This window comes from Zootoca vivipara, chromosome 2 (genome assembly GCF_965207765.1).
Source record: "Zootoca vivipara chromosome 2, rZooViv2.hap1.1, whole genome shotgun sequence".
In the NCBI taxonomy this organism is placed as follows: Eukaryota; Metazoa; Chordata; class Lepidosauria; order Squamata; family Lacertidae; genus Zootoca; species Zootoca vivipara.
In genome coordinates, this window is record NC_142584.1 from 114,738,135 (window position 1) to 114,989,319 (window position 251,185).

At 47.4% G+C, this 251,185-nt stretch overlaps 18 protein-coding genes and 1 pseudogene across 31 annotated transcripts; 10 read left to right on the forward strand and 9 right to left on the reverse strand.

The window, feature by feature from the left end:
• Positions 1-638: 638 nt before the first annotated feature.
• Positions 639-12,804, reverse strand: LOC118079485 (uncharacterized). Of its 2 annotated transcripts, none has more exons than XM_060270181.2 (4): positions 12,703-12,804; positions 10,458-11,164; positions 7,514-7,592; positions 639-4,598 (listed from the first exon to the last, which is right to left on the reverse strand). In XM_060270181.2, exons 2-4 carry the CDS (start codon positions 11,157-11,159, stop codon positions 2,596-2,598), a joined length of 2,784 nt encoding a protein of 927 aa, XP_060126164.1. In that variant the 5' UTR covers positions 11,160-11,164; positions 12,703-12,804; the 3' UTR covers positions 639-2,595. The 2 variants fall into 2 exon arrangements, with proteins under 2 accessions (XP_060126164.1, XP_060126167.1); XM_060270184.2 differs by having other exon boundaries at positions 12,699-12,788.
• Positions 12,805-15,486: 2,682 nt separating this feature from the next.
• LOC118081120 (uncharacterized) lies at positions 15,487-21,730 on the reverse strand. The gene is made up of 4 exons (XM_060270745.2): positions 21,642-21,730; positions 20,452-21,218; positions 18,197-18,326; positions 15,487-16,272 (listed from the first exon to the last, which is right to left on the reverse strand). The coding sequence occupies exons 1-4, from the start codon at positions 21,724-21,726 to the stop codon at positions 15,683-15,685; spliced, it is 1,572 nt and encodes a 523-aa protein (XP_060126728.1). The 5' UTR covers positions 21,727-21,730; the 3' UTR covers positions 15,487-15,682.
• Positions 21,731-22,047: 317 nt separating this feature from the next.
• LOC132591609 (uncharacterized) lies at positions 22,048-24,656 on the forward strand. The gene is given in 4 exon segments (XM_088662491.1): positions 22,048-23,407; positions 23,796-23,975; positions 23,978-24,168; positions 24,171-24,656. Coding segments are annotated over 4 exon segments (1,446 nt in total). The 5' UTR covers positions 22,048-22,755; the 3' UTR covers positions 24,594-24,656.
• Positions 24,657-26,588: 1,932 nt separating this feature from the next.
• On the forward strand, positions 26,589-38,963 carry LOC132591574 (zinc finger protein RFP-like). Of its 2 annotated transcripts, none has more exons than XM_088664105.1 (7): positions 26,589-27,087; positions 27,580-27,675; positions 31,063-31,293; positions 32,517-32,539; positions 34,211-34,329; positions 35,822-35,854; positions 38,180-38,963. In XM_088664105.1, exons 1-7 carry the CDS (start codon positions 26,707-26,709, stop codon positions 38,698-38,700), a joined length of 1,404 nt encoding a protein of 467 aa, XP_088520231.1. In that variant the 5' UTR covers positions 26,589-26,706; the 3' UTR covers positions 38,701-38,963. The 2 variants fall into 2 exon arrangements, with proteins under 2 accessions (XP_088520231.1, XP_060126764.2); XM_060270781.2 differs by having other exon boundaries at positions 26,597-27,123.
• Positions 38,964-44,332: 5,369 nt separating this feature from the next.
• On the forward strand, positions 44,333-48,217 carry LOC148687114 (uncharacterized). The gene is made up of 2 exons (XM_088664264.1): positions 44,333-45,084; positions 46,434-48,217. The coding sequence occupies exon 1, from the start codon at positions 44,651-44,653 to the stop codon at positions 45,038-45,040; it is 390 nt and encodes a 129-aa protein (XP_088520390.1). The 5' UTR covers positions 44,333-44,650; the 3' UTR covers positions 45,041-45,084; positions 46,434-48,217.
• A 152-nt stretch (positions 48,218-48,369) lies between these two features.
• On the forward strand, positions 48,370-59,827 carry LOC118080222 (zinc finger protein RFP). Its single transcript, XM_088664106.1, has 7 exons — positions 48,370-48,800; positions 49,783-49,878; positions 51,722-51,952; positions 53,162-53,184; positions 54,201-54,319; positions 55,750-55,782; positions 59,038-59,827. The coding sequence occupies exons 1-7, from the start codon at positions 48,384-48,386 to the stop codon at positions 59,553-59,555; spliced, it is 1,437 nt and encodes a 478-aa protein (XP_088520232.1). The 5' UTR covers positions 48,370-48,383; the 3' UTR covers positions 59,556-59,827.
• A 5,726-nt stretch (positions 59,828-65,553) lies between these two features.
• Positions 65,554-72,377, forward strand: LOC118081196 (uncharacterized). 2 transcript variants are annotated; one of them, XM_035107505.3, is made up of 4 exons: positions 65,554-65,767; positions 67,921-68,682; positions 69,078-69,186; positions 70,935-72,377. In XM_035107505.3, exons 2-4 carry the CDS (start codon positions 67,963-67,965, stop codon positions 72,086-72,088), a joined length of 1,983 nt encoding a protein of 660 aa, XP_034963396.3. In that variant the 5' UTR covers positions 65,554-65,767; positions 67,921-67,962; the 3' UTR covers positions 72,089-72,377. The 2 variants fall into 2 exon arrangements, with proteins under 2 accessions (XP_034963396.3, XP_034963394.2); XM_035107503.3 differs by having other exon boundaries at positions 65,622-65,767; positions 67,868-68,682.
• Positions 72,378-74,823: 2,446 nt separating this feature from the next.
• On the forward strand, positions 74,824-83,337 carry LOC118081352 (uncharacterized). Of its 5 annotated transcripts, none has more exons than XM_088664044.1 (4): positions 74,824-76,883; positions 78,138-78,889; positions 81,334-81,469; positions 81,835-83,337. In XM_088664044.1, exons 2-4 carry the CDS (start codon positions 78,164-78,166, stop codon positions 82,554-82,556), a joined length of 1,584 nt encoding a protein of 527 aa, XP_088520170.1. In that variant the 5' UTR covers positions 74,824-76,883; positions 78,138-78,163; the 3' UTR covers positions 82,557-83,337. The 5 variants fall into 5 exon arrangements, with proteins under 5 accessions (XP_088520170.1, XP_088520171.1, XP_088520168.1 ...); XM_088664045.1 differs by having other exon boundaries at positions 81,838-83,337; XM_088664042.1 differs by having other exon boundaries at positions 74,830-76,883; positions 78,138-78,898.
• A 630-nt stretch (positions 83,338-83,967) lies between these two features.
• LOC118081190 (zinc finger protein with KRAB and SCAN domains 1) lies at positions 83,968-95,979 on the reverse strand. Of its 4 annotated transcripts, XM_035107495.3 has the most exons (6): positions 95,803-95,959; positions 94,676-94,866; positions 92,701-93,495; positions 91,114-91,243; positions 89,832-90,077; positions 83,968-87,225 (listed from the first exon to the last, which is right to left on the reverse strand). In XM_035107495.3, the coding sequence occupies exons 3-6, from the start codon at positions 93,433-93,435 to the stop codon at positions 86,468-86,470; spliced, it is 1,869 nt and encodes a 622-aa protein (XP_034963386.3). In that variant the 5' UTR covers positions 93,436-93,495; positions 94,676-94,866; positions 95,803-95,959; the 3' UTR covers positions 83,968-86,467. The 4 variants fall into 4 exon arrangements, with proteins under 4 accessions (XP_034963386.3, XP_034963384.3, XP_088520023.1 ...); XM_035107493.3 differs by lacking the exon at positions 94,676-94,866 and having other exon boundaries at positions 95,803-95,910; XM_088663897.1 differs by lacking the exon at positions 83,968-87,225 and having other exon boundaries at positions 89,199-90,077; positions 95,803-95,954.
• A 2,328-nt stretch (positions 95,980-98,307) lies between these two features.
• Positions 98,308-106,102, reverse strand: LOC118081193 (uncharacterized). The gene is made up of 5 exons (XM_088663874.1): positions 105,741-106,102; positions 103,311-104,089; positions 102,285-102,417; positions 100,712-100,966; positions 98,308-100,534 (listed from the first exon to the last, which is right to left on the reverse strand). The coding sequence occupies exons 2-5, from the start codon at positions 103,992-103,994 to the stop codon at positions 99,621-99,623; spliced, it is 1,986 nt and encodes a 661-aa protein (XP_088520000.1). The 5' UTR covers positions 103,995-104,089; positions 105,741-106,102; the 3' UTR covers positions 98,308-99,620.
• A 2,516-nt stretch (positions 106,103-108,618) lies between these two features.
• On the reverse strand, positions 108,619-129,731 carry LOC118080257 (uncharacterized). The gene is made up of 9 exons (XM_088662492.1): positions 129,626-129,731; positions 126,976-127,920; positions 124,757-125,498; positions 122,238-122,983; positions 121,252-121,398; positions 117,030-117,153; positions 115,189-115,841; positions 114,066-114,195; positions 108,619-112,959 (listed from the first exon to the last, which is right to left on the reverse strand). Exons 2-9 carry the CDS (start codon positions 127,660-127,662, stop codon positions 111,530-111,532), a joined length of 4,659 nt encoding a protein of 1,552 aa, XP_088518618.1. The 5' UTR covers positions 127,663-127,920; positions 129,626-129,731; the 3' UTR covers positions 108,619-111,529.
• A 2,072-nt stretch (positions 129,732-131,803) lies between these two features.
• On the forward strand, positions 131,804-137,494 carry LOC148687115 (uncharacterized). Its single transcript, XM_088664253.1, has 3 exons — positions 131,804-132,174; positions 135,282-135,412; positions 136,333-137,494. The coding sequence occupies exons 2-3, from the start codon at positions 135,395-135,397 to the stop codon at positions 136,924-136,926; spliced, it is 612 nt and encodes a 203-aa protein (XP_088520379.1). The 5' UTR covers positions 131,804-132,174; positions 135,282-135,394; the 3' UTR covers positions 136,927-137,494.
• Positions 137,495-139,408: 1,914 nt separating this feature from the next.
• Positions 139,409-157,915, forward strand: LOC118081245 (uncharacterized). The gene is made up of 4 exons (XM_035107627.3): positions 139,409-139,563; positions 147,798-148,659; positions 150,138-150,276; positions 154,063-157,915. Exons 2-4 carry the CDS (start codon positions 147,976-147,978, stop codon positions 154,935-154,937), a joined length of 1,698 nt encoding a protein of 565 aa, XP_034963518.3. The 5' UTR covers positions 139,409-139,563; positions 147,798-147,975; the 3' UTR covers positions 154,938-157,915.
• Positions 157,916-161,376: 3,461 nt separating this feature from the next.
• LOC118080258 (uncharacterized) lies at positions 161,377-183,249 on the reverse strand. Its single transcript, XM_088662493.1, has 9 exons — positions 183,070-183,249; positions 180,791-181,607; positions 179,182-179,305; positions 177,845-178,684; positions 177,452-177,523; positions 176,193-176,330; positions 168,610-169,439; positions 166,709-166,844; positions 161,377-164,954 (listed from the first exon to the last, which is right to left on the reverse strand). Exons 2-9 carry the CDS (start codon positions 181,514-181,516, stop codon positions 163,987-163,989), a joined length of 3,834 nt encoding a protein of 1,277 aa, XP_088518619.1. The 5' UTR covers positions 181,517-181,607; positions 183,070-183,249; the 3' UTR covers positions 161,377-163,986.
• A 3,317-nt stretch (positions 183,250-186,566) lies between these two features.
• Positions 186,567-196,824, reverse strand: RBM41 (RNA binding motif protein 41). Its single transcript, XM_035107824.3, has 7 exons — positions 196,773-196,824; positions 194,373-194,489; positions 193,213-193,405; positions 191,792-191,996; positions 190,709-190,998; positions 187,878-188,025; positions 186,567-187,734 (listed from the first exon to the last, which is right to left on the reverse strand). Exons 1-7 carry the CDS (start codon positions 196,778-196,780, stop codon positions 187,637-187,639), a joined length of 1,059 nt encoding a protein of 352 aa, XP_034963715.3. The 5' UTR covers positions 196,781-196,824; the 3' UTR covers positions 186,567-187,636.
• Positions 196,825-199,235: 2,411 nt separating this feature from the next.
• On the reverse strand, positions 199,236-218,262 carry LOC118081233 (nuclear pore glycoprotein p62). Of its 3 annotated transcripts, XM_088663950.1 has the most exons (14): positions 218,140-218,262; positions 214,709-214,853; positions 213,650-213,949; positions 211,987-212,381; positions 211,617-211,721; positions 210,650-210,781; positions 209,875-210,000; positions 208,191-208,293; positions 207,382-207,526; positions 203,625-203,674; positions 202,495-202,629; positions 201,964-202,075; positions 200,486-200,552; positions 199,236-199,428 (listed from the first exon to the last, which is right to left on the reverse strand). In XM_088663950.1, the coding sequence occupies exons 3-14, from the start codon at positions 213,931-213,933 to the stop codon at positions 199,337-199,339; spliced, it is 1,746 nt and encodes a 581-aa protein (XP_088520076.1). In that variant the 5' UTR covers positions 213,934-213,949; positions 214,709-214,853; positions 218,140-218,262; the 3' UTR covers positions 199,236-199,336. The 3 variants fall into 3 exon arrangements, with proteins under 3 accessions (XP_088520076.1, XP_060126703.1, XP_034963484.1); XM_060270720.2 differs by lacking the exon at positions 214,709-214,853 and having other exon boundaries at positions 210,650-210,778; XM_035107593.3 differs by lacking the exon at positions 214,709-214,853.
• A 173-nt stretch (positions 218,263-218,435) lies between these two features.
• Positions 218,436-225,234, forward strand: DNAAF6 (dynein axonemal assembly factor 6). Its single transcript, XM_035107893.3, has 6 exons — positions 218,436-218,639; positions 218,867-218,921; positions 220,577-220,685; positions 222,991-223,087; positions 223,876-223,961; positions 224,797-225,234. The coding sequence occupies exons 1-6, from the start codon at positions 218,529-218,531 to the stop codon at positions 224,924-224,926; spliced, it is 588 nt and encodes a 195-aa protein (XP_034963784.1). The 5' UTR covers positions 218,436-218,528; the 3' UTR covers positions 224,927-225,234.
• A 5,730-nt stretch (positions 225,235-230,964) lies between these two features.
• LOC118081326 (uncharacterized) lies at positions 230,965-235,007 on the forward strand (annotated as a pseudogene). Its single transcript, XR_015948540.1, has 2 exons — positions 230,965-231,019; positions 233,205-235,007. The product of XR_015948540.1 is annotated as an uncharacterized LOC118081326 (transcript).
• Positions 235,008-238,179: 3,172 nt separating this feature from the next.
• On the reverse strand, positions 238,180-240,958 carry LOC148687116 (uncharacterized). Its single transcript, XM_088664304.1, has 2 exons — positions 240,835-240,958; positions 238,180-238,943 (listed from the first exon to the last, which is right to left on the reverse strand). The coding sequence occupies exons 1-2, from the start codon at positions 240,947-240,949 to the stop codon at positions 238,180-238,182; spliced, it is 879 nt and encodes a 292-aa protein (XP_088520430.1). The 5' UTR covers positions 240,950-240,958.
• Positions 240,959-251,185: the final 10,227 nt, after the last annotated feature.

Genomic DNA, 251,185 nt, shown 5'->3' on the forward strand with positions numbered 1-251,185 from the left:
TATTTTACTTCGACCCAGACCAACACGGCTACCTCCCTGTAGCTAGCAGAGTGACACGCTCCTGCACAATTGACTTTATGGGGTCACCCTGATTTGAAGTTGTGGTTCGCGTATGGGATTATGTACACAAGATCAGCTGATGGGAACAGAGGGAGAATTTTTTACAAATAGCCTTTACTGAGGACAAGATGCTTTTACCAATGGGCGCGGAATGGCAATATTCTCAATTCCAATACCTGTCGGTGTCTAGGGTCCCAGGCTACCTGAGAGATCGTATCTCCCTATATGAACCTACTCATGCACTAAGACAGTGAGCCCCTTCCCAGCTCAGTCCATAGAGCATAAGACTCTTAATCTCAGGGTCATGGGTTTGAGTCACACGCTGGACAAAAGATCCAGGCCACTATCAGGGCAAACTATATTTTAATTGCAGGTTCTAAATGTGTTCTGCTGTATTCCAGCTTTTGTTCTTAACCAGTTTGCTTTTATTACATTATTGCGTTTTATAATGCTTTTAAACGTCGGAAGCCGCCTTGAATTCCACACGGGGAGAAAGGTAGGATATGAAAACATTTAACAGTAATACTAAATTGTGGGGGGGGGGGCAGTAATTAGATCGTAACAAAACACCAGACCAGTTGCCATTGTTTCTGAATATTTACTGGAAGCTTGTGAAGTAGGAGATCAGCAACTTAAGGAGCAGAAGAGACAAATTAAGAGTGCGTCAGAAAGTGCATTAACAAAGAGTAAATTGTACTGGGGAAAACATATGCAGCGGCTGCAAAGCAGGTTAACTCCAATCAAAGTCACAGAAACACTGAATCTATGTACACCAACCTTGTTTGGGGACCAGTTTGAACATTTGGAGCAGATATTATCAACATATGTGTAAATTAAGATGGATGCACTGATCCTCCCTCCTTCCCTTTAACAAATTTGTATATTAAAAAAGGGTGTGAGTTTTTAGACATGAAAGTTTTTCTACTCTTAACATTTTGGTAGCCCATGTAAGTACTGGATATTAGGTCCCTTAAGAAACTGGGTTCTTACACTGTGTAATTAGCATTTCCATAGTCATTAATTTCCATATTAGCCTGAGTTTCACTACCGGAGGGGGGCAAAATGGAGAATTTGGTGTATATTATACCAGGAGTGCCTGATATTTTCTTCTTTTAATTGTTGGCCGGATTTTAATTGAACTCCATTATGAAGGTATTTATTATGCTAGGTATATATAGTTCCTTTCGCAATTGGCAAATCAATGACACTTATCGCTATAAAGAGAGGATGATAAAAGCACATTCAGTTTTTCAATCCAAAATTTAAAGGGTTGTAAATTCTCTCTAGGTGTTGCACTCTAGTGGAGATAAATGAATTTGCTCTAATTTTGTTTAAAGGTACACGTTTGCAACCCGCAGTGTTTGCTTCTGTGCATGCGAGTGATGTCACTTTGCGCTTCTGCGCATGCGCCAAAACCCTGAAGTAACCCATTCCGGTACTTCTGGGTTCAGTGCGGTCCGCAACCTGAAAACATGCAACCCGCAGCGCAGGGCCGTCTGAAGCACGTTGGGCGCCCTGGCGCGGAGATCGCTCCGGCGCCTCCCCCCCCCCGCTCCTTGCCGTGGCTGGTGGGCAGGCACAGTGCACATGGTTTCTGCACGGCTCCCCCCTACCGGGCCAGCGCCCTGCGCCACCCAGACTACCCCTAGAGCCGGCCCTGCTGCAGCGTTTGCAACCCACGGTATGACTGTATTTAGTTCTTTTTCCATTTCAATCCATTGTTTTGTGTTGTTGTCATCACAGCAACTGATAATTTTGAAAGTCCTTACAAATGCTGTAGATAACTTTGGTTGTAATTCTTGATTGCCTCCCCACCCCCCCACATAGAAATGAACTGAGTAAATTCTGCCACAAGTTTAGCTTTTGGAATTTCAGTGGGCAGAACTTTAAATTGATATGAATTTGGGTCTAACAATTTTATGGCAGCTACTCTTCCTAGCCATGCCATACTGAAAAAAATTCCTCCCACCACTCCCAACATTAATTAACATTTATTAATAAAGGATTTAAAAAAATCATTTTAAGTCTTTTTAGGGATAAGCACTCCTATGACACTGTTGTTTATTGGAAGTGGTGTCAAATGAGTTGCTTTTTTGTTGTTCTCTGGAAAGTCCAAAACATAGTTGCTGATTTTTCAATAATTTGTTTCACCACATTGTTAGCATATAATCAAGGAACCACACCTAAGAATTCGCCTCTCATATTTTGATGGGTAAAAGTTACAAATTTGTTCTCAAAAGCTTACTCTAAAAAGAGAAGGAATTTTATGTTACTTTATATAACGGACAAAATTCAACGTTTGTGAATTGGGTCAGCTACCGGCCTGTCTTTAATAAAACCTACCTGGTTGAAATGAATACATTTTGGTACTATATTACAGTCTTTTTACCAATAGGCTAGTAAGTAAGTTGGCATTTTGTTTGATTAAACTAAACAAATCCAAATGAGCCAGGAAATTTGGAAGTCAGCAATGGGGGGGGAAAGCCTTTTCTGTGGTGAGCCCCTCTGTTGCAAAACGATGTTTCCCAGGGTTACTCACAGAGCACCATCAAGTTGCTCAGATGCACTCTTGAGGGCCAATTCGGAGTGAGACGTCTTGTGTTTCGCAAGGCCGGCCCTGCAAACAAAACTCTCCTCGCATTCGGAGCATTTGTATAACTTCTTTCCCATCCAGATTTTCTGGTGTCTTGCAAGGCGTGATGCTCGATCAAAACTGTTCCCACACTCGGAGCATTTGTGTCGCTTCTCTCCTGTGTGGATTCTCTGGTGTCTTGCGAGGTGTAACGCTTGACCAAAACTTTTCCCGCAGTCGGGGCATTTGTGCAGCTTCTCTCCAGTGTGGATTCTCTGGTGTCTTGCGAGGTGCGACGCTCGATCAAAACTTTTCCCACACTCGGAGCATTTGTGCCGCTTCTCTCCAGTGTGGATTCTCTGGTGTCTTGCGAGGTGCGACGCCCGATCAAAACTTTTCCCACACTCGGAGCATTTGTGCCGCTTCTCTCCAGTGTGGATTCTCTGGTGTCTTGCGAGGTGTGATGTCTTGCTGAATGTTTGCCCATGCTCAGGATGTGGGGAGGACCCCCCTTGCACAGGGGGGACCAATTTCATTCCCCCGTGACAATTGCTCCTATGGTAACCAAGAGATGCATTCCATCTGAAACACTCTCCACAATCGGTGCACTTAAAGGGTTTCTCTCTAGTGTGGATGCGCCGATGTCTTATTAGTTCTGATATCCACCTGCACTCTTTCCCACACTCGGGACACGGGCAAGATTTCCCTCGTCCACTAGATACTTTGTACGAAAGGGGGACCAGCTTCTGTCCCCGATGAGCCTTCTGCCTATGACGGGAAAGAGCTGAACCCCACATGAAACACTCCCCGCAATGGGTACACCGATAGGGTTTCTCTCCAGTGTGAATCCGTTGATGTGTTTTTAGCACTGATGAGTGGGAGCATATTTTCCCACACTCAGGGCATGAGTGGCGTTTCTTCTGCCCACCAGGTACGTTTTTCTGGAGGGGGCGAGATTTCATTTCCTGCCGAATCTCCTGCGTGGTGGGTAATTTTTTCAAAAGAGGGACCAGTCTCTTTCTCTGGTGAATCCGTTTTCTATGACAGTCAAGATTTGAGCTTTGGGTGAAACGCACCCCACAATCAGCACATTTATAGGGTTTCTCTCTAGTGTGAACAACTTGGTGTCTTATGAGGCGCGATGGCCTGTCAAACGTTTTCCCACACTCGGGGCACGGGTGGGATCTCTCTTGTCCACTAGATCCTTTTTGCAGGGGGCGGGTCAATTTCTTCCGCTGGCGACACATCTTCCCATGGCGAATATAACCTGAATTCCACATAAAACACTCCCCACAATGAATACACCGAAAGGGTTTCTCTCCAGAGTGGAGGCGTTGATGTATTTTCAGCTGTGATGGCTTGAAGAACATTTTCCCGCACTCAGGGCATGTGTGGTATTCCTTCTTCCCACTAGATACATTTTTCCGCAGGGTGGCAGATCTCATTTCCTGATGCACCTCCTTTCTGTGGCTGTCAAGAGACGAGCTCTGTGAGAAACACTCTCCACAATCTGCACATTTATAGGGTTCCTCTCCAGTGTGGTGTCTTCCAAGATTTTTAAGGGGCTTCTCAGCTGAATGCAGGATCAGGTGTTTCCTTAGGTGTGTTGGGCAACTAAAGGTTTTCTCACAGTGGGGACATTTGTGCTGTTTCCCCCGAGAGCGTGAGGCCTTCCCACTTCTCTTGCCATTGATGGTTCCCTGGCAGATCACAGTTATACTTGCTTCCCTGCCAACCTTCTCACAAAGGACGGATCTTTGCCCATCTTTCCTCAGGTAGATCACCTGCTGCCGTTCTGCTCTGCGACTATTCTCCAAGACGTCTCCCTCCTTCCAATACTGGGGACTGTTGTCCTTGGCTCTCTCTGCCGACACACCCCGTGGCCCCGTTTCAGGTGGATGGTTCTCCTGCCCGTTCTCTTCAGGCAGATAATTCTCACTTCCATCTTCCTGCACTGTCCCAAGATCTGTTGAAATGACAAAGAGTTCTCCTGTTAAGTGTTTACATGGACCAAGAGAATGATGAAGGGCACTTTCCTGTCTACCTAAGACTTGCTGGAAACTAAAGCAGTAAATGGGATGCGGGTGGCACTGTGGGTTAAACCACCGAGCCTAGGGCTTGCCAATCAGAAATTTGGCGGTTCAAATCCCCGTGATGGGGTGAGCTTCCATTGCTCGGTCCCAGCTCCTGCCAACCTAGCAGTTCGAAAGTGCAAGTAGATAAATAGGTGCAAGTAGATAAATAGGTGGGGACCCAGATGGCGATGTGGGTTAAACCACTGAGCCTAGGGCTTGCTGATCAGAAGGTCAGCAGTTCGAATCCCTGTGACGGGGTGAGCTCCCAATGCTCGGTCCCAGCTCCTGCCAACCTAGCAGTTCGAAAGCACGTCAAAATGCAAGTAGATAAATAGGAACTGCTACAGCGGGAAGGTAAACGGCGTTTTCGTGTGCTGCTCTGGTTCGCCAGAAGCGGCTTTGTCATGCTGGCCACATGACCTGGAAGCTATACGCCGGATCCCTCGGCCAATAATGCGAGATGAGCGCGCAACCCCAGAGTCTGTCACGACTGGACCTAATGGTCAGGGGTCCCTTTACATATATATATATATATATATATATATATATATATATATATATATATATATATATATATAACTGGGTAGGACCCAGGTGGCGCTGTGGGTTAAACCACAGAGTCTAGGGCTTGCTGATCAGAAGGTCAGCAGTTCGAATTCCTGCCCACCTAGCAGTTCAAAAGCACATCAAAGTGCAAGTAGATAAATAGGGACAACTCCGGCGGGAAGGTAAACGGCGTTTCCGTGCGCTGCTCTGGTTCGCCAGAAGCAGCTTTGTCATGCTGGCCACATGACCCAGAAGCTGTCTGCGGACAAACGCCGGCTCCCTCGGCCTATAGAGCAAGATGAGCGCAGCAACCCCAGAGTCAGACACGACTGGACCTGATGGTCAGGGGCCCCTTTACCTATATATATATATATATATAAAATATATATTACATCAAATCCCTGGATTAGGTCCTCTGCCCTACACATTTAAAGCAGTACCATACCACTTTAAACACTCATTGTTCCCTCTCCCCCCGTTAGGGCAAAATTCTGGGTGCGATCATAAAATTCCCTAACACCCCCCCCCAAAAAAATCATGGGGAACTGTAGTTTGATAAGAGTGCTGAGAGCTGCTAGGAGACACTTGCATACATTCCTCTCGGAGAGCTACAATTCCCACAGTGGTTTAACAATGAATTCTCCTGCCCGTTCTCTTCAGGCAGATAATTCTCACTTCCATCTTCCTGCACTGTCCCAAGATCTGTTGAAATGACAAAGAGTTCTCCTGTTAAGTGTTTACATGGACCAAGAGAATGATGAAGGGCACTTTCCTGTCTACCTAAGACTTGCTGGAAACTAAAGCAGTAAATGGGATGCGGGTGGCACTGTGGGTTAAACCACCGAGCCTAGGGCTTGCCAATCAGAAATTTGGCGGTTCAAATCCCCGTGATGGGGTGAGCTTCCATTGCTCGGTCCCAGCTCCTGCCAACCTAGCAGTTCGAAAGTGCAAGTAGATAAATAGGTGCAAGTAGATAAATAGGTGGGGACCATAGGAACTGCTACAGCGGGAAGGTAAACGGCGTTTTCGTGTGCTGCTCTGGTTCGCCAGAAGTGGCTTTGTCATGCTGGCCACATGACCTAGAGGCTGTACGCCGGCTCCCTCGGCCAATAACGCGAAATGCGCGCCGCAACCCCAGAGTCGGTCACGACTGGACCTAATGGTCAGGGGTCCCTTTACCTTTACCTATAACAGTAAATTATTACTAACTCTCATCTTTGTAGTTTTATCTATTTTGACTATTGGCCTTTGACAAATTTCACGGTTAAGTTTTGATTCTATAAGGATTTTCTTCAGGCTTTGACTTGAACAGAAAAGTCAGATTGCTACTGTACTTACTTTGCAACAGGGTGGATTTGATTTAAATCATTAGTCAGTAAGAGTTAATTTAAATCCCCCCCCCCCGAAAGACTCATTCTTGCTGGTATAATCTTAATATTTACAACCAGATGAGGGTTTCATTTTTGGAATTTTCAGAGTAGTTTTTAGTTATATCAAAAATTACTGATTTGGTTATACTATTAGAAATACATAGACAGCTAATTATGAAATTATTGTGAGGTTTAATAAGTTGTTTATATTTGGACAACTTTTCTGCTGTACTTTATTGGGAGGAGAAAAATAATCATTTCCTTAATAACAATTTAAACTATTTATTTAACTAAAACAATAACATTATAGCATATGTATCCATGTTTGTTGACTGATGTGGTTAAACTTTTTAAAAAAACAAAACAAAACATTAAGACTGAGTTTTAGCACACAAGAAAAATTTAAAACAAATCCTTGTTTTCTGATGAATAGCCTTTCGACGATAATGTAACTTAAATAGAAAACTATCTTTAGAAAGATTTTTCCTCCAAAAGCAATTTATTTTAAAAATCCAATTTAAATTTTAAAAATCCGGTTCTTTTCATATATTTTTTAAATCATTGATTTTTATGCACCATGATTTGCAATTTTATCTGTTTTGAATGTATCTTTACACTGGATCAAAACTGTATTTCATCTACTGAAGATATTTAGAAGTGTTTCCCCAACTTACCCAACTTAGTTTGATTTTGTTGGCTGGTGGGTATCATTACCCAAGTTGTGCCTGCTAACCTCTATAACCATTTCCTTCTATTTCTAATGATCAGGCTGAGCATGCCATTCCTTTGCGGCCAAAACAGCCACATACAAAGAGGGAAGTAGCCACAGTCTTGGGTGGGGGGAAGCCCAAACGCTTGCAGAAATAAACTCTGGTTGAAGGAATTCTTACCAATGTCAGTGTCATCTTCCCAGGATTCACTCTCTGTCTCCTGCAGGTTCATAGCTCCTTCTTCTGGGAGTGCAGGCACCTACAAGAATAATGCAAAACCCATCAGGCGGGGGGGGGGGGTGTCGTTTCTTAACAGAACCATTCCCCTCGATCATTTAGCACCTATTAGAGATATTTGCACATTATGGAAATGTAACATGGTTCCTTTTCAGTGGAGGAAATTGAAATCCAAAAGTTGCTTTAATAAACCTCCTAAATCACCTGTAAAAGTTGCTTTAATATACCTGCTAAATCACCAATTTAGATTTTTTTCCTGGGGAATCCAGCGGACGTTTTCTGGAAAATCTACATGACTTTTCTGTTTTGGCAGGTTCCGGTTTCCGCCTGCAGGAATGGCGGACCTGTTTTCCATCCCTCTGACCTTCGTAAGGAATTTGGCGGTTGCTAGGGGAGTAAATGGCAACCCCCTACCCTCTCCGGGGGTTACGGAGAGGGGCCGCTGGCCCGCGATGCCCCCAGACCCACTCCGACTGTTTATGGAGTGGGGGGAGCTTGGGCTGAAGCACTTACGAGGGCCAGGACTCCCGGACGCTAATCTGCATGGCGGGGATTTCCATGATTAAAGAAGATAATTAGGCTTAAATCTATGGACATACTTCAGAAGGAGGGGCAGAAGCGCTGTTTACTGCCAAGAAATCTATGCTGCTGAGGGTGAGGAGTTAAAGGCTGTATTTCATCTGGAAGAAGAATTGATGGGGACGGAGCGATAAGGGAAGCGAGTCTTTTTTATTTTTTTTCATATGAGTTACTTCGTACCTTCCCAGACATGATGTCCTGGCTTGTTTGGAGTGAAAGAGAAGCAAAAGACTGTGTGAGTTGAACTTTATAAACTGTTGTTATTGAGCATATTTTTTGAAGATGAGGAGTTGCTGACGAGAAAAGCCCCCCTCTAGTTGGATGGGAGGAGTGCCTAGACACGTTCGGAGGATTTATGAGTTGTGACGCACTTTGAATTGGAGCAGCGACCTGAAGCTAAGTTCAGCTATAGGGCAAGGAGATCCATTAATTTACCAAGAGTCTATGCATGGTGTGAGGTTTGGTTCTTCTGCCTGGAAAAGCTGTAAATTTTATAAAGATCGTTAATCTATGAGAGAAAACGAAAGTGATTTGAGTTTTTTTAAGATGGCGCTGCTTCGTGTTGAGAGTCGACGCAATAGGGACGCTCCAGACCAAGAAGATTTATGGGGAGGCTGGACTGATTAACTCACACAGGAGAAAGAACATTTGTGAAACTTTGTTTGACATTTATCTCAGCAGCTGGGAAATAATCGGTTGAAAGAGGAAAACATCTATGTGACTGTAAGGGAAAGATCTGGATTATTATGAACTCGGAGAGACGATTTGAACTTTAGAAAAAAGACGGCAGTGGACGGTTGCGAGGAATCCCCAATTTCTTGAAGCATGGGAACCCAAAAAAAAATTTCTAGATGATTTGGCATAACATTCGGTTTGATTGATATATATGTGTATAATTTGAAATAATGAATGTGATATAATTGGTTTTAATTGGAAAAATTAATAAAAATATATTTAAAAAAAAAAGACTTTTCTGTTTTGGCAGGCTGACATGTGATTTGGTTCCATCTGTTGTTGTTGTTGTTGTTGTTGTACACCAGCTTTACATCTGTGTGTGTGTTGCTGTTTTTAGATGTTTTAAAGAGGTGTTTTAATCTTACTGTGTTTGCTACCCTGAGCTCTTCTGGAAGGAAGCGCAGGCCGCAGGGTATCAACTTTTGCGGAAATTGGGGCAAAATGTATGAGATTTTTAAAAAGTCATCTCCGGTGACGTGGATTTGCCGGGGGGGGGGGGAATCTGCTGCCCTGTGGGTTCAATTTAGCAAATTTATTTAAATTTTAGCTTTGTTCACTAATCAAAAGCACATCAGGGACCTCCACCCTCACCACAATGCACTAATCCTGGCATTTCCAACAGGTAGATTGTGATCTACAGGTAGATCACTGGAGGTCTGTGGTAGATCACTGGCTCCCCCAAAGAAGGTGAACAACTGTGGCTCCCCTAAAAAAAGCTCAACATTCTACCTCCTCCCTGAAAAAACTCAACAACTTTGACCTGAACCCCAAAAAGGGGGTTAGATCACTGCCAATTTTTAACTCTGTGAGTAGATCACAGTCTCTGGGGAGTTGGCCACCCCTGGACCAATGTTCTCCCTGTCACAACCCTGTGAAGTAGCACAGGCTGCAAGAGAGCGAGATGAGCTAAACGGGAATTTGAACTCAGGTCTTCTCAGTCCCACGCTAACCACACTGGCTCTCTGACATTTTTTTAAGCTGACTGAACCAGCACCAGCATCATTCCAAAGGCAGGTCCCAGCACCAAGGTGCAGCTTCAGGATAGTCGTACCTTGGTTCTAGAACAGAATCTGTTCCGGAAGTCCGTTCGGCTTCCAAAACGTTTGGAAACCAAGGCGCGGCTTCCAATTGGCTGAAGGAAGCTCCTGCAGCCAATCCTAAGTCGCGGAAGACGTTCGGCTTCCAAAAATAGCTCGCAAACCGCAACACTCACTTCCAGGTTTGCAGCGTTTGGGAGCCAAATCGTTTGAGAACAGAGCTGTTCAAAACCCAAGGTGCGATTGTACAACAAAAGCTGTACAGCGAAAGTGACAGACACACCTCTGTGGGGAGTTCCACAACTTAGGAGCTGCCACAAAGGCGGCCCATTCCCAGACCACCACCATCTGAGGGTGGTGGAGCTACCAAGAGGGCCTTCTCTCCTTATCTTAACACCCAGGAAGGCCTGTAGGAAAAGAGGTGGTCTTTCAAATATTCGAGACCCGAGTTATTTCTATGGAAATTGTCCACTTATGAGTTAAGGCCCGTGATAAAGGCAGAGACCGATTTCATCCTTGATTCAGCTCTCTCTTACCTGCTCTTCTCTTCTCTCGGACACCAAGTGTCTGATCAGGAAATCCTCGGCCAGGGACACTGCATGGGTGCTGCTCTCGAGGCAGTGCCCCTTCATCCAGCTCTGCATTTCTGACGGCAGGACAGCCAGGAACTGCTCCAGGATCAGCAGCTCCAGGATCTCCTCCTTGGAGTGCTTCTCGACTTTCAGCCACCGATAGCAAAGCTCCTGCAGCCGGGTATAGGCCACTCTGGGCCCTTCGGCCTCCTGGTAGCTGAAGCACCGGAAGTGCTGGCGGTAATTCTCCCTGTTCATGGTGTCTCCTTGCAAAATGGCTGCCTTCACCTTCCCATAATCCTCTCTATCTGGGCCCTCCAGGCTTTTAAAGGCCTGCTCGGCCTCTCCACCCAGTGCAGGCAGGAGCCGGGCTGCCCACTCTTCCTTGGGCCACCGGTAGGCTTCAGCCACTTGCTCGAAGGAGGCCAGGAAGGTCGGCGCATCGTCCCAGGGGGTGGGTTCCTGTGGGGTTCCCAAGGGACAAAGCTCCACTGTATTCAAGTACTGTTGCCACTGTGTTTCCCATAGCTGGGTTGAATTCTCTTGAGGTTCCTCCTTCACATCAAGCCAATCTCCCGAGCTTCCAAGGGAAGCTTCAAATGACTGACTTCCTCCTCCATCATCCATCATCGGCTTGCAATCCACTTCCTCTTGTTTATCCATCATTGGATCTAAGAAAATAAACACAGCAGCACCAATGAGATCCATCCACCAAGTCTCGAATCCCAGAGTGGCGCTTCAGATGCCTCAGGGAAGGCAACACCAGTGTTAGAAACTCAGATATAAAAGCTAGGTGCCAAATGGCTCCTCAAACGAAGGTTACAGTGGTTCTCACTTGAGATTTTTTGTTTCTTTAAAACGTTTAAACATCCCCCCCCCCCGAATAGATGTACAGTGGTACCTCAGGTTACGTAATGTAATTTCAGGTTGCAAACGCAGCAAACACTTCCGGGTTTCGCTGCGCGCGCATCTGCAAATGCACTCTGTGCACTTTGCCCATGTGCAGAAGCACTCTATCACGCCACGCACGTGCGCAGAAGCGGCACCTCTGGATACAGACTGTTCAGGGTAAGTACGGACCCCCAGGACGAATTAAGTTCATATCCAGAGGGTGCACTGTATTTATTTGTAAACAGCAGATCAACAACTCAGCATGGCAGTTAGAACTTCCTATTTGGGTAAAACTAAAGTTTCCACTAGTCGCCACTAAACTAAATAATTTTTATTGAATTTTACTTTTTTATCAATGCAAAATATTCTTATATAAAAGAAGAAAATAATAATAAAACAATGTTTAAACATTTTTGAGTTTGAGTATCGTAGGCAAGTAACAAAATTTTAGCGGAGATTAAATGTTTGCTTTCGCGGGGACTGAAAATTCTAAACACATAGCCCCAATGAACTCAACAAGATTAATTCAATTACAGTAACAACAACAACAATAATAATAAACTGCCAAGTAAACCATGAATTGTAGATACAGGATCTGCCAAGGAATTTTTTTTTTGGGGGGGGGTGTATGTGCTTTTAGAACATCCCCCAACAAATGAACACACTCCAGATAGGCAAGTTAATAGACATGACTAACTTAATGGGCCCACCCTGAGGAGGACTTACAATGATTTATTATTACCTGCCCTCCACTCCAAGGTCACAGGACAGGTTACAACAATTAAAACAGAACGCTAAAAACCAATTTAAAATAAGTTAAAAGTCACAGAGAGGAGACATTAAAAAATCTGCATGGCAGGATACAAGCTAACTTTAACGTGGCACACTTCCCAGCTCCTTTGGGAAATGGAAAACACGACATCCCAAATCTAGTCCCAATCGATTTAGGAAACAAAAAAGGGGAATCCTTTTAGGATTGGATGCAATCTCCCCAGTCGATATGGGGGTGGGGAGAAACACCCCCACAAACCCCACATAGTTTCTAAATTTCGAGCCCAATTCTCTACATGTCCGCTCAGAGGCGAGCCCCACGAAGTTCAATGGGGGCTTATTCCCAGAGAAGCGGATACAGGATTACAACCTGCAACCTTGCACGCACTTACTTGGGAAGGGTCCCCATTGAATCCTACGGGGCCTTACTTCTGGGTAAACACGTGGCAGCAATCTTAAGCAGCCTCTCTAGGGAGCCAGCCTTATTTTTATTGCTGCTGCTGCTGCTGCAATGGTTATGGAACTATCCTTTCTGCAACTCACCTACCTGGGCACAACCGCTCTTCCCGCGCTCTGCAACTGGCGATATCGCTCCCGGAAACGGACCTCAATGCTCTGACCCGGCGGGAAACCGGAAACCGGAAAAGCTCTATGACCTTTATGGTTTTGGGCCACTCTAGGACTCTGCTGAGACCATGGAATCTGCAGAGTCCTCTACCAGCTGGGCTTTTTTACGGTGGGATTTTGGGGAAGCTGATTGCAATTTGCCAGCTTTTTCCCCTCCCGTCTCTGGGCTCCTCAGTAAATCGCCTTCTTTCTCCTCCTGGCTGTTTCTGTTTCCTTTTAAATCTTACTTATGTATTTGTTTCTAGAGTCTTGTGGAGCTGAACAGAGTCGGAGATCATTTATTATAGCATGAGCTTTTTTCTTTTTATTTGGACAAGTGAGGATAGTGGGACTGAGAGCTTGTGACAGGGGGAAATAGATGCCACAATATTCTGAATTTGCTGCGAGAGAGAACATGATACCCCTCTGGAAATTGCTTTTATTTGTATTTATTTATTTGTTATTATTACTATTATTATGAATTTATTGAATTTATATAATGCCTTATACCTGGAGGTCTCAGGGCAGTTCACAGAATAAGATCAAAATATAAAACCACAAAATACATAATCAAAAACAACAAAACAACAACAACCCTGAGACCTCCAGGTATAGGGTGGCATCATCATCATCATAAAAGCCTACTTTGTATCCCACATTTTTCTCCAAGAGGCTCACAGCAGCATATATGGTTTCTCATACTCCATAGCGACTAGCGCTCCAAGAGAGCAGTCCAGAGGAAGGCTGCATGACAGAGGAGGCCACAGAATAGATTACTTCTTAATTTTTTAAAATAACTTTTTTAAAAATATATTTTCTCTCTCTTTTTTTTAAAGTGTCCCCGGATTAAGGTAAAGGGTAAAGGGACCCCTGACCATTAGGTCCAGTCGTGACCGACTCTGGGGTTGCGTGCTCATCTTGCATTATTGGCCGAGGGAGCCGGCGTATAGCTTCCAGGTCATGTGGCCAGCATGACAAAGCCGCTTCTGGCAAACCAGAGCAGCACATGGAAACGCCGTTTACCTTCCCGCTGTAGCGGTTCCTATTTATCTACTTGCATTTTGACGTGCTTTCGAACTGCTAGGTTGGCAGGAGCTGGGACCAAGCAACGGGAGCTCACCCCGTCACAGGGATTCGAACCGCCGACCTTCTGATCAGCAAGCCCTAGGCTCAGTGGTTTAAAAATCTTGTAACCTTACTCTATAAGCAAACCTTGGGGCTGTAATGAACAGCCCTATTTCCTTACTTTTTCAACAACAACAAAATCCTCATCTTCATCCTCATCCTCATCTTGAAGGACGTTTGCCAATGTGGTGAACCCTTGGGTGCAGAGCCACCCTTGAGGTTTCCCCCTGGCGTCCATGAAGCGTCTGAGCCTTCCCACTCTCTCCTCTGCATGGTCAGGAGCTGGGGAACGTGGCTGCCTTTTTCTCCCGTGAAAAGTAAAAAAAGAGCAGCAGTTACCGTACGTGTGCTTTTCCATGCTCAGATTAATTCTACGGGCTTGGACCCACACCTGCAGGAAAAGCAAAGTGCAAGTGTGTGTTTGTGTGCATGCTTTCCGTCGCTTGGGTGGGTGGGATGCTGATCTGGGGGAGGCCGGGAAAGATGTGACCACAGGGAGTGACATGCCCACTGGACTTGTCCCGAAATCGCACTGTGCCCCTGGGGCTATAAAGTTTGGCAACCCCTGTTGTATAACAATATTATCCACTGAGTGGAAAACTCAAAAGTGACCCATATTTTTGAAGGTGACTTTTTTGGTTCATCCTAAGATAGTACCCATGGCGGACTTGAGTTTTTCTTACGAGCCGGCACAGTGAAGTCTCCTTTATATTATTTTTGTCATTTTCAGTTCGGTTCATTGCGGTACAATTTTGAACCTAGCTTTGCAAGTCTTGTTGACAGGGATGTAGTTCAGGGAGGGGAGAGCTGTGGCGGTGGCTGGTGCAGAAGTTTAATAGCAGCTTGATTTAAGGTATCCTGAAATAACAGGGTTAATAATATAATTTAATAATAATAATTTATTATCTATACCTTGCCCATCTGGCTGGGTTTCCCCAGCCACTCTGGGTGGCTTCCAACAGAATAATTAAAATGTGATAAAGCATCCGACATTTAAAAATTCCCTTAAGAGGGCTGCTTTCAGATGTCTTCTAAAAAGTCAGATAGTTGCATAGCTGCCAAGTTATCCCTTTTTTTAAGGGAAATTCCATTATGCTGAATAGGCTTCCTCGAGAGAAAAGGGAAAACTTGGCAGCTATGGATAGTTGTTTATTTCCTTGACATCTGATGGGAGGGCGTTCCACAGGATGGGCGCCATTACTGATAAGGCCCTCTGCCTGGTTCCCTGTAACCTCACATCTCACAGGGAGGGAACTGCCAGAAGGCCCTTGGCGCTGGATCTCTGTGTCCAGGCTGAATGATGGGTGTGGAGACACTCCTTCAGGTATAATGGACCGAGGCCGTTGAGGGCTTTCAAGGTCAGCACCAATACTTGGAATTGTGCTTGGAAACATGCTGGGAGCCAATGTAGGTCTTTCAGGACCGGGTTCTACAAATAAGTCTACAAATGGCAGAGATTGAGCTTTAATTTACACATTACAAAGCATTGTGTGGGCGATGTTTCAAGTCCCTGCCCTCTTCTAAAAGACAGGTCCTTTTAACGGGTTCCAAGATTTCAGTGGAAAGTTATCGTTCTGTTGAAAACTTCAGTAAAGAAAGCTTTTTTTTTAAAAAAAGTCATCTTTATTAAGCACACCAGAAATCTTGATTCAACATACAAAATTTTGCTAGGAAACAGAGCAAACCACAGACTACTGTGGACTCTTCCTTGAAGAAATATACCCCACTTGTCACACAAAAAGACTGCTCGCTGTCTAGTCGCAAGAATGCTCTTTTCTATGGGCATTTCCCTGGTTTCAGCAATTCCCCCCGATACAGAGTCTCTGGTGACTAGCAACCTGCAATCGCCCGCTAAACGTTCTCCCGCAGGCCACGCATTTGTAGGATTTGTCTCCTGTGTGGGTTTTCTGATGCCTAGTAAGGTCTGAGCTGGCGCTAAAGCTCCTCCCACAATCTGGGCAAATGTAGGGCTTCTCCCCTGTGTGGATTCTCTGATGTCTTACAAGGTCCGACCGCCAACCGAAGCTCTTCCCGCATGCCAGACACTTGTAGGGCTTCTCTCCCGTGTGGACCCTTTCATGGGAGATGAGGTGCGAGCTCTGATTGAAGCGTTTCCCACAGTCTGTGCAGGCAAAAGGCTTCTCCCCGGTGTGCGTCCTCTCGTGCTTGATGAGATCTGACCCGTATAGAAAGCTTTTCCCGCACTCCGGGCACTTGTACGGCTTCTCTCCCGCACGGGTTCTTCCTCTGCTTTCGAGGAATTCCCCCGCATGGCTCTGGATCTGCACAGCGTTGATTTCAGCTTCCCACAAAGAGCTCTCGATGGGTTCTGGTTGCCTGGGCTTTTCTGCACAATTCTTATCTGGCTTATCTTCGGGGCCAACACCTGCAACGTATTTTTTTAAGGGTGAAATGAGTAACAGACTGGACAGGAGTAAACAAACTGAAACTCAGCCTAGTGATGATGATGATGATGATGATGATGATGATGATGATGATAATGATGATAATTTAATGGTCGGCACCAACACTTTGGATTGTGCTCAGAAATGTACTGGGAGCCAATGTAGGTCTTTCAGGACCGGTGTTATATGGTCTCGGCGGCCGCTCCCAGTCACCAGTCTAGAGGCTGCATTCTGGATTAATTGTAGTTTCCGGGTCACCTTCAAAGGTAGCCCCACATAGAGCGCATTGCAGTAGTCCAAGTGGGAGATAACCTGAGCATGGACCGCTCTGGAGAGACAGTCTGCAGGCAGGTAGGGTCTCAGCCTGCGTACCAGATGGAGCTGATAGACAGCTGCCCTGGACACAGAATTGACCTGCACCTCCATGGACAGCTGTGAGTCCAAAATGACTCCCAGGCTGCGCACCTGGTCCTTCCGGGGCACAATTACAGTCTGTAGGACCATAGCTCAGTGGAATAAGGTCCCAGGTTCAATACTCAGCATCTCCAGGTAGCGCTGGGAAGGTCCCCTACTGGAATCCCACCCCCCACCCCAACTGCTGCCAGTCAGTGTATACAGTACTAAATTTGGTGGACCAATGATTTGGCTCAGTATAAGGAAGCTTCCTATGTTCCTGTGTTAAGACAGAGGTGTTTGGTTTGTCTAGACTGGACGCTGGTGCTCTGCCTGTTTTGGACAAGTTCAATTTGCCATGGAATGCCAGGTCCATACGGTTACTATAACAATATTATAGAGGTCCTGTTAGACCAGGCATCCCCAAACTTCGGCCCTCCAGATGTTTTGGACTACAATTCCCATCATCCCTGATCACTGGTCCTCTTAGCTAGGGAGTATGGGAGTTGTAGGCCAAAACATCTGGAGGGCCGCAGTTTGGGGATGCCTGGGTTAGACTACGTGCTACTGTTTAAAGCAGAGCAGGGCACCTCCAACCGCATAGGTAGCCCATATGGGTATCGAATCCCCAAACCTGGTGTTATCAGCACCATGTGATAACAATTCAAACCTTTAAAGCCCTAAGAAAATAAAAAAAAATCCTTCCAGTAGCACCTTAGAGACCAACTAAGTTTGTGATAGGTATGAGCTTTCGTGTGCATGCACACTTCTTCAGATACTGTACACTGAAACAGAAGTTACCAGACCGTACAGTCAGAGGGTGGGGAGGGATATTACTCAGAAGGGTGGTGGACTGGGTGATTGGCTGATAGGAGTGGTAAACCTGTTGATGACTGTTAACGACTGCAATTGGTCTTGCAGGAAAAAGCAAGGGCTGAGGTGCTAAAGAAAGCTTGATAATGTATAATGAGATAAGAATCCAGTATCCTTATTCAGACCAGGTCTCTCCATGGTTTTAAGCTTGGTAATGAGTTGCAATTCAGCAACTTCTCTTTCCAGTCTGTTTCTGAAATTTTTCTGTAATAAAACAGCTACTTTGAGATCTTGTATAGAATGTCCTGGGAGATTGAAGTGTTCTCCTACTGGTTTCTCTGTCTTGTAACTAGTACTTTAAAGCCCTAAACGGCCTCGGTCCTGTATACCTGAAGGTGCATCTCCACCCCCATCGTTCAACCCGGACACTGAGGTCCAGCTCCGAGGGCTTTCTGGCAGTTCCTTCCCTGCAAGGAGGTTACAGGGAACCAGGCAGAGGGCCTTCTCGGTGGTGGCACCCATCCTGTGGGAAACCTGCCCATCAGATGTCAAGGAGATTAGAAGACACCTGTAGGGAAGTTTTAAATGTATGATGTTTAATTATGTTTCTGTATATGGTGGAAGCCACCCAGATAGGCTGGGGCAACGCAATCAGATGGGTTGGGTACAAATAAATTATTATTAATAATAGTGCCTGACCTTGTTGCATACGGCCCTCAGTATACTCCTGCTTGGCTTCCTCAAAGAGATGTCCTCTTTGCTCAAGGCACTGTGGGACCTCCTCTTTCTCGGGGAAGTCCACCACGAATTCCTTGTAGGGCTCCAGTTCCTGAAAGAGCAGAGAGGGCCTCTTTTGCTTATTTAGTTCAAAAGATAAAGCAGCAAAATCAAGAAAAAAATACAACCCTGCTTCAAAACATACTTAAAACACCGAGAAGACCCTCTGCCTGGGTTGAGGCTGTTTAGGGCTTCAAAGGTCAGCACCAACACTTTGAATTGTGCTTGGAAACGTACTGGGAGTCAATGTAGATCTTTTAGGACCAGTGTTATATGGTCTCGGCGGCCACTCCCAGTCACCAGTCTGGCAGCCGCATTCTGGATTAGTTGTCATTTCTGGGTCACCTTCAAAGGTAGCCTCATGTAGAGCACATTGCAGTAGTCCAAGCAGGAGATAAAGGTAAAGGGACCCCTGGCCATTAGGTCCAGTCGTGACCGACTCGCGTTATTGGCCGAGGGAGCCAGCGTATAGCTTCCAGGTCATGTGGCCAGCATGACAAAGCCGCTTCTGGCAAACCAGAGCAGCACACGGAAACGCCATTTACCTTCCCTCTGTAGCGGTACCTATTTATCTACTTGCACTTTGACGTGCTTTCGAACTGCTAGGTTGGCAGGAGCTGGGACCGAGCAACGGGAGCTCACCCCGTCGCGGGGATTCGAACCGGCAACCTTCTGATCGGCAAGCTCTAGGCTCTGTGGTTTAACCCACAGCACCACCCGTGTCCCGGGAGATAACTAGAGCATATATTCTTTCCCATGGGTGTTGGGGTAAACAGCAAGACAGGCTGTGCAATCTTCGCGGTGCTTATTTGCAGAGCAATTCGCAACTCAATCTCACAGGAGACATTAATAGCCACCAACGTGGTGGCTTTAAAAAAGGATTAGACAGATTCATGGAAGAGAAAGCTATCAGTGGCCACTAGCCACAATGGCTATGCTCTGCAATCCCTCCTGCAAAGCAAAGCAAAGTTTTGAGGGGGTTTTAAAAGAAGAAATGCTGTCATTTTATGCCAAGCGATATTTTCTGGCTGAATATTACAAACTTCTTTCCTGGAACAGTTTTGCTGATTTTTAAAAAAATTATTATTAAGGGTTTTCTTGGTTTACAAAGATATGTGCAATGTTTCTCTTAGCATTTTTACAAATTAGTTTCATTTGTTGATACATTGGTGAGGAGAGGGGAAGGAAAGTAGATGTAGGAGGGTGGGGTGGGGTGGGGTGACAATGTTTCTATTTTGCTTAATAAGGGGGGGGGTTGTCAGCGTTGCTCTTGTAGGTTCTCTATTGTTCACTTGTTTTCCTTTGATGTTGAGAGATGTTGGGGTTGGCCTAGGATATGGTTGTTCCTTTGTGGTTGGCTGTGGTGGTCTTTGTTTTGTGTGTGAGTGGGGTGGGTGAGTGTTTTGGGTCAGGTTAGCCATATTGATTTGTATGCTGTTGGTGGATTTTTGTCATTGTCTTGTTGGGCTGTGTATGTGATAAAGGGGAACCATACCGGGGTGAAGCCGTCTTCTATTTGTCCCCATGTCAGTTTCAACTTATTGGTTAATTTTTCTAGTAGGGCTGTTTCCCATACTATTTGGTACCATTGGTCCATGCTTACTCCTGACAGGTCTTTCCAGTGTCTGGTTATGGTGCTTCTGGTTGCTGAGAGTAAGTGGGTTATGAGTTCTTTGTGGTGCAGGTAGGCATTATTGTCCTGGAAGATGTTTAGCAAGGCCAATTCTGGGGTAAATTCTAATGTTTGCTGGGTTATTTTACCTATTTCTCTTATGGTTGTTGTCCAGAATAGTTGGATTTTGGGGCACTCCCACCACATGTGCTTGTTGAGGTGCATCCTCTCCAGCATTTTGATGAGGTTCCTGGGCGTATTATTGCTTTCTGCGGTGTTAGGTACCACCTGTAGATGATTTTCTGAGTGAGTTCTTTCCTTTTTGCTGATATGGATTTAAAGAGGGGTTTAGACCAGATTCTGGTCCATTGGGTGGGGTTAATCTCATATCTTATGTCGTCTTCCCATTGTCTTTTGATTGTGTCTAGGGGGTTTGTGGGATTTTGGAGCAGTATTTTATATATTGCAAGTTTTGCTGATGATTGTTCACAATTGTCAAACAATGAGATACAACATACTGAAGAAAGAAGAAACAGGACATTAAGCTTATACTCCGGCTCCTCACCTGTCGCTCCAGCCTCTCAGCGTTGAGCTGCCTCCTCAAGAAATCCTCTGCCAGGCCTGCTGCTTGGGAGCTGCTCACTGGTCCCTCTCCGCGAACCCAGCCTTGCATCTCCTGGGGGAGGATGCTCAGAAACTGCTCTAGGACCACCAGCTCCAGGACCTGCTCCTTGGACTGTCTCTCGGGCTCCAGCCACAGATGGCACAGCTGCCGGAGTCGCCCGCATGCCTCCTGTGGCCCCGTGGCCTCCTCATAGAGGAAGTGCCTGAACCGCTGGCGGTTGGCCTCTGTCCTGGCAAAATCCCCCTCGTCCCATTGGCCACGGGACGCCATTTGAACCCAGGCCGGATGGGCTTTTCCGCTGGGCCTTTGCAAGAGCCACCTCCCTCTCTCCTCTGGAAGCCACGGGCCGTGCCCAGCAGTGCCCACCAACGCCTTGGGGTTGCCGGTCTGCAGGGTGGATTCCCCCAGCTGTGGATCCCTCTGTCTGGAGCGAGGGAACTGCACAGCCTTCAGGAAGTCCTGCCACTGGGCACCCCAGCAAACGGGGAAACTTCCTTCCGGCTCCCGCTTCATCTGCTGAGGAGCAGCCCACCAAATGAACTCCTTCAGACTCTCTGCCTCAATTGCATGAGGGATTCCTCCTACTCCCTCTCGTCGTCCCTCCCATTGGCCAGGGCCTGCCGAGTCCATCTTCTCCATTTTGATTCCCGGGACCTTGAAACTTGGGCAGACGAGCCTCATTCCCGGTTCCTCCATGGCCATTTCCCCTGCTCAAGTCGGAGAGAAATAAAATAGGTTACAGATCAGTAAGAAGTTTCCTGATGAATTGTTTGCCTCCTACGCAGTAGTAGAGGTTACTGACATTTTTAGATCTGTGGCCGCTCTGGGACTTTTTATTTTAATTTTTGCCTTTAGTGATAGTACAGTATACTCAAATTTATTCAAAATCCCCTGGTTTTAATTCGCGCTAATTTCTCAAGTGCAGTATTGAAATCTCTCTCAGATCACTCTCAGATTTTTGAACAAGTGGATCTGGAGAAAGGTTGACTCTGGAAGAATGAATCTGAGCCTGGTTACTATTTTTAAATGGTTTCCCCTCCCTATTTTGCATTGCATTGCATGAATTAATTCCATTCCACCACGCCACTATGAATGATCCTAGCTTTCAGCTTATGGCTTAAATCACCCACCTGTCTGTCTTCTGCAGGAGTCTAATGCCAGGAGGAGGGAGGGGCTTAGACCCAGGAAGTTGTCCTCATTGTTTACTTCCCCCATCCAAATGTCCTGGGCCGCTCTAGGAAACGGAGCTTGAAGACCGGACTCAGAAGCTAACAGAAGAATTTACAGTAGCTGCATTAGGACCAGCAGCCTCCCAAGCAGTGAGCTATTTTTGCAATGGTTTTTATTGCTGCAGGAAAGCAGCAAGGGGCATAGATCAGTGGCAGAGCGTCTGCTTTGCATGCATCCCCGGCATCTCTAGGTAGGGCTACAAAACTAGGGAGCTGCTGCCAGTCCGTGCTGGCAATATAGAGGTGGGTGGCTGGTTAATGGTTAAATCAACAGCCACGGCTCAGTTCCCAGCGAGGCAAGAAAAAATGTGAGGGGAGGAGCGGGGCGGGACAGAGGACAGCCTCCCATGCATTTCCTGCCTGGCTTTGCAGCTAAAATGCTGCCTGGCTGAGATTTATTTTTTTGCATTGCCGGGAGGTTGGTGCATGGGGTGCAATAAATGAGGTGCATGTTCAGAAAGTGCTGCCTGATGGGTAGAGCATGTGCTGCTTAGCATGCAGAAAATTCCCAAGTACAATCGCCAGGGCTGGGAGAGATGGACTCCCTGCCTGAAACTCTGGAGAGCTGCTGCCAGTACTAAGCCAGTAGCCCGACTCGTTATAAGGCATATAAGGCAGCTTCCAAAGTTCCTGAGAGTAGCAGGCACCCCGTCTTTCTGAATTGTATCTCCCCGCATAGAATTCATATAATTGTAGAGTTGGAAAGGACCCCGAGGGTCATCTAGTCCAACCCCTTGCAATGCAGGGATCTTTTGCCCAACTCGAACCCATGACCCTGAGATCAAGAGTCATGCCTTGGAATGTGGGTGACCCCTTTCCAAGTTCATGGTGAGCTCTGGCCCCTCTTTTTCTGGAAGGCCAAGCGCAGGCCCATCACCCTCTGCCACACTGCACACTAGCGAGGGACAGAGCTGTGTTCGAATCGTCCCTCTAAGCGGACATGGCTCTAGCATGAGTCAGGGAACCCTCAGCCTCCTGCCTTCAGTTCCCAGCTGCGTTAGAGCGGGGGCTTCAAATGGGGTTGACACCTGAGAGCGAGGAATCATATGCCTGTCGTCTCAAGGAAGAAGGCCAAGCGGGCGCCATGGGGCAGTTTCTGAGGCGGACCGTGGAACAGATGAAGCAGGAACAGACCGAGGGGGTGTTGTCTCGGCACTGGGAAGCCTAGTAGCAGGCGTTCCTGAAGACCTCGCAGTTCCCCGGGTCGGATTGGGGCGACCCACAGGCTGTACTGTGGGGTGGCGGCAAAATCGTCCTTCCCCATCGTTCCATTGGCCAGCAGATTAGGGCAGAGCAGGGGGGCTGGCTCCCCAACTGGCCTTCCAGGAGCAACCTGGCTGGCCTTGGCAGAGACCGGCAACTGAAGGAAGAGGCTGCCCTCGGTATGGAGGCCCAGCGCCAGAGCTTCCGCTGGTTCCGCTACCAGGAGGCCGAGGGCCCCCGCGAGGTCTGCAGCCGCCTCTGGTACCTCTGCCACCAGTGGCTGAAGCCAGAGAGGCACATCAGGGAGCAGATCGTGGAGTTCGTGATCTTGGAGCAGTTCTTGGCCGGCTTGCCGCCGGAGATGCAGAGCTGGGTCCAGGAAGGAGGCCCGAAGACCTGTTCCCAGGCAGTGGCCCTGGCCAAGGGGCTCCTTCTGGGGCAAAGAAAGGCAGAGGAAGAACAATAAATATATACTCTTATAAAACCGCAGTTTATTACAATAATCCTACTAATGGTTTTATCTGTTTACAATTTTTCTGTATATATTCAATAAACCATTTCCATTTTTTTATAAAGAGTTTGATAGCTTGGTTTTTTTATTCTTCCACTAAGTTTCGCCATTTCTGCATATTCCATAAGTTTTGGTATCCGTTCTTCCTTTACTGGGACTTCTGCTGTAGGCGGTTGGAATGGCTGCTGCCAGTAGAGACCAGGGATTCTCTAGCTGTGACTCCTGCTTTGTAGGGGGTTGGACTAGATGACCCTTCGGTCCCTTCCAGCTCTACAATTCTGTGGCTCTGAACACATGTGCATGCACACCCGTACATACTCATTTTATTTTTATTCCAACAGATGACGCTTGGAGAACTGAGAAGGATTGGGAATTGCATGAGGTGTGGTTGGAAGGAATTAAGAGAGGAGAGGAGGAAGCTGACACTGAGAATCGAGACGACTTCGAGGGAGTGAATTGAATGGAGATGTGGAACCAGAAACTCATCGCCAGCCAGCTAAGCCAGTTTGGAGCGTTCTACGAGATCATCAGAAACCGCGGCTGGAGAAGAAGCAGAGTACCTGCGGTGTTTGCGGAAAAGGCTTCAGCCGCAAATCAAACCTTCTCTGGCATCAGAGAATCAACACAGGAGAGGAGCCCTACAAGTGCTCAGACTGCGGGAAGAGGTTCCGCTGGAACACGAGCCTCATTGCACACCAGAGGATCTACACGGGCGGGGGGAGCCCCACGAGTGCCTCACGTGCGGGAAGAGCTTCAGCCACAGCCAAAACTTTGCACGGCACCAGGGGCTCCACCACAGGAAGAAGCCGCACGACTGTGTCAATTGCGGAAAAAGTTTCAGGTGGAGCTCAAATCTGGATATTCGTCAGACGATCCATGCAGGGGAAGAACCTTTTGAGTGTGCAGACTGCGGGAAAACCTTCAGCTACAAGTTACGTCTCAGCAGGCACCAGAGGGTCCATGCAGGGAACGAAAGATTCAAGTGTCCGCTCTGCTGGGCAAGCTTTGCTTTTGAATCCAGCCTCACTAGACACCAGGGTATTCACTGTGGGAAAAGTTTCAGCGATGAGCAGAACCTTCTTGCACATCAGATAATTCAGACCGGCTCGAGCTGCATAAACAGCCAGACTCTGTTCTAAGAGGCTAGAATAAAATAAAATATTTTCGCCTTCAGGGTGGCGGAAATGGTTTTAATACGCTAAGTCGCATATTCTCCCTTTGTGACCCGGGCGCAACCACACACACAAATTTGTATTGTGAAGTTCAGGAAGCTATCCCTCCTTGTTTTCTCCCAAGCAAGCCCCATTGCCTTGCCCTAGCAGGGCCGCTGTGCTCTCTTTATTCAGAGAAGACAACAAATATTGAGCAAACAGACAAACAAACAAACAAACAAACGGTGAAAGGAATCTTACATTCTACACCTAGAAAAGCTGTAAATTAAAACAACTTGCAAACATTTATATATTGAACTGCCTGTTTCACTAATTCAGGGAGAGGGCACAGAACCGTGTGGAGTTGTGGGTGTGGGTGCGACATGACTGGGGTCCACAACCAGATCATCTGTTTTTGACACTACAAGGCCTCCCATTTGCTGCTGGAACATCAGCTCCTTGTGCTCTAGCTATGTCCCTGCCCCCATTCTCCATTTGGGTTCCATCCCATTGCTAACACCAATGTGATGTGTTCCCAGCAGTGAGAAGCTCCAGGGGCATTGCCAGCCTGAGTCTGGTTCCCTTTGGGAAGAGGAATTGCTGGAGAATTAGGGTGTGTTGCAATCTTTTGTTTAGTTGATTGATCGTCCCTTCCGAGCCCACAGAAATGAAACCACACACACCAGGAGCGGCTTTTCAGAGCACGGAGATAAACTTGACCCCCTCCTAAGTTTCTACAGTTCAGACAGCCTCTTAAAGACCGCTGCCTTTAAGCAGTGGAAAACATAGCCGTATCTTAGTGCAAAGCTTAGAGCAATTTCACACAGAAGCACAATTTAATGAATTGGTGTCGCTTCCATTGAAATTCCAGTTCCCTCAAAAAGGGAACTTCCCTCAAAAAGTCAGTAGTCTTAGGGAGGAAAGCTTCCATTCCTAAGTGTTGTGTTTGGGATAGGGATTGGGGCAGCAATGCCAAGAAAGGGAGGTTGTGTGTTGGATCCAAAGGCTTGTAGCTTGCTGGTAAGGGATCTGCTTTGCATGGTTCAGTCCCCAGTATTTCCAGGTAGGGCAGGATACATCCCTTGCCTGAAACCCAGGAGAGCCACTGTCAATTGCTATAGACAAAGCTGGACTAGATGAGCCCAAAGGTCACTCAGTCTAAGGCTGAGTGATCCCTATGATCCTAAGGCAACAATCTTAAATATACACTACAGTACACCATTACCAGGGAATAAATCACCTAAATGGCACTTCTCATCAAGCATGCAGAGGGTTGCAGTATAAGGCCCAGATCTGCAACTTGGCTGGGAGGCTTGCTGGGCAACCTTTGGCCTGAATTTCACACACAAAAACCACGTTTTTGCAAATAACATGTAAATGAGTGTTAAACTTGCACTATATTATGGTTACAGGTAGGTAGCCGTGTTGGTCTGAGTCGAAGTAAAATAAAAAAATTCCTTCAGTAGCACCTTAAAGACCAACTAAGTTTTTATTTTGGTATAAGCTTTTGTGTGCTCTGAAGAAGTGTGCATGCACACGAAAGCTCATACCAAAATAAAAACTTAGTTGGTCTTTAAGGTGCTACTGAAGGAATTTTTTTATTGCACTATATTATGTTACATTTCTGGAAGTATCTTCCATGTCGGGTTAAAGCTCAAATGTATGTATAAATTTGCAGTTAGGGTCATGCCATAAAAATGGATCGAACTGCCCGCTGTGAATGTAGATGTGTGAATGCTGCAGATAAAATGAACTACTGTAAATCAAACAAATGCCCCCAAAGTAGCCATGCCCACTGAGTTCAATAGGGCTACTCTGAGTAGGGCTGGTGTCCAATGCCACCTCCTGGCTCGAAGTCTGAACACACTCAATATGATATGAATACCACAACTTGGTAGGCAAGTGTGTGTTTGTGTAACCAAAAGCATGGGAAGCAATCAAGAAGCATTCGCTGCTACTTGAGAACACATTCAGCAATTGATATTTTTTTTCAAAAAAAAAAATATCACGTGGTCACTGAGTCATTTCCAGGAAGGGAAACTCCACGTGGCTGAAAACTGGGAAGGCGGAACTTAACTCGGCTCTTTGGCGCGAAGGAGCCATGGCTGCTGCAGGGGGTCAATTGCAGCGTCTCCGTGATGAAGCCACGTGCTGCATCTGCCGGGATTACTTCAAGGATCCAGTGACCATCCCAGAGTGTGGGCACAACTTCTGCCGATCCTGCCTGATCCAGTGCTGGGAGGAATCGGAGGCAGAGGCTTCCTGCCCTCAGTGCAGACAAAGAGTCCGGAGAAGGGGTCTCATCCCCAACCGGCAACTGGCTAATGTGGTAGAAATAGCCCAGAATCTCAGCCTTCAAGAGGGAAAGGGAGAAGGAGGAGTCTGCGAAGATCACCAGGAGCCCCTGAAGCTTTTCTGCAAAGTCCACGAAGCCCCCATCTGCCTGGTGTGTGACAAATCAAAGGAACATGAAAATCACAAGGTGATTCCTTTGGAGGAGGCTTTTGAGGAATACAAGGTAGGAGATCCCTGGATCTTTAGGATGAGAAATAGCTGTGGATTCTTCTTGGGAGGTTTTATTTTTAATTCTCAGGTCCAAAGTAGGCATGACATGAATTGGTGGTTGTTTATTATGTAAAAAGCAGCCAAGGGGAAGCCTGGGGGCTCCTGGGATGACTGAGAGGAGGGAGTTGAAATCTTTCTGCCAGGGGGACAAAGGGATCTCCCTTGATATCCCTGAGTAGCATCTGCAAAGACTATGTAGAAGTCTGTAAGCAAGAGGGGACTAACTGGGTCCCTGAGCCCCATAGAAAAAAGGTAGCTGGTTCAGGGAGTCGTGGACCCAAAAAGGTTGGAAACCTCTGGACTTTTATTTCCTCCAGTACTTTGCTACTACAGCATAGCAAAGCCCGCATACTATTCATCTTGTCTCTGTGTGTCTCAATCAAACCTGAGTTTTCCCTTTTCTCTTTAGGGAGAGATCTGTCGCCGTCTGGAGATTCTGAGGAAAGAGAGAGAGGAAATTCTGGCCTATCAAGCAGACCTGGACAAGGAAAGCAAAGACCTCCTGGTAAGTGTCTGTATTGTTACTAGTGAGGGAACAAGCACTTGAAGAATCGAGTCAGTACTGATGAGGGATGGGGAAATCTGCCCATTTCAGCTTCTCCCTATTTCTGTTTATTAATTTATTATTCTGAAAATGTATAAATACTTTGATCTGTACTTTACCCTCATAAATGGATTTACCTGGCTGGGTCAACCTTGAAAATATAAGAGGTGTGAATTTCATAGGATTGCTCTGTTTTGGTCTCCATATTTATTCAGCAATAGCAAATTAGGTAAATTCACCTTTGAATGAAGCTAAATTGAATTTATTTCCCCTTGTCATTCATTATGTGAAAAGTAGTCAAGGAGAAGCCTGAACTCTTGTGAGCTGAGAGGGTGGAAGCAAATCCCCCCCCCCATTTTTATTGCTTTTATTTATTGTACAGATATTTTGATATACAAATAAAAATTGGTTTCATACAGAAAAAAAAAAATCTCAAATAAAGATACTTTACAAATAATACCATGTGTCGTACCTTATTTACCTCTCCTTTTCTTCCTATATAGTCTTTTCCTCTAAACTTGTTCTTTCAAACTTGACTTCCTCTTTCCTCTCTCTTGGTTTTATTTTTCCAACTTTCAGGTTTCGGTGCTTTACTCTTTCTTGCCTGTCTTTCTCATATATCAATTTCAAATATACATTTTTGACAACGGCTATACATATATTTGTTGTATTTTTTAAAGTAAACCTACTGGTGTGTTCATATTTTCATAATATTCCTTCAGATATTCCACAAATCCTCCGCCAGGCCAGGGTGGAAGCAAATCAGTCCAAATCCGGATTTACCATAAATATTACTAAAGACTTGTCTTTCTAAATGTGCACTCTTGTTCATTTTTAGGAAACTCTGGGCATTTTGAACCTTTAAAGCAGGGGTGTCAAACTCAAATTCATCGGGGGGCCGCATCAGCAGTTTGCTCACCCTCAAAGGGCCGGTTGTATCTGTAGGACTATGTGTCCACTCTTTATTATTATAAATTATTGTCACTGCATTCAATTATTACTGTTTTTTGTAATAATGTAAGTAATAACTAGCTCTGAAAGCAAAAACATAGTCAGAATAATGGCAAGTAGGTATTCAAATGTACAATTATTGTACAATTTATTGAAAAATGATTTTTGGTAACAGAGAGTAATTTTTTAAAAAAACATACAAATATTGCCAAACACTGTTTATTACACATGTGGCAAACACAAGGCATTAACTTTTTTTTAAACTTTTCTGACTAGATTTTACTCGCTTGCGGGGTTCTTCTCTCCTCTTTTATAATGGGCTAATTCTTGTTTTGTTTTTGGAACCGAGAGGAAATGCCTCTTAGACATTAGCTCCCTCCCTTCTTGGGTTAGAATGGAAAAGGTGGGGGAGGACTGCAGCTGACAAATATTATCCCTCCTTGCCATCGATCGGAGAGTGTATAGATGTGAGATCTTGAGGCGGCTGCAAAGCGGCTGCTCCCCGTTGTCTCCTAGCTCTCTCGCTCTCCCCCTCAGAGGCTCCCGGCTTGTCCTCCTCCCCTCCCTCCCTCCCTCCCTCCTTCTCTCCCTCCCTCCCTCCTCTCTCTCCCTCCCTCCCTCCCGCCTTCTTTCCATCCATCCCCGCTTGTTCTCCTCCCCTTTCCCTCTCTTTAAAATTGATTTCAAGGCGCTGCCAGCCCGAGAGCAGCTGTTGAGCTCTCCAGAGGGAAAGTGAGCGCTCGCTTCCCTGTCAATAGCCTCCCCACTTCTCAAACAGAAAACAATCCTCCGTGAGCTGAAACTGCCCGACCAGCCATCCCTCTCTGGTGCCAGCAGAGATCTCTTTCCCCGTCCCCAGCTCCTCAAGCCCCTTCCTTTGCATCAGCCTGCAACTCCACCCTTGCCGCCTAACCGGACTTCTCTCGAAAGCAGCGGAAGAAAGGCAGCGGGTGAATGAGCTGATGGTACCCAGCAGCCCAAGGGTTAATCTGCCCGGGTGGGCTCCGGCTGCTTCTGAGAGCCTCCCTCCCTCCCTCCCTGCGTCTCCAGCGGCCACTAACCTTGCTCAATGGCTCAGGAAACGACCCACTCTTGTCGCCGCCATTCATTTCAGGGGGCTTTGCAGGGCGAACTCCCATGGAAATGAATGGCACTTGCGCAGTAGGGTCGATCTCTCTCTCTCTCTCTCTCTGTTCAGCTGGGGGGGGTCCAACAGGAACCCCCGGCACTCACGCGGCGGCGGTCTCAGTGGCTTAGGAGCCCTTTGGGCAGCGCGAACACGCTGGCTGCCCTCAGGAGCTCCGTGGCGCGCGCCGTGATGCCTCGCCGGAAGCCCAGCAAAGAGAAATTCTCCCGCTGCAGCTGGACTCCGCCCCCCTGAGCCCTATTGGCTGGCAGAGGGTATGATGCGGCGGCGGGGAGGGGCTGGTGCAGGGGGCCAACTACGCCCCCCTGCAGACGCGGGAGTCGGCCCCAGGCAGCACAGGGCGGCGGCGGCGGTGGCAGTGGCGGCAGCGGGCGGCGGGCGGGCTGCTCAGCGCCCCCTGCATTCTGGCGCTCTAGGCCACATGACGAGGTCTCGCGGGCCGCATGGCGAGGTCTCGCGGGCCGCATTTGGCCCGCGGGCCTTGGGTCTGACACCCGTGCTTTAAAGGAAACAGGGGAGCTATGGGGATAAACTCTACACTTTCTCCTCCTCATCCTCCTCTGTTTCTGTTGCCTTCCTACACCTTAATGGTTCCACTTTGAACTGAGGGGTGTTTTATGTCCATGGATGTTCTCTGGACAACTATGAACTCTGCTTATGCCATGCCCCAAAACATGCAGGAAATACCCGTGGCTAGGGAAAAAGCTCCTTGTCCGGGGTCAGCAACCTTTCTCAGCTGTGGGCCGGTCCACCGTCCCTCAGACCATGTGGTAGGCTGGACTATGTTTTTTGGGGGGGAGGGGAATGAATGAATTCCTATGCCCCACAAATAACCCATAAATGAATTTTAAATAAAAGCACACATTTCTACTCATGTAAAAACACCAGGCAGGCCCCACAAATAACCCAGAGATGCATTTTAAATAAAAGGACACATTTTACTCATGTAAAAAAACGCTGATTCCCAGACTGTCTGCAGGCCGGATTGATAATGTGATTGGGCCGCATCCAGCCCCTGGGCCTTTGATTGCCTACACCTGCTTTAGGCAGTAGCCCTCTGCGAATAGAAGTCAACAGAAAGAGCAATGGAGAGGGCCACCCCACAGAATACATGTTTACTTCTTTAGCCACTGGACGTTTCATGTCTCTGAAAAATCAGAAGTGCCCTCCCTGTGGAATTCTCATCATTTTCTTCCTGCTGTTTTGAAGGCTGACCATCGTCCACACTCGGATCTCCTCTTTTCTTGCAGAAATTAACAGAAATGGAGAGGCTGAAGACTGAGGAGAAGTTCAAAGAACTGCGCCAGTTCCTGGAAGAACAGGAAAAATGTCTGCTGAATCATGTGGAAGAGGTGGAGAAGGAGATTGCAGGGAGAAGGGATGAGCAGTTGGCAAAACTCTCCAGGAAACTCTCCTCTCTTGAGAAGATCATCCAGGAGATGGAGGAAAAGTGTCAGCAGCCAGCGAGTGAACTCCTGCAGGTAAGACGGTGGCAGGAACAGCCCAAGGCTCCAGGAAAAGGCTGCCTCCCATCCTTTCTGTGCCCCTTTCATGTATACAAGGAGTTCAGGGGCTCAGTTGATGGAGCCTCTACTCAGGTTTGTAATGGACAGGAAGACCCAAGAGACCTGGGATGCTTAACTCACCTGAATGCAGACCAGAGATTCTTCTGTGGTCTTGATGGAACTGGAGGTGGTTTTCTGCTCTTTGCTGATGATTTGTCTCGAAATTCCTTCCTGCTTGGCAATGCTGCCTTCCTACCCTGGGCTGGGCTTCGCCAAAGATGCATCCAGGCCTCCTTCCGACATGAGCCAGTCTCTTGACCAAGCTTCTCTTCCTGTTCCCTCCACAACTTCTGGGTTGATCACCTTCACAATGGATCCAGATCGGCCCAAAATGGTGCTCAGTCACAGTGATCAAAGAGCAAGACAGAGGGACTCATCCAGACTGCTGCTTGTCCCACCCCTTTCCTCCAGGAAAAGCCGCTGTTTACTTCTGAATGAGAGCAAACATCAGCCAGGTTTTCTCCAGATTGACGTTTGCTTTGATGTTGCACTAAGGAGCAGGTTTTTCCTGAGGGAAAGTGGCAGGGCAAAGGCAAAACCACTTGGACCCGTGTTTTCTGGGCACAGGAAAAGCAGAAGTGTGGATGCGCCCAAATAAACACTGAGCTGTTTTATTATCCCTTTGGAGGCATTTTATGCTGCAGGTGCTTTTTTATTTCCAGTTGGAGAATAGAATTTGATATTTGGGGACTTCTATGGAAGACAATTTGGGACAGTTCCTTGGTAGGATTATCCTGTAGGCTTACTTACATCTTAATTGCACAGTGCAAACTGGATTCAAATTACTGTAATAAATTATAATCTAAGACATGAGATGGGTTGGAATCTTCTATTGAATCCACAAATGTGAAATTCCCTTAAATGCTGGTGGATTTTCATAAGGATTTTAAACAAGAATTGCAAACTGATGTGGAAATGTGGAGAACTTGATATTGGAAAAATTGATAATTTCAGGTTGAAAAAATAAAAGCTGTGAGAAACCAAAACTGGCTGATTCCACCATCCCTACCCAAAACCTTGGCATGTGTCAGGCAGACTGACATCCGAGGGCCAGGCTGTTCCTCCACTCCAGGGTCTGAGAGGGTCTTCCTAGTGTGGCCTGTGGTGTGCAGTGAATTCCCTTCTCTTTTCCCCTCTAGGATATGAGAAGAACCTTTCAGAGGTAAGTGGATCTGGCTCATTCTCATTAGCATCCCTCCATGAGGCCGTGATGCAAGAACCTCAAACATGGTGCTCCAGGGGCGTCTTAGCCATAGAGGCTAGTGGCGCGGGGATCCACAGTGCCAAGCTCTCCGCCCTCGTCCGCTGCGCCAAAGCAGTGCTGTGCCCAAAGCCTCCGCCTGCCGTGGCCACCAAGGCATGGGCGCCAGGGAAGAGGCAGAGGCTGGGCGCCGTGTCTGGAGCCTCCGCCTCTTCCCCACTGGAGGAACCGCCTTCCAGCCGCTGCCCGCCTCCTCCAGCCCCGCAAAGCTGCCGGCAGCAGCTAAGAGTGGAGGAAAGTTGCTTTTAAAAAATCATCATCATTCTCTCGCACCTCACCCCCAACACCAGATCCAATCAGGTCGGTTAAATGACCATCGCTGTGGTCTGCATTTAATCTGAAGGAAGCCACATCGACCAGCCTCCTCGCCCCTCCACCTTTCTGTACGAAATCCCAATTTATTTAAAAGCGTGGTGGTTTAATAATACACTAATAAACAAGAAGAAGGTCCCGGTATTTAGTTCAGACAAGAACCCTCCCCCCTTAAATCATTTCCCTCCCTCTTGGACTTTCTCGCTAATCACGTCTAATGAAAACATAGGATTTCCCATTCTTTCGGAGTTGGGGGTTGTGCGTGTGCGTGTAGTTGGGGGGGGGGGAGAGAACAGTGAAAATATAATGTATTGTCATTAGGAGAACTGACTGGGGCTGAAGGCAGCTCTTAATTGAAAAAAGCAACCTGTTTTTAATGGTGCGACGGAGGAGAAAATTACAGACTTTAGCCAAACATGGAGTCAGTGAATAAGGGCTGGGCGGATGGGGGGGGGCATTAACCTTAATGCAGATGCATCAGTTGCCGGGGGGGGGGAGGGGTAGGGAGGCAGGGAAGCTCCTACCTGAGCCCTGGTGGAAGTGATGCACAAACACTCAACACACAACGGCCATCCATGTCCACTCATTTTAAGCATATGGTCAATTTCGCCCCCGAGACATTCCCTTCCCTTCCGTTCCCTCCCCTCCCCTCCCCTCCCATTGAGTGAAGTATAGCTCATAGCTCAAGGCGGGGATAAATTTGCTCTTTCCCTCAAAATTCATCCCAGACCCGAAAGGCAATCCCCTTTAGGATATGAAGGGTACATCAAACTCTGGGATCAGGTTGGGGAGACATCTAGGAGTTCTTTTGAAGCCCAAGGCAGGCAGGGCCCTGATCCCTTGCGACCAACTTTACTCTGAAGTAAGTCCCACTGGGTTCAACGGAGGCCTTTCCTAGGGCAGTGTAAATGACTATTGCCGGCAAGGGGCGGGGGGGGGAAGCTTGCTTCAGAGTTTTGTTTCACTCTTGCATTCAAACCTGCTTAGGATCGCGCTGCACGTGCTTAAGATACACGGGGCATTTTCAATCAACAAGCAACGGGGAATGCTTAAGACAGCCCTAGAACTCACTCCCTGTAGCATCTCACAGGTATAATAAGAATTTATAATAATAATAATCTGTTTGGTTTCCCAGGTAAAACAGGACCCCCTCTTTGGAACTTGTAGCACCCCAATTCTCCCCAATGAATTAGTGCCATTTCCTTTGTGAGGTTTGGTTTTACTTTTGCAATGTGTATAATTTGTTTTTCTTTTCACCAGGTATGAGAAAAGAGAGAGTCCAGAGAAGCCACTGCCTTTCCCTCCAGAACTGAGGAACAGGATCTTGGAATCCTGTGATCTAAATCACCTTGTGGAGGATGCAATGAAACAATGGAAAGGTAATGAAAAATGGCTGCCAGGGTTTCACACTGGGAATTGTATTCTTCCTTCAGAACTGAACATGCCAGGCTCTTATTGCATGGAATTGAGGAACCCAAGGATACCTTCCTTCTCGGTGCTCCAGCCTTCATTTCCTGTGCCCCAGAATGGCCCATGTACATTGTGACGCTGGAGCTTGTAAAGAAAGCAAAGTTAGGATTTTTTCCTCCCATGTGCATCTCTCGTCAATTATACAGAACCTCCTTTTCCTTTTGGTTACCAGTCTACACAATCTGGGGTTGTCCTTTTGGAGGTTCTCCTGCTCTGAATGGAGTCAAAGGGCATTAAGAAGCCCCCAGTTCCCCCTCTGTCATAGAATCATAGAGTTGGAAGAGACCACAAGGGCCATCCAGTCCAACCCCCTGTCTCCTGCTCAGGCTTGTTTCTCAGCAATGGAGCCAAGGCCTGAGCCGTCTCCTCCTCAGATGTCCCCCTGCAGCTGCCCTATCTAGGGCTTCAGCCTTCAAGATCTCCTGAGTTTCCACATGGAAGATGGAAGCAAGAGCACATGAGCCCCAAAGGGCACAATTATGCTTGGTAACAATCTGAAAGATTTTTTTAAAAGGTTTGTGAGGAAGGGCTTCCTTTTGCATGAGACCTCTGCCAAGCCTTCCTCATCAACCTTTATTTCTCCTTATGTTTCACAATTTTGGTTTTAATAATTTACCCCACTACTTTGCTTGGGGAAGATGTTAAGGCTGCCTCCATCTCCCCTCTGCCTCCTTTTACAGGATTCCTATTGCTTTGCCTCCCCTCCAGTCCAAGAATGCAGAGCCCAATTTCAGGGACAAAGTTCAGAGACCATCAGGATTCATGCTGAATATTTTTATTCTATTATTTGTAAGCGTGCTTTATGATTGCTGAGTTTTAAAGCTTTAGTTATTTTCATAGATTCTTCCTATTATTTTCTTGTTTTTTATTATTTTTTCTACAGTTGTACCTCGGTTCTTTTATTTAATTCATTCTAGGAGTCGGTTCAACTCCTGAAATGGTTCAAGAACCAAGGTGTGGCTTCCGATTGGCTGAAGAAGCTTCCTGCAGCCAATCAGAAGCTGCGGAAGCCGTGCAAGATGTTTAGCTTCCGAAAAACAATCACTTACATTTTTCTATAGTTCGGGAGCTGAAGCGTTTGAGTTCAAAGGTGGTCGGCTTCTGAGGTTCCACTGTACTATTTAATAATTGTACAGTCAAGCCTCGGAAGTCGAATGTAATCCACTCCAGAAGGATGTTCGACTTCCAAAACGGTCAATTTCTGAGGCGCGGCTCTTGCAACACTTCCAGGTTTTTGACATTCGGGAGCCAAAACGTACAGTAACAGAGACGATCGAAAACCGAGGTTTGACCGTACTTGAATTTAAGGATGCCACGTTATGAAGTGTTACTTTTGTGTAGAGATTTATTTCAGGTGGAAGAGTGTTGCCCTTACACTTTATATCTTTTTTGCTTCCTCAGATGCTCTGTTATGCAGAAAACAGATTCAGAAAGGTAAATTTCCAGGGGAGGAACAATTTCACAGGAGGGATGGGGGCTGATATTTCATGGGTGTTGAACCGTCTGTTCTGCAGACTTTGGGACCCCCATCAATGGCGTAACTGTGGGTAACAGGCCTCTAGTGGTGTTTGGGTTCTTTGTCTGTCCCATGAATGAACCTGGAGAGGGTTTGAAGGCTTGGATTGCAGGCAGAGCTTGTCCCCACGAAGAACCTGCATGCCAGTCTTGTGTTCCATTCCTGCCTATAAACTATTATGCTGGTTTCCCCCTCAATTTAATAGATTTTGCTTTCTTTCATAAAATTTATATATTGCTTGATTCTGGGGAAAAGCCTCAGAGCCTTAAAATATCTTATAAAAGCCCTTAAGGAGAATCCTGCTCGATCATTACAATGTTCTGATTCAAATGGAACCTCCCTTGCATTTTGTTTCCCCTCCACACAATCTGGAAAGGTTCTTTTTGGGGCTTCTCAAGATTTGCTTGAATTTCCCGCTTGTGAAGTGTGTTAAAAGGGGCACCCGCAAGCAAATATTTATTATTTTTTAGCTATTGCATTTTTGCTTCCTCAGATGTTCAGCCATTCAGAAATCTTCAGAGAGTTAAATTTTACATGGAGACCCCAATTCACAGGAGGGGGGGACTAGTGTTTCATGTGGGGCGTAAAGAGTCTCTTCTGTACAACTTGACTCTAGTCCCTGCTGTTTGTACCACAAAGGCAGAGAGGGTGGACTTGAAGATGCAGAAGGGGGAGAGATAAATAACCCAGAAGGATCAGACTGAGCAGGGAAGAGTTTCATTCCTGCCTAGAGTTGGGTTGTTTTTCCATGTGACCTTTTTCAGGACTGGTTGCCACGTGTCCTCTTTTTCTCAGACTAGAAAATTTTTCCAGTGCATTAGATTCAGATGTAAGCCACCTAGCCTAGAGCAGAGTATTGCAACAGAGCAACATCTTAAGCTAGCAACAACCCTTTTCTTGTGGCTGAACTAAAAGGACGCTGGTTCAGCTACAAGATCTTTGAGGAGGAGTCTGGGAGGGCAAGAGTTAACATCCCCCTGCCCTTAAGGAGAGTCCATATGCAGATGTTTAACAGTTTAATAAATTGTTCTGTGCACACTTATGGTATATATTCAATCCAAAAGAGAAGCATGGAATAAGCAGTCCTTTGTAAAATTGCCCTGCCACCTGCCTCCTCTTCCCTGGTGGCAAGCCTTAAACTTCCAAGATGGTAGGAAGGCAAGGAGAGACCAAGTGGGTGAGAGAGATGGAGGGCAGGAATAAACAGGCTCCCCACTTAGTGTGATTTTCATTTGTGGGCCCAAAACATGACCCCCGCGAAAGTGCGGGGACGCCTATGTGTTGTTTTGTGTTATATTTTTATGCTGTTAACCACCCTGACACCTATGGATGAAGGGCAGTAGGCAAGTGTGATATTATTGTTACTACTACTACTACTACTACTTACTACTACTACAGGGGGTCCTTATCCCCCACCCCAACCCAGAGGTCCCCAAAGGCCAATTCCCACAGAAAAGTGTTGAGGGCTATTTGAAAAAAAGAAGAGATAAATATTGATCTGCTTATTTGTTTAGATTGAAAGATATGCAGGGAAATACGGAGAACATGTGTAAATAGTAATTTAGATAAAGCAAGACGAGAAGTTAAATAAAGGAAAGTGGTGCACAAACAATAGGAAAATGTTAAGATCTTTTTTATTTTTTGTGCTATTTTTCTTTTTTCTGTTATTTGTAAATGTTTATATTATTTGGTGATGCTATTGGATTGAAATTTAGGAATTTTGGAGTATTATTTGTTTCTCTTTGATTATTGTTTTGTTTATTTTTTTCATTTTTTGTTTCTCAGTTATATGTTTTTGAATGGTATATATGATCGATTATTATTTCTTTATGTATTTAATTTTCTTTTTTATGTAATATTTTAAAGAATTGAAATAAAGATTTATTTTTTAAAAAAATAACTGATTCTTCTGGAATGCATATTCCATGAAACCGGAACGATTTAAAATAAATAAATGATGTGACAGTTTCTCTACAAAAAAGAGAGAGAGAGAGAGGAGGGCAGGCACAATACACACTGAATATAAGAAAGTGAAGAAAACCAATTTAAAAACCAACAAGGAAAATATTTATTCTGATGAAAGTCTGCAAGGAGGAGTCTTGCATGTGATGCAAAGAAATCCCATTGATCTGAAAGGGAATCTGGGGTTTTTGATGTTGTTGTTGTTAATTAAGAAGATGTCTGTTTTTGTCTCTTGGCTGACTCTGCCTAATCTTCTCTTTCTCTCATCTTCTTCCCAACAGCAAATGTGACTCTGGATCCAGACACAGCCCATCCCTGGCTCATCCTGTCCGAGGATCGGAAAAGTGTGAGATATAGAGACGAAAAGCAAGACCTGCCCAACAATCCTGAGAGATTCAGCAACTGGCCTTGTGTGTTGGGACGTGAGGGATTCACAGCAGGCAGACATTTCTGGGAAGTCAATGTGGGAAGTGGGGCATTTTGGGATGTGGGGGTCGCCAGGAAGTCTGTGAAGAGAAAGAGCTACTTCTTCTCCTTAAGGCCCGAGGATGGGGTCTGGGCTTTGGAGAATTGGGGAGATGAGTACGTGGCCCTCCCCTCCCCTGTTTCCTCTCCTCTGTCCCTGAATGAGAAGCCCAGGAGGATCCGGGTGACTCTGGACTATGAAGGGGGACGTGTGTCTTTTTCTGACGCTGACTCAGGAGCCGAACTCTACACGTTCTCAGGAGCCTCGTTCTCTGGAGAGACCCTCCTCCCTTTCTTTCGTCTGAATGACCTTCAAACCCCCCTCAGTATCTCCTGAGGAGACTAAATTTGCCTCTCAGGAGTTTCTCTCCAGACCAGAGTGACTGACATAAAAAACACTGGCCCGCCAAGAGCACATTGGGCAATTTTTCAAGGGGACCTTTGAGAGGATTCATTCCAGTCAAAATCAGCAGAAATAACAAAACAAAAATGGCTCTGCTGTTGCTTTGCATGTTCCTTTTCCCAGAATTCCCTCTGCAGCTTACTTCTTAAAGAGACAGTCACAATTTTAGGAGTCTTAATAAATTTCCTCACCTTCAATCTTGTTTTCCTTTCCAGATGTCTGATTTGGCAGAGGACGAGACTCTTAATCCCAGGGTTTTGGGTTGAGCCCCACGTTGGGCAAATGTTTCCTGCATTGCAGGGGTGGGACTAGATGACCCTCAGGGCACCTCACAACTCTGCAATTCTAGGAAACCTTCCTCTCCCCACAAGACCTTATGCAGCTGTGAAAATGCATGCATCATTGGATTAACAGAGGACTAAAAAATGAACCCCTTCACCCATGTCAAGCAGGATAGCTCCTTGCTCTGGAGACCTTAGATGTAAAAGACATTGAACAGGATGGGGGGAGGAGAGGGCAAAATATCTCAAACAAAATGAAGGGGGCCTCTGAAGGTGAGGGGAGTCTGAAGGGGGACTCTGAGGGTCCATTTAACAGATTGAGCCACAGCAACGCATGGCAGGGCCAGCTATTATATATATATATATATATATATATATATATATATATATATATATATATATACACATACATACACACATCTATATATATATATATATATATATATATATATATATATATATATATATATACACACACACACACACACACACACACACATATATATACATATATACACACACACACACCTATATATACACATCTATATGTATAAAAATGGTGAAGGTGCATGTGTGTTATTCCCCATTTTCTCTCACAAGCACTTACCCGATCGTCCTGAAATTTGGCCACAACCTCAGACTCATATGTGAGCAGGTAATCATGCACTGACACTGACCAACTGACACACCTAACACAGGTAAAAACCTGGATTTGTGGTCAAAAAAGGTGCGCCCTCCAGTGGACATTCAACGAACAACGGACAAACATACTCCCACAATCCCTCATGCCCTGGAAACCACGCCTCCAACAGAGAGCAAACCGCCCCGAGACCAAGCCGCTTTTCAGGGAACCAATCCCACCTCGGAGATCACACATCCGAGACCAGGCTGCTCCACAGGGACCCGCGCCTGCCTAGGAGATCACATACCAACGACCCCCTCCCCTCGACCAAGCCCACTCCACACCCACCCCACAGATCCTGCCCCCCATCCTGCCACCTCCCATGACCCCCTCCCCCCAAGCAAGCCCACCCCATGGATCCCGTCTCCACCGATAACGCCACCCCCACGGACCAGGCCACCTCCACAACAGCCCTAGCCCGCTCCAAACTACCTCCCACAACCCCCTCCCCTGAGCAACCCCACACCCCATGGATCACACCCCCGCTGATCCCGCCGCCTTCCAGGACCCACCCCCACCTCGGAGATCGTACCCATCCCCCCCACCCCACAGATCCTGCAGCCATCAATAACGCCACCCCCACGGACCAGGCCGCCTCCACAACAGCCCTAGCCCTCTCCAAACTAACTCCCGCGGCCCCCTCCCCCCCAATCAAACCCACTCCACACCCCCACACCTACACCCTCCACACGCCTCTCCACAATCAAAGACCCATGACCCTCATGGACACTAACCCCCTCGGAATCCTGCCCCACCACAAACCCCCACTACAACCCTCTACCCACAATACCCTCCCCAACCAATACCAAGACCCCCCAAGGACCCTCACCTCTCCTCAACCCACCCCTCCCACCCCCAAATACCAACACCACCCAAGGACCCCCACCTTTCCTCAACCCTCCCCTCCCACCCCCCAAATACCAGGATCACCCAGGGAACCACACCTCCCCTGGGTGGGGGTTACCGGGAAGAGGGACTTGGGGGATTCACAGGGATAAGCTGACGGGGGGGGGAGCAGACAGAATAGATCATGGATCAGGACAGGGTGGGGGCAATCACGGATTAGCCACAGCAATGCGTGCCAGGGCCAGCTAGTGTGTATATCAAATCAAATCAATAACCTTTATTAGGCATGACAAGTTCAGAAGCTTCAGAGCAAAATTATGAATAAAACATTCGCATTATGGACGCAGAGACTTGGAGCGCAGAGACCGGCCCCTCCTCCGCCTCCTCCTGCTGTCCCGAGTGGCGACTGCCTCCTCCACCTCCCTTCTCCACCTGAGGAGAAGGAAGAGGCCTCTGCCGCTGCCTCCCGCAGCGCGCCTCAGGTTAGCGTGCCGCCCCTCGCTCTCCCACCTCGCCGCCCCCGCGTCACTCTGCCGCAGCTCCTGCTCGCCCCACCCGCTGGCGAGCGCCTGAGGCCCACTGGCCCCTCCTCCGCCTCCTCCCGCTGTCCTTTTTTTTTAATATATATAAAAAAATTTTTATTTTTTAATTAAACACAAATAAAACAAAATACACACAAACAAGAATTTCATAATCACAATTTCGTCTCTAATCATTATATTTGACTTCCTCAATTCCTCCTTACTGCGCATCATCCTATATTAATCTTTTAGCAATTTCTACTTCATATTCCTCTTTGACTTTTGATTCCATATATTTATACCATAATCATCCTTAACCATGATAAATATTACGTTTTTCCTTCAACACCAATCTATTTTGATAAGCTACAGCTCCCTGTTTCTATCAAAACCCTTTCTTATTATTCTATGTCTATTTTATTCTTTTTCAAATAGTCTTTAAAACACTTCCAATCTTCTTCCGCCATTTTTTCTCGCTGGTCTCGAAGTCTCCCGGTCAGGTCAGCTAATTCCATGTATTCCATCATCTTCATCTGCCATTCTTCCACCGTCGGTATTTCTTTCAGCTTCCAATATTTCGCTATCAAAATTCTTGGTGCTGTTGTGGCATATAAGAAAAATGTGGTATCTTTTTTCGGTATTTCACTCCCAACTAGTCCCAATAAAAAGGCTTCTGGTTTTTTTTATAAAAGTGTTCTTCAACGCTTTTTTCAGTTCATTATAAATTTTCTCCCAGAAGTCCTTTATCCTGGGGCAAGTCCACCACATATGATAAAAAGTTCCTTCCACTGCATTACATTTCCAACACTTATTGTCATATGTATGATACATTTTAGCTAATTTTACTGGGGTTAAATACCATCTATACATCATTTTCATAACATTTTCTTTCAATACATTACATGCAGTAAATTTAATAGATTTTTTCCACAATCTTTCCCAGTCCTCCATCATTATATTATGTCCAACATCTTTGGCCCATTCAATCATTGCTGATTTCGTTAACTCATCTTTTGTTTGCCACTCCAGCAGCAAATTATACATCTTTGAAAGATTTTTTGTACTCGAATTCAATAGCAGCGTTTCCAATTTGGATTCTTCCAATTGAAAACCTATTTTTTTATCATTTTTAAAAGCCTCATTTATCTGATGATACTGAAGCCAATCAGTAAGTATTTCCTTCATTTGATCATATGTTTTCATTTTACATTGATCTCCTTCTTGTATCAAAATGTCTTTATATTTTGGCCATTTGGTTTCCATATTTCGCCTTTTAAATGCTTTGGCCTCTAACGGTGAAACCCACCTGGGTGTTTTATTTTCTAACAGATCTTTATATCTAATCCATACATTAAACAATGATTTCCTAATTATATGATTTTTAAAACCTTTGTGTAATTTTATCTTATCATACCAAATATATGCATGCCAACCAAAAGCATTGTCAAATCCTTCCAAGTCTAATATATCTGTATTATTCAGCAAAAACCATTCTTTCATCCAACACAAAGCTGCAGCTTCAAAATACAGTTTCAAGTCTGGCAGGGAGAATCCCCCTCTCTCTTTCTTGTCTGTTAAAATCTTATATTTTATTCTGGGTTTTTTCCCCTGCCAGATGAATCTAGATAGAACCTTTTGCCACTCTTTGAAACACTTTATATTATCAATTATCGGCAGTGCTTGGAATAAAAATAACATTCTTGGCAATACATTCATCTTGATAACTGATATTCTGCCCATCAATGACAGCTTCAACTTATTCCATATATCCAAATCTCTCTTAATTTCATTCCACATTTTTTCATAATTGTCTTTGTACAAACCTAAATTTTTTGCAGTCATATTAACACCCAGGTACTTCACCTTCTTTACAAAACTCAAACCTGTGATTTCCTGTATCCTATTTCTCTCTTCCAATGTGAGCTTTTTTTCTAGAACCTTCGTTTTAGATTTATTTAACTTGAACCCTGCAACCTGCCCGAACTCCTGTATTAGATCCAGCGCCTTAATTGCACTGGAGTCCGGATCCTCTAATGTCAAAACTAAATCATCTGCAAAGGCTTTCAACTTATATTGTTTTGTCCCTACCATAATCCCTTTAACCTCTTCTTCCTTCCTGATCGTTGTCAGCAAGACTTCCAGAACAGTAATAAATAGCAGGGGGGAAAGAGGACACCCTTGCCTGGTTCCTTTTTCTATTCTTATATCCTCCGATATCACATTGTTAACTATAATTTTAGCTTTTTGTTCCGAATAAATTGCTTTCAACCCATTCAAAAAGTTTTGCCCAATTCCCATTCTTTCCATATTTGCTTTCATAAATCCCCACGATATATTGTCAAAAGCTTTCTCTGCATCTATAAATATCAGGATCGCCTTTGTATTCTTCTTGGCCTCTAAAAATTCCAACACATCAACAATGTTCCTAATATTATCCTTCATATGCCTAGTGGGTAAAAAGCCTGTTTGGTCCTGGTGTATGAAATCATTCAACACCTTCTTCAATCTTGAAGCCATAATACTTGCAAAAATTTTGTAATCCACATTCAACAATGAAATCGGGCGATAATTCTTAACTAGGGTTCTATCAGCATCTGGTTTGGGTATCACGGTGATAAACGCCTCTCTCCAGGACTCTGGTGCTCTGTCTCCCCCTAATATCTTGTTGCAAACTTCCATCAAAGGTTGAATCAGCCAGTCTTTTAATACCTTATAGTATTTTGCAGTCAAACCATCCGGGCCTGGAGCCTTGCCGACTTGCAGTTGGTTAATTGCTGTCTCCACTTCATTTCTTGTGATCTGCTGATTAAGTAGGGTTTTCTTATGCATCGGAATTTTTTGCAGTCCATGTTCCATCAAATATTGTTCTATTTTCACTGTCCTGAGTGGCGACGGCCTCCTCCACCTCCCTGCTGCGGCAGAGTGATGCGGGGCAGCGAGGTGGGAGAGTGAGGGGCAGCGCGCTTACCTGAGGTGTGCTGCGGGAGGCGGCGGCAGAGGCTTCTTCTCAGGAGAAGGGAGGTGGAGGAGGCCGTCACCACTTGGGACAGCGGGAGGAGGCGGAGGAGGGGCCGGTCTCTGCGCTCCAAGTCTCTGCGTCCAATCCCTGTGTCCGTGGGGCGCATGCGCAGTAGCGCAGACACAGGGACGCAGAGACACAGGGACTTTATTATATAGGATAGAGAGAGAGAGTATATAAGTACAGTGAAACCTCTACTTACGAATAACCCTACTTACGAAAAATTCTACTTACGAACGATGTGAATTGGGGCCCGCTTACGAATTTCTTCGACATCCGAAGGCCGGATTGGGCCCCCGCCTCCGCCACTAGCGCCCTCCCGCCGCCTCGGGCGTCCGGCCCACGGCCGGATCGAGCCCTGCCTCCGCCACTAGCGGCCTCCCGCCGCCTCGGGCGCCCGGCCCACGGCCGGATCGGGCCCGCCGACGCCGCTAGCGGCCTCCCGCCGCCTCGGGCGCACGGCGCACGGCCGGATCGGGCCCCGCTGACGCCGCTAGCGGCCTCTTGCCACCTCGGGCGCACGGCGCACGGCTGGATGGGCCCCGCCGACGCCGCTAGCGGCCTCACGCCGCCTCGGCCTCACGGCGCACTGCCGGATCGGGCCCCGCAGACACCGCTAGCAGCCTCCTGCTGCCTCGGGCGCACAGCCAGATGGGCCCCGCCAACGCCGCTAGCGGCCTCCCGCCGCCTCGGGTGCACGGCCGGATCGGGCCCCGTCGATGCCGCTAGCGGCCTCCTGTCGCCTTGGGCGCACGGCGCACGGCCGGATCGGGCCCCGCCGACGCCGCTAGCGGAATCCCACCGCCTATGCAGCTCGGCCTATGGCCGGATCGGGCCCCGTCGACGCCTATGGCCGGCCTCCCACCAGATCCTCGCCTCCCCCACTTGGCCTACGGCCGGATCAGGCCCCCGCTGCCACCACTAACCTGCCGCCTCGCTGCCACCCGCCCGCGCTCCCTGCACTGAAAGGTACAGTAATGTTTTTGTGCATGCCTTTTAAAGTCTTAAAACTTTAAAAGTGTCTTTTTCCTAGGCTCCGGAACGAATTAATCCATTCCCAATGCATTCCTATGGGAAACATCGTTTCGACTTACAATGTTTCTACTTACGAATGTGCATTCGGAATGGATTAAATTCGTAAGTAGAGGTTCCACTGTATATAAATTAAGTATATAAACCATGTGTCTGAAATAATGCAGGGGAACAATCCTGAAGCCATTTTGACTCCCAAATTGACCTCAAATGTTTCTCTGCAAGGAGGAAGGAAAATGGAAAACCTCTCCATTGTCTCTTTGCTCACAAATCCTGTCTTAAGGCATATCTGTGTATGAATAGGGTGAGCTTGTGACCTGGATTCAGAAACTGAGTATTTACCATCACAAAAGAATAGCCCAGGTAATGCAATCAGTGACCATTATCAGGTATTCTGGCAGACAGGATTTCTGCTGTAGACTGCCCCTTCAGTGATGTATCCCCCAGGATGTGGGGGTGGACTTGAGCTACAGGATGGCAATTTCAAAAGTCTATACAGTGGTACCTCTACTTTATTGCGTTCCGAATGCACATTTAATGCGTTCCGAATGGACATTTGTAAGTCGAAAAAAATTGTAAGTCGAATCCCATAGGAATGCATTGGGAGAAAAAAATCGTAAGTAGAAAAAATCCTATCTAAACCGCATCCAAGATGGCGGATGGAGCTCCATTCGTAAGTAGAAATATTCGTAAGTAGAGTTATTCGTAAGTAGAGGTACCACTGTATAAGGGCTTGCATACCAATGTTCTGAGTTCCTCCTCCCTCCTGCGTGGGGGTGGGGTGTGAGCACCCTGTTGCAACAGTTAATAAAGATCAGGCTCACTAGCTGTTTTGCTTCTCAATATTCTCTGGTTGGCCTCTGTTATTTTTCTCCTGCCGATACTGAACCTACATAAGGACTCTATACAGGCTCTAGGGGAAAGGAGCAGTTTTAGTCTAAAACAAAGAATCTTTCAAAGATGTATAATCTATTGCTGGAGAGGCATACCAAAGATGAACAAACAAAATCGGTAATGATTGATTGGGCAAAAGATGTTGGGCATAATATAATGATGGAAGATTGGGAAAGGTTATGGAAGAAGAATATGAAGTTTACCGCATGTAATGTGTTGAAAGAAAATATGATGAAGATGATGTAGAGATGGTATCATTATATATATTTTTTCTCTGTTTTTCTGTTTTTCTTTTCTTTTCCTTTCTTTTTTTCTTTTTTTGTTAAAAATGTATTATTTGTATTATATTATGATTTGTATAAATTATGTTTTTGAATGGTTGTTTTTTATAGATGTATTTAATTTTCTTTTTTGTTGATTGGATATATTTGTTTGGTTTTTTTTGCTTTGATGTATTATTTTAAGACATCAAAATAAAGATTGTTTTTAAAAAAAGAAAAGATGATGTATAGATGGTATCTTACACCGGTAAAACTAGCTAAGATTTATCATAAACAGGACAATAAATGTTGGAAATGTAAGAATGTGGAAGGAACCTTTTACCACATGTGGTGGACTTGCCCCCAAGTAAAGAGCTTCTGGGATAAGATTTATAATGAATTGAAGAAAGTGTTGAAAAACACGTTTGTTAAGAAACCAGAAGCTTTTTTACTTGGGATAATTAGAGAGGAATTACCTAAGAAAGATATGTTTTTTCTGTATGCCACAACAGCAGCTAGAATAGTATTAGCAAAGAATTGGAAAACTGAAGATGTACAGTGGTGCCTCGCTAGACGAATGCTCTGCTAGATGAATTTCTCGCTAGACGAATGGGTTTTGCGATCGGAGGTTGCCTCGCAAGACAACGAGGTTTTCTATGGCCACTGCTTCGTCTTGCGAAGCATGGCCATAAAGACCTCCAATCACAAAACCTACAGGGTATTCCTCTAGTGAAAGGGGAACCAGCTGTAGCAAGGGAAGAAGGCAAAGGAAGATGAGCTGTCAGCGCCTCTCAGCTGGTCTTCCTTTGTCTTCTCCCCACGCTGCAGCTGGTTCCCCTTTGTGTTCCGCTGGTCTCTGCTGGTTGCCGCGAGCAGTGAGGGGCAACCGGCAGAGACCAGCGGAATACAACGGGGAACTAGCGCGGGAAGAGGGGGGGGAGAAGCGGAGGAACAGATCCGGGCTCAGGGAAGGCAGGCAGGCAGGCAGCAACAGCCCGGCAAGGCTCCGGGGCTGTTGCCGCCTGTCTGCCTGCCTTCCATGAGCCAAGCAAGCAAGCAAGCACCGCCACTGCAGCCAGTCCCCCAGAGGCCATAGGAATGCATTAATTAACTGTTAATGCATTCCTATGGTAAATGGTGCCTCGCAAGACGAATTTTTCGTAGGACGAATTGACCGTCGGAACGAATTAAATTCGTCTAGCGAGGTACCACTGTACCTACGGTGGACGATTGGCAGATGAAGTTGATAGAATTTATGGAACTGTCCGAGCTGACTGGGAGACTCCGGGACCAGGGGGAAGAATCGGTGGAAGAAGATTGGAATAAATTTAAAGTTTATTTAGAAAAGAATTGTAAGATTAATAGTTTTTATTAAAAGTTTTGGAAGTATAAAGAGGTTGTGGAAGAGCATTAGTTGAGTTATTATTATATATTAAGATTTAGTTAGGTGTTGTTATTGTATTCAGTTTTAAGATTTAATTAGAATAGAATTGTATTTTGAGATAATTATAAGAGATTATAAGATTGATAAGGTAGAAAGTGATATATATGTTAAGATAATTATTAAGAAGATTGCAATCAAGATATGGAAGTACTAAGGACGTAATATAATGAAACAGAGGGGAGGAAGTCGACAAAGTTAGAATTTTTCGATAGAATAATGTTTTGATATTTTTATTGTAGTGTTTTGTATTTGTTTTTATGTTTTTGTGTATTTCTTCTGTGTGTTTTTGTGTTGTATGTTCTATTTTGTAAAATCAATAAATATATATATTTTTTAAAGGGGGGGAGCAGTTTTTTCCTATCACAAAGCCTATGAATGAAAATGTTACAATATGAATACCACAACTTACTAGGTGTGTGTGTGTTTGTGTGTAATCAAAAGCATGGGAAGCAATCCAGAAGCATTCGCTGCTACTTGAGAAAACATTCACCAAATGCACCAAAGACCTGGGGACATTTTAAAAAAAGAAAAAAATCACGTGGTCACTGAGTTTCTGAGTCATTTCCAGGAAGGGTGACGCCCAGTGACTAAAAACTGAGAAAGTGAAACTTAACTTAGTTCTTTGGGGGGAGGGAGCCATGGCTGCTGCAGGGGGTCACATGCAGTGTCTCCGTGATGAAGCCACTTGCTCCATCTGCCTGGATTACTTCAAGGATCCAGTGACCATCCCAGAGTGTGGCCACAACTTCTGCCGATCCTGCCTGATCGAGTGCTGGGGGGAATCGGAGGCAGAGGCTTCCTGCCCTCAGTGCAGAGAAAGAGTCCAGAGAAGAGGTCTCATCCCCAACCGGCAACTGGCAAACTTCGTAGAAATAGCCCAGAATCTCAGCCTTCAAGAGGAAGGAGGAAAAGGGAGAGTCTGCAAGGAGCACCAGGAGCCCCTGAAGCTCTTCTGCAAAGTCCACGAAGCCCCCATCTGCCTGGTGTGTGACAGATCAAAGGAACATGAAAATCACAAGGTGATTCCTCTGGAGGAGGCTTTGGAGGAATACAAGGTAGGAGATCCCTGGATATTGATGGGGGAAATGGCTGTGGATTCTTCTTGGGAGGTTTTATTTTTCATTCTCAGGTCCAAAGCAGGCATGGCATGAATTGGTGGTGGTTTATTATGTAAAAAGCAGCCAGGGGGAAGCCTGAGGGCTCCTGGGATGACTGAGAGGAGAGAGTTGAAGTCTTTCTCTCTGCCAGGGGGACAAAGGGATCTTCCCTTGAAATACTCACAGCAGCTTCAAAGATTTGGGTTGGGATTGTGGCAGGGAGGGAAAGGGTTAACCTCATTCACATCCCCCAGCAAGGTTGCTTGTACATATGTTTGTTTAATTTCCAAGCAAAGGGTCTGCTGGTTTCTCTTTAAGGTTTCCAGACTCAAAAGAGAGCAGGGCAATTAAAGGCACAGAAGTCCTGTCCTCTATTGAGTCTGGCAACTCTAAAAACACTGCAAATGTAAATTGCACATACACAACTAAGTACACTTAAATCTCCTCTGGTGGCCACAAGCACACGTGGGCTCTGGCTACTGAATAGTAAGCAAGCAAAGTAAGCAAGCAAACTGGTGAAGGGGCCCTTGCTGTTGGGAATGGACAGACAAGTCCCAGGCCCCTGTGGGGCAGCGTGAGGAGGAACCTCTCTTTGGGGCAGCTCAGAGACCAAGAGGAGGACTCCTAAGGAGAGGGGAGAGGAGAGGAGGCTGAGAGAGCACTCCGCAAGGGAGGGGGTTTGAGAAAGGGTGAGGGGCTGCCAGCTCTGCAAGCAAAGGGGGACCAAACTGGGATCCTGAGCCCTACAGGGGTGCTGCAGAAAAAAGGTAGTTGGTCGAGGGATTCATGGACCCAAAAAGGTTGAAAACCTCTAGACTCTTATTTCCTCCAGTAAGATGCTTTGCTATTATATCAAGGCCACCGAGCCTAAGAAGCCAGTGTAATATTCATCTCTCTGTGTGTGTGTCAATCAAACTTGAGTTTTTCTTTTTCTCTTTAGAGAGAGATCTGTCACCACCTGGAGATCCTGAGGAAAGAGAGAGAGGAAATTCTGGCCTATCAAGCAAACCTGGACAAGGAAAGCAAAGACCTCCTTGTAAGTGTCACTATTGTTACTAGACAGGGAACAAGCACTTGAAGAATGGCGTCAGGACCGAGGAGGGTTGGGGAAATCTGCCCATTTCAGCTTCTCCCCATTTCTCCTTTTCCCATATCAGTTTGTTTGTTTATTCATTTATTATTCTGAAAATGAATCAGATGTTAGGTTAGCTACTTCCTTGTATAAATATTTTTATATGTATTTTACCCTCATAAATACATTTTTTGTGAACATTACCTGGCTGGGTCAACCTTGAACAATTCAGAGGTGTGAATTTCAGAGGATTGCTCTGTTTTGGTCTCCATATTTTTTCAGCAATAGCAAATTAGGTAAATTCACCTTTGAATGCAGCTAATTTGAGTTTACAGTGGTACCTTTAGTTACGAACCGCTGACACAGGATTTCCGTTCTCATCCTGGGGCAAATTTCTCCACTCGAGGTAATTCTTCCAGGTTAGCGGCATTTGTAACCTGAGGCTTTTGTAACTCGAGGTAACAATGTATTTCCCATTGTCGTTTATTATGTGAATAACAGTCAAGGAGAAGTCTGAGGAATTGTGAGCTGAGAGGGTGGAAGCAGTTCAATTCAAATCCTGATTTACCATAAATATTACTAAAGAGTTGTCTTTCTAAATGTGTGCAATTCTTCATCTTTAGGAAATTCAGGGAGCTATGGGGATGAACTCTGCACTTTCTCATCCTCATCCTCTGTTTCTGTTGCCTTCCTACACCTAAATGGCCCCAGTCTAAACTGAGGGGTCTTTTAAGTCCATGGATATTCTCTGAACAGCTATGAACTCTGGTTATGCCATACCCCAAAACATGCGGGGAATATCCTGTGGGGATGTTTAGGGTGGCAAGAGATGATATATTAATTTATTATATACTGTACTTTCTATCTTGCACTAGAAAGTTCTATAAGTTAGCAGAGTTGTTAAACAACCCCCCTTTTAAATTCCACAGCGGTTAGCTAGTTGCGGGCTCATCTGAGCCTCACTATTTAGGATTCCTGGTGTCCCTTTTTTATATCCCTCCTAAATGAATAGACACGGCCATCTGATTAAAGTTAACATAAAACTAGTTTACTTACAATAATCCAGTTCACAATAAGCTCCCTGAACGCAGACTTAATTTACTGAACAACATATAACTATGTGAACTATCCCATAAGGTAAGGTTACCAGATTTTTTTTTCAATGAATCCGGGGACACTCTTCAACTTCTGTCGGAATGATAGGATTTTGTTTGGGGACTGATTTGTAAATCTGGGGAATCCCCAGGAAATGGGGACGTCTGGTAACCTTACTAAGGGAAATAGTCTCAAGTAACTGCAACTGAGGAGTCACTAACTCTTAGGAACACACAATGGAGAACACACAGAGCAGAACATGGAGGCATTGAAGTAATGTTCTATTTGACGGCAATATGTTTTTATATCCCACATATCGATGGCTAGAAAAAAAATGCTCCTTCCTTTAGGCTGTAGCCCTCTGCAAAATAGAAGTCAACAGAAACAGCAACCTAAAAGGCACCGGCAAAACTGAGGGGGTTTTTATGTCCCTGGATGTTCTCTGAACAACTTAGAACTCTGGTTATGCCATGACCCAAAACATGCAGGGAACATCCGTGACTAGAAAAAAACGCTCCTTCCCTTAGGCTGTAGTCCTCTGCAAAATAGAAGTCAATAGAAAGATCAAAATAAATGTTTACATCTTTAGCCACTGGACGTTTCATGTCTCTGAAAAATCAGAAGTGCCCTGCCTGTGGAATTCTCATAATTCTCTTCCGGATGTTTTGAAGGCTGACCATCTTCCACACTCAGACCTCTTCTTTTCTTGCAGAAATTAATAGAAAAGGAGAGGCTGAAGACTGTGGAGAAGTTCAAAGAACTGCGCCAGTTCCTGGAAGAACAAGAAAAATGTCTGCTGAATCACGTGGAAGAGGTGGAGAAGGAGATTGCAGGGAGAAGGGATGAGCAGCTGGCAAAACTCTCCAGGAAACTCTCCTCTCTTGAGAAGATCATCCAGGAGATGGAGGAAAAGTGTCAGCAGCCAGCGAGTGAACTCCTGCAGGTAAGACGGTGGCAGGAACAGCCCATGGGTCCAGGAAGAGGCTGCCCCCCATCATTTATGTGTCCCTTTCATGTATACAAGGAGTTCAGGGGCTCAGTTGATGGAGCCTCTGGTCAGGTTTATAATGGACAGGAAGACCCAAGAGACCTGGGATGCTTAACTCACCTGAATGCAGACTAGAGATTCTTCTGTGGACTTGATGGAACTGGAGGTGGTTTTCTGCTCTTTGCTGATGATTTGTCTCTGAATGCCTTCCTGCTTGGCAATGCTGCCTTCCTGCCCTCGGCTGGGCTTCACCAAGGATGCATCCAGGCCTCCTTCTGACATGAGCCAGTCTCTTGACCAAGCTTCTCTTCCTGTTCCCTCCATGACTTCTGGGTTGATCACCTTCCCCATGGATACAGATCGGCCCAAAATGGTGCTCAGTCACAGTGACCAAAGAGCAAGACAGAGGGACTCATCCAGACTGCTGCTTGTCCCATCACTTTCCTCCAGGAAAACCCGCTGTTTACTTCTGAATGAGAGCAAACATCAGCCAGGTTTTCTCCAGATTGACGTTTGCTTTGATGTTGCACTAAGGAGCAGGTTTTTCCTGAGGGAATGTGGCAGGGCAAAGGCAAAACCACTTGGACCCGTGTTTTCTGGGCACAGGAAAAGCAGAAGTGTGGATGAGCCCAAAGAAACACTGAGCTGTTTTATTACCCCTTTGGAGGCATTTTATGCTGCAGGTGCTTTTTTTATTTCCAGTTGGAAAGTAGCATTTGAAATTTGGGGACTTCTGTGGAAGACAGTTTGGGACAGTTCCTTGGTAGGATTATCCTGTAAGTTTCCTTACGCCTCAATTTCACAATTCAAACTGCATTAAAGTTAATAAATTATAATCTAAGACAAGAGATGGGGTGGAATCTTCCTTGAACCCACAAACATGAACTTTCCCTAAAATGCTGGTGGATTTTCATAAGGATTAAAAATAATAATTGCAAACAGATGTGGAAATGTGGAGAACTTGATATCAGAAAAAATTATTTCAGACTGGAAAAATAAAAGCTGTGAGAAATCCAAACTGGCTGATTCAGCCATCCCTACCCAAAACCTTGGCATGTGCCAGGCAGACTGACATCCAAGGGCCAGGCTTTTCCTCCACTCTGAGGGGGTCTTCCTAGTGTGGCCTGTGGTGTGCAGTGAATTACCTTCTCTTTTTCCCTCTAGGATGTGAAAAGCACCTTGCAGAGGTAAGTGGATCTGGCTCATTTCCATTAGCATCCCTCCATGAGGCCAGAATGCAAGAACCTCAAACATGGCCCTGCAGGGGGGAGACTTTAGGACTCACTCTCTGCAGCATCTCACAGGTAAAAGTAGATCCCCTTCTTTTGAACTTGTAGCCCCCCAATTCTCCCTCCAAGGATCAAGGTCAACTGCCTCCTCTCTCCCCACATCTCTTCACACAGGGATGGGGGCTCTTTTCTTTCTCTTGCACTTTCCCTTCATGGACTTTTTTGTAATTTCAAACATCTAGAAGAGAAAGTGCTAAAGATCCACCCAACTCTGGAAACTCAGCCCCTTTGAGGTACTTAGGGAGGGAAGGTCTGTTGGTCTAGAATAGGTGGGTTCTTTTTCTTGGGAGCATTTCCAGCGTGAGAGGCTGAAGGTAGTCTGGAGTGGCGGGGTGAAAGTCAGGTTGTTGGATGCCTCTGAAGGGAGAGGCCCATGGGGCATGGGGTTGTGGGTGAGAGAAGGGGGCATGAAGGGTTGAGGTTGTTTCTTTGACCTCTTGGCAACTTTGGACATCACTCACATCCTCTGGAGAGGCTCAGGGAGGGTGAGAGGGCAGGCATTCCACTTCAGGGGTTGGTTCTTATGTCCTGGGACCTTCCCAGAAAGTTGTTATGGGACAGCATCATTGGAAGCCATGGGAGCCCTACAGTGGTGTCGCTTGGAGTTACATCTTGTCCCTTGTGCTGTTTAGCATCCTTACGAAGCCACTGACAGCTGTTCTCAGGGCTTTTGGACTGAGGTCTCCCTAATCTGTGGTGGATACCCAGCTTTATACCGCTTTTCCATCTCAGTCAGGGCAGGAAGTTGAAATGCTAGACTGGGGCTTGGAGGTGGGTGTCAGCAGATGAAGCTGAATCCTGAAAATTACCTCTTGGGAAATGAACTTTAGTTTTGTTCATGTTATTGAGATCTCCTGCAATAATTTGGGAAACAGTGCCACAATGGGACCATTCATTGTTTTTCTTTTCACCAGGTATGAGAAAAGAGAGAGTCCAGAGAAGCCACTGCCTTTCCCTCCAGAACTGAGGAACAGGATCTTGGAATCCTTTGATATAAATCACCTTGGGGAGGATACAATGAAACAATGGAAAGGTAATGAAAAATGGCTGCAAGAATTTCACACTGGGATTTCTATTACTTCTTCAGAATTGAACATGCCAGGCTCTTATTGCATGGAATTTAGTAACCCCAGGATAGCTTCCTTCTTGGTGCTCTATCCTTCATTTCCTGTCCCCCAGAATGGCCCATATATATTGTGACGCTGGATCCTGTAAACTAAGAAAGCCTGAAGCAGAGTGTAGAGCAAAGTCAGGATATTTTTCCGCCCATGTGCTTCTGTTTACAATTCTACGGAACCTCCTTTTCCTTTTGGTTCCCCGTCTACACAATCTGGGTTTCTCCTTTGGGGGGTTCTCCTGCTCTGAATGGTTTCAAAGGGCATTAAGAAGCCCCCAGTTCCCCCTCTGTCTCCTGCTCAGGCTTGTTTCTCAGCATTGGAGCCAAGGCCTGAGCTGTCTCCTCCTCAGACGTCCCCAGCGGCGAAGCTTCATCTCGCCACTGGGGGCGGAGAGCAGGCGCGCTGCCCCCAGTGACGTGGCGTGCATTCTGGGGGCGGGGCGGAGCACGGATTTTGGGGGCGGGGCGCGCAGTGCACAGTTATGTAGTGGCGCATTTGGAGGCGGGCGGGGCGGGCGTTTTGGGGCAGGGCAGGCAGCGGCAATGGCGGCCCTGGGATCGCGTCACTCGGGGCGCGCTGCCCCCACCCATAGCTGCCAAGTTATCCCTTTTTTACAGGGATTTTCCCTTATGCTGAATAGGCTTCCTCGCGAGAAAAGGGAAAACTTGGCAGCTATGCCCCCACCGCCCCCATCTTCCTACGCCCCTGGACGTCCCCCTGCAGTTGCCATATCTAGGGCTTCAGGCGTCATAATCTCCTGAGAGTTCCCCCATTGAGGATGGAAGCAAGAGCACATGAGCCCCAAAGAGCATAATTCTGCTTGTTAACAACCTTAAAGGTTTGTAGAAGTTTTGTGAGAAATGGCCTTCCTTTTGCCTGAGAGCTCTGCCAAGCCTTCCTCAGCAACTTTCACTTCTCTTTATGTTTCACAGTTATGGCTTTCATAATTTCTGCCACCACTTTACTTGGGAAGATGTTAAGGCTGCCTCCATCTCCCCTCTTTATCGCTTTACAGGATTCTTACTGCTCTGCCTCCCCTCTAGTCTAAGAATGTAGAGCCCAATTCCAGGGACAAAGTTCAGAGACCATCAGGATTTATGTTGAATATTTGTATTCTGTTATTTGTAAGCTTGCTTTATGATTGCTGAGTTTCAAAGCTTTAGTTATTTTCATAGCTTCTTCCTATGGTTTTATTGTTTTTAATTATTTTTGTATGATTTAATTAATATTTAATAATTGTACTTGAATTTAAGGATGCCACATTATGAAATGTTACTTTTGTATGGAGATTTATTTCTGGTGGAAGAGTGTTGCCCTTACACTTTATATCTTTTTGCTTCCTCAGATGCTCTGTTATACAGAAAGTCGATTCAGAAAGGTAAATTTCTAGGGGGAGAACAATATCACAAGAGGGATGGGGTCTGATATTTCATGGGTGTTGAACTGTCTATTCTGCAGAGTTAGGGATCGCCATCAATGGTGTAAATCTGGGTAACAGGCCTCGATTGGTGTTTCGGTTATTTGTCCCATGAATGAACTGGGAGGGGGTTAGAAGGCTTGCATTGGGGGCAGAGCTTGTCCCTGCGAAGAACCTGCACACCATGAACCTGCACACAATTCTGAGTTCGACTCCTGCCTGTAGACTATTATCCTGGTTTCCCCCTCGATTTTATAGATTTTGCTTTCTTTCATAAAATTTATATACTGCTTGTTTGTAGGAAATGTTCAGTCATTCAGAAATCTAAATTCACGTGGTAAATTTCACATGGAGACCCCAATTCACAGGGTAATACGACTAGTGTTTTTTTTGGGGGGGGGTAAAGAGTCTCTTCTGTACGTGACTCTAGTCCCTGCTGTTTGTACCACAAAGGCAGAGAGGGTGGACTTGAAGATGCAGAAGGGGGAGAGATAAATAACCCAGAAGGATCAGACTAAGTAGGGAAGAGTTTCATTCCTACCTAGAGTTGGGTTGCTTTTCCATGTGACCTTTTTCAGGACTGGTTGCCACATGTCCTCTTTTTCTCAGACTAGAAAAAATTTCTAGTGCATTAGACTCAGATGTAAGGCACCTAGCCTAGAGCAGAGAATCAAAACAGAGCAGCATCTTAAGCTAGCAACAACCCTTTTCTTGTGGCTGAACTAAAAGGACGCTGGTTCAGCTACAAGATCTTGGAGAAGGAGTCTGGGAGGGCAAGAGTTAACATCCCCCTGCCCTTAAGGAGAGTCCATATGCAGATGTTAAATTGTTCTGTGCACACTTGCATTCACAAAGATGTGAACATGAGCCCAAATACTTTCATGTTGCAAGCGAGGGAGCAATATGTATTTTTATTATTCTTTTGTTGTTTAAAGATAAGAACATTGCTACTAGGAGTATATCACAGCTTCGAGAGCCTACATAGAGTAGGGGTATTTAAAATGAGTGTCGCCATAGTGATCCATGGTTAAGAGTAGAAGTTGGCAGATATGTCCTCTTTTTTGCTCTTCAAAATACGGCAACTCTACACTTGCCTATCATGACTGTCTAAGACCCTAACTGGCAACTTTTTGCGTTATTCCCCCTTCCCCCAGGGAACTAGTCTTATGCTACCGTGTTTCCCCCTTTTTAATACGTAGTCATAAAGTAAGCCAGGGCAGGATTTTTAAGCAGTTGTGAAATCTAAGACACCCCCTGAAAATAAGCCATACCTTGTTGCGTTCCTTTAGAGCGCAAGCGCTCGCCTGGCAGGGTAGAGTTACACGGAGGGATGCGGAGGAGGGAAAGCGCTCCCCCATCCCCCATCCCTGCCAGTTTCCATGTCCTGAGGCTGAGCGGCGGCGGGAGGCCCGCGGGTCCTTCCGCGCCGCCGGGGCGACGGACGCCGGCGAGAGCGCTGCTGGCTCCTTCTGCGCCGACGGAGTGTCGTGGGCTGCATGGCCCAAAGCTGAGCGGCGGCGGGAGGCCCGCAGGTCCTTCCGCGCCGCAGGGGCGACGGACGCCGGCGAGAGCGCTGCTGGCTCCTTCCGTGCCGACGGAGTGTCGTGGGCTGCATGGCCCAAAGCTGAGCGGCGGCGGGAGGCCCGCAGGTCCTTCCGCGCCGCAGGGGCGCCGGACGCCGGCGAGAGCGCTGCTGGCTCCTTCCGTGCCGATGGAGTGTCGTGGGCTGCATGGCCCAAAGCTGAGCAGTGGTGGGAGGTCCGCAGGTCCTTTCGCGCCACCGGGGTGACGGGCGGCGAGAGCACTGCTGGCCCCTTCCGCCGGATCAAGGAAGCGGCCTGCCGGGTCGGTGCCCAGCAGCGCCGCGCGGAGCAGCAGATCGAGTAAGCGGCCTGCAGAGTCAGCGCCCAGCAGCGCTGCACGGAGCACCGCCTCCTCAATCCAGCTCGGGGCTGCTGGGCACTGACTCGATCTGGTGCTCCGCGCAGCGCTGCTGGGCACCGACCCGGCAGGCCGCTTCCTTCATCCGGCTGAAGGGGCCAGCAGTGCTCCCACTGCCATCCGTCATCCCGGCGGTGCGGAAGGACCCGCGGACCTCCCGCCGCCACTCAGCTTCGGGCCATGCAGCCCACGACGTTCCGGCGGCACGGAAGGGACCAGCAGCGCTTCCGCCGGCGCCCTGGTGGCAGGGAAGGACCCGCGGACCTCCTGCCGCCGCTCAGCTTCAGGCCATGCAGGCCAACCAGACCCAGTAGGCCGCCTCCGGGATCTGGCAGCAGCAGGAGGCGGCTTGCTGCGCGTCCCGAGCCCTGAGCCAGCAGGACCCAGTAAGGAGGTACCGTACTTATAGTAACAATAAAAAAGACACCCCCCGAAAATAAGCCATAGGCTTATTTTCTTGAGTGAAATAAACATAAGACGGTGTCTTATAATGTGGGAAACACGGTATATATTAAATCCAAAAGAGAAGCATGGAATAAGCAGCCCTTTGTAAAATTGCCCTGCCACCTGCCTCCTCTTCCCTGACGGCAAGCCCTAAACTTTCAAGATGGTAGGAAGGCAAGGAGAGACCAAGTGGGTGAGAGAGATGGAGAGCAGGAATAAACAGGCTCCCCACTTAGTGTGATTCTCAATTGTGGGCCCAGAACATGACCCCCGCGAAAGTGAGGGGGACGCCTATATGTTGGTTTGTGTTGTATTTTTATGCTATGAACCACCCTGACACCTATGGATGAAGGGCAGTAGGCAAGTGTGATATTACTACTACTACTACTACTACTACTACAGGGGGGTCCTCATCCCCCACCCCAACCCAGAGGTCCCCAAAGGCTAATTTCCACAGATATTGTCAGGAAAGCAGCTTCTCTCCTCTCCTGCCTCCTCCAATTCTCCTCTCTTTCCCCTTCACTAACACAGAAGAGCTGAGTAAAAGGTTTACTGGGTGGTTTTTTCCTTTTATAAAATGCCTGGGTTGAGAGGAGGGCAGGCATAATACACATCAAATATAAGAAAGTGAAGAAAACTGATTTAAAAACCAACAAGGAAGTTTTTTTTGATGAAAGTCTGCAAGGAGGAGTCTTGCATGTGATGCAAAGAAATCCCATTGATCTGAAAGGGAATCTGGGGGTTTTGGTTGTTGTTTTTTTAACAAGATGTCTGTTTCTGTCTCTTGGCTGCCTGCCTACTCTTCTCTTTCCCTCATCTTTTCCCCAACAGCCAATGTGACTCTGGATCCAGACACAGCCCATCGTTGGCTCATCCTGTCGGAGGATCGGAAAAGCCTGAGAAGGGGAGACGAAGATCAAGACCTGCCCAACAATCCTGAGAGATTCAACTATCGGCCTTGTGTGTTGGGACGTGAGGAATTCACAGCAGGCAGACATTTCTGGGAAGTCAATGTGGAAAGTGGGGAATGGTGGGATGTGGGGGTCGCCAGGAAGTCAGTGACGAGAAAGGGCTTCTTCTCCTTAAGGCCCGAGGAGGGGATCTGGGCTGTTGGGAATAGGGCAGATGAATACTTGGCCTTCACCTCCCCTGATGACTCTTGTCTGTCCCTGAGGACGAAGCCCAGGAGGATCCGGGTGACTCTGGACTATGAAGGGGGACGTGTGTCTTTTTATGACTCTGACTCAGGAGCCGAACTCTACACGTTCTCAGGAGCCTCGTTCTCAGGAGAGACCCTCCTCCCTTTCTTTTGTCTGTGGGGAAAGAAAACCCCCCTCAGAATCTCTTGAGGAGACTAAATCTGCCTCTCAGGCCCAGCAGGAGTTTCCCTCCAGACCAGAGTGAGCGATATATAAAACATTTACAGGCCAAGACCACGTTGGGCAGTTTTTCAAGGGGACCTTTGAGAGGATTCATTCCAGTCAAAATCAGCAGAACTAACAAAACCAAAATGGATTTGCTCTTGCTTTGCATGTTCTTTTCCCCAGAATTCCCTCTGCAGCTTACTTCTTAAAGAGACTGTCACACTTTTAGGAGTCCTAATAAATTTCCTCACCTTCAATCTTGTTTTCATTTTGAGATGTCTGATTTGGCAGAGGATGAGACTCTTAATCCCAGGGTTTTTGCTTGAGCCCCACGTTGGGCAAATGTTTCCTGCACTGCAGGGGGTGGGACTAGATGACCCTCAGGTCCCCTCACAACTCTGCAATTCTAGGAAACCTTCCTCTCCCCACAAGACCTTATGCAGCTGTGAAAATACATGCATCATTGGATTAATAGAGGATTAAAAAATGAAGCCCTTCACCCATGTCAAGCAGGATAGCTCCTTGCTCTGGAGACCTTAGATGTAAAAGACATTGAACAGGGCGTCACCTTCAAATGCCCTCTGCAAATACAGCCTCGCCATCTCCACACATTGTCAGAAATAAACCTCATTGCATTGAGTGGGAATTCTGCCCAGTTATATGTGTTTCGAGTGGATGCATTAATGTTCCTTATTTACAGGCTGCATTCTGTCTATCGGGGGCATCAAATGGGGTCTCCTCTTGATAGTGCTGGACTCCAACTCCCCTCCGACCCATCCAGCATGGCCAGGGGGCAGAGAGGATGGGAGTTGCAGTCCAGCAGCTTCCGGAAGGGGCCCCATGGGCTGTGCTGCCCTATACATGTCACAGGGCACCTTCCCTGTGTTCCTCAGTCCCACCCCAAATACACAATGCTCCCCCAAAGGAGTGTCTTTTTGGCACCAGCTGCATCTGATTTCTCCCCTGGGATACCAACAGCTGGAACAACAAATGCCTATGGAATTGACCCCTCTCAAAGATCAGGCAGGACTCACTCTGGCTCCACTATCAGGGCCACTGACTACTGACCAGTGCAGCCTGCTCTCCGTTCCTTGCGTTTACCATGGAATAAAGACACCCCCTCCACCTGTCTGAGGGCCTCCTCCCCTTGCTCTCTCCCCTCTATCAGGGGTCAGCAAACTTTTTTCAGCAGGGGGCTGGTCCACTGTCCCTCAGACCTTGTGGGGGGCCGGACTATATTTTGAAAAAAAATATGAATGAATTCCTATGCCCCACAAATAACCCAGAGATGCATTTTAAATAAAAGCACACATTCTACTCATGTAAAAACATGCTGATTCCCGGACCGTATGCGGTCCGGATTTAGAAGGCAATTGGGCCGCATCTGGCCCCCGGGCCTTAGTTTCGGGCCCCTTCCATATATGATGTTGGTCTTGTTTCTGTGTCATCATAAGTTCCCCATTTCGTCCAGCGCCCAGACCCCTCTTGTGGGAAACCTGCAAGCAGGACCAGAGAGCAAAACCAGGCTTGCCCCCCCCCTGCAGCCTCCAGCAACCAATTTTACAAGCATGGGTGCCAACTTGAATAAACCTTTTTTGGGGGGCAGATAAGCCATGATCCCCTCCACCTTCGGCTTGGTTTTATCTCTTGCCCTCGCTCACCTCCAGCACCTTCCCCTGTTCCTTGGTGGGGGCACGCGCACCCCTTGCCCAGGCACTCTGAGCTGGGGGTACTGCCCACTGCCCACCCCCACTGCCAACAGGCAACACGTGCTTAGAGCAGCAGGAAAGGTGTGCAATACAAGGCGAGCAAAGGGTTGTGGCAGCTGCCACTACACAAGAAACGCAAACATGAGACTACGGGGATCCGGCCGTCAGCAGTTCTCGGAGGGACCTGCCCCATATTCTTTCTCTATGGGCCACATGTGGGACCTAGAGACACTCTGGGGAAATGTGTCCCTAGATGCCTACACAACGCTTTCCAGCCCCTTCCACACCATCCTCAGTGGAAAAAAGCAACCCTCATTACAAGTGGAAGGGGCCAAAGGCCACATTGGAACCCAAGGTATAAGCTGACATGAGTGGCCTGTGTCACTTTAAATGACACAATGGATGAAACTTCAGGTCTTAGATTGAACCCTCTTTAAAGTAGGCCATGCTGGAAATAGGCATACATAGAACACACACACAGAGAGAGGGGGGGGGGAACCAATAGGGGTTATTCTATCACGGCTACTCAGAGCTGCCTTGGGCTCTTCTGCAACTTGCCTAGTAACAGTCACTCCATCAAGCTCCCTGCACTGTTTCTACCCCAACTGGCCATAACTTTGAGAATTAGTACCTGAGCTTATTCCTTTCCTCCTCCCTCCCTATTCCCCTTTCCTTTTATGTCACCTATTTTAGCTTGTTTTTCATTGATCTGTGAAACTGCATTCTTATTTCCTCTCAGATTCCTGTGTTCAAAGAAAGTGGTCTGAGAGGCACATTCACACTAAATCAAGCATTGCTGCAACCAGCAAGTTTTCAAACCATAGTGATGGGTGGAGCAGAGAATCAAATTGCTATGACTGTACTATTCTACTCCATTTCAAAAATGACAAGGAAGCCTACAAATGAAAATGTTACAATATTTGGGAATATGGTTAGCACCAAATAATATAATTTTTTTCATGATAATTATGAAAAGGTTTGGAACAAGATAAAGAGAGACTTGGAAGTGTGGGAAAGAATTAAATTATCATTATTAGGAAGAATTTCAGCAATTAGAATCTATATATAAATGGTGAAGGTGCATGTTTGTTATTCCCCACTTTTCTCCCACAAGCGCTTACCCAATCGCCCTGAAATTTGCCCACAACATCAGAGTCACATGAGGGCATGTAACCATCCACTTACACTGACCAGCTGACACACCTAACACAGGTAAAAAGCTGGATTTGTGGTAAAAAAAATATTGCGCCCTCCAGTGGACACCCACCAAACAACAACCAACATACTGTACTGGCAAAATCCCGCCCACTCCCCATCCACCCCACCAAACAACATCCAACATACTGGCAAAATCCCTCCCTGGAGACCAGACCTCTGCCAGAGACCAGACCACCCCAACAGTAGCCCGCTCCCCAAGGACCCCCGCCCGCCACGGAGTTACCTACCCCAGAGATCTCTCCCCTCAGGGAACAAGTGGGGCCTACAGGGGAGTCTGAAGAGGGACTCACAGAATAAGGCAAAGTGGGGCCTATAGGGGAGTCTGAGGGGGACTCTGAGGGCCCATTTCACAGACTAAGCCAAAGTGGGGCCTATCCCCCGCCAATCCCACCTCGCCTGGGTGGGGGTTGGGGGAAGAGGGAGTTGGGAGATTCACAGGGATGAGCTGGGGGGAGGGAACAGAATAGGTCATGGATCGGGACAGGGTGGGGCCAGTCACAGGGATTAGCCAGTGCAATGCGTGGCAGGGCCAGCTAGTCAAATATAAAGCAGCAAAGTGATACAAAAAGAAAGAAAAAAGAGCAAAACACACAACCTTGTAAAAGGGGGGCATTATATGAATATATTCAGAAATACCTGTGGGGGTGCCAGATGCAGTGTGTGGGGCACTCCCCCACCTCAGCATACGCGCGTCCAGCCGCCATGCCCACTCTCTGATCTTTGCCTCCCTCGCAGAAAGCTTTGCTCTGGTTATCTCCTGCTTGGACTACTGCAATGCGCTCTACATGGGGCTACCTTTGAAGGTGACCCGGAAACTACAACTAATCCAGAATGTGGCAGCTAGACTGCCAGAATGCGGCAGCTAGACATTGGCTCCCAGTACGTTTCCGAGCACAGTTCAAAGTGTTGGTGCTGACCTTTAAAGCCCTAAATGGCCTTGGTCCAGTATACCTGAAGGAGCGTCTCCACCCCCATCATTCTGCCCGGACACTGAGGTCCAGCACCAAGGGCCTTCTGACGGTTCCCTCGTTGCGAGAAGCCAAGTTGCAGGGAACCAGGCTGAGGGCTTTCTCGGTGGTGGCGCCTGTCCTGTGGAACACCCTCCCATCAGATGTTAAAGAGAAAAACAGCTACCAGATTTTTAGAAGACATCTGAAGGCAGCCCTGTTTAGGGAAGCTTTTAATGTTTAATTGTTTTATTTCATTTTTCTGTTGTAAGCCGCCCTGAGTGGCTGGGGAAACCCAGCCAGATAGGCGGGGTATAAATAATAAATTATTATTATATTATTATTTGCTTAATGCAGTGTTTCCCAAACTTGGGTCTCCGGCTGCTTTTGGACTACAACTCCCGTCATCCTTGTAAGCAGGACCAGTGGTCAGAAATGATGGAAACTGTAGTCCAAAAACAGCCGGAGACCCGAGTTTGGGAAACACTGGCTTAATGTTTCACTTGGCTGGAGAGTGAGGAGTGAAGCAGGCTTTTGAGTATCTGGGGGACATTTCGGGGGAAACACCTGGTTTGACACGTGTATCGCTAACGCTGGAAATGTGCCTTGCTGGAAATACCTTAAGTTCAGGGTGGTTTCACTACTGTTTCCAACTGTTGATTTCTGCTAATAAAAAGAGGCTCTGCAGCAGCTTGCTGGCTTGCTCCTGCCCAGCTCACATGCATTCAACTCCCATGCCGTCCTCTGTTATTTCTACAAATACCTAACCCATATTCTTTTATAAATTCGATATTATTACCCTAATGCTAATATAAATATGAATAGTCTATTACATTTTGTAGAATTTTGTTCCAAATAGTGTCTTATTTATCCAAGCAGAGTCTACGGCTGTGAGCATTCTGTTCGTAGGTTGCAAGTGTAATCATATCATTCATCCACTGATTTGTTATTTCTTATTACAGATTAAAGGAGATCATGTCTTTACTCTTTCTGTTCAACAATATCAGCCTCTTGACTACCATTAGAGCCCGTAAAATCCATTTTTGTTAACTTCCATATAGTAGGTATATAGTTCAGAAGATGGTCTGAAGCTCAACATCAAAAAAACCAAGATCATGGCCACTGGTCCCATCACCTCCTGGCAAATAGAAGGGGAAGAAATGGAGGCAGTGAGAGATTTTATTTTCTTGGGCTCCTTGATCACTGCAGATGGTGACGAAATTAAAAGACGCCTGCTTATTGGGAGAAAAGCAATGACAAACCTAGACAGCATCTTTAAAAAGCAGAGACATCACCTTGCCGACAAAGGTCCGTATAGTTAAAGCTATGGCTTTCCCAGTAGTGATGTATGGAAGTGAGAGCTGGACCATAAAGAAGGCTGATAGCCGAAGAATTTATGCTTTTGAATTACGGTGCTGGAGGAGACTCTTGAGAGACCCATGAACTGCAAGAAGGTCAAACCTATCCATTCTGAAGGAAATCAGCCCTGAGTGCTCACTGGAAGGACAGATCCTGAAGCTGAGGCTCCAATACTTTGGCCACCTCATGAGAAGAGAAGACTCCTTGGAAAAGACCCTGATGTTGGGAAAGATGGAGGGCACAAGGAGAAGGGGGCGACAGAGGACGAGGTGGTTGGACAGTGTTCTCGAAGCTACGAACATGAGTTTGACCAAACTGTGGGAGGCAGTGCAAGACAGGAGTGCCTGGCGTGCTCTGGTCCATGGGGTCACGAAGAGTCGGACACGACTAAACGACTAAACAACAAGTTCAGAAGAATATTCTCTGCTGAATTTTTAACGTGGGGTTCCCCCCCCCCCAACAGTCCTAGTCATACAATCCTGCACTGCAGGATCGTTTGTTGAGGGTGGTGGGAACTGTAGTTTTGCGAGGAGCAAACTACAATTCCCGGGATTCCTGGGCAGGCGGAGCAGCGGGGGAATGTGCTGTAAACGCGTGGTGGTGTGTACAAAAGGAAAACAACCGTGCAAGAATATTCACGCGTTTCTGAGTGGCAAGGGAATCTTTCGCAATTCCCATCAGCAAGAGGCAGGCACCTGTAAGGATCAACTGAGAGCGGAGGAGCGTCGATCTCCTGGGCACGACCCATTCATTCAAAACCAAATAAATAAATAAATAAATGCAAAAGAGACCAGGATGTGAACCTAGCATGACACAGCCCCCTTCCTGGTCTGGCTCCACCCTTGCCCGGAAGCTGCCTTTGAAAATGCATGCATGGTCCACCCCCCAACACCCCCCAAATCCTCCAGCAATATAAAGATTTAGGGTACCCCATCTGCATTGAGGAAGGATCTGGAGCGATCTGGTGAGTTGAAGGAGAGCTGGCTGGGAGGGAGCCACTGATCCAAGGGGAATCGTCGCGTTGTCAAAAAGAGCTTAAGAATGAGGAGTAATTATTATAACACCACTGAAAAGCAAGGAGGGTGGAACATAAGAAGCCGCCTTAGAGGGAGTCTGTCTAGCTCAGTGCTGCCGACACTGGCTGGCAGCGGCTCTCCTGGATTTCAGAATTGGGAACTGGAGATGCTGGGGATCGCACTTGAGACTTCCCGCTGAGGATTCTGGCCCCATCGCTTAATAATTTCCCCCACCCTGCCTGGCTGTTCTAGCAATTGTAATGTGCTGGGCTAGATGTCGTATGATTTTTAATCCAGTTTTTAATCACTCCTCTTATTTCTTACACATTGCATTTTATTGCATTGCCGTTTGGATTCCATAGGATCCCGATTCTAACCCCGCAGAAGAAATAAAGCAATAAGAAATAAAATTGGGGTGGGGAGGAGGGAGAAGAGTATTGAATGCAATGCAAAGCTGCAGACCACCTGGATGAGGCTTGTCCCCAGACCGCAGAAAAAGCACTCCTGCACCAGAGTCCAAAAACTATAGAGCCCATTCAGTTCAATGGACATGCTCTGAGCATGGCAAAGATTGCATGCTACCCGATAGGATTTGCTTCTGAGTAAGTGTGGGTCCATCCAGTTCCTTAAATTGCATTTAAGCAGCACAGGAGGGATTTTGGCTGCACTTTCTAAGGCCCCATCAGCTCTATACATCATAGCTTAGCACAAAGAATCCTGGGAATTGTAGTTTTTAAAGGGTGCTGCTGACAGTTGTTCGGAAACCCCTATCCCCCCCCCCGAACTACAATTCCCAGAGTTTCCTAGGAAGAGGAATTGATTATTAAACCACTCTGGGAATTGTAATTCTGCGAAGGAAATAGGGGTCTCTTCACAACCCTCAGCACCCTTAGCAAACTACAGCTCCCAGGGTTCTTTGGGCCGAAGCCAGGACTGTTTAAAGTTCTGTGATACTGCTTTAAATGTAAACTTCAGACGAGGCCAACGATATTTCAATAACACCCACCCCAGCCCGAATATTCCCACCATGGGTCATGGAGGCAATGCCCTTACAGTGAGACAAAGGGACTACCTTTGACGTGCCTCTATAATTCCAAATTGCATTTATGTATTACATTTATTTTATTTCTTAAAAGTATATCCTGCCCTTATTATTATTATTATTATTAATTGGATTTATATACTGCCCTATACCCCGCGGGCTCAGGGCGGTTCACAGAATAAAATCAATATATAAAACCACAAAATACATACTAATAATAAAAACAACAACCCAATAGCCCCCTCTTCCCAAAGGAGCATATACGTGAGGGGGGGAACGTATTGCTTCAAATTTGCATGTATTACATAATTTACATATTCTCTGCATATACAGTGGTACCTCGCAAGCCGAATGCCTCCCACAACGAAAAACTCGCAAGACGAAAGCATTTTCGATGTTTTTGGTGACTCGCAAGGCGAAGTTTTCTATGGCCGCACTTCGCAAGACAAATGCTTTTTTGGGTTTGTTTGTGGGGTTTTTTGTTTGTTTGTTTTGCCCTGGCAAACCGCGCTTCGCAAGACGAAATTATCGCAAGACGAAGCGACTCACGGAACGAATTACTTTCGTCTTGCGAGGCACCACTGTATTTAGCATAGGTGGCCATTATTTCTAGGAACGGTGCAGGGGTGGGGAACCTCAGACCAGGAGGGCAAAGGTGGCCCTCCAAGCTTCGCTTTCCAGCTCTTTAATGTCTCCCCAGCTCTCACCCCTCATTGCCCTGCCTCATACCCTCCCTGAGTGGTTTTTGCCTGACCAGACTCATGCCTCTCGCCTGTTTGGATGGAGAGGGGTGTGTGTAGGTACGAGGGCAAAATCTGACCATACGAGGGCAAAATCTACATTTGCTGCTCCACCCCTGATGCCTCTTGGGTCTGCTCAACACTCGCATGTGGCCCTTGGAAAGTTGCCCAGAAAGGAATGCGGCCCCCGACTTGAAATAGGGACTCCTGTGTCACGTGACTTGGGATCATTCACTCTCCCATCCTCTTCTTCTCCCCCCGCCCAGGAAGGAAGCTCAACGTGACTATATTTAGAATCTGTGCTTGCCCTTCCTTCTAGAATTCCTTCCCTGCGGCGCCCTCTTTGTGAGATCAGCCCGGAATGAAAATGGAGGAGGAGCAAGACCTGGCGGGCAAGGGGACGAGGAGGAACGACCCCTGGGCACTCCAGCCCGAGACCGTCGGGGAATTCCTTCCGAGGACGCTGGGAGAAGAGATTAAGCAGGAACCGGACGAGGGGTCCCTGCAGCAGTGGGAGGCCCAGTGGCAAGAGTTCCTGAAGACGGTGGAATCCCCTCCGCCGGGATGGGTGTCCCCGAACTTGCCAGAAGAGGCCTGGGACGACACGAAGGGCTTCCTGGCCTCCTTCGAGCAAGTGGCCAAAGCCTGCCGCTGGCCCAAGGAAGAGTGGGCAGCCCGGCTCCTGCCGGCCCTCAGCGGGGAAGCCGAGCGAGCCTTTGGCAACTTGGAGGCGGCGGACAGAGAGGATTATGGGAAAGTGAAGGCAGCCATCTTGCGAGGGGATGTCACGTGGCGGGAGGAGCAGCGCCAGCGCTTCCGGCGCTTCCGCTACCAGGAGGCTGAGGGTCCTGGAGGGGCTCACAGTCGCCTCCGGGAGCTCAGCCAGCAGTGGCTGAGAGTCGAGAGCCACACCAAGGAGGAGATCTTGGAGCTGCTGATCCTGGAGCAGTTCCTGGCCATCCTGCCTCCAGAGATGCAGAGCTGGGTCAGGCCGCGCGGGCCGGAGACCTGCTCCCAGGCGGTGGCCCTGGCAGACGACTTCCTGCTGAGGCTGCGGGGAGCCAAGAAGCCGTCAAAGCAGGTGAAGCATGTTTGCTGCCGGGCTTGCGGTGCAGCGACGAAACCGCGGGCCAATTTAGCAAAGCTAAGCAGGGTCCGGTGCGGTTTCAAATTGGATGGGGAACCGCACGTTTAGAATTCCTGCATTGCAGGGGGTCGGACAAGATGACCCTTGAGGTCCCTTCCAACTCCATGATGGAGCAGGGGTTGAGAAGGGAAGCTGCTGGCCATGGTATATTATTATTATTATTATTATTATTATTATTATTATTATTATTATTAAGGTCCTGAGCTATGTTAGTGACTGATTTGTTTTTGAGAAGGAGTGATGAAGGAGCAGCCATGTACTGGTTGTGAAAGAGGATTAGGACAATCCTTTTAGCTTTTCTCTGAATGGGTTTCCCTCTGCTGTTACAGGCAGCATTTGAGGAGACAGATACAAGCCGGGCCTTGTCTGATATCGAGCAGAAGCAACTGTGTGTGGAGGCAAAGCAGGAAGATGACAACAGGGAGGCAAGCCTGTTGGGTAAGGAGGGGAGGGTTTCTGGAACCTTCTGGAATGTTCTGGAACATTCTTAACATCAGACCCCTGACTCTTCCCAGACCACATGCCCCTCTACCTGAGGTCACACCTGTCGTCGTCGTCATCATCATCATCATAATCATTATCATCATCATCATCATTATTTTTTGAATTTATATACCGCCCTATACCCGAAGGTCTCAGGGTGGTTCACAAAGAAGCCACTAGCCCAGGGGTCAGCACACTTTTTCAGCAGGGGTCCGGTCCACTGTCCCTCAGACCTTGTGGGGGGCTACACTATTTTTTGGGGGGGTGGGGGATGAACGAATTCCTATGCCCCACAAATAACCCAGATATGCATTTTAAATAAAAGGACACATTCTACTCCTGTAAAAATACTAGGCGGGCCCCACAAATAACCCAGAAATGCATTTTGAATAAAAGCACACATTTTGCTCATGTAAAAACATGCTGATTCCCGGAATGTCTGTGGGCCGGATTTAGAAGGCGATTGGGCCAGATCCGGCCCCCGGGCCTTAGTTTGCCTATCCATGCACTATCCTGGCTCCACACCTTCCTTGAATATCTTTGCCTACAATTCCCACAATTCCCTGAGAGGAGGCATCGGGTTGTTGTTTTGAATACTTAAATGTATTTTATTCCATCATACATATGATATGCACACACAAACGTAAAAAAAATACGGAAATATCAGAAAGTGGGCCATGTGTTCCTTCTCTTAATCTGCCAGCAAAATTGGAAGGTGTGGGAAGACGTTTGTGAGCAGAAACATTAAGAGGTCCATTATTTCCCTTTTTGGTAGTGCCAAAGAATCCTGGAGGCTAGCTGTTATTGGTGGAAATGATATTGTACGCACAATATTAAAATGTTCCACATCTTCCAGGCCTCAGAAACCCATTATATTGTGGGTTATATTTTCTGCCATCTCCTGGTTCCATACATTTTTATACACCAGAGATATCATTCTCCAGGCCTCCAGAATCTTCCGTTTTTGTGCTCTGCCAACAGCCACGTTGCCAATTCCTTAGGTTGCAGTCTTTATATTTTTAGAAGTGGAAGCTGCAAGGTCATTTGTCCAGTAATTTAATTCCTTAAAGTAACATATATCTCCTGATACACATTGGACCAGAATTTTTTTACCAGTGGGCACTCGTAAAATAAGTGGGGAAAAATATTCCTCATGCTCAACATCTCCACCAGCAAAGATATGTCATTCTTGAAGGAATTGATTGTTAAACCACTCTGGGAATTGTAGCTCCGTGAGGGGAATAGGGGGTCACCTGTCAACTCTCAGCAGCCTCAACAAACTACATTTCCCACAATTCTTTGGTATAGTACTGCTTTAAATGTATAATACAGATTAGGGCCTCTGAGTCAGCCCTAACCAAACCTCAGAGGAGCAGAGCAACATTTATTTGTTTTATTGCATTGCATTTATAGCCCCATGGAGCCCAAGATGGCATAATTTAATCCCCACAAGTTGAGAGGCAGTGACTGGCTCAAGGTCTCCCAGTTAGCTTCATGACCCAAGTAGGGATTTGAACTCTGGTTTCCCAGGTCCTAGTCCAGAAGTTTATCCACTACACCATGCTGGCTTATGTGGTAGGGCAACATTTTCTCAACATCTTTGAGGTCCCCACGTTCCTCACCCCTGCTTTAGAAGACCGGTTTGAGAGATTTAGTTTTCTCTATTGGGTCCTTTATTGAGTCCCTCCTCTTAATTTCAACAGGCGGTGAGTGGAAAAGCAAGAACGAAGGGGAGCTGTGTGGGAATTTCTCAGGAAGAGCCAAGTGTGAAGAGCTGAAAGAGAATTTCTGGAGCCAAGAGAGACCTGCGTCCCTCCCTCGCCTGGGTGGAGACTTCCACGAAACCCTGGTCCAAAAGGAAAACCAAACAGAAAAAAGAGGGAACGGGTGTCCCAGTGATCACTGGGGAATCCACATAGAGGAGAAACAAAATAAAACCACCATATTTGGGAGGGACTTTATTGAGAGCAGACAGCTTACCAAATGTGCAACTCTCCAGAAGGAGGAAAACTCATATATATGTCTGGATGGTGGAGAGAGTTTCAGTCACGGTTCAGATCTTAGATCACATCAAGATGCCCCCAGAGGTGACGAACGGTATAAATGCTCGGACACAAACAAGAGCGTCTGTGATCAGTCCGACCTTCCTAAACATCCGAGAATCCCCAAAGGGGAGAAGCAGTATAAATGCTTGGAGTGTGGGAAGTGCTTCGGTCGGAGCGCGCACCTAACTTCACACCAGATAATCCACACCGGGGAGAAACCGTACCAGTGCCTGGAGTGTGGGAAGAGCTTCGTACAGAGCGCCCACCTGGCTTCGCACCAGATAATCCACACCGGGGAGAAGCCCTACCAGTGCCTGGAGTGTGGGAAGAGCTTCAACAAGAGCACAAACTTCCTCAGGCACCAGAAGCTCCACAAAGGGGAGAAGCCGCACCGGTGTGCGGACTGCAGCAAGAGTTTCTCTGACAAGCCCAGCCTCATCCAGCACCAGCGAGTCCACACCGGCGAGAAGCCCTACACGTGCTTGGAGTGCGGGAAGAGTTTCAGCCACAGGGGGAGCCTTAGCGCACATCAGAGAATGCACACAGGGGAGAGGCCGTATACGTGCTCCGACTGTGGCAAGAGCTTCCGTGACCAGTCGAGCCTTATTAGGCACAAGAGGATCCACACCGGGGAGAAACCGTATACGTGCTCCGAGTGCGGGAAAAGCTTCAGCCAGAGCACCAACCTGACTCTACATCAGAGAATCCACGCAGAAGGGAAGATGCCCTCTGAACCTGCCCACATGCTTAACACGGGAATGGCCGTATTAGTATTTTCCACGAATCCTGCCAATGGTCTGGTGGCATCATAGAAGTCAACACGGTTATTGTGACATGTTAATATGCCACGGACTAGAATTCCCTTAATCCCATGTATGTTATTAGGACAACAAATGGATCTGTTCCCTTCAGAGCCACACCCACCCTGGGTTTCTGAAGCTAGGAAGGTAGTTAGAAGCAACAGAGTCTTAACAGTAGTTGTTTTTATGTTCTCTCTGGAACTTTTCCCGTTGTTTGTTGGTGCGTTTTGGTAGGATGGCGTGAATCACTTCATGGTAAGTTAATTTTAAGTAAGCAGAATAAAATAATAAAACTGTGTAACTATTTGGAGTGAAAAGGGTTCTGGTCAAAGCACGCCTCTGAAATTCGCACGAAAGTAACCACGTAGGGAAAATGAGCGAGATCTGCAACAAAGCGTTACGTCGTGGAGTGCCTCCTGTTCAGGGTGCCAGCCTGCCAGCCATGCCCTTTTGAAATATACTCCGTTCTAACCCTCTCCGACAGTCAACATTCTTTTTTTATTTTGTTTCGACTATGTCAGACCAACACAGCTACCTACCTGTAACAGTCAACATGCTGTGGTCCTTGAGCATTCCCAGTTTTCATTGGGATGTTTTGGGTCATCTTCTCCCCCCCCCCCAGTTAAGAGATTTTTCTCCTCTAAATATACTTTGCACTTCTGCAGAACTTGGGATTCCCTGAGCTTGCTTGTGTCTCCCTGTTGTGTGGTGAACCTTTGGCCCTCCGGATGTTGCTGTTTGGCTGCAGAACAGATTCCCCTCATGAGGTGGTGGACTTCCTTGGAAGTTTCTAAGCAGAGGTTGGATGGTCATCCATCATGGATGATCTAGTTGAGATTCCTGCATTGCAGGGGCTGGACTAGATGACCCCCCCTTTCCTTCCAACTCTGCAATTCTAGGAGCAGAGCGGGTGACAAATGTTCATAAGAAGTGGCCTTAGGTAAAGGGACCATTAGGTCCAGTTGTGACCGACTCTGGGGTTGCGGCACTCATCTTGTGTTATTGGCCGAGGGAGCCGACATACAGCTTCCAGGTCATGTGCCCAGCATGACAAAGCCGCTTCTGGCGAACCAGAGCAGCACACAGAAACGCCGTTTACCTTCCCGCTGTAGCGGTCCCTATTTATCTACTTGCACTTTGACGTGCTTTCAAACTGCTAGGTTGGCAGGAGCTGGGACCAAGCAACGGGAGCTCACCCCAGCTCGAACCACCGACCTTCTGATTGGCAAGCCCTAGGCTCTGTGGTTTAACCCACAGCGCCACCTTAATCCAGGCCTATTTCTCAATTGAGCCTAGGACTACCGCCTCTAGAGTAACAATGGAAGCTGGTCCATGAGAGCCACCACTGCCCCACCAACCTCAGTCTGCCCACAACTAGCGCACAAAAACCTGTCATCCTGTCCAGAAGGAGGCCCTGGCTGTCCCCTTCCTTTTCCTCACTCAGTGCTGCTCCTTAAGGAACTCAACAGGGAAGCAGAAAATGGAGAGAAAACTGGAATTAGGTGCCATTGCCTCTGGTGCCACCTACTGCAATGCGCTCTACATGGGGCTACCTTTGAAGGTGACCCGGAAACTACAGTTAATCCAGAATGCGGCAGCTAGACTGGTGACTGGGAGTGGCCGCCAGGACCATATAACACCAGTCCTGAAAGACCTACATTGGCTCCCAGTACGTTTCCGAGCACAATCCAAAGTGTTGGTGCTGACCAGGGCCGGCCCTACGGCCAGGCTGGGTGGCACAGGGCACCACGGCGCCGGTCCACCGCACAGCTGCGCCCATGGCAACCGCGCTGTGCCTGCCCACCCGCCGCGCAGCAGCGCCTGTGGCAGCCAAGCTGCGCGCGGCGCCCACCCGCCCACTGCGCTGGGAAACGGGGCAGGAGGGCGCCGGAGGGATCCGGCGCACCACGGCGCCAGGGGCGCTTAAGACGGCCCTGGTGCTGACCTTGAAAGCCCTAAACAGCCTCAGCCCAGTATACCTGAAAGAGCATTTCCACCCCCATCGTTCAGCCTGGACACTGAGGTCCAGCTCCGAGGGCCTTCTGGCGGTTCCCTCACTGAGAGAAGCCAAGTTACAGGGAACCAGGCAGAGGGCCGTCTCCCTGTGGAACGCCCTCCCATCAGATGTCAAGGAAATAAATACCGGTAACTATCTGACTTTTAGAAGACATCTGAAGGCAGCCCTGTTTAGGGAAATGTTTAGGGGTGTTTTTAATGTTTTATCGCTTTATTATTATTATTACGGGAGCTGCCCAGAGTGGCTGGGGAGGCCCAGCCAGATGGGTGGGGTATAAATAATGAATTATTATTATTATTATTATTATTATTATTAATTACTACTACTACTACTACTACTACTGTTGGGGTCCCTGTTTTCCATCCTATACACCCCAAAGGACACCAATCACCCTGGCTGAGAAGTGGCATTCTGCTGCAGAACTTGTGTCTCTGGGTGGCCACATTCATCCCATATGCTTAAAGCGCCATGATACCACTTTAAAGAGTCATGGCTCCGCCCCCCCAATAATTATGGGAGCTGTATGCTAAGGGTGCTGAGAATTGTGAGGAGTCCCCAAAGTGCTTCAATTATTCATTCCTCTCCCCAGGGAACTCTTGGAATTGTAGCTCTGTGTGGGGAACAGGAGGTCTTTCCCAGGCACCCCCAAACTCGACCCTCCAGATGTTTTGGGACTACAGTTCCCATCATTCCTTCCCACTGATCCTGTTAGCTAGGGATGATGGGAATTATAGTCCCAAAACATCTGGAGGGCTGAGTTTGGGGGGTGCCTGGTCTTTCCTAACAACTCCCAGCGCCCCTAACAAACCACATCTCCCAGAATTCTTTGTGGGCAGCCATGTTAATGTGGTATCTCAGCACTTTAAGGAGCGTATGGGGTGGTACCTCTGGTGGGGGGGGCATGTCCATCTTTGGTCCCCACCTGCACTCAGAGCTCACCTGTGACTCCTAGAAGCCATCAGCATGCGACAGCAGCCAGCCACGATCCCAGGAAATGGCTTCAACTGGCTGGCTAAATCTAGTAAGGGCAGCCGAAGGGTCTCAAACCCTCAGTGAGTTACGGATGTAAAGACAGACTGTGGCAGATGGAGCAGGTGAGATCAGCAGTGAGTCTCACTGTCAAGAAGATGGTTTCTGCATGTGCTGCAGGTAGCCCATCTAGGAGAAGGAAAACTCTGATCCTAAACCTCTGCTGCCTCACAGGATGCCTTCAGGAATAGAAAAGGCTAAGGAGTCACTGTAACGAAATAACCCTAGGATGGTCTATTTGGTCTCGGCCTGGATGTATAAGGGTTAATGCATCTCTTGAGTTACATCACATGCTTGTGGGGGCAGGGAGGAGAAAACGGCAGTTAGTGACAGTTGACAGTTGGGAGAGAGAGGGAGATGAAGCAGGAGTGGGTGAGGGTGGAATAGGTTTATAGAGTAGGTGAGGAATGGGTGAGGTTTGAAGTTATATGTTTAACAAGAACAGTTCCATTGAAACCACATGCTTGTACACATGAACCTTGAATGCAACCGTTAAGTTCATAAGACATTAAATGTTAAATTAAAGTTCCATCCGTACTATCGTCTATGTGACCATTCCAGCAGAGGTATCGAGTGCTCATCTGGTGGGGATACTCATTAAGATCTAGATCAAGGGAAGGAATAGTACCACTGTATTCTGCTCTGGTCAGACCTCACCTGGAGCACTGTGTCCAGTTCTGGGCACCACAATTCAAGAAGGATACTGACAAGCTGGAACGTGTCCAGAAGAGGGCAACCAAAATGGTCAAAGGCCTGGAAACGATGCCTTATGAGGAACGGCTTAGGGAGCTGGGTATGTTTAGCCTGGAGAAGAGAAGGTTAAGGGGTGATATGATAGCCCTGTTTAAATATATGAAAGGATGTCATATGGAGGAGGGAGAAATATTGTTTTCTGCTGCTCCAGAGAAGCGGACACGGAGCAATGGATTCAAAGTACAAGAAAGAAGATTCCACCTAAACAATAGGAAGAACTTCCTGACAGTAAGCAGGAAACACCACCAAAGCATTCCTGACAGATGGCTGTCAAGCCTCCGCTTAAAGACCTCCAAAGAAGAAGACTCCACCACACTCCTTGGTAGCAAATTCCAATGCCAAACAGCTCTTACTGTCAGGAAGTTCTTAGATAGCTTTAAGAGATAGATAGCTTAGATAGCTTTAAGAGAGGATTAGACAAATACCTGGAGGACAAGGGCTATTGATGGCAACTAGCCATGAAGACTGAGCTCTACCTCCACAGCCGGAGGCCATAATGCTTGCTGGAAACTGCAGGAAGGGAGAGAGATGTCAGCAACTGTAGTCAGAACACTGCCAAGCACAGCTTCACTATCATGAGGACTAGCAACGAAAAACCAAAACGAAAAAGAAACTTTGATTCACAGGGAGATGCACGTATTCCCCCAGTATTCTTCGTTCTTATGTAGTGCGCACGGTGACATTTGCAATACATTGGCTTGATCCAGCAGAAAAATCTTCTTAAGATGCTGGGGATTGAATGCAGATCCTTTGAAAAACTGCCGAGCTCCCTCCTTCCTGCGGTTCGGAGCCTCACAGCCCTGACGGGGCTTTCCTCCAAAGGGTTAAGCTGACAGAGCTGTTGCTTTCCTAGAAAGAGCAGGAAAGGGATGCTAAGGAGCATTGAGGGAGGGGGGTGGGAAAAGGAGGGTGTTGTCACTGCACCCCTGGCCTCCTTTGCAGCTGCAGGAGAGAGTGGAGGGCAGGAAAAAACCCTGAATTTTGGAAGGTGCATGGACAGCTGACCGGGTAAAAACGATGGGGAGAAGCTAGTTCTAATAAAGGGGGTGGGAAGCAGAAAAGGGGAGGGCCCCCCCAAGGACCCCCAAACTCATCACACATCCCATTCCCTTCTTTTTTTATTCCCAGTGTAAGGGGCCTCCTTTTCTGCTCAGCTGCTCCCTGATTTGACAAGCGAAGAAGACCCAAGGGGGTGGATCCTCCAGGCAGTGTTTATTTCTCTTAGGGCGGCGGCGGGGGGGGGGCTGCTTTGTTTCAGCACACGAGGTGCCACCCTTTCGCAGCTGCCTCCTAGGGGCCACTGACAAGTGTGGTGGGCAGGACCAGAGGGAAAGTAGATGTGATTTTTTTAAAGCTTTGTGTATAAGGGGAGGGGTGGTACTTCTGGTGGGGGGCATGCCATGCTCCTGGGGCAGTTTGCCCACCTTTGGTCCCCAACCTGCACTCAGATCTCTCTTCTGTGGCTCCTAGAAGCTGTCAGCATGAAACAGCAGCTGCAATCCTCGGAAGCATATTTGACTGGCTGACTAAACCAAGGGAGGGTAGCCAGTGGGTCTCAAACCCTCAGTGAGTTAGGGACTTACCCACCTGCGAAGACAGGCTCAGGGGGATCGAGCAGATGGGACCAATAATAGGATCAACAGTTAAGAAGGCGATTTCTGCACATGCTGAGGGAAGTGAAGGGCAGCTGGGCCTCCTACACCTGGGAAGGCAGCCCATCTACAAGAAAGAAAGCTCTGATCCTAAACCTCTGCTGCCTTGCGGGAAATATTTGTGTAGGGAGCAAACCCTACACAAATCCAGAGTGGAGTCCCTAAGGCGGCTGGATGGCGCCTTGTTTGCCTCCTTCCAAGCGGGTGCCAAACATATTGCTCTGCTTTCCTTTGGAGCACATCAGTGAGGCCGAGAGACGGGTCTTGTCGTCTAGGCAGCCCAGGATCTCCAGACATGCTGTCCAGGCTTGCACCCCGGGGAGGTCACTTCGGTGCTGCTAACGTAGCGGTTTGACCTCACCCACGGAGGCGCACTCCATTGTCTCTCGAGACAGATGGATGCCAACCAGCTGCAGTTGCTCATCCTAACCTACCTCTGTTGTGGGGATAAAACAAAGAGAGGGGGAAGTTCATAAGCCACCTTGCTTCTTCCTGACTCTTAAAGAGTTCTGGGATCCAATGAAGACGACCTTATGTCAGGCCCTGACAGTTCACTTTGTGCTCGTTCTCCTTTTCCTTTCTCGTTGATCTCTTCCCCCATTTTTTGTAGGTCAACGCACCTCTTTAGCGTGAGGGATGAAAATGGAGGAGCAAGAACTTGCAGGTCCCACGTCAGCGGAAGGAAAAGGAAAAGCCCTTCACGTCCTCCAGTCTAGGGGTGTCGGGGAATCCCTGCAGAGGAGACCCTCGGGAGCTGTGAAGCAGGAACCGGCCGAGGACTCCCTCCATCACTGGGAAGCCCAGTGGCGGGAGTTCCTGAGGACGGTGGAGACCCCCAAAGAAGTGTGCTGGGCATCCCCTCCACCACCAGAAGAGCCCAGCCCCTGGGACGACACCAAGGCCTTCCTGGCCTCCTTCGAGCAAGTGGCCGAAGCCTGCCGGTGGCCTACGGTGGAGTGGGCGGCCCACCTCCTGCCAGCCATCAGCGGAGAGGCCGAGCGGGCCTTTATTGGCTTGGAGGCCAGAGACAGGGAGGATTATGGGAAAGTGAAGGCGGCCATCTTGCGAGGGGATGCCATGAAGCGGGAGAAGAACCGGCAGCGCTTCCGGCGCTTCTGCTACCAAGAGGCCGAGGAGCCGAGAGGGGCTTACAGGCGGCTCCAGGAACTCTGCCGCCGGTGGTTGAGATTTGAAAGGCACTCCAAGGAGCAGATCCTGGAGCTGCTGATCCTGGAGCAGTTCCTGGCTATTCTGCCGCCAGAGATCCAGGGCTGGGTGAGGGAATGTGGCCCAGAGACCTGCTGCCAAGCTGTCACCCTGGCGGAGGATTTCCTGCTGAGACAGCAAGAGGCCGAGAGGCAGGTAAACCAGGTGAGGCCACTTGGCAGGGTTTGTTGCCAGGTTGGAGATGAGACATATTGAAGTTAGTGGTGTTGAAAGTGCCACAGCACAGCCGGGTGAGGCACAAACTCACAACCTCAGAAAGCTAGCATGGCGTAGGGGTTAGAGTGTTGGACTAGGACCTAGGAGACCAGGGTTCAAATCCCCACTCGGCCATGATGAAGTTTGCTGGGTAACCTTTAAAATTCCTAATAGAAAAGCCTCTGGTTATTTTAAACATTTTCTTCAATTCATTATATATCATTTCCCAGAATGCTTTTATTACCTTCCACGTCCACCACATAAAAGAATCATAGAATCATAGAGTTGGAAGAGACCATGAGGGCCATCCAGTCCAACCCCCTGCCAAGCAGGAAACACCATCAAAACATTCTTGACATATGCCTGTCAAGCCTCTGCTTAAAGACCTCCAAAGAAGGAGACTCCACCACACTCCTTGGCAGCCAATTCCACTGCCGAACAGCTCTTACTGTCAGGAAGTTCTTTCTAATGTTTAGGCGGAATCTTCTTGTAGCTTGAATCCATTGCTCCGTGTCCGCTTCTCTGGAGCAGCAGAAAACAACCTTTCTCCCTCCTCTATATGACATCCTTTTATATATTTGAACATGGCTATCATATCACCCCTTAACCTTCTATTCTCCAGGCTAAACATACCCAGCTCCCTAAGCCGTTCCTCATAAGGCATTGTTTCCAGGCCTTTGGCCATTTTGGTTGCCCTCCTCTGGACATGTTCCAGCTTGCCAGTATCCTTCTGACAGAAAAGGTGCCTTCTTTTTCTTCACATTTCCAACAGATATTTGTACCTGATATTTGCTAACTTACCTGTTAAATACCAACAGTACATCATTTTCATATAATATTTCTTCAACATACAGCATACCGTAAATTAATGGCAAGTTCGCTTGGGCCAGTCACTGTCTCTCACCCTAACCTACCCCATGGGGTTGTTGTGGGGGTTAAATGAGATGGGGAAGAGCCATGCACGCATAGCTGCCAATCTCCCGTTTTTCGTGGGAAACCCCAGTATTTTAAACTGTTTCCCGCTGGCAGCCCGGATTGGAAAAAATCCCGTAAATCCCCCAGATTTCAGTACCTGCCAGGGAGGCTCCTTCTGCGCATGGCATGTCTGGGCATGCGCAGAACCGATTTTGGGTGCTCTGCCCATGTCTGGGCACCGGAAATTGGGCAGAGCAGCACCGGAAGTCGCTTCTGAGCATTTAGAAGCGACTTCCGGTGCCGCTCTGCCCATTTCTGGGCACCAGAAATCGGGCAGCGCCGGCACCGTAAGTTGCTTCTACGCACATGCGTAGAAGCGACTTCCGGTGCCGGCACTGCTGATCCCGGATTTTTCTAACCTGGAGTTGGAAGGTATGCATGCACGCCACCTCGAGCCCCTTGGAGGAAAAGGTGCAATAAATAAAAACCATAAATTATAAGTACAAGTACTCCATTAGGTTTTTCTCTTTAAGGAGTTCTATTTTCTAGGGAAACTCAATCCTAATTTGTCCTTCAGGAATTTTTTTTTGGGGGGGGGGCCAATAATTAACCCCTTATTACCTTCCTGACCCTGTTGCTTGCTTGTTTTTATTTAAGCCATTTATATGCTGCTTAAATGCAGCAGTCTCTAAGTGGCTTTCTAATATACATTACAGGAAATGTAAACCTCAGTTAAAAGTATAAAATCAGACTTAAACTGCCTGCTGGAATTAAATAAAATGTCTTCAGGGAGCACTGGAAGTTCAACAGGGAATATGTGTTGACGGTAGTCTGTCCCCATCAACAGCCTGCATTTTACACCAGCTGGAGCCTCCAGACCAGGCCCAAGAATGTCCCCACATAGAACACATTGAAATAATTGCGTCTGGAGGCTATCAACGCTTGGATCACTGTGGTCAGACTACCCCTGTCCAAGAACGGCTGCAGTTGGCTTCCTGAAAAAGGCACTGCTGGCCACCGAGGCCACCTCAGCTTCCAGTTCTCTAAATGATCGGGGATGATGGGACTTTTAGTCTAGCAAAAACCAGAGGTTCACAGGTTCCTCATCCCTGATATAGGAGACTGAGAGGAGATGAGATAGCCACCTTCAAACATCTGAAGGGCTGCTCCATGGAAGATGGAGCAAGCTTGTTTTATCCTGCCCCGGAGGGTAGGACCCGAACCAATGGGTTCAAGTTAAAAGGAAGGAGATTCCAACGAAACATCAAGAATAACTTTCGGACAGTAAGAGCTGTTTGACAGTGAAACGGGCTCCCTCGGGAGGTTGTGGACTCTCCTTCCTTGGAGATTTTTAACAGAGGTTGGGTGGCCACCTGTCATGGATGCTTTAGCTGAGTTTCCTGCATTGCGTGGGGTTGGAGTCCCTTCCAACTCTATGATCGCAAAAAGGTTCTTCTCTGCTGTTTCAGGTGGTCTTTGAGAAGGCAGCTCTGAGTTCCTCTGAGGCAGGCCAGGCCCCATCTGAGGTCGAGCAGAGGCAGCTGTGCAGGGAGGCCAAGCAAGAATATGACGACGACATTGATGAGGAAGAGGCCAGCCTGCTGGGTAAGGAGGGACAAGCCTTGCTTGCGCCCAAGTTCGTCAGCACTCTGTAGGTGCTCCATTGGCTGACCTCTGCATTGCAGGGGGCTGGGCTAGAAGCTACAACAGGCAGAAAATTCATAAAGTGGTCAGCCAAGACCTGATCTTCAAGTGGTTCACAGGACAAGACGTCTGGGGAGTCGCCCCTAGATGTTGCTGGGCTATAACTCCCACCAGACCTGACCATTGGCTGTGCTTGCTGGGCGCTGTAGTTCACCAGCATCAGGAGGGCTGCAGTTTTTCCATTCCTCACCTATTTGCTAATGATCACCTCTGCTAATTAGAGTCTCTTGGTTTGGGCTCTTGCTAGTTCTTTGCCTTTATCCCAGCAGGAGCTGTGTGGGACGGCGAGATCGAGGTGGAGCCAGACGCAGCATCTTCAGAAACACTTCTGCATCAGGAGGTGGAAGAGCACTCTGAAGATCGAGGCAGGCCAAACAGGCAGCCGAGAAGGAATCTGAATGAGAAGAGGAGGAATAAGTCCGTCGCCATTCAGGTTGGCAACTTTCACGAATTCCTCAGCCAGCAGAAGGGAAAGAGGCCAAACAAGTGCCTTGTGTGCGGCAAAAGCTTCAGTTGCAAATCGAGCCTGAAGGCCCATCAGAGAGTCCACACGGGCGAGAAACCATACAAGTGCTCTGAGTGCGGAAAGAGCTTCATCCAAGTGTCAAACCTTACTGCACACAAAAGAACCCACACAGGGGAGAAGCCCTACACCTGCTCGGAGTGCGGGAAGAGCTTCAGCCGGAGCGACCACCTGACTTTACACCAGAGGACACACACGGGGGAGAAGCCATACATGTGTGCCGAGTGCGGGAAGAGCTTCAGTCAGAGCACGGACCTCACCTCACACCAGAGAATCCACACCGGAGAGAAGCCTTACAAATGCTTGGAGTGCGGGAAGAATTTCAGCCGGAGTTACCGCCTCACTATCCACCAGAGGATGCACACAGGGGAGAAGCCGTATAAATGCCTGGAGTGTGGCAAGAGCTTCAGTCGGAGCGACCATCTCACTTCGCATAAGAAAATGCACCCGGGGGAGAAATCATAAAAACGAAGCTTTTCCTACACATAGAACAGTCACGACTATCCTGTCTGAGAACCCTCTCACAGTGGAGAAACTGTATAAATGCTCAGAGTTTAGCAAAAAAAACCACCACCCTGTAACAGTGGAACCTTGGTTTTCGAATGTAATCCGTTCCGGAAGACCGTTCGACTTCCGAAACGTTTGAAAACCAAGGCACAAAGGCTGGCCTGCAATTTCAATGGAGAAAATTTTAAAAAAACCTCAGCAGAAGCCGTTCAACTTCCGAGGCGTGTTCAAAAACAGAAGCAATTACTTCCGGGTTTTCGGCATTTGAAAACTGAAACGTTCAGCTTCTGAGATGCTCGAAAACCGAGGTTCCACTGTACTTTAAATAAAGTCTGGCGATGTGTCTTAGAAGTTGGATGGTGTGTGTGGGGGAGAGTTGTTTCAAAAATTGGAATCAAAGCAGAACAGATCCTGAGGACAGGAAAAATTTGAAAATACCCTGCCAATTCTCCAGCAAGCAATTAAATTGCCAAAGCAGGCAGTATTCCAGCTGCTTTTCAGATATATACTGTAAAGGTTTTGTGTCAGCCGTCACCTTATGTAAAAACTACATAAAAAGAGTTTTCCTTTATTTTATTTTTAAACATAATGTGCTGTTATATTCACCTCGTATTTATCTAAGCAGGCAGCAAACTCTCCTTTACAGATCTTTCTCCTCTGGATAGATTTGCATGCTGATATGTTAACGAGTTCAGGGTTGTTTTCAAGCAACAACAACAATAAACAATGTTAAAACATTTCTCGGAGGAGGTTGTGCTTTGTGGGAGCGATTCCCAGAGGCAGTAATGTCTCTGAGTACCAGTCGCTAGAAACTACAGGAGGGGAGATTTGCTGCTACACTCAGGTCCTGCTTCCAGGCTTGCCATCAGGTCATCTGCTCAGCCCCTGTAGGAAAAGGATGCTGGACTAGATGGGCCCTTGACCTGACCCAGCTGCCATGCGCTTATGCTCTTATATGTGTTATGTGAGCTGGTTTCAGGTGGCCTGCAGCAGTATCTGTGCATATGTGGTTGAAGCCAGGACGTGACATGTTCCATCACATTTCCAAACATTAATAATAATAATAATAATAATGTTATTATTTATACCCCATCCATCTAGATGGGTTTCCTCTGGGCGGCTCCCAACAGAATATTAAAAACAGGGTAAAACACCAAACATTAAAAAATTCCCTAACCTAAACAGTTACAGGTAGGTAGCTGTGTTGGTCTGACATAGTCGGGGGGGGGGATATGCTTCCAGTAGCACCTTAGAGACCACCTAAGTTTGTCATAGGTTTGAGCTTTCGTGTGCATGCACACTTCTTCAGATATCTGAGGAAGTGTGCATGTACACGGAAGCTCATACCTATGACAAACTTAGGTGGTCTCTAAGGTGCTACTGGAAGCAATCCCCCCGCCCTAAACAGGGCTGCCTTCAGATGTCTTCTAAAAGTCAGATAGTTGTTTAGAATCATAGAATCATAGAGTTGGAAGAGACCACAAGGGCCATCCAGTCCAACCCCCTGCCAAGCAGGAAAAACCATCAAAGCATTCTTGACATATGCCTGTCAAACCTCTGCTTAAAGACCTCCAAAGAAGGAGACTCCACCACACTCCTTGGTATCAAATTCCACTGCCAAACAGCTCTTACTGTCTTCAATCCAGACCAAAAATACTGTATCAAAAAATATCAGCAACTAGGGTTGAAGCTCTGGGGCTGGCTGGAGGCTGGAGGATAAGCAGCAAAGCAACCCCCACTGTGCCCTCAGACTCTATGGGGCTCCCTCCGCCCTCACTGACGTCCTTTTTGGACTCCGGGGAAGGTCTCCTCTACAGCTCCCTGCCACCATTTCCGGGTTTGAATTGAATAGTTTTGTTTCCCGACGCCATATAGTGTACAAGGTCATGCATGAGTCAAACACACATACCGTATTTTTTTTGGGGGGGGGAGGAATGCCTGTACTGACTTTGGAGGAAAGGGCCAAACTGTTGGCAATCAGTTTCAGTTTGAAGAACTCCCATCCTTCACATCATGGACTTTTTGTGCGGGCAAAAGTTGGCAAGTTGCATTTTCTGATCAAAGCACACATTCTGTGAATTTCATTTATTTATTTCTTACAACAGAGATGGGGAATTGCAGACCCAAAGGCCAAATGCAGGCCCTCTGCCAACCTGTTGAGCCGTGAACTTTTTATGTGAACCAAGAAGGTCTTGACACACTGGTAGGTGGAGGGTTATTGGTTTATTTTTGTTTTATTATGTACTGTGTATTTCGTGTTCTCATTTTGTATTTTTATGTTGATCTTCAGATGAAGGGCAGTATTCAAAATTAATAAACAACTACTACTACTACAATAATAGTTAAGAGCGGGTCCTTGCATTCATAGGAACCAACTCCTAGGGACTGAGGGGTCTTTGGTCACCCCAATAAAATATTTGAGGGGACTGGGACCCCCAAAATTGATGGGCATTGCCATTCAAATGGTGTGCGTGCACCGTGTCATGTGATCAATTATTTGGGGCAGGGTTTACCTGCCCTCCCTAATATTTTATTCAAGTTGTGTATCTGAAGAAGTGTGCATGCACACAAAAGCTCATACCAATGACAAACTTAGTAATGTGGTTTGCTGCCAGAAATACAGGGATTGCTTACTTTTAAAAAAAAGATGGGGTAAATTGATGGGGCCGGGCAGTCTGCCTAGCGTTGGCTATACGTTGCAAGAGTCCAAAGAGAACTTCCATATGCAGAGGCAGTGTACCGTTGAATGACAGCTGCCGAGCGACAAACAGTGAAGAAAGGTTCCTGGATGCATCTGACTGGCCTCAGTTGGAGACAGAATGCTGGGCTTGGTGGCGATTCTGACCACCAATGCGGAGAACGAGTTTGTCAGAGCAGGTTGTCAAATGTGTAACAGCAGGGATCATTCAGTTAGTCACCCGAGGGTTAATTACCCCCCCCCCCACAGTCAGTTAACCAAGTGGTTGCAGAGGTGTTGCTTAGCAACCAGCCATGATCTTTGCTGAGATAACACGTGCTCTGATTGGCTGTGCGATTCTGAGGGAGTTCCCCCCCCTGTCATTGTATGTCTTCCTGCTATGTACAAGGCCTGACCAAAACAAAACCCTCTGCTTATTGCTCCTCAAATTATACCCTGCTCCTGTTCAGTTTACTTGATAAAATACAGTCTTTTTGCTCTGGACTCCATCTGCTTTATTCAAGTCACTCCTCTAACAAGCTAACTTTTCATTAAGAGCCATACCTGCAGTATACATGTGGTGATACGACTCCCATCTCTGCCGTTGCATTTCAGCCACAAATCCAGTTTTGGGGTTTATTATTTTTATTATAACTTTTTACAACTCCATCCAGGTATACAGGTTTATCTAGGGTTCTTTTGCATTCATAAAATAATATTGGGAGGTGGGGAGGTCCTTGCCGGAAGGAGCTTGAAAGCAGGGGTGGAGAACATTTTTGAGGCTGAGGGCCACATTCACCGCTGGGGAATCTTTTGGTGGCCACATGGCACTGGTATGTGGGCAGGTTTTTACATACATCCTGCAGGCAGGCAAGAGGCCTTATTGGAGTTCAAGGCTGCACGCCAGCCTAGTAAAAACACCTGAGGAGATGCCAGTGAAGGATGTTGACTGGGGCGTGTTCTGAGGGCCACTTGGAGATACCCAGGGGGGCCGTTTTTTGACCTGCATTGGAGGTTCCCCACCCCTGCTTCACGGCATAAATCCGAAGTGTGGCCTAACCTTTTAAATTACAAAAACCGCAGAGCGCTTTCCTTCCGAGGCTGATTATTTGAAATTGAGAAGCGACACAAGAAAATGCATGACTGCAAACGGTTCAAAGGGGACAGTGGAATCTTGGTATATTCCAGAGGTTCAGGATGAGAGCCCGACCTCCGCCGGGCTCTCTTCGGCGTGGCTTCTTTTGTGCAGCATGAGGAGCGAGATCTGGCAGAAGCTTTCGCCGCACTCGGAGCAAGCGTAGAGTTTCCTGCCAAGGTGGACCCGCTGGTGCCGGGTGAGGTGCGACTTGCAAACAAACCCCTTCCCGCAGTCGGGACACTGGTGGGGCTTCTCGCCCGCGTGGCTGTGACTGTGCTGAATGAGGCCCGAGCGCGAGCCGTACTTCTTCCCACAGAGGGAGCAGGTGTACGGCTTTTCCCCGGTGTGGATTCTCTGGTGTCGGGTGAGGTCCGACATCCAGACGAAGCTCTTCTCGCACGCAGAGCAGTCGTACAGCGTGTTCCCTTTGTGGACTCTGCGGTGGCCGATCATGTGCTTCTTGTGAGTGAACCTCTCACCGCACTCTGTGCACTGGTACGTCATGGCCCCGTCGCAGTTCTTCTCCTGCTTGAAGAGGCCCGAGTTTTTCAGTGCCTTGCCGATCACGACGCAGCTCTTGGGCTTATGCTCTGGCAAAGTTCCAGCAAATACCTTCTTGCCTATTCCGCAAGGAACGGGTTTGCTCCCGGACTGCCTCTGCGGCCTACGAGGATCCCCAGAGGCTTTGGCGTGGTCCTCACAGAGGTCCTCTTCTGTAACACCTCCTGGAGACTTCCCATGTGGTTGATCCAGCTGGTCAGAGGTTTCCTGGTGACTGGGGCTCTCTCCGTTCTCACTTGCCTGCCAAACACCTAGTGGAACAAAGAGAAAGAACGAAAAGGATCCAGAGGGAGCCCTTTGGTCTGTTCTTTTTCTTTTAATTTTTTTTTTATTGAATTTTACATTACAAATTTAAATTCAAACATTAAACATCAACATCCTCATTTAGAAGCAAAATTAAAAAATTCCTTCAGTAACACCTTAAAGACCAACTAAGTTTTTATTTTAGTTGGTCTTTAAGGTGCTACTGAAGGAATTTTTTTATTTTGCTTTGACTCAGACCAACACGGCTACCTATCCTCATTTAGGATTGCCTGAATGCTTCGACTTCCCTCTGCCCTTCGGTGGTTACCATTGTCAATCTTTTTCTTTTCAACCGCTTCCCGTAATTTTCTCTCTCTCTCTCTTTTTTTAAAGAATCCATTTATACCATAGCTACAGGTAGTCTAGAATATAGATTAATTAATTAATTAATGAGCAATAGCAGGCCTAATTGAGCTTCTAGATGTCCCAAACAAAATACGTTCATCCTTCCTTTTTTGGACACGGGCAAGTCACTGGTGAAAGCCGCTTTTCAGAGAACGAGCATTCCTGCAATTGCAATTCCATGATTCTGTAAGAAGTGCCCTGCTGGATCTTGCTAAAGACCCATCGAGTTTCCCACATTCAGGGGCCACTCAGTTTGGAAGCAGGACCTGAAGACAACAGGCCCGGACCAGAACAGTGGGCTCACCTGGTCCAGCACCCTGTTCTCAGTGTCCTCAACCAAATGCCCCACCACTACAATACCCAAACGCCCCAGCACAACTCTCCCCAGCACAACTCTCCCAGCGACTGCCATTCAGAGGAATATACAGCTTCTGGCAGTGAAGGGAGAACACAAGCCATTGCAGCTAGTAGCCAGTCACCAGTGTTAAAGCAACGATTCTTCAACATCAACTTTGTTGGACTGGTCATGTTGTGTGGATGCCTGATTGTCGTCTTCCAAAGCAGCCTCTCTATTCCGAACTTAAAAATGGAAAGCGTAATGCTGGTGGTCAACAAAAGAGGTTTAAAGACTCTCTCAAGGAAAATCTTTTAAAAATGTAGTATAAACACCAGCAATTGGGAAACACTGGCCTGTGAGCGCTCCAGTTGGAGAACAGCCTTTACCAAAGGTGTCATGGGCTTTGAAGATGCTCGATCTCAGGACGCAAGGGAGAAACGTGCTAAGAGGAAGGCACGCTTGGCAAACCCTCACCATGATCAACTCCCACCCAGAAACCTTTGTCCCCACTGTGGAAGGATGTGTGGATGCAGAATTGGCCTCCACAGTCACTTACGGACTCACTGTTAAAACCATGTTATTGGAAGACACTATGTGGAACGCCCTCTCAGCAGATGTCGAGACAATAAGCAATTATTTTACTTTTAGAAGACAACTGAAGGCAGCCCTGTTTAGGGAAGTTTTTAATGTTTGATGCTGCACTGTTTTTAATATTCAGCTCCCTTTCCAAAACCAGATGCTGCCATGTCTTGTGTACGTTGGATGAAGATGTCCTGCCTTTTGTCTCTCCTGGATCTCCTACTATTCAGCTTCGCTGGACGTTAGTGTTATGGGCAGGAAGAACTTCCCTCTGCCCATGTTCTTCACAAAGCCAGCCAAGCTGGTGGCCCTCATTGCCTCCTGTGGACGGGAGTTCTGAAGTTTAACTGTGTGGACTGCGTGAAAAAGTACCTTATTCTGCCTGTCCTGACTCCTCTTCCAACATTTGGCTTCATTGGGTGCCCACAAGTTCTAGTTTTATAAGAGAGGGTGAAAAACCTCTTTCTCCAAAACCTGCATAATATTATACCCCTCCATCATCACGTTCCTGACTTTTTATTCTTCTACGCTAAAAAGCTCTAAAGGGGGGGGGTAACCTTTCCTTCGAGGAGAGTTGCTCTGGCACCTTAATTGTTTTTTGGTTGTGTGTGCGCTTACGGACAATTGCTCCAAAAAATAAATCAAAAATCAAAATAGCCATGGAAGGAATGGTGAATATTCTTTATTGTGCTCACAACTGAATGCTCCTGCATTATACAATGTCTAAACACAGGACATTTTTCTGACTGAAGTTTAGCCCGGGTGAGCAATCCACTCAATCACTCATTGGCAGTATTGATTTCCTGCACCCCTCCCCGCTGCCATGGAAAAATAACCCCCCTGCAGTCCATGCCATCTGTACAGCTTAGCGCGCCGTGTGGATTCTCTGATGTCTATTAAGGCAGGTGTTGCGAGAGAACCTTTTCCCGCACACGGGGCACTCGTGGGGCTTTTCCCCCGTATGAATCCTGCGGTGCGTGTTAAGGTTAGCTTTCTGGCTAAAGCTTTTCCCGCACCGCGAGCACTCGTAGGGTCTTTCCCCCGTGTGGATTCTCTGGTGAGTGTTAAGGTAGGAGCTGCGAGAGAACCTTTTGCCACAAGTGGGGCACTTGTGCGGCCTCTCGCTCTCGCATCTCTTGCGGTGCCCGAGAAGGTGGAACTTCTGGCCAAACCGCTTCCCGCAATCGGAGCACTGGAATGGCTTTTCTCCCGAGTGGATGTTCTCGTGCTTAAGGAGGTTCGCGCCCTGGCCGAACCTCTTCCTATACGCGGTGCAGACGCTTGGTCTCTTACCAGTGTGACTCCTCCACTGCTGTGCATCCTCATTCAGATCATGGAATGTGCCCCCAAACGGGACAGACACACCAACTTCTCGCTCCGAGTCCGCTTCCTGGTGCCCACCCAGAGCGTTTCCCTGCTCGGGGAAACAGGAAACTTCTTCTCCTGCGCCCCAAACCGACGTCCCACGTGGTGACAGATGCTCGCGATCTTCCGGGGCGTACCTCTCCGTTTTGTTGAGGTTCGTCCACCCTTTAGCTCCTGAACGGGAAAATAAAATTTCACATAAGTGCTGGACATGCAAAGAGGTTGAGGGTACATTTTTTTCATATGTGGTGGACTTATAAAAGGGTAAAAGAGTCCTGAGAAATAATTGTATAATAAACCAAATAAAATGTTTAAAAGTACTTAAAAACAACAATAACCAGTGTCCATTTTGTTGGGGATAATTTGGAGGGAAATTCCCAGGTGTCAAAAACCGGTTATTTATGTATTAGGCCGGGTGATGACTTTTTCATTTTTTCTCTCAAAAAATATTTCCTGTAGCACAAATGGATGAACTTTTGCCTATTAATGACTAAAATGAGGTATATTCCATTGAAATATTAAAAAAGGTCACACACAAACCGTTTTTAATTTTTTTGTATGCCGTTTTACCATTTCATAAAATTGTATTAACAATTCTATATATATTTCATATCAATTTTGGACACAACACTACATGCCACAATGGGGGGTGTTCTTAGCAACATAGGGTATACATATGTCACACCTGCGCAAGGTAAAAGCCCCTTTTTGGGACCTCAAAACTCAGCCAGCAGACCCTGCCAGACATGCTGGGAAAAGAACCTACAGGAGAGGTAGCAAAACATCGTCCTCTAGCGGTGTCTATACTGTTACTGCAGCTAAAAAAAGCTTCCTTGTGTGTTTAATGTTGTATATATGTGACTCTAAAGCTTGGGTTCAATTTTATATACTTCAAAAATGGTCGAAAAACTGATAAATAAAATTTATAAAATCATTTTGTGTGTGAGGTTTTTTTTATCAAATCTCTTTGAAAGTAAGATTTTATCTAATCTTTAATGAAAGCTCATCAAATTATGATACAGGGAAATGAGGTTGTAAAAAAGTCATCACCCTATTATGTATGCAACAACTGCAGCCCGTAACACAGCCTCCTGCAGGAGGGAATGAGGCAGTTTAACTATGAACTTAAGTGAAGAAGGACATCCTCTCCGTGGTCCTGAACCTTCCAACCTATTCCGAGCGCCTAAAGACACACCTTTGCCATCCTCACCTGTCAAGAGGGCCTCTCCATGGTCAGCTTCCTGCTTGGTCTCCCGGCGCATCTGCCGGTGGACAGGTTCAGAAGGAACCAGCCCCGGCTCGCAGAAACTCAGGACCACCTCCTCAAACGGCACGCTTACCTGAAATAGCAGAGGAGATTCTCTAAGGACAGGACTTAGGGCAGGGATAGAGTAGGAATCCCCCCCAACCCGCAGGTTGCAAGCGGCTCTCCACCAGACTTCCCCTGGCCCTTCGAGTTCCCCTCCCCTCCAGCCCATCAGCTTTTCAGCAAGGGATCGCGTGAGCAACAGAGGAACGGTTTGTGATTACGGATGGGAGATGCTGTCCTTTATTATTCTCACCTTCTCAGTCAAATTTCAAGTTCCTTTATCCACATTTTTACATAGGTTCGCTGGTTCTTTTTATTTTAAATATTGGGTTTTGATCAAGATGATGATTGGTGGAATGCTCTCCCAAGGGAGGCTCGCCTGGCGCCTTCATTATACAGCTTTAGGCGTATAGCGTTCCTCTTCCACCAGGGCTTTGGCTGATTAACATCCTATATCCTTTTAAATGTGTTTGTGGGATGGGGAGAGTGAGGATTCTTGGTTTGTTTTGCTCTTGTTTGTGTTTTTATTTGAGAATGTATTTTTATGCTGTGAACCGCTCTGAGATCTACAGATGAAGGGTGATATATTTAACAAATAAATAATAATGATACTGAACAGTAAGAGTCAGCACAATTTTTGTACCTGTTACTTGGCTGTAGAAATGCACTGCAACATTTGGAGAAACGACCATTTTGATGGATGCCTGTGTTTTAGTTGGACAGTGCTTCGAAATGTGTCAGCTACCTAACTGCCAACCAAATCAAGTCAAGTCATTTTATTACGGCCAATGACAAGTATACAAACGAAACACCAATTACAAAATTTCCCGCCCGTCTGATTCACTTTATCTGCAGCCTTTATAGCCCCAGGCATTTGGCTAATTGAACAATCAATGGCCTTTTACCCTATGGGTTTTTAAAAAACTGTTTTGCTTGTTATTATGTTATGTATTTTTTATTACCCAGGTGGCGCTGTGGGTTAAACCAGAGTCTAGGGCTTGCTGATCAGAAGGTCGGCGGTTCGAATCCCTGCGACGGGGTGACTCCTGTTGCTTGGTCCCAGCTCCTGCCCACCTAGCAGTTCGAAAGCACATCAAAGTGCAAGTAGATAAATAGGGACCGCTCCGGCGGGAAGGTAAACGGTGTTTCCGTGTGCTGCTCTGGTTCGCCAGAAGCATCTTTGTCATGCTGGCCACATGACCCGGAAGCTGTCTGCGGACAAACGCCGGCTCCCTTGGCCTATAGAGCGAGATGAGCGCCGCAACCCTAGAGTCGGATACGACTGGACCTGATGGTCAGGAGCCCCTTTACCTTTACCTTATTTTTTATTATATAATATAAACAGCCCTGTGATTCTTGGAGGAAGGGTGGCATAGAAATTCAATAAATAATAATTTTTTTTTTACAAAACCTGCCCTCCCCTTCGCCAGGTTACTGGCTGCTCATCTGTTTCCCGCTTGGGAAAAGCAAAGAACACAAGGAGCTCACCTGAGGTTTTGGCTGCTCTGCCTCCCGCTGCCTCAGCAGGAAGTCCTCGGCCAGGGCCACTGCCTGGGAGCAGGTCTCTGGCCCCCGTTCCCTGACCCAGCTCTGGATCTCTGGAGGCAGGATGGTCAGGAATTGCTCCAGGATCAGCAGCTCCAGGATCTGCTCCTTGGAGTGCCTCTCCACCTTCAGCCACCGCCGGCAGAACTCCTGGAGGCGGCTGTAGGCCCCTCTCGGCCCCTCGGCTTCCCGGTAGCAGAAGCGCCGGAAGTACTGGCGGTTCGTCTCCCTGCTGATGGCATCCCCGCGCAAGATGGCCGCCTTCACTTTCCCATAATCCTCTCTGTCCTGGCCCTCCAGCCTGTGGAAGGCCCGCTCGGCTTCTCCGCTGAGGGCTGGTGAGAGCCGGGCTGCCCACTCCTCCCGGGGCCACCGGCAGGCTTCCGCCACTTGCTCGAAGGAGGCAAAGAAGGCCTTGGTATCATCCCAGGGGGTGGGCTCCTCTGGCGGCTGCGGGACCCCCCAACCCACGTGAGGGGACTCCACTTCCTTCAGGAACTCCTGCCACTGGACTTCCCAGCGCTGAAGGATCCCTTCCCCTCCTTCCTCTTTCACTTGGTGCTGGGACGGCATCTTTTGCAGGAATTCCCGGATGCAGCCCCTCTGGTGGGGTCTCCTCACACTCTCTGCTCCCTCCACCGGTTTGGGGGCTGCTTGGCTTGGTTCCTCCATTTTCATCCCTGGTGCAAGCCTCTCGTGCACGATCACAGAGGGGGCTGAACAGGAGGTCCTGGCTCCCTGGGCAAAAGAGGCATTTATATAATTATTATTAATATTATTTATTAAAGTTATATGTCACCCGATAGCCCCAGGTCTCAGAAAAATGTGAGTGATTTATTTGAAATGTTAGCAAAGACACTCAAACAAGGCAGACAAGAGTCTGGAGAGAAGTCCTGCAACAACACTTTACTGAGAAAACTGAACAGAATAAGCCCACAAGAATGAAAACACTCTACAGAGTATGAGGAGAAAGGAACATAGAGAAGTCTTTTGTACTTCAAGCCTTGCATGTAGCAGGGAAACACTGACCCAAGCATACAGAAGAAAAATTCCTTCAGAACTACACAACCAATCACAGCATTTGCTACCTGAGTAAACATCATGCCACTCTTGCCTGGTTGCCAAGCTGACTTACTGGTATCAGAATTACAAACTGAATTACAAAAAAGAGTAACCTCAAGTCTGTGGGGAGCGGAGGGGGAATGTGGCCTTTCAATCTTCTCTGTCTGGTTCTTGCAACTCTTCTCAGCCTAGATCCTTTACTGGCTCCGATTTGCACCCTCTTTAGGTGTTTTAACTGATTATAATATTGCATCTTAAAACTGCTATATCTGCCCCTGTGCAAGTAGCTTCTGGAAGGTTTCCCATAAGAGAATTTGGCCTTTGGGGTGAAAAAGGGCTCCATACCTCTGCAATAAAATACACCACTTGAGGTAGCAACTCCAAAACGATTGCGGAAAAGAAGAGAAAACAGTAGTCTAAAAATTAATAAATCATAAAACACCCAGAGTAAAAGTACAGTCGTACCTTGGATCTCGAATGGAATCTGTTCCGGAAGTCTGTTCGACTTCCGAAAATGTTCGAAAACCAAGGCACAGCTTCTGATTGGCTGCACGAGCTTCCAGCACTCAATCAGAAGCCGCAGAAGCAGCGTCGGACATTTGGGTTCTAAAGAACATTCCCAAACCGCAACACTCACTTTTGGGTTTATGGCGTTTGGGAGCCAAAACGTTCGAGTCGAAGGCATTCGACAACCAAGGTATGACACTAGTTGCATTGGCCTGTAACAGGGATGATTTATATTTGTTTTTTTAAAAAAACTTGCAATCACAAAAATAAGGTGGTCCTAAAAATATATGAGGTGGTTCTTAAAAGAAGATCCCAATGTACAGTTGCCAACTGTCCAGAAAAATACAACCTGGCCTGCTCCTCTTCCTTGAAGACAGTTCTGATCCCCAGAAATCAGACAGCACAGCTTTTCAGTGTGGTGTAGTGGTTAAGAGCGATAGATTCATAATCTGGTGAACCGGGTTCGCTTCCCCGCTCCTCCACATGCAGCTCCTGGGTGACCTTGGGCTAGTCACACTTCTCTGAAGTCTCTCAGCCCAACTCACCTCACAGAGTGTTTGTTGTGAGGGAGGAAGGGAAAGGAGAATGTTAGCCGCTTTGAGACTCCTTAGGGTAGTGATAAAGCGGGATATCAAATCCAAACTCTTCTTCTTTCATGGCTTCAAAATAAACATCATAAATAAACATCACCTGACACATCTTATACCTGCTGTTCCTCCAAGGGGCTGCATCACAAAATGGAAGGCTATGGCCGCTACTAGGATTGCCAGATTCAATAGAGGACAGGACTTCTGTGCCTTTAATTGCCCTGCTCTCTTTTGAGTCTGGAGACCTTAAAGAGAAACCAGCAGATCCTTTGTTTAATTTCCAAGCAAAGGGTCTGCTGGTTTCTCTTAAAGGTTTCCAGACTCAAAAGAGAGCAGGGCAATTAAAGGCACAGAAGTCCTGTCCTCTATTGAGTCTGGCAACCCTAGGAGGAGGGCTGGAACCTGGCTCGCTATTATCCTAGTCTGACTTTCGCAAGAGCCCTCAGGTTCAGGCCAGTGGCCCCTCTAGTCTGGCGTCCTGTTCTCACAGTGGCCAACCTGTGGGAAAGCAGGAGCTGAGGGCAGGAGCCCTTTCTCCCCCTCCTGCTGTGGTTTCCAGCAACTGGGATTTCTATGCATTGGAACCCAGGAAGCTGCACAGAGCCAGACCCCTGGGTCCATGTGCAGCTCAGCATTGTCGTCATTATGACAGCCAGTGGCTTGCCAGGGTTGCAGACGGGGTGGGGGCATCGCTGGCCCTAACCTAGAGATGCTGGGGGCTGCAAATGTTGCAAGGCACCTGCTCATTGCAACCTTGGCTGGCTGTTTGTTTCTTTCCACCCACCAAAGGAATCCCTCTCGCTTCTTAACTTCTTGCATCTCTCCTCCCCCTTTTTTTTAAAAAAGCAAAAGCACAATCTGCAATTTGAAGCAATTTCCAAGAACTCACCCCAAAATCACACACACTCTCTCTCTCCTTCCCAAAAGAGCCGCGGAGAGGAAGAAATGGCACACAGGAAGTGAAATTGTGACTTTTCACGTCCTGCCTCGCCTGCCTCTCTCTCTCTCTTGCACATCACCCCCCCCCAACACACCAAAACATGCACTCCCACACTTCCGCATTTCCACCCTAGGAAGCCTAAACACACCTCCCAGAACCCCTCTAGGACTCGCAAGGAGCTCGCTGGCTTTAACTCTTCGAACACCTTGAGTAGGTTGTGGGTGTTTGCCCTCGCGTAGCTGTGAAGTGGCACATAGGCTCAGTGGGTGGAGCACAAGCTGGGAAATGTACATTTTATCCATTATATTTAGATTCATTCATTTATTCATTGATTGATTGTGTTTAAATCATTCTAAACATTTCGTGCTGGTTCCTTTTGGTTTTCAATAGGAAATGTTTTTTTGAAAAGGAAATGTTGAAGAATTATAGAAGCATAGAAGGAAATAAACAACTATCTGACTTTTAGAAGACATCTGAAGGCAGTTTTTTATGTTTTATCATGTTTTTAATATTCTGCTGGGAACTGCCCAGAGTGGCTGGGGAAACCCAGCCAGATGGACAGGGAATGAATGAATGAATAAATGAATAATAATAATTATTATTATCCCAGAATTTCAGAGTTGGAAGGGGATCCCCGAGGATCTTCTAGTCCAACCCTCTCCAATGCAACTGTCCCATACAGGGATCGAACCTGCAATATTGGCATTGTCAGCACCTGCTCTAACCTACTGAGCCTGTCACACACAGAGAGAGACAGTGCAGTGCAGTGGTTACTGCGATGGACTATGATCAAATCCCCACTCTGCCATGAAGCTTGCTGTCACCAGCTCTCAGTCTAACCTACCTCACAGAGTTGTTGCGAGGATCAAATGGAGAGGGAGAGAACTTCATAAGCTACCTTGAGCTCTGTGGAGGAAGTAACTCTTCTGAATACCAGGAGGGTAAATTTGCTTTTGTGCTCGGATCCTGCTTGTGGGTTTCCCTTTGGGGGCATCTGGTTGGCCACTGCGAGAACAGGATGCCAGACCCTTTGGCCTGATCCAGAAACCAGGCTTTTCTCATGTTCATATGTATATATGCATGTGTTTGTGTCTGTATAATTTTATTACATATATATATTCTATTTCATAGAAACATCAAAGCGGTTTACAACAGAAATACATTAAAACATTAAAAAGTAAAAAAGCAGGCATCATTTGTGGAAGGACGTATTCCAAATTACTGGCATGGATTCTAGTGGAATAGGAAAGTCTTCAGCAGCCCTTGTAACGATGAAGCAGAAGATGTCTACTGAATCTCTATTGGCAGAATATTCCTCAACTAGTATCATGAAGCCCGTTTAAATAACGGCTGCTAGAGCAGACCTGTTGCTCTGGCAACCTCGGGGACATGTGCAGAGCTGATGAAGCGGCGGGTCTGCGCTCCTAGTCCCAACAGATAGAACTGACCCGATGGGGTGGGAGTTAGAAGGCCTCGCTTACTTTCCTCCTCCACCGAGGCCAGCAAGTGGCCCTACGAATTCCCTTCCCGGACCTCCTACCTCAGCCCGGCTCGAGCGCCGCAGCCGCCTGCCCGCCTCATTCTCTCTCCCGCCTCTCCCGTCAAGGCCTACAAAGAAGAAGCAGCAGCAGCGCCCAGCGAAGGGCAACGGGCGGTCCTCGTGCCCGCCTCGCCGCCTCAGCCTGGCTCGTCTCCCTGCCGGGCCGAGCGAGCACCAAGCTCCCCTCTCCGAAGTGTCTCTGCGCTCCAAGTCCCAACGGCTGTCCGTGGGGCACATGAGCAGTAGCGCAATCCCACGGACACACGGACTGGACGCAGAGACACTTGCACATTATTATATAGAAAAGGTAAAGGACCCCTGGACGGTTAAGTCCAGTCAAAGGTGACTATGGGGTTGCAGCGCTCATCTCGCTTTCAGGCAGAGGGAGCCGGTGTTTGTCCGCAGACAGCTTTTCTGGGTCATGTGGCCATCATGACTAAACCACTTCTGGCGCAACGGGACACCGTGATGGAAACCAGAACACACGGAAACACCGTTTATCTTCCCGCTGCAGCGGTACCTATTTATCTACTTGCACTTGCATGCTTTCGAACTGCTAGATTGGGAGGAGCTGGAATAGAGCAATGGGAGCTCACTCCGTCGTGGGGATTTGAACCGCTGACCTTCTGATTGGTAAGCCCGAGGCTCAGTGGTTTAGACCACAGCGCCACCCTCAATACTGGGCCGATGGCACTATAGGCTTCGTTTCTTGTTGCCGTCCAAGGAGCCTCATTAGCTCAGGGAACAGCCAACAAATGCTCCTGCGTACGATCTCAGTGATCCAGCCAAGATCTAAGGCAGGCATAGGCAAACTCAGTCCTCCAGATGTTTTGGGACTACAACTCCCATCATCCCTGGTCAGGGATGATGGGAATTGTAGTCTCAAAACATCTGGAGGGCCGAGTTTGCCTATGCCTGATCCAAGGGTTCAGGCGGTCCCCGAGGTGCTCTGGACCTACGTTGGGTTTTCTAAATTAAGACAAGGACCTTTAACCTGCCTCAGAGCAAATGGGTGACCAGCACAAAAGCTTAAGCCACAGTGCCCCCATCAGCTGCCTGGCTGCCACTTTCTGCACCTGGACCTGTTGCAAGGAAGATGGGCAGGTGTGGATTGGCCAAGGGCAGGCTGAGTTTGCTGGAGCAGTGACCTATTCTCCTGTCCTGCTGGGTGGTCCTTTACTTGATATTCCTCTGAGGAAGCCCCCTCGGTCTCCAGGTCTGGTCTCCAGACATAGACCCTCCCAGGAGCTTGTGACTGACACCTGTCTTTCAAACCTCTTTGCCTTGGCTTTTGAAACTTAAGAAGTATATTTTCAGAACCCACCTTATTTTTCTGATTTTAATGTGCTTGAAACACGGTTTAATCGCTGCAACTTGCCCTTCACTCTTAAAACTGAAAAATCATTTATTTATTCTATAGGTGTGGTTTAAGATTATTCTTCTTATTTATTAAATTTGTATACAACTTAAAATTTGTATACAAGTCCGTTCGACTTCCAAAATGTTCGGAAACCAAAGCGCGGCTTCTGATTGGCTGCAGGAAGCTCCTGCAGCCAATCGGAAGCTGCGGGAGCCCCGTCAGACATTCGGCTTCCAAAAGAACGTTCAAAACCCGAAATAGTCATCACTTCCGGGTTTGCGGTGTTCAGGAGCCAAAACGTCTGAGTACCAAGGCATTCAGGATCCAAGATACAACTGTACTGCCCTATATCCACAAGTCTTAGGGAAGTTCACAAAAGTGTGTGTGTGTAAAAAAGAAAAAATGAACAATGAAAAATGATTACAAACAAAATTCCCAAGGAAAAGGTATTTTTTTGACTCAAGGAAATATTCATTTGGGGGTGGGGACAAGTACAGGTTCACAATAGCACACACAGTTATTTACTTATTTGGTTTCTCCCTTGCCCTTCATCACAAGGGTGGGATACAACCATATAAAAATACAAGGTTAAAAGCAGCTTTAATGATATACCTATAGAACAGACTAGATGTTGCACCTCTGGCCGATGACAAAATCTGCATGACAAAAATGCCAGGCGCAACTCTGTGAGAAGGGAATTCCACAATTTAGGGGCTGCTGCTGCAAAGGCCCTGTCTCAGGCTGCCACCCCACAAACGTCTGACAGCAGAGTGACTTCCCAGAGAAGGGTCCCCTCTGTAAGTCTGTAGGGAAGAAGGTGGTCTCTCCGATATTTAGGGCCTACGTCATTTGGGGCTACCCCTGAGCTTACGTGGCTCCCCCCTTGTGAATGCTTTCATGCCTAGCCAGGGTGGCGTGAGCGTTGAAGCTCTTCCCGCAGGCGGAGCAATAGTACCGCTTGGCCCCGGCGTGCGCCGTCCGCTCGTGGAGAATGAGCTGGGGCCGCTGGCCAAAGCTCTCCGCGCAATGGGCGCACTTATGCGCTAGCTTCTCTCCCGCGTGGCTCTTCTTGTGGCGGATGAGGCCCGGGCGGGAATGGAAGCGCTTCCCGCAGTGCGGGCAGGCGTGGGGCTTCTCGCCCGTGTGGACCGTCGTGTGCGCCAGCAGCACCGACTGGTAGCTGAACCTCTTGCCGCAGGTGGCGCACTGGTGCGGCTTTTTCTCGCCCGTGTGGATCCGCTGGTGCACCAGGAGGTGCGAGTTGCAGCTGAAGCGCTTCTCGCAGAAGGAGCAGCCGTACGGCCTCTCGCCCGTGTGGGTCCTTTCGTGGCGCGTCAGGTCGGAGATCTGGACAAAGGTCTTCCCGCACGACAGGCACAGGAACGGCTTCTCCCCGGTGTGGATGCGCTCGTGCATGAGCAGGTTGGAGTTGCAGTTGAAGCGCTTCTCGCAGAAGGAGCAGCCAAACGGCTTCTCCCCCGTGTGGGTCCTCTCGTGCCGCGTCAGGTCAGAGACCTGGACGAAGCTTTTGTGGCAGTAGGCGCACTTGAAGGGCTTCTCCCCGGTGTGGGTCAGGTGGTGCCTCAGGAGGTTCTGCTTGCGGTTGAAACTTTTCCCGCAGTCGCTGCACCGGAAAGCCTCTTCTAGGAGGGGGGCCCTCTCGCGTCTGGGCTGAGGGACGCTCTCCGCTGCCGTTCCCGGGTGCTCGCCGTCCTGCCGGACCTCTGGACAGTCCAATCGGCCGTATTTCTCGTCGCACTCCCTCGACTGGTCACCATAACCTGTCAGAATGGGGGGGGGGACACCCAAAGCTGATTTCTGTGACCACTCACCCAACTTTCCAGTCACACCTTGTAGAATAAATCACTGGTTTCATCCCCCAAAGTATCACCCCTCGAGGGGATGTCACTTTGACAAAAAAAAACAGCGGTTCCCTAACCCTTTATCCTGTCTCTTACCAGGGTGGGTTTGTTGCTGGGCAGCGATTTCTGTGTCGTCTACTCCACAAAGCAAGGTTTGTTCATTACTCTCCGGAGAAGATTCCTGCTCTTCCTCTTGCCCAAGCTGACTTCCTGGGAGGTCTTCCTGCTTGTGACTCGGGGAGACATCCTCTTCCGCCTGAGGCTCCACAGATGTTCTAACTGGATCTGCCTCCTTCAAATCCTCTTCTGCACATTTCTCCTCCTTCCTTACATTCACCCAACCTTTCGTTGCTGGAGGAAAGAAGCAGGGGGGTCATTCACGTGGGTGTAAATGGAAATGTGGAATTAAGGAACAAAGACCAGGAAATTGCCATTCTTGCCAGTTCATTTCCAGGGTTAACTGAAGGCCCTCACGCTAGTGTTTAAAGCCTTGAATGACTTGGGACTTAGGCTCCAAATACATGGGAGAGTGTCTCCTTCCCTACTGACCCTCTCAGCTGTTTAGATCAGTTGTTTGACCTCCCTAAAATGTTTGTGACAGGGGTCTGTGCCATCTCTGTGGCAATTCCTGAGATTCCCTCCCCACAGAAGCTCGCCTGGCGCCTCTTTCAATTTATTCTAAGAGGCTTACAAGAAACGTTAACATTGTCCATAAAAAGTCAAAAATCATTAAAAAAATATTTAGAAGTGGTTCATTTAAAAATGCATATAAAAAATATCAAACACAATCCGAAGATGGGAGTAGAAATGCTGATTTGACGTTATTACATTTTTATTTCATTTTTATTTCTATGCTGTCATGACTCTTAGGATGGATTAAAGATCTTCAGCAGAAGGCCATCTCTGCATGTCTCCTCCCTCTGGGGTGAGGCCAGCAGGGACGGTGTCTTCATGGTGGTGGCTCCTTAGTTTCAGAGAGCATTTATTATTATAGGATAATACTTTGTTATACAGTGGTACCTTGGTTCCCGAACGGCTTAGTTGAACAAATTGGCTCCCGAACGCCGCAAACCCAGAAGTGAGTGTTCTGGTTTGCGAATGTTTCCACTTGACGCGACTTCCACTTGAGTGCAGGAAGCTCCTGCAGTCAATCAGAAGCCACCCCTTGGTTGGTTTTCGAACCGTTTGACGAGTCGAACGGACTCCCAGAACGGATTAAGTTCGAGAACCAAGGTACCACTGTACTTTATTATAGGAGCCCAACTTTTCCTAGACCTCTTTGGACAAGGAGCAATGTTTATTAAATGCAGCTCTTTTAAAAATGCTGCCACTGTCTAATCTTCACTTTTCTCAAGAAACTACGAATGTGACTTCCAGGAGAAACCGTACTTTTCCATGTACAAGACTAGGTTTTTCTCCTTCAAAGTTATGTGGAAAACTGTGGGTTGTCTTATACATGGGGCAATCCCCCCCTCCCCAATTTTCTTAAATAAGAGTGCCTAAAAATATGGGGCATCTTATACATGGAAAAATAGGGTATTTAAGGATCTTCAAATTCCTGTAATATAAATGTAGCAGCTCCAGGGTGGGCGTGGGGGAATACAGTCATAGCTGAAGCCAAGCCACAAACCTCCACAAGCCCAAAATCTAAACCCACAAGCAACCTTACCCAACAGCTCAGGATCCCTGCCGACTTGCTCCTCTTCAGCCCGCCGGCCAAACACACTCCACCCGAGGTCAGACAAAGTCTGTTCCGCCTCAGAGGACTCCGCCGTCACTGCCTCTTCTGGTGGAATCAGCCCCTGAAATTGCACCAAGGATATCTTTTTACGGCGGAGAAACAAGATGAGACTGAGAGGATGACTCCTACGCATGCCTCCAATGTCAGCTCAGAGCCACGGAAACCAAAGCACTTACTTAATCGGAGTAACAAATAAATCCTGTTGAAAAATAAGCTGGAGGTGCAAGAATCAGAAAGGGACAAATCAACGTACGTGAAGGACGTGCAGCCATGCACGAGAATAGTGAAAGGTGATGATTGGAGCAATTACAGCAAGCTTCGGATTTTGCAAGGTGTTTCAAAAACCGATATATGCATAACATTAAATGTACACAACATAAGTCCCCTCATTCCAATATGCTGCAATATTTTAGGGCTGCCATACATTTGGAATTTCCAGGACATAGTCGGAGTACTGCAATTGGAAGCAGTGTCTGGGCGCAAATTGTTGAAAAGTCTGCAAAAATCCAGACGTATGGCAACCCATCTTGGAAGTCTAGAATTTCCTTTAAAATAGCTCAAAATAGCTCAGAAAAAAAAAGAAAAAAGAGCTCAACAACTTTGCTAAAAGTTTTTGAAACATGGCAACCCTACAACATATAATGCTTACGACAACACCTTATGAACTCATGGATATTTACGTTGATGATTTCATGAGATTAGTTTCAGAACCTGGGAATGTTAAGGGGGAAAACAGCAACGTGGTTTCCTGGGAAATGTTCTGGTGCCCCCTTTTCTACCGCCCCCTTCTCTCTGCCACCCTCTTTATGGAAAAATACATTTTCAGAAATGGAAATTTTCAGAAAATTTCCCACCACAGATTGCCATCTGGACCTCTTCCCTTCTACATCAGGACAGGTGAAAATCTGCCCTGCCCTGATCCCAGGCTGCTCAGGACCCCCCTCACTGCCACACCTGTGGCCGTTGCCTCTGCAGGTAATCCTCGGCCAGGGCCACCGCCTGGGAGCAGGTCTCCGGGCTCCGTCCCTTGACCCAGTTCTGGACCTCCGTGGGCAGGACAGTCAGGAGCTGTTCAAGAAGGAGCAGCTCCAGGATCTGCTCCTTGGTGTGTTTCTCTGCCTTCAGCCACCCGTCGCAAAGCTCCAGCAGCCGGCTGTGAGCCCCTCTCGGCCCCTCGGCCTCCTGGTAGCAGAAACGCCTGAAGCGCTGGCGCCGAGTCTCCCTCCGGAAGCTGTCCCATTGCAAGATGGCCGCCTTCACTTTCCCATAATCCTCTGTGTCTCGGCCCTCCAGCCGGCTAAAGGCCCACTCGGCTTCTCCCCTGAGGGCTGGCAGGAGCCGGGCCGCCCACTCTTCCCTGGGCCACCGGCAGGCTTTGGCCACTTGCTCGAAGGAAGCCAGGAAGCCCTTGGCGTCGTCCCACGGGGTGGGCTCCTCCGCCAACTGGGGGACCCGCCAGCCAGAGTGGGGAGACTCCAGGGTCCTCAGGAACTCCTGCAACTGGGCTTCCCAGTGCCGGTGCAGCCTGTCCTCTGGCTCCTGCTTAATCTGTTCTCCGGATCTCCGGTTTTGTCCTCTAGGGCCGGGGGGCTTTCTTGCTGCTGCCCCCCTTTCCCACACAGGCGGCACGATGTCCATTTCCTCGCCAGGCACTCTCTCACAGTCTCTAGATTAAACAAGAGGGGAATGGGGTCAGGGGCAACAGCGCCCGAGGCTGGCACAAGGCGCTTCTCCTGTGAGGGGAAAAACAGAATTGAGAGACAAACAGAGATTTGAATGTTCCAACATTCAGCAGCTTGGCTACTGCGTCTCCTGAGCCTCCAAAACCCGTCAAAAACAACGTTTAAGACCCCATTAATTTAAGTATCAAAATCCCCTTACGTACACAAGAACCTACTCTAAACACCACTCTTATTATTATTTATTGAGTTTATATACCACCCTATGCCCGGAGGTCTCAGAGTAGTTCACAGAAAAGATCACAACATATATAATCAGAAGAAAAAACACCCAATAACACACACACATACCGTGCCAAATACTAGGAGGTTTTTGAAAGCATTTCAAGCGAATTGGCACCAATGAAAAATCAAACACGTACAGATCCCTAAACTTGGCTTTTTTTGAAAGTGGGGCCAAGGGTTCCCCCTTATTATTGCATTATACTACATTATAACCATAAGCGTCAACTTCCGGATAGGAAAATAAGGGATCAGCGGTGGCGCGGCACTGGAAGTCACTTCTGCGCATGTCCAGACATGCGCAGAAGCGACTTCCGGTGCTGGCTCTGCCCAATTTCCGGTGCCCAGGCATGAGCAGAGCGGCACTGGAAATCGGCTCTGCGCATGTCCAGACATGCGCAGTAGCGACTTCCGATGACGGGCTGCCTGTGTCCGCATGTCTGGGCACCAGAAATCGCTTCTGCGCATGCTCGGGCATGCGCAGAGGTGATTTCCGAAGCCAAGTGAGCAAGCAGCCAGCCAGGAGCCGGGACATGGACGCCGGCGCCAGCAGGAGCTGCAAATCCGGGGGATTTACGGGATATTTTTCAGTTCGGGAGACCAGTGGGAAACGGATTTAAATCTGGGCGTTTCCCGTGAAAAACGGGAGACTTGACAGCTATGATTATAACAACATTAACTTACAACTGCACTATAACTATTTACAAGTGGCAGTCATACGAAATTGGATCTGCTGCAGGAAGCCCACATTTAACTGGTGCAAATTCAGCTTTACACACTTGGCAATTTTATTTTTATTTGTAAAGCGGGTAGAAAGAGGGCAGGTGCCCAGAAAATAAAGACTTTGACAACCCCATTGAACCCAATATGTTTATGACTATGCGCACCAGGGCAAAAGATTCCGGCATTGCAGGGGGTTGGACTAGATGACCCTCATCCGCCATGGCCAGCGTGGGAATGATAGGAGTTGAAGTCTAGCAATATATGCCCTGGACTAAACTATAGCACAGCTACTCCTTTGGAAACTATTACGAAACAAACGGTTATGACACACGCTCCTTTGCCTCTTCCCTCCTTCACAGCCAGGGACCTCCTGCTTCTGCACTCTTACTCAACCTGTCCCTGTTCCTTCCACGGACTTCCCAAGCCCACAATCGAGTCAATCTAGTTCGGTACTGCATACACTGGCGGGCAGCGGCTCTTCAGATAGGAGACGCCGGGGATCGACCCTGAAACCTTCTGCATGCAGAGCAGATGCTCTACCAACTGAACCTCAACCCCCTTCCTAAGGAGCGCACAGGAAGCCGCCTCCTACGGAGATGCACCATTAGGTCCGCCCAGCTCAGCACCGTCTACACTGACCGGCAGCTGCTCCCCAATACAGCTGGCGGGGGAGGGAGGAAGAGCCCACTCCCAGCCTTACCTGGAGGCGTCGGGATTTGAACCCGGGACCTTCTGCATGCAAAGGTGTCCTCTGCAACCAACTCCCAACTGGAGAGCTTAATTAAAATAAACCAGTTTCCGGAGGAGGGATGGGAGGAGGAAGACGAGGAGGAGGAAAGCTGAGCCCAGCTTTGCAAAGGGGGACGAATCAAAGCGGAGGCGTGCTATGTTTCCATTGCACAACGCACGGCTTACTCCGGAGTGAAGCCTGCGTGGATCGCAGGCAGAGGGGGCGTCCTTTCTAACCTCCAGATCGCCTTTTCAGGGAGGGAGATTCCCCTCCCCGGATCCTGGTGCAAAAACCTCCTTTTATTTTTCCACCTGCAAGGGGGCCTTTTGGGGGCGCAGCCTCTTAAGAGCCGCATACTTCTGGCTCTCCGTTGAATAGGCAGGACAACCGATGGTGAAAGCGGGTCTGATATTCTGTATGAAACACTCACACACCCGATCCACCCATCCCTTTGGCCCCTAATATGGCGCCACTTGGGAGCCGGAATTGAGAGCATCAAGCCTCCCTAATGCTTTCCACTACCCTCTTTGGCCAAGGAGCCGCTACCTTTCATTGCGCGCAGGCAAATGCTCTCTATTGGTCCGCCTAGAGCAGTGTTGCCTGAACGGACCGGCAGCGGCAGTTCCAGACCGGTGACGTCCTCACCTCTTTGGAAATGCTGTGCTTTGACATATGGAGCACAGCAGGCTGCCCCGGTACTGATCCAAACCATTGGGCTCTGTATTGCCCACACTGGCTGGCAGCAACTTTCCCAGGTTTCAGCCCTACCTGGAGATGCCAAGGCAAAGCAGGTGGTCCTCTTCCTTTACAGGGATGTAGTCAAAACTGGTCCACCTAGCTCAGTAGTGCCTGCACTGACTGGCAGGCGCTCACCAGGATTTCAAAGAAACCTTCTGTCCCAGCCATACCTGAGATGTCAGGTATGCATGCAAAGCAGGGTCTCTCCCCCTTGGCCCTTCCCCAGACACTCCACCCATATACTCCCACCTGGTTTTTCTCTGCCCCAAAATCCATGGTCATTTTGGGGATTCCCTACCTTAAGAGGTTTCCCCCAGTGCTCTGTGTGTGAGTGGAATTTTTTCCAATGAATTTCTCTTTCCACTTGCTTTTCACGTACCTATGTGGGGTTCATGGCCTGTTTGCCGGTGCGGTTGTAAGATAAAGCAGTTAACACATTTATTAGACATAGGGTTGCCATATTTCAGAAAGTAAAAACCAGGACACCCTGAAAGTTACTGAGCTTTTTAAGACAACCCCCAAAGTTTGTTGAGCTCTTTTCTACAAAAGTGGCAATTTTTTGATTGACTAGCCAGGACAGATCCAGGACAAAGCACCACCTTTCAGAAATTCCCCCCACCCCGGACATCAATTCCACCTTTAAAATCCCAGTAATGTCCAGGGAAATCCCTATTAAATCATTATATTTAAGAACATAAGAACCTGCTGGATCAGGGTTCAATGGCCCAACTAGTCATGGCAAGGGTGTCAACCTGAATAAAATTTATATTGGGGAGGCCTTGTTGCGGTGCACATACAACATTCAAATGGCAATGCTCATCAATTTTATTTTATTGTGGGGGCTGAAGGGGAAGAAAGGCCCCTAGGGGTTGGCTCCTATGAGTCGTGGAATCAGAGAACTGCAGAATTGAGAGGGATTCTGTTCTCCGCTGGCCGATAAGCTGGAACGTGTCCAGAAGAGGACAACCAAAATGGTCAAAGGCCTGGAAACAATGCCTTATGAGGAACGGCTTAGGGAGCTGGGTTTGTTCAGCCTGGAGAAGAGAAGGTTAACGGGTGATATGATAGCCATGTTCAAATATATAAAAGGATGTCATATAGAGGAAGGAGAAAGGTTGTTTTCTGCTGCTCCAGAGAAGCGGACACGGAGCAATGGATTCAAACTACAAGAAAGAAGATTCCACCTAAACATTAGGAAGAACTTCCTGACTGTAAGAGCTGTTTGGCAGTGGAATTTGCTACCAAGGAGTGTGGTGGAGTCTCCTTCTTTGGAGGTCTTTAAGCAGAGGCTTGACAGGCATATGTCAGGAATGCTTTGATGGTGTTTCCTGCTTGGCAAGGGGTTGGACTGGGTGGCCCTTGTGGTCGCTTCCAACTCTATGATTCTATGACAAGATGCCTGTGAGAAACTCGCAAGCAGGACCTGAGCATGAGAACCCTCTCCCTTCTTGTGGTTTCTAGCCATCGATAGCCCACTCCTCTGTGAATCTGCCCAATCCTCTTTGGAAGCCAGCCATCCTGTGGGAGGGAGTTCCACAGTTTAACTCTGCGCCACACGAAGGACTTTCTTTTACCACTGTTGCAGCTACATTCACAACTAATCTCGCAGCCCAACCATCTGACAAAGAGGGAATGATGGAAAATCTGTTGTTTATTACTATCGCATTACTTTAATAGCCCCCACCCCAAAAGTATTAATTGAAATACAGGTGAAACTCGGAAAAATAGAATGTCGCCGAAAAGTGCATTTATTTCAGTAATGCAACTTATTATTTCTTTTAATTTTTACAAATGCTTTCTTTTGGAAATGCCACAGTAATAAAACAAATAGTTACAATAATACAAAAATAAACATCACTATTACATTTCATTAATTACATTCCATTTATAATGGACCTGCCTAACGACAAATAATTACAATTACAACAAATAAAGGCTTGACATAGCTTGCTTTGCATGTCATGCATTTATCTCATATATTGGTTTCACCTTTTAAGTTGCATTACTGAAATAAATGCACTTTTCAACGATATTCTAATTTTCCGAGTTTCACCTGTAAAACACACACACACACACACACACACACACACACAAAACCCAACACCATGAGGTGGGTTAAACTTTTATTTCAGCATGGAAAAGAAAAACATTTTCTTCAGGAGGAGGTTCATGTCATTGCAGAGGTGCAAAATCTTTGGCCCACCAAATGTTGCTGAACTACAACTCCCAGCAAACATGGCTGACGGCCAGGCCTGCTTCTTGCTGTTCCTTGGGTGCCCAAAACAACTCCCATCATCCCCTGCAATCTTAGCCAATGATGAGGGGTGATGGGAGTTGTAGTCCAACAACAAGTTACAGGTAGGTAGCCGTGTTGGTCTGACTCGAAACAAAATAAAAAAATTCCCACAGTAGCACCTTAAAGACCAACTAAGTTTTTATTTTGGTGTGAGCTTTCGTGGTATCTGATGAAGTGTTGGTCTTTAAGGTGCTACTGTAGGATTTTTTTTATATTTTGTTCCAACAACAAGGTTGAAGATGATTATACAGATTTGAGCAGCTCACAGCTGGAAACTCTTAATTTAGTTGCTACATGTGATTTGGGGGGCAGGAGGGGATTACATTAAAAAAAAGTTTTACGCATTAACATGCCCAACTGAACATATAATAATAATAATCTGAATTTAAACTATGCCAAAAACTTACCAAAAGTTTTGTAATGGTTATTCCCCCCCCAAAAAAAACCCTGGAAATTGCTGAAAAACGGGAGTTTAGTTCAGTAACATCTGGAGAGTGTGAGGTTTGAGAAATCTGGCTTAAGTCTGTTCTACTCTACATCATTATTTCAAATTCCCAGTGGCTATGAGATTTAGGAACATGATTTTTGTGCCACATGGCAAAGGGGGATGTTGCTGCAGGGCCCAAACCAGCGGGTTCAATCTCCTCCGTTGCACACACCTTGATGACACTTGAGCAACAGACGAGAGAGGATAGCACAGGGCCCTCCGGGTGTTGCTGAACTACAACTCCCAGAACATGGTGGGTGTTGTAGTTCAGCAACATCAGGAGGCCACCCAAGGTCCCCCTGCCACCTTCCAACCCACGACTTCCAATCGGTACCTGCGACTTACAAATCTGAACAACTACAACTCCCATCATCCGTGACCAACCAGTGGATGATGGGAGTTGTAGTCGAAGGGCAGCTGGGGGGACCCGCGGTTGCAAGAACACTGAGCCCCAAAAGAAGGAGGGAGGGAAAACTTTGGCCCTCCCAAAGGTTTCCGAACTACGACTCCCATTGGACGCAGCACAAGCACATGGGAGTTGTAGCTCAGCAACACCTGCAGGGCTAAAGGTTCCCTGGACCTGTACAAAGGAAGCAAGTTCTCGCAATAAGTGGCGACTCTGACCCAAAATGGGAGCCGTCCCCTGTGAAAGTAGCATCCTGGATTCGGAGGCCAACTTCCTGTGGGACTTGCGCCGTGAGTAAAGTTGAGAGCATGCATGCCGCTGCAGAGCCCCAACAATTTCAGAGAGGCTCTGGCAAGCACAAAATCATTCCTTGTGTGCAGACACTGCTCTCCCTCCTCTTTCTGGGCCACTTCCCATCTGGTTAAAAAACGCGAACTCGAAAACCCACTTCAGAGTCCCCTCTCCTGTTGCGCGCGGATGTTTCCCATGTTTGGAATTCCAACCGCCCCATTTTCTCTCTCCCAGGTCTGCTCGGCAAAGCACCTCGACTCAAAACAAATTGTCTCTCTCTATTCGCAATTTAGAAAATAATTAAACAGGACCTACCCAGTCACAGACTTTTGACCGCTTTGATACAATCGGCAAAGCCAAGCGGTAAAGTCTGGGCAGCGTTATTTTCAGCTTATGTGTAGCCCTGCCTCTAGAAAAGTAGCAGGTCAAACAAGTTGTATCCCTTGCACCCTACATATCTACCTGCAAGGATTTTTCTTTCCTTTTTTTGTGGTGGTGGTGGCGGCAAAATATTCCCACATCTAAAACACCTCTGCACTGCAGCCTATAGTGATACGGTCTGAGCCAAGTTTTACCATTTGATTCTGCGGATTATTTGGACGACCTCTTTGTTAGTAAAGGAAAAAGGAAAAAAAAAGAACAGAAACTCAAATACCAAAGGAAGGGAAAATGAAGATTAAAAATGCACCTAAACACTCTCTCTCTCTCTCTCTCTCTCTCTCTCTCTCTCTCTCTCTCTCTCTGCTCTTTGTCATTCAGAGCCTCAAACACTCCGGAAACAAAGCAAATTTACCTGTCTAACATCCGAGACTGCAGGGTTCTGTTCTGTTTTTGGAGTCCGTGGGGAGCGTAAAGACAGGATATAAATTTCAGGGGTGGAAATGAGGCTCTAAGTGCAGGAATATGAAACGGTACCTTGCCTTGTTTCACTGCTAAAAGCCGTTGGCTCTGGCTTCGGGGAACGCAAAATCAGGTCCACTGGTGGCTGGTAGGGTGGAATGCTAGGAGCCTAACAGTAGGTGGCGCCACAGCCAATGACAAGCAGAGACAGAGTCAACATAAGGCAAAGCCAACTCGTTTTGTCCCCATCTCCCTCCTCCCTGCTGGGTTCTAAAAGAGCAACATTGAGGGGATGAAGGCGACAGGCAGTGTCACCCCTGGGCTGGCAGTTGGGGGCTATCTGGGTACAGACTGAGGTTGGCGGGGCACTGCCTCATTTGCTCCTAACGGGCTGTTTCCCACTTTGTAGTGATCCCTCTTTGTAGGTTTCAAAGGCTTCTCTTAGAACTCTGAGCACCCCAAGCCTGGAGGGCTCCTCCCTCCTCTATGTGACACTCCTGTTCACTTTTAAAGGGGTTTATATCGACCGGTGCCCAACTCTGGTAGCGGCGGGAAAATAATGCATTGATATTTTAGCATAGCCGCCCGAAAAATGCCCCTTCTAGAGAATGGCTAATGAAATGTCAAAGACCCAAGTCTTATTACGAAAAGGGGACGAGAGGAGGATTCGATTATCTACTAAGGTTCATCCAACCGATTTTTCAGGAATTTCCTTCCGCATGGATTCTCTGATGACTAATGAGGTTTGAGCTCTGAGTAAAGCTTTTCCCACAGTCCAAACACCGGTACGGTTTCTCCCCTGTATGTGTCCTCTCGTGGGCCACGAGGCTAGAGCTGCCACGGAAGCTCTTCCCACAGACGGAGCACTGAAAGGGCTTCTCGCCGGTGTGGATTCTCTGATGTGTAATGAGGTGCGATTTGTAGCTGAAGCTTCTCTCGCACACCACGCACTGGAAAGGCTTCTCTCCTGTGTGTATCCTTCTGTGCGCGCTGAGGCGAGAGCTGACGCTAAAGCTCTTCCCGCATTCCCCGCACTGGTACGGCTTCTCGCCCGTGTGGATCCTCTCATGGCTGACTACTTCCGAACTGCGCAGGAAGCTCTTCCCGCAGAACGAACACCGGTAGGGCTTCTCCCCGGTGTGGGCCCTCTCGTGCGCGAGGAGATCTGAGCTTTCGCTGAAAGTTTTCCCACAGTCCAAACATATAAACGGTCTCTCGCCCGTGTGGCTTCTCTGATGCTTCCTGAGGCGCGAGCTCACGCTGAAGGTTTTCCCGCACTCGGAGCACTCATATGGCTTTTCCCCCGTGTGGATTCTCTGGTGGCTGTTGAGGTACGAGCTCTGGCTGAAGCTTTTCCCGCACTCCAAGCACTTGTACGGCTTTTCACCCGTGTGGATCCTGTGATGCGTGATGAGGTTCGAGATGTCGCTAAAGCTTTTCTCGCACACCGAGCACTGGTAAGGTTTGTCCCCGGTGTGGATTCTCTGATGACTAACAAGGCCCGAGTTGCGCCGGAAGCTCTTGCTGCAGTAGAGGCATTTGTACGGTTTCTCCCCCGTGTGGGTCCTCTCGTGAGCGATCAGTCCCGACTTCACACTGAAGCTCTTGGCGCAGTGCGAACACTTGTAGGGCTTCTCTCCCGTGTGCGTCCTTCGGTGGGCAATGAGGCTCGAGCTGACGCTGAAGCTCCTCCCGCAGTCGGAGCACGTGTATGGCTTCTCTCCCGTGTGGGTTCTCTCGTGAACGATAAGGCGCGACCGGAGGCTGAAGCATTTGCCGCACACCGAGCATTTGTGAATTTTCTCTCCGGCTTGGTCTGAGCCCTGACTGAAGTTTTCTTCGTAGACGGTGATCTGCATGGGCGGATTGCCCTCGCCCATCTCCTGCTCTGCCGCGGCTACACCGAGATCTTCGTAAGCACCCGCCAACGGGGTGGATTTTTGCACCCTCTTCCTGGGTGGCTTTTTCGACAGCTTATCTGATCTCGGCGGCCTTTTGGGTAGATCTTCCGGTTTGTCAAAGAGAGGGAAGGTCTCCTCAAGGCCTTCATCAGATGCCCCACATAGTCCCTCGTGTTCTCTGTTCTCTGGCCGGGGGCTCCCTTTCTTGTTCTCACTAGGGCACAGGTTGCCTAAAAGGAACAGTTTTGGGGGTTAGCACTGATAATCATAATTGTCTGTTTTATTTGAATGCCACTTTCTCACAGAACAGTGTCCAAAGTGGCACAAATCATATAAAGTGAGCAAGAAGGGTGCTTTTATATAAGTCAGAAGGTGCCCAGAGTGGGCTGGGGCAACCAGTCAAATGGGCGGGATACAAATACCGGTAATAAAATTACAGTGGTACCTTGATTATCTAACTTACTCCGTTCCAGGAGTCCGTTCAACTCCCGGAACTGTTCGAAAACCAAGGCGGGGCTTCCGATTGGCTGCAGGAGCTTCCTGCACTCAATCGGAAGCCGTGGAAGCCATGGCGGACGTTCAGCTTCCAAAGAACGTTCACAAACCAGAACACTTACTTCTGGCTTTTCGGCGTTCGGGAGCCAAAACGTACGCGTACCAAGGTGTTTGAGAACCAAGGTACAACTGTATTCCTATTATTATTAAGTTCCAAACATACCAGAAACAATTACAATTCTTCAGTCTCAGTCACAGACCTGATAGAAATGATCACAATATCGGCAAGAACCCCAAGACAAATTTAAAAATCAAAATCAACGGCTTGGCTCTGGGATTTCAGAAGTTCAGAAACTAATATAGAGTCAGACCGTAGGTCTAGTGAGCATAGTATTGCCTATGCCAATTGGCAAGATTTCAGGCTGACATCTCTCCCAGCCTTAGCTGGAGATACTCCCCCCCCCTTCTTTCTTTTCTCTCCACGCCTTTCCCTCTCTCTCCCCCTTATCCTCAGTTGGTATAACAAGAAACTCTTTATCTCAGGGTCGTGGGTTCGAGCCCCACATTGCACAAAAACATTCCTGCCCTGAAGGGGGCTGGACTAGATGGCCGCCATGGTCCCTTCCATCTCTATGATCCTTTCCCAACCTGTCTCTCTCCCGTCCCCATCTCACCAAGCCTGCCTCTTCCTTCCTGTCTCCCCCTTCCTTTCTCTTCTAGCTCTCCCCCCCATCTCCGCTTAACGGTTTGGGTCAAAGGAAGTTGAGCGGGTTCCGTGTTGCGCATGCCAACATCCAAAGGAATCGATTTTAAAATTCAAATGAGCGCAGCACTACCTTACCTTGTGAATGACTGTCCTCCGCAGCCGTCTCCTCCTTGACCTCCAGGACCTGCTGTCTCTTCTCAGGGTCCAACAGAGCTCCTTCGGTGTGCAGGGACGTCTCCCGGGCCTCCTCAAACAATCCCGGCACCTGAAAGACCAAGAAAGAGGCTGAAAGATGCAGCACATGTGGGGGTGGCCAACGCTGCAAGCCCACCCTGAACAACTCTCAGACTTCCCCTACCATTCCTTGTTGCCGTTGGCAAGCCAGAACGGAAAAAATCAGCTTCATTCCCATCCCATGTGTTATCGATAACGGACCGTTATTTATTTATTTTTTAAAAAAATATTTCTTTCCTGCCCTTTGTCGCAAGGTCCCAAGGTGGGTTAAAACAATTGGAACACAATATTAAAAGCAATTTAATATTGCGACCAAAAAAACCCCACGCACCCCGAGCGTCTTCAGAGATGGGTCTTCAGCGTTCTCCAAAAGCTGTGCAATGGGGGTGCCAGGCACCCCCTTGTGCAGAGGATGCGCTGAGGGACCACCCCACAGAATGTCCTCTCCTGGGCTACCACCCCACTAACTTCTGTGTGGCGGTTGCGTTTGATGCTTTTGAATTATGGTGCTGGAGGAGACTCTGGAGAGTCCCATGGACTGCAAGAAGATCAAACCTATCCATTCTGAAGGAAATCAGCCCTGAGTGCTCCCTGGAAGGACAGATCGTGAAGCTGAGGCTCCAATACTTTGGCCACCTCATGAGAAGAGAAGACTCCCTGGAAAAGACCCTGATGTTGGGAAAGATGGAGGGCACTAGGAGAAGGGGACGACAGAGGACGAGATGGTTGGACAGTGTTCTTGAAGCTACGAACATGAGTTTGACCAAACTGTGGGAGGCAGTGGAAGACAGGAGTGCCTGGCGTGCTCTGGTCCATGGGGTCACGAAGAGTCGGACACGACTAAACAACAAAACAACAACAGTGTGGAGGTACTTGCAGAAAAGTTTTGCCCTCCCCATGGCCTGGGGAGAGGGAGTGTGGCCAAGGTGGGGGCCTGACAGACAGGTCTGGAGGGCCACATTTGCTTCCTGGGATGGAGGCTGCCTATACCTGCATGACAAATTTAAGAGACCCAATATCTCACCTGTGCTTCTGGCCTTTCGAGCTCTCGTTGCCTCTGGAGGAAATCCTCGGCCAACATCACCGCCTGGGCGCAGGTCTCCGGGCAGCCATCTTTGACCCAGCTCTGGCTCTCCGGCGGAAGGATGGCCAGGAACTGCTCCAGGATCAACAGCTCCAGGATCTGCTCCTTGGTGTGCCTCTCCGGCTTCAGCCACCGGTGGCAAAGGAACCAGAGGCGGCTGCAGGCCTCGCGGGGCCCGTCGGCCTCCTTGTATTGGAACAGGCGGAAGTGCTGCCGCTGGACTTCGGTGCTGATGGCGTCGACCCGCAAGATGGCCGCCTTCACCTTCCCGTAATCTCCCGCTTCCCTGTCCTCAAATCGCGGCCCTTCCTCTTTCAGGCCCGGTATGAGCTGCGACATCCACTTTCCCGGCCGGGTGTCAACCGCCTTCTCAACAGACGTCAAAAATATATCGTCCCAGCGTGGCGGGTCTGGAAGCTGGAGCTCGTCTGCTTGTGAACAAGATGTCACCACTGTCTCTGTGACGTCCCTCGCGCAGACTTCCTTGCGTGCGGCAGCCATTTCGTTTTTCACCAGAGCAACGTGGTTGGTCACACCGGCATCCTCAGAAACGTCTTCCTGTCGTCTAGGGCCTCCCTCGGCCATTTTCTCACCTGTTGTATATAATTTGTATTACATTTTCTGTTTTAAAATTTAAAGTACTCCTTAAGATATCAATGATGTCCCTTCTTCACTTTCCACGGTTCATTTTATGTATCATAAATGCCTGCATATTTTACAAAAACTATACCATTCAGTATTCCATTGTTACACCTATCAAAGCTTATTTACACTGTTGAATTTATCTTAATGCTGCCAGTGTTTTCAGCTGTTATTTCGCATATATTCAATCAAACATATGTTCTTCTAATTCTCTTATATTGTACAGTGGTGCCTCGCTTAACGAATGCCCTGCTTAACGAAATTTCCGCTTAACGAAAGGTTTTTTCTAGCGGAGGTTGCCTCGCTAGACGAATACATTTTATGAAAAATTCGTCTAACGAATCGCGGTTTCCCATAGGAATGCATTGAAATTCAATGAATGCGTTCCTATGGGCAAAAAAAAATTCAAAAAAAATTCAATGCATTCCTATGGGATTCGCTAGACGAATTTTTCGTTATAAGAAAAGACCCGTGGAATGAATTAAATTCGTCTAGCGAGGCACCACTGTATATGTTAAGTCTGCTAGTTGAGCATATTCTGTCAACTTAAGTTGCCATTCTTCTTTGGTTGGGACCTCACTCGTTTTCCAACAAAACACAGGCCACAGTAGTGGCATACATAAATAACCTTTTTTGACACCTGGGAATTTCAGTCTGAATTATCCCCAACAGGAACGACTCTGGTTTTTTTTTGGGGGGGGAAATACTTTTAAACATTTCCCCCCAATTCATTACAGTGGACGCTTGGGTTGCAAATGTAATCCATGCAGGAGGCACGTTCGCATCCTGCAGCGCCGCTTCTGTGCACGCACAGGTTGCAATTCAGTGCTTCTGCGCATGCGCAAAGCGCGATTTAGTGTTTTTGCACATGCGCGAGCGCTGAAACCCGGAAGTACCCGAAGGGGTTCGAAAAGACGCAACCTGAAGCGTCTGTAACCCGAGGTATGATGTATGGATCATATCCCCATACTCTTTTACCCTTTTACAGGTCTACCGCATATGAAAGAATGTACCCTCGACCTCACTGTATCTCCAGCACTTATCTGATTCGGTCTTATACATCTTAGCAAGCCTACTCTGAGTTAAATGCCATCTGTAAATCATTTTCAAGTCGTTCTTTTGCCTGCCCATTTTCTCACCTGCCCACTCAGTTGGAAAAGGTTCCTGGATGCCCAGCGGGATGGTCCCCAACACCTCCTCCAAAGCCATTTTCTCTGCCCAGATCGAGGGCAACTTTAGCCCAGCTCGGCTATCTCCACTCCAGATTCAACCCCCTTCTGTGTCTTCTTACTAAATGCAGCTGGGTTCGGTGTGAGAAACGGCACTTTTATTTGTTCAGAAAGATAAAATGCCCAACGGCAACAACAAAAATGAACAGATACAACCTGGGTCCACAATCTGTGCTTTCCCCAAACAAGTGAAAACCTTTTTTGTTTCAACTGGATTTCCTAGCTGGGAAATGGGGTCTTTGCTGCCAGTGTCCTCTTAGAATCTTAGAATTATAGAATCATTGACTTGTAGAACTGGAAGGGACCCCGGGGGTCATCTAGTCCAACCCCCTGCAATGCAGGAATCTCAGCCAAAGCATCCGTGACAGTTGGCCATCCAACCTCTGCTTGAAAACCTCCAAGAAAGGAGAGTCCACAACCTCTTGAGGGAGTCCATTCCACTACCGAAGGGCTCTTACTTTCAGGTTTAGCCGGAATCTCCTTCCTCTTAAATTGAAGCCATTGGTTCGAATCTTACCCTCTGGAGCAGAAGAAAACAAGCTTGCTTCATCTTCCATGGGACAGCCCTTGAGATACTGTATAGGAAGATGGCTATCCTATCTCCTCTGTCTCCTCTTTTCCAGGCTAAACATTCCCAGCTCCCATAACTGTTTGTCATAAGGCTTAGTTTCCAGACCCTTGATCATCTTGGTTGTCCTCCTATGCACACATTCCAGCTTGTCAACATCCTTCTTAAATTGTGGTACCCAGAACTGGGCACATTAATCCAAGTGTGGTCTGACCAAGGCTTTTACTTCCCTTGATCTGGACACTCTACTTCTGTTGATGCAACCTGGAATAGCATTAGGGTTTTGTTTTGTTTTTTGCTGCTTGACTCGTGTTAAGATTCTTTTGGTCTTTTTTTTAAAAAAATGTTGGTTTTGTGTCTTTTAACTGTTTTTAATTATTTTGTGTGTAAATCGTCTTCGAGACAGTCGTTTAGAAGGAAATTCATAAAGCTGTAATAAACTGTAATAAAAATATTGGATACATCCCAATAATAATAATCAATAATAATTGTAATTATTGATTATTATTATTGGGATGTAACCAACTAATTCATTTCATCAGCACAAGTATTTCCACTTGTGCAATGGAGCTCCCCCCCCCATTCTTCAGATATGGGAAGTGTGAAGGGGGATGTTGCTCTGCCCAAGTAGAAATCTAGCTAACTGATGGAACAAGTTAGCTAGATGCATAAAGATTAATAATCACAATGAGCAAAAAGCTCAGTCGGTTGAGCATGAGACTCTTAACCTCAGGCTTGTGGGTTCGAACCCCATATTGGGGAAAAGATTATTGCATTGCAGGGGGTTGGTCTAGATGACCCAGGTGTCCCTTCCAGCTGACAATTCTACGATTCATTTAATCCCGCCTGAGACCAGGCTAGGCGGAGAGGCAGCGATCTTCAGAGCTGAGCGAGCATTTAAACATCCTGGCTCGATGGCCCACACTCTCCCCCGCCACACCAGACTGGGGACAGCGCACACAGCCCCGTGCATCTTTACTCAGAAGCAAGTTCCCCTGTGTAGGCTATAATCTGGAGTGGGAGGGAAGCACTGCAAGGACACAAACGGACTGTATTCCAGGATAAGATCTTGTGCAGCTAATGAAGCGGCTGCAGTATCCCCGAAGCAGACACCATCATCAAATCGTTAGCCTTGCAGGTAACACAAGACTCTTTGTTGTCAGGGCTCCCCTCTCTGGAAATGACCACCCTTGCTGGAATAATTCTTACATCATTCAGGCATGTTTGGTTGGCTGAAGTCTCCCGTTTATTATTATTATTATTATTATTATTATTATTATTATTATTATTATTATTATTTGCAATTTCTGTCCTTAATCATCATCATTCTGTCCTTAATCATTATCAATAATAATAATAATAATAATAATAATTGCACATGCATCTGCTCTCCCCCAACTCTCCTCCATCAGTCACTCACCTTTTGCAAAGATTGCAAGGTTGCAATCCTTCCTTGCAAGGTGGGTGCAAAACACAGATCCCTGGGAGCTGGATGCACAATTCAGAAGGCGAACCTTCCCCCCCCCCACCTTCGCACCTCCCCTCTTTCTCCTCTCCCTCCCGCCACAGGAAGGAACTCTCCAGCCCCCGAAAGGTCCTCCCCCAGGACCTCGCTCTCGAGTCCCGCCCCCGTCTCTCTAGCAACGGCCCACTCTGTCGCTTTAACCCCTTGCGCGCCTCGCGGCAAAGCAAACCGACCATTCGTACCAAAATAAAAACTTAGTTGGTCTTTAAGGTGCTACTGAAGGAATTTTTTTATTTTGTTTCGACCATTCGGGGTTCGCGTAAGGCGGGCGCGGGAGGGTTTTCCCCCTAGACCGCTTTCCCTGCTAGACCCCCTGGAGAAGTGGGGTTGGGGAGTACATGCCGGCGATGGGCGGGTCAGAAGCGAAAGGGGCGGAGCGATTGGCTGCAAAGTTCCATCTTTTTGTTGCAATGTCCAGCTTTGCACAATAGGCTGGTTGCTTTTTTCTTTCTCTCTCTTTTTATTCCAAAGGATCATGGAATTGTAGAGTTGGAATGGACCCCCAAGGGTCATCGAGCACAACCCTATTGCAATATAAAACAACAACAACAACAACAACAACAACAACAACAACAAATTATTTATACCCCACCTATCTGGCTTGGTTTCCCCAACCACTCTGGGAGACTCCCAATAAAACATCTAACATGGATGCTTTAGCTGAGATTCCTGCATTGCAGGGGGCTGGACTAGATGATCCATGGGGTCCCTTCCAACACTTAAGATTCGGTGATTGCAATGCAGGGATCTCAACATGCATTCCACTGTCCGATTTGAAACCATACCAAACCCCACCTAGCTTTGTAAACGTGGAAGCAGTTTTGCTGCACATAAAACAGAGAGAACGGTTATAACAACGGAACAAAATTTAAAAGATGAAAATCAAGCTAGGCACATAGATTAAGCAGAGTTGACTGCTTCCTAAAGCCTGGCGCCTTGCTTAGCCAGTTTTGGGAAGGCAGCATGAGGGCCAAGGGGGGCATGTGATTTTGGCTTGGTTTCCACCCACACAGTAGGTTCCCTGTAGGAGCACTTGTGAAGCCCACTTGATATGAAAAGTTGGGCTGCCCCGATTTAGTCGCCTAGATTGCTTTTAAAGGTTGTGCTGGTTTCATCTGCATTTTGATCCTTCTACGAATACTGATCTTATAATAATTTTGCGGCTTTTAGCTGTGTTTTATCCTGCAAATTTTATAAAGTACACTAGGGATGCGGCCCTCCCTATGTCAGTGGGCTTCATCTCCCATTAGCCTCAGTCAGTATGGCCAATGGTCAGGGATGATGGGAGCTGTACTGAGGGGGTTGGACTAGATGACCCTTGGGTTCCCTTCCAGCTCTACAATTCTGAGATTCCTGCAGCATCTGCATGGCTATAGGCTCCCCATCCCTCGTACGCACCGATTGAAGGGCAATTCAGCAGCTTACTAATCTTTCTAAATCAATTAATGAAAACCTGGCTGGTTTTATGTGTGTATATATTAGTAAATGTGGCTGATTTTGTGTGTGTATCCATTAGTAAATTTATTGTTTATGCACACCACGGAAAGATTACTATTATGATGGTGCATAAAAAGTTTTCCAAATAAGAAATAAGATGGAAGGGGTTAAGAAAACAAAAACAGAAGCTGAGGTTCTCTAATCATGCCAGTATCACTTTCCTTTGCTGATGAAAACTTGGTGCCTGAAATAATAATTATTAAAAAGCGGACAGGCTGAGAATATGCTCCTATGAGAAGCAGCGATGGCCACTAACTCGAATGCTTTAAAAGAATATTAGACAAATTTGTGGAGGATAAGACTACCACTAGCCCTGTCAAGAGGCAATACGCCTTTGAATACCCATTCACTGGGGATCAGAAATGGGGAGTGTAGGGTTGTTGCTCTCGGATTCTGCTCTGCGGGCACGGAGGCATTGACAGGAGTGAGCAGCAGTAAATCACACCAAGCAAGTTGGAGTTAACTCTTTATTAGGAAAAACAGGATATGCACAGGAGTGTCCTGCCTAATGAGCAGAGCAACTGATCTCCAGCAGGTCTTACCTCCATGAAGCAGTTGCTGAGACTGAAGGTCCCTGCCTCCCCATGGCTGCCTATCTCCCCTCCTCTCCAGGGACTTTTCCGAGCAATCGGAGACTGTGCCTGTATAAAGCTAACTGCTCCTCCTTCCTCTTCATGCCCCTCCTGGTTCTGGGAGAACAAGGGGGAAGGGAACTTGTTGCAGCAGGAAGGGAGACATCTGCGACTCTTCACCAGCCAGAGTCTTCTCTCCTCCCACCCTCCTGCTTCAGCTTCTGCCTCCGATTCTGGACTCCTCTGCCACAGACTCACTAAGCCCTGTCACCCCTTCAGCTTCTCTTCCCAGTCTGCTCCCTCTTCTCCCTCACCGTTGTCCCAACACCATTCCACCATTCCACAGGCCCTGAGCCTTCCTTCCTTGGGTGTTTCCCAGCTGGCCGGCCAGTGTGCCGGGCTGCAGAGACCCCCTTTGGCACGATCCAGCATCATTTGCGAGGGAAGAAAGCGAGGAAGATGTGAAGGTGTAACAATGACAAACTCCATAGATTGCAATAAAAAAGGAGAAGGAACAGAACAGGATGGCGGGGGGCAGGGGCAGAGGTGTAGTAAACCCAGGTGGCACCCGGTGCAGAATTTTTTTGGTAACCTCCCCCACGCTGCTTTGCAAAGCTGCATTCTCTTGGGAGCCATGGCTCCCGTCCGTCTCCCTCCCTCCCTCCCTCCCTCCCTGGCTCGCTGTAAAGCGGCAAAGCGGGAGCCGCTTACAGTGAGCTAGGGTGGGAGGGAGGCTGGGAGGGGCAGGATCCTCTGTTCGAGGCCGCAGCCGCGAACAGAGGATCCTCTACATGCGTCTGTGGCGGCACGATGGCTGCTCGTGGGGCGCCGCCTTGTCACCCCCGGAGACGTGCCACCGGGAGTGCACCGCCCCCATCACACCCCTGTTGCGACGCCACTGGGGGGGAACCTCCTGGTCAGACGAGAAAGCGTGGGGGATTGCAAAGTGTCACTCAGTCACAGTTTTTCCTCTTCTGGCTCTGCTTCGAAGTGGCGCTGGGGTGTGTGACGGGAGCTGGCAGCGAGGTGGCCAGCGCCTCTCCAGGACTCGGGTTCGTTAAGGGAGGGAAAGGCTCGAGGCTGGTGGAGGCACATAGGGGGCCTGGTGCCGGGTCGGGCCCCGGAGCAAAGTCTTGTGCCCCGGCAGGAACGTGCACTCCGGGTTCGTCAGGGGTGGGGGAAGGCAAGGGCATCGTGCTGCTCCCGGAGGTGCTGGCCCGCCTCTCCCCAGAGCAGGGAGCGGCCTGCTGGGCGGACCATGGGGGGCTGAACCCCGGAAAGAGGCTGGGAGAGGGGTATCTCGGTGTCGAAAAGGCCGTCGCAATGGCCTCCATGGCGGAGGTCTGCCTGCCCATGAGGTCGGCCAGGGTCTGGTGGGAGCGCTCGATGGCAGCGATCATGCGGTGAGTGGTGGCACGGTCCTCCTCCCGCTCCCGCTTTTCCTGTCGCCTCTCCTGCCTGTCCTCGGCCCGCTCCTCCTGCCGGGTGCTTTCGAAGGCCTGCAGGTCTTGCTGGTGCAGCTGACGCAGAACGTCCACGAGGTCAGTGCTCGTCTTGGAGGGCGCTACTGCCGCTGCCGGGGAAGATGAGGGGTCCGGCGGCCGCCGGGTGGACTCCAATCGCTGGCGCCAGCTGCGCTCCCGCCGGAAGCGCATGCGCTCCACGTTGCTGGCGGTCAGCCTCCTCGGCTCCTCGGCAGCGTCTGAGGAGAGACAAAAGGAGGAGGGAGAAGGAGCGGAGGAAATAAAACACAGCCATCAGCCCTTGTCATAGAATCACGGACATTTGAGGCCTAAAGGAGAAGGACACAAAACACACATCTTATCTGATGCCATTTTGGTGTAACTACAGTGGTACCTCGGGTTAAGAACTTAATTCGTTCCGGAGGTCCGTTCTTAACCTGAAACTGTTCTTAACCTGAGGCACCACTTTAACTAATGGGGCCTCCCGCTGCCGCCACGCAATTTCTGTTCTTATCCTGAAGCAAAGTTCTTAACTCGAGGTTCTATTTCTGGGTTAGCGGAGTCTGTAACCTGAAGTGTCTGTAACCTGAAGCGTCTGTAACCCGAGGTACCACTGTATTGTGGATGAGACTCTTTAGTCAAACTGGGGCAAGTTCAAGGGGTTGGCACTAAAATACCCAATGCAGCTGAGCAGCAGGTTCCTCTGCAGCCGGGCTGGGCAATTATCTGCTTTCCAACCTCGTAATATGTTGACAGCTAAACTTCATGATATGGCAGTTAATAATAATGATGATGATGATGATAATAATAATAATAATAATAATTTTATTATTTATACCCCCTTCCATCTGACTGGGCTTCCCCAGCCACTCTGGGCAGCTCACAGAATGTATCAGAACACACCAAAACATCAAACATTAAAAACTTTCCAATACAGGGCTGCCTTCAAGTATCTTCTATATGTTATGTAGTTCTTTATCTCCTTGACATCTGAAGGGAGAGCATTCCACAGGTAGGGCGCCGCCACCAGCGAAAAGGTGTGGAACAGGCATCCGCCCAGAGTGGCTGGGGGAACCCGGCCAGATGGGCGGGGTATAAATAATAAATTATTATTATTATTATTATTATCCCCAAACTTCGGCCCTCCAGCTGTTCCCATCATCCCTGACCACTGGTCCTCTTAGCTAGGGATCCTGGGAATTGTAGCCCAAAACATCTGGAGGGCCGCAGTTTGGGGATGCCTGGTGTGGAGGAAGAAGGCAGTTGCTGGTCACAGGGACGATTAGCGTCACCCTGCACAGTTTGTGCCTCTTCCTGGTGAGGCCAGGCGGGCGACACTGCCCCCGGACGAGCACAGCAGCTGCGGCGCCGCATGGCATGGCACCACAGAGCCACTGGCCTCCCCGGGACCACCAGCTGTGGCTCGCCCCTGACGAGAGTCTTGCTGCACAAGACCCCCATTCCACTCAGCATGAGGAGGAACATAGCGCTCACGTGGCCAGAGAAAGAAATGAAGGTCACTGGCTGGCAAGCAGGCAGGTAGGCCCACTCCTAATCTTAGCTAGAGCATCCATGACAGATGGGACATCCAAACTCTGCTTAAAAACCTCCAAGGAAGGAGAGTCCACTGCCTCTCGTGTGAACTCATCCCTGTTTATATTCACTTGCTTTGATATAAGCTAATTGGCTGATTTTGAGGCTAGGCTTGGAGCCCAGAAACGGGAGCTACCTGTCAGAGTTGGGTATTTGCCACCTTTGCCCTCATCTTGGCAAGTGAAGCAACGGGAAGTCCTGGCGAAAGCGCGGGCTCAATAAGCAATCCGTAAATGCCTGCTCTGAACTTTTTCTTTTAACTGCCAATTTCATGGTTTTATTCTTTTCACAAACTGCTTTTTAGGTTTGATCATTTTCTTTTTCACAATATAAACTGGGAGAACGTTGGCATCGCACCTCACAGCCGCAAAAAAAAACTGTGCCCAAGCTACAAAGCGACAGATAAAAGCGCCACTCACTTGACACCTGAGGTTCAGCAGGCGTCTCTGGGGAGGGCAGGGGGACACTTCTGCCCCGCGGCAGCTCCTCTTTCCCCACAATCTGCACATCGTCCTTGGACGGCTTTCGGGCTGGCCTGCCCGGTTCAACGGCCGCCCCCCGGAGCTCTTTGGGAGGGGAGGCCTGCGGCAAGGGGCTCACGTACTGTCGCTCATTCTCGGCTGCCTCCGGGGCAGTGCCGGCAGCTTCCCTGGCGATCCTGGTGGCAGCCATGGGGTTGAGGGGCAGCCTCTTCCGCCTCTTGTCCAGCCGCTCAACCACACCAGCCCCACACACCTTCCCACAGACGATGCCCTTGCGGAGGCAGAGGAACTGCTCCAGCAGCTTGAAGTATGGGGCAGTCTTGGGCGCCCTCCCCGAGTGGAGGTTCCCACACTTTATCTCCTTGTAGCCGCGCTTGAGGTCTTTGGCCCGGCTGCGGCACTGCTCGGCGTCCCGCTCGAAGCCCCGCTCGCGGAGGCGGTCGGCGATCCAGGCAAAGAGTTTCATGTTGCGGTACTGCTGGCCCAGGGCGATCTGGACGTCCTCTGCTTTCCATATGTCAATGAAGGCGATGGTCTCCTTGCGGGACCAAGCGTCCCGCCTCCTCCTGGGCTCCGGGGAAGGGAGGTTCACATCTGGGGGGCTTGGGAGAGACTCCGACAGGGAGAAAGTCTCTGCAGCCAGCTGAGAGCTCTCTGGGTCGGCCGTCATTTCCGCATGCTGTAAGGAAAAGAAAGTGGGAATGAAACTTTGGGCAAGTGCGGCTCAGTGGTTAGTTTATTTTTAAAACAAAACAAAACAAAACACTTGTATCATATCATTGGCTACAGGTACATTTCAGAGCAGAATTCAAAGTGTTGGTGCTGACCTTTAAAGCCCTAAATAGCTTTGGCCCTGCATGCCTGAAGGAATGTCTCCACTTGCCTCGGTTCTGCCTGGACACTGAGGTCCAGCTCCGAGGGCCTTCTGGCGATTCCCTCCCAGGCAGAGGGCCGCCTCAGTACTGGCGCCCGCCCTGTGGAACACCCGCCCATCAGATGTCAAGGAAATAAACAACTAACTGTCTTTTTGGAGACATCTGAATGCAGCCCTGTTTAGGGAAGTTTTTAATGTTTGATGTTTTACCCTGTTTTTAATATTATGTTGGGAGCCACCCAGAGTGGCCGGGGAAACCCATCTGACTTTTTGGAGACATCTGAAAGCAGCACTTTATAGGGAAGTTTTTAATGTTTGATGTCTTACTGTGTTTTTATTTATTGTAACCCAGTCAGATGGGTTTAATATAATAATAATAATAATAATAATAATAATAATAATAATAAGCATCAGCGTAAGAAAAGCTGTTTAGATCAACAGAAATAAAAAACCATACACTATTGACAGGAGCGAGCCAGCAGTAAATAATAATAATAATAATAATAATAATAATAATAATAATAATTTATTTATACCCTGCCCATCTGGCTGGGTTTCCCCAGCCACTCTGGGCGGCTTCCAACAAAACATTAAAATACAATAATCTATTAAACATTAAAAGCTTCCCTAAACAGGGCTGCCGTCAGATGTCTCCTAAAAGTCTGGTAGTTGTTTTTCACTTTGACATCTGGTGGGAGGGCATTCCACAGGGCGGGTGCCACTACCGAGAAGGCCCTCTGCCTGGTTCCCTGTAACTTGGCTTCTCGCAGCGAGGAAACCACCAGAAGGCCCTCGGCGCTGGACCTCAGTGTCCGGGCAGAACGATGGGGGTGGAGACGCCAACCAAGCAGGTTGCAATTAGTTCTTTATTAGCAAAAAGGATCAACACAGGAGTGTCAGACCTAATGAGCAAAGCCACTCATCTCTGACAGGTCTCACATCCATGAAGCAGCTGCCGAGGCTGAAGGTCCCCATCTCTCCATTTCTCCAGGGTTTTCCCCAAGCAATCTGAGATTGTGCCTACTACCCCCTCTGCCCTTTTCATGCCTCTCCTGGTTCTGGGAGACCTGATCTTAGGAAAAACAGGAAGCTGTTTTCTGCCAAGTCAGACCACTGGTGCATGCAGTTCGGTACCGTCTTCCCTGACTCTAGGATTTCAGACCGGGTTCTCTCCCAGTCCGACCTGGAGATGTCTGCCTCACTGCCCCTCTCAGCCTCTCCAGCCAGCCTCTCTCTATCACCCGGCAAGCTTCCGGTGCCTTCCACGCGGGCTGCCTCTCACCTTTTGCTCCTGCCTCTCAGCCTCTTGCTTCATCTGCAGGAAATCCTCCGCCAGGCCCACCGCTTGGGCGCATGTTTCCGGGCTGCTCCCCGTCACCCAGCTCTGGATCTCTGATGGCAGGATGGTCAGGAACTGCTCCAGGATCACCTGCTCCAGGATCTGCTCCTTGGAGAAGCGTTCTGGCTTCAGCCAGTGGTGGCAGAGGTACCAGAGGTGCCCGCAGGCTTCCCGGGGCCCCTCGGCCTCCTGGTAGCGGAATTCCCGGAAGCGCTGGCGGAGGGTGTCCCTGCTCGGGGCATCTCCGCCCAGGACCTCCTCCTTTGCTGCCCCGAAGCCCCTTCTTCCAGGCCTGGGCACCGCTTCCTCGCGAGCCCACCGGCATCCATCCACAGCTCCCTTGAAAGATGCCAGAAGCTCCTTCGCGTCGTCCCAGGGGGTGGGTTCCGGCGAATGCAGGTCGTTGCCCCGTCCAGATGGAGGGGACCGTGCCGCCTCGGGGAATTCTTCCAGCTGGGTCTCCCAGCAGTCGGAAAGGCCCTCATCCGGCTCCTGCTTGACCTGCTGCGATGGCGCCCAGCCAAAAAAGGCCCTTGTGGTCCCGAACGGAGTTCGGTGGGAGCCCCTGACCTTCCCTTCCAGCCCCGCCAATGGTTTGAGGCCTTCCGACTCCCGGCCCTCCATTTTCATTCCCGGGAGAACTTTCCGTCTGTACACACCGTGTGCAACAGGAGGTGTGAGGAGGCCACACTTGCCCAGTCGTCACCCCCAAACCTTTTTCCTCAGGCGCTCATGTCTCCAAAAGCAATTCCCGGCCATGGATCTCTCTGTGCGCATTTGCATGGGCATCTCTCAGTAAAAGCAGAGGACATTGGGATGCTTAAACCAGGAGGAATCTTACATGGCAGTAGGCAATGTTCCAGGCCTGGAGGGCTAGCTTTTTTCCCCCTGAAGAAGAAGAAAAGATAAAAATTAATCATTGTGACTACAACAGAGGGCCCCCCACACACCTCTTGAAAATTACTGATGGCCTCATTGAACCATTTTCTTTTTATTTTCTCTGCCTGCTGCAGCAATTGTAAAGCACTGTTAGGTGCTGTATGGTTTTTAACTGAATGCTTACTACTTTGTTTCTTTCGTATCTTGTATTTTGCTGTATTGCAAAGAATTATTGATTATGTGTTTTGTGTTTTTATATTGTGATTTTTATCTTGTGAACCACCATGAGACCTGCAGGTATACGGCGGTATACAAACTTAATAAATTATTATTATTATTATTATTATTATTATTATTATTTCCAAAGATTTTAAATTGCATTTTTCACAGAAACACCATGGACCACTTGAATGAAGCTTGAGGGGCACAGTTATCTGAATAAGTTTGCTTCGTTAGTCAACAGCAGCAACAACAAATAAATATATGTAAATAAATAATAATAAGAGTAATACATTGCTTATTAACAGTACTTTCTTTGTCATGGTTCTCACTAGCACAGAGCACCATCATTTTCTGTTGCTGTTGTTGCCTACGGCACCATTTGGTGCTGTCACCCATGGCACTTTGATCAAAATACGACTACTGTCACTTCATTATTGTTATTTTTATCAAAAAAAGCACTTCTTCTTCTTCTTCCTCTTCCTCTTCCTCTTCTCATCAACTCGACTTCATACCAGCCCTGCACCATAAAATCCCTGGGCTGGTTACAGCAATTTAAAGAAAAACATTCCTGGGCTGGTTACAGCAATTAAAAACAATAACAACAGCAACAACAACATTGGGTTGTCTTTATTTTTGTTATGTATTTTGTGTGGTGCATACACACACACTTTTTTGTTGTGAACCACCCAGAGATCTACGGGTATAGGGCAGTATACAAATTAATTAATTATTAGAGTGATTAATCAATCAAGCAAGCAAGCAAGCAATTAATTAATACTGGGGGACTCCTATAGCAATTAACTAACTAATTTTGATACATAATTTTTATTAGATTTTCTAATTTACATTACAAAATATTCATTTAAACAACCTTAAATCAATGACTTCCCCTCTTTCTCTTTCCGTAGCTCATCCTGCATATGACTAATTAATTAATTAATTTTGGGCGACCCCCTCCCCACCCCCACGGCAAGGGAGCAGGGTAAGAAATCTCCTAGAATTGAGGGCGCCCGCTAAGGGCACGCGGCGGCTTCACTCGCCTTCCTGAGCATGCTCCGAAAAGGACCCCCCCTCTGCGCGCATGCCCGGAGGGCGCAAGCCAGCGCCGGGCTTCCCCCAGCCGGCAGGCGAGCGTCACAGGACGGGCTCGGAGGACCCCACCTTCCTCCCTCCCTCCCCCCAAGCAGCGCCCTCCTGCTCTCGTCTCCGCGGGTGGAGCTGCTCGCGGCGTCTGCGCGGGCGCGGATCTTTGCGCGGCTAGGCATGCCACGCGCGGATTATCCGCGGCGCTGCTTTTCTTTGGCAAACAAACCAACAAAACAACAACAGTGCATTGGGAGGGAGGGGAGGGGAGGGGAAATGGTGGGGTGGGAGGAATAAGATGAGAGGATCGGGGCGAAGAAGGGAGGAAAGGGAGGAGGGGAGAGGAGGAGAAGAAGCTGACCTCACTCCCCCCCCCCAAATAAGATCACCCCGGGCCTGTCTCACTCACCCCTCCTGCAGCCCAGCCCAGATGGCAAACTTCACTCCTGCGGCTCCTGGGAAATCCGGACTCCAGTTTCCCACGCACGAGGGGAAGGAGGGAGGGAGGAGGGAGCAAAGCAGGAAGGGGACGGATTAGCCCCTGACATCAGGAGGCTTGGCCTCACATGCCACCCACACTGGCCTGTCTAGGAATCCGGACTGAGCCCTCGTTTAAACGTTGGCCGATTTGGAACACATCTCTCCATCCATCCATCCATCCATCTATTGCAGGGTGGGGGTGGGGGTAGTGGAAACTTTTTTTCTCTCTCTCTGTGCCTTCCTTATATCTCAGGTCCCTTTCTGCCCATCATTACACCTCCATGCTGGGAAATGAAGGTTGAGCTGCACCGGGTGGATTTCTGCCTGCCAGTTTAGTTCACTCAAAGGCGCAACAAGAGGCCAGCTCGCTTTTAAAAGAGCACTGCCTTACATCCCACCCAGTGGCCTCTCCAGGAATCCGGAGTAAGCCTTCATTTAACTGCAGGCTGTTTTGAAACGGTGTTTTTTTGGGGGGGGACACACTCCCCCTTCTCTGCCCTTCTTGTGCCTTCAATAGGAAGTGGCTGTTTCTTCCCATCTTGGCACCTCTGTGCTAGGGATGGGACATGAGCTGCATCGGGTGGATTTCTGCCTGCCGTTCAGTTAAATTAAGGGTCCAGGAAGATGCCTATCCATCTTCAAAAGAGGGGAGATCTTGACTATGTCTTACATCCCACTGGCTGGTTTCTCTAGGAATACAGAGGAAGCCCGTTTTCTGTAGCTCATCTAAATGCGAATAAGTCCGGATCTGGGATTTGGTTTCTGCTGCCTCTTTCTCTCTCCCTCCCAGGTGGGAAGATCCAACAGTGGAAGTCTCCCAATCATTTCATTTAATAGGTGTGTGGCAGTAGGAAACTCCACAGGTGAAGCTTTGCTCCAGATGGATTTCTGCCTGCGACATAGCCGTTAAAGGCGTGAGAAATACTTTGCCTTAAAAGAGAGAGGAGGGGGGTGATCCTAGGTTTTAATCATCTAGGATTGGTATTTATTTTCTGGCAGGGCAGCTACACTTTTAAATACTGCCCCTACAGGAGGAAATCCAGCAGGTGAAGCTCTCCTGTTACTTCGTACAGAGAAAATTGGACACAATGAAAAAATGTTTTCTCCTAATACCGTCAGAACATAATAAGAGCCCTGATGGAATGTAGGGCACCGTCTGAGATGGGCTTTGAAAGAGGATTTGACAATATTTTTGAGCAGATGTCTCAGAGATGTGCTAGGGCAGGCCTAGGCAATTTGTTCTGTGAAACCAAGGAAGACTTGTGCAAATTTCCTTTTTTAGTTAATATGTTTAATATTTAGTTTCATATGCTATGAGCCACCCCAAACATTTTTTTTTTACAATGGAAGTGTGGGACATGTATAGCTACTCTTAAATATATAAAGCAAACATCTTAAAACAATGTGTTGGGTTTTGTTTTGTTTTAAAAGAGCTTCTAATGAACTTGTGCGCGCTGATGAAGTGTTCTGTGAAACACTGAAAGCTGGCATACTCCAAAACTCGTTTAAAAATCTGGGAGAGAGAGGAGATCCCAGCAGACTTTAGGGATGCCAAAATTATCAATCTCTCTGGTGACTTCTGTTTCAGTGTATCTGAGGGAGTGTGCATGCACACGAAAGCTCATACCTATGACAAATTTAGTTGGTCTCTAAGGTGCTACTGGAAGGATTTTTATCTGTTTCAATCTCTCTCTAATTATATATATATATATATATATATATATATATATATATATATATATATAGTGACAGAACGGATTGTGGAAACTGTCGGGGCTTCTCTTTATTAGCTGCAGGCGGCAAATTATTTCAAGGATCTTAGCCTGGCTCAATCAACTAACTGAGGACTTTGGGTTGGTGAGAAAGGAACCTGTCCGTCTGATGAAGAGGCAACCAGAGTGGCCTAAAGCTGTCCCAGCGTGAGAAATTCCAAGCAAGGACAAAGCGCATGGGGTAAAGAAGTATCCTTTTGTGCAATAGGGACTTGTGGAACTGTCTTATTGCCACACCAATGAGATGACTGCAGACAAAGGAGAGTTTCCAGAACCTACGTGTCAAGCTTGGACTCTGGGTGGTTGAATAAAATTTGTGTATATAAGTGTCTGTTGTATTGCCTGAGAAAGGAGAAAGGAGCATGTGGGATGTATTATCACTGAAGCAAAATAATACCAATATACCAAAATAAAAACTTAGTTGGTCTTTAAGGTGCTACTGAAGGAATTTTTTTTATTTTGCACTGAAGCAAAATTCCTGTTGCCTGGAATGGACCCACAGAGGAATGCGGCTCCAGGCAGGGAGGACTTCCTGCCATACCTGTTCTGGAGCCCCCTCCCCTTGTGTGTGACCAGGTAGGTGGGTGTGGCCTTAGCAGACACTTTAAAAGGGCTGAGCACATGGTCATCTCCCCTTTCAGACTTTCTCTTCTGGCCCTTAGCCACCAGCACATGGTTCATCCTTACAGAGGATAGAAGCCACAGGGTAAGTAAACTTTACTCTTAAATAAGACTGTCGTGTTTTTGTTGTTGTTATTTTAAGAGGGAAATACTAAGGGGAAACTTACCAGGATCAAGCCAGCCTGGGTTGCTTACTTAATGTAAAGGATTCTAACAAATCAACTTGCTTCCAGCAATCTGCAAGGGAATGGGCTCTGATGGCTTTCTCACCAGCATGAGTGAGGAGGGACAATATTTAATACATCCTCTCCTACCGCTCAACATCCCCACAGATTCTGGGTTCTCGAAGTCCAGTAATTGGTCTTTCTAGAGCTATCTGATTTAGCCACTGTGGAAAACAGAATGCTGGACTAGTTCATGGCCAAGCTAACATATTATCAGGGTCAAAAATATATTTTTTTAGGAAACCACAAAAGTTGATGTTATTCTGTTGACAATATGTGAAACCAAGCCACCATTTTTTTGAAAAACACAACAAGAAAGCTATTAAATGCAAATGCAAGAGGGGAAAAGAGGATCTTTCTCTCTCTGCTATTTAATTTCTCTTTTCAGATCACTCTTCCTCCCTGGCACAGTTTGTTTTTCTGTGAACTCCAATTCCCAGCAGCCTTTGCACTTCCCACATACACACCTGGCCCCCTTTAGCTGAACAAACACCCAAGTGGGACAGTGAAGGGGCTTGAGATGAAGAAGGAAAGTCTCTGAATTCACCACTGCCTGTCTGAAGGGGTGGGCTGGAGCCAATTATTATTATTGTTGTTAATATACCGCTGTTATAAGACAAAACCTGCTCCTTTTCCCTTAGGGGGTATCCAAGAGCCCATATAGAGTCCTTTATTAAACTGTTGCAACAGGGTCCCCACCATAGCTGCCAAGTTTTCCCTTTTCTCGCGAGGAAGCCTATTCAGCATAAGGGGAAATCCCTTTAAAAAAGGGATAACTTGGCAGCTATGGTCCCCACTCCCCACATGCAGGAGGGAGGAGGAAGCCAGAACAATTGTGTGCAAGCCCTTATATAGAAGTTTGAAATTGCTCACCCTGTAGCCCAAGACATCTCCCCAAAAAAACATCATACATACATCACAGAAGGAGGCAGCCTGCAGCAGAAATCTTGCCTGCCAAAATACTAAGTGGTCACTGATTGCATTAGCTGGGCAGCCTGGCCATTCTTTTGTGATGGTAAATACTTTAAATCCTAAATCCAGGTCACATGCTCACCCTATTCATACACAAATATGCCCTGAAGACTGGATTTGCAAGCAAAGAGACAATGGGAAGCCTTTCCCATTTCCTTCCTCCTTGCAGAGAAATATTTGAGGTCAATTTGGGGGAGTCAAAATGGCTTCAGGATTACTCTCCTGTACTATTTCAGACACGTGGTTTATATACTTGTGTAAGTGTTCGCCTTGTACATTTGTTGTTGTTTAGTCGTTTAGTCGTGTCCGACTCTTCATGACCCCATGGACCAGAGAGCACGCCAGGCACTCCTGTCTTGCACTGCCTCCTGCAGTTTGGTCAAACTCATGTTCGTAGTAACACTGTCCAACCATCTCATCCTCTGTCGTCCCCTTCTCCTTGTACATTTATGAACGTTTATTTTATATTTGGCACCTTAGAATTCTTATAACACCACCCTATACCTGGAGGTCTCGGGGCGGTTCACAGTACAAAATTAAAATATAAAACCACTGTTATGAGAATTTTAAGATCATATATATATATATATATATATATATATATATATATATATATATGATAAATAAATGTTCATAACTGTAAATATAAACCACGTCTGAAACTCCACAGAAAAATGTCCTGAACAAATTGACCTCAAATATTTCTCTGCAAGGTCAAAGTGGGAAACCTCCCCATTGTGTATTTCCTCACAAATCCTGTCTTATGGGCCCATTTAAGATATGAATAGGGTGTGAACCTGTGACCTGGCTCAGGAACTAAGTATTTATCATTACAAAAGACTGGCCAGGCTCCCCAGGTAATCCAGTCAAATGACCATTAACAGGTAACTTGCCAGGCAGGATCGCCTTCTCTGTGATGTAGGTGTGAAGTGTCTGGGGAGTGGTCTTGGACTTCAGGGCGGGCAATTTAAAATGTCTATATAAGAACTTGACACATTTGTTCTGGGTCTCTTTCCCCCCCCTTCCTGTGTACCCTGTTTCTCCGAAAATAAGATGTAGCCATAAAATAAGCCATAGCAGGATTTTTAAGCATTCAAGGAATATAAGCCATACCCCAAAAATAAGCCATAGTGATAGGCAGTTTAACCTAATAATAATAATAATAATAAATTTTTATTTATATCCCGCCCTTCCCAGTTGAAACTGGGCTCAGGGCGGCTGACACCAGTAAAATTACAATAAGACATAAAGAAAGAAAAACAATTAAAATACAGGTTAAAATACAGTTTACATTTAAATTTTTAAATGCAGCCTCATTTTTAAAAAGGCCCAAGTCAAAACCATAAAGGAGGAAAACATAGGGGTCAGACTGAGTCCAGGCCAAAGGCCCTGCGGAAAGACGTCAAACCCCACAGGGCCCTAGTCTCCTGTGTGAGAGCGTTCCACCAAGTTGGGGCCAATACTGAAAAGGCCCTGGCTCTAGTTGAGCACAATCTAACCACCTTATGGCTCGGGATCTCCAGCGTATTGTTATTTATGGACCTTAAGGTCCTCCGCAGGGCATACCAGGAGAGGCGGTCCCGTAGGTACGAGGGTCCTAGGCTGCATAGGGCTTTAAAGGTCAAAACCAGCACCTTAAATCTGATCCTTGTAGGTTAAACTGTACCATACTTAATAAGAAATAAGACATCCCCTGAACTTACTCATGAGTAAACAAGCAAAGGCTTCTGCTGTTCCATACTGCTGCCTACCATGCAGGTAATATTTGTATATTTTATTTAACCTGTTTTATTAGTTGTTATTGGCCTTTGCCAGACAGCCCTAAAAGATTAATTCTATCAAATGAAGACATAATTAATCCCACAAGGTAATGAAATGCATTGAACCAACGAAACACGTAACATTTGTGGATTTTCTAATATTAACAATTCAGCCTGGTATTGGTGCTGCAACTGTTTTGCACTCATTAGTCATTTCTTGTTATCTTTTCACACAGGTAGGTTCCTGCCCTCCATAGTGAAGGCGGTGCTTCCAGAGTGACATCAGGACCTTAGCCAATCAGCCTCTTTGGAGTTTGTGACGCTTCGTCCGAAAGTTCCCTTCTCTAGGATGGCACATCTGGGAATGGTAACATTGGCCGGATTCCTTTTTATTTTTTAGTTGGTGATTAAGATAGAGAGGGTCGTGGGCGCGGATCTGAGCTTTCCATTTGTGTGCGTCTTGAGTCCATTTTAATGATTTCGATTCTCTCCCTCAGATTTATAGTTAATCCAGAAAGCTTGCAGGGTGGAATCTGGACAGGAATGGCGGGGAAGCCCAAATTTACAAGCTGCCGCATGATTATTGCTCTGGGCCTTTTATGGAACAAATCGGGGGGCGACATAGGAGCGCGGCTGTTATGAGCAACCTTAACCAACGTGGGAGGGCGAAAAAATTAAAATACATGCACACATGTATATAAGTCAACATGTATATAAGTCTAGTTATCTCCCACTTGGACTACTGCAATGTGCTTTACGTGGGGCTACCTTTGAAGGTGACCTGGAAACTACAACTAATCCAGAATGCGACAGCTGGACTGGTGACTGGGAGTGGCCGCCCAAACCATATAACACCTGTCTTGAAAGACCTACATTGGCTCCCAGTACATTTCCAAGCACAATTCAAAGTGTTGGTGCTGACCTTTAAAGCCCTAAACCAGGCATCCCCAAACTTCGGCCCTCCAGATGCTTTGGACAACAATTCCCATCTTCCCCGACCACTGGTCCTGTTAGCTAGGGCCGCAGTTTGGGGATGCCTGCCCTAACCGGCCTCAGCCCTGCATTGCAAAAGGTTGCTGGTTCAATCCAGACAGTACTAAACTAAGTGGCCAAGATTCCTATTCCCTTGTGTAGGTGAGCATCATGAAGGAAATATTATATTGTGAGCTATTTTCATAAAACAATAATACAGGGAGTGTCAGAAATCCAGGGTACATATGCGGCACTCAAAAGTACCCTCCTCTTTCTCAATATTCCTTATTTCAAACAATCTACTTTCCCAAACAGGCAAAGAAAAAGTGGCAGCCAGGAGATGAAGCCGAGGACACCCACGCCTACAAAAAAGGTTGCAAGGAGCCCAGTTGGGCCACAGCCAGGATGATGAAGCTTGATACCTCTAAGGAGCCAGACCTGTGCGTTGTCTATGGGGAATCCATCAGGGCAAAGCCCATCATCCATAAGAGAACGGAGGGTCAGCAGAAAGCCCAGCCAGTCGAGAAGGAAGAGGATGAACCCCTTTACGGAAGAAGTTGCAGATCCCCCTGGGAAATCAGAGTGCAGACAATTCCTGGTGCTGCTAAGGAGCAGGATGTGTGCATTGTGGGTGAGAAAAACATCTGGCAGTTCCCCAACACAAGCGAGAGAAAGGCACGTTTGCAGAAAATCAGCTCAGGGGAGGGTCCAGTTCATAGCAAAGGAGACTCCAGTGTCCAAAGTAAAACTCCAACCCAGACCGTTGTTGATGCCACAGCCAAGATGATGAAGCTTGATACTTCCAAGGAGCCAGACCTGTGCATTGTCTATGGGGAACCCATCAGGCCAAAGCCCATCATTCATAAGAGAACGGAGTTTCAGCAGAAAGCCCACCCAGTCAAGGAGTAGGAGGATGAACCCCTTTTTCGTGGAGGACGTTGCAGATCCCCCTGGGAAATCACAGTGCAGACAATTCCTGGCACTGCTAAGGAGCAGGATGTGTGCATTGTGGGTGAGGAAAACATCTGGTAGAACCCCAACATCTGTGAGAGAAAGGCGTATTTGCAGGAAACCCACTCAGTGGAGAGTCCCGTTCACAGCAAACTAGACTCCAGTGTCCCCAGTGAACCTCCAGCCCAGGATAAGACGCCACAGTCAAAGATTGGACTAACTTTGTAAATTATTTGAAAGACAATTGTACTCAATTAAATACGTTGGTAGGACTGCAAGAAGCTTTGTAAGAAAATATATTTTAAAAATCATTGTAGAAATGAAATTTTAAGGATATATTTTGGAGGTTATGGTAAAAAAGCAATGGTTAAATAGTGAAAATGCAGAAATAAGAATTGAAAAATGAAAATCATAAGGAAGGTTTGAACGAAGTCATGGTCGTAAAAAGCCAAAATATTATATAAGAGGAGAGATTGTATTGGAAAGAATTATTGTAAAATAAATAAAAATGATTTGGCAAAAAAAAGAAGTCTGTCCCTCGTTCCAAAGGAAAGCGAAACCTACATAAGCACCAGGAACCCATGAAATCTTGCACTGCTCAGAGGTTTCGCCTGCGTGCGACAATACTGCCTTAGAAGAGGCATTCCTCTTTCTCTCACTCATGCACATTAACACCCTAGAACAGGCATGTTCCCCTCACATACATGCATCTTAAAAGAGACCGACCCCCTCTCTCATATGCACATCCAGAGAAGAGCACCCTTTCTCTCTCTCTCTCTCTCTCTCTCTCTCAGAGAATGCCTCTTTCACAAAGAAGGGAATGCCTCTTCACACCCTCACATGGGAAGAAGACAGCCCTGTTTAGGGAAGCTTTTCATGTTTGATGTTTTATTCTATTTTTAATCTGTTGCGAACCACCCACGGTGGCTGGGGAAACCCAACCTGGTGGGTGGCGTATAAATAATTAATTATTATTGTTATTACTACTACTACTATTCTTATTTCTCGTCCTGCCAATGAAACTCTGGGCCCTCCAGCATCACCCAGGCAGGGCCTTCTCACCTGCTTCTCAGCCAGGGCTGCCGAGACACACAGGCATTCTCATTTCAGTGTCAATTAAATTAGGGTTGCCATATTTAAAAAAGGTATTGGGGGGGCAGAGTTGTTGAGCTTTAAAAAAGGGGGGTGTTTTTGAGCTATTTTTAATGAAATTTGCCGAAATCTACACCGCCCACATGGACTGCCATACGTCCGGATTTTCCCGGACTTTTCAGCGATTTCCACCCAGATGCTGCTTACGAGGGCTGAATACCGGCTATGACTGGGAAATTCAGTCATAGAATCATAGAGTTGGAAGAGACCACAAGGGCCATCCAGTCCAACCCCCTGCCAAGCAGGAAACACCATCAAAGCATTCTTGACATATGCCTGTCAAGCCTCTGCTTAAAGACTTCCAAAGAAGGAGACTCCACCACATTCCTTGGTAGCAAATTCCACTGTCGAACAGCTCTTACTGTCAGGAAATTCTTCCTAATGTTTAAGTGGAATCTTTCTTGTAGCTTGAATCCATTGCTCCGTGTCCGCTTCTCTGGAGCAGCAGAAAACAACCTTTCTCGCTCCTCTATATGACATCCTTTTATATATTTGAACATGACTATCATATCACCCCTCCCACCATCACATCTCATCACATCTCCCACCATCCCTAGCTAACAGGACCAGTGGTCAGGGATGATGGTATTTGTAGTTTCAAAACATCTGGAGGGCCGAGTTTGCCTATGCCTGCTCTAGGGAAAACATCAGGTTTGTTGTTGTTTTTGCCTTTGTTGTGAACTACCGTTCCCAGAAGCCCTTGCGAGCCCCAAAGCAGATGCTAGCCACCTTTCCTTTGTGGGGAAACCAGGCAATTTTAAAACAAACAAAAGCCTCAAATGCACAAGCGGGATGGAACCCGAAATAAGGATCGGGGTTGGGAATTTAAGAAGAAAGAAAAAGAGACACACACCCCCGAAGCATTGCAAAGAGATAATAGTAGTATCTGGAGTTGCAAACAATGCACAAGTAGGATGGAACCCAGAATAAGGACGGGGGTTGGGAAGAAAGAAAGAAAGGCTCTCGATGCATTGCAAATAAATAATAAATGCACAAGCAGGATGGAACCCATAATAAGGACAGGGGTTGGGAAGAAAGAAACTCCCGATGCATTGCAAATAAACACAGGACAATAATCATAATACCTGGGCTTGCAAACTATGCAGAAGCAGGATGGAACCCAAAATAAGGATAGGGGTTGAGAAGAGCAATAAAAAAAGAAGACGCCCCAAACCCACTATTACTAATAATAATATCTGAGCTTGCATCCACTCTCTTGCATTGTCAAAGAGGAGGGGAGAAAGAGAGAGAGAGAGCAGATTCCTAGAAAGGAGCCCCAGAGAGTTAGACTGGCCTCTTCCTGCTGTATCTCCTCCCCCTGCAAACGGAGTCTTGTGAAGCCACTTTCCCCCCCTTCGCCTTCCTTCGCCTCCGGGAGTGGCTGCAGATCTGGGGGGGTCTCCGGAGTGGGGAGGAGCAGGTCCCTTCCGGAGGGGAATCTGGGTAAGTTGCACCCAAAGAGGAGGAGGAGGGGGAGAAAGGGCCCAATCCTGAGTGGGTGGGGGAAGCAAAAGAGGCAGATCGGGGGGGGGATCGAGTCGCTCTCTTTGCTCCGGAGGGGAGAGAGAGAGAGAGAGAGGGAGTTCACTCCCTTCCTCCTCTAGTAGCCATAAATCATAAGGAAGAGGAGCAGGGTCCTGGGTTCAAATCCTCCAGAGCAGAGGCTCTTTGCAAGAAGGGAGGAGTTGAATTGCATTTGTGCATGTTGAGCTCTTTTAGGGTGCAGCCCTAATCCCACTCAGTTTGGGAGGAGAGGCAGCCCCATTGAAGCCGGCAGGGCTTACCTCCGAGTAGACCCGGCCAGGATCGCCGCTTCATAGCCTGCTTTGTTTTCTAAGGAGCTCAAGTCGGTGTGTGTGTGTGTGTGTGATCCCCACTACAACCCTGCGAGGTAGGTCGGGGTGGGAGAGGACTGAGTTGCTGAGACGCAGCCAAAGGGTTTCGTGGCTGTGTTGGGGCAGGGAATTGAAGCCTGCCCTGGTCGGACACTTTTAACTGGGCTGCGCTGTTAAAAAGAACTACCAGTATCTTTAAAAAAGTACCATATGTATCTATTCACACATGTACACATACACATATACACACAGAAAAGTGGAACGGTCTCCCTTGGGAAGTGGTGGACTCTCCTTCCTTGGAGGTTTTTAAGCAGAGCTTGGATGGCCATCAGTTATGGATGCTTTAGCCGAGATTTCTGCATTGCGGGGGGGGGGGGTTGGACTAGATGACCCTTGGGGTCTCTTCCAAGTCTACCATTGTTCTATGATTCTATGTCTCTTAATGTGCCTTGGGTCTCCCAAGAAAGACTGCAGCCTTTAACCTTTCTAAAGGGCTCAACCCCATTCCTCGTCGGTTGCTTAGCCTTATACAGTAATAAAATAATAATAATTAACAATTCCACCCTACCCCCTACAAAAAGTTAATTTTTAAAAAGCAAAACCTACGTGTAAAAACTAAAGATGGCACACAATGTCTTGGAAGAGGCATTTCTACTGATCCCCTTTGCTTTTACAAAGCACATATTTCATTTAGAGATTGTATGTGAGTATATGTAAATACATTTAATATATGTATATAAATTAATGCAAGACACTTTGCAAAAAGGCATGGTAAAGTTGTGATTTATTACTGGGACCCCCCCCCCCAACATGACACCACAGTGCCCTCCGGCCCCTCCTTTGACTCCCACCAATGTTTCTTGCCCCTCCCAATTTGTTACTCAGGGTTTTTGGGGAAGGTGGGTGGGTTATCTTTCTTTTTGGGTGTGTGTTACCTGCTTCTTTTGTCTAGGTTTTATTTGTTCCTATGTTTTGATGATGTTTTGCGTGTGTGTTGAGAGAGAATACAGACTACTGCAATTTTCCCCATCTGTGAAATGGGCATTTTGTCGCAATTGCAGTAGCTCCTGAATTGGCTGATGCACATGATTTTATACACGTCCCCCACACTTTCTCAAAAGAAGGAAAGTACATTTTTGTTTTATTTAAAGAAGACAACACAGTTTCTTGAGGAGAAGGAGAGCGGGTGTCTCTTCTACAGATAAGATCTCTGGGTGATCAGCTGTAGATTGCCAGCGGTACTGATTGCCCAACTGTCTAAAAAGAATTGTCTAAATTAAGGCTGCCAAAATGAAGAAGGCTAAACCATTAGTGGACTTTTTAAAGTGTCTGTGTGAAAAGACTATGAGTTCAGCTCTGTTCTGGTACTGACAGAAAAAAAGAAAAAGAAAATATATGGGTTCGGAATATGCTCAGAGGCACCCTGCCCTAACTGAGCATCTTTCGCACCTGGTTCTGGTTGGTGGTGGGCCTGAGAAACATCAAGTCTGCCCCACCCTTGGCTTCAGCCCTACGCAAACATGAATGATTCATATCACTCAATTGTGTCGAGTGACGTCCTGACAAAAGGAGCTTTTGAGGAGGCGAAACCTGTTCACAACAAAATGCAAACGAAAAACTGAGGAATTAATCCGGCTACCCAAGTACGGGTTATGAGAAACGTAAGCAGCAGAAGGGCAGCGAAATAATTAAATAAATTCGTGTTTAAAAATTGCCCCCTATTGGGCACGGCATGGCAAGTTGAATAGATCGGGGGGACGGGGCAGACGGATGGACACTTAGAGCTCAAAATTCCCACTCTGGCCATAAAGCTTGCTGGTGTCTATGGGCCAGTCACTATTTTTCTGCCTAACCTACCTTGCAGGGTTGCTGTCAAGGTTGGGGGAAAGCAAGGACTGGGCATGCTAAATTCTAAGACCATTGATCATGCACTATTCTAATCCCCCAGATGTAGCCGGGATTCGTCTGCTGGAAATTGCGTCTGGGCGGAATTTCCAAAAATTGGCAAAAACGTCCGGGAGAACCTGGAGGGTATGGCAACCCATGTCTAGAAGTGTAGATTTTGTGTCCTGATTTTCACTCTTTGAAATACGGCAACTCTACCATAAAGACCCCCTACTTGGAAATCGGTTTCCTACCAAAACTCCTTAAGGAAGTAAATGAGATGGGCTGCTGCTTTTGTTTCAGTGCAAGGGGATGTGGTCTGAGCTCACATCTGCGGCTGAGTTTTCCGAGGGATTTTCTTTTTCCAGAGAGATAATATGTGTTCTCTCCTAACCACTTCCTCCTCTGCTTTTGAAAACGCTCTGTTCTTTTTCTGTCGTTCTTGGTGTGCAGACGTGGCTGAGGATTTTGGGCTTCCTGGTCCAAATTCGGATGCCATCACCCTGCCTCCTTTTTTTATAACATTTTTAATTGGTTTTACGAAATTTTATACGTTTTAACTTTAACCATTTCATACATCAAAATAAAAGGTTCTGTTGAACCTTCGGACCTCCTTCCCTCCCTCCACTGGTTCCATGTTCAAGATAAAATTATCTGCATCTTTTTCCTTCATCCATCTGTTCAATATCCCTGACATCTGAAGGCAGCCCTGTTTAGGGAAGCTTTTAATCTTTAAGAAATTAGTGTATTTTAATATTTCTGTCGGAAGCGTGGCTGGGGAAACCCAGCCAGATGGGCGGGGTATAAATAATAAATTATTATTATTATGACTATGATTTTAACTGTTTACAATGGTCTTTTATTTGTTGTTTAGTCGTTTAGTCGTGTACGACTCTTCGTGACCCCATGGACCATAGCACGCCAGGCACTCCTGTCTTCCACTGCCTCCCGTAGTTTGGTCAAACTCATGTTCGTAGCTTCGAGAACACTGTCCAACCATCTTGTCCTCTGTCGTCCCCTTCTCCTAGTGCCCTCAATCTTTCCCAACATCAGGGTCTTTTCCAAGGATTCTTCTCTTCTCATGAGGTGGCCAAAGTATTGGAGCCTCAGCTTCACGATCTGTCCTTCCAGGGAGCACTCAGGGCTGATTTCCTTAAGAATGGATAGGTTTGATCTTCTAGCAGTCCATGGGATTCAAAAGCATCAATTCTTCGGCGATCAGCCTTCTTGATGGTCCAGCTCTCACTTCCATACATCACTATTGGGAAAACCATAGCTTTAACTATACGGACCTTTGTCGGCAAGGTGATGTCTCTGCTTTTTAAGATGCTGTCTAGGTTTGTCATTGCTTTTCTCCCAAGAAGCAGGCGTCTTTTAATTTCGTGACTGCTGTCACCATCTGCAGTGATCAAGGAACCCAAGAAAGTAAAATCTCTCACTGCCTCCATTTCTTCCCCTTCTATTTGCCAGGAGGTGATGGGACCAGTGGCCATGATCTTGGTTTTTTTGATGTTGAGCTTCAGACCATATTTTGCGCTCTCCTCTTTCACCCTCATTAAAAGGTTCTTTAATTCCTCCTCACTTTCTGCCATCAAGGTTGTGTCATCTGCATATCTGAGGTTGTTGATATTTCTTCCGGCAATCTTAATTCCTGCTTGGGATTCATCTAGTCCAGCCTTTCGCATGATGAATTCTGCATATAAGTTAAATAAGCAGGGAGACAATATACAACCTTGTCGTACTCCTTTCCCAATTTTGAACCAATCAGTTGTTCCATATCCAGTTCTAACTGTAGCTTCTTGTCCCACATAGAGATTTCTCAGGAGACAGATGAGGTGATCAGGCACTCCCATTTCTTTAAGAACTTGCCATAGTTTGCTGTGGTCGACACAGTCAAAGGCTTTTGCATAGTCAATGAAGCAGAAGTAGACGTTTTTCTGGAACTCTCTAGCTTTCTCCATAATCCAGCGCATGTTTGCTATTTGGTCTCTGGTTCCTCTGCCCTTTCGAAATCCAGCTTGCACTTCTGGGAGTTCTCGGTCCACATACTGCCTAAGCCTGCCTTGTAGAATTTTAAGCATAACCTTGCTAGCGTGTGAAATGAGGGCAATTGTGCGGTAGTTGGAGCATTCTTTGGCACTGCCCTTCTTTGGAATTGGGATGTAGACTGATCTTCTCCAATCCTCTGGCCATTGCTGAGTTTTCCAAACTTGCTGGCATATTGGGTGTAGCACCTTAACAGCATCATCTTTTAAAATTTTAAATAGTTCAGCTGGAATATCATCACTTCCACTGGCCTTGTTATTAGCAGTGCTTTCTAAGGCCCATTTGACTTCACTCTCCAAGATGTCTGGCTCAAGGTCAGCAACCACACTACCTGGGGTGTACGAGACCTCCATATCTTTCTGGTATAATTCCTCTGTGTATTCTTGCCACCTCTTCTTGATGTCTTCTGCTTCTGTTAGGTCCTTACCACTTTTGTCCTTGATTATGGTAATCTTTGTACGAAATGTTCCTTTCATATCTCCAATTTTCTTGAACAGATCTCTGGTTTTCCCCATTCTATTGTTTTCCTCTATTTCTTTGCATTGCTCATTTAAGAAGACCCTCTTGTCTCTCCTTGCTGTTTTTTGGAAATCTGCATTCAGTTTCCTGTATCTTTCCCTATCTCCCTTGCATTTTGCTTGCCTCCTCTCCTCCGCTATTTGTAAGGCCTCGTTGGACAGCCATTTTGCTTTCTTGCATTTCCTTTTCCTTGGGATGGTTTTCGTTGCTGCCTCCTGTATAATGTTACGAGCCTCCATCCATAGTTCTTCAGGCACTCTGTCCACCAAATCTAAATCCTTAAACCTGTTCCTCACTTCCACTGTGTATTCATAAGGGATTTGATTCAGATTGTATCTTACTGGCCCAGTGGTTTTTCCTACTTTCTTCAGTTTAAGCTGGAATTTTGCTATAAGAAGCTGATGATCTGAGTTACAGTCAGCTCCAGGTCTTGTTTTTGCTGACTGTATAGAGCTTCTCCATCTTTGGCTGCAGAGAATATAATCAATCTGATTTCGATGCTGCCCATTTGGTGATATCCATGTGTAGAGTCGTCTCTTGTGTTGTTGGAAGAGAGTGTTTGTGATGACCAGCTTGTTCTCTTGACAGAACTCTATTAGCCTTTGCCCTGCTTCATTTTGAACTCCAAGGCCAAACTTGCCAGTTGTTCCTTTTATCTCTTGATTCCCTACTTTAGCATTCCAATCCCCTGTAATGAGAAGAACATCCTTCTTTGGTGTCATTTCTAGAAGGTGTTGTAGGTCTTCATAGAATTGGTCAATTTCCCTTTCTTCAGCACCGGTAGTTGGTGCATAAACTTGGATTACTGTGATGTTAAAAGGTCTGCCTTGGATTCGTATCGAGATCATTCTGTCATTTTTGAGATTGCATCCCATCACAGCTTTTGCCACTCTTTTGTTGACTATGAGGGCCACTCCATTTCTTCTACAGGATTCTTGCCCACAGTAGTAGATATGATAGTCACCCGAACTGAATTCACCCATTCCCTTCCATTTTAGTTCACTGATGCCCAGGATGTCGATATTTATTCTTGTCATCTCATTTTTGACCACATCCAGCTTACCTCTATTCATGGTTCTTACATTCCAGGTTCCTATGCAATATTTTTCTTTACAGCATCGGACTTTCCTTTCGCTTCCAGGCATATCCGCAACTGAGCGTCCTTTCGGCTTTGGCCCAGCCGCTTCATCAGCTCTGAATCTACTTGTACTTGTCCTCCGCTCTTCCTCAGTAGCATGTTGGACGCCTTCCGACCTGAGGGGCTCATCTTCCAGCGTCATAACTTTTATATGCCTGTTGTCTTTGTCCATGGAGTTTTCTTGGCAGGGATACTGGAGTGGCTTGCCAGTTCCTTCTCCAGGTGGATCACGTTTAGTCAAAACTCTCCACTATGACCTGTCCATCTTGGGTGGCTCTGCATGGCATAGCTCATAGCTTCTCTGAGTTATTCAAGCCCCTTCGCCACGACAAGGCATTGATCCATGAAGGGGTCTTTTAATGGTCTTTTAAGTAAACTAAAAATTTACTCCAGTCTTTTAAGAATACTTGATCTTCCTGGTTTCTGATCTTCCCCGTCAGTTTTGCCATCTCTTATGTACTCCATCGGTTTAGTCTGCCATTCTTCTTTTGTTGGTAGTTCTTCCTTCCTTCCACCTCTGGGCTAGAAGCATTCTTGCTGCCGTTGTTGCATACATAAAAAGTCTTTTTTTTTTAATCCTGTAGGCCAAACTCATACCATACATTTAAAGCACCTTGATACCACTTTAAACAGTCATTTTTTGGGGCGAAATGTAGTTCGTAAAGCGGACTCTCCCTACCCACCCCAAGCTACAATTCCCACGGTGGATTCACCATGAATCTATCTTATGGGACTCTGAGGGGAACAGGGGGTCGCCTAAAAACTCTCAGCAGCCTGAACAAACCGCAGCACCCAGTTTGTTGAGGGTGGTGGGACTGTGGCTAGCAAAAACTACTGTTCCCATGATTATCCGGGGGGGGAGTCAGTGATAGTTAAAATGGTATAGGAGCGATTTAAATTTATGGTGTAAATGTGACCCTAGAAGTGGGCTGGGTAGTCTTAAAGTTTTGGGGGAATCTGCTTTATTTTTGTTTTACCAGTAACCGGAAGTTTCTAGTAAAGCCAGATACAAAATGGTGGCTCAAGGGGTCGGAGCCAATGGCAGCTGCAGGTCACACCATCTTGCACTCTGCTTTTGAAGCAGTATGGTGTCCCTAGAAACCGCCATGGCTTCCTTCAAAGAATCCTGGGAACTGTAGCTCGCTGAGGATTCTCAGTTGCTAGGAGACTCCCATTCCCCTCACAGAGCCGCGATTACCAGAGTGCTTTAACAACCAGTCCCTATTCCCAAGGAAATTTGAGAATTGTAGCTCTCTGAGGTGAACTGAGGTTTTAAATAGATGGATTTTCCATTCTGTTACATCTAGGCCACTGTTAGAAATTAACCAGGCGCCAGGCGCGTTTTGCGACTGGCACGGGTCCAATTGCGACCACGTGGAGATCTCTAGATTGCAGGTTGGCGACTGACGTCTCCATCTGGCCGGCCACTCCAGCTTTCTTAAGCGGGTTCACCCCCCACCTCAGTTAATCCCCACACCGACCCTGTGAGGTAGGTTAAGAGGCTGTGACTGACTCCAAGGTGAGTTTCATAACAGAGTGGGGATTTGAACCCTGATCTCCCACGTCCTGGTCCGACACTCTGACCACAACACCACCCTGGCTTCCTAGAGTCCTTCTGCTATGGTATAAATTAAGTGGGTAAATAAATATTGGGAAAGCAAAATGTCACTTAGAGCAGGATCTGAACTATTTCGGAGCTTGAATTTGTTCTGGATTGTTTATTTGATGCTTCAAGGTGCCATAAACCGCTTTTAGACTTTTCCTTTAAAATAGAAAGCAGAATAGAAGTGAAATTCAGTAGGGCTGCCGTACGTTTGGGATTTCCCGGTCATATCCGGGATTCGGAAACAGCGTCCGGGCGGAATTTCCGCAAATAGGGTGAAATGTCCGGGAAAACCCACGCATCTGACTGCCTATGTAATTTTTTTTTTTTTTTGCAAATTTCCTTAAAAATAAATCAAAAACTTCAAATTTTGCAAAAAAACAAAACAAACCCTCAGCAACTTAACTTTTGTATCTGGATTTTCAGTTTTTGAAATATGACAACCCTAAATTAAGAAGAAGAAATTTCCTTTGGGGAAAAACTGGTGCCTAGACATTCTGTTGCGGCGACCGTAACCTGGGTTCCAGGTGGCATTTTGCGATTAGCTTATATATCTGGGTTTCTAAAACTGATCCAGGTGCAGGCTAGACATGCCTGCAGGGGTCTCTGTAATCGCTTCCCACTTTCTCAAAATCTACTCTCTCTCCCTCAGGAAAAGCGCCACATTTTGCGGAGGACCGCTGCTCCCTTTTTGCCGACGTGGAACGACGGACGCTGCGCGCCCCGGATAATCCGAGTCCGGTAAACGTGGGGGCGAGGAAAGCAAGAGCCGGGCAAACACCCAGGTGTATTCAGGAGATTTGCCGCCTTTGGGAGCGAGTGCGAGGGAAATGTCCGCTGAGCAGGCCCCGCGGATCCTCCAGGAAAAGAGCATCCGGGAATTCCTCCAGAGGAAACCAGGGGAAGAGATCAAGCAGGAGTCGCGCGATGGCCTCCTTCAGCAGTGGGAAGCCCAGTGGCAGGAGTTCTTGAAGACGGTGGAGGCCTCTCAGCCGGGGCCCCCGCAGCCCCCCGAGGAGCCCACCCCCTGGGACGACGCCAAGGCCTTCCTGGCCTCTTTCGAGCAAGTGGCCGAAGCGTGCCACTGGCCACGCGAGGAGTGGGTGACCCGGCTGCTGCCGGCCCTCAGCGGGGAAGCCAAGTACGCCTTCGGCAGGCTGGAGGGCCGGGACAGGAAGGATTATGGGAAGGTGAAGGCGGCCATCTTGCAAGGGGACGCCATCAGCCGGGAGAAGAACCGCCAGTACTTCCGGCACTTCCGCTACCAGGAGGCTGAGGGGCCGCGAGGGGTGTACAACCGGCTGCAGGAGCTCTGCCGGCGGTGGCTGAAGGTGGAGAGGCACTCCAAGGAGCAGATCCTGGAGCTGCTGATCCTGGAGCAGTTCCTGACCGTTCTGCCGCCCGAGATCCAGGGCTGGGTCAGGGAACGGGGGCCCGCATCCTGCACCCAGGCGGTGGCCCTGGCCGAGGACTTCCTCTGGATGCAACGGGAGTCTTTGAGATGGGAGCAACAGGTGAGAGACCCCGCTTCCTCTCCCCTCCTGACCCCTGGGGCGCCAAATGCGGCCCTCCGGACCTCTCTGCCTGGCCCTCGCCAGCTTTGAGTCTCTTTGCCTGACTGGGGCGCGTGCATGAATTCCGATCACATCCCTTTCTTGTGTGGATAAAGGATAGAAAGGGATCTGTATAGAAGCTAAGCCTCCTCTGTTTGGCTCTGGCTACAAATCCAGCAATATCTGAAGATCCTAGCCAGATGGACAGGGTATTATTATTATTATTATTATTATTGACAGGGAATAATAATAATAATCATTATCATCACCATCTCCATCATCTACTAGTTTCTCCATTCCTGTTCTAAGCAGAGCCTCACTCAGATGGAAGATGGAATCCTGCAGACCTGCTCAATGCGCCTTTTTTAAATTTCGGATTTATTATAATTACACTTTTCTCCCACATTTTCCTCCAGTGACCTCAAGGTGGCATGCAAAACATCATTCTCCCCTCCCCATTTCATCCTCACCAGCAGCCCTGTGAGGCAGGTTAGGCTGAGAGACGGACGGTGTCTGGCCCAAGGTCACCCTGTGAGCCTCATGGCTGAGTGGGGATTCGAACCATGCTCCCCCAGGTCCTAGTCGGGCACGCTAACCACTACACCACCCTCGCCTTTCGCCTTTGTCACTCTCACTCTCACCGTTATACCAAACTGCTCTCTTTACCTGCGAAGCTAAAAGCCTGCCAGTATTAGAAAGGAAAAGGTATTCAACAGGAAATGGGGCCAGCAACCGAGAAGGCCCTGTCCCTTCTCTCCTCAATGTGTTGTTTTTGCAATAGGAAGGGCCTGGTGGGGAAGGTTTGGTTTTCCACAAGTTTAAAGTAGCTGGAGAATGTACTTCAAGAGCCTTTTGTGTGTGTGTGTGTGTGTGTGTGTGTGTGTGTGTGTGTGTGTGTTTGTTTGTTCTATAGTATCACCTTATTTTATTTGCTGACTAAGAACCCCACGACTGTATGGTCCCTCCTATTTATTATTGCAGGGTGTAGATTGGGGAGCAATGATGTTAACTCTTCATTCTTTCATCTATTCAGGTCTGTCCCGTCCCCCCCCCCCCCCCGTCCCCTGGTTTGGCAAGTCTTAGCTTTAAGCAAATGCTACTTGCAAGCAAAATACTGTTTGTTGTTTCCTGCTAGATCTTACGTTATGTGTGGTTTTTTGCTGTTTCGTTCTGTTTGTGTGTAAAATTCCCCCCTTCGGGTTGTCATTTACAATTATAATTTACCAAAAAGGTGAGGCAGAGAGATGGTGATTGGTCCGAGGTCACCCAGTGAGCTTTGAAGGGGGGCTTTCTCCCAGATCCCAATGCAGTGCTCTAACCACTACACCATACTGTAGTTTGGGGCTGAGTTGGTGCCAGGCTGTTCCCTCCTTTGCTGGTGTCCTGCCACTCCTGCTCCTTGGTGCCGCTTCATGTTCTGGTCCTCCCTACTGTTTCAGGTGGCAACGGCAGGGGTTCCATTGGCGGTGGCGGCCGTTCCGCTGGCCGAGGCGGAGCCAGCGGGGCCTGATTCTGGAAAGAGGCAGCTGTGCATGGTGGTGAAGCAGGAGATGGATGCCGTCAACATCAGTGCACACGGTGAGCGTGGAATGCCGATCCATGGGGGGAAAGTACCGTATTCAGGCGAATCTAATGCACCATTTAATCTAATGCGCACCTCGGTTTTCAAAAAAGTATTTGCTATGTCAGCGGTGTTTTTCAAGCTTGCAAGTAAATATTGGAGCAGGCCGCCCGCATACCTGGGGAGAAAAGGGTAGATCTGGCTGAAAGGCAGCCCATAAAGTCATTGTAAGATTAGTGTATAATTTTATAGAAAAAAATAAATAAATCTATTGCTATTAGTGTATACAGTCGTACCTTGGAAGTCGAATGGAATCTTTTGTGGGAGTCTGTTCGACTTCCAAAACGTTCGAAAATCAACATGCGGCTTCTGATTGGCTGCAGGAAGCTCCTGCAGCCAATTGGAAGCTCCATCGGACTTCCAGCTTCCAAAAATAGTTCGCAAACTGGAACACTCACTTCTGGGTTTGCGGCGTTCGGGTGCCAAAATGTTCGAGAGGTAAGCTGTTCAAAAACCAAGGTATGGCTGTAAAAGGAAAAGGGGCTGTGGGCTGTGAGGGGACATGGCTGTGATTGTCACAAAAGAATCTTAGCACAGCTGCTTCCTTGGTTATGGCTCAATCCACACTCCAGCGCTGGATTTAGGGGCTGCGGGTGGTTCCCCCGCACAGGATGCCGTGCTGGGGGGGGATTACAAAACAGAGAAGATGCATAATTGACAAGATCTGTTTGGGGCCGCCAAATTTAGGCCTCACGCTGGGCTCTATATTATGAAAGATTCCTGTATCGCAAGGGGTTGGACTAGATGACCCTTGGGTTCCTTCCGACTCTTAAAGATTCTGTGATTCTATGAAAGATTACCAAAGTTCCACCCCTTCCCAATCCCTGGCTGTTGTCGATGCTGGATGGGGGTTTTGATGGGAGCTGGGAGTCCAAACGCCTCCTGAGGTTCTCTGTTCCTGTTGCAAAACGTGGGGGGAGCGATGAGTTTTTGTGCTCAAATAGTGTGCTTCCTCTTTTGACCAAAGCTGCAGTTTAGAATAGAATAAATCTTTATTGTCATTGTCCCCTTGCGGGAACAACGAAATTTCACGGTTGCTATATCACCTCAACTCAACTCAAATAAGACACTCCACATAAATTAAAATACTAATAAGCGCAATACAATACAGAACAATATAACAAATAAATAAGATGACTTCAGAGTCCAAAGTTTCTATTTAAGGCCAAGATTGCTCTAGGAAGGAAACTGTTCTTGAGACGGCTCATTCTCGCCTTCATTGTTCTATATCAGGCATCGGCAACCTCCGGCCCATGGAGGCCGTTTATCCGGCCCACGGGCCGCCCGTGAACCAAGCCGCCCGCTCGGCAAGTCCCCCGCCTGCTGCGGTAATCTGGCGCGGTGCAGGGACTTGCCGAGCAGCGCCGGGAATTGCGTCTACGCAGCCGCAGAAGCGATTTCTGGCACTGCGGACATTTTGGAAATGGGCAGCCAGCACCAGAAATCGCTTCTGTGCAGCCGCGGGCATGCGCAGAAGTGATTTCCAGTGCTAGCTGCCCATTTCCAAAATGTCTGCAGCACCACCGGAAATCGCTTCTGCGCCTGTGCGGCCCAACCGCGCCTGTGCGGTTGTCGATGCCTGTTCTGTATCTCTGTCCTGATGGCAGGATCTCAGAGAAGCAATGACCAGGATGCGATGGGTCTCTTGATATATCTAATGCCTTTCTGTGGCACCTGATGGTATAGATATGTTCTAAGGTAGAGAGTGAACAGCCAATGGTACTCTCAGCTATTTTAATAATTCTGATGGCGCAAGCAAGCTGCGGTTGAGCTAAGCCTCCAGGCCAGGATGTGTGTGTTTGCAGATAGATAGGGAGGGAGGAAAGGCATAAGCCAGTAGCATGGAGTTGGCAGGAGAGAGGCGGCTGTAGCTTTCTGAAAACCTTCTGTCTCTCACACAGAGAGGGCCCCACTCTGCAGCAACAGACTCTCACTCTGCCTTTTTTGAGCAACTTTATGTCATCCCATCCATTGTGAGAACAGAGCAAACAAAAACGCAAAAGAAGAAAGAAAAGAGGGTGGTAATTTTTGTTTGAGTTTACTTACCGCATTTAGACCCTCTCTTTTTCTCCAAGGTGGCGTACGTGTCTCTCCCGCTCCTCATTTCATTCTCACAACAACCCTGTGATGTAGGTTAGGCTGAGAGGCAGTAACTCAGGGTGTTTTGTGGCCGAGTGGGGATTTGCACCCTGATCTCCCAGGTCCTGGTCCAACTACTCTAACCATTACACCACACTGCCTCTCCATAAGCCGCAGCAGGTGCTTCTCTCCCCTTCCAAGTCCAGAACTCGTGGGCCTTCAGGTCAGGAAGGCTGCTAGGCAGATGTGCAGGCGGATTTGCTATCCTCTCTCTCTTTTCCTTAACCAGCTGGTACAAACTGCATATTCAGAGGCTGCTTCTCTCCCTTTCTGCCCTCAAAGAATCATAGAATTGTAGAGTTGGAATGGGTCCCCAAGAGTCATCTAGTCTGACCCCCTGCAGTGCAGTAATCGCAACTAAAGAATCCCAGGCAGATGGCCATCCAACCTCTGCTTAAAAGGAGAGTCTGCCATCTTCTAAGGGAGTCCTTTCCACTGTTGAAGAGCTCTTACCACCAGAAAGTTCTTCCTAATGTTTAGTTGGAATTTTCTTTCTTGTACTTTGAATCCATTGGTTTGGGTCCCACCCTCTGGAGCAGCAGGAAACAAGCTTGCTCTATCTTCCATGTGATGACCCTTTAATAATAATAATAATAATAATAATAATAATAATAATAATAATAATATATTTATATTTATATGCCACTCAACTGGCTGGGTTTTCCCCAGCCACTCTGGGTAGCTCCCAGCAGAACATTAAAAACACGATAAAAGTTCAAATAATAAAAACCTCCCTAAACAGGGCTGCCTTTAGATATCTTCTAAAAGTCAGGTGTTTATCTCCTTGACATCTGATGGGAGGGTGCTTCACAGGGAGGGTGCCACTACCGAGAAGGCCCTCTGCCGGGTTCCCTGTAACCTCACTTCTCGTAGTGAGCAAACCGCCTGAAGGCCCTCAGAGCTGGACCTCAGTGTCCGGGCTGAACGATGGGGGTGGAGATGCTCCTTCAGGTATACTGGGCCGAGGCTGTTTAAGGTTTTAAAGGTCAGCACCAACACTTTGAATTGTGCTCGGAAATATACTAGTAGCCAATGTAGGTCTTTCAGGACTGGTGTTATATGGTCTCAGCGGCCGCTCCCAGTCACCAGTCTAGCTGTCGCATTCTGGATTAGTTGTAGTTTCTGGGTTACCTTCAAAGGTCGCCCCATGTAGAGCGCATTGCAGTAGTCCAAGCGGGAGATAACTAGAGCATGCAGCACTCTGGCGAGACAGTCTGAGGGCAGGTAGGGTCCCTTGCGTACCACATGGAGCTGATAAACAGCTGCCCTGGACACAGAATTGACCTGCGCCTCCATGGACAGCTGTGAGTCCAAAATGACTCCCAGGCTGCGCACCTGGTCCTTCAGGGGCACAGTTACCCCATTCAGGACCAGGGAGTCCTCCACACCCACCCGCCCCCTGTCCCCCCAATAGAGTACTTCTGTCTTGTCAGGATTCAACCTCAATCTGTTAACCGCCACCCATCTTCCAGCCGCCCCCAGACACTCACACAGGACCTTCACTGGTTCTGATTTGAAAGAGAGGTAGGGCTTCAAGTATTTGTAGACAGATATCGTATCACCTCTCAGTCTGCTCTTCAACGGGCCTTTTTCTCTTCCGGCAGGTGACATCCGACAGGGCGAGAACAGCGGGGAAATCCTTGGGCTCCAGTTGCAAAGAGTTGAGCAGCAGAAGCTGGAGGAAAACTTTGGGAGCCAAGGCGGGCCGAGGCGGAGAACGAGAAACCACCAGGCCGAGAAGTGGAAGAAGCCCCCCATTCCTTGCCCCGGTGGCGGGTTCCACAACGCCTCCATCTCAGAAGAGAAGCCCATCGAGAAGAGGAAGTACAAGTGCACCGTCTGTGGGAAGTTCTTCAGCTACAAGTCGAGCCTTAAAATACACCTGAGAATCCACACGGGGGAGAAGCCGTACAAATGCCAGGAGTGCGGGAAGAGCTTTATCCGGAGCGACCTCCTTGCGTCCCACCAGAGAATCCACACAGGAGAGAAGCCATACAGCTGCTCCTACTGCGGGAAGAGCTTTTGCGACCTGTCCACCCTTATCAAACATCGGAGAATCCACACCGGGGAGAAGCCCTACGTGTGCCTGGAGTGCGGCAAGAGCTTCAGCCAAAAGGCGATCCTGAATTCACACCAGCGGATCCACACAGGGGAGAAGCCGCACAAATGCCTGGAGTGCGGGAACAGCTTCAGTCGGAGCACTTACCTTACTTCCCATCAGAGAATCCACATGGGCGAGAGGACATACAAAAACATAGGGTTCTCTGAGCAGTCGGGCCTTATTCACCCTCAGAGAATCCACGTCGAGGAGAAACCCCATAAATGCCCGGAATACAGCCCAAACTTCAGCCAGCCGTCGTCATGCGCAACACATCAGAAAATTTACACGCTGAGCGACACTATCAATGTTTTTGAATGTGGGGAGAAACTTCAACTGGAGGCGGCATCTTATGAGACTTCTGAGCGTCCTAGCAATTAGCCTCATGTCTGGTCGCCTACGGTGATTTGAGCTTGCCTCCTGGCGACCAGGTGTGTTTCCCCTTCCAGCAGGGATTAAAAGCCACATCCTTTATAAACGGCTGCACTGTAAATGCTCCTTCAATGGAGAAGCAGACAGGGCAGTGGGCAGATTTTATACCCTTTAGCATTCTGTTTTGCAACTAGCTGTAGGGCTGCCAGGTTTGAGAGCAGAGGGAGGGGTGCCGAGTTCTCGTCGTTTCCCAGCCCCCCTTCCCTTCCCTTCCCCTGTGCTGGCATTCCAAGTTACCAAGCAGAGGGAAAAGCCATCCCAGCCTTTGCCCTTTGGTTGGCTTGAGTGTTCGATCCGTCTCAATCAATTCAGCCAACTGACCTGTAAAATATTAGTCAGGTACAGTCATACCTCTGGTTACGTTCGCTGTGGGTTGCGTACATCACAGGTTACCGGAACGGGCTACTTCCGGGTCCGGCGATGCGCCGAGTGACATCATGCGCAGAAGCACCAAATTGCACGGTGAGCATGCGCAGATTGGGCACTTCAGGTTGCGTACTGCTCTGGATGCAAATGGGGCTCCGGAACGGATCCCGTTCGCATCCAGAGGTACCACTATATTGTCAGATAATGATCAAGTATTTGAAAAATCTACATTTCATTAGAGCCCCCCCCCTTTTAATGGCTTTCCCCAACTCTCCAAAGTTACAGCTGTTGAGGACTGCATTTCCTTGCAGATAATCTTTTTTTTTTTTTTTGAGGGGCGCACGCTGGTATTGGATGGGGGCAAAGAGCCAAAAGTTTGCAGGGTTGCAGAGCACTCTCTCTGCCACCTCATTTCCCTCCCTCCCTCCCTCGTCCTTGTCCCCAGCTTCTGGTGTCCAGAGGTAGACTGCTGCAGCATATGGAGGCTCCATTGGGGTCACCCACATCCCATAGAAATTTTGCAGGCTTTCCCCGTCATTTTTGGTCTACTTACTGGGAAAGCTTCTCTCTCAATGCAGAAGACGAAGTGATTCCAAGAAGGTTAGACTAGAGAGCAAAGACTAGAGTGGGTCCGCAGAGGGCCAGGTGCGTTGGGATGAATTGGGACGGAGGTTGCCGGGGCAAGATGGTGTGGGAGTTTCATGACGACAAGGCCCACAAGGCTTCTCTGCGTTGTGAGTTCGCCTTTCTGAGAGGCTGAATTCTTAACCTCCCTTTTCTCTTAAGCTCCTATAACGTCTTTGGTGGGGTGGAGGCGGCAGAGGGAGAGGGAGAAGCTCTTCCGCAGTTGAGATCTTCCTGAACTGTAGGCTCCCCCTCCATGATGCCGTCGCAATCACCAATTCTCCCGAACTCCTAGCACAGGTATGGCGACCCATCGTCATATTCCCTTCTGAGCACTTCTTGAGGGGGCCATGTTCCAGTGGTGCGTGGGGCCAGGCGCAAAAGGGGTGGAGCAACAAATGGGGGGGATACTTTTGTACAGTAGGCCGGTTTCCAAGCCCCTCCTATCTTCCGCCAGGCCTGCAAGAAGCATAACCGGAGTGCAGGAACACATCCCAGCCAGGAAAAACCTCTCCAGGAGAGTACGAAGTGGGGGTCAGTGACGGGGTGGCATAGGGAGAGGTCCGGGGGTTTGGAGGCCTGTGTTTGACTTCCAAACCCTCGCCAGCACCTTAGGGATTCCTGTTTGCGACACCGAAGAACGGCTCAGAATTTCTCTGCCTTAAAAAGATTATCTCCCTGAGTATGGTAGCTGGGTGGGAGCTATCTTGAGCCGTAAAATGTGCCCCCACCAAGAATGCTCACCCATAGTTTTCAGAGACACGTCTTGATTTCAGACACATAAACATGTGTTCAAGAGGACAGATGGGTCCAGCCCATAGCTGCCAAGTCTCCCCTATTCCCCGGGAAACCCCCGTTTTTCCAGCTGTTCCCAGCCGGAAAAACGGATTTTTTGTTTATTCTGGCGCGGCGGCCATTTTGGAACTGGGCGGAGCATGCTCAGAAGCGACTTTTGATGCTGCTTTGCCCAGTTCCAAAATGGCAGCAGCACTACTTCCGGTCTGCTACTTCCGGTCCAGTCCCTTATTTCTCAGGCCGGAACTTGGCAGGTATGGTCCAGCCTTGTGTTTAACATAATGTGCCTGGTCGCCATAGGTGAGCGCGAGCTCTGTGCAGGCGAGCAAGCAGGTTGGCGGAGGAGGAACGGCATGCCCCCGCCCTTCTGTTAGCCTGCTTGGTTTCCATCCTAGTTGCAGAGGGACAAAACACCTTTCTCCACACCAGCATGGAAATGCAGAAAGGGGGGGGTATGGCATGATCTGCCCCTCCTCCACCAGCCCTCCTGGTTACAAAACACATTATTATTTTTTTGCTAGCCTAAGATGTTCCTAGGCGGTATTTGCATCTTGACTGTGGAGGAAATGGAGAGCAGGCTTGGGATTTTTGTGTGTGTGTGTTTTGCTTTTTCCCGGGCTAACGGTTGTAGTGGGGCTTAGTCAGATCCTGACATAATTATTTTAAGTTCACTATTCGATTGTCAATTCATGTTTATCTTGGCAACTGCAGTAGATGTTCTTTTGAGGGAGCTGTTTCTCATCAAGCTTGAAGTTTGCCGAACGGCAAAGAATTTGATCTCCGACAACTGGTTTGCCCCAAGTGGACTTGGACCTTTTGAGGTCAGGAGCAGTTCTTCGCAAACCTCATTTTGGAAAAACTCGGCACCCATCAAGTCAACCTGTAACGCTGTTCAGACTTTTTGGAGGTTTAAATTTTATTAAAAGGCAACTTTTGCTTTTGTTGTTGTTGTTTAAATGCTTTCCTATTGTCGAAACTTTTGTGTTTTTCAAATAGTTTTTAAAAATGTACTTTTTTCTAAAAACAAAAAACCCTGTTTTTAAAAAGGTTTTATTAAGTTTGTAACCTAAACTGCTTTCAGTGCGAGAATTGAGATGTGTGTGATATTTTAAATAAGGTAAATAAAATCCCCTGGGTCTAGAGATCTGTGTGATTATGGTGGTGGTGTTTTAGATATTAAAGATAATGCTGAATTCTCTTTTGCTTTCTGCTTGATGTAATGTGCAATTATATGCAGAACTGTCATAGCTTCCTATGTTCCTAATTTCAAGGAGAGAAGATAAGAGCAGCAGTGTGTATTGGGGTGCCTCATATTTGAGCAGATGGGGGGTGAGGCGTGCCCCTTCTCACTACTGGCTATTTTTTGCTTTTTTAAAGGGACCTCTGGTACTTTGAGACTTAGGGTAGTCAAAAAGCAAAAATGGGGTTTATTTTACAACAAAATGGGCAAAACGAAAGGTGTGTCAGGAGATGGAATCATTTCAAGAAGCAGTAAACATTAGATAGATAGATAGATAGATAGATAGATAGATAGATAGATAGATAGATAGATAGATAGATAGAGTTTACTGCATGTGTGTCTGTGTGTGTGTGTGTGTGTATGTATATATATATATATACACACACACACACACACACACATATACACACACACACACAGTGGTACCTCGCAAGACGAATGCCCTGCAAGACGAATTTTTCGCAAGATGAATGCGTCTTGCGATCTGATGGTGACTCGCAAGACGAATTCGTTTTGTGAAAAATTCGTCTTGTGAATCGCGGTTTCCCATAGGAATGCATTGAAATTTAATTAATATGTTCCTTTTTAAAAAAAATAAAATAACCTTTATTGAATTTAAAATAATTATAAAACAAAACAGTCAACTAAAATTCCAACAAAAAATACACAACAAAAAAATATACAAATAAACAATCATAAACATTCAAATAAAACTTATCCTATCTTCTGCCATATTTATTGGTCTAGCTTCTACATCTTCATTTCAATATCCATATTCATATCATCTTATCCCGATTGACTTCTCTTTAATTAATGCGTTCCTATGGGCAAAAAAAGAATTTTCAATGCATTCCTATGGGAAACCGCGATTCGCAAGACAAAGTTTTCGCAAAACGAATTGACTCACGGAACGAATTAAATTCGTCTTGCGAGGCACCACTGTGTATATATATATATATATTGCATTGCAGTGGATATTGCAGGCTTCTAAACAAGATGGTAAAATGTACAGCTTATTTTTTCTGAAACCATTTGCAGAGCTGTTACTGCTGAGGTCTGTACACCTTTAAAAGTCACTAATCGCTGTCTTTCAATCTGTCCCCCGGCACAGAGACTTCTTTCTACGGCTGTAGATAGCTCTTCGGAGTGATTTACACAAAACTTGGGAGGCTATATTCTTTATCCGTCTGAACGCCAGGAACCCAAAACACTCAGCTGCCTTTCCTTTTCCACAGCACTGCATCACCTTGTCGTCACGGGGAGATAACCGTTTACAAGGGATAGCGGGTAAAATTTTGGCTTTGCACAGCAGCTGTTGTGCCTCATCAAGCACGGCTCTGTATGCAGTGAAAGCATAATATAAGCTGAATGTCTCAATACAATCTGCATTAGGACTAAAAATAATACTGCCAGAAGAACTCCGGAGGTGTCCAGGCTGAACGATGGGGGTGGAGACGCTCCTTCAGGTATACAGGGCAGAGGCCGTTTAGGGCTTTAAAGATCAGCTTGTGTGGATAACAGGAAAGACCAAAGGACAGATAATTCAACAATAGATCTGTGAGCACTTAGAAACGGACACTGTGATTACTAAGAGCCCCTTGCCAGCATGACCAATGCTCAGGGATAGCGGATGCAAGAGTCCAGCAACTTCTGCAGGGCCACAACTACCCCGTCCCTAGCTTTGTGGCTTCTCCTGTCTCTTCTCTAACTGGTCTTTCTGTTCTCGCTTTTTAATAAGAATAATATATACCCCTCCCATCCGGCCGGGCCTCCCCAGCCTGTTCCCCCTCTGATCTTTCCCTCAAGTCGTCCTCCTGGTTCCTGATTCTCAATCTGGAGCCTCCCCTCAGCTAAACTGCCTGTGCTCCCTAGAATAGAATCATAGAGTTGGAAGAGACCACAAGGGCCATCCAGTCCAACCCCCTGCCAAGCAGGAAACACCATCAAACCATACCTCCGCTTAAAGACCTCCAAAGAAGGAGACTCCACCACACTCCTTGGCAGCAAATTCCACTGCCAAACAGCTCTTGCTGTCAGGAAGTTCTTCCTAATGTTTAGGTGGAATCTTCTTTCTTGTAGTTTGAATCCATTGCTCTGTGTCCGCTTCTCTGGAGCAGCAGAAAACAACCTTTCTCCCTCCTCTATATGAAATCCTTTTATATATTTGAACATGGCTATCATATCACCCCTTAACCTTCTCTTCTCCAGGCTAAACATACCCAGCTCCCTAAGCCGTTCCTCATAAGGCATCGTTTCCAGGCCTTTGAACATTTTGGTTGCCCTCTTCTGGACACGTTCCAGCTTGTCAGTATCCTCCTTGAACTGAGGTGCCCAGAACTGGACACAGTACTCCAGGTGAGGTCTGACCAGAGCGGAATACAGTGGTACTATTACTTCCCTTGATCTAGATGCTATACTCCTATTGATGCAGCCCAGAATTGCATTGGCTTTTTTGCTGCTGCATCACACTGCATCACATCCTAATTTTTTTACACAGTGAAAACCGTTCTTCCTTTTTCATAAAAAAATTCCTTCAGTAGCACCTTAAAGACCAACTAAGTTTATATTTTGGTATGAGCTTTCGTGTGCATGCACACTTCTTCAGATACCTGAACAGGGCTGCCTTCAGATGTCTCCTAAAAGTCTGGTAGTTGTTTTCCTTTTTGACATCTGTTGGGAGGGCGTTCCACAGGGCAGGTGCCACCACCGAGAAAACTAAAAATAAAATAAAAAATTCCATCTATAAAAAACCCCTTAGCCTACAAATTTCCCTAAAATTTCCCTTCTGAAGAAATTCTGAAAAATTTCCCTTCTGAAAAATTTCCCTTCTGAAGAAGTGTGCATGCACACGAAAGCTCATACCAAAATATAAACTTAGTTGGTCTTTAAGGTGCTACTGAAGGAATTTTTTTATTTTGCTTCGACTCAGACCAACACGGCTACCTACCTGTAACTTCCTTTTTCATGTGTGCCAAAAAGCTACTCCTGAAACAGCACTCAACCAAACTGATAGTTTGCCCTTCCTTCACAGGGTCTGGACAGGCAGCAAATCTTCTGACTTCATTCCCTTAGTAGTCAGAACTCAGAATGCTAATGAACCAGCTCAGCCAATCAGTGCCAGAGGCTGCCCTGATGTAAGAGCAATGCAGTATGAACAGCCCTATTATTCTGGCCCCTTTGCAGAGTCTCTTCCCCCCCCCCCCCGATCCAATGGGAATGAACAACTTGGCTGCAAAGCAGGTGCTTCATGGCTGAGTGTGAGTGGAAATCCAGGTGCTCTGAATACAGTGGAATTTGAAAAGCAAGGAAAGCTACTTTGTTCAACAAATCTGGTTTCCTTTTGAGAATTAACACTGCTTTGTGTACAGCTGCAATTTTATTTCTAAGTTGTGTCTCTATTACTCTTTGCAACTGGAAACACAATAAAAATATAACAGGGAAAGAAAGTACACGTATTTGGAAACAGGACTAATGCAAATGCTAATGGCAAAGTCACACAATCTCACCCTCATCCTATGCACGGTGTAATCGTATGCATGTTTACTCTGAAGGAGGACACTCAGTGTGTCCATTGGGGCTTTGGAAGAGAGAAGAAATTAGTTCAAACCACACTTTTTAAATGATCTGACCTAATTCATCCCTTCTGGACTTAAATGCATACCAGAGCGCTGGCCGCTGGCCGTGGATCCCAGGGAATTGTCAACCAGGGGAGCATAGCTGCCAAGTTATCCCTTTTTTAAAGGGATTTTCCCTTATGCTGAATAGGCTTCCTCGCGAGAAAAGGGAAAACTTGGCAGCTATGCAGGGGAGGGAGGGGGGCTTTAAGGGAATAAGGGAATTAGGTTAATAATGAGGGTGATAAGATTTAGAAATGGGATTATTTTTTAGGGAAATTTGTAGGCTAAGGGGTTTTTTATAGATGGAATTTTTTTTTAGTTTTAGTTTTCTCGGTGGTGGCACCTGCCCTGTGGAACGCCCTCCCAACAGATGTCAAAAAGGAAAACAACTACCAGACTTTTAGGAGACATCTGAAGGCTGCCCTGTTCAGGGAGGCTTTTAATGTTTAATAGATTATTGTGTGTTTTTTTCTGTTGGAAGCCACCCAGAGTGGCTGGGGAGACCCGGCCAGATGGGCAGGGTATAAATAATAAATTATTATTATTATTATTATTATTATTATTATTATTATTATTATTATATTATTATTATTATTATTATTATTATTTTGTAAGGGATTTTAGGATTTAAGAGTATTAAATTATGTGAAGATTTAGAAAGTATTATTAGATGAGTATGTTATATGGTGAAAACTGTTGAAGCTGGGTATAAAATGGACTCAGGAAGGGTGGGACGGGGAAGTTGAAGTCATGATAATGATATATAGACGGATTGAAGTTATTTTTTCTCCCCCCCCTTTTTTTCTTTTGTGGTTTTTTGTATTTTTTCTTTCTTCCCTTTTTCTTTTTTTTGCATGGTATAGATTTTTTTCTAAATTTTAGATTATGTTGTTATGATAAGTGTTTCAAGTTGAAAATCTCCAATAAAAATTATTTTTTTAAATAAAAAAATGCTTACCAGAGCACATCTATGGACGCCTCTGATTTTTTAAAATGCAGTTTTGGTTTGTTTGTTTTGACCTATCCATTCTTAAGGAAATCAGCCCTGAGTGCTCCCTGGAAGGACAGATCGTGAAGCTGAGGCTCCAATACTTTGGCCACCTCATGAGAAGAGAAGAATCCTTGGAAAAGACCCTGATGTTGGGAAAGATTGAGGGCACTAGGAGAAGGGGACGACAGAGGACAAGATGGTTGGACAGTGTTCTCGAAGCTACGAACATGAGTTTGACCAAACTACGGGAGGCAGTGCAAGACAGGAGTGCCTGGCGTGCTATGGTCCATGGGGTCACGAAGAGTCGGACACGACTAAACGACTAAACAACAACAAAATGCATATTTTAGGGGGGAACGGGTATTGGAAAGCATACCAGAAAAAAATGAGATTTTTAGAGGAAGTAGGTGCCTAAAATGCATACAGTTTAAAATGTGAATCTTTTCATGCTTAAAAAAAAATCCACAAAAGACAAGAGCTATTAATGAGCGTGTTCAAAACTTGACATGAATCCATCAATCCATTACTCTCCAGTAAATGTGGATAAGATGCCCACGTTGGAGGCCCTTTGAAATCCATTGGCTTACAGTGCAGACACACACACACACACACACACACACACACACTGCTTGCATTGGACAGGGCATTGTTGGGGGGAGGGCGCATAACACAAGCCATTCACAGTGTTTGCTCTAGGAGAGAAACTCTGCACCTCTCCTCTATTTAGAGCAGGGAGGAGGGCAGGTGTCTAATCCCAGCATCCAATGAAATGTGGACATGTTTGAAGTGGGCATGTTCAATGTAGGAGAGGCTGAGACAGTACAAACAGCAACTGAGCAGGAAGAACAAATAGTCTCTCCTACATTTGCGGATTTTTGATGGGATATTTGGTGAGACCTTTCACAGGTGCCATAGAGGTAAAAGGTGTTTTCTGCTGCTCCAGAGAAGCGGACACGGAGCAATGGATTCAAGCTACAAGAAAGAAGATTCCACCTAAACATTAGGAAGAACTTCCTGACAGTAAGAGCTGTTTGGCAGTGGAATTTGCTACCAAATTGATCCATTAAAAACCTCCCGATACAGGGTTGCTTTCGAATGTCTTCTAAAAGTTGTGTAATTCTTTATCTCTTTGACATTTGAAGGGAGGGCGTTCCGCATGGAGGGCGCCACTACCAAGAAGGCCCTCTACACAACTATCCAGGTCATTACAAACTAATTAATGGAAACATGCAGTTAAAAACCATCCAACTAACCGAGTAATTATAAAACCACAAATGAGTCCCGTAAAGGAGCAACCACGGAAGAGGCCCAGTTGTTCAGGTCTTCAAAACCAAAGACGGTTGGAGCAGGACCTCATCTGCTAGGCTAAGAGTACGAGGAAGTTAATATGGGGGCTTCACCTCCCGTGTGAATTCTCTGATGCCGAATAAGATTTGTGCTCTGGCTGAAGCTCTTCCCACACGCTAAGCATTTATATGGCTTCTGCCCCGTGTGAATCCTTTGATGCTTAACAAGGCCTGATTGGTCGCAAAAGGTCTTGCTGCAGTCCGAGCATTTATATGGTCTCTCTCCCGTGTGGATTCTCTGATGTGACGTAAGGTGCGTACTCTGACTGAAACTTTTCCCGCACTCCAAGCATTTATACGGCCTTTCCCCTGTGTGAATTGTCTTGTGGTTAATAAGGCCAGACTGATTACAAAACCCCTTCCCACAGTCGGAACACTTGTACGGTTTCTCCCCGGTATGGATTCTCTGATGTGATGTAAGGCTCGTACTGTGGCGGAAGCTCTTTTCACACTCGGCGCATTTGTACGGTTTCTCGCCTGTGTGAATTCTCTGGTGTTGAATAAGGCTAGTGCTCTGGTTGAAGCTCTTGCTGCAGTGCGAACAGCTGTATGGCCTCTCCCCTGTGTGGATGCGTTGATGTGACGTGAGATGTGTGCTCTGACTGAAGCTCTTTCCACATTCCAAGCATTTATACGGCTTCACCCCCAAGTGGAGCACCTGATATTCCGTGACGCTTCTGTGCTGGCTGAAGCTCTTCCCAAACTTTAAGCCTTTGTTGGTTTTCTCCCCGGTGTGGATTCTCCAATGTGCACTGAGGCACTTGCTCCTCCTCTTCTCTGCTTGTTGTTCTTCTTGAACTACAATTTCATGGAAGTCTCCGTCCTGGCAAGGAATTGCTTTATCTCCACCCTTCTCCACGTGGATTCCCTCTGGCCTCTTCGATCCATCTTGATTCCAGAAGTTCTCTTTCAATGCCTCCTGCTGGCCTGCTTCTGAGGAGGTCCTGCAAGGTTCACTTTCACCTTCGCTCTCCCATACACCACCATCTGAAATGAAGAAAGAAACCTGATAAAAGCCATGAATGAATCCTTCAAAACCAGTAATCAATCAATCAATCAATCAATCAATCAATCAATCACAGACCTCCTGCTTAATAATACTCATAGAAAAGGAACATTCTTTCATATGTGGTGGACTTGCAAAAAGTTAAAACAGTATTGAGAAATGATACATAATGAAATGAAAAAAAATGTTTAAAAGTACCCCCCCCTCCAAAAAACCAGAGCCCTTTATGTTGGGAATAATTCAGACTGAAATTCCCAGGGCAGCCTCTGGCACTGATTGGCTGATTGGCTGAGCTGGTTCATAAGCATTCTGAGTTCTATTCAGAGTGGACACATTTAAACAAATGGGTTCATACGGGCTGCAGAGCAGCAGAGGATCGCATTCCACCAAATCTCCATCAGGATGCCACTTTAAACAGCCATAACTTCCCCCAAAGGATTCTGGGAGCTGTAGTCAGTTACGGGTGCTGAGAGTTGTTAGGCAACCCTCTCTTCCTCAGAGAGTTACAATTCCCAGAGTTCCTTTTTCGTGTGTGTATATAATTTTATTAAGTTTTCTGTTTTACAATTGAAATACTCATTTTACATCCTTAAGATATCAATGATTTCCCTTCTTCTCTTTCCATGGTTCATTTTACATACCATAAATCCCTGCATCTTTTACAAAAACTATACCATTCAGTATTCCATTGTTGCATCCGTCGAAGCTTATTTACACTGTTGAATTTATCTTAACGCTGCCAGCGTTTTCAGCTGTACGCAGTTATTTCCCATATATTCAATAAACGTTTTCCAATCTTCTCTAAACATATGTTCTTCTTGTTCTCTTATTCTATGTTAAGGCTGCGAGTTGTGCATATATTCCATCATTTTAAGTTGCCATTCTTCTTTAGTTGGGACCTCGCTCGTTTTCCATTTCTGGGCTAACCAAACACGGGCCGCAGTTGTTGCCTACATAAATAACCTTTCCTGAGGCCTGGGAATTTCAGTCTGAAAATTCCCAGAGTTCCTTGTGAAGAGGGGTGGATGGTCAAACCACTCTGGGAATTGGAAGAGAGGCCAGGGGCGTACCCAGGATCAAAACTAGGGGAGGGGGCAAGAGAGGGGGAGAGAGAGGGAAGGAAGGAGGGAGGGAGGGAAGAGAGAGAAGGAAGGAAGGGGTGGGTGGGTGAGAGAGAGAGGGAAGGAAGGAAGGAAGGAAGGAAGGAAGGAAGGAAGGAAGGAAGGAAGGAAGAGGTGAGAGAGAGAAGGGAGGGAGGGAGAGAGAGAGAAAAAGGAAGAAAGAAAGAGGGGGGAAGGAAGGATAGAAGGAAGGATGGGGCTCCTGTCCGCCGTCCACCCCAGCTCAGGCTGCTCCTCCCCCCTCCTACGTTCCTGTCGCTGGCTGCAGCCACGGAGGGGGCAAAAACTGCCCGATTTCAGACTGCTTCTCGTCCTCCCCACGTTCCAGTTGCTGGCTGTAGCCGCGGAGGGGGTGAAAACAGCCCAATTTCCATAACTCGCAGCAACTTTTCCCCTTCAGTTTTCGGAGGGAAAAAGTGCGGGTTATGGTCCGTAAAATATGGTAATTTTTTTGTTTCGGGGGGGGAGCTGCCCCCCCTGCCCCTCACTGGGCACGCCCATGGATGGGGCTATAGGCTATGGAGACAGAAAAGCAGAGAGTAGCTTCCACAAGTCAGCCCAGCAGGGAATGTCAAACTATCCAAGGCACACATGGAAAACCCTCCTCTCCTTACCCAGCAGGTCCTCCTCGTCCTCTTCCTGCTTGGCCCCTGCATGCGGCTGCTTCTCCCCGGCCTCAGGTGGCGCCTGGCCAGAAATGGAAGAACCTGCAGCTGCCACCACCACCTCCTCCTTCTCCTCAAAGACCACCTGCAACAAACAGAGCATCTCTCTTGCATTATCTCCCGCTTAGGACTACTGCGATGCGTTCTACGTGAGGCTACCTCTGAAGGTGACCTGGAAACTACAACTAATCCAGAATGCGGCAGCTAGACTGGTGACTGGGAGCAGCCGCCGAGACCACATAACACTGGTCTTGAAAGACCTACATTGGCTCCCAGTACGTTTCCGAGCACAATTCAAAGTGTTGGTGCTGACCTTTAAAGCCCTAAACGGCCTTGGCCCAGTATACCTGAAGGAGCATCTCCACCCCCATCGTTCTGCCCCGACACTGAGGTCCAGCGCTAAGGGCCTTCTGGGGGTTCCCTCACTGCGAGAAGCAAAGCTACAGGGAACCAGGCAGAGGGCCTTCTTGGTAGTGGCACCCACCCTGTGGATCAGGTCCCATCAGATGTTAAAGAGAGAATTAACTTCCTGATATTTAGAAGACATCTGAAGGCAGCCCTGTTCAGGGAAGTTTTTAAAGTGTGCCATTTTAATGTATTTTAAATCTTTGTTGGAAGCCGCCCAGAGGGGAAACCCAGCCAGATGAGCGGGGTACAAATAATAAATTATAATATTATTATTATTAGGGTTAGTATCAGAAGCAAACGTTTGCTTGCGTCCTCCACCCTGCCCTTAGTGACCTCATTGCGTTGCAGAGGGGAGGAATCAGGACTCAGTTTCATTAAGGCATGTTTGGGCGCAAGACGGACCGTGCAACAAAATGTCGCCGCTCAGGAGCGCTCCTCTTCAGGATGCCAAACAGGCCCTTTTCCAGCCATACCGTTCAATCCCGTCCCCAGGTTCCCTGCCCTACTGCCAATCAGCATTCTGCACCCACTGAGCACGCTTAGTCTTCTTGGGACTGGTTTTCTCCACTTCTCCACTACTGCAAAACTAGAGGTTCCTCTGCAGCCCACCTGCCCATAGTAGAATGTTAGAGCTGGAAGGGACACCAAGGGTCATCTAGTCCAACCCCGTGCAATATAGGAATCCTGCCCACAGCCATCCTTGGGTGGGCTCAAACCACCAACTTTCTGTTCAATAGTCAGATACACTGACCAAACCTTATGAGGAACAGTTGAAGGAGAAGGGTATGTTTAGCCTGGAAAAGAGGAGGCCGAGAGGAGAGGAGACATGAGAGCCATCTTCAAAGATCTCAAGGGCTGTCACATGGAAGAGGGAGCATGCTTGTCTTCTGCTCTGGAAGGTAGGACTCGAACCCATGGCTTCAAGCTCCAAGAAAGGAGATTTCGACTAAACATTAGGAAGAGCTTTCTGACAGTAAGAGCTGTTTGGACAGTGGAACAGTCTCCCTCGGGAGATTGTGGACTCTCCTTCCTTGGAGGTTGGATGGCCATCTGTCGGATGCTTTAGCTGAGATTCCTGCATTGCAGGGGGTTGGACTTAATGACCCTTGGGGGTCCCTTCCAACTCTATAATTCTATATGATTTCAATGACCCCCTGATACTTTTTCTTCTGTGTGGATGGTAACTACATAAGGTTTTTCCTGAGTCGGGTTGGCTGCTAGCATGTAGGACTGTAAGGGGGATTCCTTCTGCGGCCAGCTTTGTTGCTAAGTCAGAGATTGGACAGCATGAAGCCCTAAAGAGAGCCTGGATCAGGCCAAAGGCCTGCCTAGTCGAACATTCTGCTCTCACAGTGGCCAAGGAAATGCCCCAGGGGGAAGCCCACAAGCCGGACTAGGCCAGGCCACCGACATTGACACTAACCACAGCGAAGTGGTCCCACCTGGCTTTCCAGATTGACCCGAGTCTCCCGCTGCCTCGACAGGAAACCTTCTGCCAGGGCCACCGCCTGGGAGCAGGTCTCCGGGCCCCGATCCCTGACCCAGCTCTGGATCTCCGCTGGCAGGATGGCCAGGAGCTGCTCCAGGATCAGCAGCTCCAGGATCTGCTCCTTTGAGTGCCTCTCCACTTTCAGCCACCCCTGGCAGAGCTCCTGGAGATGGCTGTAGGCGCTGCTGGGCCCCTCGGCCTCCTGGTAGCAGAAATCCCTGAAGTGCTGGCGCAGCTTCTCCCTCCTCAGGGAGTCCCCTCTCAATATGGCTGCCTTCACTTTCCCATAATCCTCTCTGGCGTCCAGCCTCTCAAAGGCCCACTCGGCTTCTCCCCTGAGGGCCGGCAGGAGTCGGGCCGCCCACTCTTCCCTGGGCCACCGGCAGGCTTGGGCCACTTGCTCAAAGGAAGCCAGGAAGCCCTTGGCGTCGTCCCAGGGGGTGGGCTCCTCCGGCAACTGGGGGGCTCCCCATTCCGAGTGAGGGGACTCCACCGTCCTCAAAAACTCCTGCCACTGGGCTTCCCAGCAATGGGCCAAGCCCTCTTCTGATTCCTCCTTCACGCGATGTGGGGTCCCCCTTTCTAGGAATCCCTCGGCGTTCCCCGGATGCCTGGCTTTGGGGAATTCACTCTGTGTCCCCAAATCCATCCTGGGTTTGCGGCCTCCAGCGTTCAAGAGGGCATGAGCGGCTTTTCCTGTTCCCTCCAGTTCCTCTCTTTCACCCCAGGCTGCAGGATATTCCTCCTCCGTCTTCATCCCTGGGCAAATGTGCACTGTGGAAAATTACAGAAGAAACCACAGTGAGCAAGGCGCGGGGGGGGGGGGTGGAACCTCACTTTCGGTCTGAAAAGGAGAGAGAAAGAAATTGACAGAGGTGAGCAGTCAGCCTCTCATAAGGCTGGAATAAATGATCTCTCCCTATTTTTCTTTTCTTTCTTTTCTGAGAAATCTAACTATGTGGGAAGCAGGGGCATAGGAAGATAGGGGTGGTGGGGGCGGCAGGCTCCAAGGCGCACCATCGCGGGCGCCCGCCCCTCCCCAAAAATGTGCGCCCTGCCCCCAGAATGTGTGCCACGCCCCCCGGGAGGCGCGCTCCATCCCCGGAACGCGTGCCACGCCCCTCCAGGAGGCGCACTATGCCCCTGGGAGATGTGTTACGGCCCTCCGGGAAGTGAGCCTCGCCCCCAGAACGAGTGCCAGCCCCGCCCCCGGTTGCCGGAGCATGAAGCTCTGCCACTGGTGGGAAGATTGTGGTCAGCTGCAGGAAAGAATGGGGCACATGCACCTTTGTGTAGAAGCTACAAGCTGCCATGCATCCTCACTGTTACTGCATTAATACTGGCTGGAAGTGGATGGGAAATGCTAGAAAGAAAGAAAGAAAGAAAGAAAGAAAGAGAGGGAGTGAGGGAGGAAGGGAGGGAGGGAGGAAGGAAGGAAGGAAGGGGCCGGCCGGCCAAGGAAAGGCTGTAATTCAGTTGTAGAGATCTGCCTTGCACTCAGAAGGTCTCAAGTTCCAATCCCCCATGGCAGTGGTACTCAAACTTTTTCCCTTTGGGACACACTTTGAGAATAAAAATTTGCTCATGCCACACCAGAATTTTTTTTTATTGATTGGAGAACAAAAAGAAACAACTCTTAGCAGTGCTTGATTTAAAACACGTAACACAACTACCGGTACTTTATAACACGATCATGGGACATACGGAAAGTATAAAACAGGGGTTGCCAACTCCCAAGAGACTGTGATCTACCCTCTTTTTTGGGGTTCAAAGTTGTTGAGCTTTTTTTAGGAAGGAGGAAGGCCCATTTTGAGGGGGTTCGGGTCAAAGTTGTTGAGTTTTTCAGGGAGGAGGTAGAAGTTTGAGCTTTTTTTTAGGGGAGCCACAGTTGTTCAGCTTCTTTGGGGAGAGCCAATGATCTACCAGTGATCTACTGCAGACATTCAGTGATACCAGTAGATACCAGTATCACTGGTATCTACTGGTATCACTGTAGATACTACATACCAGTAGATCACGATCTACCTGTTGGATAAAACAATGCAGCTATGTAAGAACACCAGTCACTCCCAAAATATAATTCTAAACGAGCCTCTTACATATGCACCTTAAGTACATATACAAACTCACCGAGAGGTGTGAGCTTGCTTTTGCCGGATAATCTCATTTACATTGGTCCGATTTGAAGCAAACAAACTCTCATCAACACAAATGAAATGTCCAAATGTTTCTTTGATTGTCCTGTAATCTTCCCACCTGACTTACCATCCTTTCCTATCATGCCTTTGAGAACCTACTTCATGGTATCTCCATGTAGGGCTGGAGAAAAGACCGAAGCCACTGCCAGCCAGTGTAAACAATACTGGGCAAATGAGACTCTTAATCTCAAAGTTATGGGTTCGAGCCCCACAATGGGCTAAAGATTCCTGCATTGCAGGGGCTTTGACTGGAAGACCCTCGTGGTACGATTCTACGAACTGGGCTGACTCAATATAATAACAACAATTCTATTACGTATATGCCACCCATCTGATTTGGGTTGCCTCAGCCATTCTGGGCAGCTCCTGACAAAATATTAAAAACAAAATCAGACATTATAAGCTTCCCTTATACAGGACTGTCTTTTCTATATAGCATGCCCCCCCCCCCGAAATTTCTCCAGTGAAAATAAAAAGCAGGACATTCCGAGAGCAAATCAGAAACTGTTTATACCCCAGATGGGCGGGGTATAAATAATAAATTATTATTATTATTATTATTATTATTATTATTATTATTATTATTATTAGTTTCCCCTTTTCTCGCAAGGAAGCCTATTCAACATAAGGGAATTTCTCTTTAAAAAAGGGGAGAATTTGACAGCTATGGGTCTGATATAGGCAGCAGCTTCCTATGGCTGAACTGGGGGGTGCGGGCACTGCCCCCCATTATCCCCAACTGAACCAGCCCCCCAACACTGCATTTATGCAAAGCTCTTGCTGGATCTGGAAGGGGCTGAGTGGGGATAATCCTGTGTGTGGTGGTGGGGATCTGAAGGAGCTTCTCTCTCCCCTCCCCCTCCTCATTTTCTACCCCTCCTGCTGCTTTGCCCCCCTTCCCTTCCAGATGACCCTCAATGCCCCCTTCCCAGTCCTTTGCCTGCCACCCCCCCCCCCAGCTCCCATCATTGATTCACCTCCTTGGCTGGGCCTTTCTGCAGCTTCTGCCTTTTTTCTCCAGTCTTCCTGCAGAGGCAAAGCAAGGCAATCCAAGGCAAGGCAATTCACCCGCTCCCCCTTTTCCCCCACTACAGGAAAAAGCGGCAGCTGCTAATCCCTTTCCATCCCTCTCTCCTGACCTCTCTAGGAAGCGCGAGGAAAAACTCCTTCAGCTTAACCCTTTCGGGGCATTGCTGTCTTAAAAATAACAAAGCAAAAACTTAGTTGGTCTTTAAGGTGCTACTGAAGGAATTTTTTTATTTTACTTCGACCCAGACCAACACGGCTACCTACCTGTAAGCAAAACCAGGACATCTCCGATTTGGATTTAAAATGTCAAAAAAACAAACAAACCCTGGTGTGAATATGAAAAAAAAGCCCGGTGCCTTTGGGGGCATGAGGGAGAGTTCACCTGGTTGTTTAAAGAATCATAGATTTGTAGAACTGGAAGGGATACCTAAGGATCATTCTGTAGTAGGTGATTAATAAACTGGCAAACAAAGAAACGAGCAAGAAAGCAAATAATATAATTATATAGCATATAAATTCGATTTAAAAAAAATTTAAAACAGTTTAACTTGTTTGCAGTGCTTTTTTATTTTATTTTTAAAAACAAAAATTGTGTTATTTGACTTTTTAAATACTGGTATATATTGCGTGTTGTTAGTTGTGTTCTGCTTGCACTGCAGGCATCCCCAAACTTCGGCCCTCCAGATGTTTTGGACTACAATTCCCATCTTCCCCGACCACTGGTCTTGTTAGCTAGGGATCATGGGAGTTGTAAGCCAAAACATCTGGAGGGCCGCAGTTTGGGGATGCCTACACTACTAGAGCAACACATCCACTGAAAGAAAGAAAAAGAAAACTCGGATTATTCATGGTTTGGAAAGTAACGGGGGTGGGGGTGGGGTTAAAAGTGGGACAATGAACGGGAAAATGGGGAAGAACCCTGCAAGCAAATCGGAGCGTAGGCTGTATAACTGCTCTAGAAGTGAATCAGAATGAAGCTCCAGTAAGCACGGGACACAATGTGCATTGAGTGGGGAATCGCAGAATTGTAGAATTGGAAGGGACCCCAAAGGTTGTAGCAGGGGCTCAAAAAGGGCCACAATTAAGGTGATGATGTAAATCCTTATAAATCTTGGAATATGCTTACATTAGAAGAGTTATGGTAACCTGTCCTGATACTTTAAAGAAACTGATGATTCAGCAAGAACCCGTTCCTACTGGGATAGAAGGTCAGCTAATACGTCAATCACAAAGAAGCAATTCATAAACTAGAACATAAATTGTTACATCTACACGTAACACAGGTTCCCATGCATGCAAACTAACAATATGTAACAGATCGCGGTGAGAATCAAAGTTTAGTTAGGGATGCTTATTGCGCATGCGTATTAAATATTAAATGAGGTAATGATGAATATTAAATATACAATGATGTATCTGAAGAAGTGTGCAGGCACACGAAAGCTCATACCAAAATAAAAACTTAGTTGGTCTTTAAGGTGCTACTGAAGGAATTTTTTTATAATGATGTAATGATTTATGTGATTGGTTAAATCGAAATCCTTTGTCTGAAATGTTATAAATTCCTCTGCCCCACGTTGGGCGGGGGTTGCAGTTTTGCGCAAAGATTCGACTGTAACCTTATTGCCTTGCAATAAACAAATGGACTCCTAACTCCTCTTGTCTCTGAGTTTTATTGGCCTAACTCAGAAGATAAGCCATTTTTTGGCTTGCAACAGGGTCATCCAGTCCAACCCCCTGCAATGTAGGAATCTCAGCTAAAGCATCCATGACAGATGGCCCTCCAAACTCTGCTTGTAAATCTCCAAGGAAGGAGCGTCCACAACCTCCCGAGGGAGATCATTCCACTGCTGAACAGCTCTTACTGTCAGAAAGTTCTTCCTAGTGCTTAGTCAGAATCTCCTTTCTTGTAACTTGAAGCCATGGGTTCGAGTCCTTCGCTCCAGAGCAGGAGAAAACAAGCCTCCACCATCTTCCACGTGACAGCCCTTGAGATCTTTGAAGATGGCTATCATATCTCCTCCCTGTCTCCTCTTCTCCAGGCTAAACATACCCAACGCCCTCAAGCGTTCCATAGTATAATGCTTATCATGTCTGCTTTACACACAGCACGTCTTGGGTTCGAGCCCCAGTGGAACCACTAAAGTGTGCTTTTTTTTTTTTGCCTGCGGGGTTGCTCAGTCGGTAAAGCATGAGACTCTTAATCTCAGGGTCATGGGTCCCAGCCCCAAGTTGGGCAAAAAGATTTTTGCGTTGCAGAGGGTTGGACTAAATGACCAGAGCTGCAGCCAAGTCTAACCACTACATAAGGTTCATGGCAGCAAATCAGGACTGATACCCCATATGTTTTCTGCCTCCTCATTTTATGTAGAATTAGCTAATCCCATATGGGGTTTGACAGGCATATGTCAAGAATGCTTTGATGGTGTTTCCTGCTTGGCAGGGGGTTGGGTACTGGATGGCCCTTGTGGTCTCTTCCAACTCTATGATTCTATGAATCCAAGGGCTCTAATTGGAGTAGGCTTTCCCTCTCCCTTTTATATCATTGTTGCTGGCATCCGCCCGTCTCAATAGACAATGGAGTGCGTCAACGGGGGTGAAGTCAAACCACTGCTTAGCAGAACGCGGCCTCGTTGATGTGGTCCAAATGAAAGCAGAGCAAAATGTGTGGCACCTGTGTAGGGTTTACTCCTTAGCCTTTTCTTCTCCTGAAGATAACCCACAAGGCAGCGGAGAATTAGGATCAGAGTTTTTCTTCTCCTAGATGGGCTATCTTCCCAGATGGACGAGCCCCACCTGCCCCTTTTACATTAGAATAATTATCACCCGTATATTCCGGCGTATAAGACGACACCCAACTTTTCCAGTTAAAACGTAGAGTTTGGGATATACTCGCCATATAAGAAATACGACCCGGCACATAAGACGACACCTTACTTTTGAGAATATTTTCCTGGGTTAAAAAGTAGTCTTATACACAGGAATACACAGTGTATTTTAGGCTACGTCTCTGAAAATTATTGTTCCCACCTCGTTTAGTTTATCCTGCCATTTTCCTTCCACAGTCATCTTGTATTTTGGCTCCATTCCTACTATGCGGTTAAAGCACCGTGACGACACTTTTAACAGTCATGGCTTCCCTGCAAAGAATTCTGGGATCTGTCGTTTGCTGAGAGTTGAGGAGGAAACCCGCCCCCCCCCCCGTGTGCTACAATTCCCAGAGTGGTTTAACAACCAACCCTCTCTTTTCAGGGAACTCTGGGAATTGTAGCTCTGTAAGTTGTTACGGGTTCTCCAGACAGCTCTCAGAACCCGTAACAAACTACAGTTCCCATGATTCCTTGGGGGAAGCCATGGTGATGGAGGAAGTGGCACCATGGCACCTTAAATGTATGGTGGGAATGTGGCCTAAGTTGCTGTCCGAAGTTCCCTGCCCCAGATCTTGAGGCAGAGCCAGCCTACGCACCTGATAATGAAGTCGAGTTAAGGAATTTAGTCGAGAATTAAGGAATTAAGGAAGTCGAGAATTAAGGAATGCAAACCTTTCTGAAGCCGCCCTGAACACGAACAATTTGTGAAAGGGATAGAACCACAAGTTCTTTTGTGAACTCGGATTAGGGTTGCCGTCTGGTGGGAGAACCGGCAAAATGTGTGGGAATTCAAGGTTGGTTGTCTAAAAAAAAGCTGGAGAAGTTTCCTACGGTAAATATAAAAATGTCGAGAACTTTTAGTTTCTCCCCCCCCCCCAAAAAAAGATCAAGAACTTTTGTGTCTTGAATTTCACTTCTAGAAATGTGGCAACCCTCACTTGGATACAATTTTACAGTGGTACCTCGGGTTAAGAACTTAATTCGTTTCGGAGGTCCGTTCTTAACCTGAAACTGTTCTTAACCTGAAGCACCACTTTAGCTAATGGGGCCTCCTGCTGCCGCCGTGCTGCCGGAGCACAATTTCTGTTCTCATCCTGAAGCAAAGTTCTTTACCTGAGGTACTATTTCTGGGTTAGCGGAGTTTGTAACCTGAAGCGTTTGTAACCTGAAGTGTCTGTAACCAGAGGTGCCACTGTAGTTTGAAACAAACAGAAGAAACTAGAGCACGAACGCTTATTCAAAACCACCGATTTTTAATTCCTCCCCCTCCCTTCGTTAATATTAAAACATGTTAACATGTTCCACAATGTTAATGTGGAATTGATAGTCCAATGGGAAAAGCAAGAGGGTCGGTGCCTTGGAATGAGCCATTTGAGGAGAGAGCCTGGGGTGGGAGAGATCAGGAAGGGATCATCTTCCTTCTCAGCGATGGTCTCTACCAGGGACGGAGGTGGCTGTAGTCTGTTTCATGAGAGACAGGAGGAGGGGGGCACTTCGTTGGTCTCTCCCCACCTTCTCAGGAGACAAAGTCAGCTGCATCATGAGACCCCTGATTTCAAGGACCACCAACTGGTCAACTGTTGAGGCGAGGGAAAGAGAAATAAATAACCGAGACGACAGGAAAGAAGAGGGTTAAGATAAAATTCGTTCCGCAAGACTTTAGCAGTCACCAAGGTAATGTTCACAACCACACACTATGGTACCACTTTAAACAGTCATGGCTTCCCCCAACGGATTCTGGGAGCTGCAGTTTCCTTATAGGTGCTGAGAGTCGTAAGGAGAGACCCCTATTCCCCTCACAGAGCTACAATTCCCAAAGTTCCCTGCAAAAAGTAACAATACTTATTGGCTTATCTCTCATGACTGTTGTCAGGACGACTAGTTAAATATCATTAAGCCTACTAAGTAGTTTTTTAAAGCTCTAAATTACAGCTCCGAATTACTGTTCTGCCTCACACAGATGATGTGAAGCTGACAAGCTTGCTAAAAGAAAGGGGGCAAAATATAAAATAAAGAATAGAATAGAATAGAAAATAAGCGTTACAACTTACTGGCCTCTGAGGGTTGATGTCTGCTATGTAATAGTAAGCACATTAAGGAATTAAAAAAGGTCCAAATTATATAAATAACAATAATTACTGGCCTACCCCTCAGTGTTGTTGTCAGCCTTACTAGTTAAGCAACATTGAGTGCTAAAAAAAGACTAGACAGTTCTGCCCGGACACTGAGGTCCAGCGCCGAGGGCCTTCTGGCGGTTCCCTTGCTACGAGAAGCCAAGTTACAGGGAACCAGGCAGAGGGCCTTCTCAGTAGTGGCACCACCCTGTGGAATGCCCTCCCACCAGAGGTCAAAGAGAACAACAATTACCAGACCTTTAGAAGGCATCTTAAGGCAGCCCTGTTTAGGGAAGCTTTTAATGTTTGATGGATTTCTGTATTTTATTATTTTGTTGGAAGCTGCCCAGAATGGCTGGGGTGGGTGGGGTATAAATAAATAAATAAATAAATAAATAAATAAATAAATAAATAATAACTATTATATTATAGTGAATGCTGTTCCGTTATTCTTACATGGGCCACTCGAGTTCCCAACGGTGCCCCTCCTGGTTGTGGCGCTTGGCTACTGGTTCATAGGACCTCACAGAAGGCTTGTTTTTCCTCGATTCCGGGTGCCCCCCTCGTCCATTAGCAGGAGGGGCCTTGTAACTCATTGTCGTCCTCGTCGTCTTCCTCACATCTCTCCAGCTCACGCCTCCGGGCTCGGTAAGAAGCTGAAAGGGGACAGAGGGAGAAGAACGTTTCACTGCGGACCGTGACCTCTCGCGGACACCTCACTGGGATACAGGGGCTGGGCCCTTGCCACGGCCCCCATTATGAAGAGCCAAGCGGGGAACCACGAGAAAACGTGACCACCGGAATGGAGTGCTCTGGTTGTGGTGTTCAGCCAGCCACACCTTCCTTCAGTACTCCAGGATCTGTGTTGCTGTGATCACTAGGCCTGGCCTCTGGAGCTGATTGTTTCTTTGAATAAAGAGTTAACATCACGGACGCCGGCTGCTGGCACCCTCCCCTGACATAACGCTTCCACTTACCTGGCAGGTGTCGGTCCTTGAAGGCGGGGCGTCCCGCTGCGTCCCACACGGCCCGCATCCGGTTGAAATACGGGGGGGTGACCGCAGGCTTCTCCCTCCCTTCCGCGGCAGGCCGCCCGGCTGCAAAAAAGTCCGTCTTCAGCTGTTTCCACTTCGATCGGAGCTGGTCGATGTTCCTGACGAAGCCCTGGGCCTGGAGCTGGTCCCTGATCCTCTCCCAGTGCTGGTGCCCCCTTTGGGAGCTGCTGCTCATCAGGAGGGCCAGGGCGGGGCTGGCTTTGATGCTGCTCAGCAAGGCCACAACTTCCTTCCCTTCCCACCGCTGTCCACGGATGCGGTGGGGAGCCATCTTGTGGAGGACGGGGGGTTGGCCGGTGCCGGGGGAGCCCATGTGCTGGGCGCCAGAGAAATGCAGGCGCTTGTAGGGCTTCTCCCCGGCATGGGTCCTTTGATGGACGAGGAGCTTTGCACTGCAAAGGAAGTACTTCCCGCAGACTTGGCATTTTACCGGCTTCACCCCCATCCGAGTTCTCGCCGGGAGGATGGCGTTCCGGCCATAAGAACCACAGGCGGTCCGTTTCCGGTTGGTGTCGATTCCTACCGGGACTGCAGCCGGGGTTTCTGTGGGGGTCAGGCAACCCAACCCCTCGACTTCCTCTGCCACCAGCTTCTCCTGATGGCCCTCTGTTCTTCCCTGGCATGCTGAGACATTTTCTTGCGCACAACGCTCGGAAAAGCTTTCCTCAGTTTTCCACACCGATGTCCCGTGCGGACACTCTGCCTCAGAATCTTCCGCCTCGTATTCTTCCCCGTTGCAGATGGCCACCCAACCTTTGGCCGCTGGAGAAAGGAGGAGAGAATCCTAAATACACCCAGAGTTTTGAGAGAAACGAGACTTGGAAACAGAGTTATTTGACAGAGGGGGGAAAGCACGTCCTTTTCAAAGACCTTGGGTACAACTTTATACAGTCATACCTTGGTTGACAAACGCCTTGGAACTCGTACGTTTCGGGCTCCTGAACGATCAAAAACCGGAAGTGAGTGTTCCAGTTTTCGAATGATTTTCGGAAGCCGAACATCCGGCGCAGCTTCCGATTGGCTTCAGGAGCTTCCTGCAGCCAATCAGAAGCCGCACTTTGGTTTCCGAACATTTTGGAAGTCGAAGGGACTTCTCGAATGGATTTTGTTCGACTTCCAAGGTATGACTGTATATTTAACAAGGTGATCCATTTCATTACAGGTCAGTCAGTATGACTCTCTAGCCACTATTATGCTTACACTGATGATGATGATGATGATAATAATAATAATAATAATAATTTGCTTTCTCCCCATACCCAGCAGGCCAGCTTCTCCGTCGTCATCTTCCTGCTTGGTGTCGATGCAGAGAAGCCTCTGCTTGTTCAGGGACGGACCCTGGCCTTCCTCGGAGGAACTCCCAGCCACCTCATCAAACGCCACCTGAAAGAGCAGAGAGGAACCCTGTCAAGGCGGAGCTGAGATCTGCTCAGAAGATGATTTTGGTCTGAGCAAGTCCCTCAGTTCTCACCAGCAAATTCATACACGAGATAAATCCATATAATTCAGGGATGGTAGGGGACCTGCTGTCCTCATCCCGTTGTTCTGGGACTGCAATTCCCATCGTTCCCTCAGCATTGGGCATGGGAGTTAAAGCTCAAAAGTAGCTGGAGGGAACCAGAGGTTGGGAGACAAGAAGGATGGACAGCGACTAAAGGTAAAGGGAAAGGGGCCCCTGACCATCAGGTCCAGTCGTGTCCGACTCTGGGGTTGCGGCGCTCATCTCGCTCTATAGGCCGAGGGAGCCGGCGTTTGTCCGCAGACAGCTTCCGGGTCATGTGGCCAGCATGACAAAGCCGCTTCTGGCGAACCAGAGCAGCGCACGGAAACACCGTTTACCTTCCCGCTGGAGCGGTCCCTATTTATCTACTTGCACTTTGATGTGCTTTCGAACTGCTAGGTGGGCAGGAGCTGGGACCGAGCAACAGGAGCTCACCCCATTGCAGGGATTCGAACCGCCGACCTTCTGATCAGCAAGCCCTAGACTCTGTGCTTTAACCCACAGCGCCACCAGTTACAAAAAATGTATAGGGCAAGTTCAAATATCTGCTGGAAATGTAAAGAAAAAGAAGGTATCTTGTATCATATGTGATGGACGTGTAAGGTAGTAAAAGCATTCTGGGAGATAATATATAATGAAATATATATAAGACCAATTGCAGTCCAGCCAATCACCCATTCCCCCCACCCTTCTGAGTAATACCCCTCTCCACCCTCTCACTAAATATAAGGTTCTGGTGGCTTCTGTTTCAGTGAATCTAAAGAAGTGTGCATGCACAAGAAATCTCATACCAATGACAAACTTAGTTGGTCTCTAAGGTGCTACTGGAAGGAATTATTTAATTTTGTTTCGACTATAGATAATATGGTTTAATATATAAATTGGAGTATGGATGAATATGCAGTTGTAGATGTTTAAAATGAGACCCCATGGAGGCGATGGGGGGAAATCCCACGATTTGGATAATCTCTTTATATAGATATGTTGTTTTTTACTTTTTCTTTATCTGTATTTTGTATTTGTAAAATGATTTTTAAAAAACCGATTCCCCATATGGGACAGCTGCATACTCTTGCATTGCAGGAGGGTTGGACTAGAGGATCCTCAGGGTCCCTTCCAACTGCACAGTTGATTCTTTGAACTTAATTTTTCTTTCTCTCTTTTAATACCTTTTCTGTCTCTTTCTCTTTACCTTTCTCTCTCTTTCCCATCCCCTCTTCTCTCTATGTTTTTATCTTATTTAGATTAACGCTTTAGTCTGGATTTTTAAAAAATGTATTTCATACTAAGCTTTGTATGTCTCTTTATAAACCCTAGTAAAATGTATTATTTAAAAAAAGAAGGCAAAGGCGGCCATATGGCCTCACCTGGCTTTCTTGCCTCTGGGCCACTTCCTGCCTCAGAAGGAAGTCCTCAGCCAGGGCCACCGCCTGGGAGCAAGTCTCTGGGCCGCACTCCCTCACCCAGCTCTGGATGTGGACTGGCAGGATGGTCAGGAACTGCTCCAGGATCAGCAGCTCCAGGATCTGCTCCTTGGAGTGCCTTTTGAATTTCAGCCACTGGCAGCAGAGTTCCTGGAGCCGGACGTACGCCCCTCTCGGCCCCTCGGCCTCCTGGTAGCAGAAGCGCCGGAAATGCTGGCGGATCTTCTCCCGGCTCATGGCGTCCCCTCGCAAGATGGCCGCCTTCACTTTCCCATAATCCTCTCTGTCTCGAGCCTGGAGCCTGAGGAAGGCCCGCTCGGCTTCCCCGCTGAGGGCCGGCAGGAGTCGGGCCACCCACTCCTCCCGGGGCCACTGGCAGGCTTGGGCCACCTGCTCGAAGGAGGCCAGGAAACCCTTGGCGTCGTCCCACGGCGAGGACGTCTCTGGAAAGGCTGGGGTGCCCCAGTCCGGATGAGGAGACTCCACCGTCTTCAGGAACTCCTGCCACTGGACTTCCCAGAGCTCAAGGGAGCTCTCGCTTGGCTCTTGCTTGATCTGATCCCCCGGCATCCGTCTCAGGAATTCTCGGATGTTCCCAGCTTGGAGGACGTGAGGGGCCTTCGCCTCTCCCGATGTTGGTCCTGTGGGGGTCTGATCCCCCCTTTTCATATTTGAGAGCGTTCACGGAAGAGGGAACAAAAACCGAGCGGGAAATTCCAGAATTAATTCCGGTGATCTACGGAGGCGCAAGAGCTTCCGGCTGAGGAGAAAGAGGGGGAAAGGTCATGAGAGAGAAGAAGCACAAATAAAGGACGGACACCAAACTGGGAGGGGTAGCTAATGCCGCAGAAGACAGAATCAGAATTCACAATGAGCTTAACAGATTGGAGAACTGGGCCCAAGCTAAGAAAATGAATTTCAATGGGGATAAATGTAAGGTTGTCCTCTTAGACAGGAAGAACTACCATGTTTTCCCGAAAATAAGACACTGTCTTGTATTTCCCCCCCTCAAGAAGACACACTCTGGCTTATTTTCAGGGGGTGTCTTATTTTTAATTATGCGCCCAGCCTCGCCTCTTCCTTGGCGCCCTCCAGAATAGCACCTATCACTATGTTTTATTTTTGGGGTATGGCTTATATTGCGCAAATGCTTAGAAATCCTGTTACAGCTTATTTTGTGGGTATGTCTTATTTTGGGGGAAACAGGGTAGATGCACAAATATAGGATGAGGGGACACCTGGCTTACTAGCAGCACATGCAAAAAGGATCTAGGGGTCTTGATGGACCAAAGCTTAACATGTGATGCAGCAGCAAAAATCAAACAAACGCCCATGCTATTCTAAGCTGCATTAACAAAAGTCTAGTGTCCAGATCAACGGAAGTCTTAGTCTCACTCTATTCTGCCTTGGTCTGACTACACCTGGAATACTGTGTCCAGTTCTGGGCACCACAATTTACGAAGGACATTGACAAGCTGGAACGTGACCAAGATGATCAAGGGTTTGGAAACTAAGCCTTATGAGGAACGGTTGAAGGAGCTGGGTATGTTTAGCCTGGAAAAGAGGAGATAGGATAGCCATCATCAAATATCTCAGGGGCTGTCCCATGGAAGATGGAGCAAGCTTGTTTTCTCCTGCTGCGGAGGGTAGGATCCGAACCCATGGCTTCATGTTGCAAGAAAGGAGATTCCGACTAAACATCAGGAAAAACTTTCTGACTGTAAACAGCTGTTTGACAGTGGAACAGACTCCAAAGGGAGGTGGTGGACTCTCCTTCCTTGCGAGGATTTTAAGCCGAGGTTGGAGGGCCATTTGTCATGAATGCTTTCGCTGAGATTCCTGCATTGCAGGGGGTTGGACTAGATGACCCTGGGGACCCCTTCCAGCTCTACAATTCTGATTCTATGCCCTGTATAAGGCAGCTTCTCTTGGAGAGAGACCACCACCTTCCAATACACCCCAGTGATTTTGCTGTGTGCGTTTCTATATCAGAAGAAGGCATCGCCAGATAGGCAACTTTAGCAGGAATTTACGCTTTATACACACAGAAAAAGAGGGAACGAATTAACGTTTGCAAAAGGTCTTCCCTCCCAAAAGAAGAGCAGAGTTCGACCCTCCAGAGGTCACCAGGCAGCCTTTGCAACCGGCCAAAGCGGAGAAACAGGGGAAAGCGATGGGAGATCTTATAAAATCTTGATCTTGCAAATCCCTCCACCCAATACCTTTTCCAGGCTGGATCTTGCTCTCCTCTCTTGTTTTCTGCACCAAAAGGAAATTCAAAAACCCATCTCAGGACTATCCCAGGGAGCTGGGAGGACTCTCCTTCCTCATTGCCTCTCTAGGAAGCCAATATCTCTTCGCTTTTAACCCTTTGGGGTTGACTTTCCCCTCCACCAACCAGGAAAGTGAGAGGTGTAACCTGCCTGGTTTGGGAGGGAGGGAGAGAAGGGATTGAAACATGGAAAGCAGGAGGCGGGGGAGGGCAGATTTTCATTCATTCATTCTTAGCACGGCAGCGGCTCATTAACACATTAGCTGCCACCAGCCTGGCAACCTTTGTTCCTAGCGGGACACGATTGGAAGAGATTCAACCGGTGAAGCTTCCCCACTTCCTCCTGAATCGCGGCTTCCAAAGGCAGAGGAACCTGCCTGCCGCGTGTGCCTTTTCCCTTTTTAATGGGATCGTCTAATTACTTATTTCAGTTACGGCTGCTTATATTTTAATGAAATTGATGTATTGTGGAGTTTGAGTATGCATGCTATGTTTTAGCAGGATTGCTTTCTTGTGCTGTTATAATTGTGGGCGCTTACATGCTAAGGTTTATAGGGGGTTGCCTTATTGTCTATTTAAATTATTGTGGATCTTTATATCTGGATGATTAACTGGGATTGTTTCATTCCGTGTTTTAATTAGGGATGCTTGTGGTTTAATGTTGCATAAATGTTTATAGCTGTAAAAAGCATGAAAGCCTACTTTGGCATTATGAGGTAAATATTGATTGATTGGCATCTGCCTGTCTCGGAAAACAATGGAGAAGTGTGTCTTTGGGGGTGAAGTCAAACTGTTGGAAGCTCGCAGTGCCTGCTGTGGCTGCAGAGACCAATGCAGGAGAGACATGTTTTGTTGCAGCCGGGGAAGGCGTCCGGTTGTGCTGCTCCAGATTCACCATGGTGTTTCCTCTTCTCTGCACTTCTCCCAGTGGTCATTTCTCCTCTGGTCACTGCTGTGGATTTGCAGGGGAGTGCAGAGATAAGAAAAAAGTGGGGTGGGTGGGTGAGGGACAAGGGCGTACCCACCACGGGGCAAGTTAGGGCAGCTGCCCTACTCTAGAAGCAGGGCTGGTGGGCAGAGGCGGAGCACAGCCCGGCAGAGCGCGAGTTCGCCATTCCCGCCGCGCCGCGACGCACCCTCCCTCCAGCTCCCCGGCGCGCCCTCAGGCAAGGCCAAGCGCGGCGGGGAACCAGGGAGCGCGGCGCAGTGGGCGGGAACGCCGAACTCGCGCTCCGCTGGGCTGGGCTCCGCCTCCGCCCACCAGCCCTGCTTCTAGGGAGGGGCACAGCCCGGCGGAGCGCGAGTTCGCCGTTCCCGCCCGCCGCGCTGCGCCCTCCCTCCAGCTCCCCGTCGCGCCCTCTGGCAAGGCCAAGCGCGGCGGGGAACCAGAGAGCGCAGCGCGGCGGGCGGGAACGCTGAACTCGCGCTCCGCTGGGCTGGGCTCCGCCTCCGCCCACCAGCCCTGCTTCTAGGGAGGGGCACAGCCCGGCGGAGCGAGAGTTCGCTGTTCCCGCCCACTTTGTGGCCCCTCCCCTTCCGTGCCTTGGCCCCTCCCCTTGCCCCCCCTAGTTTTAATCCTGGGTACGCCCATGGTGAGGGAGTATGTACTGGTAGGGGTGAGAAACCCATTAGGCATGGGGCACACCTTTCAGTTTTCTCTGTCTCATTTTTGTGGTCTTAGATTTAATAATAATAATAATAATAATAATTTATTTGTACCCCGCCCTCCCCAGTCAAAACCGGGCTCAGGGCGGCTAACACCAATAAAATTACAATAAGACATAAAAGAAAACAATTAATTAAAATACAATATGCAGCCTCATTTTAAGTAGTCCAGAAATCCAAACCATGAGGGAGGAAAACACAGGGGTCAGACTGAATCCAACCCAAAGGCCAGGCGGAACAGCTCTGTCTTGCAGGCCCTGCGGAAAGATGACAAATCCCACAGGGCCCTGGGCTCCTGTGAAAGAGTGTTCCACCAAGTTGGGGCCAATACTGAAAAGGCCCTGGCCCTAGTTGAGGCTAATCTAGCCACCTTATGGCTTGGGATCTCCAGAATATTGTTGTTTGTGGATCTTAAGGTCCTTCGCGGGGCATACCAGGAGAGGCGGTTCCGTAGGTACGAGGGTCCCCAGCCGCATAGGGCTTTAAGAGTCAAAACCAGCACCTTAAACCATAATTTAGTTATCCAAATTGCCGCTTCACAGTAAAAGGAGCTCCTGAAAATCTGTTAGCATTGTAGTGCAGATTTCTCCTAAGGCACATTTTTGCGAAGCATGCTTTCGCAAATAATGACATCTTCTCCAGTAACAAATCCGGATCAGTTGACAAGATAGCTAATCTTAAAAGGACTATGTAATTTGGGATTAGGTATCTCCAGCCCCAGTACTTGCACACTCTTTTTGCTTCCCTTGCTCCAGTTGCTGAGTCATAATAGCCCCGCCTAGATTTCTGGACTTAAATTTGGCAATGGAGGTCTGGACGCTTCATCTGAAGCACTGCAGGTCTATGCTTATGTGGTAACCACATTAAGACTGTTAAAATGGCAGAGTATCCATTGGTCAAGATGGGTTTCTAAGTGCAGGACTGAACCCTGTGGTACCCTACTTCTCCCATTTCTCCAGGATGGCGAGGAACCATTAGTGAGTACTCTTTGGTGGCCTTCCCTGTTGTGCTCTGTGGCAAACCCCCTCTGTATTGGTGTTGGTGCTGACCTTTAAAGCCCTAAACGGCCTCGGTCCAGTATACCTGAAGGAGCGTCTCCATCCCCATCGTTCTACCCAGACACTGAGGTCCAGCACCGAGGGCCTTTTGGCGGTTCCCTTGCTACGGGAAGCCAAGTTACAGGGAACCAGGCAGAGGGCCTTCTCGGTAGTGGCACCCACCCTGTGGAACGCCCTCCCACCAGAGGTCAAAGAGAACAGCAATTACCAGACCTTTAGAAGGCATCTTAAGGCAGCCCTGTTTAGGGAAGCTTTTAATGTTTGATGGATTTCTGTATTTTAATGTTTTGTTGGAAGCCGCCCAGAGTGGCTGGGGGAACCCAGCCAGATGGGCGGGGTATAAATAAATAAATAAATAAATACATAAATAAATAAATAATATGTATACACTATATTAACCATCACGGGTTATCTGATGGTTTTTGTGTGAGGGTAGTCTTAGATCCTTGGAGGTACACTTAGATCCTTGGGACGTGGGTGGTGCTGTGGCCTAAACCACTGAGCCTCTTGGGTTTCCCAATCAGAAGGTCTGGGGTACCAGAAGCGGTTTAGTCATGCTGGCCACATGACCCGGAAAGGTGTATTGAGGACAAACGCAGGCTCCCTCAGCCTGAAAGCGAGATGAGCGCTCCAACCTCATAGTCGCCTTTGACTGGACTTAACCATCCAGGGGTCCTTTACCTATCTTGACGTTACCTTAGATCCTTGGAGACTCAGGCAGAAGTTGAAGAAATAAGAAAGATTTATTTTACAGGACAAAGTTGATAAAACAAAGGACGCATCAGGAGATAATGTTCCTTCGGGAAACAGTTAACACTAATAATTACACTAAACCGAATAGATGTTACAGGCTTCTAAGCGAGGTAGTAAATACACAGCTTCTTTTAAGTAACTACTCTTCGGTTAGATCAGGCATCCCCAAACTTCGGCCCTCCAGATGTTTTGGACTACAATTCCCATCTTCCCCGACCACTGGTCCTCTTAGCTAGGGATCATGGGAGTTGTAGGCCAAAACATCTGGAGGGACGCAGTTTGGGGGTGCCTGGGTTAGATGTTACAGGTTTCTAGATTAGATGGTAAATACTCGGCTTCTTCCCAGTAATTTCACTTCAGTTCTTTAGCTTAGTTGCTGCATAGGTGAATTCTCTAGTTCTTAAACAAGGTGGCACTTTTTGTCAGTTACCCAACCTTTTATGAATCCCACTCCTGAGGTACTTCTAGCAGTATAACAGACCCAGGGGATCGCCACACCCTTCTTAACTGGTTTGGGATTCTTCTCTTCCTAGAAGATTACTCCCCTCCTGACTGAAATGAGACCCAAGCAGAAATGAGACCCTCACAGCTCCTACTTCTCCAGGCTCAAACTCAGCCCCCCAGTTAACTCCTGTCTGAATACTCTCTCAAAAGAGTAGACACCATCTTTCAGTCTAAACTCAGAGACTCCTTTCTCTAGCTGTAGATACTTTTCTTGGAGTGGATGCTACACACAGACCAGAACCAACTCTTTCCCTCAAACTATCTGCCCACTCTCTTAGAAATTGCTCCTTTTATTCTCCCTCCCTAAATGCTCCACGCATGCACCCCCTCTGGCTAGCTGTCGTGGTAGCCAAACAGACAGAGGCTCCCGGCCTCTGGTGGAATTCAGAGGCACTCTGGTCCAGCTCAGCTGTTTGTCACATGATCCCAGGTCTCTGCCCCTTGCAGCAAGTGACAATTCTTTCTGGCCTGGCCTGTCCATGTGGCTGTTTCCACTTTGCTGCAGCGCAGGGGAGTCTCCAGGATGAAGGCTCAGAGTCAAGACGTCTTCTTCCTCCCATACTCTATGACCACGGGCTTCCCCAGCAGGATGAACCCGTTTGTCAGCTGCAGGGCTGCCTGTGCCGTTGAGATGCCTGAGACCAAAGAGCAACACAGGATCAGCCCTGGCGGTTCAGGCATCCTGATACCGTTGGAGCCCCGCACTCCATTCCCCGCCCACACCCCAACCGGAAGGCCAGCGTTTGGCTCTGGGGGACATGGAGGGCTGGACACTCACTGGGAAAGGTGAGGAAAGCTTGTCCTCTCATGCGCCCGCTCAGCAGGCGGAATTGGATCTCGGGGCCTCCCTCCTCCTGGAACCTCGCAAACAAGGACAGCAGCTCCTTCATGTTGACGCGACGACTGAGGTTCTTCAAGTACAGCACCTGCTCATCACCAAAACACATAATGCAGTGTTAGAAACTCAGGTATATAAGCTAATAACCATACGGCACCTAAAATCTAGGTGGCCGTCACCACCGTAGAAGGTCTAGGTGTCTCCTGCCCCCCGCCCCCAGTGAAGTTGTTCATGGAAGAAGCAAAGATCAACAGTGTCAAAGCGATGATTCTTCAACACCAACTTCATTGAACTGCTCATGTTGTTCGGATGCCTGATTATCGTCTTCCGAGGCAACTACTGTATTCCAAACTTTAAAAAGGAAAGCGTAATGCTTGTGGTCAACAAAAGAGGTTCAAAGACTCTCTCAAGGCAAATCTTAAAAAATGTAACTGGGAAACACTGGCCTACGAGTGTTCCAATTGGAGAACAGCCTTTACCAAAGGTGTCATGAGCTTTGAAGTCACTCGAAATCAGGACGAAAGGGAGAAACCTGCGAAGAGGAAAGCACGTTTGGCAAACCCTCACCATGATCAACTTCCGTCTGGAAACCTATGTCCCCACTGTGGAAGGACGTGTGGATCCACAACTGACTTCCACAGTCACTTACAGACTCACTGTTAAACTGTGTTTATGGAAGACAATCTTACTCGGCTACGAGTGATCACCAAAGAAGAGGAGAAGATGATGGTTATTATTAATTCCATTTCTATACCACTTTATATTTTAAAGAAAAAACATCTAAGTGGGTGTCAACAAATTAAAACAACATACCGTATTGGCCTGAATATAAACCTCACTCCCCCCCCAAAAAAAGTTGCGACCTTTACAAAACTTGGCTTTTACGATTTCACTGCTGAAATAGACATACGGTAAAATGGAACGGGTGTGAGTGCCTGCAGAATTTTAAGGGAGTGACTTATATTTGGGTATTGTCTTTTTCTCTCCCCCCCTCCCACCTGATTTTTAAGGGTGTGGCTTATATTCAGGCCAATACGGTATAAAACAATCCAAAATAAAACAAATTCAAGCTTTGGAGAAAATAGTTCAGATCCTTCTCTAAGTGACCCTTGGGATTCCTTCCAACTCTACGATTCTGTGATCTCTCCCCCCCCCCCCCCGGTTTTTCGAGCAACATCTTCATGTCTGGAGAGCTTCCTGAGAAAGTAATTTTCTGGAGCTGCAAAAAGAATGGAAGCGCTCTTCTGCAGAATGGTCAGGTGACCCCCTCAACAACCTCTCTGTTACCGACTCTCAAACTTTGAGTTTGTCAAAAGGGAGACTGCTGAAATTAATTGACTGGAGCCATGCGACTCAGCTCGGGTCAACTGGACCCAGTTTTTGTGAGCAAGGTGGACTCAAGTTACTTCTGGGGTCCTTCCAAGATTTGAGGCCCTGAAGGTTAAGCTTCATTCGTTTCCTAGGACATCTGCCTAGGATCACACTTCAGAATGACCTTAACAGATTAGACAACTGGGCCAAAGCAAACAAGATGAATTTTAACAAGGAGAAATGTAAAGTACTACACTTGGGCAAAAAAAATGAAAGGCACAAATACAGGATGGGAGACACCTGGCTTGAGAGCAGTACATGTGAAAAGGATCTAGGAGTCTTGGTAGACCACAAACTTGACATGAGTCAGCAGTGTGATGCAGCAGCTAAAAAAGCCAATGCAATTCTGGGCTGCATCAATAGGAGTATAGCATCTAGATCAAGGGAAGTAATAGTACCACTGTATTCTGCTCTGGTCAGACCTCACCTGGAGTACTGTGTCCAGTTCTGGGCACCACAGTTCAAGAAGGATACTGATAAGCTGGAACGTGTCCAGAAGAGGGCAACCAAAATGGTCAAAGGCCTGGAAACGATGCCTTATGAGGAACGGCTTAGGGAGCTGGGTATGTTTAGCCTGGAGAAGAGAAGGGTAAGGGGTGATATGATAACCATGTTCAAATATATAAAAGGATGTCATATAGAGGAGGGAGAAAGGTTGTTTTCTGCTGCTCCAGAGAAGCGGACACGGAGCAACGGATTCAAACTACAAGAAAGAAAATTCCACCTAAAACATTAGGAAGAACTTCCTGACAGTAAGAGCTGTTCGGCAGTGGAATTTGCTGCCAAGGAGTGTGGTGGAGTCTCCTTCTTTGGAGGTCTTTAAGCAGAGGCTTGACAGCCATCTGTCAGGAATGCTTTGATGGTGTTTCCTGCTTGGCAGGGGGTTGGACTGGATGGCCCTTGTGGTCTCTTCCAACTCTATGATTCTATGATTCTAAAATTATTATTATTAATAATAATAATAATAACACTGATCTGGTTGGCCACTGTGAGAACAGGATGCCAGACTAGGTGGGTCCCAGGTTTGGTCCAGTAGGGCTGTTTTTAATTAATGCCTTTCTGATGTTCCAGGCACCTATGGAGGAGGAAGCAGGCCAGGCTCTGGCAGCTGTGAAACAGAGGCAGCCATGGCAGGAAATGGAACAGGAAGTTGACAGTGAGGAGGCCAGATGTCTGAGTAAGGAAAAGCTGTCCTGCATTTTTGATGCCCCCCAGTTTCTTTCTTTCTTCTTTTTAATATATATATTTTAATGAAATTTTGTTTTACAATTTAGAGCCTCCTATGATTCTATGATTCTATGATCTTGAGGGTTCTAGGACATGAAGGGATCCTCTTGGCGCCGGGAACCGGCAAGCAGGGAGGCTCCTGAGCCCCAGGGGCAGGAAAGGAAGAGACTCACCTCGCTTGGCTCTCCAGGGCTGTAGGAGGAAAACCGGGGAATCTGGCGGATCTCCTCCTCCGAGAGGCGGTTTCTGCGGATCTCCTCCTCTGGGATAAACTCCACCGGCTCTGTCACCATCACGGGCGCTGGGGTTGGCTGGGTATCTGGGTTCTGAGATGTTGGGGGGCTGTCGGGAGGCGCGGGGCACGGCAAATCTGGGTCACTTTGGGGAGGCGAGGTAAGGCCCTCTGGCCGGCGGCCAAGAGTTGTGCTGAGGTATGACAAGGGGTCCTCCTGTCTAGCCTCATCTGGGCCAGAAGGAAAACAACAGAGCCCTCAGTTACAGACATATTATTATTATTATTATTATTATTATTATTATTATTATTATTATTATTATTATCTTATACCGCACCCATCTGACTAGGTTGCCCCAGCCACTCTGGGCAGCTTCCAACAGGATATTTAAAACAATAAAACACCAAACATTTAAAACTTCCCTAACAGGCCTGCTTTCAGATATCTTCTAAAAATCAGATACGGTAGTTGTTTATTTCCTTGACATCTGATGGGAGGGCGTTCCACAGGGCAGGTACCACTACTGAGAAGGCCCTCTGCCTGGTTCCCTGTAACTTTGCTTCTCTCAGTGAGGGAACCGCCAGAAGGCCCTCGGAGCTGGACCTCAGTGTCCGGGCTGAATGATGGGGGTGGAGATGCTCCTTCAGGTATACTGGGCCGAGGCCGTTTAGGGCTTTCAAGGTCAGCACCAACACTTTGAATTGTGCTTGGAAATGTTCTGGGAGCCAATGTAGGTCTTTCAGGACCAGTGTTATGTGGTCTTGGCGGCCGCTCCCAGTCACCTGTCTAGCTGCCGCATTCTGGATTAGTTGTAGTTTCTGGGTCACCTTCAAAGGTAGCCCCACATAGAGCGCATTGCAGTAGTCCAAGCGGGAGATAACCAGAGCTTGCACTAGAGCATGCAACTAGACATTTGCAGAAGGCCACATTGCGGGGAAAGTTAGGCAATGAAGCACTCCGCCACCTTCCCTAGTTGCCTTCCACGCCCACCCATAAGGACTCCAGGGGCCCCCAGCCACACACCTTGGTGGTACAGAACCCTCAGGAAGGCATGGCGGTCCGTGCCCTGGAAGAGGGAGCTCTCGATCTCCATCTCTCGCCTGCTCAGCTGCTTGCTGCCTGCAAAGCGCTGGGGCAGCGAAAGGATGCGCCGGTGCTCGGCCATCTTCTCCTCGATGGCCCCGATCCTCTCTCGTATTGCCTCGGGGGCTGCCCTGAGGCTGGGACTCTGGAAGGAAGACACAGACAGGGGTCAGGTGCCTCCCCTCATCCCCCACCCCTTCAGCTTCCTCCGACTCATAGGAGATCTCTCCCCTGGTGGGAGCCACCCCCTCCAACTGATCAGGATCCTGAATCTTCCCAGGAGCAGGAGGACAGTATAGATTGGGAACAGTAGTTCGCAGAGAGACATAGTTCAGAAGGCAGATGCTGAGAAATATTGGATGAGGAACAGCTAGGAGAACACACACACACACACACACACACACACACACACACACAGAGTTAACAGATTTACTATCTCTGGAAAGCATTCATCCGCTTTCCCCAAGATCAAGAATGGCTGAGACTGTGGCAGAAAAGAAAGCACAGAGGGTACAGTACAAGTTCAGGTTACAAGACGTAAAAGTGACATGGGTGACTAGGGGCGTAAGGGGGTGGAATTCTTCATTGGGAGCATCGCCATTCCTAGGAGGTGGGTTCTTTGTTCTCTCACTGCGATAATTAAAGTTTCTAAATGGTAAGAAGACTCCTTTTCCTTTGTTCTGCTTATCTACTAACAGGGGGGCGGGGGAGGAATAACAACAACAACAACAACAAATTTTATTTATACCCTGCCCTCCCCAGCCAAGACCAGGCTCAGGGCAGCTAACACAAAAAAAATAAAACAATTGATCAAGCTACAACTTAAAAACAAGATTAAATACATTAAAATAAAAATTAAAATGCAGCCTCATATGGAAGCAAAAAGCAAAAAGGAAAGAGGGGGAGGGGATCAAGTTAATTCCAAGCCAAAGGCCACGGAACAACTCTGTCTTACAGGCCCTGCGGAAAGAAATCAGGTCCCGCAGGGCCGTGGTCTCATGAGACAGAGCGTTCCACCAGGTCGGAGCCAGTGTTGAGAAGGCCCTGGTTCTAGTTGAGGCTAATCTGACTTCCTTTGAGCCCGGGACCTCTAGGGTGTTACTATTTATGGACCTTAAGGTCCTCCGCGGGGCATACCGGGAGAGGCGGTCCCGTAAGTACGAGGGTCCTAGGCCGTCAGCCTGACACCTGGGCCTCACGTATTTCAGCATGGAAATGAAAAGGTCCGGTTTGTGTGACAGCAAGCTGGTCATTATCAGGCCGTGGCAAAACAAACTGGCTTCCACCAGCCGATTGCAGTGCCCTTACTAGGCAGCGAAGTGAACACAGTGAAGGACTCCCTGCCCCCTCATCTACCGTACCTTATCTGCCAAGGCATGGCTCTTCCAGAATTGGATCTCGGCGTCTGAGAGACCCAGCTCTCGAAGAGCGGCGGCCTCTTTGCTGCTTTCCTGCAGCGCCTGGAACTGAGGCAAAGTGCAGGTCCCAGCGGCTTCCTCTCCAAAGGGCTTGTAGAGTGCTGCAGGTGCAAAGCAGCGGCGCTTGGACACACACCTGCGAGCCAACACGGCAGCGTTAGAAGAGGGGTACCCTGGGAGGCGGCAGGCCAAGCCTCCGGGAAAGAGCCTGCGCCATCGGATCCTGAGAAGGGATCCCTGCCTTGCAGGGGGTTGGACTAGATGACCATTGGTGTCTTTTCCAACTCTACCATTCTACGATTCTCAGAAGACCCGATGGCAGAGGACCCTCATTGGTGCACAGCGTCCCTCCCTCTCGCCCCCCAGTGCTTCCGGCCTTCCTGCTGTTGTAAACGAAATCTGCCCTTATAGAGTCCTTTGTAGGTTCTCCATTGGTAGGGGAAAAAAACAGAGGCCAACCAGAGAATATTGAGAAGCAAAGCAGCTAGTAAGCCTGATCTTTATTGAACTGTTGCAACAGGGTGCTCCCCCTTACACAGGAGAAAGGAGGAGGACCCAGAACAAAGGTATGCCTGTCCTTATATAGACATTTTGAAATTCCCTGCCCTGGAGCTCAAGACCACCCCTCCATACATCATACATACACCACAGACGGTACGGTCTACAACAGAAATCTGAGTCTGGCAGGTTACCTGTTAATGGTCACTTGATTGGATTACCTGGGGAGCCTGGCCAGTCTTTTCGTAATGATAAATACTTAGTTCCTGAGCCAGGTCACAGGCTCACCCCATTCACACAGACATACCCTTAAGACAGGATTTGTGAACGAAAAGACAATGGAGAGGCTTTTCCATTTTCCTTCGACCTTGCAGAGAAATATTTGAGCTCAATTTGAGGGACAAAATGGTTTCAGGACTTTTTCTGTGGGGTTTCAGCCATATGGTTTATATATTTATGTATGTGTTTGCTTTGTACAATTATGAACATTTATTATATATCTAAGACCTTAAAATTCTTATAACACTGCAATGACGGGCCAAGAATGCTTCCCGCTGCCAGGGACAGTCCCCCCCACTCTGCCCTTGTTCAGGATCCGCACTCACTGCTCAATGGAGACAGATGTGTCGAGCTGATGGTGGAGGAGGCTCTTGAGCTGCCTTTGGCCTTCCGTCTCCTGGTCCTCCAGGGGGATGTCATCCCGGCTGTGTCTGCTGTCGATCCTGCGAAGGTGGAGAGGTCAGAAGCAGGGAGGTTAGAACTCAGATATAATACTTGGCGCCTAAAAGCTCCTTAAACCAAGGCTACACTCGCCAAAACAGAAAGTCTAGTGCCATTTTGGGGCAAGATGATTCTCAAGTCTTATTTTTCAAATGATGGACAGTGTGATTGATTCTCAGGTAAACATCTGTGGCTCTAGTAGGTGTGCCTATTAAAATAAAAGCAATTATTTATTTACAACAAAGGTCAGATTGCCCCTCTTTAAAACAAACAAGCAAATAAATAAACAACATTTTTTCTTACCATTTTTAATTGATTTTCCATAAAGCAAATTGTCATCAAATTAATAAAAATTTAATACAAATTTAAAAGCTGACTTCCCAATCCACCAGCTGTTCCTCCCCCCCTCCATTCCTGCTCCAGATAAATTAGCTTTCCTAACATTCATTTCAATAATCAATAAAATCAAACATATTTATATTTGCAATAACATTTTATCCTTTCTCCCTGCACATTGTCCGTATGAGTACCAATTTCTGCTTAAGACTTCCATATATTATTGTAACCTATCCACATAATAACCAGGTCGAGTAAATCCTCTTTTATCTGCCTGCGATAATCATTCATCAATAATTTTAAATCACTTCCCAGCAAAAAAGAACAATAATGTTATTAGCTATATGCCGCCCATCCAACTGGGTTGAACCAGATATCATTGATGTTTTAAGGCTGTTTAGAATAGATGAATATTCTAAAATATAAAAACTTAATAAAAAGTTTACACACACAGCAGGGTATTTTTTTAAGTTTAAATCAATTTTTTAAAAATAAAATGCTTTTGGAGGAAAAAACTTTCTAAAGATAGTTTTTTATTTAAGTTACATTATAGTCCAAATGCTATTCATCAGGAAATAAGTATTTGTTTTAAGTTTAACCACATCAGTTAACAAACATGGATACATATGCTATAATGTTATTGTTTTAGTTAAATTAATTGTTTAAATTGTTGTTAAGGAAAAGATTATTTTTCTTCTTCCAATAAAGTACAGCAGAAAAGTTGTCCAAATATAAACAATAATTTCATAATTACCTGTCTTTGTATTTCTAATAAAGGTAAAGGGACCCCTGACTGTTAGGTCCAGCCACGGACGACTCTGGGGTTGCAGAGCTCATCTTACTTTACTGGCCGAGGGAGCCAGCGTTTGTCTGCAGACAGTTTTTCCGGGTCATGTGGCCAGCATGACTAAGCTGCTTCTGGCGAAACCAGAGCAGTGAACGGAAATGCCGTTTATCTTCCCGCCGGAGCGGTACCTACCGTATTTATCTACTTGCACTTTGATGTGCTTTCGAACTGCTAGGTTGGCAGGATAACCAAATGAGTAATTTTTTATGTACACTCATACCTCATGTTACGTCCGCTGCGGGTTACGTCTTTCCAAGTTACGGACGGACCGAACCCGGAAGTCCCAGAACGGGTCAATTCCGTGTTCGTCACGCGCACATGCGCTAAATCGTGCTTTGCGCATGAGCAGAAGGGCCAAATTGTGTCACACGTTGCGTCAGGATGCAGCCTTTTCATGTTGCGAACGGGCCTCCGGAACGGATCCCGTTCGCAACCAGAGGTACCACTGTAGCTGTAAAATCTACTCTGAACATTTATTATTCCAAAAATGAAACCATCTGGTTGTAAATATTAAGATTACAGCCGCAAGAATAAGTCTTTCTGTAGAAAAAAAATGATTTAAATCAAGTCTTACTGACTAGCGATTCAAATCGATTTGATTTAAATCGAATCCACCCTGATACACACACACACCTCCAAGGAAGGACAGGGCACTGCTATGATGGACCCCTTTGGGTTTCATGGAGTCATAGAACGGTCGAGTTGGAAGGTACCCCCGAGGGTCATCAAGCCCAACCCCCTGCAAGGCCGGCGCCTCTCAAGTCAGGCATCCAGGACAGCTGGCCATTTAAGCCCGGACATTTAAGGACGGGAATCCTTGAACTTTTTTGGGGGACGACGACGACGACGACGACAGTTTTCTTCCCAAAACGGGTGTTCTCCTTTCTCCCTCGCCTCGGAAGCTGCTGCGATGCTGCTGCGCCTTTCGTGGACCCCATAAATCTCGTCGCGCTGCACCCCACCCCACCCTGACCCCCAAGTAAAGCAGAGCCAGGCAGGGCAGGGTGGGAGTGGCGACCCCCCTCGCCCCACATATCTGCACCCCAAGATCTCCCTCGGGGGGTCACAGCAACTCCCCCTCCCCGGCGCAGCCCCCCAATACCTCCTCATCGCTTTCGACGGCACCAACGGAAACTCCTCCTCCTCCTCCTCGGACTGCAACTCCCAAGAGGTGCCGCGCGGAGCGGGAGGGAAAGGGGGCGGGGCGCGGTGGCTGCCGGGAAATGTCGTTCCGAGCGGGCCGGAAGAGAGGAGTGCAGGCGGCGGGCGGAAAAACACACGGAGGCGACGTCTCTTCTCTCCGCCGCTCCGCCAAGTTGATGGGCATTGCTGGGGGGGTTGGACCCGTGGAGTCCCTTCCAAGTTTACACTTCATCTTTTTAAAAAAAATATTTATGCTTTTCAGGTTTATACATTATACACTAATTTTACAATCATTTTCACATTTCAAAACTCGACTTCCTCCCCTCTTTTTCTGCGGTTTCTAAAATTTATTTTTAACACCTTCTGCATATCGAAATTAACTTAATTTTCTCATTTATTCATCCACTTTAAATTTATATGCTCTTTATTTCTTAATTCTTCTGGTACATTTTGTATATTCTGCAAGTTTTTGTATCCATTCTTCTTTTGCTGGGACTTCGGCTTTTTTCCATTTTTGGGCAAGTAACGTGCTTGCCAACTTATACATGAATAAGTTTCTATACGGTTTAGGTAGTTCTGTCCCTATAATTCCCAAAAGAAAAGCTTCTTCTTCTTCTTTTTAAACAAGCATTATTTTAAACATCCTTTTCAATTCATTACATTATAAATTATTCCCCCAGTAAGCCTTAACCTTACTACAAGACCACCACATATAATAAAAATAACCTTTCTTTTTACATTTCCAACACATATTTGATTTTGATTTATACGTTTTTGCCAATTTACTCAGTGTTAGATACCATCGATATAACATTTTTATATGCTTTTCTCTTAAACCACAGCATGCTGTCGATTTTATATCCACATTCCACAATCGTTCCCATGGTTTCATGTCTATATTATGACCAATACCTATTGCCCAATGTATCATTGAGGATTTTACCTGCTCATCCTTTGTCTCCCATTCCAATAATATTTTATACATTTTAGACAGCACTTTTACATTACATTCCAACAGGTCTCTCTCCAGTTGTGTTATTTACACTTCTATGATTCTCTGTGAGCGAGTCATACACCCCCTCCCATATTTTTTTTTAAAGTCGGCAACCTCTATACACGCTCCTGGAGACAGGACCTGACTCTGCACTGCTGAGCCTTGCAGATGAAGCGCCCTGCAGGCCCCCATCCCGTCCCATTGGGACAACCCCCCATTCCCATTGGGATGGGGACAGGGGTGGACCTGCGTTTTGGGGGCCCTGAAGCTCCAACTGTTATGGGACCGCCTCTCCCCATAGAAACTGACCTGGACCCTGTGATCCCTGAATCACAAGAAGGGGCCTTTCTTGCGGTGGCTCCCAATTTGCGAAACACTATCCCCCGTGGGGCTATGCCTCCATTGCATACCTTTCGGCACTAGGCAAAAACATCCCTCTTCTCCCAGGGCTTTGGACAATTGCTCAGTCTACAGCCTATTAAAGCAAGGATTGTGTGTGTGTCGTTTTTTATTATCATCTGCTCATAGATTTGTAGTGGGAAGGGATAACACAGCTCATCTAGCCTAACTCCTTGCAAGCAAGCATGTCCAACAGGTAGATCGTGATCTACCACTAGATCACTGGACGTCTGTGGTGGATCACTGGTAGATCATATGGCTTCCCCCCCCAAAGCTGAATAACTGTGGCTCCCCTAAAAAAAGCTCAACATTTTATCTCCTCCTTGAAAAAACTCAACAACTTTGACCCTAACCCCGCACATTGGGCCTTCCTCTTTCCTAAAAAAAGTTCAACAACCTGAACCCCCCAAAAGGGGGTAGATCACAGCCAGTTTTTAACTCTGTGAGTAGATCACAGCCTCTTTGGAGTTGGCCACCCCTGCAATACAGGAATCAATGTTCTATGTTGCAAACGGCCCCAGCTCTCTTGAAGGTCAGTATATAAATTTAATAAACAGTAATAACAATAATCACCATCCCTGCCCATTGGCCTGATGTTTGAGTCCAGCTGGGATAGCTCAGTCAGCAGAGAACGAGGTTTAATCTCAGGGTTCTGGGTACCAGCCCCACATTGCTCAGAAGATCCTTGCATTGCAGAGTGTTGGACTAGATGACAACCAGGATCCCAACTCTACCATTTTGTGAGTGTGGCTTTCCAGATCTGGGTTAGCCAGCCGTACTGTTAAGTCCCCAAGGCCTAAAACAGCATCTGCTCCGCCCCTTGAAACTGCAGAGTAGAATCCTAGAATCGTTGAGTCGGAAGGGACCCGGGGGTCATCTAGTCCAACCCCCTGCAATGCAGGAACCTTTTGCCCAATGTGGGGCTCGAACCCACCACCATGAGATGAGCACAATCAATGCTCAGTCCACACCTGTGAGCAGAAGAGAGAGGAAACCCTACACCCAAGAACTTCTCTGGCCACACAGTTCTGCACAGAAAAGGCCTTTATTGTCAAACACAAAACTCAACTAGTAACAAAACATTTGGGCATCGTGCGTGCATTCCCCCCCCCCCCCCGGCGACGAGGCAGTCACTCAAACGTAATCCGGAAGCTGCGCTCCTGTTCCTTGCGGCGGCTTTCGCAAACCTTGGTCACTTCCTCTACTTTCCTTTGCAGCAGGGCTGAAGGCGGAATGACAACAAGGAGAATGTCAGAGGGCTGAGCATCCCAGCGTGCACCCCTGGAGAGAAACCCCTGGCAGAGTAGACTCTGCCTGCCTGTGGCACAGCAGTCGCTCCCTCCCCCTCCCTCGCTGGAAGCACAATGGGGCTGAGTGGAGTGTGTTTCTAATAGGGCTGCAGCCACCCCCATCAGCTCAGTCTGGATTGGGATCTCAAGCTGCACCGGGCTGTAGCTCCACGGCAAACTGCATTTTCTCCCACAAGCAAATTCACCGGGATAGAGCTGTAGTGGGCTAGGCTCATTCATGCAGAGCACCTGTCCCGGGGTTCAACCCCCAATTGCAGCCTCTCCACGTGGGGCTGGGAGGGACTGCTTCCTGAAATCCTGGAGAACCACTGCTGCCAGTCAGTGTCGACGACACTAAACTAGATGGACCAATACTCTTGGAGTTGTCCTTGTTGTGCCGACCCTCCTTCCCTGCCTTCTGGGAAGGGGGCTAGTGATTTGATTTGCATTTTGTGTTTTCTTTCTTGTGTTTTTATGCAGTGGCCTGCCCTGTGATCTTTGGATGAAGGGCGGTATGCAAATTAAACAAATAAACAACACAACATCCAACAGAGAGCTCCTAAAACCTGGGCAGGAGATGGATTTTGCCGTCTGGAGAGATCAGGGGCACCCACAAATTGGACCCTTCTCCTCCAAATATGAGGCTGTGATTCCCCCCCCCCCAGCGGTCGCCATGTTTGCTGCAGAGGATCTCAACATGTGCCAAGCAGATAGCTCAGTTGTTTCGAGTACGGGGCTAATAACATCAAGGTGGCAGGGTTTGATCCCTGTATGGGACAGCTGCATATTTCCCTGTCTTGAAGGGGGCTGGACTAGAGGACCCTCGGGGTTCTCTTTGAACTCTATGATTCTAGGACAAGGACAGCTCCTTTCCCACGTCGATGCTTCCTTCGTTCATTCTCTCTCCCTAGCCAACCTGCCTCAAAGCAGTTCATCTTAAAACTCAAGGAAGGACCCTGTGACTCCCTAGAAAGCAAAAGTGCCAAATACCTGAATTCTGATCAATCCACTGGAGGGAGTCCATGTGCGCATTCAGAATCTTGCAGATCTGTTGAAGCTGGAAGAGATTAGAGAATGTCATGAGTAGTTGCCGACCCTGGTCTGGATCTCTTGAAGCCCTGCAAAGACCACGAGATCAGCACTCACGCTGGCAGTCATTATTCAAGACTGAAGGATGCTGACGTTCTGCAGGAAAAGTTGAGCTAGGAATGGCAGCACTGGAAGGGAAACTAGAAGGGAAACTTGAGTGTAACTGCCATGATCTAAAAAGGCGGCCTTTGCCCATGCACTCTGACCCCAAGATGCCTGCTCTTAGTGGCCCAGCTGTCAGTGGGAGAACACAGAGTCCTGCCTGGGCCTGCAGGCAGGTCCTGTGAGGCACAAATGTGGGTGGAAGAGGAAGGCAAATTCACACAGACGATGTCTTGGTGTCAAAGGGTACTAAAATCCCCCCTGCCTTGTTGAGGCACATCAAGGCTGGTGGTGTGATCTGCTGAAGGCAGATATTACTCCTTCCTTGAAATCAGAGAACTGGGAGGGACCCCGAGGGTCATCTATTCTAACACCCTGGAATGCAGGAATCTCACCTAGAGCATCCATGACAGATGGGCATCCAACCTGTTTAAAAATCCCCAAAGAAGGAGAGTCCACAACTTCCCGAGAGAATTGTTCCACTGTCCAACAGCTCTTAGGTGTGGTCTGAAAATGTGATGCAGCAGCAGCAGCAGCAAAAAAGAAGAAGCTAATTCTAGGTTGCATCAACAGAAGTCTGGTGTCCAGATCAAGGGAAGCCATAGTCCCGCTCTATTCTGCCTTGGTCAGACCACACCTGGAATACTGTGTCCAGTTCTGGGCACCACAATTTACGAAGGACATTGACAAGCTGGGAGGTGTGCAGAGGTGATCGACCAAGATGACCAAGCTTCTGAAAACTAAGCCTGATGAGGAGTGGTTGAAGGAGCTGGGTATGTTTAGCCTGGAAAAGAGGAGACTGAGAGGAGATAGGATAGCCACTTTCAAATATCTCAAGGGTTGTGACACGGAAGGTGGCAGAAGCTTATTTTCTCCAGTGGTTAAGACCTGAAACAATGGCTTCAAGTTGCAAGAAAGGAGATTCCAACTCAACATCAGGAAAAATTTTCTGACTGTGACAGCTGTTTGACCGTGGGATGGAAGGTGGTGGACTTTCCCTCCTTGGATGCTTTAGTTGAGGTTCTTGCCTTGCATGTGGTTGGATGAGATCAGGGTCCCTTCCAAGTCTACAATTCTATGAGTCAGGTGAAAGCAAAGCAGGCCTGCCTTGAAGAATGGGGCTTCCTGCTCCTGAAGCCTGATTGTGCTGAAAAGCATTGTTAAACAAGGCCACAGTGGCAGACAGCTGCCTGGAGGGGGAAGAGCAGGACAGAGCGGTCCTCATAAACCAGGAAGGAGCATCCTTCTCCCATGGATCTAGTCAAGATTGTACTCACTGGGTCACTGGTGTCAGCAGGGCCTCCAGAGGTGTTCAGGTGCTCAATAATATCTTTCAGATCTTGGGCCATGCGCTTCAGCTGAGCATCAATGTTCTCTGCCAGTTTGTACCTGGAGCACAGGAAAACATGTTGCCACAGTTGCCATCTCCCTTCTTCCCTCACCCCAGGGAGCCTGCCAAGCCAAGGCCAAACTCTTGGGGGGGGGGAATTCTAAAGGCTCTTTGGCTGCCATGATAACATAACAACAACAACAACAACAACAACAATTTATTATTTATACCCCGCCCATCTGGCTTTTAATGTTAAACATTAAAAGCTTCCCTAAACAGGGCTGCCTTCCACCTCCCAGGCCCAGAGTCAACATGCTCAGAATTATCCAGAAAGCAAATTTCCCCCTTTAGAATGGCTCAACATAGGCTGATCTCCACAGCTGACCTCTAAACCTTTGCTTTTTATTTTTAAACTTGTCTATCTGGGGACCACCCGCAGCCCACGCAACCATCACTGCCATCCCTGGCATCGTCTTACGTCTTCTCCCGTTCCTCATCTGCATGTTGTAAGTAGACGGTCCCACTCTGCTCCTTTACGGACTCTTCCAGAGGCATCAGCAAGTCCTCCAGCTCCTTTTGCTGGGACAAAATGAAATCTAGTTCTTGGTCCAACCTATAGAAGGAAAAAAGGGAGGGAGGGAGGGAGGGAGGTTAGATAAGCAGGCAACATGTGGCAGCATTGTCCGGGAGAGGCACTCAGGTGGAATTCAGGCAGGTTAGCCAAAAAGATATTTGCACTTTTATGCCAAAGGGCCTCCTCTTCAGGTACCGGCACACACAGGGAAGAAAATGGTTACTTTGGGTCACCTGGCATAATTGTAATGTGATTTGATAGGTGGGAGGAGGAGGGAGGTCATGATCGGGTACATGGGCTAGATTCTGCGCCCCTCCCCTGTATTACAGAAAACTAGGAAGACACAGACATCTCTACTAGCTGGCGCTGAAAGAAAATGTGGAGAGGAAGCGCTTCTGAGGAAGGGCTCCCTGCCCAAGACAGCTTCACCATCTAAATCAGTATTATAGAATTGTAGAGTTGGGAGGGACCCTGAGGGTCATCCAGACCAACCCCCACAATGCAGGAATCTCAACTCAAGCATCCCTGACAGATGGCCATCCACCTCCCGAGGGAGTGTGTTCCACTGTTGAACAGCTCTCACTGTCAGAAAGTTGAGCTGGAATCTCCTTTCTTGGCACTTGAACCGCCTTCTGCAGCTTCTTCCATAGCGAGAAGCGAAGTTACAGAGAACCAGGCAGAGGGCCTTCTCAGTGGTGGTGCCTGCCCTGTGGAATGCCCTCCCACCAGATGTCAAGGAAATAAACAACTACCTGATTTTTAGAAGACATCTGAAGGCAGCCCTGTACAGGAAAGTTTTGAACGTGTGTTGGTTTACTGTGGTTTTATAATTATTTATTGGAAGTTGCCCAGAGTGGCTGGAGTAACCCAGTCAGATGGGTGGCATATAAATTATGACTGTAGGAGTGAAGGGGGCTGCTTCCAAGACCATTGCCACTTGCAATGTTCCCTGCCATTCACAAGCATCTCAAGGCTTCCTTTACAGTACTCAACCTCCCGCCAATAACATACCACACAGCCCCCTTCCCCTCTACCTTTTCTGATCCAGTTTCACTTTTTCCACTTCTCGGTGCAGAGACGTGATCTGTAAGACAGAGACAGGGTTTACAAAGTGGGACGGGAATCTATAAGTGACAATAAAATACTGGCCCCAATCTTTTTTGAGGAACAGTGGGAAATCAGGGCTTCAGGAACATTGGAAAAGAACTGGCTGAAGGAGCAAAAAGGAGTTAGTGCAACGCGCGCTCTGTGGGGCTTCCTTCACGATTGGTACGGAATAATAATAATAATAATAATAAATTTTTATTTATACCCCGCCCTCCCCAGTCAAAAACCGGGCTCAGGGCGGCTGACACCAACAGAACCACAATAAAACATAAAAACAATTAATTAAAATACAGATTAAAATACAGTATTAAAATTTAAAGTGCAGCCTCATTTCAAGTAGGCCATAAGTGGCTGACCCCAACAGAACCACAATAAAACATAAAAACAATTAGTTAAAATACAGATTAAAATACAGTATTAAAATTTAAAGTGCAGCCTCATTTCAAGTAGGCCATAAATCCAAGCCATGAGGGAGAAAAACACAGGGGTCAGGCTGAGTCTAACCCAAAGGCCAGGCGGAACAGCTCTGTCTTGCAGGCCCTGCGGAAAGATGACAAATCCCACAGGGCCCTGGTCTCCTGGGAAAGAGCGTTCCACCAGGTTGGGGCCAGTACTGAAAAGGCCCTGGCTCTAGTAGAGGCCAATCTAGCCATCTTATGACTCGGGATCTCCAGAATATTATTGTTTGTGGACCTTAAGGTCCTCCGCGGGGCATACCAGGAGAGGCGGTCCCGTAGGGCTTTAAAGGTCAAAACCAGCACCTTAAACCTGATCCTGTACTCCACCGGGAGCCAGTGCAGCTGGTAAAGCACTGGATGAATGTGATCCCGCGGCCGGGACCCTGTAAGGAGCCTCGCCGCGGCATTCTGCACCCGCTGGAGTTTCTGGGTCAGCTTTAAGGGCAACCCTGCGTAGAGCGAGTTACAATAGTCAAGCCTGGAGGTGATCGTCGCATGGATCACTGTGGCCAGATCGGGGCGAGAGAGGTAAGGGACCAACTGCTTGATGCGGCGGAGATGGAAAAATGCCACCTTTGCTGTGGATGCAACCTGCGCCTCCATGGAAAGGGAGGCGTCAAAGGTTACACCCAAACTCTTGACAGAAGGCGCTGGTACCAATTGAGCCCCTGCAAAAGATGGGAGTTGGCCCCCCAACCCCATGTCGCCCCGACCTAGCCAGAGGACCTCTGTCTTCGAAGGATTTAACTTCAGTCGGCTCCCACGTAGCCATCCAGCCACAGCTTCCAAGCACCTGGTGAGTGTGTCCGGGGCCGAGGCAGGGCAGCCGTCCATCAACAGATAGATCTGGGTGTCATCAGCATATTGATGACAACCCAGCCCAAAACTCCGGACAATCTGGGCAAGGGGGCGCATAAAGATATTAAAAAGCATTGGGGAAAGGATTGCGCCTTGCGGGACTCCACACACCAAGGGGTGCCGCGGCGACAACTCCCTCTCTAGCGCCACTCTCTGTCCCCGACCTGAGATGAAGGAATGCAGCCATTGTTGGGCTGTGCCCTGAATCCCCACGTCGGCAAGGCGGTGGTCTAAAAGGTCATGATCGACCATATCGAAGGCTGCTGACAGGTCTAAAAGAATCAGCAGTCCCGACCCACCTCGATCCAGCTGTCTACGGAGATCATCTGTTAAGGCTACCAGAGCTGTCTCGGTCCCATGACCAGGGCAAAAGCCGGACTGAAATGGATCTAGAGCCGATGTTTCATCCAGAAACCTACCAAGCTGTTCGGCAACCACTCTCTCAATTATCTTACCCAGGTACGGAAGATTCGGAACCGGGCGATAATTGGATAGATCTAAAGGAAGCTGCAGTTAGTGAAGGATGCTGCAGCACGGTTGCTGACAGGAACAAGGCCTTGGCAGAATATAACACCAGGGGTCAGAGGTCTGCTCTGGTTGCTGATCTGCTACCAGGCAAAGTTCAGAGTTTATAAACTAACATTAACACTATTAACTAACGTGGTTAGTTAGTAATATGGTTGTTGTAGTAGTAGTAGTAGTAGTAGTAGTAGTAGAGTCCTTTAAGTTCCTGGGCTCTATAATTTCTCAAAACTTAAATTGGTCAGGCAACATCAATAGTATTATTGCATCAACCAAGAAAATTTAATTTGCCCTAGGAAGTGTCGATCCAATTTTACAGAGGTATCACTGAAACTGTTCTCTGTAACTCTATTACCGCCTGGTATGGCACAGCCTCCAGATGGACAAGAAAAGGCTCCAACGAGCAGTAAGAATTGCAGAAAGGGTAATTGGTGCTAGTTTGCCTTCAATAGAGACATTTTATGCTATCCGAGCTAGGAAGAGAGCAGAGGGAATTGTTGCAGATCCTTTGCATCCTGGCCATCATCTGTTTGATTTACTTCCATCTGGATGTCGCTACAGGACTCTATACACAAAAATGGCTAGTCACAGGAAAAGTTTTCTCCCTTGTGCCATCAAACTGTTAAATTCATAGTTGTGTAGTGGAAGGGGAGGCCAGTTATGGGTGGGGTTCCTTTGCTGTGCTATTGTATTGTGAGTGGATCAGTGTTTGTATAAGGTACGTTTACATTGCAATGTAGTCGAAGCAAAATTCCAAGTATGTTGGTACTTGGCCAATAAATTATTCCTATTCCTAACACTGTTCACTGATAGGAACGCTGATCAACTTGGGACCAGTTTACCTATGAGATCACCTTGCCCTCCATGTGCCCACTCAACCGCTTCCATTGGCAGAAATGGCCCCATTTTAAGTGCCACAGAACATTCCATTTTTCCATGTGGCAGCACCCACCTTTTGGAACGCCCTGCACCCCGACACCAGGGACACCCCCTTCGCTGTACTGTTTTCGGCCCTTGCTAAGAAACATTTTCACTTAGGCAAGCCCACCGAAGCCTGCAGAATGCTGACAAGTGTTTTGATCTGTTTTCAGCCAATTGCTTATTTTAATGGCCATTTCAATGTTTTAAATACTTGTTTTTACTCAGAAGTATGCTCTTTAATATGTTTCAATCATTGATGTTCTGTAATGTGTTTTTAATGTTGTACTTTTTAATGTTTTTAATGTTTTAATTTAAAGAATGTTTTTAATTTTTAAAGAGTGTTTTTAATGTTTTAATTTAAAGAATGGGATCTTTCGATGAAGGGTGGTAATAAATAAATACTATTCATAATGTGTTCTATTCTTTCTTTGTAAACCACTTTGAGTGGTTCCCCTTCCCAAAAATCGAGCAGTGTATCATTTTATATGAAATACATAAATATACAGAAGCTGATTATTATTATTTTTTTTGCTATACAGTGGTACCTTGGTCCTCGAACTTAATCCATTCCGGGAGTCTGTTCGACTCCCCAAAGCATTCGAAAACCAAGGCGCAGCTTCCGATTGGCTGCAGGAGCTTCCTGCATTCAAGCGGAAGCCGTGTCGGACATTCAGCTTCCAAAAAACATTTGCAAACCGGAACATTCACTTCTGGGTCTGCGGCGTTCAGGGGCCAATTTGTTCAGGAGCCAAGCTGTTCAAGAACCAAGGTACCAATGTACTGTTAAGGTTAAAATTGTGTATAACGAGGAAGCTTAGTTACAGCCAGCCCCTGCATGGGCACAGGAGGCAATACCTTAGCTCCCCCTCTGACCGAGGCAGCACAGCTCCCTAAAAAGAATCTTGCCGGCGGAATGGGTCCCTACCTTCTCCCCGTTTTCGATCAGTTTCCTGTCCCAGGCGTTGACCTGGGTGGCTTGCTGCAGGAAGTGCTTCTCCTGGTCCTCCAGCTCCAAGCTCCACTTGTTAACCAGGCTCTCCAGCTGGGCGTAGGTCATTGACGGGGGAGCCCTGCAAAGACAGGAGGAGTGTGCTGGTTGGCGAAAGAGCTGAGCCAGCCCACAGCTGCACCCCCACGCTGGGCTCAAGGAGCCAGCCCACATCTGGACCTGCATCCAGCAAACTGCCATTCCTTGCCTCTGTGGGGGACTCCATTCTACACCCCCAAACCCACGGCTTGCCTAGCATATGGCAATCAGCAGCAGCAGCAACAAGAACAATATTTATTTATACTCTGCGCATCTGTCTGGGTTTCCCCACCCACCCCGGGCAGCTTACTATGGAAAATATGGTCTGATATAATAATTGGAGTACTTATGAATATGCAGATGCAGATTCTTAAAATGAGACTCCATGGAGGGAATGGGGGGAAATCCCGAGATTCAGAGAATCTATACAGATATATCTTTACTAGTTTGTTTTTATTTGTGCTTTGTATTTGTAAAATCAATGAAAATGTTTTTTTAAAAAAATAAATAAATAAAAGTCGTGTAGTTCTTTGTCTCCCCAACATCTGAAGGGAGGGTGTTCCAGAGGATGGGCGCCGCCACAGAAAAAGTCCTCTGTCTGGTTCCTTGTAACCTCACCTCGCAGGGAGGGAACCGCCAGAAGGCCCTTGGAGCTGGACCTCAGTGTCCAGGCTGAACGATGGGGGTGGAGCACGCAGGGAACTTACGTGACTGTTGTGGTGGCCGCAGTGGACGCGGAGGCCACCGTAGCAGTGGTGGACAGAGGCTTCAGGTTCAGCATGAATCCCGTACTTGGGGTGGAGGTGATACCTGCAGAGAAAACAAACATTGGGTCAATCCAAAGCAGGAAGTGAACAGGGATGCAGGGCAACCGAGTCCCAGGATGGGAGACTCCTGGGCCTGACCCCAGCGGCGATGGAAGAGCCAGGGATGGGAAGAGGAGGCTGCCTGCCCAGCATGCTCCGTGGCCAAGTAAAAAACCACAACCTCTCCTATAAGCTGATCCCAATAGTGCCCACTAGTCACTGAATGCAACCAAGGGCGCTCGGGACCCCTCTCGCATTATCAATAAAGATAAATAAATATATAAACAAAGGACCTTCCCATGTGATACAGACACAAACCTCTACACTAACAGTAGGCAACAGATCCCTGCTCTCCCTCTCAACCCGCCTCTCTTTTCCCCCAACTGAACGATGTTTATGACAAGTGTCTCTCACTAACTGTGAAAAAGACTCTGCGAATTGATGATAGGTGTACCTTTTTCCTGGTCATCTGTTTGTTTTGTAACACAAAAAAATAATAGTTAATAACAACTAATTAAAAGAAAAATATCCACTCCACCTCATTAGCAATCATTTTCGCAATGGCAAGAGAGGAGGTAGCAGCAGATGAAGGAGCATTTCTGACATGGAGAATTTGGGGCTGGGGTGCAAATACCACCCCCTTGGCCTGCCCAGGAATCCATTTTCTTCAGAGTCTCCAGCTTTGGCAGCAGGAGGAAGAAGAGCATTTGACCCTCCAGTTCATGTGCAGACAGTGCTGTGTTACTCAATGCTGGATGCACTCCAGAACCATCAGTGGCCCAGGCAGGAACCAGTGTAAAAAGATGCGAGCCAGACAGACTTCTGGAGCCTGCTTCGTGGACAATCCATCACACGCGCAGTTCCACTTCACCTACAGCTTCCTCCCTCGTTTCCTGGTACTGCTGGTTTTGACCCGCAAAGCCTTAAATGGTATAGAACCAGTATATCTGAAGTTGCCAGCTCTGCCTCCAACATAATCCCGCCTACCCACAGCTTTCAACCTTGGTGGCTCTGCTATGCACAACACCCCTTCCAGAAGCACGGCTGTCTGGGATGCGAGGCAGGGCCCTCCCCAAAGTGGCACCTTGGAGCCATGCAACTCTTTGCCTAGAAATATTCCATTGGCTCCTCCTTCTAAGCTTCAGGAAAGACCTTTTCATTTCACCAAGTTTCTAGCGTGGGTTAAAATACTTTTTTAAAAAGAATCCCTCTTTAGAAGCTGAATTGCTGTTTCGTAAAGCTGATCATAGCAATGTAAACAGCTTTACGTGCTTCACGAATTGTGAAAGCTGCAGAGCCCTTCAACGAGAGCAAGCAAGAAGTCCACGGTGGCTGCAACATTCTACGTGATAGCTCAGTCGGTAGAGCAGGAGACTCTCGATCTCAGGGTCATGGGTTCGAGCCCCACGTTGGGCAAAAGATTCCTGCATTGCAGGGAGTTGGACTAGATGACCCTCATTGTCCCTCCCAACTCTGGATTCTATGATATTCTACCCGAAGAGCAAAAGTCAGCGGCAGTTGTGTGTATCCTTGCCTTCCCTCCCTCCCTCCCTCCCTCCCTCCCATTTTCTCTTCCAAGCCTTACTGGTTGCTGCGGGGGCTCCTCCCACTGCAGTCACTGTGGCCGTGGGTGCTGTTGCTGTTGTCCCAGGGGCTTTTGCGCCAAACCCTAAAGTCCCAGCAGGTGCCGTCCCTGTTGAGGTTACACCAACTACAGAAGGAAGAAAACAAGAGCTCCTGAATGCGGCTTGGCAAGGTTGCCTCCTGCTCAAAAGAACAGCCCCGGCAGTTAAGTGGTTTGGTGTAACAGGTAAGGTAAAGGTAAAGGTATCGCTGACCATTAGGTCCAGTCGTGACCGACTCTGGGGATGCGGTGCTCATCTCACATTATTGACCGAGAGAGCCGGCGTACAGCTTCCAGGTCATGTGGCCAGCATGACTAAGGCGCTTCTGGTGAACCACAGCAGCGCACGGAAACGCCGTCTACCTTCCCGCCGGAGCGGTACCCATTTATCTATTTGCACTTTGACGTGCTTTCAAATTGCTAGGTTGGCAGGAGCAGGGACTGAACAATGGGAGCTCACCATGTTGCGGGGATTCGAACCGCCAACCTTCTGATCGGCAAGCCCTAGGCTCAGTGGTTTAACCCACAGCGCCACCCGTGTCCCGCCATGGTGTAACAGACCTTTAGGCAAAACCTGGTGAAGTACAAAATATCCTGGACTGAGGGGGAGAGAGAAGTGGTCTGTTTTGCACTGTCAGCAGGCAGTGGGCAGAGCCAAGACTGCCCGAGCCCCACTCTTTCCACTTTCCCATCAAGAAGGGAGGCAGAGCCACTAGCTGCAGCCCCAGTTGCTTACGTGAGAGACCAGCAGCAGACGAGGCTGGCGCGGAAGAGCTTGCAATGGATGCAAACAACGTCGGCCCGGACATCCCGAGGATGGAGTTCACAGCTGTGGTGGAAGGCGCCGTGGAAGTTGCTGCTGTACCTGCTTCAGGGAAGAGACACATTCTGGGGTTCAGTTACAGCCAGGAGGAGAACACACTTTCCTCACAGAAGATACTTAGCTGGTAAGAGCGTGAGACTCTTAATCTCAGGGTTGTGGGTTCGAGCCCCACGTTGGGCAAAAGATCCCTGCATTGCAAGGGGCTGAACTTGATGACCCTCAGGGTCGCTTTCAGCTCCGCAGTTCTATGATTCTATGCACCTGTCCACAAGGCCAAGGAAGACACAAGGGGCCAAAGGCAACTGGAAGTTTCCACAGCCCCTGCCCCCCTCTTATGGCCAAGTAAGGGAAGCAGTTGCCACCACCACTGCTGTTAGGTCAGTCCCTGTGTGCTAGGTGCTGTACAAAGGGGAGAAGCATCTACTCTCAGACAACACGATGCAAAGGCACAAGGCTATGGCAAAACTTGGTGAAGGAGCTGTGGCGATGTGGGAGGAGGAGAAGTTAAACAGCAACTGAAGGAAAAGAATGGGCAGTGGTTGTTCAGGGAAGGGCAGTGGGGAGATGACAGCAGCAGCAGCTAGGTGGGCAGAGTGTGTCTAAGAGCAGAAGCAGAACACGGGGGGGGGGGGTACCAACAGGCGGAGGAGTGTGTGTGTGTGTGTAAGCACAAAAGGGAACAGGCAGGATTCGGAGGAGGAGGTCTGAAGCTTGAAACAGAGAGCGAGGAGAAAAGCCCAACTGCGCCAAGGTATTTCAAAGTTAATTTAGAAGGCCAGCAAAGCAAAGAGGGACACCAACACAACTGACCTGCCCTATCTCACCTCACTTCTTAGAAAGAACAGCCCAATTTCCCCCTTCCCGAGGTACAATCGCCTACCTCCAAGTTTCGCTCCAAAGGACAAGGCTGGCCCCTGACCGAGCGTTCCTGTGGAGGCAGAGGTGGCAGGTGTTGACGTCAGTACCCCAAAGCCTGAAACTGGAGCTGGAAAAGAGAATGGTTAAGAGAAGCAGTTATCGCCTTAAATTCCTTCTCCAGTCTGTGCTTGAGTAGAATGGCATCTTTGGGGCAACGTGAGACACAGCTGCATTACGTCGGTGCAAAGGGACTCAGCCCTTCACCTACAGTACATACAATTACCTAACTTGCGTATGGAGGACACCTGTCCTCACAAGGCTGGCAAGGCAACTTGTCTACAAAGAAACTCTGCCTTGCCAGAAGAGCTTTTGCACACGGCATGACGTCTCACCTGTTGTCTGCGCCCCAAGGCCAAACGCCACAGCTGGCTGGGCTGTGGATACCGTGGTTGTAGTAGGGCCGGCCGCGGATGCAGGAACTCCGAACGCTAAGCCAGTGGGGGCGGGTGCTGCTTGCTGCGTTGTATTCCCTATGGAGCCAAGGCTGAAGCTGGGGGCCGCAGCCTGCGTTGCTCCCATGCCTCCAAAGCTGAAGCCTCCGGTTGTGGCAGGCTGGGTAGCGGTGTTGGAGCCGAACACAAAGCCGGGAGGAGCCACTGGCTGGCTGGCGGGAGTGCTACTGGGCGTGGATGTCCCCAGTCCGCCGCTGCCGAGCCCAAGCGCCCCCGTAATGCCAGCTGATTGTGTGGTGTTGGTGTTGCTCAAGTTCAGCTTGGGGGCATTTCCCCTAAATAAATAAATAAAAGAGCAAAAGAGTCCAGGGTGAATTTTTCTCCTCTTGGCAGATACTCAAAGCATCCAAGTTCTCCTGTGCCATTTTTTTTTGCTGCTACTTCTGCATCATTTCATTCATTTTATTTCTAACTAAAGTCTCAGGGTAGTTTGTTTGCCCATTTACCACAGGATTTTTAACATTCCAGCTGAGCCCAAGGAGACACGCAACCGGCATTAGAAATTAGCCAGGCACCAGGCACATTTTGTGACTGGCGCGGGTCCAATTGCGACCATAGAGATCTCTGGATGCCAGGTTGGCGATGGACATCTCCATCTGGCTGGCCCCTCCAGCTTTCTGAAGCAAGTAAGCAGAACTTATTCATTGCATTTATTTGCCACCTTTTCCTGCAAAGAGTACAGTCATACCTTGGTTCTCGAATGGAATCCGTTCCAGAAGCCCATTCGACTTCCGAAAACGTTCGAAAACCAAGACACGGAAGCAGCATTGGATGTTCAGGTTCCAAAGAACGTTTGCAAACCAGAACACTCACTTCTGGGTTTGCAGAGTTCAGGAGTCAAAACATTCGAGTCACAAGGTATTCGACAACCAAGCTATGAATGTACATGGTTCAGCCCCCTCCTCAGTTAATCCCTACAATGACCTGGTGAGGTAGGTTAAGAGGCTGTGAATGACCCCAAGGCTTCCTGTATGAGTGAGGATTTGAACCCTGATCTTCCAGGTTCTGGTCCAACTAACCACTACACCACTCTGGTTTCCTGGAGTTCTTCTGCTATGGGGCAGCTCTATAAATTAAGATGCTCAATAAATATGGAGAAAGCCAAATGTCCCTTAGAGAAGCTTGCATTTGTTTTTTTCTGCATTGTTTTATGTTATGTTATGTTATATTTATTTTATGTTAATGTACTGTCAACCACTTTGAGATTTTTTGCTTTAAAATATAAAGCAGTATAGAAATGAAATTACTATGATTAATAATAATAATAATAAACAATAATAAACCTCCAATGGGAAGGAATGGTGCCTAGACACATCATTGTGGTGGCTGTAACCTAGTTTTAAGGTGCCATTTGGTGCCATTGCCGGGAACCACCCTGGGCACCAGCTCCCCCACCTAAAGCTATAGGTTGAACAAGACAGCGGTACCGTGGTTCTCAAACGCCGAAAACCCGGAAGTAAGTGTTCCGGGTTTTCAGAAGCTGAATGTCTGATCCTTAGGGCTCAACAAGCCTCCCACCCACATGGGATTGTGCCAACCTTACCCCAGTGTGAACACATTTCCAGCAGCAGCTGGTGCCGACGTGGCAGGTGTGCCGAAGCTGAATCCAGAGGTCTGTGCCGATGTTGCTGGGGTAGCGAAAGAGAACAGGCCTGCAGGCTGGGTGTTTGCTGTGTTTTGAGTAGCTGTCCCAAAACTGAAGCCTCCCCCTGTGGTGGCGGAAGAGAAGGAGAACCCAGCGGGGGCTGTGCTGGCTGCGGTTTTTGGAGTCCCGAAGCTGAAGCCTCCTCCAGGAGTGCCAGGAGTGCCAAAGTTGAACTGGCTCATGATGATGTCTGTGCTCCTGCAAGGAAACAGAGAAAAAGAGCTGCCTTGTTGGCTCCAGTGCTGATGCTGCTCTGTGGGGGCTGGAGAAGGTGAAGCAACCCAAGAGCACAAGAGGGGTGGGGTGGGGTGTTGAAGCAAAGGCAAACTGTTTCAGAAGCTCTGCAAATGCCACCTTGGTTGTCAAGATAACCCCACAGTAAATATGGGGGAATCTAAATGCCCCTTAGAGAAGGATCTAAAATATTTTCCTCAAAGCTTGTCTTTGTTTTATTCTGGATTGTTTTATTTGAGGTAGGGACAGGATCACACTTCAAAATGACCTTAACAGATTAGAGAACTGGGCCAAAGCAAACAATATGAATTTTAACAAGGAGAAATGTAAAGTACTACACTTGGGCAAAAAATAAATAAATATGAAAGGCACAAATACAGGATGGGAGACACCTGGCTTGAGAGCAGTAGATGTGAAAAGGATCTAGGAGTCTTGGTAGACCACAAACTTGACATGAGTCAACAGTGTGATGCAGCAGCTAAAAAAGCCAATGCAATTCTTGGCTGCATCAATAGGAGTATAGCATCTAGATCAGGCATCCCCAAACTTTGGCCCTCCAGATGTTTTGGACTACAATTCCCATCATCTCTAACTACTAGTCCTGTTAGCTAGGGCTCATGGGAGTTGTAAGCCAAAACATCTGGAGGGCCGCAGTTTGGGGGTGCCTGATCTAGATCAAGGGAAGTAATAGTACCACTGTATTCTGCTCTGGTCAGACCTCACCTGGAGTAGTGTCCAATTCTGGGCCCCACAGTTCAAGAAGGATACTGACAAGCTGGAACGTGTCCAGAAGAGGGCAACCAAAATGGTCAAAGGCCTGGAAACGATGCCTTATGAGGAACGGCTTAGGAAGCTGGGTATGTTTAGCCTGGAGAAGAGAAGGTTAAGGGGTGATATGATAGCCATGTTCAAATATATAAAAGGATGTCATATAGAGGAGGGAGAAAGGTGGTTTTCTGCTGCTCCAGAGAAGCAGACACGGAGCAATGGATTCAAGCTACAAGAAAGAAGATTCCACCTAAACATTAGGAAGAACTTCCTGACAGTAAGAGCTGTTCGGCAGTGGAATTTGCTGCCAAGGAGTGTGGTGGAGTCTCCTTCTTTGGAGGTCTTTAAGCAGAGGCTTGACAGGCATATGTCAAGAATGCTTTGATGGTGTTTCCTGCTTGGCAGGGGATTGTACTGGATGGCCCTTGTGGTCTCTTTCAACTCTATGATTCTATGAGGATTCAATGTGATGCCAACTGCTTTGAGATTTCCCCCTTTAAAATATAAAGTATATTTTATATACTTACTAGTGTATTTCAGCCCGTTCAATAACGGGCGCTAGAACATCCTGGGGTTTGGAGAAGCGCTTGCGCAGCGCTTCTCCGAACCCTGGGACCTGTCCTTGCTGTCGGCGGCAGGGGGACAGGAACGGAGGAGGAGAAAGCGCTGCTTTCTCCTCCTCCGTTCCTCTCTCCCAGCCGCCGACAGCAAGGAGACATCCTGGGGTTTGGAGAAGCGCTTGCGCAGCGCTTCTCCGAACCCTGGGACCTGTCCTTACTGTCGGCGGCAGGGGGACAGGAACGGAGGAGGAGAAAGCGCTGCTTTCTCCTCCTCCGTTCCTCTCTCCCAGCCGCCGACAGCAAGGAGACATCCTGGGGTTCGGCGAAGCGCTTGCGCAGCGCTTCTCCGAACCCTGGGACCTGTCCTTACTGTCGGCGGCAGGGGGACAGGAACGGAGGAGGAGAAAGCGCTGCTTTCTCCTCCTCCGTTCCTCTCTCCCAGCCGCCGACAGCAAGGAGACATCCTGGGGTTCGGAGAAGCGCTTGCGCAGCGCTTCTCCGAACCCTGGGACCTGTCCTTACTGTCGGCGGCAGGGGGACAGGAACGGAGGAGGAGAAAGCGCTGCTTTCTCCTCCTCCGTTCCTCTCTCCCAGCCGCCGACAGCAAGGAGACATCCTGGGGTTTGGAGAAGCGCTTGCGCAGCGCTTCTCCGAACCCTGGGACCTGTCCTTACTGTCGGCGGCAGGGGGACAGGAACGGAGGAGGAGAAAGCGCTGCTTTCTCCTCCTCCGTTCCTCTCTCCCAGCCGCCGACAGCAAGGAGACATCCTGGGGTTCGGAGAAGCGCTTGCGCAGCGCTTCTCCGAACCCTGGGACCTGTCCTTACTGTCGGCGGCAGGGGGACAGGAACGGAGGAGGAGAAAGCGCTGCTTTCTCCTCCTCCGTTCCTCTCTCCCAGCCGCCGACAGCAAGGAGACATCCTGGGGTTTGGAGAAGCGCTTGCGCAGCGCTTCTCCGAACCCTGGGACCTGTCCTTACTGTCGGCGGCAGGGGGACAGGAACGGAGGAGGAGAAAGTGCTGCTTTCTCCTCCTCCGTTCCTCTCTCCCAGCCGCCGACAGCAAGGAGACATCCTGGGGTTCGGAGAAGCGCTTGCGCAGCGCTTCTCCGAACCCTGGGACCTGTCCTTACTGTCGGCGGCAGGAGGACAGGAATGAAGAAGGAGAAAGCGCTGCTTTCTTCTCCTCCGTTCCTCTCCCGCAGCCGCCGACAGCAAGGAGACATCCCAGGGTTCGGAGAAGCGCTTGCGCAGCGCTTCTCCGAACCCTGGGACCTGTCCTTGTTGTCGCCGGCAGGACAGGAACGAAGGAGGAGAAAGCGCTGCTTTCTCCTCCTTCCTTCCTCTCCCGCAGCCGCCGACAGGAAGGACGCGGGACACAAACCCCTACTTCGTCGCCGCTGCTTCGTGGCCTCCTGCCGCTCCTCTCACGGGCCAGGGAGGGTTGTGAGGAGGAGGTCTCCGCCGGCCTCCACCCTCGCTTCCCTGACGTTCTGGCCAGGAGCGGCGGTTGGAGGAGGCAGGGGGGGGGGAGAGAGTGCGCGCGTGCAGTCTCTGCTGTCCAATCCCTGTGTCGCTGGGGCACATGCGCAGTGACCCAGGGACACACGGGACAGCTTGGACGCAGGGACAACTTGCAAATTATTATATAGGATATACTTTATATACTAAAATATAAACTACTCCTACTAATACACTCTAGTGGGAGTGGAAAAGGTGCCTAGACATACTGCTGTGGCAACCATAAGTGGTTTAAGGTGCTATTTGGCAATTAGCTTATGCATCTGAAGGGCCTTCTTGGTAGCAGAACCCACCCAATGGAATGTCCTCCTGTCAGATGTCAGACAGATAAACAATTATTTGACTTTTAGAAGGCAGCCCTTAGGAAAGTTTTCAATGGCTGGTGTTTTATTGGTTTTTAATGCTGCGTTGGGATCCAGTCAGATGGGCAGCATATGCATAATAAATCACCACCATCATCATACAAGTTTCTAACGCTGCCCACCAAAGACCACCAGTGTTGAAGGAATGATTCTTCAGCATCAACTTTGTTGGACTGGTCATGTTGTTCGGATGCTGGATTATTGTCTTCCAAAGCAACTACTTAAAAATGGAAAGTGTAATCCTGGTGGTCAACAAAAGAGGTTTAAAGACTCTCTCAAGGCAAATCTTTTAAAAATGCAGTATAAACTCCAACAATTGGGAAACACTGGCCTGCGAGCGCTCCAGTTGGAGAACAGCCTTTACCAAAGGTGTCAGGGGCTTTGAAGACACTCAAACTCAGGATGAAAGGGAGAAACGTGCTAAGAGGAAGGCAAGCTTGGCAAACCCTCACCATGATCAACTCCCGCCTGGAAAGCTATGTCCCCACTGTGGGAGGATGTGTGGATCCAGAATTGGCCTCCAGAGTCACTTATGGACTCACTGCTAAAACCGTGTTTATGGAAGACAATCTTATGGAAGACATAATAAATCATCATTATCATTCCCTGTTTTTAATGTCTGAAGTTTTATTTTGTTTTAATGCAGTGTTGAAAGCTGCCCAGAGTGGCTGGGGAAACCCAGCCAGTTGGGCGGGGTAGAAATAATAAATTATTATTAGTAGTATCATTGTATTTTATGAATTCAAATAAAGGTTTATTTTAATTTAAAAAAATAAAAATAAAAAATATTATTAGTATCACCATCATCATCATCAAAATAAATTCTAACGCTCCCCACCCACTACTTCCAGCACGTCAAAGGCTCCAGCGACCAAAGGGAACCGTTCCCCGTGGGCGCCTCATGCCAGACCTCGCCGCAACGGGTGGATTGACTTCGACTCCATACCTGAGTTTCTAACACTGCTCCTCCTCCTCGTGCTGCTTCTCTCAGCGCCGGGGAAGAGCAACGGCCAGCCTCTCCTTCCCTCCTCGCCTCACCTCGCTGGCGGCGTCTTTTCCGCTGCGCGGCAGTTACGCTCCTCGGCCGCGCGCCCTTATGACGACATGGGTGTCAGCGCCCGTCCCGCGCCGAGGTTCCGGCGCCTCCCGATGACGCCTTGACGCGGCGCCGGAGCGGCCGCGCTCCTCCGCCAATGGGCGCGCCGCATCATCGTGATCCCGCGCAGGCGCCGTCGGGCCGTTGCCGTGGCGACGCGGGAGACGCTGGCGGTGGCAGGCAGGCAGGCAGCTCGCTTTCTGGGCGCTGTTGCGAGTTTCCTTGCAGCCGCGCTGGCGATGGAGTCCCCGGAGCTGGGTCTCTGCTCGGCCTCCTCCTTGCTGGCTCTCTCCCAGTTGCTCTCGCCGCCGGAGGAGGAGGAGGACGAGGATGGAGGAAGAGCAATAGGGGTGAGAGCAATGCTGCATATTTTTTCACATAACCATGGTATTAAAAAAAAATATTCACAATTTTTTCCCTTCCTCAAGAATTTCCCACCCTCATCTTTAATTCTAACATTCAGTCTAGTCACCTCAGCATATTCCATCATATTCATAAGCTCTGCGCCTCAATGTGCTTTAGACCTGCCTTCTTCAGGGCAGCTAACAGACAAGGGCTGAATGCAATCTTTTTGCAGGTGAGCAGCGCAGGCCCAGGGAACATTGGCCCCCCAAAGGTAGCAGCACCCACAGGTAAGCAGGGTGTTACGATGATTTATTACATTTATGTACCACCTTTATCTTCCAAGGAGCTCAAGGTGGTGTACATGGTTCACCTCCTCCCCATTTCATCCTCACAAGAACCCTGTGAGGTAGAATAAAAAAAATTCCTTCAGTAGCACCTTAAAGACCAACTAAGTTTTTATTTTGGTATGAGCTTTCGTGTGCATGCACACTTCTTCAGATACCTGTGAGGTAGGTTAAGGCTAAGAGATGGTGGCTGGCTCTAGGACAGCCAATGAGCTTTATGGATGAGTGGGGTTTCAAACCCAGCTCTCCCATGTCCAACACTCTAATCATTATGCCACAAAGCAAGGAGTGAGATTTTTTTTGGGGGGGGGCGGGGGCGGGTAGCAGGGTGTACAGGGATCATAGGTGCCAAGTTCCGGATTGAAAAATCTGGGATCAGCAGCGCCGCGGCACCGGAAGACGCTTCTACGCACTTCCGGACATGCGTTGAAGCGACTTCCGATGCAGCTGTGCCCTTTTCCAAAATGTCCGCAGCACCAGAAGTCACTTCTATGCATGTCCGGAAGTGCGGAGAAGTGACTTCTGGTGCTGGTGTCAGGAACTCCGTAATCCAGGGGAATACAGGGTATTTTGCCATTCGGGACACCTGTGGGAAATGGTAAGAAAATACGGGGGTTTCCTGGGGAAAACGGGGTACTTGGCAGCTATGACAGGGATGTCACTGATATGCCATCAAAAGGTTGCCTGCAGCGTCCTGTCCATGCATCACTCAGGATATCTGAATATAGCAGGCACACCCTCAGCATCCGTCGAAACAACAAACCCCAGTGATGCCGCCCACACATGGAAGGAATCAGTGAACTCGTTAACAAGGACAGAGCTGCAAGGCACCTCCATGGATCACACAGAAGACACAACAGTGTTCCTGCTCTGTGAGCCCAGACAGCTGCAGCCTTCAGATTCCATTATGTTCCCTGTAATCACTGTCATAGGGCAAGAAGACACAGAAAGAGGAGTGAGGAGAAGGCACTGTTGTAGCTCCCTTAACAGGAGGCCTGCAAGAAGCACATACAGCCAGGTCGAGGGTTTTGTGGGCCTTTGGGCAAGAGAATGTCCATGGATCCTCTTTGAGCTCCCTCTATTTAAAGTGAGGCTGGCCTTATAATAATAAAACTTGGAATTGCAGCAATGCACAACACTCTTACTATTGTATGAATACCAGCACCTAATTTTTATACCAATAATGTTGTGAACCATTGTGAGATCTATGAGTATAGGGCAGTATACAAATTTAATTAACATCATCATCAACAACAACAACAACAACAACAAAAAGCACTGGCCTATATATAAGCCCATCCTTTCTAACATCAGTAGCAATTTCCCCAATGGTATCATAACGGGTACTAAATCATTATTTGTAGTGATGTATGAACATCTCTGATTAATGGGATTTCAGCCAGTGATTAATGGGATTTACAACTTGAAAACCAAGGTGCTTGTTGATTTACAGATACTGTCTTTTAGATGCTCCCTCATGCCATGAGTGTGTTATGAGCCAGACGTGGCCTGTTGCCCTGCAAGTATCAAAAGGCCAGAGAGCTGTGTGTGCTCTGCAAGGACAGGTAAACCAGGTGATTCTGTCTTCCTGCTTGCAGCCACCACTCAAGTGAAATATGGGAACAGCAAAGAGATCTGGAGCGCAGAGGACGTGCCGGAGGATTCCGAGTACAATGACGATGCCTTGGACTCTAGGGAACAGCCCGAGTAAGCCCATCTGAGCTCCACATGCCCTTGCAGGAGCGCTTGCCAGCACATGCCTCTCTCTCCCAAATCTGTGCTCTGATTTGCCTTTGGATGAGGGAGTTCTCTTAAATAGTCTTGTATGGGTTGGTTCAGTGTTAGAAATTAACCGGGCACCAGTCGCATTTCAGCACAGGCGACGGGCCTTTTGCGAGTAAGTGGAGATGTCTGGTCGCAAGATTTGATGACTAACATCTGGCTGGCTGCTGCTGCTGCTGCCATACTGTGCCAGTCAGGAAGTGGGGTTAGGAGTGCAGTTTTATAAATTGTATTGAAATTGCTGCAACACATGAGTAGCTATGGAGCAGCTGTCAGGCAGGACAGGCACACCATTCTGGCAGAGAGAAGGAGGCAAGTAAATCTTCTGCTGTTTCAAACTAGCGTTGCTATCAAATCTATAGACAAAGTTCTCATAATTTTTTTAATGCATTTTACATATTTATAATTGTACATCAATTATACAGTTGTCGTCATTTATCTTACCCTCTTATTTAGTCCTTGTTAAGTTGCATCTCCTTAATTGCCAACCACTTTCTGCTTATTTTTAACTGTGGCTCATATATCTAACCCCACTTGGAGGTTTATCTGATTGTTATATTTCTTTAAATATTCATCAAAGTACAGTATTCCCACTCTTCTTTTCTATCTGACTCATCCTGATTTCTTATCTTTGCAGTCAACATTGCTAGCTCTGTGTATTCTGTTGTTGTTGTTGTTTAGTCGTTTAGTCGTGTCCGACTCTTCGTGACCCCATGGACCAGAGCACGCCAGGCACTCCTGTCTTGCACTGCCTCCCGCAGTTTGGCATAGCTGCCAAGTTTTCGCTTTTCTCGCGAGGAAGCCTATTCAGCATAAGGGAAAATCCCTGTAAAAAAGGGATAACTTGGCAGCTATGCAGTTTGGTCAAACTCATGTTCGTAGCTTCGAGAACACTGTCCAACCATCTCGTCCTCTGTCGTCCCCTTCTCCTAGTGCCCTCCATCTTTCCCAACATCAAGGTCTTTTCCAAGGATTCTTCTCTTCTCATGAGGTGGCCAAAGTATTGGAGCCTCAGCTTCACGATCTGTCCTTCCAGTGAGCACTCAGGGCTGATTTCCTTAAGAATGGATAGGTTTGATCTTCTTGCAGTCCATGGGACTCTCAAGAGTCTCCTCCAGCACCATAATTCAAAAGCATCAATTCTCTGGCGATCAGCCTTCTTTATGGTCCAGCTCTCACTTCCATACATCACTACTGGGAAAACCATAGCTTTAACTATACGGACCTTTGTCGGCAAGGTGATGTCTCTGCTTTTTAAGATGCTGTGTATTTTTTATTTAAACTGTGTGCTTTTTAAGATGCTGTGTATTCTGTTACCAGCAGCTTATTCTGCCAGTCTGCTTTTGCGAGACTATTTTTGTCCTTTCACCTTTGGGCACAGATTATTCTGGCCATTGTTATTGCATAGAGGAAGACTAAGTACTTTATTGGGTATTTCCCCCTCTACTATACTCAATAAGAACATCTCTGGTTTCCTGGGAAATGAGACTCTTAACATCTTTTTTAGTTCTGAGTATATCATCTCCCAATACACGTTGGCTTTCTTACAGCCCCACCACATATGTATAAATGTCCCTTCAATCTCTTTACATTTCCAACTTGGTTCCCTATTTATACATTTTTACAAGTTTGCTAGGGGTGAGGTACCATCTACATAACATCTTATGTAGGTTCTCTTTTAGACTATAAAAATAGTCGAAAATTTTATTGTTGTTTTCCACAGTTTCTCCGAAGGGGCCAAGTTCTTTCCTGGAAATAACTCAATTTACTTTGCTCAATTATATTAGGGGCATTACATGCTTGAAATGCAATACTCAGCTATGTTTTTGAATTTCTTAAAATTCGTAGAAGGGGTATGTGCTGTTCCCAAATTTGTTTCATTCCAAATTAAATGAATTGGCATGGGGGTGGGGAGAGAGAGAGAGAGAGAAACAATGGTTGCCCAATGGAAAATAACTGAAATTGGTTAGAAAAGCTCTGTGAGGTTTAGGCTCCAAGAAGGAATTGTGGATGGGAAAAAAGGACACAGCCAGAAGCAGTTTGCTACATACAGTAATTGTTTGGCAGCTGGCTTGTGAGGAGCTTTCCCTTCAGGAGGCCAGTGCTTGTCCACCTCCCTCCAGTTGCTTTCTGGGGCTGCAGTGGCTGAGCAGGAACTGAAAGCAGTGGGCTCTGCCCCATTGGGAGAGTAGGGGCTTTCAGCCTTGCTGGTGAACATTGTCTTTCACAGATATGAAATAATATTCAAGCAGCATGTGAGTACCGAGGACATGTTCCTGGGAATGAGCAGGAAGGACCCGTCTACGGCTTGCTGTGAGGACATGCTGGTAAGAAGCAGGCTCTCTGGGCTCTTCCTCTTAACGTATTTGGCCCATTGTTGTAACAGGGATGGGGTTTTAATGGGGGCGTGGGTGGTGCTGTGGTCTAAACCGTGGAGCCTCTTGGGCTTGCCGATCGCAAGGTCGGCAGTTCGAATCTGCTTGACGGGGTGAGCTCCTATTACTTTGCCCCAGCTCCTGCCAACCTAGCAGTTCGATAGCATACCAGCACGAGTAGATTAACTGGTACCACTGCGGCACCAAGGTCTGCTGGCCACATGATCCAGAATAGCTGTCTGTCGACGAATGACAATCCCCTCGTCTGCACCCCAAGAATTTAATTCAATTGGACAACTGTCCAGGGGTCCTTTACCTTACCTTTAACTTGGCTGGTTGCCGTTTTATTTGGGGGGTGGGGTTCTTAAAAATTGTTTTTAAGTGTTATATATTCATTTGGATTTTGTTTTTGCGGACTGGGCTATTGTTTTGGGGCTTTTGTTGCGGAGTGTATTTTTGAATAGCTTGTATACATTAGTACAGTATTGCTAATTGTTTTAATTATTTTTATTTTGTATTTTGGGGTTTTAAATTGTAACTTTATGTTGTGAACCACACTGAGACCTGCAGGTATAGGGTGGTATACAAACAACAACAACAACAACAATTATTAGCTCTCATTATTAATTACATTAAAAATAAATAATAATATTAATAATACTTTCACCTAGAGTCTCTTGTGTCCCCAGCAAGGAACTGTATCAGTGCTCCCTGGTAACCACCTCTGTTTTTCATTTCAGATTAAAATCAAACTTCCAGATACGAAGGCTTCAGACATTACCCTTGATATCCGGGAAAAGGTTCTTGATCTCCGGACCCCAAAGAAGTAAGCTGGGAGGAGGGGGGTGGCCCAATTTGGCAGCAGCTGCTCGCTTATAAAGGAACTCCAGCACACACAAGGAATGAACCTTGCACAGCTGGCTAGCTGGTCTGCTGACTGGCAATGTAAATATTCTTGGGTAAAAAGACAGGAGTTTGCACCTGCCTGTGACCCCCAGGGCGACACTTCAGGGTTGGCGGCAGGGGCTGGCTGTTTTTGGTGTCTGGTGACGCTCTCTATTCTCTGCCTTATTCTTAGGACACCCTTGAGTCTTGGCTGGTGCTTTCAGAAAGATGCCCACAAGCTTTGTATGCAGGAAAAAGCTTTGAAAGTGGGAATCAGTGGCTGCCAAAGATCTGGAAGGAAGGAAATCGTTGTTTTTGGTGGGGAGAGTTTCTGAACTCTTTGTGTGCCCCAACAACAACAACAGCAACAATTTTATTATTTATATGCCACCCATCTGACTGGGTTGCCCCAGCCATTCTGAGCAGCTTCTGACAAATTTTTAAAAACACAGAAAACCTCAAACTTCCCTTCGGATGTCTTCTAAAAGTAAAAATAAAAATAAACATTCCTTTCAGTAGCACCTTAGAGACCAACTAAGTTTGTCATAGGTATGAGCTTTCATGTGCATGCACACTTCAGATACACTGAAACAGAAGTCCTAGATAGATGTTTATTTCCTTGGAATCTGATGGGAAGTTTTTAATGTTTGAGGCATAGGTCCCCCTCAGCCTTGGCCACAAAGATTCCCCTCTTTCTTTCTTTCTTTCTTTCTTTCTTTCTTTCTTTTCTTCATAGGGCAGCTTCAGGTGACAGCTTCTACTTTTCTGTTTTCCAGGAAGCTTCTCTTGCACCTGCCTCACCCTGTGGATACCAAGAGTGGGAAGGCCTCTTTCCTCTCCGAAAAGGGCACTCTGGAAGTCACCTTGAGGATGAAACGAGAGTTTGATTTCATCAACTTTGCCTGAAGAGGAAAGGAAGCAGCTCCATAGAAATGATCATTGAGTGAGCAACCACAAAAGCTGGACTGAGCCGGAAGGGTGGGATCTTTCCTGCTGCAGCTCCCATTCCTTAGAGCTCTCACCAGGACTCTGAGATGGAAATCTAGCTAGGGAGGTGTCCCAGCAGGAGATGAGGCTTGTGCTTTTGGACAGAGTGGTGACTGAGGTCCAACCTTTGAACTTTCAGATTTGCAGCCGGGACCATCGTCTGCTCTTATTTGTGACAATTACACACCTATTTTGTGGATAATTAAACTATATTTTCCATTCCTTAATGCATGTGTACATCAATATTATTTTGGGAAGATTTGCACATATAAGCAGAAAAAGAGGTTTCCTTGCATTTGATAAAGGTTTGTTTTCAAGGCGGCCTTCCAGACAGTGTTTCCCAGAGATCAGGTTATCCCAAACAATAGCTTCTCTCTGGCTAGGTCAGGGGTCCCCAAACTAAGGCCCGGGGGCCGGATGCAGCCCAATCGCCTTCTAAATGCGTCCCGTGGACGGTCCGGAAATCAGCATGTTTTTACATGAATGTGTCCTTTTATTTAAAATGCATCTCTGGGTTACTTGTGGGGCATAGGAATTCGTTCATTTTCCCCCCTTCAAAATATAGTCTGGCCCCCCACAAGGTCTGAGGAACAGTGGACCGGCCCCCTGCTGAAAAAGTTTGCTGACCCCTGGGTTAGGTGGATCAGTTTAAGGGATCTCTCTGCTGTGAGCAGAATTGCTGCCAAGTCGCAAATGAGGGTTCAGCAGGGAATAGTGTTTGCACTGGAGAAGAGTGGCAGGAAGTGGCACAGTTTGGGGCCAAGCCTGATCCGGGGAGCCGAAAGGTGGAATAGCCTTCGCACAGAGGGCTCAGTCACACCTGACACGGGTCAAGAATCTTAACCCTGCCACTTAACCTCAGCACCCCAAGAAGGGAAACATACTCCCTGAAGGACAAAAGAGGGAGACTGGAATCAAGCACGGGGGATTCGGACAGGTGGAAGCAGGGCCAAAACATTTCAATGTTACTGGAGAGGGATGTGTGGGTGGCATCCCATCGTTCTTCCAAAGAACCTTTCCCGGAGAGGAAAAGGGGGTTACGTTAGGGTAGTTGAAGCAGTTTGGGCCTGTGCCACCAACTTCCAGGGTTGTACTAGCTACTTCAGCTGCCAAATTGCCAGCGGGGCAAAGAAGCGGGATTGTGTCCTTCATGTCTTCGTCTGGTCTGATGCTGGATCCCACAGGGTAAGGCTGGCCAGGAGTTTTAGGACCAGGATAGTACCACTGTATTCCGCTCTGGTCAGACCTCACCTGGAATACTGTGTCCAGTTCTGGGCACCACAGTTCAAGAAGGATACTGACAAGCTGGAACGTGTCCAGAGGAAGGCAACCAAAATGGTCAAAGGCCTGGAAACAATGCCTTATGAGGAACGGCTTAGGGATAGGGTTGCCAGACTCAATAGAGGACAGGACTTCTGTGCCTTTAATTGCCCTGCTCTCTTTTGAGTCTGGAAACCTTAAAGAGAAACCAGCAGACCCTTTGTTTAATTTCCAAGCAAATGGTCTGCCGGTTTCTCTTTAAGGTTTCCAGACTCAAAAGAGAGCAGGGCAATTAAAGGCACAGAAGTCCTGTCCTCTATTGAGTCTGGCAACCCTACTTAGGGAGCTGGGTATGTTTAGCCTGGAGAAGTGAAGGTTAAGGGGTGATATGATAGCCATGTTCAAATATATAAAAGGATGTCATATAGAGGAGGGAGAAAGGTTGTTTTCTGCCGCTCCAGAGAAGCGGACACGGAGCAATGGATTCAAGCTACAAGAAATAAGATTCCACCTAATCATTAGGACAGTAAGAGCTGTTCGACAGTGGAATTTGCTGCCAAGGAGTGTGTTGGAGTCTCCTTCTTTGGAGGTCTTCAAGCGGAGGCTTGACAGGCATATGTCAGGAATGCTTTGATGGTGTTTCCTGCTTGGCAGGGGGTTCGACTGGATGGCCCTTGTGGTCTCTTCCAACTCTATGATTCCCTATGAGCCACTAAAGTCTAAAGAAAGTGGAGAAGAAGCAGAGCCATCTTCAGCCTCTGCTCTCCGGCTGTGCCCTCTCCCAGGCTCTGCCTCCTTCTTGAGGATAACTTGGAACCTTAAAGGGCTAGCCCTCTAGCTTGAAGGGCTCTCCTTCTCCTGCCTGGACTGGTGGTTCCTCAGGCTCAGGGCGGGGAAACTATTTGCCAGGGTCTTGCCTCTGGCCTTACAGGACCAGGTGATAAAGGAGCTTTTTCTGAGGGCTCCGAACCTGGTCTGGAATCTTAGCTAGAGACTCTGCAGTCTCTGAGGCTTTAAGGTCAGGACAGCGCAGGTGACAAAGATAGGGGTACTGTATCTTGGCAAAAATGGTAAAATGGTAGGAGGTGGGTGGAAATTGAGGGTTGTGCAAAATGATAATCCCCAAAAGCCCTGAGGTATTTCCTTTAGGGATAACAGGGTCCCCAAAAATTATTAACTTACTCATGTATGCAACAACAGCAGCTAGAATTTTGTACACTCAGAACTGGAAAGAAGAGAAAATGCAGATGAAAGAAGAATGGATTTTAAAGCTAATGGACTATGTGGAACTGGCGATACCTAACCGCAAAAATAAGAAACCAACATGGTGGAATTCATGGAAGAATGGAAGCTCTTTCTGGAATACATGAAATAATATCGTAATCAGTTGAAATTGCGAGCACGACTTGAAATGATTATATATGAAATAGAAGAATATGTCTTAGCTGAAACGTTTATTAGAATCCAGTACAGTCATACCTCGGTTTAAGTACGCTTCGGTTTGAGTATTTTCAGTTTAAGTACTCCGCGGATCTGTCTGGAACGGATTAATCCACTTTCCATTACTTTGGATGGGAAAGTTCGCTTCAGGTTAAGTACGCTTCAGGTTAAGTATGGACTTCCAGAACCAATTACACTCATACTTCGGGTTAAGTACGCTTCAGGTTGAGTACTCCGCGGACCCGTCTGGAACGTATTAATCCACTTTCCATTACTTTCAATAAAAAAGTTCGCTTCAGGTTAAGTACGCTTCAGTTTAAGTACTCTGCGGACCTGTCTGGAATGGATTAATCCACTTTCCATTACTTTCAATGGGAAAGTTCACTTCAGGTTAAGTACACTTCAGGTTAAGTACAGACTTCCGGAACCAATTGTGTACTTAAACCAAGGTACCACTGTATGTAAATGGGATCGGATTAAGAGCAGCAGGGAGGGAAAGGTGGGAAGTCAAAAGTTTAAAGACAATTGTATCACAAATTTGAAAGCTGGAAAGTATATGTAAAGAAAATAAGAAATGGAGGTTGGTGGTTGGGGCCCATCGAGTCCAGCATCCCGTTCTCACTGTGGCCAGTGAAGTGCCTGTGAGCAACCAGGGCTGGTGTTTTTACATGAGTAGAAGGTGTGCTTTGACTTAAAATGCATCTCTGGGTTATTTGTGGGGCATGGGAATTCGTTCATTGTATCTATATCTATATCTATATCTATATCATCTATGTTGTTTGTTTAGTCGTTTAGTCGTGTCTGACTCTTCGTGACCCCATGGACCATAGCACGCCAGGCACTCCTGTCTTGCACTGCCTCCCGCAGTTTGGTCAAACTCATGTTCGTAGCTTCGAGAACACTGTCCAACCATCTTGTCCTCTGTCGTCCCCTTCTCCTAGTGCCCTCAATCTTTCCCAACATCAGGGTCTTTTCCAAGGATTCTTCTCTTCTCATGAGGTGGCCAAAGTATTGGAGCCTCAACTTCACGATCTGTCCTTCCAGGGAGCACTCAGGGCTGATTTCCTCAAGAATGGATAGGTTTGATCTTCTTGCAGTCCATGGGGCCCGCAAGAGTCTCCTCCAGCACCATAATTCAAAAGCATCAATTCTTCGGCGATCAGCCTTTTTTATGGTCCAGCTCTCACTTCCATACATCACTACTGGGAAAACCATAGCTTTAACTATACGGACCTTTGTTGGCAAGGTGATGTCTCTGCTTTTTAAGATGCTGTCTAGGTTTGTCATTGCTTTTCTCCCAAGAAGCAGGCGTCTTTTAATTTCGTGACTGCTGTCACCATCTGCAGCGATCAAGGAGCCCAAGAAAGTAAAATCTCTCACTGCCTCCATTTCTTCCCCTTCTATTTGCCAGGAGGTGATGAGACCAGTGGCCATGATCTTGGTTTTTTTGATGTTGACCTTCAGACCATATTTTGCACTCTCCTCTTTCACCCTCATTAAAGGGTTCTTTAATTCCTCCTCACTTTCTGCCATCAAGGTTGTGTCATCTGCATATCTGAGGTGGTTGATATTTCTTCCGGCAATCTTAACTCCGGAATTAAGCTGACGACTATGGTATGGTAATATTGATTTGAATGTGAACCTATGTAATGGAAAATCACAAATAACATTAAAAAACAAACAAACAAAGGAAGAACCATGCAGGTGGGTCAGGCCAATGACCCAGTAGTTCAGCCTCTTGTCCTCTCAGTGGCTGACCAGGCACCAGAGGGAGGAAACCCCCAGGCAGGCTTCAGGCACAAGAGCCCCCACCTCCCCTGTGGTTTCCAGCTGCTGGCATTCAGAAGACCTCCAACTGGGGGGCAGAGCATAGCCATTGTGGCCGGCAGGAGCCATTGAGAGCCCCCTCCATGAATTTACCTAATCCTCTTTTTATAGCCATCCAGGTTGGTGGCCAGCCCTGCCTCCTGGGGGAGGGAGTCCCAGAGTTCGACTCTGTGCTGTGAAGAAGGGCTGGGTCTCCCCATATCCAGCTTCCCAGTTCTAGTGTTAGGAGAGTGGGACCAAAACTTCCTCTGCCCACTTTATCTGCGCTGTGAATAATTGTACAAATTCCTATTGCGTTGCCTCTCAATTGCCTCCCCCCCCCAACTTAATCCCCCCCAAAAAACGTTTTCTAAACTCCCTGGAAGGTAGGACACGAACCCATGGTTTCAAGTGACAATAAAGGAGATTCCTACCCGACCTCAAGAAGAAGAATGTTCTGACAGTAAGAGCTACCGGACTGTGGGGTGGAAGGACTCTCCGCCCCACATAAAAGGATGTCATATAGAGGAGGGAGAAAGGTTGTTTTCTGCTGCTCCAGAGAAGCGGACACGGAGCAATGGATTCAAACTACAAGAAAGAAGATTCCACCTAAACATTAGGAAGAACTTCCTGACAGTAAGAGCTGTTCGGCAGTGGAATTTGCTACCAAGAAGTGTGGTGGAGTCTCCTTCTTTGGAGGTCTTTAAGCAAAGGCTTGGCAGGCATATGTCAAAAATGCTTTGATGGTGTTTCCTGCTTGGCAGGGGGTTGGACTGGATGGCCCTTGTGGTCTCTTCCAACTCCATGATTCTATGATTCTATGATCCTTCCTGGGAGGTTTTTAAGCAGAGGTGAGATGCCCATCTGTCCTGGGTGCTTGAGTTCAGATTCCTGTGTGTGCTGCTATCAATCCACCATCCACACACAAGGAGGAAGGTGTGAGGGGGTCATAGAAATCCTATCATAGAATCTCAAAGAATCTCCCCTTGGGTCATCAAGCCCAACCCCCTGCAATGCAGGAATCTCAGCTCCAGCAGCCATGACAGACCCGACGTCTGCTCATCAACCTCCAAGGAAGGACAGGCCACTACCTCCCGAGGGGGACCCCGTTGCTCTGTTCAGCAGCTCTGACTGCCAGAAAGCACTTTTTCCTGGTGTTGGGTCTTCTTCATTGTCCCTTGAAGCCCTGGGTTCAAGTTCTACCCTACATGAACTTGTGTGACGTCTGGGATTCTTTGAGTTTAGAAAACGTTTTGGGGCGCCCGTGCAGCTGATCCAGCGGGGCTTTCCGGAGGCGAGACGATTGCCTCTCCTCGCTCTTTGCCTGGAGCAGCCCAGAGGCTCCTGTCGCTCGGCTCCGAAACAGTTAACAGCAGCGACAGAGCTGAGATTTCTAGAGCGGAAGGAAAGGCTGGAGGGAAAGGAGGAGCTTCCGCTTCCTGTCCCGCTTCCCCGGGGAGATGTTGGGCATGGCTGCGGCTGTCCTTCCTCGCGAAGGTGCTGGAGGTGGGTAATATTATTTTATATTATTATATACCCGCTGGAGGTGGGTCATATTATTATATTTTATTATATACCCGCTGAAGGAGGGCAATATTATTATTATAACTGGGGGAGGGGGTATGGGAAGGGATATAAAAAAACCCTATTAGGCAAACCGTTTCAGTTAAAGTTTTTTTATGTGTCTCCTTTTTCTAGTCATCAGTTTGTCCAGATTTTCACATCATCTTATTATTTTTAAAGACCTCTTGAAAATTTGTAAGGATCTTGGTGCAGATTTCTCCTAATGCACACGCTTTTGCAAAGGGTATTTCCCCTAATATTTACATTTCCCACAATTATTGGATTTCAGTATATTATTCCGCTAAAATAATGCATTTATAGTTGTTTTCCCTTTTGTATGGGGGTAGGACATATTTTCCCAATGGAAGGGCAGATATTTCTTCTCCTTTCCTCCCTGCAGGCCAACTTGGGCAGGTGGATGACCTTCCTTGGTCTCCCCATAGGGCTTGGGGTCAAGGCAAACCCTTAAGCATTGGAAAACCTTTTGCAGGGGTTCACCCTGGAACTTGTAATATTTTTTATGCGCCTGATTTTATTATAATTTATTAAATTTAAATACCTCCCTATACCCACAGGTCTCAGGGCTGTTTACAGGATGCAATCACAATATAAAAATCCAAAGTACATAACCAAAACAAAAACAGCCCAATAACCCCCCTCCCCATTATAAAGCATTTGTGTTTCAATTAAGTACAGCAGTTTCTGCAAGAGCAGTTCTGGGCAAAAGAGGCAAAAAAACCCCAGGGTGGATAAAAATCAATGTTTTTTTAAAAAAATCAAAAAATCGGATTTTTTTATTTAAATCGGATTTTTTAAAATAAAATGCTTTTCGAGGAAAATATATTACCATCCAAAGGTTATTCCATCATGAAATAAAGATTAGTTTTTTAATTATGTAGAATAAGGTTGTAAATGTTTAATTTTTGGGGTAAATAAATTCCATTAATCCATTCACAATGTTATGCTCTTCCAGAGGTTTTTGTAAGATTATTGGGCAGTTTCTCTGCCTACAAGATATTATCACAGATGCTTGGTTTACTTTTGCAGTTCTCAAAACTGAATTTGACTCAACAGAGGTCACATGTCTCTTCTTCACAGCAAAAATGTTATAACATGAACAGAGTTGAGAAAAAGACCTTAATCCTATTGTTCTACAAACCTATGAATACAGAAACAACCCCTTCAGTGCTAAGTTTCAAGAAGTTCAGTGAATAGAATAGAAACAATATTTTTCTGATTGTTTGGAGTGCACAGTATTTAGGTTTTTCATGTGTAGGCTGGGCTGACAGTCTAAATTTCTTTAAATATATATATTTTGTTTTTGTTTAGCCAAATTAGTTAACAAACATGGATGTTTGTTTAAGCAAATAACATATGCTGTAATGTTATTGTTTCAGTTGAATAAATCTATTTAAATCGTTATTATTAAGGTAATGATTATTTTTCTCCTTCCTAAGTACAACAGTAAAGTTGTCCATATATGAATGATTAACCTATTAAACTGGGGATAAAAAACTAATATGAAAAGTTGTTATTCTAAAAATCTTCATCTACTTGCATATTAAAGTTATACCAGCAAGAATTAGTCTTTATGTAGAAAACTATGATTTAAATCAAGCCTTACTGACTAGTGATTTAAATCGTGATTTAAATCGTGATTTAAATCAGTTTGATTTAAATCAAATCCACCCTGAAAAAAACCCAAGTAACTTCAAGTCCACATTAAAAGTCCAAGTGTGGCTGAGGCCTTATACAAACAGGCTACTACTAGTAGTAGTATTATTTTTACCCGACGGATCTGACTGGGTTGCCCCAGCCACTCTAGGTGGCTTCCAACAAATATAAAAGCATAATAAAACATCCAACATTAAAAACTTCCCTATACAGAGCTGCCTTCAGATGTCTTCTATAAGTTGTATAGTTATTTATTTGACATCTCATAGGAGGGCATTCCACAGGGTGAGTACCACTACCCAGGAGGCCCTCTGCCTTGTTCCCTATAACTTCACTTCATGCAGTGAGAGAACTGCCACAAGGCCCTGGGACCTGGATCTCGGTGTCCAAACTGCATGATTGGGGTGAAGAAGCGTCTGTAGCATTTCATCAGTTTGCCTTTTTATTCCATCAGGAGATTTTGAAGGGATGCTGGCAGAAGGGGAAGAATCAGAAGTGTCACCAAAAGGATCCAAAGAGGAGGAGGAGCAAAGGAAGCTGAGGGTTCAAGATGGAGGCAGCAGGCGAGAGGGGAGACGAAAGCAGAAGCTGGAGGGTGACTCTGGTACGTCTCAGGGTGGTGAAAATCAAATTTACAGAGAGGAGAGAAAGCATGAATGCACCGTGTGTGGAAAGAGATTTGGTCGTCGCTCAACTCTTACTTTACATCAAAGAGTGCACACAGGAGAGAAACCGTATACATGTTCAGAGTGTGGAAAGAGCTTCAATCAGAGTAGTGGCCTTACCTCACATCAAAGAGCTCATACAGGAGAGAAACCGTATACGTGTTCAGAGTGTGGAAAGAGCTTCAGTCAGAGTAGTGGCCTTACCTCGCATCAAAGATCTCATACAGGAGAGAAACCATATACGTGTTCAGAGTGTGGAAAGAGCTTCAGTCAGAGTAGTGGCCTTACCTCGCATCAAAGATCTCATACAGGAGAGAAACCGTATAAATGTATGGACTGTGGAAAGAACTTCAGTCACAGTAGTGCCTTTATCTTGCATCAAACAACTCATACAGGGGAGAAACCGTATACATGCTCAGAGTGTGGAAAGAGCTTCAGTCACAGTGGTGCCCTTAGCTTGCATCAAAGATCTCATACAGGGGAGAAACTGTATACATGTTCAGAGTGTGGAAAGAGCTTCTGTCGCGGTAGTGAACTCAGGTCGCATCAAAGAACTCATACAGGGGAGAGACCGTATACATGTTCAGAGTGTGGAAGGAGCTTTAGTCACAGTGGTACCCTTACTATCCACCGAAGAACTCATACAGGGGAGAAACTGTATACATGTTCCGAGTGTGGAAGCAGCTTCACTCAAAGTGGTGGCCTTACCTTGCATCAAAGAATTCATACAGGGGACAAACCGTATACATGTTCAGAGTGTGGAAAGAGCTTCACTCGCAGCAATGTCCTTACTAGACATCAACAAACTCATCGAGGCACCAAACCTTATAAATGCTGGGAATGTGGCAAGAGCTTCAGTCGCTTTGACTCTCTTTCCTTGCATCAAAGAACTCATACAGGAGACAAACCGTATACATGTTTGGAGTGTGGAAGGAGCTTCAGTCAGAGTAGTCACCTTACTAGACACCAAATAACTCATAAAGGGAGGAAATCTTAGAAATGTTTGGTGTATGGAAAGAACTTCAGTGATAGGGGCTCCCTTCCTAAACAGTAAAGAACTCATACAAGGGAAACATCTTAGAAAGGGTTGGAGTGTGCTAAAATCTTTAATCATATCAAATAACTCCTACAGAGAGTAAGCCAATGATTGTGTTCAGAATTAAAATTTGCTTCCATTAGAATTTTTATTCCTTTTAGTGGCTGTGTTGCATATTGTTCTCCTGATCAGAGTTAGATTTACATAGCTATGCTCTATTTTCTTTCCCATGCATTATTTCTCATGTATTCATCACTTGTATATAGCGTTGCTTGAATTTCTCCCATCCCCAAGATTTGTTAATCTGGTATGAATTGATCTGATATTTTTCATAGACAGAAATGCATTGGCTGATATTCTGTTGACATATGTAAAGTAGATCTTTGCAATGAGAGTATAGCCCCTCGGATCACACCTCTAATGAACAAATGCTGTTGAAAAACATATATTGTATAATAAGCTCCAATACACTGTCAAGAGAGAAATAATAATTCTTCTTTGGCGATCACTTGTAGCAGAATAAGATTGTCTTCCATAAACACGGTTTTAACAATGAGTCCGTAAGTGACTGTGGAGGCCAGTTCTGGACCCACACATCCTTCCACAGTGAGGACATTGGTTCCCGGGCGGGAGTTGATCACGGTTTGGATTTGCCAAGCGTGCCTTCCTCTTAGCACACTTCTCCCTTGCATTCTGAGTTCAAGTGTCTTCAAAGTCCATAACGCCTTTGCTCAAGAGAGGAATTAGAACAGTATAGAAAATGCATTGATTTTCCAGCCTGTGTCTAGAGTGTTAATAGGTCACTGTTTCAGGATGTGTGTTTCTTCACCTTCCTGACAGTAAGAGCTGTTCGGCAGTGGTATTTGCTACCAAGGAGTGTGGTGGAGTCTCCTTTGGAGGTCTTTAAGCAGAGGCTTGACAGGCATATGTCAAGAATGCTTGGATGGTGTTTCCTTCTTGGCAGGGGGTTGGACTGGATGGCCCTTGTGGTCTCTTCCAACTCTATGATTCTATCTGCCTAGGAGGGCTTTCAATTTTATGTCTCTGAAATATCCAGGCAGTGGCTGGTTCCTGATGGGATGTATTTCTGCTGTGTGTTCTCCCCCCAGCTCTCCCCTCCACTAGTATTTTCTGTAACCCGCCCCCCTGCCTCCTGGAAATGTGAAATCCACTATGCCATATTATCAGATAAACAAATACCTGCACATAGCTGCAAAGGAAGAAGATAGCAACCTCATCCAGCACAGAACATTAAAAAAAATATCAAATTTATGTTTTAAATACAATTTTTAGATACATCAGATTTGCACAGAAGAGCAGTCAAACATTTAAAACTTCATGTGTGTTAGCAGGACAGTTTCCCTGTTGCATACTCCAGTGAAAGGTGATATTGTAGACCTGAACTCTGTTGATCAAATACCTGATAGTGCAGGTAATAGTCCAGCAAACGTATCCCATCTTCTCCAATGGATGCCTGTTGCTCATGCCCCTTTCATCACTGCTTTTGTTAGAAACTTTCCTCTGGTCCCCCCATATGTCTGTCATTCACTAAAATGCTTGCACATCCCATGACAAGGCACAAGCCCTTCCTTGGAATATCTGGGCAAAGAGCTGCTGAACCCCAGACCCCAAAAGGAAATCCAACCTCATCCAGCAGGCAATGCTAAAAACTGAATTCTGTTTTAAATGCAGTTTTTGAGATATATTTGCACAGAAATATAAAAAATACCTGTGTTAGGAAAACAATTGCCCCGGATACTCTAGTGCAGTCTTTCCCAAACTTGGGTCCCTAGCTGTTTTTGGACTACAATTCCCATCATCCCTTATTGCTGCTAGCTAGGGGTAATGGGAGTTCTAGTCCAGAAAGAGCTGGAGACCCAAGCGTGGGAACCCTGCTCTAGTGAAAGGCGATAATATGGACATGAACTGCTGCCTTGTTAGAAGCTACCCACTGTTGTCCTCGTCCCCCCGTATGTGTCATTCACTGTAAGGCTTGCACAAGCCATTTCTCGCCACTGGCAGAGAGCCTGCCCAGACCCCGATATGTCTGTTTGGTGCTTTGCCATTTCTTGTGCCAAAGGTCGCCCATTTTTCCACCAGCCACATGGGCCCTGACTTCCCTCTACAGCACCTGCAGAAATCGCCTTCTTAACTGTTGGACCCATTCTTGGTTCCCATCTGCTTGATCCCCCTGAGCCTGTCTGCATGCAGGGGAAGTCCCTATCTCACCGAGGGTTTGAGACCCATTGGCTGCCCTCCCCTGGTTTAGCCAGCCAGTCGAAGCTGTTCCTGGACCAATCTACCTGTATATACTCTAGTATGAGCTGACCCGAATATAAGCCAAGGGACCTAATTTCACCCCACAAAACTGGGAAAACTTTTTTGACTCGAGTATAATCCGGTTCACCACATCACAAACCGGCAGAGGAGGAAGGAGCAGCCCGAAAGCAGCCCTTTCAGGCTGCTCGTTCCTCCCCCGCCGCCTTTGCTGCTCACAAGATCAGACATAGGAGCCGCGGGTTGGAGAGGCGCAGTGCAGCCCCTCTCCCAACAGTGGCTCCTCTACCTGCCCTTGCGAGAGGCGGGTGGCGGCAGCGGGACCAGCGGTGAGAAAGGCCTCCTTTCTCGCTGCTTGTCCCTCCGCTGCCACCTGCCTCACTTGAGTATAAGCCATGGGGGGCTTTTTTTCAACTTCCCTCTGCCATGATGCCTGTCACTTCTATGCTGTCCGATGCTCCATGTCACAAAAGCCGCTGCTGGAATATCTACCCTTTGGCAGCTTTTCTGCAATTGGACTACGCTGACATCTAAACAAAGAATGGCTGTTACCTCTGCTGAGTAAAAACAGTTATTTGTTTGACATTTAAATGAGAAACTGTACTTTGTTACATTAGTTCAACGAGGCTATGTACACACTATCAGGGCCGTCTTAAGCGTATCTGGTACCCTGACGCCGTGGTGCGAAGATCCCTCCGGCGCCCCCCTGCCATGGCTGCCGTGGCCACAGCCATGCAGCGGCCCGGCGCCACCCAGCCTTGCCTTAGAGACAGCCCTGCACACTATAACTGCAAAACGCAATCAAAACACATTCCTTGCTCCCCAAGAATTCTGTGGATTGTAGTTCATTAGGATTCCCAGCAGCCCTAACAAACCTAACAAAACACAGTGTCCAGAAACGGGGGGGGGGGGACGACGACGACGACGGACATGTACGTACTTCGCAGGTATAGTTTTTTAAAGGTAAAGGACCCCTGACAGTTTTAAGTCCAGTTGCGAATGACTCGGGTTGCGGCGCTCATCTCGCTTTACAGGCCGAGAGATCCAGCGTTTGTCCGCAGACAGTTTTTCTGGGTCATGTGGCCAGCATGACTAAGCCACTTCTGGCGAAACCAGAGCAGCGCATGGAAATGCCATTTACCTTCCCGCTGGAGCGGTACCTATTTACTTGCCCTGGCGTGCTTTCGAACTGCTAAGTTGGCAGGAGCAGGGACCGAGCAAAGGGAGCTCACCCCGTCGCAGGGATTCAAACCGCTGACCTTCCGATCAGCAAGCCCTAGGCTCAGTGATTTAGACCACAGCGCCACCTGTGTCCCTGTTTTTTATGCAGTTTTAAATAATCAAAATATCCCATGTGCCCATGAAAGGCAGGCAATTACACACAAGATAACCAGTTTTGCTGTGTTAATTGTTTTATTTCCTTTGATTTAGCAAACAAAGTTTTAAAATTTCTACGGTACCTCCTCTTTGTGACCCAGCTGATGTATTCCAAGGCTTAAGGGAGACATGAAACACATTTGACATTTGGAGCATATAAAATGCTTCTTTACAGAGCGGGTTGTGGCATCTCCAACAAAGTCTGATGGAAGAACAGAGCTTATGCCACAATCTGGCTTCTCTATGTGGGCTCTCCAATGTGCAATAAAGTTTGTGCTGCTACTGAAGCTATGTTCACATGCTGAGCATTTATAAGGTCTCTCTTCAGTGTGGATTGTTTTATGTTCAATAGAGCTTGCTTGAGAAGCATAACTGGTGCCGCTCTCTAGCTTTTTCTCTGTATGGGTTCTCTGATGTGCAGTAAGGTTTGCGCTGTTACTGAAGCTGTGGTCACATTCTGAGCATTTATGAAATATGCCTCTAGTGTGGATTCTTCGATGTGCAGTCAAGTTCGACTTCCTCTTGAAGCTCTTTTCACATAGGTCACATTTATAAAGCATCTCTCCTATGCTAATTCTTTGACTTCTGGCAACTTTTGATGTACGACAGAAGCTCCTTCCACCCCTGGAGTGTTTATATGGCTTCACCCCTGCATGGAGTCTTTGATGTGCAATAAGGTTTGACTTCCAATTGAAGCTTGTCCCACACTGTTCACATTTATGGGGTCTCTCTCTTGTAGGAACTCTCTTCTGTTTCAAGTTCTCTCTAACATCTTCGTGCTTAAGTCCTGGCAGAATCGCACTTGGCTCTACCTCATTCTCAACTACCTGCACATCACCTGTCGGAATAAAGAGAAAGACCCAAAATGACAAGCAAGACCTCAGTTCGCTCTCTCTTCCCCCATCGTGACTCATATTCTTGCCTCTGGAAAGGCTGGTGGGAAAACTTAGCTGTCCACTTCACTCACCCGCCCCAGTATTCCAAATTTGCAATCTTCCCTGTCCCCAAACTCCAGGGGTTGAGCTCACCAATGATTCACTGAAACCCACTTGTCATAAGGTGAATGCTTTGGGAACCTTTCCTACAGGAAAATGTTGCATCCTCTCTGAAGGACCCAGCTGCTGGAGACTTTGGTTTTCCTGGACTGTAATTGCTTTAAGACAGGGGTTCCCAGACTACGGCCCGGGTGCCAGATACAGCCCAAAGGACTCATTTATCCGCCCCCCGGCAACCCCCACCGCCTGTTTTTACCAACGTGGCGCGGCTGCCCACTTCCACATTGCAGGAGCATTGGAAATAGCTGGTGTGCATGTGCAAGCGTCATTTCCGGCGCACTTCCAGGTCGGAGGAGGCCCGTGTGCATGCGCACAAGCTATTTCCGGTGCTCCTGTGACCCGGAAGTGCGCCGGAAATAGCGTGTGTGCATGTGTATGGGCGTGCACTCCCCCGCCCTCCAGCCCACCACGCAATCGGCGCTGCAGGCACCGGCCCAAAGCACGGTAAGTTGGGTGACCCCTGCTTTAAGAACATAAGGTGAGCTCTGCTGGGTGAGACCAAAAGCCCATCTGGTCCAGAATCTTGTACCAACAGTGATCAACCAGATGTTTATGGGAGCCCTGCAAAGTAAATAGATGTGAAAGCAATAGGCAAGGCTAGAAACTGGTGGGCATCCTCTTTCACCCTTTTGGGTAAAATAATATTGGGAAATAATTTATAATGAATTGGAAAAAAATGTTTAAAAACACCTTTCCAAAACAACCAAGAGTCCTTTTTGGGTGGATAATTCAGATGGAAATTCCCAGGTGTCAAAAAAGGTTATTTATGTATGCCACCACGACGGCCCGTGTTTCATTAGCCCTAAAATGGAAAATGAGAGAGGTCCCAACTAAAGAAGAATGGTAACTTAAGCTGATGGAAAATGCGCAACTTGTGGATCAAGAGAACAAGAAGAATATTTGTTTAAAGAAGATTGGGAAATGTTTATTGAATATATGGGGGGGGGGGAATTCTGTACACTTGAAAACGTGGGCAGCGTTAAGATAAATACAACAGTGTAAATAAGTTTTGATGGACGCAATAATGGAATGCTGAATGGTTTAGTTTATATAAAACATGCAGGGATTTATGGTATGCAAAATGAACCATGGAAAGAGAAGAAGGGAAGTCATTGATAGTTTAAGGTTGTTTAAATGAATACTCTAAATCAGGCATCCCCAAACTGCGGCCCTCCAGATGTTTTGGCCTACAACTACCATGATCCCTAGCTAACAGGACCAGTGGTCAGGGATGATGGGAATTGTAGTCCAAAACATCTGGAGCCCTGAGTGCTCACTGGAAGGACAGATCGTGAAGCTGAGGCTCCAATACTTTGGCCACCTCATGAGAAGAGAAAACTCTCTGGAAAAGACCCTGATGTTGGGAAAGATGGAGGGCACTAGGAGAAGGGGACGACAGAGGACAAGATGGTTGGACAGTGTTCTCGAAGCTACGAACATGAGTTTGACCAAACTGCGGGAGGCAGTGGAAGACAGGAGTGCCTGGCGTGCTATGGTCCATGGGGTCACGAAGAGTCGGACACGACTAAATGACTAAACAACAACATCTGGAGGGCCGAAGTTTGGGGATGCCTGCTCTAAATTGTAAAACAAAATTTCATTAAAATATATATATTAAAAAGAAGAAAGAAAGAAACTGGGGGGCATCAAAAATGCAGGACAGCTTTTCCTTACTCAGACATCTGGCCTCCTCACTGTCAACTTCCTGTTCCATTTCCTGCCATGGCTGCCTCTGTTTCTCAGCTGCCTGAGCCTGGCCTGCTTCCTCCTCCATAGGTGCCTGGAACATCAGAAAGGCATTAATTAAAAACAGCCCTACTGGACCAAACCTGGGACCCACCTAGTCTGGCATCCTGTTCTCACAGTGGCCAACCAGATCAGTGTTATTATTATTATTATTATTAATAATAATTTTAGAATCATAGAATCATAGAGTTGGAAGAGACCACAAGGGCCATCCAGTCCAACCCCCTGCCAAGCAGGAAACACCATCAAAGCATTCTTGACATATGGCTGTCAAGCCTCTGCTTAAAGACCTCCAAAGAAGGAGACTCCACCACACTCCTTGGTAGCAAATTCCACTGCCGAACAGCTCTTACTGTCAGGAAGTTCTTCCTAATGTTTAGGTGGAATCTTCTTTCTTGAAGTTTGAATCCATTGCTCCGTGTCCGCTTCTCTGGAGCAGCAGAAAACAACCTTTCTCCCTCCTCCATATGACATCCTTTCATATATTTGAACATGGCTATTATATCACCCCTTAACCTTCTCTTCTCCAGGCTAAACATACCCAGCTCCCTAAGCCGTTCCTCATAAGGCATTGTTTCCAGGCCTTTGACCATTTTGGTTGCCCTCTTCTGGACACGTTCCAGCTTGTCAGTATCCTTCTTGAATAATAATAATTTTTATTGATCAATAACTTGAATAATAATTTTATAATTTGTACCCCGTCCATCTGGCTGGGTTTCCCTAGCCACTCTGGGTCACCTACAGCACATTTAAAAACAGTAAAACGACAAACATAAAAAATTCCCAAAATTCTGGTATTTCCCAAAATTCTTTTACTTTTTTTAAACATGTCCACCACTTATGAAAAAAAGTTGGGGAGAAATATAAAAATTTGCTGGAAGGAAAACACCTTTATGGTTATCCCCCATTAAAGAAATTACAATTAAGAGAGTTAATATGGATAGACAATGCACAACTTAGGGAACTGGTAGACTTTACAGAGAGGGAACCCAGATTGAAGCCTATGGAAGACTTAAGGAGCCAAGTTACAGATTGGTTATGATACCACCATATATCCATAGCTGCCAAGTTTTCCCTTTTCTCACGAGGAAGCCTATTCAGCATAAGGGAATTTCCCTTAAAAAAAGGGATAACTTGGCAGCTATGCATATATCTGATATGTTTAAGATTTTAAAAATGGGGTTTTGGACCAAAGCTCAGAATTTGAAAAAGAAATTTTACAAAATAAGGATAGAGTGCTGTCTAAAATGTATGACCTTCTATTAAAATGGGAAACAAAGCTTCAATGACACACTGGACAATAGATACAGGACACAATATAGACTTAAACCTCTGGGAGAAACTCTGGAAAAGTGCTTTGAAATTTACTGCAAGAGAATTATCTGAAAATGATTCATAGATGGCATTTAACTCCAAGTAGGTTGGCTAAGATGTACAAAGTAGAATAAGATATGCGTGTTGGAAATGTAAAGAAATGGAGGGAACTTTTTTTTTCATATGTGGTGGACGTGTAAAAAATTAGGGAATTTTGGGATAGTCGCTGCTTCTCAGCCTGATGTAGCTCACAGGGCTGTTTGGGGTGGGGGAATCTAACGAGGGGAGAACCAAGTAGGCCACATTGAGTTCCATGGAGTAAAAGATGGGATATAAACACTATAAATACGTAAGATGAAGAGAGAGCTCACCCCCTCCCCCATCACCAGCCCTAAGGTCTCAAATATAGAATAAATATTCATAAATGCACACATATCTAAATATATGAACCATGTGCCTGAAATAGTATGGGAGACCAATCCTGAAGCCATTTTGACTCTCCCAATGAACTCAGATATTCCTCTGCAATAAGGGAGGCAAATGGGGGAAGCCTTCCCATTGTCTTTTTGCTTGCAAATCCTGTCTTAAGGGTGTATTTGTGTATGAACGCTGCCCAGGTAAAGCAATCAATGACCATTATTAGGTATCCTGGCAGACAGGATTTCTGCTGTAGACCATCTCCTTCTGTGATGTACAGGTGAAACTTGGAAAATTAGAATATCATCAAAAAGTGCATTTATTTCAGCAATGCAACTTAAAAGGTGAAACCAATATATGAGATAGATGCATGACATGCAAAGCAAGAAAAATCCTTCCAGCAGTACCTTAGAGACCAACTAAGTTTGTCATAGGTATGAGCTTTCGTGTGCATGCACACTTCTTCATGCACACTTTTGTTGCATGCACACGAAAGCTCATACCTATGACAAACTTAGTTGGTCTCTAAGGTACTGCTGGAAGGATTTTTCTTGCTTTGCATGTCATGCATCTATCTCATATATTGGTTTCACCTTTTAAGTTGCATTGCTGAAATAAATGCACTTTTTGATGATATTCTAATTTTCCAAGTTTCACCTGTACATCACAGAAGGAGACAAACTTATTTGGTCTCTAAGGTGTTACTGGAAGGATTTTATTTTTTATTTTTTGTTTCGACTACGTCAGACCAGCATGGCTACCTACCTGTAACTAATGCAAGCCTTTATTTGTTGCAATTGTAATTATTTGTCGTTAGGCGGGTCAATAATAAATGGAATGTAATTAATTAAATGTAATGGCAATGTTTATTTTTGTATTATTGTAACTATTTGTTTTATTACTGTGGAATTTCCAAAAGAAAGCATTTGTAAAAATTAAAAGAAATTTAAATAATAATAAGTTGCATTACTGAAATAAATGCACTTTTCGACGATATTCTAATTTTCCAAGTTTCGCCTGTATGTATGATGTTTTGCGGGGTGGTCTTCGGCTACAGGGTGGGCAACTTCAAAAGTCTTGCGCGCCACTGTTCAGGGTTCTCCTTCCTCCTGCGTGTGGGGAGTGGGGACCCTGTTGCAACGGTTCATTTCCTTTAATAAAGATCAGGCTTACTAGCTGCTTTGCTTCTCAATATACTCTGGTTGGCCTCTGTTATTTTCGACTACCAATATGGAGCCCACTTAGGGACTCTATACGGCAGGCATCCCCAAACCTTGGCCCTCCAGATGTTTTGGACTACAATTCCCATCATCCCTGACCACTGGTCCTGTTAGCTAGGGATCATCATGGGAGTTGTAGGCTAAAACATCTGGAGGGCCGCAGTTTGGGGATGCCTGCTATACGGGCTCCAGAATACCCCATAAGGAAAAAGAGGCAGTTTTTTTTTCTTCTAACACAGGAGTAAATGGTAATGGAGGTCTTCCCTACCTCTTCCAGCTCACCTCGCAAGACAGAATCCAGGAGCTTTCCATCTTCCATGGATCTCCAGCACAGCTATAAGAAGTTAGGAAGAGCATTTAGTTAGTGGCGCTTCCTCTAAATGCTACAATGTCACCCCACCTATTTTCTCCATTACAACCTTCTCTCTGCATTGCCCTGCTAACAGAGGCCAGCCATTCTTGCAGATGATTAAGCAGTCTCTCCTGGCTATTTAACCTCAAGCTGCAGAACCATGCCATGCATCCAATGTGCATTTATTATTGTCATTATCATTACTATCCTGACTTTTTTTTCAAACCAGGAATCGAAGGCAGTTGACACAATTTTTTATTAAAAAAGAATCTGCCTTAAAAAAGAAGAAGAATCACATTCCTGCAAAAGTAGTCTATAAAATACTGAATGCAGGAGGCAGCAAGCCAACTCCCTTTGCTTACCCAATCCTGGGAATAAATCTCTTGTCTCCCAAAGTTCTGCCTCTACAATCGAGAATCTCCTTATTTCAGCTCCTCTCTTTTTCCCCCTGGAGGAAGAAAAAAAAGGTTCCTTTAATTCACCTAGATCTCTTTAGAACCAAGGAAGCTCTAGAACCCAGCCCCCAAACAGCAGCTACTACAGGGTTGAAGCCAGAGGATCAATTTCCAGGAAGGTAAATAGAGCAGAAACAGGGAAAACCCCATTTAGAACCCACTAAGTTTCCCCCTCACCTCTAGGTAGGTTCAAACCCCACACATTGCCGGCAGGTGGTGGTGGTGAATTTATGATTGGCCTCCTGCATCCTCCTCCCTCCCAGCTGTGCTTCTGCTCAGATAAATGGTGCCAGCTGTTGGGTGATTAGCAGCAAAGGCTGCTGGGGATTGCAGTTCCCAGCAAGCAGGAGTGGCTGGTGCCCATTGGGGCAGAAGGCAGGGAGTCCAACAGCAGGTGGCGCTAGAGCCAACTACTTTCTAGTTTCGCCCCCCCCTCCTTTTCCTTGCAGGGCTGTGGAAGGGCCACAGCTGAGATTCAGTTGGTGGAAGCTGATGAGCAATGCCACCCCCCACCCCCCGGACTGCTTGTAAGCAAGAAAGTAGGCAGGTGGGGTTTGGCAAAAGTTAGACTGAAGGTTAGGCAGCGCCCTGCTTTGCCCAAATGAAGCATCTTCACCTGAAAGCAAACAAACTGTGGCAGGGAGATCTGGCCCAAGACCTGGGAGAGATATTCTTTCTTCCCTCTTGCACTTTGATTTATAGCTTTCCTGTTTATTTTGGTGCTCATTTTCACATCTTGTCAGCATATGTACATTCAAAGAAAAGGATTAAGGACATAAGAATCTGTTGCCTGGATCAGACCAAAGGCCCTTCTCGTCTGTCACTCCCAGAGACACCTCCAGGAAGCCCTAAAACAATACGAAAAGGCTTCCCTTCTGGGAGAGGCAGAGGGACCCTACGCACGGTGGCACTGTTGAATTATTAGCTGTGGAGAGAGGACTCTCTTCCTCCATGCATCCTCCTAAACCACTTTTAAAAGCCATTGGCTGTCAAGATGTTTTGTAATACATCTGAACCTACCCGGACCCCGAGATCGTCTTCAGAGGCCCTCCTTCATGTGCCTTTGGGTGGTGGGTGAGAACGTGAGAGGGTGGCAACGTGAGAACAGGGCCTTCTCTGCAGTGGATACGACCCTAGGCATGAAGTGCTCTTTTCCAGCCCCACTGGGCAGTTGCAATACTGTACTCACTTAACGGAGAAGTTCTGTTGCACTCAATGGAGCTTCCTTCTGAGTACAGTGGCACCTTGAGTTACAAACGCCTCAGGTTACAAACGCTTCAGGTTACAAACTCCGCTAAGTTACCTCGTGTTGAGAACTTTGGCTCAGGATGAGAACAGAAATTGTGTGCCGGAGGCACAGCGGGCAACAAGAGGCCCCATTAGCGAAAGCACGCCTCTAGTTAAGAACAGTTTCAGGTTAAGAACGGACCTCTGGAACAAATTAAGTTCATAACTAGAGGAGAAAGGGACGACAGAGGATGAGATGGTTGGACGGTGTTCTCGAAGCTATGAACATGATTACAGGTAGGTAGCTGTGTTGGTCTGAGTCGAAGTAAAATAAAAAAAATCCTTCAGTAGCACCTTAAATACCAACTTTTTTTTTTGGTATGAGCCTTCGTGTGCATGCACACTTCTTCAGATACATTGAAACAGGAAGAACCAGACCCTTATGTATATTCAGAGGGGGGTGGGGGGGTGGGGGGAATGGGTGATGGGCTGATAGGAGTGGTAAACCTGTAGATGGCTGTTAACGACTGCTAATGACTGCAATTGGTCCTGCGGGGGAAAAGGCAAGGGCTGAGGCCTAAAGAAAGCTTGATCGAACATGAGTTTGACAAAGCTGCGGGAGGCAGTGGAAGACAGGAGTGCCTGGCGTGCTCTGGTCCATGGGGTCACAAAACAAAACAACTATTACTACTACTACTACTACTACTACTACTAGAGGTTCCACTGTATTTGGCTGCCAGTTCATTTTCAGGCTGATTCTAGTGTTTTAAGCCCTCAATGGTTCAGGCCCCAAATATCTGCGACTACGGCTTGCAGTGCAAGTTGGCATAGGGCGTTGCTTTTGACAACTCGGTGACAGAGTGCCTGCTTTCAGACCCTCCAACTCTTCCCTATTTTCCAGTGACGTCTCTGATTTAGAGAAGCCTTCCTGGTTTCTGATTTGATCCCATAATGCCCTGCTTTTCCTTAGGATGTCCCTATTTTCATTTGATAAATGTTGGATGGTATGGAGTTATCCAACCCCCGGGCCATCTGAAGGCAATCCTGTATAGGGAAGGTACTTATTAAAAAAATGTTTAATGTTTTATTATGTCTTTATATACAGTCGTACCATGGTTGTCGAACAGCTTAGTTCTCGAACGTTTTGGCTCCTGAACGCCTCAAACCCAGAAGCGACTGTTCTGGTTTGCGAACCATTTTTGGAAGCCGAATGTCTGACGGGGCTTCCACGGATTCTGATTGGCTTGTCTGATTTTCTAGTGAAGCTTTTCCCATGGATTGAGCACTCACAGTCTTTGCATGCTACCATTTGTGTTTGTTAAAGTTTGATACATTGCCAAAGCTTTTCCCACACTCTCCACACTGAAACAGTCTTTCCCCTGTATGGATTCTTTGATGTTGAGTAAGGTTTGACCTGTTAGTGTAGCTTCTACTACAACCTGAGCATTGATAAACCTTTCCCCATATGTGACTTCTTTGCTGAATTTTCCAGGATGATATTTACCTGACACCATTTTCAGCGAAGGCTAGCAATGGAAGCACATGGCTGTATTGAGGCAGCACCAGGTGTTTAAATTTTGTGACCTAACAATTTTGCACCCAGGGCAACTGCCCCCCCCCATGCTATGCGTGTTGATAGGAAGCCAACTTGGGAGAAACGGAGGATTTTATATCCTCCCACTCTTTCCCTATGATCAGCAATGCTTTGCACCATAAGTTGTAAAAGGTAAAGGTAAAGGGACCCCTGACCATTAGGTCCAGTCGCGGATGACTCTGGGGTTGCGGTGCTCATCTCGCTTTACGGCGGCGTACAGCTTTCGGGTCATGTGGCCAGCATGACTAAGCCGCTTCTGGCGAACCAGAGCAATGCACAGAAACACCGTTTACCTTCCCGCCGGAGCGGTACCTATTTATCTACTTGCACTTTGATGTGCTTTCGAACTGCTAGGTTGGCAGGAGCTGGGACCAAGCAACGGGAGCTCACCCCGTTGCGGGGATTCGAACTGCTGACTTTCTGATTGGCAAGCCCTAGGCTCTGTGGTCTAACACCCATAGCATCACCCGTGTCCCTTGCCATAAGTTGTAGGTAAATATTAACTTATCATGTACGGTGGTACCTCGGGTTAAGAACTTAATTCTTTCCAGAGGTCCATTCTTAACCTGAAACTGTTCTTAACCTGAGGTACCACTTTAGCTAATGGGGCCCGCCGCGCCGCTGCCACACGATTTCTGTTCTCATCCTGAAGCAAAGATCTTAACCCGAGGTACTATTTCTGGGTTAGCAGAGTCTGTAACCTGAAGCGTCTGTAACCCGAGGTACCACTGTATACAGAGGGACAAGTCCTGCTGAAAAAAAATAATCCAACTTGGCTTTTGCAATTTACTAACTTTTTAGGGTTAAACTATGGTAAGTTCTTAAATGGGAGTGTCTGATCAACTCATCTGTCTCCTGAGAAATCTCTATGTGGGACAAGAAGCTACAGTTAGAACTGGATCTGGAATACAGTCATACCTTGGGTTACGGCCGCTTCAGGTTGTGCGATTTTACCCAGAAGTGACAGCAGTCCCAAAATTAAAAGATGCCTGCTTCTTGGGAGAAAAACGATGACAAACCTAGACAGCATCATAAAAAGCAGAGACCTTACCTTGCCGACAAAGGTCCGTAAAGTTAAAGCTATGGTTTTCTCAGTAGTGATGTATGGAAGTGAGAGCTGGACCATAAAGAAGGCTGATCACTGAAGAATTGATGCTTTTGAATTACGGTGCTGGAGGAGACTCTTGAGAGTCCCATGGACTGCAAGAAGATCAAACCTATCCATTCTGAAGGAAATCAGCCCTGAGTGCTCACTGGAAGGACAGATCGTGAAGCTGAGGCTCCAGTACTTTGGCCACCTCACGAGAAGAGAAGACTTCATGGAAAAGACCCTGATGTTGGGAAAGATGGAGGGCACAAGGAGAAGGGGACGACAGAGGACGAGATGGTTGGACAGTGTTCTCGAAGTGCCCAACATGAGTCTGACCAAACTGCAGGAGGCAGTGGAAGACAGGAGTGCCTGGCGTGCTATGGTCCATGGGGTCAAGAAGAGTCAGACATGACTAAACAATTAAACAAAATCTTTTTAGGGTTCTTTGAGTGTCTAGACAGAGTGGTTAAACTCTCCTCCCTATGAATTCTGGGATCTGTAGCTCTGTGAGGAGAATAGGGGTCTCCCCTAACACTGCTCAGCACCCTTAACAATCTACAGCTCCCAGAATTTTTTGGGGGAAGTCAGTTGGCTCACTGTGCAGGAAACGGCAACCTAAATTGGAAACCTACATTTTTTCTCGTTCCGAGGAGCCAGTGAAAACAGAAGAGTACAAAGCTTAAAATACACACAACTTTATTATTCAGAATTGGTAGTCTAAAAACAATTATAAAAAGCAAAAGCAGCTACTGTGTCAATTTTACATTTCAGACGGATGATGGGTAACTCACTGAAGCCTCTCAAGCTTTCCTGTCCTTCCTCAGGTTCCTCCTTCTCTATGGACTCAAGACCCTAAATAATCGCCTCAGTCATCCCCAATATGGTTAATTCAGCTGTATGAGCAGAAGATAGTTGGAGAACTTACATGGTTTCCATCCGCTGTGTGTTCTCACCTTCATGAGGTCTCGATTAATCATCTAAACTCTGACTGAGATTTGAACCCTGGTTGGGGGTCTCCCTTGTGTGGTGCCTCTTGAGGTCTGATTTATGGGTGAAGCTCTTTCCACATTGTTCACACTTGTACAGTTTCTCCCCTGTATGGCAAGACCTTGTATGTCTGGAAAGACCTGCGCTCTCAGTGAAGCTTTTTCTACACACTGGGCATTTGTAGGGTTTCTCTCCTGTGTGGGTTCTTTGATGTCTAAGGAGATTTGCATCCTGACTGAAGCCTTTTCTACACTCTGAGCATTGAAAAGGTTTCTGTGCTGTGTGGGTTCCTTGATGTGTAATAAGTCTCCTTGACCGGAAACATTGACTGCACTTGGAACATGCATAGACTTTGTTCCATCTGCGTATGATTCTCTTATGTCTAGTGAGGGATGACCTGCTGCTGAAACATTTTCTACAAACTGAGGATTTATAGGGTTTCTCTGTTTTGTATGCTATTCTTTTATGCTTGGTAAGGTATGTCCACCTGGTATAGCTTTTCCCACAAGCTGAACATTTATACTTCTTTTTGCGAATTATCTGTTGACTAGGAAGATTTGAGCTCTTAGTAAAGCTTTTTCTACCCAGTGATGACTGAAAAGGTGTCTTCCTCATGTGAAGCTTTAGATGTTTAGTAAGGTTTGACTTCTGACTGAAGAACTTACCACACACTGAGCATTCATGGGGTCACTCCCCTTTGTGAATCCTTTGATGTTTAATAAGGAGTGACGTCTGAGCAAAACATTTATTACAGACTGAACATTTGAAAGGTTTTTCCCCTGTGTGAGTTCTTTTATGTACTGTAAGGTGTGAGTTTTGTGCGAAACATTTATCACACTCTGAACATTTGAAAGGTTTCTCCCCTGTGTGAGTTCTTTTATGTTTAATAAGATTTGAGCAGTTAGCAAAGCTTTTATTGCACTCTGAACATTTGAAAGGCTTCTCCCCTGTGTGAGTTCTTTTATGTATTGTAAGTTGTGAGCTCGCATTAAAGCTTTTATCGCACTCCAAACATTTGAAAGGCTTTCCCCCTGTGTGAATTCTTTCATGTACTGTAAGATCGCTTTTCATGCGGAAACTCTTTCCACAGTCTGCATATTTATGTGGTTTCTGTCCTGTGTGAATCCTCTGATGGCGAGCAAACTCTCTCTGATACATGAAGCTCCTTCCACACTCCAAACAAATAAATGGCTTCACCTCTGTAGGGCATATGGGGGTGTTTCCATGGCTTTTGCTCCCACTGCTTATTCCTCCAGACCCTGCCCTTTGAATTGTTTTCTCCTCTGTGGATGTTCTCAAAGCATCTCTTTTTTCTGGTTGGTCTCCTTGCTCAGTGAAGAAGCCACTTTGAGGAAGGATGGATTCATCTGTCTTCCATTCTGTCTGGCTTCTCTTTCCCCTCCTTGGTCCTTCGTGACTCTGGAGGTTCTGCTCCACCATCTCATCCTGTGCTTTCCCCAAAGATTTCCTTTTGTTTTGTCTCCGCTGTAGAACGCCTGTTGGATAAGAGAGAAAGAAATTATGGATGTCAGAGAGAGATGGAAATGGAGAGAGTCAGTCTAATATATTTTGTATTTTGTTACACTTGTGGGCCACTGCTGTCTAAGTGGGCAATGATTTGCC

Coding starts and splice junctions, on each gene's coding strand:
- DNAAF6 (XM_035107893.3), top strand. CDS start 218,529: ATGGAGTCCCCGGAGCTGGGTCTCTGCTCGGCCTCCTCCTTGCTGGCT. Junction 218,640..218,866: donor ATGGAGGAAGAGCAATAGGG/GTGAGAGCAATG, acceptor ATCTTTTTGCAG/GTGAGCAGCGCAGGCCCAGG. Junction 218,922..220,576: donor AAAGGTAGCAGCACCCACAG/GTAAGCAGGGTG, acceptor TCCTGCTTGCAG/CCACCACTCAAGTGAAATAT.
- LOC118081196 (XM_035107505.3), top strand. CDS start 67,963: ATGAAAATGGAGGAGGAGCAAGACCTGGCGGGCAAGGGGACGAGGAGG. Junction 68,683..69,077: donor CCAAGAAGCCGTCAAAGCAG/GTGAAGCATGTT, acceptor CTGCTGTTACAG/GCAGCATTTGAGGAGACAGA. Junction 69,187..70,934: donor CAGGGAGGCAAGCCTGTTGG/GTAAGGAGGGGA, acceptor TAATTTCAACAG/GCGGTGAGTGGAAAAGCAAG.
- RBM41 (XM_035107824.3), bottom strand. Junction 193,406..194,372: donor ACATCTGTCTCCATTGAGCA/GTGAGTGCGGAT, acceptor GTTGGCTCGCAG/GTGTGTGTCCAAGCGCCGCT. Junction 191,997..193,212: donor GCCATGCCTTGGCAGATAAG/GTACGGTAGATG, acceptor TCTTCCTTCCAG/AGTCCCAGCCTCAGGGCAGC.
- LOC118079485 (XM_060270181.2), bottom strand. CDS start 11,159: ATGATGGATAAACAAGAGGAAGTGGATTGCAAGCCGATGATGGATGAT. Junction 7,593..10,457: donor CCGAGAGAAGAGAAGAGCAG/GTAAGAGAGAGC, acceptor TTATTCTTGTAG/GTGCCTGCACTCCCAGAAGA. Junction 4,599..7,513: donor GGAAGATGACACTGACATTG/GTAAGAATTCCT, acceptor TCATTTCAACAG/ATCTTGGGACAGTGCAGGAA.
- LOC148687116 (XM_088664304.1), bottom strand. CDS start 240,949: ATGTTCCAGGCACCTATGGAGGAGGAAGCAGGCCAGGCTCAGGCAGCT. Junction 238,944..240,834: donor TGAGGAGGCCAGATGTCTGA/GTAAGGAAAAGC, acceptor TTATTCCGACAG/GTGATGTGCAGGTAGTTGAG.
- LOC132591574 (XM_060270781.2), top strand. CDS start 26,707: ATGGCTGCTGCAGGGGGTCAATTGCAGCGTCTCCGTGATGAAGCCACG. Junction 27,676..31,062: donor AGGAAAGCAAAGACCTCCTG/GTAAGTGTCTGT, acceptor CTTTTCTTGCAG/AAATTAACAGAAATGGAGAG. Junction 32,540..34,210: donor ATGAGAAGAACCTTTCAGAG/GTAAGTGGATCT, acceptor TCTTTTCACCAG/GTATGAGAAAAGAGAGAGTC.
- LOC118081193 (XM_088663874.1), bottom strand. CDS start 103,994: ATGGACATCGTGCCGCCTGTGTGGGAAAGGGGGGCAGCAGCAAGAAAG. Junction 102,418..103,310: donor TGCAGAGGCAACGGCCACAG/GTGTGGCAGTGA, acceptor GTGCAATTTCAG/GGGCTGATTCCACCAGAAGA. Junction 100,535..100,711: donor CCAGCAACAAACCCACCCTG/GTAAGAGACAGG, acceptor CCATTCTGACAG/GTTATGGTGACCAGTCGAGG.
- LOC118081233 (XM_035107593.3), bottom strand. CDS start 213,933: ATGAGCCAGTTCAACTTTGGCACTCCTGGCACTCCTGGAGGAGGCTTC. Junction 207,527..208,190: donor GCGGCCACCACAACAGTCAC/GTAAGTTCCCTG, acceptor CTGTCTTTGCAG/GGCTCCCCCGTCAATGACCT. Junction 199,429..200,485: donor GTGGATTGATCAGAATTCAG/GTATTTGGCACT, acceptor TTCCGCCTTCAG/CCCTGCTGCAAAGGAAAGTA.
- LOC118081352 (XM_088664042.1), top strand. CDS start 78,164: ATGAAAATGGAGGAGCAAGAACTTGCAGGTCCCACGTCAGCGGAAGGA. Junction 78,899..81,333: donor CCGAGAGGCAGGTAAACCAG/GTGAGGCCACTT, acceptor CTGCTGTTTCAG/GTGGTCTTTGAGAAGGCAGC. Junction 81,470..81,834: donor GGAAGAGGCCAGCCTGCTGG/GTAAGGAGGGAC, acceptor CCTTTATCCCAG/CAGGAGCTGTGTGGGACGGC.
- LOC118080222 (XM_088664106.1), top strand. CDS start 48,384: ATGGCTGCTGCAGGGGGTCACATGCAGTGTCTCCGTGATGAAGCCACT. Junction 48,801..49,782: donor AGGCTTTGGAGGAATACAAG/GTAGGAGATCCC, acceptor TTTTCTCTTTAG/AGAGAGATCTGTCACCACCT. Junction 55,783..59,037: donor CAGAAAGTCGATTCAGAAAG/GTAAATTTCTAG, acceptor TTTCCCCAACAG/CCAATGTGACTCTGGATCCA.
- LOC118081245 (XM_035107627.3), top strand. CDS start 147,976: ATGTCCGCTGAGCAGGCCCCGCGGATCCTCCAGGAAAAGAGCATCCGG. Junction 148,660..150,137: donor CTTTGAGATGGGAGCAACAG/GTGAGAGACCCC, acceptor CTACTGTTTCAG/GTGGCAACGGCAGGGGTTCC. Junction 150,277..154,062: donor CGTCAACATCAGTGCACACG/GTGAGCGTGGAA, acceptor CTCTTCCGGCAG/GTGACATCCGACAGGGCGAG.
- LOC148687114 (XM_088664264.1), top strand. CDS start 44,651: ATGGGCCCCGCCGACGCCGCTAGCGGCCTCACGCCGCCTCGGCCTCAC.
- LOC118081190 (XM_035107495.3), bottom strand. CDS start 93,435: ATGAAAATGGAGGAACCAAGCCAAGCAGCCCCCAAACCGGTGGAGGGA. Junction 91,244..92,700: donor CAGAGCAGCCAAAACCTCAG/GTGAGCTCCTTG, acceptor CTGCTATTTCAG/GTAAGCGTGCCGTTTGAGGA. Junction 87,226..89,831: donor GCAGTGGAGGAGTCACACTG/GTAAGAGACCAA, acceptor TTGTTCCACTAG/GTGTTTGGCAGGCAAGTGAG.
- LOC118081120 (XM_060270745.2), bottom strand. CDS start 21,726: ATGGGGGAAGTAAACAATGAGGACAACTTCCTGGGTCTAAGCCCCTCC. Junction 21,219..21,641: donor CTCCTGCAGAAGACAGACAG/GTGGGTGATTTA, acceptor CGACTTGAGCAG/GGGAAATGGCCATGGAGGAA. Junction 16,273..18,196: donor TGAGGGCCGTATGCAACAAG/GTCAGGCACTAT, acceptor AATACGTTGCAG/GTGTTGGCCCCGAAGATAAG.
- LOC118080258 (XM_088662493.1), bottom strand. CDS start 181,516: ATGAAAAGGGGGGATCAGACCCCCACAGGACCAACATCGGGAGAGGCG. Junction 179,306..180,790: donor CCCAGAGGCAAGAAAGCCAG/GTGAGGCCATAT, acceptor CTGCTCTTTCAG/GTGGCGTTTGATGAGGTGGC. Junction 176,331..177,451: donor GGACGACAATGAGTTACAAG/GCCCCTCCTGCT, acceptor TCGCCTCAACAG/TTGACCAGTTGGTGGTCCTT.
- LOC118080257 (XM_088662492.1), bottom strand. CDS start 127,662: ATGAAAATGGAGGGCCGGGAGTCGGAAGGCCTCAAACCATTGGCGGGG. Junction 122,984..124,756: donor TGCTGAACCTCAGGTGTCAA/GTGAGTGGCGCT, acceptor GTCTCTCCTCAG/ACGCTGCCGAGGAGCCGAGG. Junction 112,960..114,065: donor GGAGGACAGTCATTCACAAG/GTAAGGTAGTGC, acceptor TGTTCCTTTTAG/GCAACCTGTGCCCTAGTGAG.